General features: G+C 39.1%; 2 protein-coding genes across 4 annotated transcripts; both read left to right on the forward strand.

Moving 5' to 3' along the window:
• The first annotated feature begins 39266 nt into the window (after window positions 1-39266).
• TOX (thymocyte selection associated high mobility group box) lies at window positions 39267-219894 on the forward strand. 2 transcript variants are annotated; one of them, XM_072151845.1, is made up of 10 exons: window positions 39267-39716; window positions 72674-72757; window positions 125245-125310; window positions 142022-142264; window positions 178882-179160; window positions 185115-185345; window positions 200721-200801; window positions 208228-208614; window positions 216620-216771; window positions 218732-219894. In XM_072151845.1, the coding sequence occupies exons 1-10, from the start codon at window positions 39615-39617 to the stop codon at window positions 218766-218768; spliced, it is 1662 nt and encodes a 553-aa protein (XP_072007946.1). In that variant the 5' UTR covers window positions 39267-39614; the 3' UTR covers window positions 218769-219894. The 2 variants fall into 2 exon arrangements, with proteins under 2 accessions (XP_072007946.1, XP_072007947.1); XM_072151846.1 differs by lacking the exon at window positions 72674-72757 and having other exon boundaries at window positions 218732-219893.
• Window positions 219895-243465: 23571 nt separating this feature from the next.
• LOC140132726 (uncharacterized) lies at window positions 243466-246732 on the forward strand. 2 transcript variants are annotated; one of them, XM_072151848.1, is made up of 3 exons: window positions 243466-245683; window positions 245970-246065; window positions 246144-246270. In XM_072151848.1, exons 1-2 carry the CDS (start codon window positions 243570-243572, stop codon window positions 246061-246063), a joined length of 2208 nt encoding a protein of 735 aa, XP_072007949.1. In that variant the 5' UTR covers window positions 243466-243569; the 3' UTR covers window positions 246064-246065; window positions 246144-246270. The 2 variants fall into 2 exon arrangements, with proteins under 2 accessions (XP_072007949.1, XP_072007948.1); XM_072151847.1 differs by having other exon boundaries at window positions 243466-246065; window positions 246144-246732.
• The last annotated feature ends 41626 nt before the right edge of the window (window positions 246733-288358 follow it).

Here is a 288358-nt window from a genome sequence, read left to right on the forward strand (position 1 = left end):
AGTATTGTTTCATTTAACATTTTATACAGTGTAGCATCCAGTAACACAATCGACCCCCCCTTATCCGCCGGGCGGACTACGATGTTATCGTTGTTTTTTAACTCTCTCAATGCCAATGACTCTGCCCTAGTAAGGTTATATTTTTTATCATTTTTAGAAGTTGAAATTTTGAGCTTAGTGAGTTCCCTTTCTACCAGCTCCTGGAAGGTGTCCATGACATCACTTCTGGAGGTTGTAGGGTAGAATAGGGGATTACGAATTTTAAAGGGTTTAGTCAAGGCATCTGAGGGTTCCAACGATTCACATTGGAGGGTTTTCAACAACAAAACATTACATTGATCAATAAAATCAAAAGCACCTTGTGCGTGAATCTCACTTTCTGTATTTAGCATGCTCCTTAACCCAGTTGTTTCTACAGATGAATTACCTTCCTCATTGGGCATACCCAAAAAATGTTTCCGTACAGTAATATTTCTGATGAATTTATTTACGTCTAAGATGGTATTGTATAGGTTAAAGTCAAAGGAGGGAGAAAAACCCAGACCCTTACTCAATGCTGATATGGTATGGTCATTGATAACACAGGCTGATAGATTTACAACCGGGGACTCCACTATTTGTCCTTCTTTCCATGTCGGGTCTTCATTCTTGCATCTCCCCCTCCTGTGCTTCCTGCCCGCTCGTTTCGTCCGTTTTTTGAAGCATTTTTTGATGAAGATGGTGCAAAATTTGGTTTATCTCTGTAGCTTGAGGTGTCGTCCGACACATAAGAGGATGAACTATTATTGGATTCTTCCGCTTCCGAGAAGCTAACATGCATGTCTGCTTGGTTTTTATTGTAATTTTTAGATTTTTTCTTTTTTAGGATAGACCGTGGTGTTCCATCATTTCCTTGTCGATATGAACGGTCTTTTCTCCTCCATGCATATACCTCATTATATTTATAGTCCATCAAATCTCTTTGAAATTTTCTTTTTTTAATGTCCATAATACTTTGTTCAATTTTTAAAATTTTTGTCTTTACCTCCATTTGGACTGTATCAAACTCCTCCGGTTTTAAAACTGTACTGATGGATGACTTGGTGTTTTCGATCTCCTTCTTGAGATCTGTGAGTATTTTTTTCTCTTGTGATATTATTAATTCCATGAGCTTTAGTGAGCACTCACTCAGAATATTGTTCCAACTTTCCTGGAAGGCATCTGAGTATACCATAGTGGGAATTTTTTTAATTCTCAAGCCCCTTGGTATAATTTGTTTCTCAAGATACGAAGAAAGTGTATCACAGTCCCATCCAATACGTGCCTCTTTCTCTAAGAGGCGTTCCCACAAATGTCTTTGAATAAAAAACTCCTGAGATTTTAAGCCCGTATCCACTTGTGCATCAAAGATGCTAGCAATCATATGTTTTCTGTCCATATTTATATCCGTTTGTTGGGCTTCATTCATCTCAGGTGTGTCCATGCTGCTAGTGACAACTTGATATATATAGAAAAATTCAAGGCTTTCGTGAGACACGGCAAATGGCTTATACTTGCATATTAAAATATAACAAACAGGAAAGCCAGCTCACCAATTCGCCCTTCCTTGCAGTCCTCCAGGTGCACGGGTATACGTGTAAGCCCACACGAACATAGGAAATTCAAATAGCACAGGATTCCAGCACTTTCACAGAGGACGCTTGTAGTATTTCAAGTTCTTTATTCCATCAAAAAAAGGTCACAACAGATGCAGCATATAGACACGAAAAGATCAACGCGTTTCGTCCGGTTAGGACTTAGTCATGATCCCACCACCATAAGACAAAGACTAAACATTTAAACCCTGTGTTGTACACCTGTTGGACGAGGTGTGGATCACGTGGTATGTACCTGATAGGAAGTAATGAGATTACCTTCACGCCCCTCTTGGCGTGGAACATGAATAGCGATCCACTGCTAGTCCAACTTAAATAAAAACATTATAAAAACAGTTGCATAAAACATTACTTGTTGTAGGGGAACTAGTTGTAGGTTATAAACATACATTTTATACAGTACATTAAAGTGTACAGGGGAAATTCACTCCCTTTATATATAAAGAAACAACCTACACTACCTTAAGCCGGGGTACAGAGTATCACGGCCCCGACTGTGATAAAGTATATGCAGTATTAATTTAAACCATATACAGCAGACAATGCTATCTCCTATATATTTAGAATGGAGTGCATCCAATCCATCAGTACATAATAAAGTCATTTCTCTCATGAGAAGACATTGGAGTTCTGTCTACTTACTCGAAAGATGCATATAGCACGTACTATTATTTTGTTTGCTAGCCCAGGAGTATGGGATGACATATTTGTTTTTATGGGTTGTGTCATGTGGAGTATAAATTATTCTCCTTAAAATATCCACAAAATTATATTCTATTGGGTTCAATAATGCCTACCTTACAAATTGCAAGCCAACTATATTGTTAAAAACCAAGAAAGTCTGCCCCATGTCTAATTGTACCATAATATCATATCTTTCCTGGAGTTTAACCCTAGGGGGACCCTACTTTCCAGGGAGAATATCCAAAACGCCTCTCTGTTAAGGAGTTTCCTCCTATGGTCTCCTCCCCTGAGCGGGCGATGTACCTTTTCAATGCCCTTCCATGAGAATGAAGAGATGTCTTTGTCATGTACATCCCGGAAGTGTTTGGACACCGCCGAAATGTTATTTGAAGTATTTGAAATGTCGGATATGTGTCGTCTAATTCGAATCTTCAAGGGACCAGTAGTACATCCCACGTATTGGAGTCTACAAACGTTACACGAGATAACGTAAACTACATACGGTGTATTACAATTCATGTATGTACCTATTTTATGTTTAGATTTGTTGACGAACGATGTAATGAAATTATCAGTGCTCAAGAGGGGGCAAACTTTACAAATTTTATGTCCACATTTGTGGTTTCCTGGAAACTGCAACCATGTGTACCCACCCCTATTTCCATGGCTATTAAACAGGCTGGGGCTAACTTGGTTACCTATGGTGGGTGCCCGTTTTGAGCTGAAGTTAATACCCCCCTGTAAACATCTGGCTAAATCTTCATCCTGTTCTAATATGGGGGCATATTTTTTAATAATATTTTTAATTTTGTTAAATTGATTGCTGTACGTTGTTACAAATACAATGGGTTTTTCTGTTTCCCCGTTCGTCAACAAATCTAAACATAAAATAGGTACATACATGAATTGTAATACACCGTATGTAGTTTACGTTATCTCGTGTAACGTTTGTAGACTCCAATACGTGGGATGTACTACTGGTCCCTTGAAGATTCGAATTAGACGACACATATCCGACATTTCAAATACTTCAAATAACATTTCGGCGGTATCCAAACACTTCCGGGATGTACATGACAAAGACATCTCTTCATTCTCATGGAAGGGCATTGAAAAGGTACATCGCCCGCTCAGGGGAGGAGACCATAGGAGGAAACTCCTTAACAGAGAGGCGTTTTGGATATTCTCCCTGGAAAGTAGGGTCCCCCTAGGGTTAAACTCCAGGAAAGATATGATATTATGGTACAATTAGACATGGGGCAGACTTTCTTGGTTTTTAACAATATAGTTGGCTTGCAATTTGTAAGGTAGGCATTATTGAACCCAATAGAATATAATTTTGTGGATATTTTAAGGAGAATAATTTATACTCCACATGACACAACCCATAAAAACAAATATGTCATCCCATACTCCTGGGCTAGCAAACAAAATAATAGTACGTGCTATATGCATCTTTCGAGTAAGTAGACAGAACTCCAATGTCTTCTCATGAGAGAAATGACTTTATTATGTACTGATGGATTGGATGCACTCCATTCTAAATATATAGGAGATAGCATTGTCTGCTGTATATGGTTTAAATTAATACTGCATATACTTTATCACAGTCGGGGCCGTGATACTCTGTACCCCGGCTTAAGGTAGTGTAGGTTGTTTCTTTATATATAAAGGGAGTGAATTTCCCCTGTACACTTTAATGTACTGTATAAAATGTATGTTTATAACCTACAACTAGTTCCCCTACAACAAGTAATGTTTTATGCAACTGTTTTTATAATGTTTTTATTTAAGTTGGACTAGCAGTGGATCGCTATTCATGTTCCACGCCAAGAGGGGCGTGAAGGTAATCTCATTACTTCCTATCAGGTATATACCACGTGATCCACACCTCGTCCAACAGGTGTACAACACAGGGTTTAAATGTTTAGTCTTTGTCTTATGGTGGTGGGATCATGACTAAGTCCTAACCGGACGAAACGCGTTGATCTTTTCGTGTCTATATGCTGCATCTGTTGTGACCTTTTTTTGATGGAATAAAGAACTTGAAATACTACAAGCGTCCTCTGTGAAAGTGCTGGAATCCTGTGCTATTTGAATTTCCTATGTTCGTGTGGGCTTACACGTATACCCGTGCACCTGGAGGACTGCAAGGAAGGGCGAATTGGTGAGCTGGCTTTCCTGTTTGTTATATTTTAATATGCAAGTATAAGCCATTTGCCGTGTCTCACGAAAGCCTTGAATTTTTCTATATATATCAAGTTGTCACTAGCAGCATGGACACACCTGAGATGAATGAAGCCCAACAAACGGATATAAATATGGACAGAAAACATATGATTGCTAGCATCTTTGATGCACAAGTGGATACGGGCTTAAAATCTCAGGAGTTTTTTATTCAAAGACATTTGTGGGAACGCCTCTTAGAGAAAGAGGCACGTATTGGATGGGACTGTGATACACTTTCTTCGTATCTTGAGAAACAAATTATACCAAGGGGCTTGAGAATTAAAAAAATTCCCACTATGGTATACTCAGATGCCTTCCAGGAAAGTTGGAACAATATTCTGAGTGAGTGCTCACTAAAGCTCATGGAATTAATAATATCACAAGAGAAAAAAATACTCACAGATCTCAAGAAGGAGATCGAAAACACCAAGTCATCCATCAGTACAGTTTTAAAACCGGAGGAGTTTGATACAGTCCAAATGGAGGTAAAGACAAAAATTTTAAAAATTGAACAAAGTATTATGGACATTAAAAAAAGAAAATTTCAAAGAGATTTGATGGACTATAAATATAATGAGGTATATGCATGGAGGAGAAAAGACCGTTCATATCGACAAGGAAATGATGGAACACCACGGTCTATCATTAAAAAAAAAAAGAAAAAATCTAAAAATTATAATAAAAACCAAGCAGACATGCATGTTAGCTTCTCGGAAGCGGAAGAATCCAATAATAGTTCATCCTCTTATGTGTCAGACGACACCTCAAGCTACAGAGATAAACCAAATTTTGCACCATCTTCATCAAAAAATGCTTCAAAAAACGGACGAAACGAGCGGGCAGGAAGCACAGGAGGGGGAGATGCAAGAATGAAGACCCGACATGGAAAGAAGGACAAATAGTGGAGTCCCCGGTTGTAAATCTATCAGCCTGTGTTATCAATGACCATACCATATCAGCATTGAGTAAGGGTCTGGGTTTTTCTCCCTCCTTTGACTTTAACCTATACAATACCATCTTAGACGTAAATAAATTCATCAGAAATATTACTGTACGGAAACATTTTTTGGGTATGCCCAATGAGGAAGGTAATTCATCTGTAGAAACAACTGGGTTAAGGAGCATGCTAAATACAGAAAGTGAGATTCACGCACAAGGTGCTTTTGATTTTATTGATCAATGTAATGTTTTGTTGTTGAAAACCCTCCAATGTGAATCGTTGGAACCCTCAGATGCCTTGACTAAACCCTTTAAAATTCGTAATCCCCTATTCTACCCTACAACCTCCAGAAGTGATGTCATGGACACCTTCCAGGAGCTGGTAGAAAGGGAACTCACTAAGCTCAAAATTTCAACTTCTAAAAATGATAAAAAATATAACCTTACTAGGGCAGAGTCATTGGCATTGAGAGAGTTAAAAAACAACGATAACATCGTAGTCCGCCCGGCGGATAAGGGGGGGTCGATTGTGTTACTGGATGCTACACTGTATAAAATGTTAAATGAAACAATACTTAATGATGAGACCACATACAGAAAATTGTCTAGGGATCCAACTATTGAATTTAAGGAGGGTTTGAGCAAATTATTGCAGGAGGGACTCACATTGGGAGCCTTAGATGAGAAAACTGCGAGGTATTTGTTGGTTGAACATCCCGTTACCCCGATCTTCCATTCTCTCCCCAAGGTTCATAAGGGTAAATTCCCTCCCCCGCTGAGACCCATTGTGGCGGGTATAGGGAGCCTTGGGGAGAGATTGGGAAATTGGCTGGACTTTTACTTGCAACCCCTTGCTGGTGTCTCCCCCACCTTTCTCAAGGACACGCAACATGTTCTGAACATAGTTAATGAATTGGATTGGGATGACACATGGGGATGGGCTACATGTGATGTGGTGGGACTTTATCCCTCCATACCGCATAATCTAGCCATATACTATTTAGCCATCCATTTGAACAACTTCAGCTCATATTCAGATGGTCTAAAAGAATTTATCATTATGGCCACAGAATTCCTTCTGAAACACAATTTCTTTATTTTTGATGGTCAGTTTTATTTGCAGGTAGGGGGGGCCCCCATGGGGGCCCGTTTCTCCCCCTCCCTTGCTAACATTTACATGACACAATGGGAACTCTTGTATCTCTTTTCAGAAAACAACCCCTTTAAACATGCCATCCAATGGACAGGCCGCTTTATTGACGACCTGGTCTTTATTTGGAAAGATACGGAACCCTCCTTCAGTCAATTTAAGGAATATATTAATGTTAACAACATGAACCTGAAATTTACGGGCACATTTGGTGGCAAGGAAGTACCGTTTTTAGATATTATACTAAAGGGTAATAACAACACAATAGAGACCTTACCATACCGCAAAGATACAGCGGGGAACTCCCTACTTTTAGCTACGTCATGCCATCCGAACCATGTCATCAATAATATCCCTACAGGTGAGCTTATAAGAACTAAGCGTAACTGCTCGGACCCACTTAAATATAGATCAGAAGCAGATAAAGTTTATGGCCGATTGAGAGAAAGACAGTATAACCCCAGAGTTCTAGACAATGCCAGAAGAAAAGTAGATGGAATAAACAGGCAAACATTGCTCAAACCCAAACCTCAACCCCATATTTCCAACGGGGAAACAGAAAAACCCATTGTATTTGTAACAACGTACAGCAATCAATTTAACAAAATTAAAAATATTATTAAAAAATATGCCCCCATATTAGAACAGGATGAAGATTTAGCCAGATGTTTACAGGGGGGTATTAACTTCAGCTCAAAACGGGCACCCACCATAGGTAACCAAGTTAGCCCCAGCCTGTTTAATAGCCATGGAAATAGGGGTGGGTACACATGGTTGCAGTTTCCAGGAAACCACAAATGTGGACATAAAATTTGTAAAGTTTGCCCCCTCTTGAGCACTGATAATTTCATTACATCGTTCGTCAACAAATCTAAACATAAAATAGGTACATACATGAATTGTAATACACCGTATGTAGTTTACGTTATCTCGTGTAACGTTTGTAGACTCCAATACGTGGGATGTACTACTGGTCCCTTGAAGATTCGAATTAGACGACACATATCCGACATTTCAAATACTTCAAATAACATTTCGGCGGTGTCCAAACACTTCCGGGATGTACATGACAAAGACATCTCTTCATTCTCATGGAAGGGCATTGAAAAGGTACATCGCCCGCTCAGGGGAGGAGACCATAGGAGGAAACTCCTTAACAGAGAGGCGTTTTGGATATTCTCCCTGGAAAGTAGGGTCCCCCTAGGGTTAAACTCCAGGAAAGATATGATATTATGGTACAATTAGACATGGGGCAGACTTTCTTGGTTTTTAACAATATAGTTGGCTTGCAATTTGTAAGGTAGGCATTATTGAACCCAATAGAATATAATTTTGTGGATATTTTAAGGAGAATAATTTATACTCCACATGACACAACCCATAAAAACAAATATGTCATCCCATACTCCTGGGCTAGCAAACAAAATAATAGTACGTGCTATATGCATCTTTCGAGTAAGTAGACAGAACTCCAATGTCTTCTCATGAGAGAAATGACTTTATTATGTACTGATGGATTGGATGCACTCCATTCTAAATATATAGGAGATAGCATTGTCTGCTGTATATGGTTTAAATTAATACTGCATATACTTTATCACAGTCGGGGCCGTGATACTCTGTACCCCGGCTTAAGGTAGTGTAGGTTGTTTCTTTATATATAAAGGGAGTGAATTTCCCCTGTACACTTTAATGTACTGTATAAAATGTATGTTTATAACCTACAACTAGTTCCCCTACAACAAGTAATGTTTTATGCAACTGTTTTTATAATGTTTTTATTTAAGTTGGACTAGCAGTGGATCGCTATTCATGTTCCACGCCAAGAGGGGCGTGAAGGTAATCTCATTACTTCCTATCAGGTACATACCACGTGATCCACACCTCGTCCAACAGGTGTACAACACAGGGTTTAAATGTTTAGTCTTTGTCTTATGGTGGTGGGATCATGACTAAGTCCTAACCGGACGAAACGTGTTGATCTTTTCGTGTCTATATGCTGCATCTGTTGTGACCTTTTTTTGATGGAATAAAGAACTTGAAATACTACAAGCGTCCTCTGTGAAAGTGCTGGAATCCTGTGCTATTATATCTATATTGTACTGCACATGTCTAGCATAATATGTATATAACATATACTGTGATGTGTATATGGTGTCCGTATACACTGTATGTGAGTATGTTGCTTATGGCACTGTGTGTATGTGTATATGTACATGAGTGTATTTATATGTGGTTTTAACTTGCATGTGTGAGTATACTAATATGTATGTTTTTAAGTGGGAAGGGGGGCCCCATGCAGTAGCCTGCTAGGGGGCCCTGTCTCTCCTAGTTACGCCACTGCTTCAATATAATATCCTTGTCATACCAGAATGATAATTTCCCCTCCCATTAGTTGCTCTCTCTTCTGAATATTAAGGGGTTAAGCCAGGGTGCAGGAATTCAAACACTACCCTCCTTAATGACACCTTCCCTGACATCATTGTAGGCTGTGCATGGCCCGATTGAGAGGGCACAGCCTTTGCATGCATGAAGGGCAGCGCCCTTCTTTTTGTGGCTCATAATGCAGCTCGCAGGTTTTCAGTTCTGCGTCTATAGGAGAACTTTGGCAGGTACCGACAGATGGTGTTTGCAAGTCCCCTACATGTCCCTTATTCTATGATTTCTGATAAATACCAATGTGATATTGTACTTGGAGCAATGGGGGGTGTTGCCCTAATACTTTATGATGGGTGACGTGTTTGGTTAGGGGTCGTGTGTTGGATATGGAAAAAGCGAAGCCGCAAAACGGTTGTTGCTGATCCACATGTGAGGTGTCTTATCCTTTATGTCCTTGAGTGTTATCTGTAAGTATGACCAATAAAAAGTTTTACTGAGAAGATTCAAGACAAGTGGTGTGTGCCATTTTTTTTTTATTTTTACTGCCGCACCATTGTTACAAGGTCACTCACTGAATAGAACACAACCCAGTCTTATCTACAACTTCTTGTGTGTCTTTTGGTTTGCAACAGTGTTCCATCCAGAGTGATCCATACTTTTAAGCTTTTTGAAGCCAAGTGGCAGTGCCGTTTGTATGATTTTATAATATTTTTATTTAAGTTGTAGGGAAATGATGAGTGGGAGTGATTTGAATTTTTTATTTTTTTATTTTTTAATATTTTTAATATTTTTTATTTTTTACTTTTTGTTTACTACTTTTTAGACCCTCTATGGTACTCTAAGGTACCAGCTCACTCTTACCATATACTCTAATACTACAGTATTGCAGTACATGGAAAATTTGCCAGGGATCTATAACAGTGTACCTTCTACCCAATGACAGGTGCTGAAGTCTCCAACAGACTCCAGGCTGCCATGGCAATGGATCTACAATTCCTGATGATTTCACGGGGAGGACATAACAAACCCAAGATGGTGGTCCCCACATGTCAACGGCATCTACTTGCCAGCACCAATCGCGGGTCAGCAGTCAATGTTGCATGTGAGTCCTCTTCAATATATCTTGGTTTGCTGCCTTTGGTGCATTGAATTAATGAAAAACATTACTCTCTCAGAGAGAGTCATGTAGTTTCTGGAATGTATGAACCAGTATACTGTTTCTAACCTTTCATATTAATTTACCTTAGAGTGATACAACACACATTCCTGCTTTTGATGTTAGGTCCCCAGAATCCTGTTAGTTTTCATGTACTTTCATCTGTGTATTATGTGCTCCTGTATCTATGTTTGATATTTTGCGATAAAAAACATAATTAATACATAAAAACATTTATTCCACTAGAATGTGTTAGTTTTACACACTTTTTATGGCAGTTATCTTTACAATGACCTTTTGATGTTAACATTACAGAAATGAAATCTTTATGAAAGCGGTAAACAAACATTTGTCAGAATGTTCAGAATGAAATAAGTAGTAAGTTGGTAAAATAATATACTATCACATATATCCACAATATTATAGACATCAATATATATCACATAAAATGAGGATATAAGCTAAAAATGTCTATAGTGCATTCATTATACTTTAACCTGACCAATTCACTATGAAAACCTTCACCTAATTAACATACATTCTCTACAGTTCTATTTAATTGCCATTTATTTTCTTTTTATATTTTACTTTGATGATCTGATGGTAATACTTAAATGTCAGCTATAAATATTCTCCTATTAGGGTCTGGGTCAGTGATTTGCCTCAGTTATTGTGGACCAAAATGAAGAGAGGGCTGATATCTGTGTGGACTCCACACCCTGATTTTGATCACAATTATTTTAAATATGAATGGTTTGCACTTCCACAAGTGGGGATCTGCAACAAACCTATGGATCCTACCCCTGTATCACTTGCCATCACTGATATAGGATAAATGGTTAATAAAGGTTGTGCACCAGTATAGAAGATGCAGTATGGGGCCATACACAAGTGCAGTCAGCACTATCCTGCAGAGCGTTCCACCCACTTTCAGGCATTCTTAAAGTGTGTCCGACAAAGGCCCCAAGTGGCTGAAACATCACTGTGAACACTGACTATTCTCAAGAACTGCATCTTCTACAGTAGCACACTCCCTTTATTTTATTAATTTTGAGATCGATTACAGACGGTCCCCTACTTAAGAACACCTGACTTACATACGGCCCATAGTTACAAACGGACCTCTGGATATTGGTAATTTATTGTACTTTAGTCCTAGGCTACAATGATCAGTTGTAAGAGTTATCAGTGGTGCCTGTAATTAAGATTTATAGTTAATCCTGGTTCTTATGACAATCCAACATTTTTAAAATCCAATTGCCACAGAGACCAAAAAAATTTTGACTGGGGTTACAATAATAAAGTATATGGTTCTGACTTACATACAAATTCAACTTAAGTACAAACCTGCAGACCCTATCTTGTATGTAACCCAGGGACTGCCTGTATTTTGAGATCGATGTGTCAAAATACATAAAAAAGAACTGTATAATTCAATACAAGCGAAATTTTATTCTCACAAATCCAGGTAGGATCTACTTGAGATCTTTGTACCTCATTGAAATTCTTGCTCTTTTATTTTTCCATAAAGACTTTGAACCTCATTGAAATTCTTGCTCTTTTGTTTTTCCATAAAGACCTTGGAAACATATTATTCAACTTTCTAACATCTTCATGTCTTAATAGCATGGGAAGAGTCTGCATTATATACAAAAGACTTGGAAGGATCACCATTTTTCCTAGGTTTCTTCTCCGAAAAATATATATCGAGAGATCCACCCATTTTTTTAAATCTATGCCGATCTTTTCAATCAAAAGCATCTATTGTCACTGTAAAAACCATGTGTACATGGAGGGGACGGAGCCATGATGCGTTTCGGAACTAATCCTTAGTCATAGTGACATAGTGACTAGGATTAGTTCCCGAAATGCACCATGGCTCCTTCCCCTCTATGTGAACATGGTTTTTAAGATTTTTTATTAAAAGTTAGATTTCAATGTTTTTTCATATCTATTTTTGATATATTTTTTGCATCAATGCTGAAGCTACTATATATTTTTATATTTTTTTTTTCTTACCACAGACTTAAGCATAAAACAGGTGTAACATGATCTTATGTGAAGTTCTCGCACATTTCTCCCATCCGATTACTTTATGTGGTTGTATCCCAGCCAGTTATATAATCGGCTTCACAGTCTCTTTGTTAATTGTAAAGATTTACTGTCTCTATCCATTTATCATCTGTGAAATATTTGTCTTCCAAAAATCTGATGTAACACATACCGGTTGTGAGCCGCTGCTGTATATTTTGTGTTTACTTTGGAAAAACAACGCCAACTTTTTAATAAAAAAAAGCCCCAAACATTTTTGTGAAATGTGAAACCATTATATTCAGGCCATTTTGCTCTCTAAAGAGACTGACATAATATCAGTGTAATATAACTGATTGATGGAAAGACATAGCCCGGAATACTGTGCTATAATATTAAATTTTCAGGTTGGTTTGCCAAATATAAAGTGAATTATAATGTTAAACAAAAAAGGTAATGTCATATTATAGTTGCTTTTATTTCTTTTTGAAGAGAGAACAATCTCGTAACTCATAGTGAAGGTCAATGTTTATTTACGTGCATGGAACAAATTCAGTTGCTGTAAAAAATCTTTTATGTCAGGTAAAAGAAGAGAATGTTTAATTTTGAATGAAGTCAAACATAACAATCATTCTTAATATGTCTTCCTAGATTTAGAGTTCTAATTGAGAGGCTTAGATTTATCGGCGCACTTAGACATAAACGATAATACTAAATGTTCTCTGCAGCTCGGGATGACCTTGAGTAGACTGTATCATAATAATAGCAATAATAATAATAGTAAAAAAAATATATATGTTTAAAAAATAGCTCTCTCCTTGAAATGACACTGTCATGTCACAGACGGGTATCATTTTGGTCACTGTGTTCAATATGTGAAACAGTAGAACCTGGCTGGAACATAAAATACAGAAACAAATAAATCATAAGAATGTTGCTTAACTGCAAATGTATTTATAATGGAAAATGTAGAAAGAAATGCATTGATTTCTCTGTTGATTGACAACTCGGCTCAGAGCATTGCTCATCTTTATACATTTTGAGACAAAATCCATTATCTTTCATTGTTAGTTGAGAAATGAAAGGTCTGTTACATTAAATGAGGTGCATCTTGAAGCATGTGAGTCATCATTGGTTTGATGGTTGTACAGATTAGACCTTTGAAAACTTTAACTCTGCTGCCAATTATTGCTATTATTCAAATACATTTTCTGAAGAAAATGCAGATGTAAAGAAATATAAAATTGTGCATACAGGCTAATGGAAAAGATTGAAATTTAGGATGCCATACTATATATTAACTTGGTTTTAGATTCTTTTGTGACTGATTTATCTATTCTTTTCCATAATTCTTAAGATCATAATGGATATAGAGACACATTAGTCAAAAATGTTGCAAACTAGGTGCAGTTTGCCTATAAAGTATGCAAGGTGTAGGGTGCACCACATTCACAAATTTTGGTGGACGTTCTTCATGAAACTGGTGCCCCCTGCACTGCTCCGACAGAGTACACCAACTTTTTTTGGTGCAACTTTAACATAGAGCATGCAACACAATTCTGTTGGTCACTATGATAAAAGTGGCGCACTTTGCACTGGAAAATATACCTTTAGGTGCAGAAATTTGTGTTGCGTCAGGAATGGTGAAGCCACAACACTTAATAATTACTTGTGCAGAAGGAGAGTGAAGAAATCAGGCAATACCTTTATGAGGCTAACTGAGTATATTTGATGGTGAGCTTTTGAGAATACTAGTTCTCTTCGTCAGACATGATGTTATACATGAAACAGAATATTCACAGCATTTTATACACACTAAACAGTGATCATCAAAGGATATTAAAAAAAACTTTAAAACAACAGATTGATAAAAACAGGGACATCTTATTTACGACAGGATGGCAATAAAAACACTAAAAACCTGTAAAGTGAGACACGAGAGCCCTGGCTCTTATCTGCTTGTGGCCTCCAGGACAGAGGTAGGAGGTCATGAATTTGGCATGAATGTTAAGACCACTTTGTAAGGTGTTGAATTTCCTCATCAATTTATACGCCCATTCTTTCCTTTCCCTCTGTGTCTTAAAATGTCCCATTAAAATAGTAATCTGCAAATCTATCTTTTAGATCTATCTGCACTCCATGGCTAGCACAGTACACATCTACACTACTAGTAAATACATGTGCAAGCAATTTGCACTGAAAAGAATGTGCAAAGTCAGACAGAAAACTGGCGCTTTAATAAATGTGGACCATAGTGGTGTTCTCTCGCAATCCACTTGTTCTGCTGTATTTTATGTTAATATATAAAAAGTAAAAACAAAATTAAAATGTGATGAATACTTTTTTCTGATCTAGCTAAATGTCTAAGGACTAGACCAAAAATGGCCAAATATGGATCAGAATCAAAAGAGCAATGTAGTACAAAATTGGCAGGCAAATGGATAAAGAATTAGGCAAAGAATCCAAGATACCAGGAAACAGAAGACAGAATAAACACGACTAGTTTTTGGTGCTTGTACACAGCACCTTTATGAGATGCAATAGCCCAGTTCCAGAAGTCAATTGGATCAGATCTTTGACTTTAGACAAGGTAGCAATGAGAGTGGGGAGAAACTCGTTCAATCACAATAGGTTAACTATTTTGTTTACCATAGCAGAGTTCACGGCAGAAAGACTGGTGTGGTGAAAATTATTCTGTCTGCTAGCTACCATAATTATAAACCCATATTCATACTACATAGAAAAGGGTGAAACAAACTGACACATCCTCATGAATCAGATAACCTAGGGTTAAAGTACCCTAGGGTCTGAAAAATTAAAAAAAGGTGCACAAAAAAATTAATATCCCACTTTATTGTCATTTTGCTAAATATAAGAAATTAAATAAAGGGGTCAAAAGGCCGTACAGTCCTCAAAATGGTAGCATTGAAAAAGTCCCAAAAAATGACACCACCCACAGCACCATACACGAAAGTATGAAAAAGTTATTAGCACCAGACAGAAAAATTAAGAATTTCTTTTTGTACAGGTTTTAGTTATTGTAAATAAATGAAAACATTATAAACCCATACAAATTCGGTATCTCTGTGATTATACTGACCCAAAGAATGAAATAGACATGTAACTTGTGGTGATCAGTCAAAGCTGTAAAATCCAATTCTATAAGAAAAACCATGCAAATGCGTTTTTTCATCATTTTCACAGTATTCAGAATTTTGTCCTGCTTTCCAGTCCACGTCATGGAATATGAAATATTAAATGGAATATTCACCGGGGGGGATTGCGGCCGGTTGGGATTCAGCCGCGGGGCTTTTAAGTCGCCGGTTGCATTTATTTCTACACCAGGCCCTGCAATAAACGTGCCGCAGCATCCTGCCCCGATACATCAAGAGGCTTCCTCCTCTTGATGTATCCCGCTGTGAATATGCAGCAGCGGGGCAATCATATACTGGCGCACAAGTGCCAGTGTATGATAAATGTCCCCCAATGAGGCCAAACCTAAATAAATCCTACAAATGTACAGATGGTATTCTTATCATGTGTATCATGTATTGATAAATTTGCATTGCTCCTGGCCCTACATTTCTGTAAATGGTTTTTATTTCTTATTAATTTTTTATTTCTATGGAGAATGTCTAACGTTTTGTTTGCCAAGTTATTCAACCGGTCTTGTAGATAGATTTAATTTTATAAAGATCATTTTTGGACACATCAAAGACCGTAAGTCATCATGAATTTAAATTCCAGACTAAACAATCTATGCAACACAGATTGATATTTAAATTTTTCTTACATTTTCTACACTTTCAATTAACATTAATGGTTTAAATTTTAATGTCAGCGTTAAGATGGGAAGAGCAGCAAATGGAAAATTATCCACTGTACTGTAACTTTTTACTTTATTACGCTGTTTGTCATATATTTTTATGAGATTGCTAGAATATGCCATGACATTCTAATTTGTTGGGATTCATCAGATGGAGCTCCTATTTATCTCCCACTAATAAAGCGGTCATGAGGTCTACTATAATGTTTCTATTTTACTGTGGTATAGCAGTGCTTTCTTCAATGTGATGTGTTAGAAATCACAAGACAAACTGTGACATCAGTGATTCTAAATCTATGATGTTCCTTACAGAACTAGTGAGCATCAGTTGACCCCCTCAGTCTCAGATTTGTGTAGAGATTATTTCATTTCATTAATTAAAACTTTTGACATTTTGATAACATTTTTTCATTTTTGTACAGCAAGGTGACAAAAACATGTTTTGCATACTAATTTTGAATAAAGTTAAGATACACAGCTATGCAACATTCCAGCTCTACCAGAAACTTATTTTTAAGTTATATAGAATGTTAATACCGTGTGTTTTAAACTCTAAAAAAAATTAAATTTTTAAAGCTACAATGTTTTTAGTCTGTTAAGGAGACCAGAAGATGGATTTTTCTTATCATTAGACCACTTGTAATATAGATCGGGGGTTTATGGAGAGAATTGGCGATAATAGATAGAAGCCATGATCAGGGCAGGTTGCCTGATCATGGGGTTTGTGTTGGGAAAGTAGGGATTGGTGCCTCAATATGTAAACAATCCAGTAGTGGCTATTGACCATCCAAGGGATTAGATACCCATGAAGGGACATTGCAGCAGCGAGTTCCCAGTTTTGTGTTACAACTGCCATTTTGCCTTTTTGTTACTTCAATAAAGTGATTTTGTATATTGTCAGATGACACATCTCTTGCTCTTTTTGTATATAATGTTACAACTGCCACTCACTGCCAGTGGCGTAACTTGAAGCTGATGGGCCCCAGTGCAAAGCCTCTGCCAGGCCCCCTGACAATAATGTATGTTTTATAGTACTAGCCTTCTCATATTGGAAAGTGACACCTTATGGGCCCCTAAACCTCCTGGGCCCGGTTGCGATCGCACCATCTGCACCCCCTCAAGTTACGCCCCTGCTCACTGCCCTAAGTTTTAGTACAGCACCATATAAGCAGAGGAAGAAAAATGTCAGAAGGACCAACTAACCAGCCAACATATTTGGACTTCAGACTCTCACCTAACTAAAGATTCCAGGAAAAATAATCAGGAATATTCTGGAATTTTACATGCCTCGTCCTTTTGTAGAAGGGGGTACACAGTGCACTTCAAAATGCTAGGATTCTGGAGAAAAGTTGTCAAATCTAGAGCTGCTTCACCTGGATGGTGATATTCTGGGTGGTCTGAGGAGCGCTAATTGTATAGATCCATAAGAGCCCGCTCCTGTAATACGTCTATTCTAACCTGACCTTTTGGCCATATATACACACGTAATACTTTTATAGTGAGGGAATATGCCCACCTGAGGTGTTTGGCAAAGGCTTCTCCCCCTTTGAGGTTTTTAGTTATATATTTTATGTTTTGACCAAAAGATGGTTGGGAAACAGCTGTCTAATAGTTATCTTACCTGAACAGTGTGTATAGAATCTACTAATAAACAAAACTTTAAAAAAAAATCTCGTAATAATTTGAGACTGATTAACTCTAAAAACTACTGCATTAAAGTTTCTAGCAGTCCTTTGTAAAATGTGCTGCCAATAACATTGACTAATGTTCTCTTGTGGTGGAATATTTGAACATACTTACAGACCTCTTTCTAAAATATACTTCCTAATTTCTTTTCAATGACATAGAATAAGATGCTATATAAACTTAAGCTTATAATAAAACATAGGTGGCTCTATATGTACTGAACTCTGCCCTGGTGGTAAGTCTGACCTGAGATCCAGTGTAAGATGGCTTTATCCTCATGCTGGCAACAATGTATGGAATCATAACAGATATAAATATTTAGCATCCCGAATTACACAGATAACATTGCATGACAGAAGCATCGCACAGGTTCACCAGGTTATACAGAGGACTCGTAGTGCCTTTTGTATACTACCATATGGCCCTATGTAGACAGAATTTGGCATTCATAAAACCTTTGACTATGAACATATGTTAAAAACTCATTTCAAGCTACTCGTTCTTTTGTAAGTTTATGAATGTGTCAAAGTTCAGTCTGGTGATAAAATGGACTGTACCGGGAGAAATGACTGTATTATATGAGAATAAAGTATAAAGTATATATTTTTATAGTGTGCATCTATTGTAAACTCTTCCGATACCTCTGTGCACCTCTTCACTGGTCTGCTTGAACAATTCCCATTTATCATTGTCCCTTTATCATCTTTCCAAATTGATTTCTCTATCTCATTACTACAGTATGTTTTTCTAGAGCTTGACTTATTGCTAGAAGCTCTCCTCTATTACACCAGAAAATGTTACACTGCCAGTATGCTTTATTCTTTGGGTTATTATCTATATTTCACTGTTAGGTATACCTCTTACTTCTATTGCTGTAGCTAGTTTTTATCTCTAAACAAGCTCTCTCAACATGAAACCTTCTTCCTATACTATCCCCTAGTCATCCCCTAATTTCCCATAACCTCCAGAGCTAACCTTCCCAGGGTTAGAGAGGTTCCTCTCCAGCTCATCACTCATATCATATCTCATTCTTTCCTTATTTGTAAAGCACACAAAATTTAGTTCACCTTACTACTTACTTAAATAAAAAGTGAGGTACTGGATTTTATGGACACAGCAGTTTTAGATCATTATCAGATTGTATGACAACTATTAGAGAAGTTCATACTATGGACATTATCAATAAACAGGCTGTCCAATACTTAAAGCGGTTTGCCCACGAAAAGCAAATTCTCACATTTCAATCCGCTTATGATGATCATTTTAACACACAATAAAGATCATTTTAACCCCTTATATTACAATTTTACTTAGGAGCTAAAACAGCAATAAAACTATCTCTCCCTCGGCTGCTCACTACAAAATCCCAGGGTGTGGACGGGGGCCTCTCTAAGCAGGCACATTACTATATTAGCCATCTAGTTCTGTGGGGTGACAATGTGGTTACATTTTCAGGGTACAGGTGTATATACACTTTCATCTGGCTTCTGACATTGCACTAACACACTGACACATAGAAAGAGATATGAAACAGATCAGAGATGTTTCAGATCTGGATAGAAAAAATATCACGGGTTATGGGGAAAAAACATTTATTTGATTCTTTAAGGTTGGACTTGATGGACTTGCATCTTTTTCTGGCCTTATAAACTATGATACTATGAGATTACACAAAGGCTGATAGACAGAGGCTGACAGACTTTTATACTTACACACTGTGAGCTCTGCTACATCTCACAGATATGTGCCTGCCTCCCCCTTCCCCCAGATCACTTATCTCCTTGTAGCTTGTAGTTTGTAGCTCATCTTTCTCTGCTCACAATCTCCTGGCAAGAAGTGATCAGTGAGTGTCTCTAAGCTACATGCAGGTGGTGTGGCTATAGTACACACAGCAGAGAGAGACAGAAATCTCAGCTCCATGTTCTCACACAGTAATCAAAGATGGCGAAACGACCCTAAGTCAGAAGTTACAGGGTCGTGTCTAGGGACAGCTGAAATTGTGTACAACAGGACTGATAGAGACAGGTTAGGATTATATATATATTTGTTAATAACAATGAATTAGACAATGTTTTATTTTGTTATCCTGAGTATTTATAAGAGACCTGTCTTTTTGGGGATACCCCTTTAAGGACTGTGGGAGATTTGGCCCAGTAGAGACTGAGGTAGCAGAGATTTGTGATACAGTTCAAGACTGTGACACCAAGATTCAGTCCAAAACAGGTCTTGTCTGCGTTTATTCCAGCAGCAGGTATAAAATAAAACAGCCTTCACATTAAGGCATCAAACATAAACAAAATCCTACCCGTCTGGGTGCTAACTAAACAGAGTTATTCTAACTCACCACTAACAAAAAAGACGTCGCTGCTCCAGGCACAGAGGTCAGGGCTGTGTGTGATTTCCAGCCTCGCCTCAGAGCCAACAGTGTTAGCTCTGCTCAGCAACTTTATGCAGCCTGATTAGGCTGCTCCCGCCACCTATGTCCAAGGTGCTGGACAACACAAACTCAGCACTAAGGCCTTGCATAGTATGAAAACCCAGGGGAAACATACCGCCCATCCACAGTTAACCCCTTCAGTGTCTCACAGGACTTACAGACGACCCCTAGTTAAGGACCGACCCGACTGTCCATTGTGACCTCAGTGAAGCTCTCTGGATGCTTTACTTTAGTCCCAGACTGCAATGATCAGCTGTAAAGTGTCTGGAATGAAGCTTTACAGATAATCCTTGGTCCCATTAAAGCAAAAAAATTTAAACTCCAATTGTCACTGGGGCAAAAAAATTTCTTTTGGAACTACAATTATAAAATATACATTTTCAACTTACATACAAATTCAACTTAAGAACAAACCTAAAGAAACTGTCTTGTATGTAACCCGGGGACTGCCTGTATTTAAAAAAAGCTACATGTAACATAGTTACAGTGGTAAGGGTTGGCATTCTGAATAAAACGGAGGCAGATTTTTTGACGACCCAAAAACCAATCATTCCTACCTTTTACCTATTGCCCAAAGTACATAAATCATTGACAAAACCTGCGGGTCGTCCTATTGTCTCTGGAATGGGTAGCCTCAACGAAAAACTCTGTACTTACCTGGATTTTTTTCTACAACCCCTGGTTTCCAGATTGACATCATTTGTTCGTGATACTACTCATCTAATCCAGAGGATCAATGGCTTCCATACAGTTAACCCGATTTTGCTGGTGACCCTTGATGTGGAATCCTTATATACCATCATCGAACACCAGGTAGGACTTGAGGCGGTTACCTATTTTCTCGACAAGGAATGGTCAGCAGACAGGAGACATGATTCTTTTCTCCTGGATCTGTTATATTTGGTGTTACACCAAAATTATTTAGTTTTCGATAGGGTCTTCTACAAACAAACCTCCGGGACAGCGATGGGAGCGAAATGTGCACCATCCTATGCGAATTTATTCCTAGGATGGTGGGAAGAGAATGTAGTTTACCGTTCCCCTGATTTTGTGAACCATGTGGCAGGGTGGTTTCGTTATATTGACGATATCCTTGTCATTTGGACAGGTACCATCGAGGACTGCCACACATTCATCGGTCAACTGAATTGTAACCCCTGGCATATCAAGTTAACATCACATTTTTCCACCAGTGAAGGGGATTTTCTGGACATCAATATCAAGTACTCACCTCCTGGCCTTACCACCTCGTTGTTCCGTAAGAAGACGGCCACAAATAATCTTTTACACTTCACAAGTTTCCACCCTCCTCACTTGAGAAATGGAATTCCAACAGGTCAATTCTTGCGGGTAAGACGCAATTGTACCAACGAATCTGACTTTAAACGACATGCTTGCGATCTTACCACTCGTTTCATTGACAGGGGTTACCCACGGAAGACTATTTCTAGGGCGTACATCCGTGCAAGAGACAGTGCACGTTCCGATTTACTACAGGTAAAAACCAGAATGACGGACGCAAAACCCAGACTAATCACTACATATAACAACCAATGGTCGGACATACATAGGATTTTGGACAGGAATTGGAACATTCTCAAAAGTGACAATAGACTTTTACCGTTCCTCACAGACAAACCACAATTAACAGCCAGACGAGCTAAAAATTTAAAGGATGAACTTACCAGAAGCCATTTTCAGCGTCCGACCACTTCTCTTGGACGTGGAACACGGGTACAAGGCTCTTTTCCCTGCAGGGACTGTTCTATCTGCCCACATGTAGTACGCACTACCGAATTCACGGACCCTATCAATTTAGGTAAGTATAAAATTCATGATTTTATACATTGCAAGACAAAGGGTGTTATTTATGTACTGTCTTGTTCCTGTCCCAAGCTGTATGTCGGACAAACGACACAGGAATTACGAAGAAGATGTCAGCAACACATCTCGACAATCAATATGGCTGCAGTGGATCAACAAAGAGGTAAAACCCTTACCTCGGTGGCTTTGCATTTTTTGCAATTTCACGGGGGCCATGCCCGGGATTTACGGATTACTGGCTTGGAAAAGATTACCCAAAACATCAGGGGAGGAAACATCACTAATCAGTTATTACGTAGTGAATCCAAATGGATTTATACCCTACACACTATTGCTCCTTTTGGTTTGAATGAGGAATTGCTTTTTACTGGCCATTATAAAAGATAAATAGTAAATAACAAACAAAAAATAATAATGCATTCCATTGTTTTACATGTTTTTTCCATCTAACATTGTTTTGGCTTCATGTGCACCCTCCCTCTCTTCCTTCCCCCCACCTCTCCTGTTTTTCTCTGCTCCTTTTATTTAGCGTCCCAACATATCCCCTTGGGTTGTTCCCACTTATGTACTCTTCTCCCTTCTTATCATCACACCTTATCTCTTGGGCACACCCCTATTCACCTTACCACTCCCCAGCTCACTCATGTTTTACATTTTTTCACTCCGGACTCCATACTGGTTTCGTGATTGGGCCCCTTAATTACCCTCACTCTCCTACTATAGTACACTCTCTCCTTAGTTTTAAGTGGTTTTTTGTTTTTTTGTTCGTTTGATCACACTAACCCTATTTTTATTAAGTCTTAGATACTTCCGATTTTCACGTGCGGGGATGTTTCTTTGTTTGATCATTCTGGGGGGATTGAGGACTTCAACCATCATACAAGAACATGAGTCCATCTGTGATCGACACTTTTACTCCTGGATACTACTCCGCCTGGATCATCCCTCTTACCTGATCTCTGTCTCTGACGGATACATGTACAAATGTGGACTCTCACCTGTTTTATCGTTTTCTTGCTTCTATGTACACATCTTGTCCCATGTAGACTTTGGTCTATGTCTATTTTGTCTTGTTTCCATTTTTGCTTATCCACTCGTACTCCTGATCCTGGAGTTTCTATATATACCCCATGTGATCGTGACTTCTATTAATTATATAATTATTTACTATATTATGCTACATCTACGTTATTATTGTCCCCGTGGGGCCCTGATGCGACTTGGTCCGTTCCGCCGCCTGTATGCACATGTACCTCTCCACATTACTCCCCTGTTCGAGGTATTGTACCTCCTGGCTACCTCAGCGGTCGATAGGTTTTATCAATAGGTGATTTTATGTCGTTATCCTCTTCACTATTTATTCCTTTGTAGGGATAACTTGCGACGTTTATGGTACGTGATACCTACCTGGAATCTTTATTCAGTCCACAATCTTTGATACTATTAGCACTTTATTTGTGCCGTTACTTGCGTCGCCTTATTGTATACCTCTTGTCACTTGGTTCTATACATTGTTTTATCCTATAATAGTATTTTATATTATTCGCTTTACTTAGATACGAAAATAATTAATACACATATATTTGTAGTATTCTGTATATATCCTATAGCACTTGATATTATTCAGCACCTTATCCTTCTAGCACTTTAATTGCGCCGCCATTTGTATAACGATAATAATAATTTTTCTGTTTTCTTTTTGTCCTTTTCACTTGCATGAGCTTGATTGCTCTTTATAATGTAACCTATAGGTATAGATGGTACATTCGCTGTGATAACCTCGTGTGCGTTTTTTCTCTTTTTTTCTTTTTTCTTCATATTGGTATGACCTAAACTCACGTAATGATTAATCTTAAATTGCTTTGGTCACGAACCACTCTTTTTTTCTTTCCCTGCGCCGCCAGTTAGTTGTATTCATCCCCTTTGTGCACCATTTGCACATACAGATACTGCTTTTACTCCCCTGCAACATCACTTACGCTGCCATGGATTCTCCGACACTCCCTTTCCTTCCGTATTGGTCCGTGCTGGACGGGGTGTGCTGCGTTTGACACGCATGCTCCGCCTGTCGAATGGACCGCATGAGTCATGTGCAAACTGACGCACTTCCGGTTGAAACCGGAAGTGACGTCGCGCCACACTGGCGTTCCGGTCTCGCGGCTGAGTCGCATCAGGGTACCCCTTTGGGGCTATTTAAGGGCACACAAACCATTACACCTTCATCCCCTGATGAAGCCCGCCAGACGGGCGATACGCGTGGGGTCTTCTATCCTCCCCTGGTTTCTACCAACGGTAATGTAGGCTTGATACATGTATGAGATTGTGGCTTGTTATTACGTATAGCCTTTATTGCGTTGATATTGCATACTTATTCTTTACCCATCTCATCTGTCTATTATTCCTTTGAATTAATATACTACCACTTCCTGGGGAGTCTTTGTGATTGTATACCCTTTTTTTGGTTTTTAAATGTTTTTACCTATGCCCTTTTTTGTTTAATAAAGAACTTTTCTTATATACCGTATATACCGGCGTATAAGACGACTTTTGAAGACAGAAAAATCTTCTGTCTTCTCTGGGGTCGTCTTATACGCCGGTAATCGTCTTATACGCCGGTAATGACGGCGTATAAGACGATCGCGGTCGGATTGCGCTGCATGGAGAGGGCTCACGGGCTGAGCCCTCTCCATAGCCGGTAAGTCTTTGCTGCATATTGCAGCAAAGGCTTACCGGTAACACCCGCGATTGGTGCTAGCACCGATCGCGGGTGTTTTCACAGCGATGCGCATGGGACATACTCACCGCGCCGTCTTCTTTCTTCTGCTAGGCGCCGCCATGTTTTTCCCCGGGGCGGGCCTAGTATGACGTCAGCAGCGGCGCGTCATACTAGGCGCCTGCCGGGGAAGATCAATGGCGGCTCGGAACACTGAAGACGAGCCGCACGAACATCGGGGCCACCGGAGGGTGCGTATATAAGTTTATTTATTTTTTAATGTTGTGCTGTATACTACTGGGGGCAGTGCTGTATACTACTGGGGGCAGTGCTGTATACTACTGGGGGCAGTGCTGTATACTACTGGGGGCTGTGCTGTATACTACTGGGGGCTGTGCTGTATACTACTGGGGGCAGTGCTGTATACTACTGGGGGCTGTGCTGTAATGGTAATGTTGTTGTTGTATGCCTTATGTTTATGAGCGACAGTTTTCCTGCTATATACCTGCATGTCATAAGAATTTAAATTAAAAAAAAGGACCATGTTAAATTCAAATCTGTTTTTTTAAAAATTTTTACCGATGTTTTGTATGCGTTGGAAAAGGGGTAGTCTTATACGGCGAATATATCTTAAACTCTATATTTTAAACAGGAAAGTAGGGGGGTCGTCTTATACGCCGGAATATACGGTACACATCTGCTTTTTTCTCCCATTTGTTTATAGTTACAGTGGTAATATTTCTAAATTTTGATCTATTTTCAATAGGTAATATAGGTTAAGAATTTGTGAACGCAAACTAATTCTATCTGTGCAGGGCAAAATTAGAGGTGCTTAAGCACATTTTGGTAAGTTCCCAAAGAGTCGTCATGAGCAGATTTCAAGGCATTTTAAGCTTCTAATCTGCCCCAATATGTTAAAAGAAATGCAGTGAACGGCACTTCTCTTTATCCCCCCCACTAATCTACTACACATGCTCTGGAAATGCAATTGTATTGACCTCTAAAGAGAAGCCAAAAGATTCATCCACATTCTATGCCAAACCAATATACAACTCTCTCCACAATTGGCTCTTCTATTTGTGGGTCTGGACTCCTTCCCTAAATCTCAAAGAACTATAATCTCCATTCTACTTTTTACTAAACTAATCCTGAACAGGCACTGCCAATCTCCACACTGCCCACAAATTTCTGAAGCAGTTGAAGTGGTTAACTCTACATATTCCTTTTAAAAAGCCTTTGTTTATGTTTAGGTTCTTCTAATCCCCTTCTCTGGAACTGCCCTACTATAAGTATATAACTTTTCATCATAATTTATCCAACTGTTTTCCTACTGTTTATCTTAATTCTTAGCATAAATCTTAAAAAAATACAATTTGTTTATAGACACTTTAATTGGTGTTCCTGAGCTTTTTGGTGTAAAAAAAGTCTCAAAATAGTGAAGGTTTTTGGGACTTTTAACTGCTAAAAAGTCTCACAGGGCTATTGCCATTTCTTTAATAATTTGGCATAAAAATACAACTGCTGCTGGTGCAACACCATACAAAGCCAGCTTCATGACTTGGGTCTTTTGCAAACAGTCTAATTCTTTCTCCAGTACCCTGCTGGTGTATGTGCTAAAACTTTTATGCATTTGAAGACTTTTTGGGACTTTTTGAGGTAAAAAAATCAGAGACCATCCTAGACATATTTTTCCACATAAAGAGCTCTGTGATGGCTTATTTTCTGTGAAACAAATTACACTTCATAGTGACAGTATTTAATATTCCATGCCGTGTACTCGGAAGCAGGAAAAAAATTCCAAATGCAGTGAAAATGGTAAAAAACACATTTGCAATGTTTTCTTGTGGGCTTGGATTTTACAGTTTTCAATGTGCGCCCCAAATTACATGTCCACTTTATTCTTTGGGGCGGTGAAATCGCGTGGATACCAAATTTGTATAGGTTTTATAATGTTTTCATTTAAAAAAATTAAAACCTCCTGTACAAAAATTTTCTTTTGGATTTTGCCATCTTATGGCGCCAATAACTTTTTCATACTTTGGTGTACAGAGCTGTGGGTAATTTTTTGTGAATTTTGATGGCGGTTTCATTGCTATAATTTTTAGGACTGTGCGACCTTTTCATAACTTTTTATTATTTTTTTTAGATTTTTCAAAATGGCAAAAAATGCCATTTTCGACTTTGGACGCTATTTTCCGTTACGGGGTTAAACGCAGTGAAAAATCATTATTATATATTAATAGATCGGACATTTTCGGACGTGGAGATACCTAATGTGTTTATGATTTTTACTGTTTATTTATATTTATATCAGTTCTAGGGAAAGGGGCGTGATTAGAATTTTAAGGTTTTTGTATTATAATTTTTTTTTCAACTTTTTTTAATTTTTACTTTTACTATTTTTCAGACTCCCTAGGGTACTCTAAACCTAGGTTGTCTGATCAATCCTACCACATACTGCCATACTGCAGTACGGCAGTATATGTGGATTTTACTCCCCATTCATTACAATGTGCAATTAGCAGCAAAGACTTACCGGCTATGGAAAGGGCTCGGCCCGCGAGCCCTCTCCATGCACCGGGACGCGGCGCGCGCCGTACAAGTACAGGGCGCGTCGGGAAGGGGTTAAAGGGCTCATGGCAGCGGAGCTCCATAAACAGACATAGAACTGTCCCAAGAAGCCACCTAATGATAAATAACCCCCTTTATTAGGTAATTAAACTTACTTAGGATTTTGTGTTAAACCTATTGGGCTAATCTTCGTACTTATAGTCAAAAACCTGTTTTAAAAAACTAAGAGACATTCTGCTCTGGTGAGACCATGCAGATACTCAACATTGTGCTATCCCAACATGTAAAACTTTGATGAGTCCTGCTATGATTTACCCATAGCAGGACTCAAAATCCATCATGATAAATCAGGGGCACTTACTCATAGATCCAGGCACTATGACGTTGGTATTATTCTTATATTTTTAATCCTTGGCCTCCTTCCTTCTAAAATCAACTTTTATAATTATGCTAATGAACCTGATGAGCATCAACTTTTATAATTATGCTAATGAACATATTACTTTATATTATTTTATTATTTTCATTTATATTATGTATTGGCTACAATAAACATTATAACTCATAATTTATTCATTTCAATTCCTTTTTATTCCAAAATCTGGAGTCCAGTGGGTGGTCCTACTCCTCAGCTCTCAGCCTCCACGTTTTTGCATGGCTACAACTTCTTTCTTCCCCCACTGATATCAGCTAACCATGAAATGAGCTCTGCCCTGTGTTAGTGAAGGAGAATGAGTGAGAGCTGAGGAGTGAATGAACAGTACTGACAAGTCACATGTTTGTTTTTTAAACGCATCCAAACCAAAACAAACCCCAGGACTCAACACAAGATCCTGGCAGGGAGCCAGGTAAGTTAAAGCACACAATTATATTGTATTATATTATATTGCAATGCAGGTGTAATGGGTTTCTGCAACCTGTCTTTAGTGAAAATTGTGTCCACTGTGACTGGTTTCCTTTAACATATCCTGAAACGGCCTGAAATACCAAAGGGTAAGTTGTTCCAGAATAACTCTGTATTTTTATACAATTGCTAAACTTGGCAAGAAACATTACTGCATCAAAAATTACACAGGCTTTGTTACATTTCTTTACATTATTCATAATTTTCTAATTATATCTTCATGACAGAATCTTTGCATAAACACTTTATAAATAAAAATCCATTTCACTTCAATTCAACCATTCAGTTCGTACCTTATGAAAAACAATGAATTTTATAATTAAATTTGCTTTAACCTAATTAAAACTAGTGAACCCCATCAACAGTAAAATAGTTAAATGTACACATGAAAATAAACAAATTTTACGACAGACCCAACGTGCATTGATCATTTAAGAAATAAAATTTATTCAAAAACACCAATGCTGCCCTTGTCTGTAATTTACACAAGGCTACTAAATCAAGCATTTGCAATGAATCAGAACTGATACAAATTGTTTTTGACTTTTTGAGGTTAAGTGGTAGAGTGGTGCACTCGCAAAGCTAACAACACAAATTTAAATCACAAATCACAAAGTGAGTAAAGTATAAAAAGATTCAGTTTTTTTTTCATAAAAGCTTTTTGTTGGAGGAAAATAGGAGTTTGCCCTTTAACGTAATGATTTCTTCTACAGATGTATGTCCTTTTATTTCCCATTGATTGCTTTGCAGTAATGTATAGATTTTTGTAGACTGACTGTCTAAGACGCATTATGATTTTATGGCATCTGAAAAATAAATAAAATATTTCATGGACTTTTATTGTATCTTCCACAATGGGTGGAGAATTATAAATATTGGAGCACCATGTGATCGTTACGCTAGTCACTTTTCAGTGTATTCCTTATATTCAGATCTTAAACTGAAGACAACTAACATTGTAAATTTTAGTCTCTTTTTTAAAGAGAAATTATTTTTTCGGAAAGTTTTTTATTTTCAGTTCGTCCAACAACCGTAGCGCCCACAGTGAGCACAGTGATATCATATACATTGGTCACATATATAGAGGTTTGCTTAGTAAGAAGTGACAAGGCTACAGGATCCATCTGAGCTGCAAGACATTGTACAAGCTCTTTCATTTAAAATGTTTGTCTTAAATTGATTTTGTGCCTTTTTGAAAAACTGAATTAAGAATGAATTTCCAATAATCCATTTTTTTCCATATACTTTATGAGTTCAACTACAACATGGATGCGAAGAGAAATATACAGATAGCAGAACAGTTAATGGTAAGAGGTTTAGTTACTGAAAGGTTGCAAAATTACATCAGAAACATTTTGTTCACACTAAAATACCAAGATTCATAGCTTTTCTGTCTGAAAAATAATATTTTAATAATATTGGCCCAGATTTCTCATTAGTGCAGTTTATTGTAGTGCAGTTTGTCTCACTAATGTGCAGAGTGTGCCAGATTATTGAATGCCAGCGCATGGTCTTCAGATCAGCACCAGAACACCTTTTAAGGTGCAGGGTTTCGTGTCGCGGCAGACACAGTGCCGCCGCAACACAAGACTGGTGCAAACACTTTATAAGTACATGTGCAAGCAGCAATGTGCCCCATCATATTTGCAAATTGCTTGCACAATTCTACCAATATATTACAAAGTCTAGCAGTACACAGGGTTGGAACTGGACAAAATAGATCTTGTAGCATTTAAGGTGCAAGTCTTGCATCAAGGCTTCTTAGGTAGCCAGTTTCAGGTCTCCCTGTAAATATTAGATTGAGATCAAGTCAGGGCTCTGGTTGGGATATTCTGAGACATTTATATAGCAGTCCCTACTGTCCCATAGCTGTCACTACTGTATTGTTTTGGATGTGTGCCTAAGGTAACTTTCTTTGCTGGAAGTTGATTCTTTTAAAATGTTTAAAATGTTTGTCTTAAATTGATTTTGTGCCTTTTTGAAAAACGGAATTAAGAATGAATTTCCAATAATCCATTTTTTTCCATATACTTTATGAGCTCAACTACAACATGTATGCGAAAAGAAATATACAGATAGCAGAACAGTTAATGGTAAGAGCTTTAGTTACTGAAAGATTGCAAAATTACAACAGAAACATTTTGTTCACACTAAAATAACAAGATTCATAGCTTTTCTGTCTGAAAAATAATATTTTAATAATATTGGCCCAGATTTATCATTAGTGCAGTTTATTGTAGTGCAGTTTGTCTCACTAACGTGCAGAGTGCACCAGATCATTGAATTCTGGCCCATGGTCTTACCATGTGCCTAAGGTAACTTTCTTTGCTGGAAGTTGATTCTTTAGCCCAGTCCGGGGTCCAAATACTGTGACAGTACCTCCTACTGGAAGTTTCTCCCATCTGTATAAATAATTTTTTAAGCTTTGTATAATCTTCTCTGTATATATAATCTTGACCATTGGATTCCTGGTCGACTCTCACACCAAGGTTCTTCTATTTACTCTGGTGGGGAGGACAAATCTAGGAAGTGTCCTAGTTTCCCAAACTTTTCCTATTGTGCTCTTTGGAATTTGTTGTATACTTTTCCTGATTTGTTCCTCCACACAATTATGTATCTCAGTTCTTCACACAATAATTGAATCCAGATGACTTCTTTTTTCAGCATCATAATACAAAGGGTCTGAGCACTTATATCTATGTTATCTTTATTTAAAAAAAAAAAAAATAAGCAACATTTCCTCTATTTCACATAGAGGGTTTTCTGTGAAGATTGATGAGAAAAAGTTTTTTGTTTTAATTTACCATATGGCCTCTTCATAATAACTGACATAGCAATCAGTGGAGTTTTATTCTGCAGCCATTTGTCTTACAGTTAAAGGGAACCTGTTCAAATCAGTTCCCTACGCTGTACTGAATAGACCCAACCAAGTTGAAACAGTGCTGTCTACAGTTGGGAGTCTGTTCTTTCTGGAATATACACGGGTTTGGTTTTAATCCCGCATCATGTCATAAGGCTTCCTTAAGGTAATGCTTGATGTCAAGGGATCTGCCTTACAAGGTAACCAAAAGAGTCGTAGTTTTCCGTATCCCATCCAGGAAAACTTTGCATATTTTCTCAGAATCCCCCTAGTGGCGCATCTATGGCTATAAGATTCAACACGCCTACATGGTGGCCATAATTGTCAGTCTCCATAAAGAGGACTCTTACTTCACGATCCTACTCACAAGCCTCTCACTCAGCCAAACCAGTTCCCTCCACTGTACTGAAGAGACCCAACCAGGTCGACACAGTGCTGTTTACAGTTGGGAGTCTGTTCCTTCTGAAATAGATATAATGGTTTAGTTTTAATCCCGCATTATGTCATGAGCCTTCCTTAAGGTCATGCTTGATGTTGTGGGTGCTGCCTTACAAGGTAGCCAAAAGAGGCATGGTTTTCCATCCAGGAAAAATTTGCATATTTTCCCAAAATCCCCCTAGTGGAACATCCATGGCTATAAGACTTCACAAAACTATGTGGCGGCCTCAATTGTCAGTCTCTGTAAGGAGAACTCTTACTTCCCTACACTAACTAAACATTTTGAAAACTTATATAGCAGTACAACTACCCCTGTGTTGTGGTACTGTCTTTTAAATATATGATTGAATAAAGATTTCTTTCTGGAGTTCTGGATCATCGTTTTTGTACTATATAAGTATTCTTATATTGTTACTCCAGGTACCTGTAAAACTATACAGTCTTTTTATAAAGCGGATTTTATGCATATTCATGTTCGTCTAGCTCAGCCATGCCTACAGCTTGCTGATTGACAAGGGAAATGCTTTCACTTGAGAAAAGTTAAATCGTCTTTGCTACATCATTCTCAGCTCCCTCAGGATTTCTCTTCAGCGAGTCACACCACCAGTGTCTCTCTCATTCCTGAGGAAGGGGGAAATGAGCTGGAAGTGCAGGTGAGCAGGAAGGACATCAGTATGCTGGACTCAAAGGAAAACGATGTTCAGACTCACATGGAGTGCAAATCATTTGCATAGATGGTGTGGAACTTTACAGGAATGGGAAGGAACAATATAGGGATAGTTGTATTATTGTGATGTATAAAAGAAGTTATTAAAGATATGTTTAGTTAGTGTAGGTTAGTTTAACTGACTCATTCCCTTTAAACATATTTGTGAAGAACAGAAAACAACTCATTTCAGAGATTTGCTGTTTCTATATTTCTAATAGACTTTAACCCCTTAACGCTCTGCGCCGTAGCTCTACGGCGCAGAGGTATAAGGGATGTATGAAGAGGGCTCACGGGCTGAGTCCTCTTCATACAGAGGTGGGGGTTTTTGCATTTTGCACAAAACCCCCACCGCTAATAACCACGGTTAACTTGCACCGATCGCGGCTATTAACCCCCTAAACGCCGCCGGCAAAGTCAGCGTTTTTTCCGATCGCCACGCCCCCGAACGTCATCGGGGGGCGGCGATCGGTTGCCATGGTAGCCTCGTGTCTTCTTTTGACACGAGGCTATCTGGCAGCTGCATATTCGTTACAATGAGCCAGTGGCTCATTGTAATGAATGTGCTGCAAAAATGCCATATATTGCAATACAGAAGTATTGCAGTATATGGTAGCAGCAATCTGACCATCTAGGCTTAATGTACCCTAGATGGTCTAAAAGATAGTGAAAAAAAAAAAGAAAAAAAAAGTTTAAAAAATAAAAAAAATTAATAAAATATTAAAAGTTCAAATCACCCCCCTTTCCCTAGAACGGATATAAAACATAACAAACAGTAAAAATCACAGACATATTAGGTATCGGCACGTCTCAAAATGCCCGATCTATCAAAATATAAAAACGGTTACGGCCGGCGGTGACCTCCGAGGCGGGAAATGGCGCCCAAATGTCCAAAATGTGACTTTTACACCTTTTTACATAACATAAAAAATGAAATAAAAAATGATCAAAATGTCGCACAGACCTCAAAATGGTAGCAATGAAAACGTCGCCTCATTTCGCAAAAAATGACCCCTCACACATCTCCGTGCGCCAAAGTATGAAAAAGTTATTAGCGTCAGAAGATGGCAAAAAATTTTTTTTCTTTTTTGTACACATTCGTTTAATTTTTGAAAATGTATTAAAACACAATAAAACCTGTATAAATTTGGTATCACCGCGATCGCACCGAACCAAAGAATAAAGTAGGTGTGTTATTTGGAGCGAAGAGTGAAAGTGGTAAAAACTGAGCCCACAAGAACGTGACGCACGTGCGTTTTTTTTTCAATTTTTCCACATTTGGAATTTTTTTCAGCTTCGCAGTACACGGCATGTTAAAATAAATAACATTACGGGAAAGTAAAATTTGTTACGCACAAAATAAGCCCTCACACAGGTCTGTACACGGAAAAATGAAAAAGTTATGGATTTTTGAAGTTGGAGAGCGAGAAATGAGGCGAAAAACCCTCCGTCCTTAAGGGGTTAATGGGAAGATTATGGGAAATTTATGCTGTCTATGTTTAAGAACTTTAACTATTTACTATTGAGTATATTTCATAAAACCTTTGATTAACTCAAAATTGACAACCTCGTCCATGAATATTCCATATTCAATGGTTTTGGGGCACATGTAGCCATGCCTTTACAACTGTTGTCGGTGACACTCATGGTTTCATGGGGATTATGGAGTTGCTACCCATAGCCACTAGGGTCCAATCTATCATGCTGGACCTCACACTATGATTGTAAAAATATGGTCCTTATTCTAGGGTTTTTTATCCTTTTCTATATAGTTTGGCTCAACGCATGTGCTTTCTTCCCTTACCCATGATAAAAATATTGTAAAGAGATGACTGCACTAACTTCCATTATGTGATCCATAATTCAGCCTGCCCTTTCCTGCATGACTGCCTTAAAGTATTTGTTTCTTGTGTCTAATGGGAAATCTGGGCATATACAGATCTTATTATATAAATCAAATGCATTGTGAACACTGGGAGTGTCATTGTGTGAGGACATTTGTAACTTACAATCTTAAGAATTTCCTGGTTATTTCCTGGTTATTGAACAATAAATTCCACACTATACAATTTCCTTATTTACACATCAACATCAACATCCCAAACTATTAAAATTATATTTGCTTGGGGTTAGATAAATGATGGGTTACCCTATGGACTACATCATATCAAATGTTTAGTTGTTGCAAACTAGTGGAAATGGAGGAGAAACAGAAACATTATACAAAAGATAAACACAATTTTACATTTTAAAATGAGAAACTAAATAAGGTTTCAATAAATCTTCCTTGCTATCTCCTAACACTAGTAGAGCCTTGTCTCTTTGTTGTCTTTTGGCTACAGGTTTCCTGACTTCACACACTGTTTTGTTAGAGAAGCATTAAATACCTGACCGATCCAACATCCAGGATCCTAGTGATCTTCGAAACGGGCCAACCGCAAGTACCTTAATCTGCTACAGTTTCACACTTTTCTCTGAACTACTATTGTGCCCTATACGTACTAGGATTTCTGGAACTAACTGTCCTATTTTGTCTGCTAGAAGCCCAACAGATGTCTACAGTCATGTGAGTTAATTTTTACAAAGTCTACTGCATCAGGTTTTATAATGGTAATTTGCATTTACTCCAGAATGTTATAAAGAGTGATCAGCTTAACAGCAATTAATTGCAAATTAATTGCAAACTTTTTCCTCAAAACACATTTCAATTTCATTGCAGGCCTGCCTTAAAAGGAGCAGCTAACATGGTTTCAGTGATTGCTCCAGTAACACAGGTGGGGGTGTTGATGAGGACAGGGCTGGAGATCAATCTGTCATGATTAAGTAAGAATCACAACACGGGACACTTTGAAAGGATGCTGGTGCTTGGCATCATTGTTTCTCTTCTGTTAACCATTGTTATCTGTAAAAAAACACGTGCAGTCATCATTGCAGTGCACAAAACTGGCCTAACAGGGAAGAGTATCACAGCTAGAAAGATTGCACCTCAGTCAACAATCTATCGCATCATCAAGGAATTCAAGGAGAGAGGTTCCATTGTTGCCAAAAAGGCTCCAGGGCACCAAAGAAGTATCAGCAAGTGCCAGGACCATCTCTTAAGTGTTTCAGCTTTGGGATCGGGCTACCAGCAGTGCAGAGCTTGCTCAGGAATGGCATAAGGCGGAGACTCTTGGAGCAAGGCCTGGTGTCAAGAAAGGCAGCAAAGAAGCCACTTCTCTCCAGAAAAAACATCAGGGACAGACTGATATTTTGCAGAAGGTACAGGGAGTGGACTGCTGAGGACTGGGGTAAAGTCATTTTTTTCTGATGAATCCCCTTTCAGATTGTTTGGAACATCTGGGAAACAGCTTGTTCGGAGAAGACAAGGTGAGCGATACCACCAGTCTTGTCTCATGCCAACTGTAAAGCATCCTGCAACCATTCATGTGTGGGGCGGCTTCTCAGCCAAGGGCATCGGCTCTCTCACAGTCTTGCCTAAAAACACATCCATGAATAAATTATGGTACCAGAATTTCCTCCAAGAGCAACTTCTCCCAACCGTCCAAGAGCAGTTTGGTGATCAACAATAAAGCAAAGGTGATAACTAAAAAGAACAAAACATAGAGATTTTGGGTCCGTGGCCTGGAAACTCCCCAGATCTTAATCCCATTGAGAACTTGTGGTCAATCATCAAGAGACGGGGGAGCGAACAAAAACCAACAAATTGTGACAAAATGCAAGTAGTGATTGTGCAGGAATGGACGGCTATCTGTCAGGATTTGGTCCAGAAGTTGATTGAGAGCTGCCAAGGAGAATTGCAGGGGTCCCGAAGAAGAAGGGTCAACACTGCAAATATTGACTTGCTGCATTAACTTATTCTGTCTATAAAAGTTTTTTTTACTCATAATATGATTTTGTATTTCTGTATGTGATAAAAACATCTGACAAACACACATAAAAACCAGAGGGCAACAGATCATGTGAAAATATAATATTTGTGCCATTCTCAAAACTTTTGGCCATGAGTGTATGGGGTTCAGGGTTGATATTGACATTTAAGGAACTTCTGGGTCAAATTAGGGACACTTATATTCCCCATATTGCCACTCTTAGGGGTTTTGAAGATTTAACCTCTTAGAGTTCAGACATTTATCCACTAGCCTGTGGATCGAGGATGAATGTATAGTATAATAAAACTGAGTTACCAGGGTTCTACTAGTGTATCTGTTGTACCTCCCATGGACTATATGCAGGGACCCCTTAGACTTGTCAAACTGTTTGGACATAGGTTTCTATCTGCAGTTAGCATGTTATAGAGCAGGAAGATCTAAGCAGATGGTACATAATAATCCTAGATGCAGGTAGCATATTATAGACAGGAGTAGCCGAGAAGTTGTTCTGCCTACAATTTACATGACCATGGGTGGTATAAGGCTGCCATGGGCCCTGTGCTGTATGACTATTATAGTCCCTTTAAGTCTGTAATTCACTTCCTACATATGGTACTAGCATGAAGCTTATTGGGGAATAGAGGATGTGTCCCATCTGTCTGCTATCATCCTATGGTTTCAGGAACTTCGGAGGTCCTCCAAAGGTCCTGAAATGGCTCTTGTGTATATGTGTGTGAGAGCAGGAACAGATGTATGAGAATTTCACGTGTGAAGGTCTTTCACAGCATAACATTTGGTGGGCGGTTTGGGTGGCCAGGGCCCCCAAGAAGACTTGTGACCCAGCCATCCGGCCAACCTATGTATATTATAATCCACTACTGAGCATGACAGAGATGACCAGAGATGACCAGATTGTAGAAGGAGGATATAACCAGCTACTATGCCATATCTACAGGCAGCATGTTATAGAGCAAGATAGAATGAGCAGGTCAATGTATAGCATAGTAGAAAAACATTTAGCATAATTTTTTTCACTAGGCCTAGGAGTCCAATGGGGGTGTTCTCTAAAAGCAGTACTGCATTTATGTTCCAGGATTGTAGCAGGATTCAGATCCCTCTGGTGCACTGGTGTGTGAGATCCTTTCAATGTACTGCTGTACAGCAACCCAAGTAACTGCTGTAGTATTTAGGCATGTGCCTGCTACAGCAGTGACTCATGGCAGTGGGGAGGTGCTATGTAGGACAACAGTGAAGATATGTCACACAGGACTGCACCACTGTGCTCAAAATCCAAGTACAATCCTGTAATACAAACACATCTTTCACAATCCTGCTGTTACTTACAACAAACACAAAAGTTATGGTTACACAGATCTCCATGGCTACTTCTTAACATTTCTGCAGCTTTGAATGGTCAAAACTGCTTACAAAGCCATCTGAGAGGTCATCAATAGTTGATGGGGGGGCGGTGGGTTACAGCATCTAACACTCTTATTAATGGGAATAGGGAGTATTCAATGCCTGGGATGTTAGCAATTTGAGTAGATAGGGGCTCCTTTACCCTAAATATTGCAGCCTATAAAAGAATCAATAGTATCTGCATCTTTAAAACACACAAATACTATGGATTATTACAGCACTGCAGAAGGGCCAGTTCTGTGATCCTTTGCGTGGCACTCTTACTGTGGCACATCATTGCGCCACCTGTATCTGCAGCAGGAGGATAATGTGGAAATGCAGAAAAGGTAAATGGTTTCATTATTTTACAGGGCCACACTATGCATGTAAATCAATTATGGGGTGCACGTCTACTGTAGATTAGAGGGATTATATGGGCTTTATTTTTTTAGGAGTTGGGGTCTGTGAAAACAAGTAACACTTACCTTTTTCTGGCATGCCAGTACAGTACTTCTCATCACTGCTCGTCTAAGTATGTAAGTAGAGTTGCAGTTGTGACGCCAAGACCATAGTCCGCTCGCTTTGGGTTACACAAGACGCAGTCAGAAACATTGGTGCCGCTGTATTTATGCAAATTTCTTGGAGTTACTCCAGTTCTGCTGCTGTATTCTTGTTATGAGCTTGGTCCTGGTGCTGTATTTCTAAACAGCGTCCTGTTTTGGTACTCTATTTCTGTTCTGATCTTAGACCTGGTGTATTTTTGCTGAGTTCTGGTATTTTATTTCTGTACAGAGCCCAATTCTAGTGCTTTTTGTATTTTTGTAAAGAGTATGGTTCTAGTGCTGTATTTCTTTAGTGTACCTGGTTCTGGTGCTGCTGTATGAATGGAGCCTGATTCCGGCGCTCTATTTCTATGTGCAGTCTAATTGAGGTGATATATATGTATCCTGAGTTTGGTTCTGCTGCTGTACTTATGCACTTAGCTTGGTTCAGGTGTTAATTTGGGGGGAACTGTTTATATTTTAATGACTTTTTTAATATTTATCCTGTTGGGTAAATTACAAGTTTGCCAGGTATCACACACTAGATGATAAACTATTATTGACCATCCTATAGATAGTATATATCCTATAAATAGTATAGAGTTAGAAACCCCATTAACTCATGTAGGGTTTCGGGAACGCTATTAGGGCCAGTTCCTATTCGTGTTTTGGCTTTAGGATTGCAGTTTATATATAGTATCAGTTTTTTTAACAGATACTTTTTTCCGGTAGTGTCAGTTAGTTTCTGTTTTCATTATTTTATAGACATCGTTTTTTTTACTATCCGCTCAAATAACTGAAGGTCTAACGGAAGATGTAAAAATGGACTAACTGTCCCGTTACAAGTCCATCAATACCATTGAGAAAAAAATGAATCTGTTATTCAAATGTTTTTATAAACGGCGAAAAAAAGCAAAAAGAAGCCGTGAACTGGCCCCTCCTCATATAAAATAGTATCAATAGGACATGAAGGCACTTTTACTTGCACATTACTATACAGTATAACCCTATTTTGGTACCAAAAAAAAGCAAAATAATAACGTCTTCCCTAAGGCACAGCTATCATTTTGAGTGACTGTATATAAAGCCAGGCTGTAATGTGTAAGTCTATAAGTGCAGAGCTGAGGAATGATAAAAATGTACATACAAATAATAATGTAGTGACATAATGCCTCGGACTCTGCAGCTTTTACATGGATTTCCAGGACAAAGAGAAAGTTCCCTTCTAGCAGTAGATGGCGCTGTTTAGGTCAACACATCCAACGTGTGTAATAAGTGAAAACACTGAGCTCTCCCTCCATACACACAGCGTCCCTCCTCCTCCTCCAGCAGAGCACGGGGCAGCCATTCCGCAGGCTGGGGAGAGAACAGATCTCCTTGTTCACAGGAGATCAGGCACCATCCTGCAACTTCAACACCAAATCTGGAGGGAGAGATCAAGGGGCAGCCAGGAACTGATCCCAAGGACACTCAGTGTCCCCTGACCTGTGCACTGCTGCTGTCACCGACTACACCTGGTGGAGTTTATCTGTGCAGAGGATTCACATGCAGCTGTAGCAGGAGGAGGCTGCATCTTCCTGCATCTTTCTGCTGCTGGACATACAACTAGCCTGGAGTTTCCTTGATGTGTACAGGGCAATGGATGTGAGATTTTACCCACCACCAGCACAGGCTGCTCCAGCTCCTGATACCCCCTGTTTGGGACCATCCCCCTGTTTGGACCCCTACTATTGTAACAAGGTGAATTCTTCTGTTTCTATTGCATGTGCATGTCCTTGTTCTTATTGCTGTGCAAACACACAAAGCAAAGCTATACTGTATGCCTTGCCCTGGACTTTGTGGAGGAGGTGGGGGGTCCACACATCCCCCTTGTTAGATTAGGATAACTCCAGACCCTTTCCTCCTAATGGGCTGTGACATTGTGAGATCTTCCATTCACTCTCTCTATCCAGTCTACGCTGAGTACTAAGCATCGCTGCTGGCTCTTTGCTCAAGTTGGGTTTGTTGAGTTCTACCCTGATAAACGTGTTCTGTTGTAGTACCTCTGACCACATGACCCCCGCCGGGGTATATAATCTAGTGTCAGTTACACAGTAGTGTACACCAGGGGGCATGTATCAATATAGTCACTAATCTGAACGATGCCCTTGTTAGCGAAGTGTTACTGCTTTTGTTCCCTCCTTTGTGCAATATTCCTTAAAGTGACTTGTAGAAGGTGGCACATGTTATGAGTGTCCCTTCTAGCTGCTATCATTACTACTTTGCATAACATGCGATGGTCTAACCACGCCCCTTTCTAATGACCCCCCCAAAAAATAATATGGTCACAGCTGGCAGTAGGTGTCCCAGAAAATATCCTTATTCATTTCTTAATATGACACATATGATTTGTCCGGCTCCCTTGCACCATGCGTAGAAGTTGTACTGAGGTCTAGCAATGCAAACATCACTGGCTCTTTATAATCAGCCTAAGCGTACACTGCGTTACTTATTACCGTTATTAAATACGCCAGTCAGGACCGGCACCATGGGACTTAAGTTGCCCAGAATGGTACAAGTCCAGAGTTATTTTATGCCATGAGTGTATTACTGCACAGTGGCAGCAGGCGATTGTGTGCATGAATTACACTCCGCTGCACTGATGTGATGAGGTTTGTGTGCATGAATAAAAATAGCTTGTTTAGCACAAAACACTTACATGACAAAGGCAGCTTTCCCGGCTTACCACTGTGCGGGGGAAAGTGCTCTGTGCGTCCTGCTAAGTGGCTCCCATTAAAAGTTTAGCATTGCAAGTCACCGTGGACTTGATATTATTGTATTATTGACTCTATTAGCCGTAATCAATGCTGAAAAAATTCCGGATCATAATCTCCATTAAAAACCATTTCTGCGTCTGAGATTGTTACATTACAGCAGGGTCCGAAATGGTCTTAATTCTCCCCCTACTTTCATAGGGTGATGTAATTAACCCTGGTAATTAGTTTTCTGTTACTGATAAATGCCAGCCATTGCGGCGCACTTTCATGTTTCGACACACTACGGGTACGGCGCGCGATATGGTTCAATGTGGCAATTATTCGATTTTGTTTACAAATTGGCCTCCGCTATCAGCAATGTATTTTTCATCAATGTTCTCGAAGTCAGATGTAACAATAAACCGGTAATGTAATTGAGTTCAGCGACCTTACAGCGTGTAACCAGATATGTCTTCAGCATTAGCTAAGTCACTAATTGCTGGTATTAAGAACTTCTTCTTAATGTTGGATCCTCATTTCATACGCGTATAAGCCGCTTGCGTTTTCTATCTGATGTCTTTACTGGCTTCACCTTCCATTAATATACATTATCCCGGAGGGAAAGGCTTTTGTCCTTGAGTATGAATTCTTAGGGAAAGATGAAATCCAGGATGTGTATCATGGTGACATTGTTACATTGTACATATTTATGGAGTATTGAGCAGATGTGTAAATAGAAGGAGCTGAGTGTTTAGAGTCGGATGTAAAATATTTCTTCTAAGGTCAAGTTAGGATTTTAAAGGAGCAAAAAAATTTTTCGATTTGTGCATCACTTTTTGAGTGTGAATTGCAGCCGATTAGCTCGACCTTAAGTGCTCTCATTATGGATCATGATTAGGATGATAGACACAATGAAGATAGATCTCTGCTGCTCTGCAGTCACTACAGTCGTGCTGGTTGGTTACTGTTTACAATCGCTGGAGGATCTGATAGCAGCTTGGACAAACTCATTCAGACGCCTATCTTGTAATGCTTGTAGCTTGAGGGATAGCTACCTATCAGACATTTGTCCAGCTATCAAATAGCAGCCACTAATCAATACAAGGCTACTTTAAACATCAAGTTCCTCAGCGCCTGACTTAACAATACATCCAGAATAAAAATTGACAAAGGTGTCAGACAAATTTAGATAAATGCAGTTGTTATGGGAGAGTACAAAAAAAAAAAGAGGACCTGTTCCCTTTGCTCCTGGGTATCTTACCATATGTAATAAGCGTGCTGCGTTACACGTTGGGGTGTTGTGTTTGTAGAGTGTTCCTCTGTATTATGAAATGTCTATTCACATAAAAATGATAGCAGTATAATGATATTTTGACACTTCTAGCAGATGTTAGTCTCGCCGATGAGAGGGAGTCTGACCCCTGCCATCAGTAGGAGAGAAAATAATGGTCTACACTGCTTCCTATGGTGAGCCTCAAAGAAGCGTGCACTAGATTTTGTGAGCTAAGCTCCTTCAGGAGAAAATGAAGTCTACAACCCCTTCACTTTCTACTTATACAGATATTTTACCTCTCAGGGTAATGAAAGCGTGCGGAGATGTGCTTAAAGATTACTTTAGCTTGCAGTTGTAAAATAAGACCCATGGAACCCGGATTTCTTTTACATTTTTTAAAAATCTTCTCGCTATAATGTCTAAATATTAGAATATTACAATAGCTAATTCTACCTACTCTACTGCTAGGACGGCATCATGGTCTGCGCATATTGTGTTACATTATAAAGCATAGTTATTACTTCTCCTAAGCCTGCCCATCAAGCCCTGCTATTTTTTTTAGATATTCCTTTCCACCTCTTTCCAAAACATGCTATTATGTTGTCAGATATGACTAGCATTTAAGATATTACCTTTCCTAGATGAATGGATTGAACGCGCAAGCTCCCCAGCGATTGAACATTTGTGTTCTGCATTAATGTATTGTTGCAAAATATCATTCTTTTTCATTGCCCACAAACGACCTAAGAAAGATTTTTGTCGAATTGAATTTTCAGTCTAATTAACTGTTATTGATTTGCTTGTAAGTGGAAATGGGCAAACTGAGAGACAAGTCTTCTCTCAATTCTGAAATACAGGGCTCTTTATGTGATGGTTAGCAGGATCACTAAATATTCTCTTATTTAACGCTAATGGCTTCTTATTGTCCACGGTAATATGGTTATGCATTGTGCATGTGGATGGTCAAGGACCTGGTAAAAACATTTATTACTATAGGACTGAAGGGTATTCCCTGGACGGAGACATTAGTTAGCTACTCATAATATATGGTCCTTGGTTATGCAATTGGGGGCAAAATTAAGATCATTCAAATAATCCCTTTTTTTGTGGTCAGTTTACACCCCATGGAAACTACCCATGATCCAGGGCCTCTTAATATTGGGATGCACTTTCCCTGAGATGAGTTAGGGACTGTGCCTTTGTACAATATTTTGATGTGACGTCTATCATATTTTAATCTAGCTAGCGGTATACTAATAAAGGATATCATTGGTGTATAACATTTTTTACTGCTTTTTTTTTATTATGGTTTGAAGGGTATTCTCATACTGTCTCTTTTGTTCGTTTTTATGACCTGTCAACTTTGACCCAAACTTTCCATTCTTTGCTGGCGAATTCATAATGTATAAGCTGCCTCTCTCCATACAAGACTCTCACATTCATCTGTTTGTAATGCTCCCATTCACTGTATCTGGAATTGCCTGAAATAACAGCACTTTCTCTGTAGAGTGATTGCATCTACAAAGTCGTTTTGTGTTCTTCGTTGAGAGCACTCTTAAAGTAGACCCCAACCTATATTTTTTTAGGATCTGTTTGATCGACTGTTTATAACAGTAGTTAAGTATGTTTTAGATTGACCCCTTCTTGACAAATAGTTGGTTAACCAGAAGGACTACTCATTCTTTTGAGAGAATAATAAGAATTATCAATGGCTACGAATGACCTAAACTAGAATACAGGTCGATGATGCTTTATCTATCAGTTTATAAGTACAGGAGCTTTCCTCAGATGACATTGACCATTAGAAGGTCAAAGTATAGATTTCACAAATATACAATGACACTTATTTATGAAGTGATGACTACGAACCAAAATCAAACTTTAGATCCACTTTATCACCTGTACAGTTATTTGGATGAAATACTGAATAATCATATTCCGCAATGCTGAAGCAATTTCATTCAGGTCAATGGGAATGTTTTTCTGTGTCGACTTCAGGTCTGTGTTTGATTTTATTACAAATGTATGGAGGTTTATGAGCAAAAGTCGGGTCAGTGCAGTTTTTTCATTTGCATAATGCTTAGGAATGTTATGATCCACATGGATCTGGCATTCATCCAGGACAAAAATGTACCTTCTCAGAGGCTACCATCTGCCATGCAAATTTATACTAAGTAACAAAAGTCTGTTGGAAAATAGTAAGAAGAAAATGTGTGACTTTTTTGTGGGTTTGTTTTCCTTTTGTTTGTACCCCTTAACTATTTGGGATACTTCACAAATGAACCCACAAATCAGTGGTCAAATAAGAAATACAATCTATACATAAAATAGTAAGTAATAATAAGTTAGGGATACTTTCCTAGTCTTTAACCCAACTCCTAGGCTTTAACTCAACAAGTTCATATCTGTGTTGAATGCTCTATTATGAATCTACATAACAATATTTTACATAAACTAGGCATAAAGTTTTCATATGGAAAAATTGACACCTGAAAAAAGCTTAACAGTTATGGTCAATCGGGTCTATTGGGCATCTTTGGTGCACATAGTAGGGCATGCAAAATACATTGGGGCAGATTTATCAGGTGTCTGAAAGTCAGAATATTTCTAGTTGCCCATGGCAACCAATTACAGCTCCCCTTTAAAATATTCATGAGCACTGGTAAAACGAAAGCTGAGCTGTGATTGGTTGCCATGGGCAACTGGAAATATTCTGATTTTCAGACACTTGATAAATCTGCCCCATTGAATCTAGAATGATGCATGGTCTACTTTGTAGGAATAAGAAATCCATAAGAAAGACAACTGATGAGACTGCTGAAGTACAAGTAACATAGGTGACATATGGATGCATTTGTATTTAATGGTTGTCCTTTTAGAGAACTGAATAAAAGTAACACATGCTAAGTTTTCTTAAGGGGTTGGCCACTTTCATCCTGTAGAAAAGGATTTTTAGTAAAACGCCTACTAAGCCCTGTCTGGACTCCTTGGAGAGTTAGTGGGAGTCCTGCGTCTTGTGCCTACACAGTGTTGCGCAACCTTCTCTGAACAGACACCAAGCCTGTGTATTGGTGAGTAACCAGGACTCCCACTATCTCCCCAGGAGTCCTGCTTCTTCTACTTTTTAATCAGGAATCCTGTTCCAAAACACATAAATCTATACATCATCGAGCTGCACTTTCCTTAGTCTACAATATGCTTTTTCCAGATTATTAAGCAAAAATCATCAAGCATATTCTTTTCAAGGTGGAGTCCTCAACTACATATGACCTATTTTAATCAGTTGGGATCTGATTGTTTCAGTAAACTGTGGATACTGCAAACAACTGTACAATCAGATTTGATGAACCAGAATTGGATGACCTCTCCGAAGGATAGGATATTAAGAGTAAAGATGTGGACAACCCCTTTAAAGTGTTGACTTTTGTTGTTTAATGAGCTTATGACATGAACAGAAAATCTTAGGACATTGCTTGCCACCCAGGAACATGCTGATGATTTATGGCAATTTTGAGCTATAGGCAACCATCCATCATGGAACTTTTTCCTATAGTTATACAAGCACTTGGTTATGCTTGGTTTACACTTGGTTATTGTTGGAAAAGTAGATGCGTGATATCACAAAGTTAAAAGTAATAAAACAAAGGTGGATTGTTAGTGTCGTTCAAAGTTTGAACATTTTATGGTGGTGATGGTTATTTTTGTTTTCTATGTTATTTAGCACGTTCATTCCGATGACGTAAATGGTGTGTAATTAGTAATATTTCCTCTTTAAGCATATTTACATATGGTATTTTAGAACTGCCATGAAAATCATATTATCCATGTTTATAGTGACATAAAATACTTTCATTCCTTTCAACCATGACTGGCTGATTTAATATATCTTGTACGTGGTTTGAGTTAAGCCGTTTAAATCAATATTGCATTATGTCAGATGGGTTCATAAAAGTCTATTTTAATGGCCTCAGCTGTTCTTCGGTATGATTTTTGTTTAATGTACAGTATTATAATTTCTAGTCATTGAGCTTCCAAGGACTCTTTTTGATCCAGTGTTTGATTTGTTTCCCTTGCCCATAATGTTAAAAGCGTCTGTATTTCTAAAACATTTGTGCTCTTGGCAACTTGAAGGATTGAGATGGAGAGTGCAAAATACTTTTCAGATGAGAAGACTCCATCTATACCAAGTCAAAACAATCTCATTATCGATACACATGTCATATCTGGCTAAGGGAATCTGTCAAAATCCTTCAGTGTTTGGATCAGTGAATTTGTAGACTGTCCTGCTACTATTTATTGGCTGGTAGGTTTTAAAAGCACAGCATGATGATGTTTATGCAACTAAGCTCCAGAAACTGCTATTTGCATCTTGGAACCTTGGCCGAGATCCTAAAAGGCTTTAGAAGGAGACTCTACTGTGGTTTCTATTGATATTTTAAGTATTTGATCAAGGATATCATAGTAACAACTGGCATTGTGCTATTGCCTCACTATAGGACATATATCAATAGAGGGAACAATTTGTAACTCAAGTTTAAGATGGGAAGCGTTGAAATTTGTGGCATATAAGACTCGGGAAGAAAGCTAGTAAAAGACTATAAACAATAAAATAAAAGGAAGATGAAAACAAATGCTACCAATTGATTGGACTTGGATTTTTTTTTACTTCTGGATGTTGATTTAGGGGATTACTGCCTAATGCATTATTTAAACCTTAGTCTGGTTTCACCCCTCAAAAACCTTGAATGCAAAATGATGACATTCTTAACACACAAAAAAAAGAATATATTTCACCATTTGACAGATGCAGTCATGACCATTATTAATAAAAACCTCTTCACAGTGGAGGCTTAATATCAAAGCTAATGATTTATTTTATGTTAATGACTTTCTGCTGGAGCATAAAAGACTATTCATAATGGACTTTTCAGTACTCTGTTCAGTTACTAAGGCTAATGGGGTAATCTTTTCTTTGCCAGGTTTGAGCTTTTGAAGTAAATCACGCTGTTACTTTTATAAGCTTAATTCTCGAAATTTATTGCAAAAATCTAATTTTAAAGAACTGGTTGTAGAATTAATTATCAGAGAAAAATACAACTGTTGGTTAAATAAGTGGGGAGACAAATTAAAACATTTAGGAAAACGTATAGTTCCTTATCATGTTCAATATATCTCATGGGATTGTTCTGTAACATGTAAATTTTGCGTGTTTTATCAGTAGACTAGTTACATCTGGACCTACACAATGGTCTTACACTGCCTTGTAAAGTTCACATCAACTGCTAATCGTGGGTTTTGGACATTAGATGCCTCTTATCTCTCTCCCCTGATGCCCATAAAGGCCAGTTATATTTGTGGCACCAGTTCAAGTGCAGCTGCTGGGCATTAATAATACATTATAGTCCCTCTAATAAACACAACAAAGGTTATCACCTTAAAAAGGCAACATCACTTACACTCATCTCTCTTTTGCATTATTCAAATTACGTGGTTAATGTAGCTCGAAAGCTAATAATTGACGATAGAGACAATTAATACAGATTTTATGCAGGCTTGTCGCAGGAAACACTATCATGTTTAATCTCGTAATAAGGGTCTAATTGATTGTTTGGGAAGGACTTGATAAAAAAAAGAAAACAAAAACTCTTTAGTCTTAGCAAATCTTAGATGTTGTTCTATAGGGCAAGCCAAGAAAACAATACATGGCGACCAATTATTCAAGACAACATGCTAACATGATATTGGTATGCTATATATGTCAATGTGTGGCCACCCAGTATTGTGAATTAAAGTTAATCAAGTCCATCATAGACTACTCAATGAGATACAAGTAAGTAGATTTGTATGAACAATCTCAGAATCCTGAGATTAGCATCCGCCTATCTAGTCTGAGGTTCCCAGATGTGAAGGAACATAGACTGAGGATACCCACAGTTAAGTACATGGTCTGCTAAAAGAAATCAGAATGGAACAAAATGATATACAAGAGTTGTTTATACCAGCTAAATTGATTTAGGTAAATGATGTATGTGCATGGACATTATTGTCCTGGGGCCCATACCAGTCGTAGTATATTCAATCTTTTCTTTTCGGTATTCCAGTAGTTTAACGGTATCCTACTTCTGGAGGCCTGCTAGAACTCCTACCACTTATATATTCAGATGTTCCTCATATGGATGGAATGTTGCTATACCACAAAATTCTGTTGGACTGCCGGAGATTTCCGATTGTGGTACACTGCTTCTATTTATTTTATCAAGTTGTATCATAAGACCCCTCCACTAAATGGCCACCAAAGATTCCTACTGAAAGTTTAAAAACTTAAGGTTGGTCGTCTTAACTAGATAACACCACTGGGACTTGGTTGAAGGACCTAGAGCCATAATATGGTTGATGGAATCCCTGAAATAATGAGTCAGGGTTCAACTCAGTTTTATTCAGAACAAAATATGAAATCATATTATAGTTTTATTTAAACCGTTCAACGTTAAGTCAAAAAATATGTGGCCTTTGCATTACCTTTAACAATGGAGAACAAAGTGAAGAACCTCTGCACTACACAGTTTATCCTACATCATTTAACCTTACAGTACATCACAAGTATTTTCCTATTCACTAAATCCATTTTATCCAGTTGATAAAATAAAATACATTTTAAAAAGTAATGGGTGCCGATAATAGAGCCACCTAACAGCTTATGCTGTGGGTACGTAAAGGCTTACTCTGTGTAATGCGGATTTTAAGTCTATAGTCCATATCTCACACAGCATGCAGACTCATTTTACTGCCTGAAAGATGAGATAATACTTTTCCAATCATAGCCCCAATTGGATGGCCAAAAAATTCAGCTGCTTTGGCCTAGCTGATATCTCCAAGAGAAAAGTGGATGCAAGGGCTAATACTCAAGCAGAATACTTCACATAAACGCAGTTATGGTTAACCATTTGGGATTTGAGAAAAACCATATACTAGACCATGAGCATAAAAAATATATATTCTGTACCTGTATATGTGTTTATATTAGATCATGATAGCACTGTAGGCAACCAAACCTTATAGAGGGCATAATAATGTCATCATTATTATCATTAGGACAGGATAGATGTGTGATGTTACATAGTCAAGTATCATATTTATCTCACTCTTATGGATCTCAATATTCACAGAAATACTTACATTTTATATAGCATAACAATTCTAAACAATATAATGTATATAACTAACATGGTGCTTATGGATGCAGGCCCAACCTTTAGTTGGAGACGACTTGGTGAGAAACAGAGAGAGTCCATAGAGTTCCAATCCATGAAGGACCCACATGAAGATGCCTATACACAGTTGATAGAAGAGATTTGAAGGCATTTGAAGGAATTTCATTTACTAAACAATCATTAAAAGAACAATTGTTTAGTAAATGAAATTTTCTTAAATTCACTTATACACATCTTAGTCCTTTTTGCCCTTTACTTGCGTCCAGAATTGCCAACCTGTACATTAACAGGGGCACAGAGCATGCTTGTTTTCATGTTGTAAGGCTGAAATCATAAATTTTATCAACTGTAGTCTAAAATATATCACCGCCCATAGGGAATCCTTTCTAATTAACTTAATAAGAGGGCATCTACCACCAGTATGAATTATTGTATGCAAATGAGCCTGAGGGGCTCAAGGCTCCATAGGCGTTAATGGAGCCTGGAACCCCTCAGGCTCATTTGCATACAGTCTTTCATCCTTTTGGTAGATGTCCTTTAAATTACTTTATACTATACCCAGACAACCCCTATAAGCTGGTTATCTGGTGCAGTTCTCATGTAATATTTAGTTTTGCTTTGTTTTTATTCCATGGGTTTGTATACAAGTCAGTACGTTTTTTGTATTCCACTTTAATTTGGAAAATGTCAGCAAATGGTTGAAACATTTCTGAGTGCCATAAAATATATACACTTGGTGGAGAGAAAGGTATCCAGATTTTTGCTCTGTAAGGCATGTACACAGTCCATAAGTGTAAAAAGCAGGCTTTTATGTTGTTTAAGGCTTAGTGTTCTGACTGATGTGAACCAGAATGACATTGGTTTATTGGTGAGTAAATGAATGGGAGTACTTTGCATTTGAACTGCTGCCAATTTTGCACAAACAAAGAGGCTAACCAAGGAAAGAAAGATTTTAAGTTTAATGGAAGGCACAATTATTCCATTGGTGGAATTCTTACTTTCAGAGGAAAACAAAATGAGAAAAATAGTTGAAAGTTCTCCAAGTTTAGAGATGCAGATTTGGGCTTTATTATGATTTTTTAATCTCATGCTGTGTCAGATTCTGTAAAAAACTGTTTGGTATACAGTCTCTATAAATGTATTCACATTGCTTCTCTATGTACCACACTGCGCCCTAAAGGTATTTGGCACAACATTATAGTTGTCCACTGCTGGAATACCCAAGTCTGTCTTTATCAGATAGAGGAAAATTGTAGTTTAATCAGTTATGGCACTTTCTGTGTGTAACATTCATTAACAAGGCAATTTGTCAAGACTATTAACAGTCAGGATACATCTGCTCTCACACTCTCCCTGTGTCTGACATATCCCTCCTACTCCACTTCTTCTTCCCTTTCTCTACCCCTCCTTCTCTCCATCCTTTCCTTCTCTCTCTGTCCTATTTTATTCCCTCATTCCTTCCCTCTTTCTATGTTCATTGGCATCTGTTGTATGTCTGTTCTCCATACCTTCCCTTCCCTCCTCCTTCTTCTTCTTCTTCTCTATATCCATTTTCCTTTCTCCTCCTCTCTCCCTGTCACGGCTCTAGTTCAAACTTCAACACTTCCGCTTACTTCTCTCTTTTTCTTGCCTTCTCCACCACTATCTAATCTCACTTCTCCTCCCTCTTGTACTTCTTTCTTTTTGTCTCTCTTTAATTTTTTTCACCTCTGCTCCCCCTTTTTAATTTACCCGATCCCCCACCTATCTCCTTCACTCCAACCATATCTATTCTTCTCTCTATCTTCATCTCTATCTTCTTTTCTAAGCTCCACTCTTCCTTACCCTTATCGGCCCACACCCTACCCTTCTTTATTCTCTCATTCCCTCCATATATTCCTCCATTTATATATTTACTCCAGACTTCCTTACATCTTTTTCTCTCTCCCACCATATCCCTTTCTCTCTTTATTCTCCTTCCCCCCTCTCTTTCTCAATCATTGACTTCTCTCTATCTCTCACATATCTCTAATTCCTTTCCCTCTCTCTCTCTCTTTCACCCTCTCCCGGCTTAGCAACTATATAGCAAAATATCTCAGTATATTGAATTATAAACTTTTTCATCCACACTGTTCTCTGCTGCTAATGACTTAAAGCAGACAAAAGGATTTAACAAGCAGAACACATTTCTTCAGCAATGCAAGGCATTTTGTGAATGTGTATTCTGATAGGAGAATAATATGCTCTCGCTAATTAATTCTGTTTTGTGCACAGCCTGTCTTTTATGTTCACCTATGAAGGATTAATTTGGCTAATTGATTTTGTGTGAAAACAATGAAATAAACATATTTTCTGTCAGTGTTCCTTTCTTCTATTAATGTGTATTTACAAAACAAAATCGCACATTTTTGGAAAATTTAATATGTGATAAATTATTTCTCATTATTTATTCTCATAGAGAATTTTTGAAATTCCTTCTGGTAGCCTTAAAATGTTTAAAGGGCTTTGCTGTTGACACATTATTATATGTGGTGTATGTGAAAGTTCTTGGCATATTCATCTAATGAATATATATGACCCATATATATATACGCCCGATTATTCTGCATGTTTCGCTTCCCTGCTGAGGTCCGTCGGAGTTCACCTTTTTCTTCCTGGTGCATGTAAGTGCTTGATGTTGCGACACAAATTGAATCTTAAATCCTGCGCACAGTCCGAATCAGTCGGATCCTCCGACGGACCGCCCCCCCGATTTCTGTCACATGAAAGTCGGCGCAGGTGCGCCGAAAACGTCTGAAACTCCAACGAAAGTGCGATCCGCTGACCCTTAAAAATAAGCCCCAATATGTAGCTCTTAGGTAGGGTTTACACTTTTTTTGGGACATCCTCAGCTTTTGCAACTTGAAAGCTTCTGGTTTACACACTGAATTTGTCCATAGCCATATACTGGCAGACGAGGCCTCTTTTAGCTTCCGTCTGCTATGTGTACTTCACATCTATTAGGAAAACGGCCAATGGACCAAACCTGCTGGAGAAAAATAAAAATATGTTCACTAGAGAGAGACGGATATCAGTGTATGGCATCCATCCTAAGCCTCCCCTGAACCTACACTTTTTTCAATTGGTAGATACTCAGAACCTCCTTTTGTTCCTTCAGGGGGGAAACATGAGGATGTATCTCACTGTATAAGAATACATTGGGATAAGCTGCTAGCCTCCATTGTAAGGATACATCATGAATCTCCCCAAAAAATCATTATGTTTGTGAGTATAAACGCAATGTGACTATAGCCTTATGTACTTACAGAATACTGGGCACAATAAAGCACATAAATTATGCCATGTAAATTATAGACTCAATATTTTGAGTAATTTAAATATGATAAAGTTTGAGAATTTACAGGCTGGACTAATACTGAAGTGCATTCCAACAACCTAAAAGTTAAAGAAATGTTTAGTGAACTGGGAAAGATGTGCTCATACAATACAATGCATTATAACATCTACATCACATTTTATCAAAATATATTATACTAATCATATGGATCTGGCTTCCATTATGTGCTATAATACAAGAAAATAACACCACAGAAGAATGTGTTGCATAAAATCGCCTGCAGAACAATTTTCTTCTCCTTCTTCCATGTTTTGCAGGGTTGTTTCTTTCTTCCCTAATACAGGAGAGAAGCAGACTTCAATTATGTTTTCACAATCACTTTATTATATGGGTTGAAATGTGCTCCTGACACTCATATTACTCTTTACATATAACATCTGCAAAAAGGTGGTTGACGCCTGTCAACGGCTCTTCCTCTGTATAACCAATGTTTGCATTGTGTGTTGAAATTAAACTGTTCACATATACGAGATTCCTTTCCTTCCATCTGTAACAAACTTTGAAATGTTTCAGCAACATGTATAAAAAAGATTATCCAGGTTGGAATTTATATTGCTTTTCTATGGGAGTTATGCATTTACATGTGTAATGTATTACTCAAACTTCATGTTAATGTAATCATAAAGTGGGGCCCATTTAAGGGCAGAAAAGTAAAATCTGATAGCAGAAAAGAAACTCTAGTCTGGTGGCTAAACAGTTTTTTTTTGCACTTAAGAATGTACATATATACAGGCAGTCCCCTACTTAAGAACACCCAACTTAAAGATGACCCCTTGTTACAAACGGACCTCTGGATGCTGGTAATTTGCTGTAATTTAGCCCTCGGCTACATAAAATTATCTGCTGTAACAGTATCTGTAACTGAGCTTTATTGTTAATCCTGGTTCTTGTGACAACCCAACATTTTTAAAATCCAGTTGTCACAGAGACCAAAAACATTTTGACTGGGGTTACAATTATAAAGTATACAGGTCCGACTTACATACAAATTCAACTTAATAACAAACCTACAGAACCTATCTTGTACTTAACCCGGGGACTGCCTATATATGTAGGACGTTGCTAGGGTCATAACATCTCCTGCTTCCAGCAGCTCAGTACGGTGGCCAGGTGCAGGAGAGACTGTATCATGATGTCACCACACCTCTTCCTTCAGCGTCTTCCCACCCATGAAAATGTGAGCATCGTAGGTGGCAAGACGTAACAAAACTGTATACCGTAAATGTAATATTTCCATGATCGTACTACGTCAATAAATGAAGGGGTTGTGTCATCTGGACCGTAAAGTGAAAACTAACCTTTTTTCTAGATTCTTTTTCCAGTTCCCAGTACATGGCACAGAATATTACATGGTTTCAGTAGTAGTATGTGTCCAACAGATAACAAGTCCTTAAACTGAAAAATCTAAAAAAATATGTCCCAAAAGTAAAAAATGCAAAATCCTTGGAAAACCTGGTCCTGAAAGTATAACTTTAATGTCTGCTGTAATTATCTGAGGCATCGGAACAATTGACGTAGTGACATTGAGAGCAAAACAATACACCATTGTATTTTGATTTATTGCTTATTTTTGACGGGTCATTGATTTTTGATCAATAACAGTTCTGATTTTCCTTGAATGAGAGGATCATGACACATAATGGTCAGTGTAAAAGTGCACAATATACTCAGATTAACATAACAGCACAAATATACGTATAAACACACTCACATTTCCATAGCATTTCTATATCCATGTACATTACAATACTTTCTATACAATAACGAACTTCACACAATACATTTACTTGGTCTGCAAAGCTAGTGCCTGTAACTTCAGAGGAATCGGCAACATCATAGGTAGGTAGGCAGGACAAGGAGACTCACATTTGCTGTATGTAGCCTCCCCCGGCTTCTGTGTCCCGACGATCTGATAACGTATTACAGCTAGTGAAGATTAGTGAGAAGCTGATGCTGTGTTGGGGGCTAGATTGGACAGGGAGTTGTGGTGGGGTAGGGGATTTACAGTTATACAAGGAGCTGGAGCTGAAAGCATAATGCTGCAGCATAGCCGCTACCTAGCTGCTAAGTGAATGCATCTTCTGTCGGAAGCAGGAAGCTGCCACAGCCTTTAACATAATGCCGGAATGCAAACCTTCACTCCCTGACACTGTTATCAACCTAGCCCCTAACGTTGGTCCTGGTTAATCACCTCTGTCTGCGTCCAGAGGAGGTGAGAATGTGGAAATCTGTCGGACAGCAGGACAAGTGTCCCGATGATCCAGAGACATCCAGGGCACAGGCCTGGAGACCTAGAGAAATATGAAAACAATAGATAGCACTTAAAAGTAGTCCTCAAGGAATTAACATTGATGATATAATTGGTAGGGAGCCGACAAACAACCCGTTCACCAATCAGATGTTCGCATGATATAAACACAAGGCATGTAACCATAACCATTTGGCTCCTTACTCTTTGTGGTTGCCGGAAGCCATAACTGCAGCCATGACTTCCAGTGTCATAACCTGTGTTTACGTTGGGCCAAATAACTGATCAATGTTGGCTTCTCCGATCATTGAAGTCTATCCCGGATAATTGATTTAATAGAATAACACACCTAAGCTTTATATTTGGTTATGCAATCTTACTTGCACTGATGACAACCAAAATCTTGGTAAGAAGTACTTAGAGATCAGTTTTTCATATTACAATGAAAAACCTTCCCAAAGTTGGCGTTTTTTTCATTGACTGGTTGGTTTGTGATGGTTCTTGGCCTTAGCCATGAGTTAAAAGACCAAATCGGCCAGCTGTCAATGCCATGACCTTAATCTTGACCTGGGTTTCTTCAGATGAGGTGCAGACTGGTTATGTTTAGTATAAACAACTTTCCAAGGACTTTTCTCATTGTCTTAAATAGGTCTATCCCCAGTTCCTTGTGCCTCTTTCAGAACAATGTAAGTGTCTAAGGCCACTTTGTTAGCTGGGAATACAACTTTAAGTAGCTGACAGGCATTATCTTAAGTGGCTTAAGATTTTATCTATAAAATAATTAAAATATTACATTTATATGGTTAATACTTGAATGTGGTTCAGTGTATAATTTTTTGAATAACGATATCAACATGTCAATAGTGGTCTGTGTGCTGGGGCCCCACCAGAGTAAAGACATTACATAAATCTGTCGATTTAATGAATCATTAAACCTCTATTTAATTAATGAAACTAAATGAATATGTGGTATTGTTCCGGCTTGTGTAAAAAAAAAAGTCTATTTTTTGTAAATGGATTTTCCTGTTTTTTCCGTTAACAAATTTTATCACCAATTTTATCTTCTGACAGCTGTTCATACATTTTATGTGTATTGGCCAAACCAAACAATTTGAATAGGACAATGCCACCATGTAATGTGTATATAGACCTCACAACCCTCCCCCAACAGCAAACTATAGGGCAGATAAGGATCAGGCTGTTGGATTTCAACTTCCTGATCCCTTTTTTCTTTCTGGGAGATAAGCTGCTGACAAAAGTTCCTCATCTCAGGAACTTTTTGATGTATAAAAACTCAAACTAAAGAATGTCAGAACTGAATTTAAAAGTATACTTAACTTGGAATTTTTCAGTTTTACTTTGGGAGCACCTCATACCTTTAAGATGAATCACTAGAACAAGAAAAAAGTTATTTATGTAAATCAAAAAATTTTTTAATGATACAGGTTACCTCAAAACCTCCAGTCATTTTCTACATTTTTCTAATTCCAATTATGTAACAAAATAAGCATCACATAGACTATTCTAAACACTGAAGTAAAGTTTGTTTATGACCTTTTCATCATGTTCTAAAATCTAAACCATATTGAGTTTTGTCGTATTTTTACTATACTTGAGAGAGTTGAAAATGGCATAATAAAGAAATATGCACACAAGCTTTATGAGAAAAGTGTTATAATATTATTATTATTGCATCTTGGAAAACTGACTCAATTATCATTTGTTTCAGAAACCCAGAGTTACATTTTATTCTGTAGAGCATCTCATTATCTGTCACACTGCATCTCCTGAACTCATCGTTTTAATGGTGAAAAATCTCAATGTTTATCAAATTGATTTTATATTGCAGAATAGATTAAAAGTCATGTTAATGCCGTGAATGGCTAGAAAATGAAGATGAAACATATGGCTACTCTTGTAAAAGTTATTTAAAAATATAACAAATAAAATACTGAAAAAGAAACAGTATATTATACATGTCTATAGATATTTTTTTAACTTATATTTAGTTTTTTATTTAAATTATTAATGTGAAATACAGTTGGCCACATTCCCAAGACCCTTTTTCTGTATTCCTTATAGATTTGTAGATCAGAAGGACAAAACGGTAAAAGATCACTGGAATTTTCAGATGTATGTCATTTTTTTACTCTCCAGTTCTCCAAAATTACCCTCGTAAGGTTAAGGCTAAGGTACTAGCCCCAAAACCCACTATCAAGTAGGAAATTTTCTGACTTGATTTTGTACAAAGTGCTTGACGTTTTTATATTTCTCAGCATAATACCCTGTTTCCCCGAAAATAAGACAGTGTCTTATATTAATTTTTGCTCCTAAAGAGGCACTAGGTCTTATTTTCAGGGGATGTCTTATTTTTCCATGAACAAGAATTTATATTTATCATTGAACAAAAAAAATCAACTTCTCTAACATCCTTATGACTCTCCAAACTCTGAATTTCATGCTGTATTTCTTGTGATTCCATTTCTATTAGAATCATTGGCCCCAATCTCTCATGTTAAGTAAAAGCCCTTTCCATAAATGAGCCTTCTTATTCTGGTAGCTGTTGGTATCACATTTGCAGCACAACAGCCAGTTATATACTGCCATGAAATCTTTCCCATGTCACAACCTTCTGCAGCATCTACAAGATTTACTAATACTAATGTATGGCGTGGGGGGAGCTGTAGCAATGACTGCCGCTAGGTCTTATTTTCAGGGGAGGACTTATATTTCTAAGCCTGAACAAAATTGTACTAGGTCTTACTTTCGGGGGATGTCTTATTTTAGGGGAAACAGGGTAAATACTTTTTAAACAAAATCCTTAGCTGACTGACTGAATCTGTTACACTTCATTCAGTTTCTATAGGGAACTGAGGACACTCGAGTGGTCAGGTCTACTGTCATCGTTGCAACCTCACTCACCAATGACACACGCGCTTTCTCAGGGTGCAAGGTTTTTTGTTTGCAGACCAGGACATGTACATGTTTGTAGATAATGTAAGAGAGAGTGCCAGGAAAAAGATATTGGTGGTCCCATATTTTCAGTTTCCTGTGCAACCTAGACATATTGCCAGATTTGTTGCTGTGTATCTCTCTGGCCAATCGCAGCCATGGCTAGTAGCGAGGGGCATCAATTTTCACATATGTACAGGTCGCATTGTGATTGACAGCTTTCCTTTATCAGAAAACTTTCAGTCACTGTGGGGTTTGGGTTAGCAGGACTCTCTTTGTCTATGTTATATGTCCTGTCAAGATTTTTTCGGATTTTTACTGACCATTCCTGTTCCACATCTTATAAACCTACATATCACAGAGCTTCGCTTCTCTCCCTCTGTCATGTCCTGCTCTCAGATCTGGAGCAGCACAAATCACCTGACAAATGCTCTTTAAACAGTAAAATAAGGTAAGTAAAGCATTGTACCAATACTATAATGATGACCCAAAAATGTTACATAAATCCTGATGTCAATTCAGTAAACGTCAAATACAATGAAAAACTAGAACCCAAAAGTAGGAGTCATAGAGTGTCATAACCTATAACAGAGGTAAAATTTCCAACTCCTGTGCTTTACTAGTTGTAAAAGTCTAAAAATTATCTTAAACCCTTGATAAATGTGGGGCATATAAGATGCAAATTTAAAAGGTTTAATAAATCTGCCCAATTGTGTAAAGGTAAGGCCCAGTTCACACTTTGACACAAGATTTAATTATTTATAATGCCAAAAATTATTAGGACTGCAGCTCTGTTTTTGCCATTATGAATAAGCTGAAAGTAATGGAAGGGAAACTTTCATACATGAAATGGGAGCAGATGGTAAACAGAAGGTCTTCCATTTACTATCAGTTCTAGGTGTCATTTATTCTGTTTTATAACAGAAAAGAGCACTAGACACCTCTAGCTAGGTAAACTTAGCCTATGAAAATGGACAGAATAAAAAGACTTGTAGATGTATCCTGAAAAGTTTTACTTGGAGAACTGGAAAATGTTCAACTAGGATTAAAGCGAGATTGTGGTTAACCTCACAATCATATGCTGTGTAAACTGATAATGAGAATATTTGGCTCTGAGGGTATTTTGTTTCTATCTTAGATTAGACACGATATAGAAACTGATAAAACCGGTGACTGTCCTAATAAATACAATTACTTATCTCAGCAGAATTTTAGAACTTGGCTCTCAGCTATGTGTGTAATAGAATTGGGGAAAAATAATATATATTGTTGATGGGTTTCTGGCATAATTCAAGTGGATTTGTCACCAGACTATGTTACCCTATGTAAGGGCGGCACCATATCAAGAAAGTATCAATTCCTCTTGGCGTTAAAATTATACCGGACAAATCATTTCCCACCCCTCCACATCTTCCTCCTTTCTCCTTGAAGCAACCAATGGATAGCTGTTATTTTTATGCAACAAGTCATATGCTGGTAAATTCTTTATTCATTCCTATTAGACTAAGTTTACAAGTATACAATACAAGGGGAACCACATTGAAATGATGGTATTTTCGCTTTAGGAATTTTTGATAAAGAAAAGCTTTTATGATTTTAACCTTTTTAATAGCAAGAAACATAAAATATTTTAATACAATTTAATAGATACCACCATTTCTAACCTGTAGACAAAGAAAGAATGTGTGAAAGCATAATTATAGTAGAGTGTTGTGAGAACATGTTTTTTTTTTTCTTTTAATTGAATATATAAATCATGCATTGTGGCAATGATCAAGATTTGTCTTGCTACTCTGTGGTTGATGACAACTGGTTGTGATGCCTTCCTGTGCCAAACACAAAGACAGGGCCATACAAATGTCAAGAGAAGTCAACAAAATACAGGTCAGAACAAAGAAGACAATGCAGTACAAAATCTATTGGCAAAGGATAGGCAGAAAATAAGGCAAAGGATCAGAGATACCAGAGAACCATAATCAAAATCAACACAGCTAGCTAAAAATAAGTATACGAGTAGCAAGCAAGGATGAACTAGTCAGCAAACGATTTATAAGATGTCAGAGTACTGGTCCAGAAGATGATTGGGTCATTTCTCTGATATACAGACAGAGCAGAAATATGATATTTTGTCTATCACAGCAGATTGCAAACCAGAGCAAACTCCACAGGAGCCAGACAGGTGTGGGGGAAATCGGTCAAGGCTGCTAGGAAAGGAGTGAACCAGTGTTCAGACTAGAAGGGACTTTGAGTCCAAACATTACACCTATGCTTATGACACTTTTTGTTGGCAAGTGGGATTATAACTTTCTAGATTTAATATACTGCATACACTGATGTGAGTCTTTAAGTAGTCATAGTATTGTATTACTGTTACAACATGACAGTGACAAGAAGAATTTTACCATGTAACTCATACAAAGAGGACTCAGATTGTTTGCTCCAATTATGTATTCTCTATAAATATAGTATTATAGTTGTGGCTCATTAGTATATAACACCTTATAAATCCCATGGATTGCGTCCCTGAAGATGGAACACATTCTTTAAATGTTAATAAAGCAAAGTAATCATCTGCGTAACAAGAAAGTACATATTAAAGCAGTGCATCTTCAGGATAATTTACATTCTGACTTTTCGGCTGGATTGTCTGAGCTGATCCAGTTTAATATGCTTTGTTTGCAGACAGATTTTCATGTGTTTAAAAAATGTTCTAGATAGTGTTTGAAAAAGATTTACGGCATAATATATTTTACACCCGAGATTGTGGAGGCTCCAGAAGAATTTATAATATTGCAGATTGTTTAGTTAATGTTTCAAGCTAATAAATGATTCATGCTGCAATGGCTCTCTACTTTTTACTAACTTCATTCTACCATCAACAGATTAGATTAAATCCCCATTTACGGTATTATATTAATATTTTCAATGGCAGACTAATCCAAGAAATAAATGTGTCAGTTTCTATGGATACGCTGTAATGGGTACATGCATAAGAAAGTGGCTCGAGGCCACACAAGAGGCTTTATGTACAGATCTCATAGGGAGACATTATTTATTGCTGAAGTAGTTAGTGAGCTCATTTTTACTTCTGGTCATTTGACCTCCACAATTTACTTAACTATTATTCTGTGAATGCAATCTTTATGTATATTCCTTTTATTGTAGATATTTAATAAGGGAGATCATATTCATGAAACGAAATCTTTTGAACAAGAGTAAAGAAATTGATAAGGCAAAATGGAATGAATGATTTGTGCTGAATTTTGTGCTTGGTGGCATGTCCTCTCAATTGAGTAAATGGATCTGAGCTGCAGAACCAGACATAACCAAAGCACATGGGTGGCACCATTTTCGGAAGAGATTGAGTATAATGACTTGTGCCACAATTATCAGGTTTTATAGACAATTTTATGACTAGTATAGCATAAATGGGCTAGCTTTCCTTAAAGCGAAAATGATATTTTGCCAACTATAAGGCCGTTCCAAAATGTTACAGGATTTTCTTTTTGTAAACAAAGCTGATACATGGAAGATGTTTAACCCCTTAACGCTCTGCACCGTAGCTCTATGGCGCAGAGGTATAAGGGATGTATGAAGAGGGCTCACGGGCTGAGTTCTCTTCATACAGAGGTGGGGGTTTTTGCATTTTGCACAAAACCCCCACCGCTAATAACCGCGGTCGCCGCCATCTTTTTTCTGATCGCCGCGCCCCCGAACCTCATCGGGGGGCGGCGATCGGTTACCATGGTAGCCTTGGGTCTTCCTTTGACAAGAGGCTACATGGCTTATGCAGGTTTGTTACAATGAGCCAGTGGCTCATTGTAATGTATGACCTGCAAAAATGCCAGGCAGAACAGGACCCTAGAAGGAAGCTACAATGATAATCCAAACTTCTTCTCCTTCTTTCTACTGTATTGGTGTCCTCAGGTGCCTATACAATTTAAACCTGTGAAAGAGCAGGGAGTAAAGTTGCTGCTTAAATTGTCGCATTGGCACTTTGCAAAAAAATATGTGGGCTTTGGTTGTAGTTTGGGCATTTGGTGTATAAAAGGTTTGGCATCCGTGAACTAAGGGATTCTAATAGAGGCTTTGATGTTTGTTTCTGTTCAAACCTCTGTCTATACTAGAGAAAGAAATATAAGTTGTATCATTGTAGTTATTGATAGGATTTAATCCATTGAACAAAGTCAATCTAACAAGGTAGGCTAGGTTCTTTGTATTTATGAATATACATTGGTGTAATTTTCTCCAGTCTATATTAGGTAAGCTTATGTACATGTGTGTTTGATTTTGGGTTTGCAGTTTTTTCTATAGTCAAGGATGCTAATGCTTCTGCATAGAGATATGGCAAAGTCCATGTTAATTTAGAGATTCTGTGTCTCATGGTAACCAGAAAATATACTTTGCATTGGCCTGTCTAAAAGGCCTGTGTGAATGGGCATTGATCTACTTATTGTATTGTTCAAAGGTGCTTGTCCTTTCTGAACATTAGCTTGTGTGAGTGCGATGCAGAGGAGAATTGTATTCATTGTGTAAATTAATTTCTAACCCCAGGCTCCTCAGAGATTCTGGTTTCATCTCACCCTACCCCCACTCAGTAATAGACAACTAACAGGGCAACACAAGACAATACGAGAGGTGGAGAAGCAGTGACAATATTGTATACATTTGAATGCATATCTAAAGCCAGAAAAAAATGTTCTTTGAATTTCTTATAACCATAATTTTGCTTCCGTTCCTTAATCATTCTCTCAATAAATGGGTACGATTACAGCAAAGTGCAGATTTATGGACTTTACCTTGAAATAATTGTAGTGCTTTATAGAAAATATTCATTATTATCTCTGCTACCTTCAATCTATGTTTATAAAAATGAATGTATTTGCAAGCAGATCCTACATACAGTGTTTTTTCTATTATTTTAGCTGGAGTTTTGTACTGTAATTGTTTTATTATGTGTTGCTGTTGTCATTAGGCTTTGTCAGTTTTGGCAGGTAATTAAATGTTGGAATAATTAACTGTCTAAAACCATGTAACGGAGCTTTTCTGTATTGTGATGTTAGGTTGAAAAATAAAAGAAATAAAATGCTTGGAAAGCATTTTATCTGTTCTTTGTAAATTGTCTTCCTGCTTTGTTAGGAGACAGCAGGTGTCTTGCTTTCATCACTGTGTAATGATTGAATCCTGTTACTTTGTTTTTTTCTGTCCCATACAGCTTAATTGTTATTTTTCTCACAAAAGAAGTTTGGAGGAAAGCAGTAGAGTGTAGATGTCAAACACAACCTTCTGCATGTATTCCTGAGCGGTATGAAAGAAAGCTCTGACCTCAGATACTAATGAAAACTTGTTAGAGAAAATAGTCAAAATATGAGGGTAATTCAATATGTTCTCAGCCATTAGTGAAAACTGAAATTAAAATGGACAACCTTTGGCTAACTGCTGGATATCTAACACAATACACGTGATCTTCCATCTAGAAACTTGAGATTGGCTTCTACATGTGACTTCAATAAAAAGGGATGCATTATGGGTTCTAGGATGTATTTTCTTTTTTTGCATATTTGCGTTTATCCGTTTTCAATTATAACAGGTAGACTTACAATACAAAGAGTCAAGGCAAAAGATTTCACTCTTAACAGGAACATACACAAACCTATCCCTTGTAGGGATCATATAGCCAGGAAAGGTAAAGAGTAGAAAGTTGGTGAGTATGGGTTCTCACCAGTAAGATTAGAGGCAGGATGTATTTTCTTAAATGTCATTGACATAAACAGAAACATTTTTTGGTCCCACAGGGACAGTTTTCTCGTTTTCTTTTAAGGCATCCGATTGGGCAGTGCTCTACAAAGACATATACCACTAGGGTGACTTTATTGGAAGTCAGTAAGCTATCAGTATGTTTTGGCAGTAGAGGAGACAGGAGAACCCAAAGGAGGAAGAAAATGCACATAATACCCTAACCCCATTCAAGTTTTTTTTAGGAGTGACATTTTACATGGGACTGATTACTTGAATGTCGGAATGTCTTTTCCTACCTCTGATCAGCAGAATGGTAGAATAAAAATACTCCTGAGCTCTTAACCTTTACTGGTTACTACTACAGGGATCGGGTGTTTTGTAAGCCATTGTCGAAATTCTATTGAAGTCAGTCGTGTTCAGGACTTGCTAGTCCAGCGCTCTTTTAACTTTTATGAGACTTCTGGAAACGGTCTACAGAAAAGAAGATCATGTTTAGTCCTGTTTAGCATAGGGAATCTGACGGAGACTTGAGTTACCGATCCTGACAAATGTTCAGAGGTTGGGTCCACTTATCAATAGGGGATAAATCCATTTTACATTGGTTACATGATGCCGCTCTACTGCTTTGCTTAGACACGTGTGAGGTAGAAGTAAAATGATGTGGTTGACATAGTTCTTGTAAATTACAGCCAATAACCACTACAATCCGGAACTTATTCTCAAACAACAAATCCCAGGAACATGTACATTTACAGAAAACTATAATCCATTGACTTGAGTTTCTCTTTCGAAACTGCATTACTGATAAAGACAGATACCAGAGAACAAATGTAGAATGTACAATGCCAATTATATTGAGTGTGTACTCAATCCTACTATCTTAAATGTGGCCCTATAGCTGTAACAGTAGCACCGTCTCCAGAACTCGCAATAATTATTTTTTAATACAAAAAGAAAATTGAAAATCTCTGCCATATTTCTACCGTGTTATTTTTATTTCATGGCCAATATTACATTTTAATGAAGTGAAACCCACATTCTCATTCATCCATCGTACAGTACATTGTATGTGACCCAACACAATTAATTGAAAGTTGTCACATTTCCAAGTAGTGATTACTAGTCACACTAACTTCAATTATTTGCCTTTCACATAAGTTATAGCATTTTTCCACACATGGCTTATTCGTGCAAATTTTAGAGCAGTGCTTCCTGAACTTAAGTGCTAAGTAATAGACATGAAAAGAGGGAGCCTACGGCTGATGTGAGGGGCTGGGAATAGAAAACATTGCTTGCAGTACAAAGGACTTGAAAGGTAGACTCAATCATGCATTAAGAGACCTTATGCATTTACATTACAGTTTACTAGTTGTGTTCAGTTAATTTGCTATTTTGGTTTCTTACGTGCAGCACATAATTACTAATATAGGCTGCCAGAAAAAGCTTTTAAATTCAGTCTTACCACAAATATGCAATAGTATAAGTTTATGAGGTTTTGACTTATGAATGTATGATTGTTCATTTTTCCAATGATTCTGGCTCCATAAATAGAGCCCTGTTTGAGTTAATAGTTCGGTCCTTGCCATGGCAATCTGAATGCTTATATGCAAACATTTAGTCATGTTCATGTATTATCTGAGTAGCAAATGAGTACAGCACCTTTAGATAGGCTATCCCTGTGCAAACAAGCAGCAGCTGCACTATTGTTCTTGGACTGCAAATAAATATAAATTTTAATGACCCGGGAAAGGGAGAGATAAAGCTAAGCATAATATGCTCGAAAAAGTCTTTGTATCAAATGCAGTTTAAGAGATAATTGTGATTTATATAATAAAGTCGGAGTATTCTAACACTGGAGCCATCATTCAGGGTCTCTGTGCACCTGCGTGTAGTTCACCATAAATACTTAATAAATACCATAAATGATTAAAATACCTGGTGCCTATTATGTTTTTTGTAAATTTTTTTGGTGCTTATACTATGATTTACGTAAAATGTTTACAATTTCTCAGACGACTCTAGGAACACAGTAATACATATTTCGTGAATAAATTAAATCCACCACCTAACCTCTAGAAAGCACGGCACTGCATTGGAGTGGCATAACGTGCATGTGTGAGTATGCACGGTGACATCATTGGGTGGGTGTATGAGTAAGAGCGGTGACATCATTGGGTGGGGGCAGAATGTGCTTGAAGTGATGCGTACCATAATGCCCAAAAGGGGCTCTGGTAATGCCCACCCCAAGGCACTTCTGCCAATTTTACATAAATATTAAATTACATTTTTAAAATTCATTTGCCGGCTAATCCATATTTTAAAGTTGTGTCTGGAGTGATGATTTTCTTCCAGTTATATTTTGGTAGAGGAAGGTACTGTAGATAGGTAGAAATGCAGCCTGTTCATATATAAACATGTTGACATTTCTAATGATTGATTTAAGGCATCATTTGTTAATAATGTTTAGAAATTGGCAACATTTTTTGCCAGCTGAGTAAGAGGATAACACTCCTCTGCTTTAAAGCAGATCCAGATGACAGAAATATATAAACAAAAAGAGTGACACCTTATTAGTCACTTTCTGTTCATGATATGCCATGAACCTCTGGGATCTGCACTTATGTGAAGAATTGACCCCTGTTTTGCAGATGCTCTACCTTGACCGGTTGACTGCATGAAGTATTGTGCATGTGTCTTTGACACTCCCATAGAAAATTATAGCTTCTTTAACATTAAAATTGGCCTTCAGGCATGGAAAAGGGAACCTCATTCTGATCATATACTATAGGTACTGATCCACAGTGGATAAAAGTCCATCATGAACTTTTTACTTGATCTCAAGCTATATTCCCTTGCTCCTTCATTAAAATGAGGGTATGGATATAACATTTATATGGAGGAAAGGAGACAAGCAGCTGTCATACACTTCTGCTTACCCTTGGCCTTCCTGCATATGACGTGTGCAGTACCTTGGGCCTCAAGCAACAGTCCTATGGTCCGAAGTTTTCATCCAGGCTGTCATCAGAAGATGTGTCCACTCCAGCACCAATGACAATAGAAGAAGACTACTGCCCTGCAAAGTCGGGCAGGAATAGGACCTTCTTTACCTTTTACAGCTCTGACATGGGGTCCCAAAATCCACTGCTGTGGGCATAAGGCCATATAAGTTGATAGGGATGTATGCTAGCTGCTTAAAAAACAGAACAGCACACGTCCCCTTTTCTCTGCCTGAGACCATTTATTGAGGGACAAGGATTGGACACGTAAGAGTCAGAGTTGAGTCGTCTCCATTAACATAAGCTGGTTGAAACTGTTGAAAAACGCTAGCAAGGAACATATATCTATTACATAATTTACACTTATCTGTAGTCACCATGATCTGACCTATGTCATACATTTGGTTATGAATATAAATTTTGAATACATTTTTGCCACATTATTTTTATAGTTGAGTAATAACACCCTGTTAGACCCTCTCAGACTCTTTCATCATCGTACAGTTTGAATTATGAATGAGTGCTGTATCTCAGAAAAAAAAAAACTTCTTAAACTAATATACAACCATCTTTGTATATTTTTACTGTGTTAATAAGTAATGTTCTTTCTGGACACGCTTAGCAAGATGTTAACTATATTACAACATGTCTGTCAAATTTGCAAAACAAAGTCCTTTTTCAAGATCGGTAGCCACTGCTTCATTTCCGCACTAATATACGGCCATGTTTAGTTTTAATCAGTTATGCTGCCAGTGATCCTTACAGATATGTATATTATTACACAAAATATTCCAGATTGCTTTGGCATCCCAGGGGTTAATTTTTCGATTGTAGAAGCTTATTCAAAACTAAAGAAGCCTTTATCATGTAAGTAGGTTAAAATTAGAGTTGTAGAGCCCCAGGCTTCGTTTTGTTCCGTGTAGAAAAAAGAGCCCCTTAAGTGGCCTCTTTTACAAAGTTGAGATCTTTTGCTTGTAGGGTTGATTCAGATTAACATCAAAATAGTCTCTTTATGTTCTTTATTGATGTAAAATTCTCTACAAGAACATAAAAAGTTACAGCTTTAAAGAAGAGATACTGTCATTTGTTAAAAAAAAATCTCTCTGCAATTCTGCCAAAAGATTTAGATTTTTAAAGAACTGTTTTGATTGGACACATTTTCTATTATGTGTTAGATGTGCACCAAAAATTGTGACTGGTAGATGGGCACAATTGGAACCATCACGTCATAAAAAACTCCAACTTCTGCAATTTTTGTGATTCAATCACCTGCATTGCTTTCAGCATAGAAAGTAAAGGATGATTGTAAAAGAACACCTAATTAGGGGACATGGCAGGGTTTTATTGTACTACAATGTAAATTATCTTCCCTGTTACATTGTAAATGAGAAGCTCAGATCATCCTACCGGTAGAGTGTTGGGACGTTGATCATTCTGCTATTAACAGTATTTCATTGGAGATTTAAATACTTTTATACATTTTTGTACAGGTGGTGCCCTACTTTAGGACACTCTACTTACAGATGACCCCTAGTTACAGATGGAGCTCTCTTCCCACTGTGACCTCTGGTGAAGCTCTCTGAATGCTTTACTTTAGTCCCAGGCTGAGATGATCAACTGTAAGGTGTCTAATGAAGTTTTATTGATAATCATTGGTCCCATAACAGCAAAAAATTGTGAAAATCCAATTGTCACTGGTGCAAAAAATATTTTTGTCTGGAGCTACAATTATGAAATATGCAGTTCCAACGTACATACAAATTCAACTTAATTAAATACCTAAAGAAAATATCTTGTACATAGCGCGGTGACTGCCTGCACTGGGAAAAAGTTGTGAAAAAAATCATGCACTGCATTTTGTGGAAAATTGACCCAACATAAGAACAGTTACAAAACTAGACAGGTAAACAGTTTTTTTAAAAAATCCTTTTCATGGCGTAACTAAGAGCTCTGTCCCTTGAAACATGTAGGCCCAGTGTCTACCAACCAGCGTAATATCATCTAAGATCCTTTACCCACTAACATTTACAAAATCTACCTATTGTATGTATCTAATCACAGCAACTTCCATGCCCTTCTACTCCTCCCCATGCCTCCATGGAGTCATGATGTGATTTAATATGATTAGATACATACATGGGGTAGATTTTGTAAATATTAGTGGGTAAAGGACCTTAGATGACATCACTCTGGTCACATGACATGATGTGCTGAATGGTGAGAAGAAGTAGCAATGAGTAAGGACATGCCCCCAGTTACACACGTAGGATCTGACTATTCTAGGAAGATGATTTTATGGGGATGTGAGGGAATCAATTTTAGATAAAAAAAAGGTCTTATTTCGTTAGGGTTCTATGGGAACCTTTCACTAGTGTTTGTGAAAAATGTGGTGGCAGGTCCCCTTTAATGCTAATGCATCTGTTTTCTGTTGGAAAATGTTGCCCCTTTTTCAAACCAGAAGATTTACAGAATGTAAGGGTACAAAAACCTCAATTTGAAGACCTCATTTTTTTTTTTTTTTTGGAACATTTTGTTGCGTTGGTTGGTATTTAACCAATGTTGGTGCTTATAATTATTTAAAGGAAGTCTACTGCCTCAACAAAGCGTTATAATCTGCTTACAGCATTCTTTGGAGAAACGCACTGTGCTTTGCAACATACTCTTTTTGTTACTGTCTACACTGCTATCTCCAAGTTATTACCGCTTTATTCTGTATCTTAATTAGGAAGTTGATGCACTTGTCTTCAGCAAATGGAACACTGCTGTTCCCACCTTAAAGGAAATCTACCATTTGAAAATGGTCATTCTGACCCAAAAATATCTTTACACAGATAGGTAAGCTGATGCTGGAGGTTGTCTTGTTTGGGCACAGAAATCAGCATTTTCGTCCAAAAATTGATTTTTACAACAGGCAAGCGACCCATTCCTTTACCCCTGACACAGGGTGCTCAGCGATTGATCTGTAGCATAACTATGCACGCGCCTTGCACGCTTGAAAGCTCTCCCCCCACCCTCCCTTGCAATGGCGCATGCGCACTGTATCTTCATTTTGCATGACCACACTGCAAAGTGGGCGTGTCCCAAAAGCAGTATTATGGACAGAAGTAATAATGGTATTTTTAAAATTGTAGTGTATTTCTATAAAACATGACAAATAATTATTGTGGAGCTAGTAGACTCCTATTAATTTAAGTCCCTTAAAATGTACATGTACCCTTTAATCAAATCATTGTTGGATGGCTTTGGAGTGCATACCCCAGAACTATGGAGCTTTTATGGACACCCTCAAAAATATAAAATGTAAAATATGAATTGTTGAATGGATGTTTTGTTTGTGAAATCATTGTCGCTACATTCATGTTAAGAGTAAGATATTCACAATGCTAAACAGCCAGTAGATGACTGTACACTTGACAGGACAAGTATTTGCTGCTATCAAACAATGGACCTGACTGCCAACTATGTCTGAGTAAAAAGTTTTGACAAATCAGTTGAATGCACTTCCTTTGTGCAACCTTTTGTAACGTCAAGTTTACTCTGTGTCACTGAATAATGATTTCTATGTTGAATTTTTTCCACTTGAGAGCAAAAAGTGTACTGGAGAAAATGTAGTTTAAATGGATCCTGAATGTAGTTGGGATGTAACAAAATCTTAAGTATACACATCTGCAGAATGTCAGGGATGATTTCAGCTTTTCAGAAACAGAAGGATCTCTTCAGTAATTTTACCAGATGTTGGCCTGCATTCCAAATAAGCTTCATATAGAATATACTGCGTACAATGCATCGTAATGCGCTATTGAGTCACTATTTAATATTTGAAGTAGCGGTAATGGCCTGCCACTCTAATTTTAGTTTTATTGAAATGTTGTAACTATAAAACAGATGGTACAGAGCATTGATTTTATTAGGAGCAATGAGTTTCAATGTAATAGATCTAGTCTTTTTCCATTGCTCGGTTGTGGAGCTAAGTCAAATAACAAATACTCTTATGTGAAAAAGAAAGTCCACCCTTTATGATTCTAAAATGTAAGGATGATGTGAAACTTCAGAATTGATCAAAAAACGCCCTGACCTTTAGAAGGTCTTCAAATAATGTAAATACAACCTCGGATGAGCAACAACGCACAACAGATTCCACCATGTCCTTGTTTACCAAGAATGAAGCCTAAATAGAAAAGCCGTCACCCATAACCAATAGCTTGGAGACCCGCCTGCACTAATGTTTTTTGGATCAGGCTTTAAGATTATTATAGAAAAGCATAGGCCCACTTTACCACTTTTTTCATGTACAGTTCTCTTAAAGTCCACCTACAATTTCAAGTCTGAAAGAAGGCTCAAGACTGAAATCTGGACTGTGACTGGAGCTAAAGTCTGGACTATGACTGAGCTATTGCAATACCTTGAAATGTTTTCCTTTTTCTGCCATTTTGTTGTAGATATGCTATTTTGCTGGGTGTGAGAGAGATATTCCTCTACAGACGCCATTTTGGACCAAGCGGACACCATGTCTTTGTCTTAGCGGGGCGCTTATGTTGACCACTATATTGTAAAATGTCTGTTCATCTCATGGTTCAAACATAATTTTGTTTAAATCTGCTGAGAGGTAAATCTGTCCTTGACTCTTGTCCTATAATTTTGCTTCAGCACCTGCTTATCTTATGTTTTGGTCTCACCGAGGAGCCATCAGAGTCTTCTTCTCAGGACTTTTAGTAAAAACATTCTGTCTTCCTGGAGGCAGTACTATGTGTGAGAAATAATATGGGGAGATATTCAAGCGGGCCTATAGCATTGCAGTATTCTATCACCTTTACACGATCCTATGAAGCTGATTTTATGTGTTTTATATATGTGGCAGTGTGCTAATAAAGATTGTGAGTCTGCATTTTCTAAGAGACTGCTGTGTCTTAGTGTGTGCTCTTATCCCGCTACCGGCCTAGAAAGGGTTAATTTGAAAGTCACCTTACAACTGCAGGGCGGTTGAAGCCCCAGATAAAAATATTAACTGTCCGTTTGCAGGACCCAGTTCCTGCCAAAGTTTAGATGTTAGATCAATGGCCTCTAGAATAGTCTAATATACTAAGGAGTTCATGATCAACTCAATAAATTCAAGGTGCCCAAGTCCTGTAGCTACAAAACAAGCCCATATTAGTAGCCCTCCACCACCATCCTTTAAAATTGTCTTTAGGTTTTTTTTATACACCTTTAACATAGAGCATGCAACAAAATGCTGTCGGACACTGCATATTAAATGTGGCGCACAATCTGATTGTTCACCGTTTAAGTGCAGAATTATGTGTTGCGTTCGGTATAATGCAGCAGCGACACTTTATAAATCTGCTGATCATGGTGTTTTAGCCGTGCATCTTCTATTAATTGTACATGATTATAGTGGCTGCCATTTTGCCTGAGCTCTAGCAACATCATTATCGATTTGCTTTACAGCAGCTTCATCGCCATAGGCAGCAATAGTGTGGATCTTGATGTCTATGGTGAGGTGTCAGACATGCGCTTTGTAGATCGGAGGTGTAAATTAGCTGTGAGATCACCTATTGTCATTCATGGGCACAATAAAGACATTACTCTGTATAGTAATGCTTTTAGTCTCATAAGTGATGTAGATGAGTTGACTGCTGCACAGACATCCTCAACCAAAATACAAAGTCTATTATTAGGTCTACCGGCCAGAGTGGGAATTGCAGGATAGAGTACTTTTATTACATATCATTACAATGACATGGAAAAGTGAAAGAAAATTCATTACGTTCTGAAAAGTATTTTCAGCACAAAAAAATTGGTTAAAAAATAAGTCATTTTCTGGAAACATCTTCCTCTTAAATAAACTTAGGTTTGTTGATCCAGGTGCAAGAGAATTTCTACCCAAAATGTAAAAACTGCAGTACTGATAAATCAAACATTTCAAGTGTTATCAAGTAATGTTTTATCTTCAAACCTAAATAGAATTTTTTTTGTTTTATTGGGACCCCAATTTTAGAAAAAGCCAGTGTGTACTATTGAAGCATTTCGGTGGCTTCTATAAGTAGACAGCTGACACCTACCCCCTTAAAGTTTTTTGGGAATTGTATAATCCTCAGGGTAACTCAGTAGAGACCCTGTTATTGGCCATAGTGTGTCTAACGCATTTTCTTGCACTTATACTGTTCCAGGTAGCCAGCAGTCCTAGAGGGCCTATCCCCTATGCCCTTCATGTACAGAACATCATTGCCGGACTATACAAGGAAGGAAACATGGTCAGTAGCACTATTTTATGCATTCTCTTGATGCTCTTCTCAAGTACCTAAAATCTTTATACTTTTCATTTAGTAGCTCCTTACATTCACTTATTTTCTAAAAGTTGAGAATTATGTACTGGCCTTGAACATACATTAAAACAAGAAAATTTGGCTGCTCATGTCCCAGAAAGATGCTTAGCTTTAGAAGGTGTAGAGGCTACATTTGCATTCAAACTTTGGTAACTATGGGCATATATGGAACCACTAGTATCATTGGGGCAGAATTATACAAAAATGTTTGTCGCAACAGATCTGATTGATACAGTGATTTCACTGTCATTTGGGAAAACCAGTGTCCACCTAAAGCAGAGTTTGCTTTTCTCTGAATCAACAACATCAAATTTTAGGTTATACTTGAAGAACTTGTGTCTTTTTTAAACCTTTTTAGCTATGTAAGTATGATAGATGCATAACTCTGATTTTGAATTAGCTTACATAAACCTTAGGATAAACCAAGGGGCCCCATGCATTTATCATGTGATCCTGGGTTGGGAAATAAGAGCTCTCTTTACGTGGACTTTGCCAAATAAGGCCGCCTTGCAGGCATGCAGAAACATACAGCCATTGATGCTCCAGTAGGGAAGTTTAGGAAATATACATATATGTTTTCCAGGATAAGGAAAACATTGTTACCCTGTAAGGCAGCCCCTTAACATCAAGCACGACTTTCAGGAAGCCTAATGACATGATGTAGGATTATAGTCAATTGAGTCTATTTATTGCAAAAGTAACAGATTCCCAATGTGATGTGATCCTGAATTAGCCAGAGCAACCCAAAACACTGTTTCAGTACTATGCTACAGGCAACTGTTTTCATTTTTGGGCTAAAATATAAAAAGCGAAATGTTTTATTTTTCTAAGGAGAAAATAATATCATCTGAAAAGAAATCATAAGTTATTTTATGTGCAGTTGAGATGAGTGATGTAAAATTCACTTCTTCCTTTAGTAATCTGCAATAGCCTTGTCTGTAGAAACAGGTCCGTAGCTATTCACAACAGAAATAATTGTTTTTCTTTTTATCATCTCTTTAAATCTCTTCCTTGTGACCTTCACAGAACATTGTTCTTATTAACATTAAATGAATGTCAATCAAGTACTTAAATTGGTCTCCATGGTAGTTCTCAATTAAATTAAATATCTTTTTCAATGCTGCAGACAAAGGGAATTCTACTTTGAGATTATAATTTTTCTCCTTTTTTTAGAGGGGAATTAACTTCTTTTACATCAGATACAGAATTATTGTTGGTTGATTTGACCACATTTATCCATCATTTCTTGGACAACAGATTTAGGGCCTCCTTATCTCATGTGTTGGGGTACTAGTTCATTTTTTTTAGGATAGGTTCACGTGATACACTCAGCGTATATGCCAGGAAAGCTCCCGATTACGCTGACTGTAGCCATAAACATATACTAGCAGATGGAGGCATTACGTTGTATACTGTGTAACACAGAGTATGGAAAGACGCAGAAATCTGCGTTCCTTTATGCTGCCCAATGTATATGCTAAGCGGAGGCCATTGGAACCAATGGAACACAGATGCCATGTGCGCATGCTTCACCCAGTCTCCAATGTGTAGTTACTTGGCAGGAGGGAGATCCCCAGTGATGTCACTGTCCATATAAGGCTTTCAGGGAGTGAGGGAGGAGAAGGACAACGTGTTCCATTGCATGAGCTTATAGTCCTAGTTGCCCGTAGAATGGACATGTTCAGCTCGCGGTATCCTCACAAAGGATGGGAAAAAAACTATGTGAATGCAGCCTTACATTGTCAGTTTTACATTTAGAAGCTAAAACCCACCTACAAAACTAGGAGAATTGTTGCATTGTATTGGTTAGATCAGGCGCTCACAGGGCGCACACACATATGCTGTAAAATGACGTGTTAACAATATAAAAAGAAAAAAATGTAGCATATTACAGCAACAACAGAGTGGTGGAGGATTTATTTCCACATGTTGTCGCCATTCTGGATTCAGGACATTGACAGGTTCATAATGATGTCCTCCTGTATTCTGGAAGACTCAGCATTACACAGAAAAAGAGCTTTTGCTAATGTTTGCGCTAGGTTTCTGGCATAAAAGTTTCTACAGTTGACTCCAGTCTCCTACTATTATCAAGTGTGGTGAGACCGTGAACCTAATTTATGACAAGGCTCTTCATGTGTTAGACATGTGCTGCACAGGAGGAAGAGGAGTATGAAGACATTCTTGATAAATCCTTGCCAATTAATTTTTGGGGGTTCTATACACTAAATATAATAATTATGGGTCCTCTAATCCTTTCCATATAAATTTTGCCCAAAATATATATTTAACTATAGGTTATCAATGTTCCTATTACATATTTATTGTACAAATTGGGGCCCCATGCACATAACAAGATTGGGGCCGGTGATATGGCCAAATAATTTGAGACTGCATCACAGCCCCCATAAAGGTCTATGACACTCAGTCACAAAAATATAGTATGTGTCATATATTTTGCCATTTTTATAGCACACTCGGTGAGTTTTCAATGGAAAGGGGAGGGGTGAGGAGCGCTCACCCCTCCTCTCTCCTGCAGGTACCTATATACTTGCCTGGTTTAGGGCCTAGGAGTGCATACATTCATGTGCACAAGCCCTAATCTCTTATTGGGATTTTCTAAAAAAATTCTAAAAATTACTGCTGCCATAGACTAGCAACTGACAGTGAGAAACTGGATGAATTGTGAATAATTATAATTTCTCTATATAGGACAATTACATTTTTTATCAATTTCTGGACTCATTGTTTCTTTTTATTTCTGATCCGTACATAGAAATGGCGGATGTTAGTGTTTTATAAAGGTCTTGTGATATCTGCTGCCTTTTTCTTTCATATTTGCATTTTTCTGAGTATACTTGCTTTTGAATTGTTCAGAATCTAATCATGTTCACATTGAGAAGGACATGTTTTCATTCAGTGCACATATACTTTTAGATTGAGTTCCATAAAATGAGGTTGCTTGGCAAGAAACACTTACATTTTATGAGGATTATTAATTAAAACATGTCTTATTTGGTTAATTGGATATTTATATGCAGATATTTTTATTTTACTTTAGGCAATATATAGTAGCTGCATCAATATTACTCATTACTTTTCTGTTTTGTGACCATTTTCAGTAAAATTTTATATCCACATTTTATATATAAAATGTGCATGTTCTTAAACAAATGTGTCTAAATTATGCAGTCCAATGATTATAGCAGGTCTAAAGCAGCCACAGTCATTTTAAAACCTAAACCTAAGGCATCCAAGTAGAGTAACTGTTACTGTAATTTAAAAGGAGTTGTCTCAAGATCAGCAATAATCCCCGATCCACAAGATTAGATTTTAAGAGGAAGTGGCGGCATCCATTGGCGGCAGTTCCTCGTTATATAGGTGAAAAGTTGACTATTGTTACTTCTTGAGGAATCCCTAAAAAGATATAGGGAATATAGTATTATACAGTATTAGTTAGAAGGTATGTTTTGACTTCTAGGCTTGTTTCTTCTGTGTTGATATTCAGTATATATATTATATTCAGTAACCTATAGGCCACTTTTTTGATTGTGACTTGTGTCTCTTTCTCGACCAAAAAATGCTTTCGGCTTTCCTATTGGAGTAACTTTATATAGACCCTGCTATTAGACAGGACTTATTACATTAAGATCCTTAATTCAGTTTGGGTCGGGGTATTGAACCTAAACTACACCCCCCAGTTACTGTGTCTCCAGTGCAGTTCGGGTCCTCCCAACACTACACAGCACATCTCATTTTCCAGCTAATTAAGGTGGACATATAAGGTACAGGATCTCTTGCTGCAAAATCACAAAGTGATGTACACCAACATTTTCAAACAGTGATTTACATCAGAATTTTCTGAACCAAAATAAATATTGTAAATGATCAGTTATCCTTGTTTTATCTACATCTTATTAGTGAAGATGAGATTTCTTCGTTTGGGTGCGTCCCGCACGACCCAGATATATTGCCAGAATGACAGCAGTGCAGCCAATCTGGCAAATTTAATGCCCCTACCTACTATCCATGGCTGTGATTAGCCAGGGGTGTCCGGCAATATGTAGCGGGACACACCCATACCCAGAATGGAAACTTAAAGTTTGTGTCCACTCATCTCTAATCATTATTTAACTTTTGACCTTTAGTAAGATAAAGTGGAGGTCCCTAAAAGTTTTATATGACTGAGGTGTTTGTAAATAAATAATTTTGATAAAATATATGGCCTACTGGTGAAGCTTTCTCCGTGGTGTCAAGTATCCTCCCTCCAGTTACAGTTCTTCAACTTGATTTTCAGTTTGACCACATTCTGTTAGTGAGTGTGCATCATCAAAATAATTTAGTTTCCTTTTCTATCTGCTTTTTTGTCTCCACCCCCATTGCCAGCAGTTCGACCTCCATCAATGAACCCAAAAACATCTAGCAGCGGAAGATAGTGCTGTAAACATCATGGAGTTCTTGCGGGAATGACACAGAAGTAGATGCAATCAGTAAAGGAGATATGTGGGTGAAGGGCAAGTAAAATAAGCCACTAGGGCAGATTTGTTAAATAAATTCTAAAAAAAAAAACTCTTAAAAATAAGTTTTTTTTTTGGGGGGGGGGGGGGTTAATTGAAAGACCATTTCAGCATTGTTACTTTTTGAAAATTATGTTTTACTATCTTAACAGTACAACTAACTGTTACTGGATCCTGGGTCCTCCCCTTTAAAAACATGTCTCTTCCAAATATTAACTTTTATATATTTCCAGTCTGTCTTTTTAAGCTACATTAACACAGACTTTACATAGATTTCTTACAGGAATGTAGTCTACAGGCTGCCACTCTACTTACATTCTCAAATTCTCAAATATTATTCAGTCCATTTTTTTTTAAAAAATTATTTGATGGCTTATATTGAAAAAAGTACCACTTACATAACTGTAATGTGTTGTGGTAAGGGATTTAGACAAACAGTCAAATGGAAAAAGAACTAAAGTCATTTTGAAATTGCTTTTGTAGGATTATATTAAACACAGAATGTCTGTGTTCTAAAAACAATGGAAAGTGCATTTACGAAATGTAGGTCACACAAACACTCTATATTTCCATGAAATTGCCAACTTGCATGTTTTGTTGGCATCACATGAATTTCTGCACTTTGTACAACCACTTAAATCATTAATACCATAGGGAATGTCAAGTTTTAAGTTACATCTTACGGTGAAGAAAATAAAGAATCAGGCAGCAATTATAAGAACCTTGTTTGACATTTTCTTTGTCCTTGGATACATGTGAGAAATGGTCATTCTGATTTGTAAATATAGAGAATTGTTTCAGTAAAGACTTTTGTATTAAATAAAAAATCTTGTAATATGAATCTGGGTAGATTAGAATATTGGAGATTTAAAGGGGTTGACCCCTTTTTAGTAGAGGTTTCTACCACTCATAGCCTTATTGTGAGGTGTCTTTTTGCCAGTAATCCCCTTTGTGGAGCTTTTATATGCTGCAGATCCAGGTAAGTTTTGAATTGTCATCTAGAATTCATGAATAATATGACTGGCTTTGTTGAAATCAATGAACCGCCCACGGTATGCACAGATTTTTTGAATGAGATATAAAGTGAAAGTGCTAAATTTCTTCATTGGATAGGTATGGTTTTGGTAAGGCCAACGTGTTGAAGTTAACAAGACATATGAGTTTTAATGAAGGACAGGGATAGATGAGGGGTGGTGCTTAAGTTTAGCAAAGGAATTAGGATGAGGTTCCGTGTAGAAACGGTGAGATGTTGTGTGCCATACTTTTGAGAACGGTGCCACAAAGCTTCCAACGGGGAAGTATTTGCAATTATAAATGAAGCATAATGTTGTTTAATACGCTCCTTAGACCTAGAGCAGACCACATGTTCTTATCATAGTTGAAAAAGACATTGGCCCATAAGGTTCAATATAGATAATTCTATAATCCTGCAGTGTTGATATAGAGGAAAGCAAAAAACCCTACAAGACTGATGCCAGTTGGTGATGCCATGATAGGGAAAAAGTCCTTCCCGACTCCAAATATGTTGCAGATGGAAAAATTACAGGCTAAGAAATTTCTCATCAACATCATTGGCCAGACAGCTTTAGTGGGCTATGAGAATCATATTCCAGTTTGCCCCACCTAATGTTTTCTTTAGTCCAATACTGTTATATAATATGTCAGCCTTACGCTTTTATATAGGATTTTTCCATTCTACCTAAAATACTAGGACTCCAATGCGTCTTTTGTCTGATTTTGACTTGTGTTATTGTCTCTTGCTTCTTGTTATATACAATCTAGCTGTTATCTTACACTAATACAGGTTATTGCAGCTAAATCCATCAGGGAGATGTCTATTATTTTTTTTACTAAGAATCCTGATTATTTTGAAAGCCTCTCAGAAAAGAAAACATGAAATAATAAAGTAAGGGTATAAATGACCAAAGTAAACTGAGAAGAATTTGTGTTGGTGTGAACTCCATGAAAACGGATATTTCTGACAATATTGTTTTTCCAGTGTATCTGCTCCTCTCCAGGCAACATCACTTATGGTGGTAGTCTTAAAGTGTTCTTGCTTTACTCATGTATTGCCTCTGGCGCATTAAGGCTCTCATATTCTACTTTCGTCAAGGCAGAAATTCTTATGTTTTCTTTTTGTTTTTTTTTGTTGGTTTTCTTTGTGTTTTCGCTGATCATACAGAACAGGTATATATGAAATTCTTCTAGCACCCATCCTAGGATTCCGTGCAACAAAAATCAATAATACATTCCATTAATTTATATTCAGTTTAGTGACTTGGATATTAGTTGGTAGAAAATGTCATCTCAAAGATAGGTTTTTTTTAACACAGTTGTGATTTCTTTTCTGCAAATGGTTTTAAGACTGAGAAGATGTAATATTTCAAAACAACGGTAAATCATAAATATGGAAGATTCTGCTGAGTAGAAAATTTCTAGTTATTTTAATGAGAAAACTAATTACAAAGAGGTAGATGTTGTTATTGCTTATTCTCATAAAAATGTTATGTATGCATATTCTGCTATCTCATGTGAGGTCATTTCCAAGACAACAACTTGATTGTTAAGCTTGCAAGTTCGGTTGTGAATCTGTTATTAAAGTCTGCTTATTATTATGTACATATTATAGAAGTATCTCAGGAAGTATTGTTGGCACAGGCAGTAAATCATGGTTCTGTTTAAAGGCAGTTTCCAGGTTATTGGTATTGATTACCTTCCCATAGAATACCATAGGTCATCAATAGCTCATCAGTTGGGTTCAAAAACTCAAGCACCCCTCCTCTCCTGCATCGGAATAGATAGGCCATCAGTATTTTAAGACTTAAAAAACCCTTACATTTTTGTGTGAGTGGAAGGAACAGTTGTGAGACCTTCACTAAATTGTTCACATAAGAAACAATGTTCTTATCTGAACAAATCCTAGAATGTAGCCAGCCTGGGTATTATTACAAAGAACTCCAGCATTTTTCCAGGAGCAGCCCACTGCAAGTCCAAGTCGGTAACATGAAGGGTAAGCAATGCAGAGACCTCAACATTCGCCAGCCAATGTATAGGTGTTCTTAGAGTTGGCCACCACCAACCTTTTACTACTAGGATAGGGCATCAATATTGTGAGTCTACAAGTCCAAGTAGGTAACGTGCAGGGTAAACAATGCAGAGGCCTCAACATTTGCCATCTGATGGTGTTCTTAGAGTTGGCCACCACGGACCTCATACTACTAGGATAGGGCATCAATATTGTGAACTGTAGTATCCTTCAAAACTTGTAAGTTAAAGCAGTTGCTTACATTAGTAATGACTTTTATGTGTGATCAGTTGAGGGTCGACTAATGTAAGTGACTACCACCTCTATGGATACTGGGGAATACAGTTTGTATTTTTACTAGCGAAGACGTCTTCCTGTTGTGGTGTTCACCGATTATCCCCCTATGCTCAATGCATATTTGTCTGCCGTGCTTTTATTCCTGTACAGTGTGCTTCTTACATTACAATTTGACATTGGTTTACATCACCTTTTTAATAAAACTTCATTTGCATTAAAAGAAACTTTACCTGAGCACAATTGGGAGTGACGCGTTCTACCTACAATAGACACTCGGCCACCTGCTAGGCCTCCTTTAGAAAAGGCTCTATAGTCAAAGAGATGGGCAATATCTATTTACTTTACATTGTCATCTACATTGTCAGGAACACTTGCAGGTAGTAAAATAAGGCCATATTACAGCAATATATCTGCGTTAATTGTGCATTAAATGGGATGGGGATATTGTACCAACAACATAAACTAACAGATGAGAGTAATATCAGCATGGACTGTACTGCCTACGGTGGCTTGTATGGAAACCTTATCAACTTTGAAGACGATTTTATTCAGCCATATTCTACTCTCAAATGGACCCTTTTTTAATTTTACACTTTTTAGAAATGATGCTGTAATACACATATCAGATTAGTCACCTCTTCTTGTGCAATCCTGCAATGTGGATTAATAAAATATTTAGTTAATCATTAAACATTCATAAGATTTAATCTAATAGAAATGCATTTTATCAAACCCAAAGCAGTTTGCTTATGCAGCAGTATTTATTTGTATTTCACTGCATATCTTGTAAAACATGTCATGCTTCTTTTTGACACATTTATTGATTTTTTTTTTCAAACCTCATGAATGTTTTATGGGTCATACTAGAAAATCTTTGACGTGCATTTCAAAGCTGTAAATTAATGGAGAAGTTTATATGAGCTGCCCCCATCTTAGTTTTTTTCTGAGAAGAAATTAATAGTACATTTAGAATTATTTTTATGTTCTTCTGCAGTTTACAAGACTTGAGAGTATATACACCAACACAAGGCGATACAAAGTGGGTAGGTCAATGCAGACTTGGGAATGTTGTTCCGGTCTTCAACCTTACTATACTTGAGGCGCCAGCACAACTGGTCCATTGTTGTCTCACCATTCTGTATTATCACAACTTGGTTCTGTCTGGCATGTATGTTCTACAGGTTCTACTGTATGTATGGATAATTTCTGCCTTATACATTTAATCAATGTTCACCTTTGAAGTAATATATATGCTGATCAGTTTTATTATATGTTTTACAATTGTACATATAATTAGGAGAGCTGAACATAGACACAAGTCTATCAAGTACTACAGTGTTATTCATGAGGAAGGAAAAGCACCATAAAGGATATCACCAAATATCCTATATTAAAGGACATCTATCATCAGGATGAAGGACTGTATGCAGATGACCTAATAAACCACTAAAAAATCAGCTTAACACCTTCCAGCTCATGTTTCTTTCATGATCCAGGTCGGTGGCATCATCTAGAAAATCCTTTCCTAAATGCTACCATATTTTCTTCCATTACTATCTCTACGGGTAGGACATTCCATAATGTAACTACTCTTTCTGTAAAGAAGCCTTACTTACATATACAGCATAGATAACTCTCAATCTTCTTCATAATATATGTCTCCTGGTCCTTTGATCAGTTCTCAGAAATAATAAATGATGTGCCCCAAACTCTCATATAGCCATAGAAATTAAGTGTATTCATTCTGCCTTGTTTAAGAAAAATACATACGAATGATACTGAACACTAAACTTGATTATATAAAGGTATATGTGGTTTGGAACAAGTAGGGTAAGACCAGAGAGATGATACATATATTGCCTACACAAGGTTATCGTTAATTTTCAATCCAAAATCATATGTACCATGAACCATGATGTATCATTGTTACAAATGAGTGGACGCAATGGTCGGGTTTAGTGTTCGGCCACCTGATTTGAACATATTGCAGGATACGGCTGAGTACCCAATATGGCAAATTGATACACCTAGCAACTAGCTATGGCTATGATTGGCTAGATGGACAACTCTAGCAACTAGCCATGGCTATGATTGGCCAGGTGAACAACTCTAGCAACTAGCCATGGCTACAATTGGTCAGTGGGACACCCCCACCTCTAATCATGGGTTGTCTCTTTACCTTACATAATAACTTACAGAATAATTATTTTCTGAAAAAGGACAGACAATGGGATCAGACATCTACATCCTACTTTTGGAACTACTAGTTATTATTAGGGATTCCGTATGAAAAGAGTATGAAGTGCCACATGTATATTACCAATCCATTAAATATTACTGTACCTATGACAAACAGCAATTAGGGTAGTAACATACATGATCTTCCATTTAAAGGAATTTAATCCATTAGCTAATGGGGGTTTTTAGGGAAAAAATTGTTAAATATGTTTTGAAACAACAATTTTTGTGGTGTATAATATTTACATATATCTCCCTATATGTGATAATTTTATAACTACAAATCTTAATATACCTTATAGGTTATTCTCACTCTCATTTTAGCTTTTTGTGGAATATATACAATAAACATAGGTATGACCATGGGTGACATTCAGCCTTCAGCCCTGGAGTAGTTCTGAAAAGATGATATGTGGCTGTGTAAGAAGTGCATTTGTAGCATGTAATTAACGTGCCATGCTATGCTTTGAGCAGTGATGTGCATTCTGTACATGCTTTGTGTTCTTGTATCCTTTGTTGCAGCTTATCAAAGAACAGTATCCACAAAGAAGCTGCAATATCACCATTGAAATGTCTTTCAGATCTGCTCATTATAGTCTTGTAAAGCCTCCACAAACTTCACACAGGTTTTTGTTAGTTAACCCCTGTTGTACATTTGGCTTTCACACTTAGTTTAGGCTTTTTGTGTGATAAGTACAATTACTTGCAATCAAACTTTAAGGAAATTACAGGTACAAATTTAGTTCTTTTACAGAAGTAAAGTATAATTGGCGAGATTCTTTTATCGTATTGATTTGTGCTGGAAAATGTAGTGAATAAGACGCAGAAAGCTGTTTTTTTTGGTAGTTTTTTTAGTAGATTGGGGATGATTTGGGATCCAATCGTTGATAAGTTACTTATATGGGTTGTACAGGATTACTTTTTTTTATTATGAGCCCCAGAGGATATTAAAACAACAAAACTGTATACTTAACACTCCCCAGTGACGCCCATCACTGCCAGTCACTGTTTGTACGGAGCCTCAGCTGTAGCGCAGTGTCAACAGTCCTTTATGTCACAACCAGAGGCTATGGCGGGCGTGCGATTGTGACATGACGTGACTTCTGAGGCCCTGTATATAAACAGAGGCCGGCATCAACGGTTGGTGCTGGAGAGAGGTTGTACCGTATTTTTGGTATTTGGGGCCCTTTAAGAAACTACAAAGAAGTGGCTTTGTAACTTCCATCTCCTTTTAAGGCAGCCATTCACATTAGAATAAGTTTGATCAAAGTTTAGAATAAGTTTGATCAAGTTTAATCAAAACTGATGATTTTGACAAAAAATATTTGTCAATGTAAAATTTAACAATGATCAGTCGTTTTATCACCATCTAATCAGCCATCTAGGAGTTGTTGATACTTTACTGGATGTGTTCCAGTTGGTCTATTATACTTTGTAGTCTATTTTTCATTCAGTGGTTATTCAACAATCAACCTAATTCTATGTGTGTGACCTTTCTACCCTGTGGGGGGCCCGAGGGAGCACTGCATGACAAAGACTCAATGACAGAAGTAATACAACACCTTCTTAAGACCTGCAGTAGGCAGAACACAATGTACTGCTGTGTCATTTTTACTGATGTGTTTTTTTAATGGATTGTCATAATTTTTTTATATTGATTATTTACGGGTCAGCAGGGGTCAAACACATAGTACCCCTGCCAATCAGCTGTGTGAAGCTTGTGTGCAGCTCAGTCCCATTCATGTGAATGAGGCTGCGCTGCAACACCAAACAAAAAGTCACTATAGTTTATTAAACAGCTGATTATTTGGCTACTTGATGAATATAGACAACTGGGAAAACCACTTTAAAGGACTTCTACTACCAGGATGAAGGATTCCACACCATGCACACTTACATGCTGCTATATGCCCTTCTGTCAGGAACCACTTTTCTTTAAGTTTCTTACACCCTTGTTTATAAGAATAAAAGGCTTTAAAATTTATGCTAATGTGTCTGTGGGGCACCAGGTTCCATTAAAACCTATAGTGCCGAAAGCTCTATAGATGTTCTTTAAAGGAAATCTGCCATCAAAATCAAGCATGGTAAGCAAGGGGAATTTACTCATAGCTCCAGACACTGTGGCTATGGAAATCTTCCTATATTTGTTATCCATGGCCTCCTTCTATCTAAAATCAACTTTTATAATTATGCTAATGATCCTCAGGAGCTCTATGGGTATTACCAGAGCCCCTGTATGGTATTGCTCCACAGGCTGTGAGCCCGTCCCCTCTCCACTGTGTGCTGAAACATCCTCTGCCGCAGTGAGATTACATCAGGCAGAGGGAGGGGAAGTGCTGTGGCAGCAGAGGTGGAGGGTGAGAGAGGGAAACTGCCTGTTAACACCACCAGGAGTCCTTCTGGCTCATTAATGTTAAAAGACTATTTTAGTTCATCTTGCTTCATTTTTGGTGGTAGATTTCCATTACCTCTCACAGCAGGCCAATGGAAAAAGAAGAAGGGGTTTATTAAGAATTCCCACGCACCGAGTCCTCCCCATGTGTGGCGAGTTTCAGCTGACATCTCCTGGTATCTAGCACGGTCGATGTTGGTAACAGGTTTTCTAGTGGGTCCCGCCATATTTAAATACTGGCCTGCACTCTATGTGACGTCATCTAAAGGCTTGACTGTAATATAGAAGCAGTATATCTATATAAATATACTGCATTACAGTTGTATTGCAATGTATTGTGTAAGTGATCAGACCCCCCTAGGTTAAAGGACACCTGTCAGGGTGATTTGGAATACTAAACCACCAACAGGTCCAAATAAACTGGTGGCTTAGTTTCCCAATCGCCCTTTATGAAGTCCCCCATTTTAAATAAAAAACCTTTATACCTGCCTCATTCTGGAGCACCCCACATACACAGTGTCACAGTGAAGCCGGCGCCCTACACCCCAGCTACATTGCGCATGCATTGTGGGTATGAATTTCAAAGTATAGAAGAAAAGAACTGACCACTTTCATCCTCCTTACCGGATTGCAGGGATCCGGTTCCTTAGATATCCTAGCAGCACGTGCAGATGAACTTTAACCTTCTCTCGAGCAGATGGAACATTTTGTGAACAATTAGCCATGTGTAAATGTTAAGTTGTTTACCTTTTGCATACAGTGACTAACAAACGGCCGGCATATGCTGCTCTCCTTGCATGTTATCTGCTTTTATTGCGATTTAATACTGCATGTTCCGCAAACATTAAAAGAAGAGGTTATCCACATGGCAGATGTATTAAAAATCTACCCTACTTCATTCTCTTTTCAATTTCTCAAATTTGTCATAGAAATATCGCTCCATTGATGAAAGTATAGTAACCGGAGTGTGAGCTGGATGTATAGCATGATATCTCTGTATAGGTACAGAAAAACGTGTTTCCATTTGCAGCAATTAGTCGACATTAAAAGTGACTTTTCAGACCTCTGCAATCGGCAGTTATGAAAAAACAATTCGGCTTAAATCCCGTTCTTTAGTATTTTAAACAGATGGCAAAGGCTTTTCTCGTGATTATAACTTTGAGGCATGCTTTACTAAATGGAATCAGCGGGGTTCATTAAGGTCCTATTTGATGTATCAGTATTATAAAAATACCATGTTAATTATACTCAAACGTTGCAAGTTACCTCCATTTTCCTGCAATCAGAAGATGAGAGAAACCCTGTGAAGCAAATTAGTCCTAATTGAAAGAGGACTGATTAATATTTAAATAAGGCATTGTGTGAGTGATTCTGCCATGAGAAAAATAGGCTGAACATCTGAATTAATTGCATAGCAGGTTAAATTAAATTTTATATAATGGGCTGGAAGATGAGTTGGCACGGTGCTTTACCGGAGAATACAATGGCACGCTGTACCACTCTTTTCTTGTGCTCTTGGCTACGTTCCACTTAGACCCTTGTAGTCTTTAAGCCTTTATTGTTTTCCTTTTAACACAAACAAAGGTACAAACACAAAATTGTAATATGTACAAAAAAAAAGTTAATCCTACGAGGTGGGGGGGGGGGCGTGGAGTGAGGTCGTAACACCTGTCTGTGGTTTTCTCCCATACTCCCCTGTGTCTTTAATAGGTCACAATATGTGGGTTTTCTCTAACTTGCCATGTTTCATAATATTTCATGTCATAAAACGGCACAGGTAGGGGCACCGTGCTATTAGTGGGTTATATCACTGTCTGACATTTTCACTCCACAGGATCATACATGTGGTGCTTGTTTAAAGTGATTGGGTTACTTAAGGGTCCCTGTAAGGGATATTTAATCCAACATAAATTACTTATGCACTTTGCTAGCGTTCAAAGGAAGAGTGTCACGTTGGTCTTGTTGGCAGTTTTCCAGTGAAGAGCTGTTAATTACTGTAAAGCTTGTGAATACATTTAGTGCCCATTGATGCCAAAGGGAGGAAAAATATCTGTATTCCATGCAGCGAGCAATACGTTTAATAGAAAGAGTCCAAGTTGATTCTGTTTCCAGCCTTCAAACAAATGAGCGTATTATTTGTTGCCTTTTCACATCTGTAAATACATTAATTATTTGCTTATGTGTTGATACACCATATGCAATCTGCTCATTTGACTTGTGTAGTAAGTGCATTGTAATAGTTCCATTTTATGGATTATGATATACCAGAATAATTGAGTTTTTTTTTAAGATAGTGCTTAATGTATATTCAACACAGTACCAAAGAAAAAGTAAAGAAAGTAGCTGAAAAGAAGATATTTAGATTTTTCATTCTCTTAACCATCTTGTACCTTTGCTGTAATGCTTTCAGGGCTTGCTCTTGATACGAGTACCATATAACAAAAATGATAATTCCTTTATTTATATAGCACATACAGATTACACAGCGCTGCACAGAGTTTGTCAAATCGGTCCTTGTCCCCAAGGAGCTCACAATCTAATCCTACCAGTATGTTATGGAGTGTGGGAGGAAACCAGGACCCGGAGGAAATCATGGAGGGAACATAAAAACTTTTTGCAAAATGACACTGGGCTTATATATCCATTTCTTTATCTAAAAAAAGTGTGACTGGCATGACAAAAGTTATGTAGCCTCTGTTAAAAAAAAAATTAAAAAAATAGGCGTGGCCTAAGTTGTCCCAAAAATGTGCCAACATTTGTCTTGTTTACTGACGTAACTAAGTCACGTAGTAGGAGGCACAAAGTTAGATAAGACATAAACGATTCCAGATTAGCTGTGCCAGATTTCTCATTACACTTTGATAACTGTGGTGCAGTTCACAACTTGTAGCCATGCTCTGTCTACTTTTGATGGATCTTTTTCATTGTTTCTATTTACAGCTTTTCACATGTCTTCATGGGGGTTATAGAGTGTTTGATCTTTTACTTTTTTTAACGCACTCCTGTGCTGCCCAGCATGAGAAATGTGATCCAAACAGAGAGAGTGACAAAGGGGAGGTCATGGGAGTAGTGGGGATAAGAGGTAGGTAGTATGTGGAAAGTCGAGATAATCACATGTTAAGTCTTTGTAACTATAGTGCCACCTCTATGACGCATGGTGGTGCAGTCCTTGCCTCTTGGGTGTACTGTTCCTATAAGAAACTTTGGTCCATAAAGTCACCCACTGCCCTCTCTGCCATATACTATTGCCTGGATTTTGACTACACACAGTCTTTCTGCCTGACCTTGGCCACAGTTCAGCCTATACCTTTGTACAGCGTTTTGGTATGTTTTGACCTCACTCTATGACAATTCAAATACAATGTTATATCTTCTTAAGAATAAACCATTTAGCATGTTAAAATGCAGCAGCCTGTGCAATATTATTCCTGACTACAGCCACCTCGAGATGTTTTTGAATTCCATCTGGAGTCTACTCTACAGCTGCTTTTAGACATTACCTGATGCCGTGGCCTGAGCAGGTGGTGCAGGACCCTGGGTGACAACTGGTGGGGCCCTTCCTACAATTAGTTTTTCAATAAAGTAAATGTTGCTTCTTCAGAGATCCCAAAGAACAGAGTTGTCCTTGAACAAATGCTGAATAAAAATTGAATACAGAACCTCATTACACATATACCTAGACATCATCATATAAACCACAGCTGATACAGAACCTAATAATACAAACCTTAGATGCTGCAGAGCATTATAATGCAGATTTCAGTTGTTGCAAAACCTCCTAATACACACCACAGCTGCAGAAGAAACTCATAATACACACTGCATCTGCTACAGAACCACACAATACACACCACAACTACTGAAGAACCTCGTAATACACACTACAACTGATCCAGAATCACAGAATACACACCACAGCTGCAGAAGAACCCCATAATACACACTACATCTGCTGCAGAACCAGACAATACACACTACAACTACAGAAGAACCTCGTAATACACACTACAACTGATCCAGAATCACACAATACACACCACTGCTGCAGGAGAACCTCATAATACACACTGCATCTGCTGCAGAATCACACAATACACACCACAGCTGCTGGTGAATCTCACAATACACACTACAAGTGATGCAGAACCTCATAATAAACACAGCAGCTGCTGCAGAACGGCACAGACACTGCTGCAAAAACCTACAGTACACATTTCAGTTGCTGATGAACCTCCTAATACACACCACATCTGCTGAAGAAGCACCCAATACACCCTTCAGAACCTCAAAATACACACAGTGATCTCACAATACGGGGATAATACACATAATTATATCACAGTAAAGGGATAATACCAACAGTAATGTCTTAGTACAGAGATAATACTATGATGTCACAAATTCCTAAAAAAAATGCAAACTTACACTTTATTATTTGTAGCCTGTTGTCGTGCCCTTTCCCATGGCTGTCTTTATTTTGCAGGCCCTGTCAGTAAGCTGTTGTCTTAGATCCCTTTAGATCTGCGAGCTAGGAATACATGCTCAAACAGCAGCAGACACAGTCAGATAATTGTCAGTGGAGGCCCCTGGGGTTACATCAAGAAATTGTCAAGTCACTGTATAATCTGCCCATCTTATGCTATAGATACTATAAAATACTTATTTGTTTGTGCGCTGTTTGTGCCGAGGGTAAAGGCCCTCACTTCCCCAGGCGCCCATCAGGGATTTACCTGCTCTTTATGGACCAGTCCAAACTCCTAAGCATAATATTCCTCAAGGTGTCCTCTAGAGGAGCTCTAATTGACTTTAACAGTAATTTTCTGTGAATATTAAAGGGGTATTCCCATTTCGGCAAATCAATGTTATTGTTTTTATATTATACAATTTTTCAATATACTTTCTGTATAAATTCATCATTGTTTTCTAGATCTCTGCTGTTATTCTATAAAAAGCTTCTACCAGTGGACAGAAATCTGACCATGGTCACACAGGTGCACAGCTCGTTATATCACAGAGAGTAATCAAAACTGTGTGATATAGCGAGCTGTGCACCTGTGTGACCATGGTCAGATTTCTGTCCACAGGAAATAATCATAGAGGCTTTCTATAGAATGACAGCAAGCAGAGATCTAGAAAACCATGAGGAATTAATACAGACAGTATATTGAAAAATTGTATAATATTTTATAATACAAACAATAACATTGATTTGCTGAAATGGGAATACCCCCTTAAGTTCCATGGAAAATTTGTCTAGTTGTATTATATATTAGCTAGTATTTTTTGGACTCTTTATCCAAAGTAAATATACTATGAAATATATGATAACTACATATTAAAATGATTGCATTTTTAATATACATATTCGGCACTGACTGTGGTGCAATGAATAAACATCTACTTGTCCTATCCCATTACATCAAGTAGGTGAAAGGAAGAAAAGCACAAAAACATTGCAAAATGTAGAAACGTGACTGTTCAAGAGGAGAAAATATAATTACCTAAGTAGTGGCTGTACAAACAACATAGTAACATTAGACAAGCAATGTTTTATCTGCCAGATCCATATGGTAGATTTAAGAAACAAAAGAATGTAATAGTGAGACAAATCCCATTCTAACTCGTAATTTGATTCTTCTTTCTGAGAATGCAGCAGGTTGATCTGTTGTTTGCCCTGGAGTGAGGATATTAAGTAGAGAAAAAGGAAGGTTCATAAGCGACATAACATGATAGTTTATGTACGGATGATGTAAACTTAGAAGTTATTATGATAGTAAGATAACAGTATAAGTAGCAATGTTACAATATAACACCAAGCAAATACAAGAAATGGTCCCTCTTATCTCTCGTAGTCTGAAAATGTAGAGTTTCCTTGTGCTTACAGTACAGAACCTTAGGTTTCTGAGTGTAAATATAAAAAATTGAGTTAGTTTACTACTACTCAAAACTACACTTAAAGACTTTAACTTTAAAATAAGATATTTTTGCCTTATGTTTGTGTGGAAGATGTGTCTACTTTAAATGTGTTTGGTTTAAGAATTTCATTTTCTCATTACATAAATTGAATACAATTTTACAAAATGTGAACACAAAACCTCTACAAAACACGCATTGTGTGGCCACACATCTATAATGAACATCTTGTGAAAGATTGTGTAAAGCGTTGTGTTGTGCCACTAATGTCAGAATGTGTTGAGCCACAAGTAAGGTTATAGAAAGATACACCTTTATAAACAATGTGTGGTAACCACATACATGTTAAAGGGGTTGTTCAGTCGTAGCAAATTATGCTTTATTAATAGGATACCCCAGTTGTGCTCAAGATAACCGGAGCAGCCAGTCGTGCATCTCTATGGCGCTAACGGAGAAAGATGCACTCGTCTATCTGCATCAGCTCCATAGAGATGAACAGAGCAGCCGGCGCATGCGCAACTGTCTGCTCCGGTCATCTTGAGTGAAACAGGAGTACAATGAACCCATATTCTCCTGATCCGTGGGGGATGGACCCCCACCTGTGGATAGGACCTAACTGGCTATGACTGGACAAACTCTTTAACAATCCTTATTAGGTTTGCATAAACCCCAAGCTGTGCATGTAGAAGCATCAAATTGATCCCAAGATGCCAAAGCTCAGGCAAATTTACATCTTTTCTTTTTTAAAGGACTCTAGTGATCTGATCTGTAGTGTAAACTTAGTACCTGCTTTGTTCAAATACAATGGGACACATTTACTAAGGGCTTTGCACTGCACTTTTATCAGACTTTGCACATTCTTGTAGGCTTAAGCGGCTTGCCCAGGTATTAAAGTAGTGTCTGCGCCGCTATTGTGTTGTACGCAACCCTTTTTTGGTGCAGCTGCTCTAGCCTCCATGCAACACAAATCAGGGGGCGTGTCGGCGGTCGGTCTGAAGGTTTTGGATTGTGCCGTATTTAACATGCAAATTTGTTGCATGCCCTATGTTAAAGGTGCACCACAAAGAAGCACCACAAAGTCGGGCCAGTGCGGGGAAGCGAGAGACTCCTGATTTCTGGCGCCCGTTCCTAATGAATCAGTCACACTCAGCATTATGCTGTACACAGAAAGAGCACTTTTAGTGAAGTTTTCGACTTTCTAAGTAAATGTGCCCCAGTGTTCCAATCCTTTCTTGCCTTGATATCTGCATCAATTGTAGAGTAAATTGCTCATGTACACATAAATTGACTGATCCCATTAAAAACATGGGTTTGATTTACTTTAGTCTGAAATATTTGACAATCCAAAAGCTTTGACTGGGAATTTAAAAAAGTTACAATATAAAATATAAATTGGTGTTACCCAAAAAGTAACTTTACACTGTCATCTCCAGTTATAATAAAAAGAAACTCCTGCAAAAAAGGTGAAACTCCTGCATCTGATTTGAATTTGAAACTCAAGATTTCCCCCACAGTTAATAAACCATTGCCATAGGTGCCTGGCAGTGGCATGCTTTAGGGCACATTTACATCACGTTTTTTGTATATGCTCAGCGTATATACCAGAACTCCCAACGTATTAGCCTACTGTTTTTGCATCCATCATATCATATCACCAGTATATGTTGCATTCTGTTGGTAACACAGGATGGATAGAAAGCTACATTTTTCTATCCAGCTCCCTCCTCTGAGCAACATTTAAACCATTGAAGCCTGTGTGGGACGGTAGCAACATATTGGTATCTGCAGACGAACGTCCCCAGAGATGTTGATGTCACTGTCCATATAAGGACATTGGGCAAACAAACTGAACATTGGCGGAAGCCAATCACTGGCTGCTGCTTATGTCTGCCCCTCCTCCCACATCAGGGGGAAGAAACAGGACAACGTATACCACTGGATGTGCATACGGTGAGTTATGTCTCCGTTGTAGGTGAGTCCTCCATTGTTCGGGTTCATCGGAGATCAACAATGTGTGTGAACCTAGCCTTACTCTGTCAATTCGAAAACAGACAGGCATATTGAAAGGGTAGAAAAAAAAATATCAGTCAAACAAGAAGTTCACATTGTCTAATGTGGATGGGAAAAAGTTAACAAATAGCTACTGAGGCAATTTAATTTTTTCAGAAAACGCTAAATATACTCTTGATAAAATGGTGCACTTCTACCTCTATTGGCAACTTTTGTAAAATTACATTTCATCCTAGTTTTTTTTTAAAGAACATATCATCTGTAAAGCCAATGGGCATGTTGAGAAAATGCTTATCATAATATTGATGGAGTATTTTTTGAAATATTAATAATTTTGAAGATTGTTGGATGAAAACACAGATGTATTTTTACAAAAATAAACAGTGAGTCACATCTACAATCTTATGTGTAGTTTATAGGTGTTAAATATTATGAGTTAAGAATTGAGTATACTATTATACTGTATGTCCTTCATCGTGCTTTCTATGAATCCATTTGGGTCACATATTTATTATACAACATTTTCTAGTAGATACCGAGGACTCTTTTTCCATTTTATAAAGTCAGTTAAACCATTATAGTCTGTTGAGTTTGGCAGCCATTTTGTCAACATTCCAAAACATATCTAAACAGAAATCACCAGAACTCAACAGCTTAGAGCTGTCACAGATGGCGGGTTTAATGCATTCCAATTTACAGTAAGCCGAGATTTTGCCTTCAATGAAAAAATAATGATATTTTTGGGACGAAATGGAAATGAAAATAATTATTACTCTTTGTCTCATTTGTATAAAATAGTTTGCAGTTGCTTTTAATCCGGGACATTTCATTCTATTTTCAAATTTAACAGAATTTGTCACTGGAGGAAAATATATATATTTTTTTTATCAAAGCTTACCTATTTATTGTATTGAATATTCTTAATAGTCACAGTCTAGTTCTATTTATTATGTTACTGTATTTTAAATTACAAAGAATACGACCAGCCAGATTGATGCTATGAACATTAGAATATGAGAGACAGCAATTTTTGTCGAATTTAATACTGTATATTTTCCACACACGCTCCTGAGTGTTTCCATATAACACTCCTGCTAAATAGATACATTCATGGGCATATATTGTCGTACATGTTTTTTCTGGTTCCATAATTCTTTGTTCTTTCCGCGTCGTGTGTGCCAGATTTATTATGTGTTGGCTCCACAAAAACCAAAATTTTTCGACACTGAGGACGGTTTTTAATCGTTGCACAATTTGGGCGCGGCTTTTCAATCCACTTCTCCTGCGATTCTAGTTTCCCAAAACTTTTTTTGTATCAATTTTTGCACATAATAAGACCAACAAAAAGCAAGTCTACTCACTTCTAAACCCCTTTTTGAATGTGGTTTATCATTTGCAACCTTCTTTCTTCTTACGGTGCGTTAAATACAATAAGGCCACGTGCCACTACATAATATCAGAGAGCAAAACACTTGAGAGGGATAAAATGATTATGGGCTACATATGTCTAACATTCTATGTTAGACAAGGAAATTCCAAAAAGTAGATATCATTTATGCAAAACAAAAAAATATAAGGGAGTACAAAAACATGTTGCTGCAAAGTTTTGTCAATTTTGAACTTTAAATTGTTCGGGGTTGGAGAACACATTTGTGTTGCTTCTTTATTTATATATCTATTCATCTTTATGTGTATCCATTAACCTATCTATATATCAATATAAATATACATCATGTCATCCCTGATCACTTGTACAAAGTCATCAAACAAGTCACACACATACAAGTTCATATACCGTAAATATGCTTTTTGTTGTTTTTTTATGCTGATTTTTATTTTTCCAAGCAAGATTTAGGGTTGTAAACATCTGATCGTTCTTTTGTTTCTACCAGTAGAAAGGTAGGCTAACTGTCCTACATCTGTCTCTTTCCATTAGCATACTCTTCTATTTGTGTGCTTGCTCCAATCCATTGTGTGCATTCGCTGAGATGATAATGCCTTTAATATGATCCAGATTCAATGTTTCAGTGTGGATGCTTGTTCCATCTTGATAATAAACACTTAGGTTTCATGAACGCTTTTACATTTGTGCATAATAATACTAGTATTAATAGTATGGCTCATAAAACTGCTTTAATTTAGCTTTATTTAGGTAATAAATAAAGCTAAACAAAACAAATAACCTCAAATATAAAATGACCACTTACACCACATTTTGCTCAATGGGTATAATAGAGCTTGGTAGGATCCACAGAAACCTACGTACTATTTTATTCCATATGTAATATGACAGTTTCCTATCCCCTTCTATGACTTCATGGTTTAATGTGGCTGAATATTTGTTGTTATAGGTTTTGGCTAAACAATCATATAAAATTAGATAAAATTAAATAAATTCTTTGTAATCTCTAGGCCAGTGATGGCAAACCTATGGCACGGGTGCCAGAGGTGGCACTCGGAGCCCTATCTGTGGGCACCCGGGCTATCACCCCAGGACAAAGTTCAACAGAAAGGACTTAAATCTTCCTGCAGTCTCAAACAACTTGAGATGCTGCTCCCAACACTCTTTTTAAGGTGACACATCCTTGACTGATTGGGACTACAGGAAGAGTGAGAAGGTGTGAACAGGGCTGGATTATCTTTGGAGGTCCCCTTGCTGGCCCCATGATTCTTCCCTTATTTTTGAGACCCTGGAGAGAAGCTACAATGATAGTCTGAATTTGCCCTTTTGCTTCCAGTGTCCTCCGGGGGCCAATACAATTGAATGTTGTGGAAGAACAGGGAGCAATAAGTTACTGTATAAGGTGTCATGTTGGCACTTGATGGAAAATACATGGGTGTTGGTTGTAGTTTGGGCCCTCAGTCTCTAAAAGGTTCGCCATCACTGCTCTAGGCTATATTTTATGCCTGGCTTTGGAAGCCGGTTTAATTCAATTTTTTGTTATATACTATTCCAGTTTGATAAAACTAATCCATTACTTCTTTATTTACAATATTTTCCTACTACACCACCACCACTCTTCAATGTTCAGGGTACAGCATGGTCAATATTTTAGGCAAAAGCATTTCCATTATGATGTTACAAAGACAACATTTAATGTCTTTGGGATTGCAAGGCACCAATGGTCCATGAACATCTTCTACAATCAAATGACAAAAAGTATGAATTGCTTTCTCCAGTTCAAACATTTTTATTATGGAAAGGCTCGAAAAATTGCTGTTTTGCATTTCTTGGATACATTTTATAAAATTGGACTGAGGCGGTTTCCGCACTATATAAACTCTTCCTCTATGGACAGGATAGGGGATAAGTGTTTGATCATGGGGGTTCTGATTTATGGTATACTGAAGAAGCAGGTATGAATAGTAATTCAAATCCATAAGGTACACATATTGACACATTTCAGACTTTTCAGTGTTGTTAGACATTGGAATGTTATGATTGAGAACTGTGAAGAGTTTGAAACGCGTCAGTATGTACATCTGATAAATTGTTTTTAACCTGGTAAAATAAAATAACCTATAACCTGCAACTTTATCAAGGCTTATATGCCAATACAAGCCTTGATAAATTACCCCTAAGGTCTTTACAAGGCAAACAACTGTGTCATAGAACAAAAGCAGATCAACGTTTCGGTATATCGAAGAAGCATTACTTGAAATACGTTCCAGACCAGCAGATTTCCCTAGAAGGTCTACACTCTATGCCAGACAGGAACTGATGTAGAATTGCATGGCCTGCTCCTGGATATATCAAGAAGTCCAAAGATATCCCCTTTATGTAGTGAGTTTTGAACTAGACATGGTTACAGTATTTATATTCTTGGTTCTGACTAATGGTACTCCCAACCATTATGAGACCTTGGGCCCTAGAGAGATCCATTGACCTCTGTTAGATACTCAGGATATCTCTCTCTAGTGTTGCATGTGTTAAAGAACATTTGGTCATTATAATTACTCCAAAATTAGAAAAGTTTAAAGATTCCTATACATACATTCTACTAGCTTTTTTAGGAACATGAGCCAAGAATACACTTATTTTTAGGACTTCTCTCAAGTCTTTTTGGTCAGCAGTAATAGCACAATACATATGGGATATTTTACCCAACATTTGCTTTAAAAATATGTAGAAAACAAATGACTTGTATGAAAGTAGAAGTCTGCTTGTGTTTAGTCTGTTTTACATTTTTTCAACTCCCTTTTCATGTATATTCGTGTTAGAATAATTATGTTTAAGAGCGCTATCATATAGGATAAATACTGCTTTCATTACATAGGTTTCATTAAATTTCATGGCTGAATATATGGAAAATTATGTTCCGCATTCACTTTGAAGCTTTTCTTTTAGCTGGTGGGAAGTCAATGGCTTTATAAAATTATGGCCATTTTTCCAGTGTTATTTTAAGATTTTACAGTTGAATTTTATAAGACTGCTGCATTTCTTATTGTCATGTTATTTTACTGTTAGAAATGTAAAATGGAAGATCATAAACTACAACAAATTAAGTCATGGGAAACGGCTTCTGTGTACATATCAGTTTATAGAGCCTATCATTTCTTAATTTTGCCTTGGTCTAAGTATTAAAAAGTTGAAATCTTTAAAATTTCACCCATTTTTGTGTGTAATTAGTGGTTGCAAACAGTTAACGATGAAGTGGAATACAATGGACGAATTTTATTTGTGTATTGGTGAATATAGACAATTTCTGATGAACTATATGAACTATAAAGACAAATTTACTGCAGCAATATAGAAATTTTTATACAGATATGTCTGCCTGCCGAAAATCTCATCTCGGGTATTCATTGGAAAACATCTTTACTGTATGGGAAATGGATTTATTTATTGTTGCTTATATGGTACCAACATATTTTACAGGAGTGTACAGAGACTGTCATTACTCACAGTCTCTCTCCCCAATGTGGCTGACAACCTGAATCTCAAATACAAGCGTTAGAGATATTTTTGTAGGTAGCTACAGTAAATAACTCATTAGTATGTTTTTGGAGTGCAGAAGACAAGGGAGTCACATTAGTTCCATCTTAACGGAGAGAGACATCCATCTTTTTTGGTGATTAACTGTAGAAAATATCCTTTCTAACCATCATTTCTTTCTATGCATCACATAACTATACACCCTGTTCTCTATTGAAAAATTAATTTTAACAGAAAAATTGGCCAAATCAGATGATTTTGGATGGCATATATTTTTTATTTCTAAATCTATTATCCCATTATTTTATTTAAAAAAAGTCCTTTACAAGCACCATTTTATAGTGTAAGGGCACATCCGAACACCACACAGGAAGTTCGAGTGTGCTCATCTTTATCTATGAGTAGTGATGGGTGGGATGTCCACCTGGCCAATCACAGCCATGGCTAGTAGGTAGGGGCAACAATTTCCTGTTCTGGCTGCACAGTTGCAAAATCCAGCAATCTATCCGGGTGCACCAAACCCTGTATATGAACTTAAAGGACATCTACCACCAGGATCAAGAACCGTAAACCAAACACACAAACATACAGGTGTGTGCCCCCTCTGACAGAATCCACTCCTCTTTAAGAAAAAAAGGTTTCAAATGGAGCCTGGAACCTCTCAGGTTCATTTGCATAATTTTAAATGTGATTAAAAAAATAACAGGACATAAGAAACTAAAAGAAGATCAGACAGGCACACACCAGTATGTCAGTGTGCTTGGTTTACATCCTTCATCCTGGTGGTAGATGTCCTTTAAAGTTTTTCCGCTCATCTCTATTTAAAGATAAAATGATAGACTGATCCAAATAGGATGTTAATGTCCATTTTCCATGGTCGGTTTATGTCTTGTTTGTGTGCAGGAAGCCCTAACACAGATAATGTGGGCACTTTCTGTCTTTAAGACTAGTATCGAGATGATCACATTGGTTTGTTAGATATATGCAAACATATAATATGTAAATGATAAATATTATTTATTCCATAGATATGGTTGATGGATAAATCGGTGGAGAAATAAACAACAATTAACATTTGTGTCTAGTTTTAATTCATATAATTCATGCATTTCATATTTTGTAAACAAATAATATCTCATATAAAATGTTCCATATTGTACATCTTGTACATAACATATGATTAAAGCCGTGGAACAACATTCATCTGATCTTTTATGTAAACTATCCTTGTAAACAGCCATGAAAATATGCTCTAAATTTACAGAAGAACATTTGCAAAAGGGATTATTCAAACCTTTGCATTAAATGTCATTTGGAAAAAGTTACTAAATGAAAGAGGTCAAAAGACCAAACATTCTAATGATGTAATATAAATACAGCTCCTGCTCCTAATGGAAGGTAGACTAGTGGCTTTGTTTACATAATTTGATATTTTAATCCAGATGGTCAAGAGAGATTGAAGTGCGTAATCTTCTACAAACTAACAAAAAAAAAGCCCAGACAATTAGATTTGGTTTGTTTGGAACACACATTTTTCATAGAAACCAATTATGTGAATATGTAATTATCTTTTATGTTACCTTTTCATCTTTGTGGCAGTGGATAAGACTAACATTATTTATAAATTGTACATTTCCATTTATTTTATGTCTGTAGCTATCCACGAAAATGTATAATCAACTGGCAAATTTTTGTGCTTTAATATTTTTTTTAAAAAAAAGAAAAATTCCATATTCAAGTACATTTCCATAGTCTCTTATGACCTTCCCTTTGCATACATTTAGGCATTTTAATTGATTATTTTATATTTGTATGCTGTTTACCATAATATAGCAATCACCACAAAAGATTGCATTCCGTTTTTTTGTTACCTTTATGTTTTTTTTCTTAAGCAATTAATTTACATTTTAGAATCCTGCTCTTGAAACTGCAAATGAAAATCGTCTCTGGAAAGATTAATTCAGTTCTGCTCACAGCTGCAAAGATTGTAGAAATAAATATCATCTTGCAATAATGTATTCTTGACAAAGGGCATAACAAAAGAATGATTTCAACTCAGAGGCTGTGAGGATATTTATTTTGCATGTTGGGGGAGGGGATGTGGCCTATTGCTTGGGACCCTGACCTAGTTTCTTAGCTGCTTATTATTCAGCTATATGTTTGAGGAATTGGTGTAATTTAATTTGGCATATTCTTCTGCATGCTTGCACCTAGCAGTAGGTGCTCGGTAATATTAGAAATGTCCCATGCTGAATTACATTTATTTAAAAAAAAAATCCTATTGCACTCTTAAGTCAAAAAGAGCTGTTAATTGTTACCAGGGAGCTGGCGGATTGCAGACGGGATGTCTCGTCCAGGGCCTTGCCATAATTAGTAACCACTGTTGACATTTAGATTTAAATTGAATTTTCTTCTAATTAAACCCAGAGGGGGTTGATCCTTTCAGATGTACAGGTTAATAAAATTAGTCAGAAACTGTTAAACAGTAAGCTGAATTCTCTGTGCAAGTCATCCCTGAGTACTGCTAGTCTGTAATTAAAAGAAAACTGTTTGTCGCCCACAGGAGACGGTGACATGGTATTCAACAGCGTTCTGACACTAAATGGTTAAATCACAGATTGTTGTGTTCATGTTTTCTTATCATCTGCTGGTATAATGCTTCCTTTATGCTGGCATGGATGGAAACATTAACCAGACGGGATCTGGGATGTGAATATATAGTGTATACTATATAACTGTACAAGATAAGTTAGTAGATCGACCTACACCAGGTTTTAGGGTAGGTTGAGATAAAAAATAAAACTGCTAACCAAAACAATTGGTGAAATTTTGGTGTGCCGGATACATCCATACTGTGTCTATAGAAAGTATACAGCCTAGGATGTATTTCTTAATTCGCATTAAGCCAAGGTCCAACAGCATATAGTGCAACAACTGCTGCTGGGTTTACCAGAACAGATCCCATAGAAAATGCTGGAATCCGTTCTAGCATGAATTTCTCCTGGCATTTCTCCACCACAATGGAGGGAAACTGATACTAAGGACGTAAACATGTGAATGAACCTTTACTGATGTGCTTACAGCAACTCTGCCAAGGCTTGGAAAGACTCGCACCAAAGAGTTGACTACAAAATATACAAGCATGTGCATGACAATGTTAAATTCACACCCACAGAAACAACATGGCCAAACCGGATGATTTTAGTATGAGAAGCTGACTAGTTCATGGTGGTCCTCCTAACCATAGTTGAGGGAAGAGAAAGCTGATGGAAAGTACGATTGGTCATGTTGGATTGCAACAGCCAATTAGACAAGCTGCTGCAACATTTAGTATGCATGTGCACTTGGCCAACCTGAATATGGAAGTGTATTAAGGGTTGTAATTAACAGTTCTACAGCTTTCAGAGGGTTAGCCCCTATCCACAGGAGTGATTGGACCTCCACGATCACAATAATGAGGGTCCAGCTGCTCTAAATATCTCTTTTGCGCTGATGGAGATAGCCAAGTACGCCGCTCAGATATCTCTGTTATCAATATAGAGATGAATAGAGCAACTGGCACATTCCGCTTGGGCACAGTGGACCCCTGTTCACGTGATCTGTAGGTGTCCCACCACCATGACCTCCACCAATGAGCAAGTTAATTGTTGTCTCTGGAGAACCCCTTTAAAATCATGGAGACTTAAAGAATGGTTTTTGACATTACATTAAAAGAAATTGACTATTGAGTGGTTTTGCTTAAAAAACAATTATAAAATTCAGGACCTTGGGGAAGCTGGGTTTGGTTCCGTATATATATTTAATATTTTTCTATAGTTGTCTAACGGAGGTATATAAATAGACAAGTTATCGTTTCCAAGTTCCTTTATCTTCAGTGTTACTGGCAACCCCCTCTTTCTTACAAATTGGTCATCTGTTTTGAAGAGTGAAAGGGATTTGAGAAATCAGCCAACAGCTAAATTAAACAATTATAGAAGATTTTACCACTTACTTATAAATGTGTAGCATGAGAAAATCCCTTTAAGGCAGACTCTTGCTAATGACTATATGATACCCACATATAATATTTGCACTAATGGACATCTTAGTTTCAGGCCTTGTGAACAATCCTGGTACATTACATTTACATCTGGAACATATACTGCTCTTTATCAATATCTCAAAGCATGTCTAGATATTGATGTCAGGTACCAATCTTCAGATTAGTGGCCCCATTGCCTGCAGTGTCATCAGAGATGCTTTCTATTGATGTGTATTATCTGGAATTTGGTATCAAATAATGTTCACAAGAGTGTTGGTCTGAACAAGCCCTCGGGTACAGAAGATGTGCTGCTCTTACAGAGAGAAAAAATAAGTTGTTGATAGATGAACCACCCTGGTAGACCACTGAATGGAAGGCATGAGAAAAAGTAAATCAATAGAAGCTCAGATTCCAATTTTTTTGGTTCTTCTCAAGCTTTTAGTTAAATATCTTCATTTCTAATACTGTCATTTATTGGATATTAATGAAGCCTTTAGTCAGTGGTAATTTGAAGGCTGAGCATGTAGTAGGTTAGCTATCGGCGTAGACCTCTTTGGACACAATTTTAGAAAACCAAAAAATCTCCAACCCCACGGTTGAACATATATGTTATCCCAATATTACTGCTCACAATTCGGAGGGTCACAACAAACCGAAATAATCCCTACTAAACCTCCATAAAACAGCACACACATAACCTTCAATCAATGAATATATCAAGTCTTTATTACAGAATTAATTTTACAGTACATCACAAAAATACATCTGATTAAAAAAACACCATTAAAAGAGACATCTAAAAACATATAACAAAAACACGGACAGTACGCATAAAGCTGGAAAGGCAACCAATATGTATTATCCTTAGAGTACTTGAGCTATGAATTCAGATGAAAAAAGGGTACTGCATATCACTATTGTCCATGGACAAATACCAATATCATAAACATATACCTCTAGACCATCAGAACAAATCAAACACCATGTAAAGCTAACAAGTACCCACCAGACACCATGTTGGCCTAACCATTTCACACTGTCCGACACAGGGGGTTTAATGCAGCTGGCGCCGATCGTGGGTGTTAACCATTTAAATGCCACTGACAAAGGTCTTGGAAGTTTTAAAATGTCAGCTGCTCATGGTCGCCGCCATCTTGGTTCAGATCGACACATGCCATGATATCATAGGGGTATATCAATTAGTCGCAATGACATCCAGTAGTTTATGTTAAACTAAGCCTGTCTTTAGGCAGTATCTGTAATGGTCTGTGAGTAACAGACCGATACAGATTTACTGAAAAATCCACATCTACTTCAATACTGCTGTAGACGGTAGGAGTGATCAGTCCCCCTAGGATTCAAGTACCCTAGGATGTCAAAAATACAGTAAAATAGTTTTTAAAAAATTCCAAAAAAATCCTGAAAAGTTCAAATCACCCGCCTTTCTGTAGAACTGATATAAAGATAAACATGTAAAATCATAAGCATGTAAAGTATCTCTGCATCCCAAAACATAAAAACGGTTATTCCCAGCGGTGAAAACTGTAATGGGAAATAGCGCCTAATTGTACGTATTGCCACCTTTTCACCATTTTGCATCACATTTTGAATAAAAAGTGATCAAAAGGTCATACAGTCCCCCAAATGGTAGCAATGAAAATAACATCTCATCCCACAAAAAAATGACATCACATACAGCTCCGTACACCAAAGTATGAAAAAGTGTTTAGCATCAGAATAGGGAAAAATCAAGATTTTTTTTTTGTACAAAACATACTAAAACTTTTCAATTTGGTATCTCTTTGATTGTACCAACCCAAAGATTAAATATGAGGTGTTCTTTGTAGCACACAGAGAAAAACATAAAACTGTCATAAAACAGTCATAAAAGTCATAAAAACAGAGCCCACCCAATAATGACGGAAATCTGTTTTTTTCAACAATTTGACCACTTCCCAGTACACAGTATGGAATATTAAATACCATTACTATAAAGGAAAATTTTTTTGCATAGACAACAAACAACAGAAAAAAAGGTATTTTGAGGGTGGGGAGCAAAAAATGGAAATGAAAAAGGACAGTGGTGTTAAGGGGTTAATAGGGTTGTGCCAACTTTGTTATCCTCTATCTTCAGGATAGGGCATAACAATTTGATAAGTACGGGTCAGACAGCCGGATCCCCCATGATTATCAGAATGGGGGTTCAAATTCTCACTAATTGATGGAGCAGTAGGCTAGGCATGCGTCCTGCAGTAGCATTCAATACTTAGCAGATCCAGATATGACCAAGCCCTGTTCTCGGATCTCTGGCACTCTTATTCACAATCTATGAGAGTGCTGGTGATTACTGAGTACTTTTTTGTCAACTCCTAGAACTTCCATAGCGACTGAATGGGGATATGTGTATGAGGAAATGCCCTGCTTGGGACCCCTTTTTTGTTACTGATGAGGGTCCTAGTGGTTTGTTCTCCATAGATCAGATCCTTATTCTTCCAATCAAAGTTTGTACAACTCATTTAAGTTTGGTGTAAGATAGCTAGGAAATTCTTAAGTTGAACTCTATTCTAGTTGCTTTGGTAGGGATCCATCCCTGTACAATGTAGAAAAAGAATCCAAGCGCTTAATATTGATGCCCAAGAAGAAGTCCCCTGGTACGGAAGTACCCATACCTTACTGCTCCATGAGCATAAACCTGACAGTTTGACCAAATCTATTCTCCTCTCAACCACCAGTAGCAGATGTGTCTGAAAAAGACCTTCCCCAGAAGAAACGTCAAATGTTGTGTTTAGCCACAATAAAACTTTACTCCTTCTTGAGCATCAATACTGAACGCTTGGTTTTGTTTTCCTTCATTGTAGTATAAGCAGTGGCTCCAAGAAGAAGGAATTTTATCTTTCATTGCTATGTTCGTGGGCAACATTTTAAGTTCCCTAACAGAAAAATAAAGCTCAGACAACCATAAAAATAAATACATATATTAAGATATGGATAGTAATTTCTATTTCTTGGTTTGTAAACATGAATATTTTCCTCTATATAACAGATAAGATAATACATTTTTAGCACAACTGTTCAATCTGTACTGCAGTGACAACACCTAAAAACATATTACGAATATGTTTTTTTCAAATGTTTTTTCCACAATGTTTTTCATTTTGCAATCAGTGAAGTAGAAAATGCATCAGTTGTCCGTTCGCATACAGATTTGAACATTTTAGAAAATAAAAAAAGGAGCCTTGGGCTGTGATAGCACCGATAGTATATATAGACCCAAAATAGAAAATATCTTATAGATTCAAAAAAAAGTCTAAACTTCATTATCATAAAGTAGGCCGCTCTATTAGTTTACTGGGCTACCACATCTACGTATGTTATTTGTAGATGATTTACTGCTTAATAAACATGAAATTAATCATTAAACATTATTTAAAATTCTTTTTGGACACTTCATTAAAAATTCATACAGGCTTAACTCATTATAATATCAAAGAAAGAGACGTAAGCTCCTGCTATACTTACAGCTTCGACATTCTGATTCACAGATGTCTTTTGTAATCAAAGCTATTTGTAGATCTTATATTTTTGTAGAACAAACACTAAATATAATATAGAACAGAACGGCCCATTAAAAAAAAAATCTTCAGTTCACATGCAGGCTATGATAAATTACATGTGTCTTCCAAGCTTTTCAGACTCATTAAATACAAATCATGATGCTGATATTACTTCTTTATAAGCCTTCTAGGAATATGGTAAATTATTTTTTTTTTTATTGCCCCGGTGAGAGAAAGCAACTCAATGTAAGCTATTAAAATAAAGAGGGGGAGGGGTTGATAAAATAACTACTTATCAGGTGTGGAAAAGAAATATTTTTTTTTTTGTTTAAGAATTGATTATTAGCCCCATCCCAGATAAATTAGAACATGGAATACTGCCGTAAAGAAGTGGTTTAGGTGTCATTGTAATACTATGACTATTTTTATCTCGCAGTTGTAAACCATAGAATACACTGGCTGAAATGACATTGAACTGTTTCCTTGTATGATGATTTACAGCTGGGATAGTGCATTTGTAAGACCAGATGTCACATTTTATGTATTGGAAAGTGTCAGTCCTGATGACTTATGTCTAAAGATCCCAAGCTTGAATCAATAGAATGCAGTCATTTCCATTTCTTCGAAGACTGTTTCCGACATAATATGCACTATATTTCAGTCATTTTAATGATACTTTGAAGCACTGTATTTAATAGAAACGGTAAGGAAAAGGTTGTTTTTTATGTTCTGTATTGTGTTTTACCTCCAACAGCAGAATTTCAACACAGAATTAAAAAAAATATATATAAAGTGAAAGTAAAGATTACAAAAATAAAAATACACAAAGTAAATACAAAGATAAAAGTCAAAATAAAGATAAAAAAAATACTAAAAATACACAAAATAGAATTCGCCCTCTTGCTTCTTCCTTTACATTCTAATGAGGCTATCCCATGGGCGTTTGACTTTAATATTCCTGAGTTTTTAAGAGAGATATTATTTGATATCTAACCGTTTTCTGTTACTGGAAAAGGAAAAGGGTAAAGAGGTTAACCAACTATTCTGAGAAATCCAGGCTTCACTGGTCCTGCGTAGTGATACATGAATACTGGCAATCTACTGATTCATAAACCGCTGAGGACTGATCACCGAAAATAGATTGTGGTTATTGCCTTCAATATTCAACTAAATAAACAACAATGTTCTTACCTCTTGACACTTTTGTTCTTTTCTCCTTCTTTCTTTTCTTTTTTTTTTCTCTCTCTCAATACAGAACACTAAATTGTGACCCTTTTTCAAATTCACATTTGCATTTAAATAGAAATCCTTCAATCATCTCAGATATGGGAGAAACTGTAATATTGCTTCTATTTAATGACTAATAATATTTTTGTTATTTTTTATGTTTCGAGACATAGAAACTTACTTTATTATTTTCTTTTTAGATTTATTCAGAACCTGGCCATTATGTAGAAAGAAAAAAAGATGTATAATAAAGAATATGTTATCTTGAAATGACTTGTCAAAATACTAAAATAAGCATTAGAATTTTATTTCATTTGATATATAATGTAAAAATTTGGCACTTCGACTAAAAATCATCAACTCTAAATTTCCTGTAGTTCTTTTTTATTTTTTAAAGATTTGTGAACACTTTTCACTTGCATATATTATAATTGAAAAATTAATAATTCTAATTGCCCATGGTAAGAAATAGTGAATGTGGTGACTATTTTCCTAAAAATACCACAATTTTTTTTAAAGATTTTAATTGGAATATGAATTTATTTTACTTTTTTGTCAAAAAAGTGTCAAAAAAGTGTTTATGGAACCATATATGATAAGATGTTACTATTGGTGACACTCATAGCTTTTCTATAACACACACACACAAAGTAACTTCTTCTGCTTAAAACGATCACTTTAAAACAAACCCAGCTGTTACCTGCTACCATGGGAGTAAAACCGGGTGGTATATGTTCACAATTCAATGTAACATCACCACAGGCTAGATAGAGTGTGATGCGGTGGGTGCCCATTTAATTCGAAGTTGTGTGTAGGGGGGTTTATCTTGCAGTCAAGGAGAAGTTCTTAATAGTGAGAGATACTCTATGTTACTATTCTTCTCTCAAATGATTTTGAGACTTATATGGACAAACACTCTCATTTTGTTGCATATGATGTCTTTGCTGACAGAATACCTCTGTCATACAGCATTAAAGCCAGAGGCAAATAGAGGTAGATGTACAGCCCATTGGTGGGATGGATCCATGTACCACATATTTGTTATATGTATATTTGCCTAAGCTTGCCTTTAACTTTAACTTGGCCTGTACAAATTCTGTCAATGTGAATTTCACTTGGGGACCATATTCCTAAGACTGTCCTAAGGTGGAAACCACTTTAAAGTAAACCTGTCACCATGTAGTAAGGTTCTACTTGCATACCTGATTTGATTGTCTTTGAGCCACTGATCAATACAGTATATTTTTGGGTGTACCAGTAGTTTATAATATAGGCGGTTTTGGCAGTAGCCTAGGACCCAAACCTTCTAGGGGGCACTTCGCTACTCAAATCACCCACCAAATTGTATACTAAGAAGGACATCTCTTTCTGCTTTCTATAAGCTAATTGACATAAATACTTCTGGGAGTGGGGAGCATATATTTTGAACCAATCAATAAAAAAACAAAAAATTGATCAGGGCCAATTTGGTCATCAAATGAGATATGATATAGCATTTTTTACTTGGTCACAAGACGTTTTTACGGGCAAGCCATAAAGCTATTCAATGGACCATTAGAAATTCTTTAGAAACGGCTTTAAACCCCTTTAATATTTAGTTTTAGTAAAATCCCATCCCTTGCAACTTCAAATGACATGCATATGATCCAGTATTTAGTACCATCAACATATTTATTTTCTCACAGGGTAAAATCATGTTCTAGTTCTTTGCTTTAATTGGACATGTTAAATATTTTAGTGACAATTATTATCCTACAGTTACGAGGCTTAGCTGACAAGAGGCATCTTTTATGGAATGTTCCTTCACCTGGTAGGCATTAACGTACAACAATCCCAGTAGTGATTAATACGCTGAGGACGCAAGACAGGCCCAGCATTTCATAAAACTACAAACTCTTGTCTTCAAAATCTAAAACTGAAGTGATTTATTGCTGTTTGCCAGTTTAATTCCACCTGCAGATGTCTTTTGTAAAGTAATTATACAGTGATTCATAAAAGGAAAATGTCACATATATATATTCCAAGTCAAACGTAGCCCAGAAAACTGTTCCATTTTTTAACAATTTTGCACTTTGACTTCAATTAATGGTAATCATATTCAATTGTAAACATAAGGATAAAAATAATGCTTCCAAAAACTGCGAAAGAAGATTACGTGTCTCATACGTGTTATTTTAGAGGTGGTTTGATTACAAAGCTTTTATCGAATTCACAAAGAATTTATAAATCTTTGAATATGTTTTTTTGGGGGAGCTTAGTTATGTTAAGTTTAAAGTGGACATTTGGTTCAGAGTTAAATTAGAGGCAAGCTTGTTTAGTGCTTTTTTTGTATTTGGCTGGTGTATTGGGATCCAATTTATCTCATAACTGATTTTCTAGCGAATTATGCTACTTTTTTTGTGCCTAAAAAGTCCCAGGTGCGAAAAAACCCACAGAATCAGCCGTAAATACGCCAAATCAGGCAGTTAACAACCCTTCAATGAGTGTTTACAGTTTTCATTGTTACAAGTGCAAACCCCAGTGATTTCAGTGACAAACTAGTCCTAGTGCATCAAATGTCGCATAAAAACTAGCAAAAACCCAACAGTAACAAACAAGCCTCAAAAAAAAGCATCCAAAAAGCATCCAAACACACTGATAAATACCCCCCACTCAATATCTACATGTGGTGTACGATGGCTAGCTCAGTTCCATAGAGCTAACGTTGTGTTTTGTTTAGCTACAATACATAGGGGCACATTTACTTACCCGGTCCAGTCGCGATCCAGCGGCGCGTTCTCAGCTCTGGATTCGGGTCCGGCCGGGATTTATGAATGTAGTTCTTCCGCGCTGCGCTGCACTGAAAGTCATCTCATCGCGCCGGAATGCACCACCTCGGACCAGGTGGAGGTAAGCGCTCCCCAAGCGACACTTTTTCGGTTTTTAAATGCGGCGGTTTTTCCGAATACGTCGGGTTTTCGTTCGGCCACGCCCCCCGATTTCCGTCGCGCGCATGCTGGCGCCGATGCGTCAAAATCCGATCGCGTGCGCCACAATCCCGGGGCAATTCAGGTACAATCGGCGCAAATCGGAAATATTCGGGTAACACGTCGGGAAAACGCGAATCGGGCCCTTAGTAAATGACCCCCATAGTCTACAGTAGTCTAAGACAGACCTCCAGTCCTATAATCATTGGGTAAAGTTTCTGCTCTCTCCCTCCTTATTGTAGTCATGTGTCTTCTGATTGGCAGCTTAAAGCAGGAAGTCAAGCATGTGTGGACAGGAAGTCAGTTTCTTTATTCATCACAAACATAACGGGACAGAATTCTTTTATAATATGTCAATTAAACTCTTCTATATTCCTTATGACACAACTGTTTTAAACACTTTTTAGACTTTTTTATGATTTGTATGGAAAAAGGTTGTGGGTTAAGTAATAGTGGGTGTGACCTACATTGCATGCACCATGCACCACATTTTTTGTGCAAACTAAGCCAACATATAGAATTGAGAAAACAATTTATCACCCAGCATCTGACACTATAATAAGATTGAAAAGTACAGTACACTCTTTAATTTTCAGACAGTTTCCCACTCCACCCCCACCCAATGCCCTGTAGATTCTTTTTTTTTTTGTCACATGATACACTTGAGGATTGGAGGGGAGTAAAAAACTGCTAAGTGAATTTTTGTAGTTGTAGTTTCCAAGGTAAGAAAAATATGGTTGTTAGCACAAGCTGTACCCAATTTGTGTGCAGTACCACCCACAAATGTAGGGCTGTGTGGTTGCCGAATGAAAGGATGCATGTATTTGTAATCCAGGAAAACTGGGTATTTTTTTGGTCTCCTAAAAATCTTCAAATAACATATAACTTGTTGTGGATCTGTGTTTTAATGGATTATTATTAAGAATTTTGATTGTATATTCAGAGTGCCAGAAAAAAATCTCCTTGTTTCTCCAAGTCTTTTTAGTGTATGGGTAAATAGTTCAATATCAATAATAAATTTTACAAACCTCAAGTTTGGAGAAAAGCCTGTCACCTAAGTATTGACTTGGATTGTCTCGCTTATCCACAGACAGTTATTACAGTCGTACAGTTAAGAATATTTCCCAAGAGACCTGTCATTCACTGTTAAATTCTCAGCTGAAAATCCACAATTTTAGGTTTTCTCATCTATATAGGACATGAGGACATGTTGGTTTTCCTAAGAATTAAATTCGGTAGACAAAATTTTACATAATGTCTACTAATCCCCATACTATGACCAAGTGCACAGAACACATATCGAATACCTATTGTTCAGGTAGTCCACATCAGTTGTATAAACTTACTTTATAAAACTTACAATCATTATCGGGAATTGCCTCCAGTGGTAGCACTTTTTTATGAGACCCTTGGTATTTACTATATACACAGTCTGAAAGCATTATGTATGCATTATTTCCAATTATATTGCAATGCAGAATACTTGAAGAGTTTATAAATATGAAGTATTAATAAATCATATTGGTTGAAGGGCCCTTATTAATCATTTGTAGGCATTCATGGATTCTTTAATAAATCTTTCATATGCTGCAAATAATGATGTATTTATTCTATTTTATTTCTACTTTCATCTTCAAATAAGTAGGGAAATACAAAATCTTTCATTTTATTTTAAGATTTCTGTAATTACATATTTCCATGACCTAATTCACAAAGAAATTTTTATTAATGTAACAAAAAGTGTATAAAGCATGGACTAGCCTGCATTTTATCAATTTTACCAAGGTAGAATAAGTGGCATAAAATACAGCTAAGATACTACTAATGTGGCAAATTACTATTATGTTTTATTATTCACGTGTGACAGCAAAGCTCAATTTTCAGTAGGCATTACTTATATGTCCTAAAGGCAAACTGTCTTTTTTATTATAAAACTTTATGCGCCTGGCCATATATGTTCTACTTTCTAAATGTAGATGTTATAGCACACATAGAGACCTGTGTTCATTAAAAAACCTGAATTAATACAAGATTTTTTTGTTATTTCAGCAGGTTATGGAAAACTTTAATGCATTAAAAGCAAGGCTTCTTGGAGACAGTGGGGGACATTTACTATGACTTGTCCCAAAATTTTTTGGGGGACAACTAATAGAAAAAGTTGTAATTCCTGGTGTACAGCTGCGAATTGCAGCTTTTAGTTGGTTTGCCAACCTGCACACCCCTTTCTCCTAAAGTTAGTGGGCTGGGACATCTGAGCCCACCGTATTAAACTGGCAGAGACTACATCTGAAATCCCTGCCAAGTAGCAACTTTCAATCAGAGTCGCGGAGCCTGTTAGTAATTGTGGCATGCAATATGCCAGCAGGGGAAACCAGTATCTCTGGCATATGATGCCAAGCAGAAAACCTAACACAGTACAGGGCACATTGGTTATTAGAAGAACCTTTCACATTCTGTTGCCATTGTGGAAACTCATTATTTTGTTTAACCCCTTAACACTTTATCATGTACATTAAGGATGTATGAAGAGGGCTCCTGGGCCGTGCCCTCTACATAAATGGTGGGTGTTGGCATGCATATTAACCATTTAATTACCACTGGCAAAGTGTGAATGCCACCATCTTGGATGGGATAGATCCTTGTGATGTCGTCAGGGAACGTCAATTGGTTCCCATGGCAGCCTTGATTCTGTATGAGACTAGTAAAAAAATTTCAAAACACCCACTTATCCTAGAACTGATATAAAAATAAACAAATGAAATCATTAAAATGTTGGTCATGATCTATCAACAGAGAATAGCACCCAAATGCCCAAAATGCCACTATTTCACCATTTCGCGACATATAAAAAATGTAAATCGAAAGTGATCAAGGGCATCAGATCACGCAAAAATATTACATCATACACAGCTCCGTACACAGAAGTATGAAAAAAGTTATTGGTCAGAATAGGGCAACTATTTATAAAAATTATATAACTTAAACTTCATCTCTGTAAACTGAAAAATAAAAAGTTATAGCTTTTTAAAGAATGGCAGTAAAAATTAAAGTGCCAAAAATTTAATGGCCTGGTCCTTAAAGGGTTAATAAAGCAAGTAAATATCCATTCTGTGGGATGCAAGCTATGTACATTTATGGCCAAAATGTATTGTTTTTCTCTTTAAAAACAAATCTGATGTTTTTATTATTAAGAGACAATATTTCATACAAAGTACCCACCTTGTCAGCTAAATAGGTAGACCTCAGTCATTAAGATTGAAAGAAATCAAGAGCCTGCTTAACTGTGTGTAAGTTCAGTTTTGTGTCTTTTGTACTTATTTGTGCCTGTTTTGTGGTGTGTGTGTATATGTGAACCCCACATCGAATGAACGGCACCAGGAAATGAATATTGAACAATAAATAAACAATAATAATACTATAATAATAATAATATTTAAAATAAAAGGTTGCACTACTGCACAGGCAGAGTAATACATACAGACACACAGCAGATGAACTTCCTTACCTAGTACGGTTCATATATAAGTCGCACTGGACTATAAGGCACACCATTGATTTTGGAGAAAATCAAAGGAATTTTTTGTGCGCTTTATAGACCGAAAAATACAATACCAGTTTGACCATAAATGGTAAAAGATGTCTCCAGGCTATGCGTCTTTAGACAATGTTGCATATGATATAAAAGTTAAAAAAAAGATCGAAGAACACAACAATTGAGATTACTATGGAAGAACATAGTATTATTGATGGAACTAGGTTTTAGGCTTTGGAATCAAAAGGGACATATGTGAAATATTCCACAAATAAATAAATGCTGTTGGGTAACTTGATGACTTCCTTCAGCATAGTGAAGGAGATGATGTAGTATGTGGTTGCTTTGGTGTTGGTATGGAAAGGTTATAGGGACGAATGAACTGGAAATGTTGACTCTCTGTTCCTCAACATCATGCCATAAGGGATTTGTATCCTGGTGATCTGAAGCATGATACTCTGCATAAGACTACTGATCTGAAACAAGCCAGGGTAGACATAGGACTACAATGTACAGTGGTCTGGACAGCATAATGGGGCTCCCTAGCCTGTAGAGAAAGTTGAGGATCAGGATTAGGTTTGAATTTCCATTTCTTTGCATGGATCTATAGGGTCAATATTTTACTGGATTATCTTCAAAATCGGATTTATCAAATAGTAAACTCTAAATGGATTTAAAGGGGAAGTCACCTATAATTTTTTTTCCCTGTGGAGATGATTGTAATCATGTAATATCAATATAAAATATGAATATTTCCTAAAAGTCCGATATGGGATATAAGACTTATACATTATAAGATGGATGTTTATTTCATATCATTTGACCCTTCACCATTCTGATATTGATAGATAGATTGTTTTTTATAGAGATAGGGATAACAGTACGGCGCGAGCTTTCTATTATTCAGCAGTAGTTATTTGTAGTCTCACTTGTGTGGAGCTGTCATGCGGTAAGTCCAAGTCTGAAAGGACATTTGATCAACCCCACCATTTTAGAGAAATCAAGGTCAATAAGTTTTTGTCTTTTATCAGGTAGGAGGTTGTCTTCTTCAACCCAGGACCTGAGATAAAGAACCTATTTATACTTAGCAAAATTTAGCAAAATAAGCTAATTTTATTGTCAGACGGGTTTCCTGGGTTGGAGAAGACAACTTTGAACAAGCTAGCCTGTTGGATAATATTGACATTATATAGAAATATTGACATTGATTCATCAAGATTCATCAATAAAAAATTTAAAGTATACCGGAAATTGTGGAAGAAGTTCCTTTTAAAGATGCAAAGAGTTGGAGTTGTTGAAGATGGTGAAAGGTCCTCTTTATCAATAATATTAGCCTGGCTGTATAAATTAGAGAAAAAGAATGTAAAATAATTTTTTAAAAAACTGATCTTTGTGGGGCTTTATTTACATTATGTCATTAATGGAGATAAATAGGATATGGGGATAGACATGTTTGCCCCTCTGTCATAAGATTCCGTCATTGCGTGTCACTCTTGGATCTGTAACATAGGATGTGACATTTCAACCTGTCATGATGGTTGAAGAAGTCAACACAACTCTGGAGTAATGATCCCCTTGTATGTGAACTGGATGATTGGACATTTTGCATAGAGCTGCTTATTAAATTCTTCCTATTTCATATCATTGTAAATAAAATATCAAGACAGTTATTCACAGCTAATTTTTTATCGGCAGGAGAGCTGCTTATTCGTAGTATGGTGGATAGGCACAAATAAAAAATAACTTATGCAGTGGGAACACTAGCCTTAGGTAGACCAGAAATGTTTCATTTTATCACTATGAAAACACAGCAAGGCATGAAGTATAAGCGGCATAACAAGGGCACTAGCTCTTCCATCATACAGTAAACTCCTGCCAGCACGGAGATCTTTTACTCTGATACTCTAGTTAAATTTGTCAGAGATCAGAGACTCTGTGAAACTTGCTGTTTTCATTGATTATGCTGTAAAACGAAATTAGTGTTTGTTTCCTTGTTACTCAGTTGCACGCTGGGCCTCATTGAATTTTCACAATTTTTCTTCAATTAATATTAAATTACATTAACAGCTTCTGTTTTACATACTGATACATATTACACCACATCATTACTACTAGTGACTATTGTGGGCATACTCTGGGGCATCTCATACCAAAAGAACAATTCATCAGGTTGGCTCGTATAAAGCATTCATTTAATGTAACCTTATGTGGTTTCCATTATATTAAATCCTGACATACAACATTTTGTGGCTCCATTGTAAAAATTACCCCGGACAAAACTATTGACAGGGCCTTCATCAACAAGGAACATTGTGGCACATTTATCACATGATTGATGCACCAGCTTATGATGGTTTCCCTGCCCTTTGTCAACTGCCAGATCAGGAGGCTTCTGGAGGCGGTTCTTGATCTGCGCAGGCTTTTGGCAGTGCGCAGGAAATGGCCGTGCCTTCTTCACACTCCCACACCGATTTGAAGTGCAGGTGACATAAGTGGGAAATAGAAAACTGGCGCACAGGCCCTTATAAATGTGCCTCATGGCACTTAATTGAGCCAAAAGTATCCCCCAGAAGAGGGAAGGGAGGAAAGACTATCACAACAAATGAATAAAAGAGTGAATCTTTATTGATGAAATGTATTAAAAACATGATGTGGAACAATTAGGTACACAAAACAAGATGCGAGACGCACACAGCGGTGGAACACAGAAAAATTGCAGTCGTACACCAGGACAGCCTACGGAACATAAGGGGAAACATAAGGGGAGCCGAAACGCGCGTCGGGGCAGGCAGTCGTCCCGGACAGTGGAACACCCTACTCCATTACCTAGTAAGGACTGGTACCTACATAACCCGGGATCACCTACATTTGTGTTTCATTCGCCACATAGGCACGATATTTACCTATCAAACTGTTTATTATGGTATCCTTAGGGCCTTATCTATTCCATCTCAGTTGCTCCAATTGTATCAACATTTATATGTAAGGTTTCCCCTTATGTTCCATAGACTGTCCTGGTGTACGACTGCAATTTTTCTGTGTTCCATCGCTGTGTGTGTCTCGCATCTTGTTTTGTGTACCTAATTGTTCCACATCATGTTTTTAATACATTTCATCAATAAAGATTCACTCTTTTATTCATTTGTTGTGTCTTTCCTCCCTTCCCTCTTCTGGGGGATACTTTTGGCTCAATAGACTTCTTTGAGGATTAGACCCCTATGCGTAAATTCTCCAAGGGGTGCTACTGTGGCATTTAGGTGGGGACTCGGTTCCATTATATTTATGGTACCTATCTCTCTCCCCCCTATTCTCCCCATATATTACTGCTCCTTATTGTTTGTTTAAACTCATGGCACTTAAGTTAAGGTGGACATTATCCATATTGAGGCAAAATACTTAGCAACAGAAGAGTACACTCAACAGTAATACTATTTGGCAAAACTGTACAAGGTGCTTGAGCTCACCATGGGTAAAGAAAATCGAGCTCAAATCCTCAACCTTAAGTGGCCTAACCTATTAATATGGATGGAACTGCTTATTTCAAACATATTGGAAATTTGTTAGAAGAATCAAAAACCTTAAGGTTAAAATTGACATTTTGGAAATATATTGGGGTTGGAGTTTATCAAACGCTGGCACATTGTGTTCTGACGCTTGATATTCACCCTGCTTCTTAGGTTGTTCTGGTTATATTAAGAGACTCCAGCCCAGTTTGGTGTAGAACTGCGCCATGACATCCACCAAGATCTGGCGCTGGCTATAGCTATACTTGATGTGAAGGTGGAAGGGGGAAATTTTGTTTCGTCCGTGTACTGGTGTACAAGCCTTCAAAATTCTCCCCCATTATTTGTGGTAGACAGAAGCTGACATTGATATTTTAAATGAGCCAAACCCCTTTAAGAAAATGGACGCCCTAACATTATTAAGGGTTAGAGACCAAGAGTGCCACATTTATCATTGTTACTATGCATGAAAAACTTTTTTTTTTAATTTTTACTTTTGTGTGTACTGCATACACCAATCTAACCAACCAAAACAAGGCAGGCACTGATAATCATAATCAATAGTTTGAGATAAATACATATCAAAAATACTGCATACACCACTATGCTTTTATGCCTCAGAACCAATGAGAGTCTTATATTTTAGAGCTTTATATTCGGGTTTATACATAGTAATAGGAGTGATCATTGGTGTCTTCCAGCACTGGTATCTTTATTCCAATCAGATTTGCATCTCATGGCTAAAAGAGGGATCCCTAATAGGCAAGGGGCACAATGTAAGGAACTACCTGCTATAATGTGCTTAGAAAAAGTTTATATTGCATGCCCTCATTTAAGTCAGGAAATGTAACATCTTAAATGGATCCTTCAGTAAGGGCCATCCACCCTATTGCCTTTCCATGTTAAAGACAACGTAAGATAACTACTAATTCCCAATGCCAAATAGGCAAGATGTACAATGTAAGGAACTACCTGCTATAATGTGCTTAGAAAAAGTTTATATTGCATGCCCTCATTTAAGTCAGGAAATGTAACATCTTAAATGGATCCTTCAGTAAGGGCCATCCACCCTATTGCCTTTCCATGTTAAAGACAACGTAAGATAACTACTAATTCCCAATGCCAAATAGGCAAGATGTACAATGTAAGGAACTACCTGCTATAATGTGCTTAGAAAAAGTTTATATTGCATGCCCTCATGTAAGTCAGGATCTGTAACATCTTAAATGGATCCTTCAGTAAGAGCCATCCACTCTATTGCCTTTCCATGTTAAAGACATCGTAAGACAACTACAAATTCCCAATGCCAAACGTTGAAAATAACTAATAGTTTCTTAGCTTTGTAATGAGCCCATCCATTATTAGTTTACCTTACTGGACAATTTAATGAAAGGAGTTCTTTGTTAAGATAAGAGCCTAAAAATGTAAGTTGGCCAAGATTTAAGCATGGAACAGGTGTTAATTTAATAGGTGTTGGTTAGACATTTAATTAACTATATACCTTTTTAGGCAAGAATGTTACAAGGTCTCTTATATTAATTCATACATTAACAAGTAGGCTAACCAATTTGCTGCTAATTGTTTCATTTCATTATGTATTATTGATGAGTTCACATGAGTCCTGATTTCTCCTGAGACTACTTGATAAATCTGTAGAATAGTCTTGTCTAAGACACTGAATTACACCCGAACACATAAAAACAAAAACATTGTGCTTTTTTTTTTACAGTGCTTTATTCCTGCTAGATCAGACTATATATACACCAGTTTCTGTGTTTATTAGAAACAATATCAACTCCATTATTCTCCCTGTTCTTTTAGCCGTAGTTTCGGCTTACTGGGGAGCAGTAAAACATTGAAAAGATAAACAATTCCGTTTTAAATTTCATATTTGCTGTTAACATTGTTATTTCCAAAGAACAATTTAATTAAAGGACCACAATTCTAAGATATCACTTAACCCGACTAGAAAATGTAAGTAGATATTAAAAGAAAATAGAATTAAAGAAGAAATATAAAAATACATTGAGACAGATTTATCAAGCGCTGATGCTTCATGCTTCATGTTGTACCCACCCCATGGACCGCGATGGAATATACTAAGGCTCCGTCCTCTTAATATATCCCGTGAGTTGGCCACCCTACCGTGCACAGTTCTATGCCACGTCTGGTATTGCGCACATCCTGTCCGTGTGGTGTAGAGGGGGAAATAGCCTCTATTCCCACCTCTTCACCAGTATTCAGGCATAAAATCCCCACATTGTTTCTAAAACTAAAATGTTAAAGTCCCAGATTTATAATAAGTATAGTTCTACCATCAAAATCAAGCGTGATAAACTACGAGCGCTGTGACTGTTGAAAAGGTCTTCTATCTGTTATCATGGCCTCCTTCCTTCTAAAAATCAACTTTTAAAATTATGATAATGAACCTGAAGGGCTGCAGATTTACAGGCTGTTACAATGAGCAGGACATATCTCACTCAACCCCCTGCTCTCTTCCCCCTGTATAATCTAGCAGCTGCAAGTGTAGGGGGAGGGGAGACCTGCACTGCTCAGTGTAACAGCCTGTGTAGCTACAGCACTAACAGCTTCTAAATCAACATCACAGCTTGTCGGGTTCATTAGCATAATTATAAAGGTCGATTTTAGAAGGAAGGAGGCCATTGGTAACAAATATAACAAGATCACCATAGTCATAGTGCCTGGATCTATGAGTAAGTATATATGGTTGATCATGTTTAATTTTAATAATAGATTTGCTTTAATTAACTATATTAATATTCTGTAGCAACTCATTTAAGGTGTTGACTGGAAATTTATGTAAACTGTGGCCCAATAGCAGGAAGGGCTATAAACCAAAAATTAGTCTATTCTTACCACTCCCCTTCTTTAAGTTTCGTATCGGTGACGGGAGGAGAGTTATGAGGTGAGATACAAGGGTAGGATCATTTGTTATTTTGTTTTATAAATGCCTTTTCACTATTTCATTATAATCTTTAGCCACTTATTGCTCCATCTGTGAGATGACTTAAGTCTTGCATCATGCACCAAATCTGCTACACATCTTGTGTCACTATGATAAATTTGACGCATCTTCATGCTTGACAAAGTTCTTAGTTTCAAAATAAATTTCTTCTCTGTCAATGAGATTATAGTCTCACCATGTTTGTATTTTGACCCTTTATCTCTAAAGAACTTGGGATATTTGGGATATTCTATAACTGTCTGGTGGAAGTCCAATCTACCACTTGAGAAAAGAGATTGGAAGTGCCTAGTAGACATTTTAGTTTTTAGTAATTGATAATATTTGAGTTTGAGGTTTTTTGACAAATTTGCTTATCATGGACCATACCACAGTATATGGAAAAGGGGACAAGTGTGGACATTTATACACACAAAATATAGTCTTTCTGGTACTGTAGAAGTTAACTTAATATATTTGAAAAAAAAAAATTTTTTTGTTATGGTATTGTTACAGCTTTAGAACGAGCTAGTGATATAAAGAGATATCAAACATTTTAGAGGGACTATGCATGTGCTTTCCATATTAAGTAATCTATCTTAAAATGTATATATTTCAAGCTTCATGATAATATTTCTTTAAATTAGCTTTGTATCCCCAGGAGATTTCACAATCATATTAGAAAAGGGAGACTTTCTATCCACTCCTCAAAATTGCCTTTTTAATAAAACAATATTCCGTAAGCTTCTTATTAGACACCTGAGATCACTCCTGCTGCCCTCAGTGTGAGCCACAGAAGTACATTTGTTTATTGTTTCATGAGCGAAATCATTTTAATGTATGAAAGAAAACAATTACTTCCTTTTTTGTTAATAAAACAAGCATGATTATGTTTTCCATCTTAAGTGTTGTACAAGTAGAGCATTGACTTTGGATGGCCTTGAGGGAACCAAACTAGAAGACCTCGATTTAGGTCAATGGGCCTGCAGAAATGCTTATTATCTATCCACTGATCTGGAAATATTGGCCTATGGAATCATCTAAATGGCTTCTACAGTCTAATTAACGAACACAGTTATTATCCAGTTCCATAAAAGGACAAAAAAACATTAGAGGGTCTATCTAAATAAGGGATTTTTTGCTTTGGACTTACGGATTCACCTGCTTGGCTCGACCAGTTGCAATCTATGGGAATAGCTCTTTGTCCCTTATGGCACCAGTGCAGGTGAAATTAGGGATTTCCTAGTGCCCATTCACACCAGTACTTTGTGTAATGAAGACTAGGACGACATATAGAGATAAACATAGTTTTTTTTTAAAGTACTCTACTTACCGGCCTGTAGATAAGGATCCTAAACAAAGGACACCATTGTCTTATCTCATCTAATAGGGTTAAGAAAATAGGCCTTTCACAACTGGATAATCCCTTTAAGTGGCTGCAATACAGACAGGCTCCTCTTGGGTGAGAGAAGCTCTTCTCTTTGGCTATCTTTGTAAATAAATTGATGTGTATATGCATACTATTAAATCAGAAGACCTTAATTGACTACTTAATAAATAATGTTGTATGAATATTTGATAAAACAGTGAAACTAGTTAAATTAATTACACTTATTAATATACTGTTAATATTTAAAATCTTTATTAATTTTTCTACTTCCATTGCCAAATCTGATAGTGGTGCTTCTCCTGTTAGTCTGACACAGGCAAAGGCCACCTCTTCTTGCTGTGGTTTTCCCTTAAAGTTCACTGTGAAACCCTCATTTCATGAGCTTAGTTAACCCCCTTTATCAGCCATGGTAGGGATGGGGGCTGACTTGCCAAATTAACTAAGTCATCCCTTTCAAGCAAGTCAGGTGAGGAAACTGTAAAAGTAAAAGGAGTCTACTGACATACAAGGCTTCAGGCAGTGTAAGGTATTAGCTCTGGAGAGCTGTGTAACCATACCTTTGTGTGTGTTAGGAACAGTGGCACTGTAAACATGCATTTATATAACATAATTGTAGCTGAACTGCCAAACAGCTCCTTAGCCCCTCCCCTGCTGCAATATCTCACCAGAATCCAGCTTCAACTCTTACTCAGAGCATAGAGGAGGGGCCAAACCGTGAGATCTCATACATGATTGCACCACCAATCAGAATTTGAAGATTTAGGCCACATCAGGATAAAATAAAAATGAAAAAAGTACCAGATATAAGGAATATCAGTAATTTTAATTTATTTACATTTGCAAACAAATGGAAAACTACTTGTCCCCATTCATGAAGGATTAAAGGGATTTCTATATTTTGATTTGGTAATTTCTTCCTTCTATACAGTTAATACAGACTCCATTTATATCATTAGCAGGAAAACAAATGTAAAAATTGGCGGAGTAAATGTAGCACCAACTTCTTCTTTGTTTAAATGATCAAATCATTAGCAGCGGTAGCAAATTAATCCCGCAATTAAATCAGTTTCACTTCACTCGCTAGAATGAGGCAAAGCTGCTTATTGTTAAAATAAATGCAGCTTTTGTCTTTTTAGTCACAATTGTACAGCAACCATTGGGAATTTCTTAATCTTCTATTGATGAAAAATAACAAAGATTTCTGCTGATGGCTTCTGGCAGGTGTGGCGGCAAATAATACTTAAGCAGATGGACACATTAAAATAAGTGATATCATCACTGGCGGTATGATAGCAGTACCTCAGGCAGAACATTTTCTATAAAGATGTCACCACTTCATGCATCAGTTTTTCAATTTTTTTGGTGGTGTGCATGGAACACACAAAAGCCCTGTACGTTTTCCCAGGCTTTCAGTTACAATAGTGACTAAGCACATTGAAGGTTAAAGAGTTTCATTTTGTGTTTGTCACTTCTCTAGCAAATCTGTGATTTGTTTCGGTGAACAAAGGCTGAGAAGCAACTTGACAGATATCCACCGGGGATGCAATTGAGACCACTAAGCCCCATTGCTTTGTGAAGAAAGTTTGATTAAGGATGGAGATGACAAGGAATTGTGAGAAAGTGTGTGCTGTGTACTTTCATCTTATGTACAAGGCCACAACCATCTGTATGACATTTCGTTTGATGGAATGCACCTTTTTCAAGTATTTCAATACAAGGATTCATACCAAACATGCTCCGGCAGGGTGTATTTACTGAAAGTTTAAAGAACTTGGTGCAAAGCTAGACAGACATTCTTGCACTTCACCAGGTTCATTGGAAGGATTTATCATATCACTTCCTGCACCAGCATCTGATGAAACCACGCCCTTCCAACGCCATTGGATACATCGGAAGGCTGTAGAATCCAGATGTATCCTGCGAATGGCTGCGTTGGCATACAATTATTCGCCAGGTCTTGCTTGGAGTAAATTTTTGCTATTGCCGGTGACCATTCCACGCGCTCCTTCTCGCTTGGCCTGGAGGGGCATAAAGGGGAAAATAAGCCGACCCCTGAAATAATCGTATTGCCTAATGGACCACCAGGCATTGTGATTAATTCAGGACTTGTACACTAGAAAACTGGTGTAAAAGCCCCGATAAATGTCCAGCATTGCGTTTCATAATAAATTATACGTCTGGCCTACTTTGAGACCAGCATGCTTAACTTTATGCCTCCTTTTTAGTTTAGTTTAAGTGTTTTTATTGGTGCAGCTTAGGCCATGCCATGCTTTCATGCACTCTTTTACAAGATAGAAAACCTTTAATACATGTGACACAAGGCATTTCAAGCTGTTTTCTTATGTCATAAATTAGAACAAATTGATAAAGTGACTGTTAATGAAGAACATTCTGCATAAAAGTTCATGCTTTGTGCAGCACAGGGAATGTATACCCTACATCTTACATTTTAAACATAGATTTTCAAAATCTGTTGATGTGGACGGCCTTAATTTAACATATAATTTAACATATTTTAGTACAGGAAAACTAAAATTACAGTATTAATGTAAATGGAAAATACTAGTCTACAACAATGCCCAGAAAACCCCTTTGACCTTACTTAGGGAGATTGGGCTTAGAGGGAACCTGTCACCAGCGGGACGCCGGTTAAACCGCTAAACATAACTTATGGGGTGTAGTAAATGCTGTCCACGCATGTCCTTATAACGCTGGTGTGCCGGCCGCATGCGGAAATCTTACTTTATTTTCAAAGTCATCTACTAGTCAAGGGGGTGGTCTTTGGGGTTCACTAGTCAAATGGGCACCCAGTCTCCGACCAGGTGCGTCATCAAAACTTCACCTCCGTTTCCCTCTTCAGACGATTCTTACCCTGTCTACAGAGCTCCCCGTCCTCTGCGATCTCGTCTAAAATCTCGGACATGTGCAGTGCAATTAGTATCTTCTCTCCTCTACGTGTATCTGGAGGGAGAAACGCGCACAGCGCATGCACCTCACGCAAGGACGAGGTGCGCAGCTTGCGGCGCGTGCATTGTGCGCATTTCTCCCTCCGGATAGATATAAATATAAGATTACCACAGTCGCTGTGCCCGGATCTATGATGAAGTGCCACCAGTTTATCATGATGGATTTTGCTGGTGTATTTCCTTTAACCAGTGAATTTAAAGGAAAACTAATGGAAATATACTGTAAAACATTTAATAAAAAACAGGATTTTGGTTGGAATGCAAAAAAAATCAATTTGCCAAAGCCGGGGAAATAATATTTGCATAATTACACCCTAAAATATGCAAACTAAAACCTGCATAGAGTAAACAGAGCCATTCGCTAGAAATACAGACACATAAAAGCCAGGTCCTTCCCCTCTTCATTCTATTTTGTTCTTATTAAGCCAAGACACATTTCATGGATGAATAGAGTGGCGCTCTAAATAAATGTTCTCTCCCCTCACTATAATCTTGCATGACACTCCTATTTATTTGATTTACAAATCAGTATTAAGAAATACATTGTTTTAATAAGATAAGACAGAGGAATACATCATTATGCATTTGGTAACTAATCTACTATTTGCCTTCTCCCATGAGAAACTCTGCAATTTATTTAGCAGTTCATTAGGCCCAGCAGCAATATCTATACATGGTACATACACACTGATCCATTTTGTTTGGTAACAGATTGTGGATGAAAGGAAACCATTCATTTATTACTTGCCTGCTATAATTACTACGGCACTAATTACGGCAAATCACCGACATGCCAGTTGAATGAGTGTCACAGCAATGCGGAACAATACAACCTGAAAAAAAAACACTTTTTTTTTTAATGTCGACGCATCATCACTTATATAGGGATGTGGGTTTTTTTTGTTAGCCTATTAGATGTTGATAAGTGTTTATCGCTGCTAAGTGTTTTACTGTTATTTTATATTGCAGTTTGACGGCGATAACATGTACATGAGTATGTCAGAGCCAAACCAGGACTACGTGCCAGCGAGCCAGGTGGGTTAATTAATCTTCTATGCCTTGTTTCAGATTGTAATTAAACAAATTCTAAGCGCCGCGTCGCAAATGAGCGGCACTATCCATAACTGCCGCAATCACGAATTATCATCATTTATCAACAAAGCATTTAAGCCTTTTTTGCCACTTAATGAGATGGAGCTGATAAAAAAAATACAAAAAAACACAACCCGGTGCTGGGGGTTTGCGGAGAAATATTACCTTGCTCCCTCTCCGGCGTGTAAGCAGCTGTTTTAGCAGCATGATCCTTCTTAAACAGTTGTTTTTACCTTTAGGAATAAACTCTTTACAGGTGCCGCTTATTTGGATTTGTAACTGCAGACGACTTAATCATTTTAAGCTGCTCGTGTCACTGAATGTTTTAATTAGAAACGAGAAACAAGCTGAGATCCAGCACATATTTCACAGGGAAAGTTTTTATCGGGAATTTATTGGCATGAAAACAGAACAGCAGGATACACTTTACAAATTACACCATAACAAAATAAAAATGTTTTTAAGGAGGAATTTGCGAATGGATCAGAAGAGACACTTCAAGGAAGGAGGCATTCACCAAAATCATAAAAGGGGGCTGAATAAAAAGCATGTTAAGGCTAGGTTCAATTTCTGCTTTATAATTTGACGTCTCCATGTATAGGCCCAACCATAGGCCCCTACTGTACCTTGATGTGTGCCATTATTTGAAAATGGGGTCTCAAGGCTAACCAGAAAGCCAAGTGTGGTTGGGGGACTTCAAAAACAGTCTGAAGAAGAGGGAGGTCCTCCCTCAAAATGCGTTACCCTTGGCTTTCACACTACCCCTGGTTTTTACCAATAAAAATCTTAAATCTACTTATTGGATTGGCGGCTCTCGTCCGTTTTTTCTTCTCATTGATGATCAAAACGAACATATCCTTGATCCCTTCCCTTCATGCCCTTTCCCACTTCCACTTATAGTTTTAAGACTTCATACGGTCGTAATGGGGCTGTGATCAGGCCACAAATTGTGCCCCCATTGAGGTACATAGCACCCAGTCGCGATGCAGTGAGCACATGATGTCTTGCCACACCATGAGCTTTTCACCTTGTGCTAATAAATTAACTACATTATTTGAAAGACCTATTAAAATTGATATGGGCACTGGTTTTTACACCACCAAACAGCCCCAGGGTAAGAAATGTGCTTACTAGCATTTTCTTTATAATGAAACTCAATTTCTTCGCCTATAAAACAAAATCGCTAATGAGCTGAGTATGGTCACTTTTAGAGGCTGGATAAAAAGAGTCGCTTCAAAGATGTGCATATCATGAGATTTGTGTGAAACTATAGCCTTGTTTCATTTTAAAGATGATATCTTCAATTTGAAGCAATATGACACAAAAAAAACATGCTTAAGCGTTAGAGCTCAAAATAGGGGCATATTTAGTGACACTTACCCACTCTAAAGGTGACTCATCTCAGGCAAATATGACTCTTCCTAGTCCTTTGCCGGAGATTTTTTATAGGTAAACTGATGAGTTTTAACATGAAAGGGGGAAATCTCCAAAGGGCATTTCATACTTTACCTGAGGGAACAGTTACTTTAGTGGTGTAAAATGTGGTGATCCTTTTTTTTTTATAAATGATAAAAAATACTACAGTTAATAATCACAAAAACATCCCATATTAGTCAGGACTAATGATTGAATTATCCAAGAGGAATTCTTAAATTTAATGTACGTCCAGTGTTGCCATGATAGTAACTGTTATGCAGTAATAAAATTATGAAGCTTTCGGAAACATATGAATTTCTTCTATATAACCAGCTACAATGACCTTGAGACTCCATTTCTCCATAATACAATTATGTTTCAAAGCAATGAAAAAAATATCAGTTTAACAAAATCCAGTCTATTTGGTATAAGCTGTATAAGCTTTTTAACATTATTCTAAAGTGAAGGTTTCAAACCTCAAACCGTAGAAAGTGGCGCTTTAGTCAATCAGCAGATATGAAACCTTTTAAAAATCACACTTCTTTTTACATAAATGCTAATTAATTTCAGAGGCTACTGGGGGCATGGCATAGTCTCAGACAGCTCTGGGGGCCTAAGCTACTCCAAGCCCCTATAAACCCGCCTCTACCTGCTCTGCCCCGTTTTTCTAGCATGTCTCTGGCAGCAATCAAGCCCCGCGCAAACACAGTAAGTAATTCCTTTTCCACTGCCAGCGCATTGCAGAGCATGCCCAAAACTTGATTGCTGGCGGAGATCCGCCAGAAGAACGTGCCCAAGCAGGTATCTGTAATGGCTACTGGGGCTTGTAGAAACCTTCACCATCATAGCTGTCTGAGACTACTTCACGCCCCCAGTAGCCTCTGAAATGAATTTGCATATTTAAAGATTCAACTTTATTTGTGCAGCTACTGCATCCCAGAATTAGTGAAAAAACCGGATGCAGCTGCTGCAGGGATGGAGAATCTACTATGGGGACTCTTTCCAGAAGTAGATTCCCATGGTAGATTTTCTTTAAGTTTTCCAATCTGAATTAACATATATGGAAATCTGTAATTACCTATACATTTGATAGAATTCAGGAAATATACTGAATAGGGACTTCTCTATTGTAAACTTAAAGGGCTGTTACCATCTTGGATATTTTGACACATCTACAAGCTATGTATGAAAGGAAACCTGTCAGCAGAAATCGGTCTAATAGAACGCTACCGGTATGTTGTAAAGCAGATTCCTTCTAGATTATGTTTCTTTTACGAACCATTGTGGTGGCATCATCCAGAAAGTGAAGTGAGAAGTAAATATGTAAATATAGTATAAAGTCATGGAAGAGGAGAGTTCTCTTCACCTCAGAGCGCCTCCTCTGCTGTGCTTGACATGATGCACAATACTTCAATACTTTATGATGTCCCTGGATGCAAGGGCGTCAATAGGTGGGGAGAGCTGGACTTCAGTGCTAAACTCTCCGCCTCTATGACTTTTCACAACCATTTTACCTCTCACTTCAAAGTTACATTTCTGGATGATACCACCACATTGGGCCATAAGAAAAATAATCTGAAAGATTTTAAGCTAGTTGACAACATGTCAACAAGTGGTTTATTAGGTTGATTTCTGCTGACGGGTGCAAACCCAGGGTCCCCATAAACCTGAGTGGAGAGTGACACACATTCTCTTTAAAGAGGACCATTCACCACCTCACACATGTGATAATACCATAATGTAGGGGCTACTTCACAGATTCAGCGGCAGATTAAATTATCTTTCTAGCTTCCACAGGTGCTGAGATATCAGTCCCAGTATCTAATCCTTTCCACTATCAGAGAGGAGGTGCTGGAGCAGAGGAAGGGGGTATTATTATAATTTTCTTTTACACTGAGAAACTGAGAAGACTAGCATAATACATGCCCCCTCCTCTACCCCAGCACCTCCACTTTGACAGTGGAAATAATTACAATGGTCAGATACTGGCACTGATATCACAGCAACCAGTGGAGCTATAATTAAAATTGTAAGTGCCCTGGAATCCATAAAGCAGGTGAGGTGGTGAAAAGGTCACCTTTAAGTCTGTGTTCTCCATTGCCATACCTGTTATTAAGATAAGTTTTTATTTGAAATGCATTAGAATGTTCTTCCATTGAAGTGTTCCACTCAAAGTAGGTGGTCAGCATGCATAATATATGATAAAGCTGTTTCATGAAATCTGGTCCGGATAATGTAGGGACTTAATCAGGTGGTCTGATGGAGAGCTTTTATAGCTTATAGCTTTTTATTAAGCTAAAAACTTTAAAATGTGTCTAGGTACCAGAAGGAAATATTCAGCACCAAAAGCACAGACTATATTTTCCTCTACAATATTAGAATAAAGAAAAATACAGTGTTTAAATAGTTGGATTTTTTTATGCAACTGACTGCCTATCCGTTGGAATATTTATTGCCACTTGTATATGCATAGTGGAAATCTTGTTCCACATTGCCCATGACTATTTTAGCATTTCCAGTTTATTTGCAACATATGTGTGTATTACATTTGCATACAATTATGCAGTTTGAGTAATAATAGAATACATTTGCATACATATGGCTTTTCTAGAAACCTGGCTCACACTCAGCTAACTTCAAAATGTGGCCACTGGATTTCCATTAGTATGGATTAACACTTCTAAATGAAATTAAGTTTTGCTATTTGTCAGAAATTTACACTAGAATACCGTGCTAGAATTTTCTATTTATTGTATAACATTGCTTCTAATTTAAATAAAAAGTACAAGTTACCAAAGTACGGTTAGGTGTACTGGATGTTTTATGTTACAATGTTGGATTAGGGGGAGTCGTTTTTTCAATAGAAAACTCCGTTTTCATCTTATCTTAAAAACAGTTCACTATTAACCATAAAACTGATCTGTTAGCATTTACAGTAATATCTATCCAAGGTCTCTATGTATTACGGTATCTATCTGTCTATGGATTTATTCTACAACAATCGTGCAGAAAAATTAATTTCATGAAGAGACTGGCGTACTTACTATTATACCCCTTCTTAAAATGGATGCTTAATCCTTTTGGAAAGTTAGCATTTGTATATAGCTTAAGGGACATTTACCACCTGGATGAAGGATTGTAAACCAAGCTCACTGATGTACTGGTGTGGGACCCCTTCAGCAGGATTTGCCCTTCTTTAAGCTTCCTATGCCCTTGTTTTTAAGAAAAAAAGCCATTAAAAATGATGCAGTAAGCCTGAGGGGCTTTATTCTCTATAGATTTAAATGGAGCCTTAAGCCCCTCAGGCATATTTGCATAATTTTAAAAGCCTTTAAAATACAGGCCATTAGAAGCTAAAAGAAGAGCAGATCCTGCCAGAGGGGGTACACATCAGCATGTAAGTGTACTTGGTTTACAATCCTTCATCCTGGTGGTAGATGTCTTTTAAGTCCAACTCAAAGCAGCTCATTAGTTCTATGAATTTAGTGTAGCTTAGTCTCTACCCACCTGGATGCGTATATTGAACAGTAGGAAAATTAAGGAGCAAAAGTAAAAACGTTGCAGTAGACAGAAAATAAGTTTAGCTTGTGAATACACAGGACTCATGATCCCTGAAGTATTTTACTAGACTCATAGGGGAAGTTTTATCAAGGCTTGCTTGCCATGCAACCCTAAAGCAATCACAATTCCTTGTCCACCGCCGGGAATTGTAATTATTTTTCTTTTAATGCCAGCTCCATGCCAAGTGGTCATGGAGGGACTTGAAGGGGACTATGCCAGGCACCAGAGTGTGCCAGTGCTGGGCATTCCTGCCTGACATAGAATTGCTGGGAAGCACAACTGGCCCCAGGTTTAACAGTAGATTTGGCATAGCGGGAGGAGCAGGGTTTAATTATACACTGACAATGTTGATAAGGCATAAAACTTTCAAAAAACACTATACAGCTATCTAAAATGGATAATTTTAAAAGTCGGTACATCGGGGTATAACCCTTCTTTTGGAAAATGTATGTCATTTGTATTTTGAAATACCAATATTTAAAACACAGTAATTTTTAAAAAATCTTTCCAGAGCTAGAAACATCCAACACAGTCCATACAATTTTGGAGTAGGTATTGGATGAAACTCTCCTAGAACCATCTCTGTGTAGAGCAGAGGCTAATTGAATTTGTTAGAAAAGTTGAAACACAATCCCTTGACTGATTGTCATTATAAATCAACTGTTAACTTCTGGGAACTGAACTGTTTTCAATCATTCTGAAAGCTCTTAAAACTCATCTTTTGTATTTTCATCTAATTTTACCATTTAACTTTTAAGGCAGAATGTCTTCATCTTGAAACTATAGAACATTGACCTTGGTCAGCCACAATCCCCACATTTTTACTCCTCTCTTATGTCCAGAAAGCAGTTGTGTTACTGTATCCCAAATATTCACAGTAACGGAATGGTTAAGCTGGATCTTACTTACAAAAAATAATCCACATCTATTCTATTATGTAGAGACCAAAACAGACAACTGGCACATTGGCTGGTATACGGTACATTCAGACAGCCAGATGCTCACCTGGGCAAGTGCCAAGGCTGGAAGGAGGAGGGGAAAACTCTCTTAATCCCTCCTCCCTCCATGGCCACCCTGCCCAAATATAGCACATGTCCTATATTTTGCGTCTTGGCCACCCGACTCGGTGACAATGAGTGATCCATGAAAACCGATGCTCTTCTTTTTAACAGAACGATACAGAAACACAAGGTCCATTGAAACAATAAATATGTGATTTGATCTATTAAAAAGTATTGCATTGAGTGTAGCTGTTTGCTGTCCACTAAAAGTGGTCGGAATATGAACTTTTTGTTTTGTGATATGAATAAGATTTTAATCTTCATCCTTAATCAAAGTCACTAGTCTTGTTTTCCCTATATAATGCCCGTAGACTTCTAAAAACCAGGTTATAAAAATATGGAAATGCGCCGGGGGTGTGCATATCTTATAACATTTCGGAACCATGAGGCACTCTGGTGTGCCATCAGTAAATCTGATGGTAGATGTCCTTCAAAAGGGCTGTCCTGGTTTTGGAAAACATGGCTGTTTTTTTCAAGAAACCATTCCATAGGTTGTGTCTGTATTGATCCATTCAAAGTGTACAGAACTGTGGAGAATACTAATCCGTCCATAACTCGATTATAGTCGTTTCCATATATGTTAGGGAACTGTGATTCCTATTCAGGGAGCAAAGATTTAGAAATGTACACTATATAAGTACATTTTATGTTATTCTGATGTTTACTTTAATTAATGAAACATATAGACCCCTCACCACTGATTTCATGACCCATATGCTCAATACCTTGACTGAATGAGATGAAAGCAAGGGGAAGGAAGAGAAGATGAATAACAAGAAGGGAACTGTATCAGCCCTGCTCTTGTATGGAACATTGTCTCAGTATAATATTTATATAGACGCATTTGCAGAGCTGTTAAACCTAATTATTACTTTGTACTATCAGTTCTTTCTAGTCTCACAACCTTAATTGTCGTTGTGCAAGTACATAGAGTAGCAAATGCTGTTCTTTTTAATTAGTGGCTTTCATGTAGTCTGGCCTAAAGGGGAATCAGTGCAAAGATGTCTATACAAAGGAAATTAAGTCTGTAGAAAAATGTTTGATGTAAAATTTGTTGCATTTAAACCAGCCTTTTTTTCTGGCTGTGATCTCAATGTTCCCATCACAAATACCAATATTGGAGGTTTTATAGTGAGCCTATAATTAAATCATGAGGTGTAGATGTGAATGCAATGACCCACATGGATCAAAAGTCTGTTGTGCCACATCGGATTCGCATCTAAAAATGTCTGACTTTTTAAATTAAGCCACAGACAGCTGTCATACAGGTCGTTTTGGGACCCTAAACCACAGGTCCGTAAATATCTGTAGTTGGTTTAGGTCCTAAATTGACATGCTCTTTTTAATAACAATATTAATGATCTTTGGGCTATGTAAAACAAGATACGCCTATTGGACCATAAGCACTTTTAACTATACCAGGAAAGAAATAAACACACATATTAACCTGTCCCATAAAATCTACCCTCAAAGAGTCATATGTTCGTAGTAGGTCATAGCATGAATTGTAAATTTAGGAACCTCAGTCGATTTATATATAGCTTGCGTCACCCACTGTACACCAACAATGTTCATAAATTTAAAAAATCAAGTTCTATACAACATAAGTGTAAAATTAATAGAACATCATCATTACACATTTATACATTGACCCTGACCTAACACAATACAACTAATACCTTAAACTGTTGTTAACCCATCTGACCTTTTGATAATCCAGTTTTGGTGTTAGACTATGTTTCAATGGACCATCAGTACCCACCTTTTATACAGAATATATACACAGCCACTTAGGATTGCCTTGTAATCTGTGTTGTTATCATTGTACATACAGGACATATGATTTGATGGAGATCTAATAGACCCTTTCAGCTGTTTGTGAGCAAATATAAGAGAAATGAATCCTGGAGGCAACTAACTGAGTCCATAAACTACTCCAAATCACAATATCTTTTGGTTATGGTTATTTATCCCCATTATTGAGTTGGACCCTAAGTCCATTGACGATTCTTCTTGTACTATGGTGGGCTAGCCTGCTGAGTTTCATGTTCTTGATTTAGGGTTTTCAGTTATTGAGGTCCCACATATTTAACTACTTGGACAGATTGTGGTTATCAATTTTCAGGATTTTTCTCGTGAAAGTCTAATATAGGTCTAACATGTTGCCAATTGAAATCCATATAAGTCAGAAATACACCATTTGCTTTAATAGTCTCAAAATAGATTTTTTTTTTTCTCTGTAAAACTTATTGGCATATAGAAATATTACCAAGATTGCGAACAAACAAAATCTATAATGGTTCAGTCGTTAAAGTGTAATTTCAACAAAATATAATATTTTACAAAACAAGTCTAAGAAAGGACTTGGTCCTATTTGTATTCTTTGTTCAGTCTACTTTTTACTCTTTTGCACAATGGTTTTGCAGCAGCAGTCACCAACACCGGCCTCTAAACTCATGCCATACAGCTTTAACGGAACACTCCAGGAGCAGGACTCATTTTCATTGCATTCCTAGAACCTTGCTCCCCCCTTCAGGCTCTGCACAAGGTATAATTCAATGAATCAGCTGTGACTGGAGTCTTCCTTTAACTTCTATTTTGCAGCATTCATTGCCTAAAGTAGATGCTTGAAGAATGAAAACTAACATATCAGCCTTTGGCTTTGATTAAGTATAATATTGTGCAGGATGCAGGACCATATAGTAGTAGATGGTAAGTGTTTGTTGACGGTGGAAAACTTAAAGTTGCCTTAATCAGGTGACCAATGGCTCCTGCATTAATGCCAGAAACCTGATAGTGCAAATGTGTGGCCATCCCTCTTTGGCCTGACGAAGACCTATGTTTTAGCTTCAAAATGAGTTGACACTCTAAATAAATCCTTACAGTTTTATCACCTCTCCGTATAACCTGATTTTTTACAACTACTGGTAGCACTCCTAACCAACCCAAAACTAGTTGTATCCTACTATCTGGCTACTTCTTGACCACCAGTGCAGCGATGGACACAGCAACCATAGAATCAAATCATCTCACCTTGCCACGTGAGCAAATTCCCTATGAAACATATCTACTTCTACAAGCTCCTACCGCTCCATTAGGTGCCCTTGTTTTTTGTTTCCTTTCCTATAGCCCCTTTAGTAAAAGATCTGCAATGCAGTTCAACTAAAAAAAGGCTAAAATGAAGACCATTATTTAAATTAGATATAGACGTGTTTATTGCCCAAAGTTGTATCCATTTTGGAAATTGGAAAGTTTACTCTTTGGTCATTCAGAAATTCCTTTAATTGTTTATAAAAAATTTTAAAAAGGAAAACCTACAATTCAAGCGTATTGCCTTTGGATGGATTACAGCAATCACCTACAGGGCTGAGATGCACATATCACCATTTCATACAGATGACACATTTGATACATAAACCCCACAGTAGTCATGTATGGTCTGACATTACATTTAGACACGTAATCATTCTCATTCTACATTTGTTTTTGGTAATGTTTAACTTTGTTTTCAAGGAATGAAGTGGTTAACTTCAAGCCAGACTCTTCGCCCTGGGACTTACATAGAAAATTGCTAAGTAGCAACATATGGTTCACTACTGTTTCTGTGATGTTGCTGCAAGCAAATAACACAGTACAACTCTTGAAATGATTTTTACAGAAAGCTAACTTTGGAATAATGCCATGAAACTCAACATACAGTGAAAATTAATGATATTTTTGAGACTATCCCAAAGGTCTGCTTGGCACCACTTTCTGATACCACTGGTTTATATTAGCGGTTACTAAATTCCTTTTGCAAATCTCTCCAATGGCATTGTGCGGCAGCTGTAAACCACTTGGTGCCGTTTCTGCCCACAGCTATCTGTTCTGACCATGATATCAAACCAATATATTACACTACTTGAGTACATAAAAAAATAATGACAAGGAAATAGTTTTGGAAAAAATAAACACAAGGTTTAATAGCTTTGAAGAGCTTGTTGTCATATGATTCATTGATTATGTAGTTCAGCAGCAGTTGATCCATTGGCCAACAGTTCCATCACTACAGGATCAAGTCTCCCTATGTAGTACAGATGCTAGCACCATAATAGAGCTGTACGGAAAGAGAATTCTTTACATAAATGGAGACGTAGGAGCAAGTACTGTACACTGGTTCCTATACACTCCTCTGGAGAACCAATGTTGGTTGGTCGGTTGAGTCCAGATGTAGAAGTAATCTGGGAAAATTAAGATGTCCACCAAGGCACTGCCTTGGTATAAAAGGACATGATATCTAGGTATAGATGCTCATGTATCTCAAGGGATTTTATTAAATGAATAATAAGTCTGCTACAAGTCAAATACCCTTCGGGTAATGAGCCGATACAATTGAGCCAGGTTAAAGTGGATCTAACAATCAAATCCGAATGGGTCCCACTGCTGGGGCTTCTTCTAATCATGACCCCATACATTTGGGGTGGCAAGTACGTCCTGCCACTTCATTCTGAACTATAGTTGTGTTGGTAATCAGGTATCTCCTGCCACTCTCATACAGTGAATGGGAGTTCCATAGATAGCTTGCGCTGTGTTCAACTATTTATTATGTCCCCATAGTATTGAATGAAGCCTCAGGATGCATTCTCAAACTGGTGCTCCATGAATTATTGAGAATGGGACTACTGTTTTTGTGATCTGAGGCTGTCTGTTCTTGTGATTATTGGAGGTCCAGTAGTTGGACCGCCCAACATCAGATTGTTATCCCTTAGCCTGTAGATAGGGGTACAACCCCTTTCATAGAAGATCAATTTCAAATCAGTGTTGCCCTGACGCTAGCACTAACGGGCTGCCTGAACCAGTTCCATGTCTTCTTAGAGAAATGGGAATGAGTTGCTTTAACAAGCAAAGCCACTGTAAGACCATAGGGGTAAAAATCCTCCATCGGAATGAGGCCTTTTTATGATTATGTTTGCCAGGGAGTGTGGCAGCATAAGTGAAGCTCTATACCCCTCTTTTCAACCAACAGCATAAACAGCATTTTTGTATAAACAGCTGCTTTAAACAAAGACATTATTGTACCACGTTGGCAGGAAGAATTTCTTATGTATCAATTTGTCTTAGAATTAATTGTTTGTGTGTTCGAAGCTTCTTTGAGATGGTATGCTCATGATTGATTGAGTTAATCTAGCAAACTCTTGCAAGCCTCAACTAGTTACTAAAACCAGTTTCACTGCAAGATTGTAATGATTAGTGTAAGCAGTCCCTGAGGTATTCATTATAGACAGAATCGTTCTTGTTGCCTTGCATAGAAAAGCTACGTTTTCAATAGGAAATAAAAAGCAGTCTGTAAAAATAGACTATCTAATTAAGTTAAACTACTCCAGCATTTGGCTTGACATCTTCATTATTCAAAATTAAAAAGATGCTTCACATGAACACACAACTGTGTGCCATTGTTTATATTGGTTGAGGTTGGATCTTGATTTAATGGAGGTTTTCAATTTAATGATGGATATTTTCATCTACAGTATACATAGAAATATCATGTGTCAGCTCTCTGTCTACCTGCTACAGGGCCCCTTAAAAGAAATATATATAGCTGTATATAAATATATATACACAAAATGATTAATTATATTTAGTATGCATAATTATGTATCAGTATGTTAAAATATTTGATATATAATAGTGATATAATACATATAAATAGTCTAAATTTAGGTAAAGCCTGTCATTTTTATTTATCTGTGCATCTACAGACCTCTTGTCGATGGCACATATAGCATCTTTATAGGATCTAAGAAAGTTACAGTTGGTCATGTAAACGTTAAAGAGTAACTGTCACTTTAATTATTAAAGACTAGAAACATTTTGTAATATATTTTATTTATTTGTTCTTTATTTAAAGACAGGTCCTAAAGTTCTTCCTCAGCAGTTCTCTAACTGAGCGTTGCTATGGAAGGTTCTGCATAACATGTGCTATAATGGCTGAATATACTACTATTATCTGCAGAGGCAGACTGCTGTCCCTGACTCATTGACATTTATAATATATTAAAGGAAATCTACCATCAAAATCAAGTATGAAAAATATAAGAAAATATAATGTCCCTAATTTATCATGCTTGATATTAATAATAATAATAATAAAAATAAGACTTTATTTATCCCCAAAGGGAAATTCAAACGTCGTACTCAAACATACAATATGAAAATGTTAAAACATTAAAAAACTGAACATTTACATACATCAACAGATTAAAAAATCGACATACACAATACCGTACCATCCACCCTATGGCTGTGACACCTTATTTACAAGTCTAAACAAAATTTTGGTGCACGTCAGTAATAAATGTGGCTTTAACTCTTACTAAGCGCTAAAACGCCCCTTAAGATGCACAGTTTTCTGTCTTGTCGAGCAGAGCGCTGCCGGGACAAAAAACTGGCACAGACACTTTATAAATACTTATGCAAGCAATTTGCACAGTCTTTCTAGTCAAAGTCAGACAGAAAACTGGTGCAATTGCTGTAATAAATGTGGGCCACAGTGTGATGTGTGCTTGTGGGGTCCAGATCTTTCTCTCTCCAAATGTGGATAATGTGGGATATATTAGGGTTCCTATTGGGACTTATACTTACCCAATTAAAGTGTGGTTTACGTCTGCACCCCCTTTAAGTCTGGCACACAATTTTTTGGTATTAACAAATGTATTGATTATTGTTTGGTATTTGTCTAGCTCTGTCTGATTATAACATATGGGTAGTATTTGGAGGTATAGATTCTCAATTAGATTTTTTGGGAATATGTATAGAAATTTAACATCTGTATGTAGATTGCATATTCTTATGTTTGTATGGGTTTTCACACATACTTTTATTAACATGCTGATAGGTTATTTTTGAATTTACTGTTTATTGTAATGGGACAGATGTCATAGATTAAAGTCTCTGTAGGTAATACAATAATGCAGGGGCATAACTACAGCAGTAGCAGCAATAGAAGCTGCTCTGAGGCCCGCTGTGTCAGGGGGCCCCATCATACAACCTGACACTAAAGAATGGAGGGTGTGCACTGTTAACTATATATTATGCTGCACATTGTAACATATATGTGGTGTATATATGCTGTATTTCTATCTGTGATGTGTATATGGTGTATGGTGTGCATAAACTGTATGGGAGTTATTTATCACTAGGGTCCAATAGCAGAACAGTTTCCTATAGCAACCAATCAAATCGCAGCTTTCATTTTCTCACAGCTGTTTATAAAATAAAGTGAAGCTCTGATTGGTTTCCATGGGCAACTAGAACAGTTTTACCTCAGACACTTGTGATAAATCTCCGCCTTTGTGTGTATATATGCTGTATGTCTGTATATGGCACTATATGTGTGTATATGTGATGTCTGTTTGTGTTTAAATGTGTGTGTATGAGTGAAGAACTGTATGGTTACGTATATAGGTATAGAAATGCTTGTGTATATAGGAGTGTAATATGTATATTTGTAAGCGGAAAAGGGGCCCCATTCAGAAGTCTGCTATGGGGCTCTGCCTCTCCTAGTTACACCCCTGCAAAAATGTATTTAAAAAAAAATAAAAACATAGAAAGTAAGGCAAATGAATAGTCTAGTATGTACATGGTTAACAGAGAACGTATACATTTCCTTTCTGTATTCTGCTTCAGTGTGTTAAAAAGAGCCCATCCAGCACAATGAAGAAAATTGATGAGAAAGATAAAAAGAAAGTTGTGCCCTAAAAGATAATATGGTTTTGATAACTGTGGCTTGATAAATTAGCCTGCTGAGTGCTTTTAAATGAAGATGATCTATTAGTATTGTCGAACATGTGAAGTAAGACAAAAAGTTGTTTTCAGGATCATTGACTTAAACATATCAATGGCACTGTTGGACAATTCTTGCTGAGAGTTGAGATGATTTATGTAATGGACTCCAGGTTTCAGCAGTAATACATTATGTTCTGAAACTATCGAGTCTAAGTCCTGCTGAGACAAAAGACACTTCATTGTGAATGTACTCCATTCAGAAATTAAAGATAAGGTTCATCCTATTTAAACTTCTCAAATGTTCTCTGTGAAACACATTATCATAATATTTAAATGTCTACAAAGTAAAATATGTATTTAATGAGCTCGGTGGTGGACTGTATATTACATTTTCACAACTATTTAATTTAATAATATTAGACAGGGGGAGAATTAAAAGCAGGGAAAAAAAACACACTGTGAAAAAAAAAGGAAAACCTTGGCTATTTACAATAATCTGTCGTGAATTAGAGAGATTCAAAGAGCTTCTTAAACACAGGAGGGGAATTGATGCGCGGAGGAGTAGAATGCCTAGCAGGGTTTAGTATCTGACAGTGTAAAGGGGCTGCATTTATAATATTATCTGCAGGGACCCTTCTCTTTTGGCGTTTTTATAAACCTAAACAAGAACATATCTCACGGAAAGGGAGAAGAAGAACAATCTCTTGTTAAGGTGTAAAACTACAGGATGGAGAATCAACTGGAGTGTGAATGCAACACTATGTAATAGGGTATATTGTAACTAGACAATCAGAAATGTGGTTGTTCAACTTATAAAGTCCAGACAATGATTGAGGGTGAATGATAAAAATGGACGGCATGTGGACTACTTATGGGTAATGGAGTTATTTACACATTTGGTTAGTTTGGTTATTGCAAGCACAACTTTTGTGTCCTGGTGTCACTCATGTAAACTATTCACATTTGGTCCCTCTTTCACAAATTTAGGCTACCTCTACAAGAATGTGTGCAGCCTGTGGAAACAGGCACATATTCTGGTTGGATCCCATGGACTCAGAGGCGTAACAACTATTACACAGGGCCCTGTGTTGGACGGCAGAACCAAAATTTATCAGTGCCATTCTCCCAGGGCCTTTTCTCCCTACTGGCCACAACGGCATAGCAGTAACAGGGGCCCCGCTACCCACATTTTAATGGCGCCCCGCCTGCTGTGCTGACCAGGTCCACCCATAGAGCCACCTTTTCCCCAGCCCAAAGCGTAGACACTACCCACTCCCCTGCCCGATGACACAGCCAGCCGAACTCGAAGCCACCCCCCCCCCACTGGCATAGACTCACGCCCATTGTCTCATCCGTCTGAGCTCCTGCTCGACCTCACAGCCATCTGCCTAACTGCAGTTCGGACAGCAGGCAAGGATCATCATATTCCTGTAGTACTCCCATATTGGGCTTGGACCAATATGTGAGCCATGTGCTGCACATGTTCATGTGCGGGTAGTCTTATAAATCGGAAGATAAAAGGGACTGCTCAGTTTTTAGGTTTTTTTTTAATGGAATGCAAAATAAAAGGATGTCACTTAGAGGACACACACATGGGGGATAGTTTAGTTTAGCGGTCTGTTTACACGGTCTGATAAAATGGATAATTTGTGTGAGACCAGGGGAATTTCTAAAATATAGATAACCAACAAAAATTGAATAGCCATCAATTACTTCCAGAAAGTCTTATCATTTCTTATATGAAACCTGAAGCAGACATAAAGAGATGTAGATGTGTTATTTTGATGTGTACTAGCTAAGGTAACCATATAGATCTAACCATCAAGCACACTACGAGTTCTTACCACTTTAGGCACTGGGCACCTCATTGTCATTATCCTAAAATGTAAGAGTAGCTTCAATCTGTCTCTTATTCAACACAAGCCCAGTTATTCAAGTGCTGATCTTCTGTAACCATCCACAAAGTGCAGAGTACCACAGGATTAAATCAGTAACCCAAGGTTAAAAAATTGTGCACCAGTGCCCAACTTGAGTTTTGCCCCTTTAGTCCCAATTGCAACCTTGTTGTTGCCCCTATTGTGGATCCTGCCTCTCACGTTCAAGGGAATTTGAGTAAATATGCAGAATTTTTATGTAAATGAACAATATTAGCTCTAGCATCCACTAGATATATATATTTTGTCTGTTTGTCTGGTACACCCTCAGACAACTTTGACAACTACTGGTTTGAATCATTTGACAGGACCAGGGTTTGTTTCAGCACTTGCTACAATCCTCATAGTTTATTACTCTGGTAAAAGCTTTCTACTACCTCCCAGTAATATCACACCTGCAGATTCTGAATAAAAACCACCGCAGATGAAAAGTTATTTTTCCTATATTAATCTGGCCTCTAAGGGCATAATGTATTATGTGTATATAAAATCTGTGTCATATTAAAATTCCCAGCATTGGTGTATGCTCTTCACGTGTATTTTGCCAGTACAGTAAAATCATTTCTGATCAAATGTTGATTTTGTAAATTACATTTGTTTTCCCCAGACCTGGACTAGAAGATATACAGCAATAATTCGACTCTGCAAGAATCTTAATGGGGCCCTAGGAATTTATTAAATGATTTTTGATTCTTGAGAAAACTGTGCCTAATGGAAATTCTACGAATGCCAGACTTTGTTATGCCTTTGGGGGGAATAGCGTTCCAAACAAAACACTCAAAGAGCAGCACCATCATCAATTAGGGTTTAACCTATGCTTTTTATGGAGTACAAATAACTTTACTTGGAAAATAAGTGATGTATGTTTGTGATTGCTGTGATACTTCAGTAAATATATCTCATGTGTTTCCTTCCCAGACTTACCCTGGACACAGTCTTGAGAATGAAGACTTTAACATCCCACCTATTACGCCTCCTTCAATGCCAGAACATGCGCTAGTACCTCTGTCTGAGGCCGAGTCAGGATACTCACCCCTTTGTCATCCAATGAATCAGAATGGTCTACTCCAGTTTCACCCACAAAATATGGATTTGCCAGCGATTACAGTATCAAACATGCTGAGCCAAGATGGGTCTCTGATCTCCAATTCTCTTGCCGTGGTAAGAAAATCAAATGGATCAGGGGAGATTTATCTGAAGTCTCTTAGAGCAAAACTGTTCTAGCTGCCCATGGCAACCAATCAGAGCTCAGCTTTTATTTTCCCACTGCAGATTTCTGATTGGTTTCCATGGGCAACTAGAACGGTTTTACCTCCAAAAATGTGTTTTCTAAAGAAGTCAACAGAAACTTAAATATCTTAGGCTGAAAAATCATTAGGTTTGGTTTTCAATTAATGCAAAAAACTGTCCTTGATAGAAATTATGACCTGTCACCCAGTATAAAATACTAAATGACTTTCATTGATTGCTGATGAACCCTGATCAGTCTACTGTATGGTCTTTGCTGGGTTTTTTTATTTCAACTTTATAAGATAAGGCCCCTAGGATTTTATATGGGTAGATGTAGTAAGTTAAGTTTATACATGCAGTATCCCCCCTCCATCTCTCCGTTTTCTTAGCACTGAGAATACAGTAGGAAGTGCTCACTGCACAAATGCTGAGGAAGCAGGGGGGAGCAGGTTTTAGAAGGAAGGAGGCCAAATACAAGAAGATTACCGCAGTCACGATGCCCTAGATCTATGTGTAAGTGTCCCTGGTTTATCATGATGGATTTTGAAGTTAGATTTTCTTTAAAACATAAAAAAGTACTTTTGTTTACTGGGGGCTGATGGGGGCTTTATTTCCATCCTAATACTATATGTTAAGTATAATTGGTTGGTACAATGAATAATAGATATTGGATTGGGGACTTGGCATAAGCTCTTTCAGGCAAGTAAAATGTTTTAGGCTTAGAAAGTCATAATCAACCAGCCCAACTAGCATTCCGGTTGCCAGGCCCTCTCCTTGTCACGTTTAAATTTTTTCTTCCTTTCAATACGGGAAACATCTAGCCAGTCACTGACCACAGCAGGCACCCATTTCATTCAATGATAGGCTGAGCACTCGAATTGATGGGAAATAGAACAGCATGGGACCCTAAAGAGCTAGAATGGAAATTACGGGGTATCCAAAGACGAATGTGCATTGTGACCTTTATAATAATAAAAACTTTACTGCCTAAAAAAATCCTTTCAAATTCTTTTTTTTAATTAAATTTTAATTTTTTTAAATTCAAATTCCATTTATTTACTTTTTCCTTCACTAAACTAGACGGTCCAATTAGTTTAGTGAGAAAAAATAATAATAAACGCTTTTTGATTTTTATTATTTTTAGAAGTACATTTTCTAACATTGGAAATGTTTTCTAGGACAAAGTTAAAATTGGGCTATAGCCCAAATTAAAGTGGATCTTATTGTCGTTGAGAATATGGAAGATGATGAATAAGATCCTCTCATTAGTTCCTGGAAAAGTAGAACATTATGAAATTATTTATTCATGAATTGGTTGAAGTTGATCTACGTATCTACGTATACAATATAATATCACATTTGTTCAGATATTAACAGCTATATAGACTGTAAGATAGTTTTATATTTTTCACCAGTTGGATAATGATTTTTTTTCAGTATTCACCGTTTTCAATCTTCACATAATTGTTAGAGTGATTGTGAAATATGAAAATATTTTATGGAAAGATAAATTGTTCCACATTTGGATTGTTAATGTTTCGGTCTGGAAGGAATTTCTGGATTAGGAGATGAAATAATCATACAATCCCTCTATTTGGCAGTTTCCTTAGCAACCTGTTTTCAGGGTAAAAGCTTTACATTTATAGACTACTGAACATATTCTCCAACCTTTTTCCAGAAAGTACAAGGGCTATAGGTTCTTTTAATGGAATGGACTTATCTACTAACTATGAATATATAGTGTGAATGGACTACATTAGACATTCTTATGAAATGTACATTTGGTATTTTATAATAAGTGATTCATTTCATATGTAGATACCTTACAATACTATATGTAGTCCCACTCTAAATATCGGCATTTTTCGGCTAACCTATTTCCTATGAGCCATTGACTTTTTCTATAAGAATTTACAGCGTTCTTCTATTATTTGAAAACATATCATTTGTGACTTTGTATGGTACCTGCTTAGGATTCAGTCATACAATATAATTTACTTGTTATCACTTATGCAACCTCCCGTAAAATATGTATTTATACTGATGCCATGTGCAGTGCCCTTTCAATCTTATGATCTGTAGTTGTTACTCATTGCCTGAAATCAAGACTCCCGTCATTCTGATATTGATACCAGAAAATTTAAGTTTCATTTTCTTTGGAGATAAAGCTTACATTTTTCTCCTGTAAACGGAAAGACTTTATGGTTGTAGAAATAAATCCTGAGGTGGGTTATCTAAATCAACCAATCAGATCGTAAATTCAGTTTTAAAAATAAAGTCTTAAAAATAATTTATCTAATCAAATTTTACCGCTCCCATTGACATGTAGTTGCATAGTCTAACTACTCTTGTTAAAAACTCCTTTTTATAATGTATTTGTGCCCATGCTTAATCTTATAGGTTTGAATCTGAGAATAAATTACATAAATCTTTTTTTTAGTAATGATTAAAATTATATCACATATTTAATGGACACTTCTAAACAGTTGGCTACTGACCTTGCTCTATGGGTTACTTTACATCCACATGGCACGACTCATCTTTAGAATGTCTGTCATGATGGAGATCCAGAAGATTTATCTAAAGCCTGCTACCACTTAAAGAAATTCTGAAATACTATGATTTCTGCATTACAAAAATTAACAGCTGAAGAGAGAACCCACAGCACGAGAACTAGTTAATCCTCATTCAAAATGCTGTTACTGTGCAGCGGATGTCCCCTGTGGACATACCCTTAAGACTTACCATCTCCAATGACATCTTTTTTTATTTCTGCTCCACACAGGCGTGGAACAGTGAAATATACTCTAATTGGTTCTGTTGGATGTTCATTGGAGTGTCCATTATTTCATAACAATTTTTATTGGAATGTGCCGTAGACGCTCCTAATGGAATCTCTATCCCACATATAAACTTGGCACAAGACAACAGAGTCTGTTTTCATTTCCAGAAACTGCGCTTGACCTTCCAGGGGACTTCACCTAAAATTGCCATTCATCCTAATTCAAGGGAAGAGTCCAGTAGTACAGTGCCAGCATCCCTTGTAGAGATGAGCGGACTGAATGACAAACTTCGTACTTGGATTGGGTGCTGGCACCGATCGCGGGTGTTAACTGTTTAAATGCTGCCAGCAAAGTCGCCAACGATACTGAAATTGATCTGAATATGTACGTCTCCTTTTTTTATCAGTGGGGAGTGTTGATGCTCCACATAGTTTTAACTGCCATCAGTGATTTAACCATCATCAGTCGCGGTCCTGGTTGGATTAGGTACGGAACCTAGATAAGATTTTTTAAGTTCAGTTCTCGACGAACTTGGCTTAACCCAAACTTATGTGGGTCCGCTCATGCATAATCGGTGACTTTGCCAGCATTAGTCGCGGGTGTTACAGGGGGCGTTGTCCTTATTGGGGTTCGGTACGGAATCTAGACATGATTTTTAAGCTCAACCCAAGTTTAAGTGAGTCTGCTCAGCCATAATCCCTAGTCATATCTTTACATTTTACTCATCATTTAAGGCTGATTATACATTATACAGAAGGCTAATCATATTACAACAGTCAGTAAATCAATCAATCAGTAGTAAAACCATTCTAAAAATGTTTTTAAAAATTTGATCTTTAAGGAGCATTACATAAAAAAAATAATAGAGATAGGTTGTTTTGTTTGAGCTATTATTCAAGAGAAACTCATCCCATTTCCCCATGATGCAAATATGTTACAAAACAAAGAGCTGCAGCAAGTATTTTAATTGCTGTGTTTTTTTCCTGCAACAGAGCTGATTTTCTTTGTACTCAAATATCCCTGTTTTGACAAGCCGTACATACATATGTTTTGTGCAGTACCTATGGATGGAAAGCAATTTTTTTTCCGAGGGTCTATTGGGAATGCTGTAAATCAGCAAATGGAGATATATTAAAGCGGCATGCATTTCTAATACAGTATGTTGCTATTACAGAAAAGAATCAGGAGCATATTGAATAATGTAGCTTTCAAAGCTCAGCAGAAAATTTGATTACAAACAATTTGATTACTGGTTTCTGAAGAAATATTTCCAAAATATTGTGGCATTTTGCTCCTGTAATGCATAAAACATAACAGCAGACCCGTCTGGAAGTTCTTTTAGGACAGTAAAGAATAGATGATGTCAAGTCTAATTACTTCAATATCAAATAACGCAAGCATTAGTCTGAAATGAAATGGATGTCACATTGTGTAAAAAGAAATGCTTTTAAACAATGTGACAGGGGGATAAAGGCAATGAATAATTAGATATTCTTTGCACAATTTATCATAGCTTTATCAGTCAAGCCTTTTATTTTAGAAATTATTCCATTCTATTCAATAAGTTTGTACAAAGAAAAATCTGATATGACATCTGAAACATAAATAGTAATTCTGCTGATTCCTTGTGCGTCTTTGGTCATAGTTGTTCCGATTTGCTGTTCACAGTGTTTACGGCTTCTAGAATTTGATGATTTTAGACTTGTATTTGAAATTGAAAGGTTTAAAAGTTTGCGAACCTTTTAGCGTCAGACCCTTTCCTTGATTTTATTTGACGTGACGTGTTATAGAAAAATTCATGTAAACCAATAACACAACTATGACTTAAAGAATTTAGGTCACTAACAGGCAGTCTGGAAAAATGTAAAATTTTTGAACATAATGGGGGGAATTTACTAATACTGGTGCTTTGAACTGCACTTCGTATTTACTAAAAGGCCTCCGGCCACTTAGTTAAACCAGAAAGAGATGCCTGCCAAGTAGACCAGGTCTGACCTGGCAGAGATTTCAGCTATTTTGGCGGAGACTAAAGTAAATACAATGGGCCAAGACACTCGTGCCTCCAGCTGCCCTGCTCCCCGCTCCATGTCACACCGGAGCTAAAGTCACCTGACGTCAACCGACCACCTTGTGGCATCGCCAGAATTTATCTTATTCCTCCCCCCTTGTAATTTTACCTCCTGTCCGAGAAGCTAGGAGCCTGCCGTCAATGTCAGAAAGCCAGGGAGTGGAGAGAGCGTGACGTCTGAGCGCCTCCGATTCATTTACATATTATTTAAAATTAATTTTCTTTGCAAAGGTGTCCTTTCTTTATGCATGGAAAACAGTTCCACTTAGTGCATTAAGAAAGAAGCATGCAATGCTGGACATATCCTTTAAGGGAATGAACCAAATATTTTTATGGATCTATTTCACATTATAAAATAAATCTGCGAGCTGCAGAAAATAACAGTTAAGTATTTATCAAATTTCCAAATTTTATCCAAAATAAATAAAATATAATCTTAAAGAAAAAAAGGGGAAAAGATTTAAAGATTTTGTATATGATGAATATTTTAAAAACAGTGCCACCATTATTTTTTTTTATCTGTGCCTGGTGTCTCCTAAATGAATTGGAGCATCAAAACAATGGATACTTACATACTGTGATTGCCAAATAACATAGCCCAAGGAGTTGGTTTCTCTTTTATTATTTTCACAAAAGTGCTCTAAATAGAATGTGTTACTTATCAATTTACAGCTCATTCTCTATTACTGTGAAACCCTGTCACCTTATAAGTACAATCATGCATGCCTTAAAAATAGCAAATCTGTAGCAACAAGTAACAAGAAAGTGGCCTCAGGGTCGGACTGGGGTGCCTGGGGCCCACCAGTGAAATTGATTTTGGGGGCCCACCTACTACTGCATATAAATATTCTGGGATGAGGGAATTTGTAAGCACTAGCGGGGGCAGTGATGCAGAGGATAAGCTAAGCCCTTTCTCCCACCTTTTCTGCTAGTGCTCGGCTCTTGGTTTGTGTACAGGGGCTGCAGTGGTGATATCACCTCAGGGCATTAATGTTAGGGATAGTGTAAGAGTTACCCCTGGTTTCCCGGGCTTTCTGCTGGTGGCTGGGCTGTGGTTAGGGATAGTATAAGAGTTACCCCTGGTGTCCCGGGCTTCTGCTGGTGGCTGGGCTGTGGTTATGGATAGTATAAGAGTTACCCCTGGTGTCCCGGGCTTCTGCTGGTGGCTGGGCTGTGGTTAGGGATAATATAAGAGTTACCCCTGGTGTCCCGGGCTTTCTGCTGGTGACTGGGCTGTGGTTAGGGATAGTATAAGAGTTACCCCTGGTTTCCCGGGCTTTCTGATGGTCGCTGGGCTGTGGTTAGGGATAGTATAAGAGTTACCCCTGGTGTCCCGGGCTTCTGCTGGTGGCTGGGCTGTGGTTAGGGATAGTATAAGAGTTACCCCTGGTGTCCCGGGCTTCTCCTGGTGGCTGGGCTGTGGTTAGGGATAGTATAAGAGTTACCCCTGGTGTCCCGGGCTTTCTGCTGGTGACTGGGCTGTGGTTAGGGATAGTATAAGAGTTACCCCTGGTTTCCCGGGCTTTCTGCTGGTCGCTGGGCTGTGGTTAGGGATAGTATAAGAGTTACCCCTGGTTTCCCGGGCTTTCTGCTGGTCGCTGGGCTGTGGTTAGGGATAGTATAAGAGTTACCCCTGGTTTCCAGGGCTTTCTGCTGGTGGCTGGGCACTGGTTAGGGATAGTATAAGAGTTACCCCTGGGGTCCTGGGCTTCTGCTGGTGGCTGGGCTGTGGTTAGGGATAGTATAAGAGTTACCCCTGGTTTCCAGGGCTTCTCCTGGTGGCTGGGCTGTGGTTAGGGATAGTATAAGAGTTACCCCTGGTTTCCAGGGCTTTCTGCTGGTGGCTGGGCTGTGGTTAGGGATGTAAGTGTTCGCACTGCACCAACCTTCCAGTAAGGAAATGCTGAAAACCTTTATAAGAACTGATGACAATAACCCCACTCTGGTATCCCTGCACCACATAGACAAGTCACCCCAGGCTCTCTGACCCTATAGATATAACAGTATATAAGCTGAGAGCAGTCTCACACTAGAAGGTAAGTCAGGGACTACAATACTGATCGGACACACTGCCATCCCCCCCTCCATATTTTATTAATGCCCCCCATGCAAACTGCTATCCCCATACATGCTGCCATTCCCTCCAGCATCTAAGGTTTGAGTGCGGTGCACGCACTCAGTGATAGTACCCAAGCGTCCGCTTCCGGCCGCATTGAGTATTATTGCAGCCATTGGCAGGGGCCTCCAATACAGGGGTGAAGAATTTAAGCCTTTATGCTGCCCGAGGCGAGCCATAGAGAGACCACCCCCCCCATATATGTAATATGTAGTACAAAATAATTACAGTGTACCGCCATGTAGTACAAAATGCATACAGTGTACTGCCATGTAGTACAAAATGCATACAGTGTACCGCCATGTAGTACAAAATATATACAGTGTACCGCCATGTAGTAAAAAATATATACAGCGTACAGTAATCAGTGTATACAGCTCCCCCAGCAATCACTATATACAGCTCCCCCAGCAATCATTATATACAGCTCCCCCAGTAATCACTATATACAGCTCCCCCAGCAATCACTATATACAGCTCCCCCAGTAATGACTGTATACAGCTCCCCCAGCAATCACTATACACAGCTCCCCCAGCAATCACTATATACAGCTCCCCCAGTAATGACTGTATACAGCTCCCCCAGCAATCACTGTATACAGCTCCCCCAGTAATCACTGTATACAGCTCCCCCAGTAATCACTGTATACAGCTCCCCCAGTAATCACTGTATACAGCTCCCCCAGTAATCACTGTATACAGCTCCCCCAGCAACCACCGTATACAGCTCCCCCAGTAATCAGTGTATACAGCTCCCCCAGTAATCAGTGTATACAGCTCCCCCAGCAATCAGTGTATACAGCTCCCCCAGCAATCAGTGTATACAGCTCCCCCAGCAATCAGTGTATACAGCTCCCCCAGCAATCAGTGTATACAGCTCCCCCAGCAATCAGTGTATACAGCTCCCCCAGTAATCAGTGTATACAGCTCCCCCAGTAATCACTGTATACAGCTCCCCCAGCAATCACTGTATACAGCTCCCCCAGCAATCACTGTATACAGCTCCCCCAGCAATCACTATATACAGCTCCCCCAGCAATCACTATATACAGCTCCCCCAGCAATCACTGTATACAGCTCCCCCAGCAATCACTGTATACAGCTCCCCCAGCAATCACTGTATACAGCTCCCCCAGCAATCACTGTATACAGCTCCCCCAGCAATCACTGTATACAGCTCCCCCAGCAATCACTGTATACAGCTCCCCCAGCAATCACTATATACAGCTCCCCCAGTAATCACTATATACAGCTCCCCCAGTAATGACTGTATACAGCTCCCCCAGCAATCACTGTATACAGCTCCCCCAGTAATCACTGTATACAGCTCCCCCAGTAATCACTGTATACAGCTCCCCCAGTAATCACTGTATACAGCTCCCCCAGTAATCACTGTATACAGCTCCCCCAGCAATCACTGTATACAGCTCCCCCAGTAATCACTGTATACAGCTCCCCCAGCAACCACCGTATACAGCTCCCCCAGTAATCAGTGTATACAGCTCCCCCAGCAATCACTATATACAGCTCCCCCAGTAATGACTGTATACAGCTCCCCCAGCAATCACTGTATACAGCTCCCCCAGTAGTCACAGCTCCCCCAGCAACCACCGTATACAGCTCCCCCAGTAATCAGTGTATACAGCTCCCCCAGCAATCAGTGTATACAGCTCCCCCAGCAATCAGTGTATACAGCTCCCCCAGTAATCAGTGTATACAGCTCCCCCAGTAATCACTGTATACAGCTCCCCCAGCAATCAGTGTATACAGCTCCCCCAGCAATCAGTGTATACAGCTCCCCCAGCAATCAGTGTATACAGCTCCCCCAGCAATCAGTGTATACAGCTCCCCCAGCAATCACTGTATACAGCTCCCCCAGCAATCACTATATACAGCTCCCCCAGCAATCACTATATACAGCTCCCCCAGCAATCACTGTATACAGCTCCCCCAGCAATCACTGTATACAGCTCCCCCAGCAATCACTGTATACAGCTCCCCCAGCAATCACTGTATACAGCTCCCCCAGCAATCACTGTATACAGCTCCCCCAGCAACCACTGTATACAGCTCCCCCAGCAACCACCGTGTAAAGCTCCCCCAGTAATCACTATATATAAATATACACACACATTACATATTACACCTATATATAAACCTATTTCATGTTATACCTGTATATACACACACACATTACACCTATATCTACACCCTTTACATGGTATACCTGCATATACACACATATATCACATGTAAAACCTTTATATACACATACACACACACACCTAATACATGTTATACCATTATATACACACACATATAGAACACATTACACCTATATATACAGCTATTACATGTTATCAGTCTATATACAAGCACAGGACATGTTGTACACACATATATACACATGACAAAACACACATACACAGGGAAGACACATACATATACACATTACACTTACCTCATATCCAGCAGCAGGTCCAGGTCAGGCAGTGGATGGAGCTGTCTCCTCTGTGCAGCAGGCCCGGGCTGGTGGGCGGGGCTTCTCCTGTCAGCTCTGCCCGGGCTGCACCTCCAGGGAGAGCAGCCACAGATTTGAATGTGGTGCTCCCGCGCTTCCTCCCCCTCGCTCCTCCTCCTGTTCGCTCCTCTGGCTGCTTCTGTGGTAGTGACACAGGAAGCGCTAGCAAGGGCTTCCTGGGTCACAGCAGCGCCGCACAGGAGGTCCTGCGCGGTGCTGTAAGAAATAGTACTTGCATCTGAATGATGCAAATACTATTGTTAGTAGTAGAGGAGCAGCCTCGGTTAAAGGCCCATGCTATAGTGACAGGAGTCGGGGCCCACCGGGGGATTCACCGGCCCCCCGGCGGGCCAGACCGACCCTGAGTGGCCTGTCCATTCCAATAATCCACATAATACTATGGAATTGTTAAAAATGCAAGTACAGAAATGTGGGCTAGCAACACAAACAGCTCCCCGTCCCATTGCTTTCTATTGGGCACAACCACGGTGTGGTCCTTCCAACATGAGGCACCATGCATCACTGTGCCGTGAACATACCGAATGCCTGATAGGTCATATCCTTTTCCTGCCCATAATTGTGGCACAGCCAGTCATTTCCTATAGACATCTATGGCAGATGGGCCACAATCAACGGCACAGGGCTTGTTGCGTACAGGCCCCAAAATGCACACGAGGCCTCAATATGAATATATAATTGATATAGTGGATAAAACTGATATAGTGGATAAAAATTGATATAGTGCCAAAACATAAGAATAATTAAAATGAAATAATATGGTGACTTATGCTGGGTTCACATTATGTTTTTGGCCATACGTTGCAAGGACATGTCAGGCAGATTCCCGATGTGTCTTTACAACATACAGCACAGACATATACCATAAACATGATGTGAACCCAGCTTTATTTAAAAGGTATGTTCCTCCTACTTTGATGCAATGTATCAACTTTCGTCATCCATTTTGTACAGAAACATTATCCCGCTACTATTTTCTTCCTCTCCACTATTCATGTCTGTGTTAGATCTAGTATTAGATACAACAAGCATAATAAAACCACATGTGTACAAATATTTGCTTTCAACCATCCAAGTACCTTATAGTACATTTGAGTTTCAATTACGTGTGTTTCAAATTAAATTGTAATCTTGAATCGAAATCTCTAGAAAACAGTCATTTGCATTTTATGTTTCGGTCAGGCCATTTCCATCTTCACAAATGGTTATTGGTTGTGACCTCCTGCTAGGTGGGTCATATTTAGCTTTTCTCTTTCTACTCTGACAAATGATAATGTTCCTCTGGTTTATTTTTCACACATTGTGGTTTCTGATATATTATTTTAGAAATGTGATCGCCTCTTTTAAAAAAAAAAAAATTCTACACAGCAATTAGTTCAATTGCAGTATTTTAGGATAAGTGTATGCAAACATATAATGCTGGAGGTAGAAATAAATCCTTGCCTTTAACCTTGTGGAAAATAATTATGCTAAAATGAATTATTCCAGGAAGATCACTCAGCATTGATGACTGAATAATACAATTGTAAAGATAGGTGTGGCTTAAGGCAGAGAAAATGCCGGATGAGATTTTTAGACTCATTGCCTAGTTTATAATTTATTAACATGATAATTTTACAAGGTAATAGCATAAAACATATTATGTAGTAGTAGTGTAAATCATAGAGGCTTATAAATTATTCAGGCGCTTTGGAACCAAAAGATGATACTTCTATGAAAATCCAAGGCCTTTAATATGCAGTAGGTTATAATAGACCTATTCTTAATAAAAGGTCTACTGATGGCATCAAAAATGGTCCACACCAGTCAACCTCAGAGGGATATATACGATGTAGTCTAAGTCTGTTTGATGGTCATGTGTCATGACCAGGGCCTGGGGCAGAGAGGAAATGCGAGAAGGATAATGCGAATTGTACGCGTTTAAACTTCAGAGCCTTATATATGACAGACTGAAGAGGGGAAACTGCCTTAACTTGGGTTTAGATGTCAGTCTTAAAAATGATCTTCCATTTTGTTTTCAAACAGTGGGGCACATTTACTAAGGCCCTTGCGCCAGTTTTCCGTCAGACTTTGTACATTCTTTTAGCTGCAATCTGCTTGCATGGGTATGTAAGAAGTGCCGCATGCGACCCTTTTGTCGAGCAGCAGCGCAAGGCATCATGCAAAATACAAATTCGTTCCGGTGCTCAGTCAGACCTACACCAGATTTATCATGCAAAGTCCGACAGAATTGTGTTACACGCCCCATGTTAAAGGTTTACCCAAAAAAAGTTGTTGCACTGGGACAGTGGAGGGAGCGCCAAATTCATGCAGAACGTGTGCCTGAAATCCTGAATCTGGTGCCCTCTGCACACTACATAGGTACACTGCACATAGTACTGTTCTTAGTAAATGTGCCCCAATATATTGGCCTCCACTTATTGTCTGTAAATTCATCAGATTATTTTTGTGGTTCGGGTTGTTGACAAATCTTATGCAGAGATTGCCTTTCTAAAGTTTGCATAATTTTCCATGACATTTTCAGCCAAAAATTATTGCATCTCAGGTCATGTCTCCTATACTAACCCATGTCCTATTATCTACCATAGATCTGTCCCGATACAAAACTAGTAATAATAAATGGCTAAAATAGGTGCCACATTTTTTTGCCAGAATGCTGCACCACATTCTAGAGACTATGGAAGACAAGAATTGTGACATTTTGTTGGTTCTCCAACTTGGGGCAGGCTGGGGCTTGCAAACCTGGAAAACTGCCAAAGACTACAATTAAGATTCCTACCATGTCTGACCTGGCGGTGATTTCATTTACGCGCACCTCTTAGTACACCATACCATGACTAAGAGCACAAAGTGCTTGAAACGCATAGGTTTGACTCCTACTAATCCCTTTTTATAAGAAGATCAAATAAAAATACATTGTTTTAAGGATGTGCCACGACCACCTTTCCTCTTGAACTGTTTCCACCTTATAGTACATCCGGCCTATAGTATGCAGGCAAGGAAAGGGGGATTTTGAACTGGTACTCAATACACCAGTCATTTTAAATCCCCCCCCCCTTTTTTTATTTTTATGGCATCTGTTTGTAAGTTTCATTTTTTTTTTGGCCACAAAGGGTCACATTTAGTTTGGATACATATATTTGCTTTTATTAACATCCATATTAACCTTTTAAACTGGTCTATTCTTTTAATGATAGGAGCCCAGAGATGCATATATGCAAATCTTATGTCTCTTATTAAAATACGCTATCATATATTAATTGCTGTCAAATGTACAGAATTTTAAATGATCATAATGTCATCAGAACTAATAATACATAATTGCTGCAATACTGGTGGCTTCGGAATTTATCAATTAGATGCCCTATCACATCCGGGTGATAACGCATTTATCTTTTATAGAAGCATATAGTAAATCCAATGCCGGTTATACAAAATAGCACCAATTTCTCTTCTTTTCCTATCCAGTGCATTGTTTTAGGTTCCACTTTCCATATTGTACAGAGGTTGATCAGCATCGCGAGTAATTACATTTTATTTATTCTATAAAATCGTGTTGTTCTTTCTAGAAATGTCCAACATTTTATAGCAGAGCTGCTCTTTTTTTCCCTTTAGATTTATTTACTACCTTTAGGAGTAGAAAAGGCCAATTTCAATCATGTTTGAAATAACTCATTTTAGACAAGTACGTGCTGCTCTGCTTACAAAACATATATGAGTGGAATATGCAATTACCACAACTCAGTTTCCTGCCACAGAAACATTTCAGCATTATAGCATTACAGAAATAGAATGACATGCATAATGAAAGATTTCAAGATTCACCCAAGGCATTTATTCTCTTCACCTTAATGTTCTCACCAGTAGCAGAGTATCCATTAAAAGGTACTATGAATTATGGTTGCTTAGCAACTGCAAGGAACTTGTAACAGCACCAAAGAATGGAATGGCTGGTTGATAAAATGAATTTTCTTTGAGTATTAGTCTGTTGAAACTGCCTTTTCTTGTGGAACATAAAGTGCATTTATTTTTCTCATGCATTTTTTATTAGAAAATTATTTGAGTTCCAGGGGCTTGAATCATTTTACTACACAAGATATTTGATGTTAATGTGTTGTACTAAAAGAAAAAAAATAAAATACATTTTCTTCAAAGCAAAGGCATTTTTTTTATGTAAGTGTCTTTGAAGCATAATCTAAAAAATGCACAGACATACATAATGGTGCCTGAAATAGTTTGCCGAATGGACAATATCAAGAGAGATTGGAAAAACAGAAAATGGAAGCTTTTTTAAAATACACACACACACATACATATATATACATACATACAAGTGTGTACACATATAGCTCTTTAGATTCTTTAGGAATCAAAATTTATCTTAAAGTTATCTCAGTAACACTGGATTTTTATGTATAATACTAGATCTTTCTCCCTCAATTGTACGTATATATCAAAATTCTCCCTCCCAATGTTGAAAAGTGGGAACTGCCATTGTGAATGCATGAAAAATGGACATGATGTGCATAAAATACACCAGTCAAGCAGTTAAACCAAATGAAAAGCCTACAGGCACATATGTTGTGCTACCTGGATATAACCATTAAATGTGTTTTCCAGGACTTGAATATTGATGACCTGCTGTTAGGATAAGTCATCCATACTCGATCAATTAGGAGCGTTGGGAGTGGGGGGTTGACTCCTGACACTACCAGTTATCTGCCAAATGCCAAACATCACTTGAGCAGACATTGCACCCCCTTCCTTTTGAAATCAAGGCACAATCCCAGGCATGTTGTTGTGGCTATGAAGGGTACTACCGCTCAATTTCCAGAAGATAGTAGTGTTAACAAGGGGTGAAAAATTACTTCTTGATCTTTACTTTTTCTTGCAGCATAGGCATGCAACATTGGCTTAGATACTATTCAGTTACTAATAAGTTAAATAGTTATTGTCATTTGAGATGATTTTTAATATAGTGTAGGAGGGAAGTGATGTGAACTTTTTTCTAGTATACAATGAAACCTCTTCGCCCCTCTGAAAGTATATCCTCCCTAAAAGATTTTTTTCAGTGTCCAATTTTATTTTTTTTTTATTAAAGGAGACCTACCACCATGGATCAACCTATTAAGGTAGATCCAGTGGCAGGTTCCTCTAATGTATAGTAGTATAGCCCTTTTTAAGGCTAATTATTTCGTGGCCTGGAACTTTTATTAATTTTAATTCCCATAATATGCAAATGTCCTAAAGAGGCTACTGGGGCATGGAGTAGCTGGAGCTGAGGCTACACGGCGCGGCTACTCCACGCCCCAGTAGTCTTTTACGTTCTGCCTACCAATGCATCTTCAGCATTCAGCTACGAGGAGCTGCACACACTCATCTGCGTAGCTGGGTTCTGCATGTGCATGCGCAGTAGCTCCAGCTTCAGTGCCGAGACTGCACAGCCGGTGGCCGGCGCCCTGCGGATGTGCAGAACCCAGGTTCGCAGACTGAAGAAGCATTGTGTAGCCTTAGCTCCGGCTAATCCTGCATTGAACAGAGGTAGAGGTAGTAGTCTTCTAACATTATTATAGCTCAACCTAGCATTAATGATGCTAGGATATTTTAGGTCGGCTCTAAAACTCTATTATTTGGCTGGTCTTCCCGCTCGGGTCTGTCCCTCTCTCGGCCCCATGACTTTTGGAGAAAGTGGTGTGTGGGCTTGAAAAATGGATGACGAAAATAAAAACTAAAGAATCCCTGGCTCTAACATACATGCACAATCAGGTCTTCCTAAGACAGTTTTCATCCAGTGTGTATGGGGGGACTTACTGATTTATAATCCAATTGATTTTTTTTTGCCTCCCATGTGGCAGAAAGTGGTGGAGTAATTTGAAGAATATAGCTTTTAAAATGTAAAACTCTCATGTATAGAGTTAGTTAATTGCTTTATTAATATACAGATACTAAATAACAAAATACACATTTTTATAAAGTTTGCTATATATTAATATATTGAGATAAGTTTATATAGGCTATGGGTGTAAGTAATCTTTAAATTCAGGTTATAAAAAGGTTACATCACATTTCTACTAAGGCAATAAATAGAGATTGATTTAAATATTTAAAGGGTTGCTTAATTATTTATGACAGTCCATAGTGAGTTCCAAATGAGAGCAGCTCTGATTAAGTTAATAATATTCTTGACATTGTAAAACTCTGACTAAAATCTTTTCAATCCACTCATTATTCATAGCGGGTTTAGAATCTTAAAACTTCTTTTTTAAAATTCCCTTCCCGAAAAAAACAGCTTCCCACCAAATAAAAATGTCTCCTGTACCCTAAGCCCGCCCCCTGAAATGACCTCTTTAAATCAATAGAGCAACTGAATATAGAGATCTTATCATGAATATATCTTATCAGAGGAAAGTGCTTGCAATGTAATGTATGGCTACCCTAATATTCTGTATGTATTCTGCTAGGGGTTTCAGCTTTAGATATTCAGGTGGTCCCCTACTTAAGGACACCCTTCTTACAGACGACCCCTAGTTAAACAGATCTCTCTGCCAACTGTGACCTTTGGTGAATCTCTCTGAATGCTTTACTTTAGTCCCCGACTGCAATGGTCAGCTGTAAGGTGTCTGTAATGAAGCTTTATTGATAATCCTTGGTCCCATTACATAAAAAAAATGTTGAAACTCCAATTGTCACTGGGGCAAAAAAAATTTGTCTGAAGCTACGATTATAAAATATACAGTTCCGACTTACATACAAATTCAACTTAAATACAAACCTACGTTTGTACATAACAAAGAATATTGGATTCTGTAGCAGTACTGAGACCCCAGCTAAAACATAACACTTCCCATAAATCAATGAATTCCAATAGGATTAGATAATAGCAGTATACTAAATAAGATGAATTATATGTCTATCAACATTCCCACCATTTATGGGGTCCACCGAGTAGCCCTTTAGTAATTGTAAGCTACAAGAACAACACAACTTATGTTGTTGTTTATAGTGTTTTTTCGTATTCTCTGAAATATCCTACAATTCTAATTAATATTATTTCACGTCTCTTCGTCATATCCAGTAACCCAGAATCAGAACTGGCACGGACCATCTGGAATTACCCCAGTTTTTCGAAAAATGTTATTGCATTTGCATTTGCTCAATATACTGTAGTTTGATCCTTAACATATTACCGAATTACTTGCCTTTGCATATTTCTCCTCAGCCATGTGTGTCAGCTTGCGCTAGAAATTAATTATTTCTGTTAGTATCATTGTATGTTCATGAAATACACCAGACTTCTATCTATTACACTGCGTAAAATTAATTTGCAACATAACAGGCTCTAATGATTGGAACGCCAATATGAATACTGTAGAATTGAGTATGTGGCCTATAGTTAGTGTATCAGGTCATACTCTAGTCTGTGGATCATTGACACTGTTAATGTACATTTATCTAGAACATTTTTAAAAGTTACATTTAAAGGGAAACTGTAATCAAAAACTTTTTTATGAGATGCTAATGAGTAGTTTAGGGCCCACAGGCATGTGTATGGCTCCCAGAAAATGGCCTCTCCCGCCTCCTTCTTCCTCTGCCTCTACAACTTCTAATCGAAATCCTAAGCATTGGTCAGAGTTCAGCACATGCTCAGCTCATCACTTCTCTCTTCTTATCTTTCCTGGATATACTGGGCATGTGCTGAATGCGTCACAGTAATTCCAGGGAGCAGCGGGCAAAGATGTACAGCGAAAGATTTGGATTACAAGCCAAGGGGCTGGGCAACACTCCATTGAGAGGGCCAGAGGTTCCAGGCAGCATATACATGCCCATGGTACATCAAATTCATCCTTAACATACAGAAAAAAATTTAATTTTCTACAAAAACAATAGCATAAAGATTTTGTAAAAAGAAGACATTCCTAATTTCAATGCAGTCTGCTGTATTGCCATATGTAACATATTATATTGATGGTGTACATGACAGATTCCCGTTACATAAAGTCTATGAGCTGTCACCTTCTGACAAGTAACAAAAGTTCTATTAAGAGGTTGTCTATTTGATGACCTCTTTAAGGTTATTTCTATGTCTTTGAAAGCTGTAGAGTATATTACTCCTCTATCATTACATACACTGCTGATTTACTGTGTACTGAGAACAGGGCGGATTAAGGTTGGACCCTTGCTGCAAAATCTGGTAGGGGGCCCCAACTGAATGTAGCCCACACAGTGGTACACATTACTATTTAAAATTAATATTATTAATATAGCACATCTTCATTAATATTAATATATTGCAGCTCCTGAAAAGCACACTGCATGCAGAATGCGATTGAGTACTTTATGCTTTCATTGCTTGAAGGCAGGCGCATGTGTGGCATGGTGGCACTGCCGCGCATCACTTCCAGCAACACCACCACACATCACACCAGTAATGACGGATAATTATGGCGGGGGGCACTTCTGAGTAAGGTGGTGGGGGACCAGGGGCGCGTGCCCCTGGAGCCCTCCCTACAATCCGATCCAGAACCTGAATAAATCACTATATTTTTCCAGATGAAAAGTTTTATGTTGGTAATCAACATTCTATGATGTTTTCAATGATATTTGGGTTTCTGATTGCTCATTCCTTTACTGTACAAAATTTTAAAATTGGAAGGAAAGGTGAGAACAATAATGTTTAACAATACAATTATTTATGCATCCATCTTGAGGGCTTTCTAGATGTGCCAATGTAACTATTAAATAAGCCAACAGATAAAGATGCTCTATGAATATCCAGATTTAATTCCTGGAAAGAGTCAGAAAGCTCTCAAGGTCGGTCATCAGATTCCTGTAATTCTTACACATTGTGTGCAATAAATAAGCAGACAATTTATATGCAAAAAAGGCTAACAATTCCAACAGTTTCACAGCTTCTCAGCACTTTACAAGCATTATAGCTTATCTACTCAAATACAGGGGTGTACAATAATAAATCTAAGGTTTAGATTTGTGGTGACAAAATATTGCGTAGAATTTCAGAATTTGGGGGGTTTTGTATGGTCATTTTTAAGGAGCATATTTTATTAAAAGTTTATGTAATGTGACGTGTAATTTTTTTATTATATGGCATTATAAATTCTAAAATTAATGGAGATTTTGATTCATATATGTGGCTTATATTTTATGAATAGCAGAACATGTATGCCCTGTTTTCAGAATCTGCAGCATGTCAGTAATTCGTGTGGATTCTAAGTGCGATCTTTGCATTTCCAACATGTGTTCCCAGCCTTTGGTATGAAATACTGGATGAGATAATAGCTTTCCTTTCACATTGAGGGGTTTTATCACACACTGGCACGTGGTGTAAACCCTGCCCCTCCTGCCATGTTAGAAGTTTCTAGAGGCTCCGGGGTCCTGATATATCCAGGGGATAGCAGGGCAACTTTGATTAGTGTATCCTGGTGCAGGCTACAGCTAATGTACAGGAACGCCCCTTAACGGCCCACTATGTGGTCATGGTCCCTTCTCACCCCCCTCCATGCCCACTTAGCTTGGAGGTGGCATAAGGTGGATAATAGTCACAATTTCTGGTCGCACTCCAGGAATTACAACTATTTCAAGGCTTGTTTGTTAAATAATTGACGTACAAGCACTAATAAATGCTTTAGAGCGGTCTAAATGAGCTCCAAAAATTGCACCAAAAACACGTTCAAAATAATTGTATAGAACACGTCGGAAGCCAAAAACCATTTTCACATTGGGAGGAAAAAAGAGACAAGTTGTGAAGGTTGGGAAGTTTTTTGTGTTGCCGACACTCTGTAAATTGGGCAAAATTGGTGCAAAATACAATACCTAGGAATTGCATATCAAAAAACTACAATATAGCATTCAAACATTCCCTCTATAGTCTACAATGAGGAATACAAGGAAAACGAAATACATAGGTAGCACTGCAAAAAGCTCTTATAGCCAAGAATAAATGGTTAAAATATATTCAGCCAAATAACACTTTACTGAGACTTTGCAATATACATATTAGCTAATATAAACTCTAGTTGAGAGGGCATTGACTTTGACATCACCTGAACAGGTGTCTCTGTGACCAGGATATTTCCATAGAGAGAAATTTACATATCCTGTTCATTGTGTTCACGAGGCCGTGTATTAGCCAAAGACATTGCACAAGAACATCTCCCTATGTTGATAAGTAATTTATTGATTCGTTCAACAAATGTTACATGGTGTCCTGTTGTATCTTCTAAAATAAACATTCAGAATGTTTGCCTATCTGTCTTGTACTTAGCTATATTACATTGTGGCTTCCTATGACACTTCAGCGAGTATAGGTTATACACTGTATACGGGTTTATGTGTTTTATTTACAGTTTTATACTCTTGTTGTGACTTTTTCCTCTGTGGATTTTTTTTGTGAACATAAATTGATGGTAAAACGAAAAGTTCAATATAGTCTCATGACAGATTGCTGTTATAACAACCACCATGTAGATCAATGCACCAATAATGTGCTGAAGAGCACGACTGTCATACTCTGTTAAGATGATGATTGGTTTGTCATTATTTTTATTAATACTGATGATTCTCATTTTTACCCATAAACAGTTTTGTATTGAATGAGTGATAGACACTTGTATCTGAGAGAGTTTTTTCACATAATCACCTAACATGTGGAAACAGTCCATGTGCTTCTATAATGTTCTCTGAGGTTAGGACTAGAGATTAGCCCGCACGACCCAGACATATTGCTGCACTGGCCAATTACAGCCAACGCTAGTAAGTAGGGAGTCAATTTGCCTGAATGGCTGTACGGCCGACAATCCTGCAATATGTGCGGGTCGTGCAGGACATACCTGGACCCCAAGTCCCAGGTCCACTCATCTCTAGCTAGGACTTCTAATCATGGTATACATTTAGTATACAACCTCTATAACCCTACAAAAACAGGCTAAGTATCTACTCCCTTTATTGTTAATTCTTGCCTGTTTACCTACAAAAAAAGTTACTTCCAAAGTCATATACAAATTAGCTGATAAGAGACACTTTTGGCTGAAATGAGTCACTTTTAGAGGATGACGTAAAAGCATCACTTCAGGTGCCCTTATCTTGGGCTCTACAGCACCTCTAGCTATGTTTTGGTATCAGGTTAGAAGCTTGTGGTTTTTATATGATACCAAAGCATGGTTCTATGTGTTGTAGAGCTCAAGAAAGAAGCCTCTAAAGTGATGCTTCCAGTGATTGATTTTAGTCAAAAGTTTCTCTTCGCAGCTCATTTGCATGTGACTTTGAGAAGATCTTTCATAGGTAAATGGACAAGTTTCAAAATAAATTTCTACCTTGCTCTGTTTTATATTTTCCTTTACTCTTGTTTACCCCCTTTTTGTTCAATAAGACATGAATTTCCCTTAAATTTACCATTCATGTCCCAAAATACAGTTATCATGGAATTGCTGCATTAATGTGCAACTAGTTGGACATGACAGTAGCAAAGTTCTTTCACAGTTCTTTTTCCCATCTAACATTTATGCTGGGATCTACCTTTTACACATTTTTATGTGTTTAAATAACATTCATGAGTAGTTTGCTATATTCTGGCAAGGAAAATATTTGGTTGGATGTCTACTTCTAAACCTCCTTACATTTGTTAAATTTGATCACCTGATGTAGAAGGACATCGACTTCCGTGTTCACCCATAACCCTTAAACACAATCAATACGTTTTATGGTTCTACTTCAAATTGAGACCTGAGAATATTTTTATGACTTTCCCTCATATAAAGTTAATATCCCACCTCTCTCGCAATGCTTGTTAAGGAGAGTATATCAATGACGGATAAAGTTCGGCATGCCAGATCCTTCTTTTCCCTTAACCAGGCCTGCTGAAATCGGAGTGGTTTGGCTGACATTAAACTGTAATTTATGAAAAGATTTAGAATGAAATCCCATAGATTGTCATAGGTTTGTAGCATCACACCTTCTCCAATTTTACGCAGTCCTAATACAGTTTTCAATGTAGAGTAGAAAGAGCATGTCTTTGGAAGATGTTGACCGAAAAATGGTATTTTGACCGAAATAAGATTTTTGAATAGTAGAACACTGGGCAAAAGTATTTAGGGGTCATTTATGTTTATATTTCTTCCTATTTTTTCTGTCTTGTTTTTTGGCACATTGCAATTTTTGTTCCTTTTGGGACATTTTGAAATGTCCACCGGACATTTGTTTTTCATCAGTAAGACACATTTATCTTCTATTCTAGATGTGCTAAATATCTCAAATGACATTTATCATTTCAAATCTGCTATTTTTTTTTGGACACAAAAAATCCAGACAAAACCATACTTATGGAAAACGTAGAAAATGGAAAGAAATGACTTGAGACATTTTTGCGACATTTTTCAAACATGCAACAAATGTCTCAAAAAGAGATTTAAAAAAAAACATTTAACACAAAGAACAAGTGAGATTGATAAATTACCAAAGTAGCAGATGTAACAAAAGACAGACAAAAACTATCCAAAACAAACAGAGATAAGATAAATGACCCCCTTTGTCTTCATCACAATTTGGTTAAGTTCAAGTGTATAAAAGTAAAGTTTTCCTAAAGAAGTATACTAGTCTGGTAAACTTATTATATAGAATGTACCAAGATACAGAATAGCCATGTTCTTTGCCCAAAATAATTTCTTCTTTATAAGTATACCCACTTATAAACCAAGTATAGTTTATATTCTCAACAATATTAAAATCACAATAAGACTTTTCTCTTTTCTCCGTATTATAATGCTTATTTTATGCTCCTGAAGCCACAGACTGACTTCCATTGACCGCCAAAACAATAATTACCATGCTGGCTGTTTTAATGTTCTGAGATGTCAGACATTCAGCTTGGGAGGCTTTTAAAACTGACCTCACTGCTACTTTCCATTCATTAAAGTCCAACCTTTGCTTGCTGGTCACACAGGATAAATGAAGTTTCATATAATGTTTGCTTAGAAGAAGATTCATTGTTTGCTTGACTGTGAATTATTAGAATATCCACTATTTGTCATGCCAATCATCATCTTGAAAATCTAATTTACTCGTCTAATTCACATAGCCAATGTTTATAAATGTTTCTGTCAACACAGCGATCTCGGGGATTAAAAGAACATTACTACATTCTGGTTTCTGGAACCTGATGTAAAAACGTGACTTTCAAAAGAAGTCCAATATGGGCGATGGTGAAAAGACCATATTAGTTTATAGAAATGTTTTTCATGTGAACGATGTTTCTGCATGCACAAATCTAATTAGAGTTCCCGGCGTAAAAGGTTGCAAATGCATTTCTCCAATGGCTCAATTAAAATGAGCACTTCTAAGCTCTATCCATATGTTACCATTTACTGCTTCCTTACAGCAGTCTTCCATGGAAAGAACACTTTTATCATAGACAAATAGAGCGGTGGCAAACCTGATACATGTTTATAGTGGTGGAAAGTTTCTGTTAATTGTCTTAGGAAGAATACATTTACCATAAATTGTGTCCAAACAGCCAGATTAGACAAGAATAGCACCATGCGGCTCCATTTTTTCCTTCAGAAATATTTAAAAATCCATACAAACTGCAATGGACCACCTTGTAAGTCAATGGCATCTTATAAGTACAGATTGCATTCATCACAGCAACTAAGAATATGAGACAGAAATCAAACAGAAATCAAGGCGCCAACATAAACAGAGGCTCGGTCAATAAGTTATCCACAATCATGAATTTTGTCACAGTCTATCCCATTATTAAATCTGTCTTGGTCATGAAGTCTGTCCCGAGTATAAAGTTTGGTTATGAAGTCTGTGCTGGATAGTAAATCTGTCTCGGCCATGAAGTCAGTTTTGGTCAGGAAGTCTGTCTTAGTCATGAAAGCTAGCTTGTTCCTAAATCCATCTTGGTCATAAGTCAGTCAGTTATGAAGCCTGTACCAGTTATGAAGTCTGTCTTGGTCATGAAGTCTGTCTTGGTCATGAAGTCTGTCTTGGTCATGAAGTCTTTCTCAGTGAAAAAGTCTCTCTCAGTGAAAAAGTCTGTCTCAGTGATAAAGTGTGTCTCAGTGATAAAGTGTGTCTCAGTGATAAAGTGTGTCTCAGTTAATGAAGTCTGTCTCAGTTGATAAAGTGTGTCTCGGCCATGAAGTGTGTCTCGGCCATGAAGTGCGTCTCGGCCATGAAGTGCGTCTCGGCAATGAAGTGCGTCTCGGCCATGAAGTGCGTCTCGGCCATGAAGTGCGTCTCGGCCATGAAGTGCGTCTCGGCCATGAAGTGCGTCCCGGCCATGAAGTGCGTCCCGGCCATGAAGTGCGTCCCGGCCCTGAAGTGCGTCCCGGCCATGAAGTGCGTCCCGGTCATGAAGTCTGTCCCGGTCATGAAGTCTGTCCCGGTCATGAAGTCTGTCTCGGTCATGAAGTCTGTCTCGGTCATGAAGTCTGTCTCGGTCATGAAGTCTGTCTCGGTTATGAAGTCTGTCTCGGCCATGAAGACTGCACTGGTCATGTAGTTTGTTCTGGTTATGAATGTTTTAAATAGGTAAAACATTAAATAAATTCCTGTAAAATGATGTGATTTTATCACAGATTGTTTATGGGAAAAAAGTAGGATGGACAGATAAAATTGTTGTATAGTAGATTAAGTAAATTACAAAAATAGTAAATTGGTTAAAAAAATTGAAATTAGAATAATTAACTTTTTTTTCCTTGAATATTCCAATTTACACTCTAATATGCTACATAGATAGATTGATAGATTAGATAGATTAGAACTTTAATAATCACCAATGGGGAAATTATTTTGTTACAGCTCATTTACATTAAAAAATTCACATAGCGTATAATACACAACGTCTGAATGACAGAACTTTCCAATATAAATATAAGCTAAAATAAATATATGCATAAAAACATAATACAGTGAATGTACCCCAACGTGTTATCTATTCCTACATCTATATGCAACATCAATACATGGAGTGCAAGAAAGATATGTTTGTGTATTTTTACAGTGGAAGGACTTAAACTATGATCCTGATCTCCATATTGTGGGGGGATTATGATTCAGGTAACATAATAGATACATGATGTCATTGGTGTTATGTTAATGGATGTGCTGACTGGGAAATTGTATGCAGTTGCATCTTTTCAATCAAAACCCCATATAAGGCTGTAGCGCTGTACATGCAGTGATAGTGCCATCTGACTCCAAAGTAATTTATCTATATTCATCAACATAACCAGCCGATTCATCAAAGTCTTGTTTGAAGAAAATGTGAATAATTATGTATATTAACATGTATAATTTCTTTACATTTTTTAAGTCAATGTACAGCTCTCTTACAGTCAGATTATACTTCAAGCAAAAAAAAAAATTTAGTGAAAGTTAGGTCGGAGGCTTTTCCATGCAATATGGAACATTCCCTGTTTTAAAGTGTATAAAATTTAGGATGACATTATTGATGACATTTTAGTTGAAGAAATATCTAGAATTCTGCATATTTTTATAGTTACATGGTATGGTTGGAGAAGTCACAAATTCCCAGGTTCCTACTTATTTTTTGAATTCTAGCTAAAACATACCTTTATGTCAATTTATGGAAAATGTACCTACTCGGGTCTTATTATGTTTCACTTTTTTAAGGAATGTTTCATTACTTTTATGATTGTTGTCATGAGTATGACATTGGATTTAATATTTGCAATGTTGACCCACTATACACCAGTCTCCCATATAAGGATCTCATACAGGGTTGGACTGGACCATCAATGTGCCAAAGAATTCTCCGATGGGCCCAGACTCAGACACATTATAATGTTTCCCAAGATCCAGCAGAAGACAATCTCTTTGGAAGTGATTGTTGGGGGTCACTAGGGTCTAGGTCTGTGATAGTTCTCAAATATTATGTATTAGTAGATCTTATTGATTATAAATCCTACATGGTTATTTTATGGATGGATGATGGGCCCTAAAGATCACCACCTCTGATGAGCCTATGTTACCCCACTGTGATACCGATCTCACTACATTGTTAGCTGCCAAAGTTTTAAATATCTTAAGCAGCAGACTTCATGTGCTATAAGCAATAATGATGTCATTGGAATACAAGGACTAGTGTCATAGGTTGAGGAAGCCCAAGCAGCCGGGGTGCAATAAGTATGCCATGGGCCCTGGGTTGTATGAATAATATAGCCCCTACATATCTTGAATTCACTTACTACATTAGAATGGTACTAGAATCAAGCTTCTTGGGCAATGGAAGATGTGTCTTTTCTACCTGCTTTCAATCTGCGGTTTCCGGACATTTGGAGGACTTTGCAAGGTCATGAAATGGCTTTTATGTACATGTTTATTAAAAGCAGGAACAAATTTACAAGGATTTAATGGGTATAGGTCCTTTGGAGTCTAAAATTAGGTTTGTGATTAGGGTGTACATGGGTCCCCTAGAAGGCTTGGTCCCTGACTTACCGTCCAAACTGCCTATATTATAAACCACTACTACAAATCTTATATGTGTTACTGGTATACAGGGGTTTTATTTTTGCCAAAAGAGGTCCACAAAAAGGGCAACGAGTCAACCATCCTGTTTCAACTGGAATGTCCACCATTGTTCTGCGTCAGACGGCAATGCTTTAGATGGTTTGCCGAATCCATTTGCTGATTACAGTCATCAGTTCTTAAGACTGATTTTGTAATATAAACAATTAGCAGTTCACCATTTTTTTTTTTTACTATTTTAATTTTCTCGTCTTCATTTATCTTGAACTCATTAGATTGTATATAGTCTACTGTAAACATTGTTTAACATGAGTCACAGGGATAACAAAGGTCAATGGTCAAAGTAGCGCCTGCAGTAAAGGGTAAATGATCTGCACAGTTCATAAAATGTAACAATATGAAAATCAATCCGCTAATTCCAGGATCACTCCGCAAACAGTTTGCTGCTTTTCTCCTGACAATTAAAATTAGTTCAGGAGAAACGGGAGAGTGAGCGAATAATTAATAGATTAGCTCATTATTTACCTACATGTGGTAAAATTAGTGTCTTCAGATGCTAATTACTTGATGCGAGCGGCTAAATTAGTGGACACTGTTACAGTGATACAAAACCGCTACACAAACCTATTAGCTAAACATACAGATTCTTGTGTAATAATATATTATCTACTATTTTGCAGGGGAAAGTTTTAATTACGGCAACCTTTAATCTCTAAATAGCATGTATTATAGATAAAATCCCATTTCTTCAAATGGCCTTAAGTTCATAGTTTTAAGCTAAAGTTTTAGAAGAACCAAAGAGCCCTTTTAACAACGACATTTTTCTAATTTCACGGTTCACCGATCAGTCAGTAAAGATTTAAATAATTCAGAAAGAAAAGCCTATTCTGTTTCTTTTTCGGAACTTTAAATCAAGGGAAATTGTTTGACGTTTAATATGTTTTAACCCTTTTAATAACCGTTGGTGATTATGTTGGTTTAAGGAGACTGTTATTATAATGAAGGTGAATAGCAGTCAAGGACTTTTTTGATTAGATTTTAGACCTTTACCCCTTCATATAAAACATGAAAGCATAAAAGGCAGAGTAAGGAAAATGACATTGTATGCTCTTTTATTTATATTTAAGTGTATAGAAAGAGATGTGCGCTATCTTCAGAGTTTATGTTGGAAACCCCTCCAGCAACTATATTTTATGAAGGGAGATCAAAGTCCATTTATACTTTTCAAAGAAGACTCAGTATAATCAGAATAGTGCAGGAGAATCAGAGGACAGGGCAGATGCTGCGAACTCTACATGTTAAACAGGGTATTCTTTTAAGCCATAATCCATGTATTTCTATTCCCACTGTATTTTAGTCTTTTTTTAATTATTTTTCCTTTTATGTTACTGGTCAATGGGGAACAACATATTTAAAGGAAATCTACCATCAGGATCAAGGATTATAAACCAAATACACTTACATGCTTGTGTGTGCCCCTTTATCAGGATATGCTCTTATTTGAACTTCTTATGCACTCAATTTTTAAGAAAATATGCTTTAAAAGCTATGCAAATGAGCCTGAGGGGCTCCAGGCTCCATTAACTTCTATAGAGAGTGGAGCCCCACAAGCTCATTTTGAGGCTTTTTTTCGTAATAACAAAGGCATAAAAAGCTTAAAAAAGAGCGGATCCTGACGAAGGGGGCACACACCAGCATGTAGGTCTCCTTGGTTTATAATCAATAATCCTGATGGTAGATGTCCTTTAAAGGAAATGGATCACCAGAAAAGAGCATATTCTGATGACTTCATATCTCCGATCAATAAAAAAGTACAATGTCCTGCAATTCTCACTCTTACCACTGAGCTTTTATAATAAAGATTGAAACTTCCTAATTTTGTAGGGGTTTTCTTTTCGCAGTCACCATTTTTGTATCATATTCATAACACACAGATGGGGAGATTTAACATAGGTGTCTGAGAGCAGAACTGTTCTAGTTGTCCCAAGAAACCAATCAGAGCTCAGCTGTTATTTTCTCACAGCTGTTTATAAAATTAAAGCTGAGCTCTGATTGGTTTCCTTTGGCAACTAAAACAGTTTTACCTAAGACACTTCTGATAAATCTCCTCCAGATAGGTTTAGAATAGAAGCTAACACCTCCATAGAAAAGTCCATTATTGTCATCCACAGGTGATTTCATCGTTTTTTTTTACTCCTCCTATCTGCACAGAGCATTCCTAGAAAACTCTTCACATTGTAACAAACAAGTTGACTCACTGTTGCCTATTACCATGAGGCTACTGTAAAGAATACACACATTTAGAAAATATCAGCTCAATGATAGAAAACTCCACTCGGAAAACAGTGATTCTCCATGTGAAATGCAACAAATCGGTTTCCACACCAGATGCAGGTAAAATGTATTTTCAACTTTTGTGATCTTCATAATAAGTTAACATTGTGCACATTCAGACCTCAAATATGGTTGAAGGACTGGTCTACATGTTTCAAATGTTTTCAAACAACCTTAGTCATGGCTGAGGGTGTTTCAATACACTCAAAACACATAGTCAGTCCTTCAGCCATATTTTGGGCCAGAGTGCACAGTGTTAATCTTATTATGAAGATTACACAATAAAATTGGAATTACATTTTAACTGCATCCGGGCCTGGTGCTTGGTGTCTCTTATATAGCAGAAGATTTTGTAGTTGCTCAGGGACATAAGCAGTCACACCACCTGCTGTGGAACCACTTGTTCTGGCCATGGCTCCTGATCTTTACAATGATTATCTTTAAAGGGAACCTGTAATCAACAATTGACCTAGTGAACCACTACTAGTGTATTGTCAAGCAGCTGAAAACCTTCTAGTTTTTGTTTCTTTCATGATCCAGTGTGATGGTATCATCCAGAAAATCGACTTTAAAGTGAGATGTAAATTGGCTGTGTAAAGTCAAGAAGGAGGAGAGTTTAACACTGAAGTCAAGGTGGAGACCTCTGAACGCTTCCTACTCTGTGATTGACATTGTGCATCGGACTTTAGGAGATCTGGTTAGGGATGTCTCTGGATGTAGAGCCATCAATTACAGTTAAAGGAGGCTTTCTGAGGAAGACAGAGCTTGACTTCAGTGTTAAAATCTCCTCCTCCTGGACTTTATACAACCAATGTACATCTCACTTCAAAATAGATTTTCTTGATGATACCACCACACTGAGTCATGAAAGAAAAATGATCTGGAAGGTGTTCGACTGCTTGACAGCATGCTGGTAGTAGTTAATTAGGTAAATTTCTGGTGACAGGTTTCCTTTAACGCAGTATAAAAAATTCCTCACTTTTTCTGGACATATCCAGCCAAAAATAAACATACAAAAGGACTACAAAGGTTTAAGTTTATCGAAGTATGGCATGTAGTCTATTTTTTATTAGACCTAAAACGGGGTTGAGTACATCTATTGAACGGAGCTGTCACCTCAATACACTGCTAACAGACATCACATTATGTACAGTGCACTCAGCTCCTCCTATTCTATAACAGGCTGGATAATATGTACAACCCACTGAGCTTTTCCTGCTCTAAAACATGCTGTACTACGCTATATAGTCTACTATGTACAATCTGCCTAGCTTCTCCTGCTCTATAACGTGCTGCCTGCAAACACTATGTAAAATCTGCTCAGCTCCTTCTGGTCTATAACATGCTGCCAGCAGATAGGATACTATGTACAATCCACTCAGCTACTCCTGCTGTATAACATGCTGCCAGCAGATAGGATACTATGTACAATCCACTCAGCTACTCCTGCTGTATAACATGCTGCCAGCAGATACAATACTATGTACAATCCACTCAGCTACTCCTGCTCTATAACATGCTGCCAGCAGATCAATGAGCATTTTCATGGTGACAGGGTTCTTTTAATGTTGATCTTCATGTGTGTCTAACACATATCTGATTACATGGTCTGATAACTTTCAATGCACATATGTTTTTTTCTCACATTTGCTCTTTGTTAGGCACGTGCCGCTGCTCTGTAACATTCTGCCTGCAAATCACACTTTGCTTTCCACATGACAAGTTCCCTTTAAATTAGAGTCTTTATTTTCTTGATACTTTTATCTTTTGGCACAAAGACTATTATGTATTGATTTTTCTAATTGCCTTACATTTCAGACTATTGTTCTTATGATGAAGAAATTTGCATTGCTTGAAGAACAGTAGAAGTTTCAAACAATAATATCTCAAATCAATTCCTTTCAAAGGTGTTAGAAAAGGATAATAACTCAAATTGATGCAAATTTCCTCTGGGTAAATGAATTGTTGAGCGATAATACGTATCCTTTGACTGTTCAGTTACCATATCTAGTGCATCTACTCGGCGTAGGTCATATATAGTTATACAGTAAGTCCTATAGGAGGAGATTTATCATAAGTGTCTGAGGTAAAGCTGTTCTAGTTGCCCATGGAAACCAATCAGAGCTCAGCTTTAATTTTATAAACAGCTGTGGGAAAATGAAAGCTGAGCTCTGATTAGTTGCCTGTTCTGATAAATCTCCCCCATAGAGTCTATCACCTGTGTGAATGATAAATCGCATATGTTAGAACTGCTTTATTTTGCTTTATTGGTGGAGGCTTTTACCCTAAAGCAATTAATTCCGACAGTAGGGTCCGGTCTGATCGCAGTGAATCTCTGCCATGATCTTTTTAGTAGCCTTGGGGACGGTACTCAACAACGTTCAGTGTCAAGCGATGACAGACAGGGGTAAATGAAAGGGTTTCAAAGACGCTTCGCTGTCTCTTGCTGGAGCTGGCATTCATCCAGGTCTTGCCTGCTAACACCATAGAAAGCAGCAGCTGGTGAGTAACATTAGCAAGCAGGGCCCGAGGGCTACCCATGTTCCTGCTCTCTGTTCACCAACTGCTATTCTGTAAAACAGCTGGATCAAAAAAGATTCAGTCAAGATGTAGTTAGAGTTTTATGTGTACAACTGTTTTGATATAGATTGTCTGCTAGAGGCAGAGATAATGATAGCTTTGCAAGTGAACATATTTGGCTGGGAGTAAAACTGGTGTATTTATTTTTATACACTGCTTGCTCTGTAAGGCTGCTGCGAATTTACAGGAGAGTAATCCTACACGGTGGACGACACACAGAGACTCAAGTGATTTCGCTGAGATCACAACAGGATTTAGTAATCTCCCGCAGAGCAGATCTCCCCGTATCAGAGCACTTCAATAATACAGGAAATCTCTATCATTGCCTTTAACACACACAAACATATATACAGTAGGGGAACCTACTAGATATTATTTCAAAGAAAGATTGAATCCTGATATGTATTAGTGCAGTTCACTGGCATCACAAATGACAGAATATCAGACACGGCATTGCTGGGATCTGACCCCCAAAACTATAATAATAAAAATTCCACTGCTATAGTCATTGTACTTGGTGTTATGATCAATGATTGTAAGTATTGATATCTTTATTTCACTATACACAGGTTGTTACTAGTGTTGAGCAGACCCAAACTACAAAGTTCAGGTTTATACAAAACTTACTTCATTAGAACTTCAGGGCCAGGTTCGGCAAAACCTCCCACCCCACCCCGCTGGCATCGGGGGCTGGGGTCGGCTCAGCTTCCTTCATACTGTCACCGATCACGAGATTGAACTCTTTTAATGCCGCTGGCACTATATCACTTTTATATGTTTATCAGAAAACCCTTTAAACATTAAATCAAATGAAAGGGTTTTCTCAAAAAGACAGCCCCTTTAATAGAATTAAAGGTGTTTGTCTTCTGAAACACCCAGCAATTAACTTATAACATGTGAAGGGGTTTGTGCCCATGTCTATACTCTAACATGGACATGTGTAATTAGTAGTCAGACTGACATTTATTGTAAATCTATTTCAATGAGGGCTATTAAAATGCTAAATTTTTTATGCTGTAGCCAGAACCTTAAAGGGGTATTCTCGTCAGGGCACTCACATTCAGTTTCATTAATTTGCCATATATAAACATTTCTTCAATTGGATGTTATTAAAAAAAATGTTCCTGTGTGAAGATAATTTCTCATAAATGTAATCATGTTGTCCCTTAGAAACAAGACTGTGTCCCTGGATACGGCCACCTCTACTGGAGAGATTGTACAAAGAAACAAAAAGTTTTTGTATATGAAATGTCCGGGAGTTACTGCAGGTCCCACAGCCGTCCTGTGGTAATGAATGCTGAATCCTGGTGGTCCGGCAGGGCTCAATAGCGCATGTCTGGCCACCGCTCCCAGGGTGTGACGTGGTCGTAACCGAGGAAGCTATCTGGTTTCTAAGGGACAACATGGCTACATTTATGAGAAATTATCTTCACACAGGAACATTTTTTTTATTTACATCCAATTGAAGAAATGTTTACATATGGCAAATGAATTTAATTAAATGTAAATGCCCAGATGGGAATACCCCTTTAAGGACTCTAAGTAGTAGGTGGTGCTCATGGTTGGGTTCTCACCCCAGTTTTCATAGAACTCACTTAAATATTCTGCCTTACCATCCAGAATCGGCATACTTTATGTAAAGATCCAGATCTGACTTGACAAAGGTTCCCTGATCTATTTTGCAATTATTTACTAATGAAAATTTCACAATATTTTACACTTTTATGCATAAAATAAATAAAGATAAAATATTTTGGTGTGTGCGTGTTTCAAATTCCACACGTTCTCAAGAGTCTTAGGGGTTTCCTTTCAATTATAAGTATTATACTATATAATACACTACATAATAGTTGGGGACCTGCTACTGGTTTTAGCAGTGGGTCCCAGCATTGTTAACTTGCACTACTTCCCCGTTAATAATCAACCCCAAAGAAAAATGAGCATATACGATTCCAAAAAGTTTAAAATACATAACTTTATTAAGAATAAAAGTGAAAAGTGAAGGATAATGGATAATACCAAGTCCAACTAGATAACATCACATATGGTAGATATACATGTCAACTCATAATCAAAACACTGGAGGAAAATCCCAATCCCAATAAAGTGCAAGTGCCAACTATCATTGGATACCATCCGTGTCCCACATATAACTACTACATTAGCGCACAGAATTTATTATAAAATCTTACCCATAGTGATGAATTAAAGCAGTTGGACACCCCAACGCACCACTTGCTTCCTCAGGGGCCCCTGTGAATAATGTTTTGTCATATAACATTTAGCTAATTGGAGAAAAAGCCTCAGTCCAGTTTGCCTGACAACGAACAAGTAAGTTGTTATAGTGTAATCTGAGAAATATGCAAATACATTTTCTAGGGCGGGATAAGGAAAACATTACCTTGTAGCTACCTTGTAAGGCAGCCCCCTTAACATCAAGCATGACTTTCATAAAGCCTAATAAAATGATGTGGGATAAAAGCCAAACCAGTATATCTATTCCTTACTGTATACAGCCCAGTTTCAGTGTGTTTGCATAACATCAGTACAGTGTAGGAAACTGGTTTAGCTGAGTGAGAGGCTACAGGCTGTGCCAGGGATGTAAGAAGATTTTTTAAGTAGGCATTGGCATTAAAGGCCACTTCTACAGGTATGTGGAGACAAAGCCATTGATGCTCCACTAGCGGACCATCTGTTCATACAAAGTCTATAGCAAATATGAAATATCCCAAATTCTTTTCATCTTTCTATACAACTGCTTCCAGTTCTAAGTACGGGACTTGTTATTTATGTAGTTCCATGTTATATTTTGGCACATTTAATAAACTTGTACCTCTTATTTAAATACATAGACTAGATTCCAGTTGGAGAAAGTCTTACTTGTGTCCTTCCATCATTTTTAGATCGAGCTGATGCTTTGCAAATATAAAAAAATTATCCACATGAAAATCTATCATCTTATTCCATAATTTTACAGTATGAAAATGTCTTTGCTTCTTATCTTTAGGGAATTATTGTAATTAAATGATAACTCATTGCCTATATTCCTCATGCAATAGATACATAATGTATTTTCTTGGTCAGATATCATTTCATTTAAAAGTATTCATGCAACACAATTCCCCAGAATAGATATGAAAGCCCATAGTTTAGGATGAAATGTTGGTGGAAAATGATTATAATGAGTTCAGAAATCATTTACAGAATAGTTTGGGGGTTTTTTTTGCCACTAGCAAATGCCTTGTTTTATTATGTGAAATTTAGGTGACACAGAGGTCTGAACAAATTTATTAAACTTCATTGGTTTTCTGTGCTGTGTCTCGGATAGCAGATATTTCTGGTACAATTTAAGCAGTAAACATTGTCTTTACTTTTCAACAAAATGTACTAAAATGCAACTTTACAGCAGAAAAGTTGAAGCATATAGCTAAACTAGAATATAAACTCTTTAGCAAAATTAACTCTTTAGTTTAGCAGACTTATATGTCTATGATCTGGTGTAGGGACTTTAAAGTGGATCTGTCACACCAGGTTTTACCTCACTGACCATCAGGTAATGTATGTAATATCCTTTGTAGAATTCACTTTTTTAGGTGAAATATCAAGTTTCCCAACAAAAAAAAATATTCCCCCAAATCAGGCAAATATGAATCTTCTCGCCTCATAAGACGTGTTAAGTTTAGTTGTTGCAGCGGTAGCATCACTTTAGAAGACCCTATCTTCTGTTCTACAGAACCTAAAATTGTTCTTTTAATGATACGGATGAAGTCATCTTAAAGATACTGATCTCATCTGGCTTATTGCTTTGTGATATAAAAATCAGCTAAAGACATAGCTGGAAATGCAAGCTGCAGATAAAGATCCAGTGTCCAGTTCTGTAGCTCAGAGAACTGTAACTTGATGGGATCTGAAATTTATGAGATCCAGGACTTTAATATACCACAAAAAACGCATGTTTTTAGGTCTTATAACAGATGATAGGGCCTAAGGAAATGACACTACCCTTGCAACCTCTAAACTGGACTCTTTTCATGTGAAAATGGGATGAAAAGAGTCACGTTTGACCGAATTTGTATACGATTATCTTAAAGGTCACATAAAATACAGAATTCTACAAAGGATATTTCATATCCTACCGGAGGGGGTTTATAGTTTGGTGGGGTAAAACCTGACAACAGGTTCCCTTTAAGTTACTGGTGCAAAGCCTGAAAGTTTGCAATGAGATTATAGTGACTCCTTCACTGCATGATAGCAGCTTTGTTCCAGATGTTCCAATTCTCTTAAATAATACACCTTATTGATGATACGTCTTGATTCTTTCTGACCAGTCACTACTTTGGACATGTGACCTTATAGCATCAGATTGGCTCACTTGATGCCAAGACATCAAAAAAGATACAAAAAAAAGGAACTGCAAAGTAGCCAGTACCAGGATCAAAACACCTATTCTGTATGCTGTATATATATCTTAGCTAGCTCAAATGTCTCAGAATATGGTTATCTAATTACTGAAAGAGAAAGTAAGTCAGCCATAGCAAAGATGGCTACTTTCTTATGGCTCTCCGCTATGGCTTACTTAGAGGTATTCCAAGCAGGGATATAAGTCCATATGCTTACCTACATATATTCTTATGAGTATATGGTTGTTGTGATGCCTCAACAGTAGCCACTCATAATGGTAATAAAAGGTGTTTGTTGGCAGAAGTAATGAGACAACACGTTTCGGGAATGTATTGTTTCTCCTTCAAGCCCATACAGTTGCAGGAGGTCATTATTCTTGTTCAGCTGCTGTATGACTATTGGCATGTTACTATTGGGGTCAAACTAAATTTGACTTGTAATTCAAGGTTTTACTGCCACTATATTCCTCTATTCTGTGAGTAATCATACCTAGAAACTTGTTTTATACATCCAAGAATCAGACAACTATAAAGCCTAAAGCTGATTTTCCTCCCAGGATAACAAAAGAGAAGGGTAGGGTTTTGGAACAGATGACCACAAGCCCAAGGACATCACTGAAGTATCCGTAGGATGAGTAATTAATAGATGATTTGTGGGGGGTTCAAACACAACGAGTAGAGCTGTGTTCCTCCGACAATAGTGTATCACAGCCGATTGGTGGGGGGATCGCAACTCCAGCAGTCATCTATTAACAACCTATACACTGTATTTTACAAATATCATTATATAAATATACACACAAAATGGCTGCATATCCAGTCTGCAAATTGTGGAACCCAAGTGATGCAACATTTCAGTCTCTACTACGTGTTCCTCCTCAAGCATAGTACTGTAATCCCATAGCATTGAAGAAAACATTGCCACACGTGAATAAATAAACGTACAAGTTTCATGGACTAAATACACTGGAGCACAGAAATATTTTTGGATATATTGACCATTTGCCTTGGATTGAGTAACCGTTGCTTGAACTCTGTTGAAATATACACTATTTTCCTATGACCAAAATGCTAACTAAAAAAAAATATGTCAATGTGAAAATGAACATGATCATTAGAGCTGAATGTAATTCTGGGTCGGTGCACATATTCTATTGTTTGCATTGTGTATTCTGCACTGAAATGCACTGATTTTGATAACCTTCCCTTGTTTGTTCAGATGCAGGATTTGCAGAACTCAGAAAGGAGTCAGTATTCTTCTCACACACAAATGGCAGCTATGAGACCAAGGGTCCAGCCTCAAGATATACGACAGACGGCAATGATGCAGCATGGTCAGCTGACTACAATTAACCAGTCACAACTCAGCGCTCAGCTTGGCTTAAATATTGGGGGAAACACTGTGGCACATAATTCCCCATCGCCTCCAGGAAGCAAATCTGCTACGCCTTCACCATCTAGTTCAGTACATGAAGATGAAGTAGAGGATACGGCAAAGGTATAAAGGATCCTATATCTTCTTTTTAACTGATTGAAGGAAACATTATCAATGTTGCCAATAACTATGTTTTTATTGTAACAATGTTAACTACTTAAAGGTCCTCTGTCACCAAATTTTACCCCATGAATCTATTAGTCCCCTCATGTAGGGTATTACATGTCCTTTATAAAACTTCCTCGTTTAGGTGGAATCTTACCAGTCTCCAACAAAAAAATGATGCCAGATTTATGTAGAATTTAGTAGAGAAGATTTTGCCTCTGATGAGCCAAATAAGCCTAAAGGAGGAACGTCACTTTGGTCGTCCCTATCTTTGGTTTTATTGACAGGGACAGTCCAAAATGCATCCTAACATTTGAGGAATAAAACCTTGCAAAAGGAATTTTAGAGGGAGTGCAACAAATACTTTATGTAATTGATTGGGAAAAGTTCCAGTATCTGAGTAGAGTGACAACCATACAGTACTTCCTGTTGTCTTCTCAGATCTTTAAGTTAGAGGAGTGCTGTCCTAAAAGAGTACAATGGGTGCCATTATCCCACTCCATGAATTCCCTCCAATAGAATTTTACAATATCTCAATTACTTGTGAAATATGTGTTAAATGGGTATTTTTCAAAAGGAAATGATAAGTGAAGTGGTACATTGAAAAAAATGTTAGACTACTCCTATAAAGGACATCTATGTGTCCTACTAACCAGAAACTATTCATCACAGGACTTATTTTATTTGAACGCGATTGCAGCAATATAGAGTTATACAAATTATGCCAATTAGTCAGAGCGCTTCGCTTACAATGTATTCACTCCCCATTACTCTATAAGTCCCACCTGGTCCTGCCAGGACTTGTATTGTAGGGGGGGGGGGGGAATAAATTACAAGATGAGGCGCTTCAGTGTTGTAGCTGGAGCACCACAGACTAATTAGCATAACTGTATATTGCCAAAATCGCTGCGTATTGAGTTAGAATTAGAGAAGTCCTCAGGAACTGGTTAGTAGGACATGTCTACCATCAGTAACACTGATTGTAGATGTCCTTTAAAGTGAAGCATCACTTTTACATAAAGATGTTTTATCTATCTATTAGAAGTGCATATTTTTTTAGCTTACATTTATGTGCAGTGATGTGATATATGGAATCCTGTTAGAATACCAGATTTTTAATTAGTTGACTGCGATCCAAACACGGTGACATTTTCCATGGGTTCCCCCTCCCTGTAGTATATTCTGCACAATTGCACTAATTTTCACTGCAATTATAACATTCTTCCTGTGCTACTATAGTAAATAACTTATGCCTCTGCCATATGTCATGCAGGAATGCTAACTCCATAAAGGACAAAAAGCTTGTGCTTATGATTAAACATAGGCTAGGAAAAAAAAAATATGACTGAGAACCTGAGAAAGTAATTGAAAGACTGCAGGGTAGAAAGTAACAAGATTTGAGGATCTCACCGTTAAGAACAAGATGCATATGCTTGAGCAAACATATGTCTCCCACAACAATGCCATGTTAGGCGTGTATGTACTAAGATTTCTGTGCCAAACTAAATTCAGAGCTATGCCAGTGTACAAATAAGTTGAATCTTGCACATTTCCCGAGGCAATGCTGTGTCCTCAGATAAAAGTCTCAGAATATACAATGTATGAAATGTTACATTGTATTCAGTTTACTTTAGTCCCCAGTTCAGAAGTGACACGTGTATAATTACTCCTAATAATTAGTTGTGGTTATGTTTTCCTCTATTGATGATAATTGGTAAAAAGCAGTCAGTCGTCATGCAACAATTCTGGAATAAATGTGACTTGTGGTGGATCTACAACTTGCAGCATGGCTTAAAGGAAATCTACCATCAAAATCCAGCATAATAAACCAGGGACACTTACTTGTAGACCCAGACACTGTGACTGTAGTAATCTTCTTATATTTGTTATCCATGGCCTCCTTCCTTCAAAAATCAACTTTTAAAATTATGCTAATGGATCTAAAGGATTCCTAGGGGGCATTACCAGAACTCAGTGCTGTAGCTTCACTCCCTCTGCTCCCTCGGCACTTTCCACTCCTTCTGCTTGCTGTAATAACACACAGTAGGAAGAGGAAAGTGCTCTAGTACTGTGCAACAGCCTGTGAAGCTACAGCATAGAGGGACTCTAGTAACACCCCTCATAGCACTACTTACTCATTAGCATCATTTTATAGGTTGATTGTAAGAAGGAAGGAGGCCATAGATAACAAATATAAGAATATAACCACAGTCACAGTGCCTGGATCTATGAGTAAGTGTCCCTGGTTTATCCATGCTTGATGGTGTTAGATTTCCTCTAACATACAGTAGCAGAAATCAAATCTCTTTAAGGGGTTAACTGCTGTTAAAGGGGTTTTACCACTTATAAAACAAAGTTTCCCCAATGATCAGGAAAATTGGGGTCTCTGATCCCTAATTGATTGAAGTAGTCTACGCACTGGAGGTTCACTGTATTCGATGTTCTCCATCAACCACGTTGAATTGACTAGGGCTGTGTTCTATATAGTTTAGCTTATATATACGTTATATCTTATATATGCATTTGACCTGCCCATCTTGTTGTCATGTCCCGTTGGGATCCCTGTAATCCCTAGTAATCAGACACGTATCCCCTAAAATGTGGACAGGGGGATATGTTTTTAAAAAAACAAAATGATTTTTACAGGATGTTTTTTAATTGATCAACTACCTGTGATCAGTATCAGATTAATATCAACCACCTGATACCCCCTGGTAATCAGCTGTTTTGAAGGGGTCACAGTGTTCACAGGCTACTAAATAGGCACATGTGACCAATTGATGGCCAATTTGGTATTCAGTCCATCCAAGTCATTGGGCCTAAGACACAATACCATTTGCAACCACTTTACAGTAAATGGTGCTGTGATCGTGAAAGAAAAGTGCAACTCTTGTTCAAAAGTCATTGTACAAACAAGTCTTTGTAGAGTGATATATAAGTCATTTACATTTACTCTATAAAATAACATCTGCAAACTATTACAAGACATTTAGCCTTATTTTCGCATAATGTGTTTAACATTAGCATATACATTGTTACATATAGAACAAAGCTACTAGCACTAGTTTTATGTGACCACAAGTAAACAAAAGACACAATTGTTACCATGAACAAGACCCGATGACTGCATAATATATTATTCTTCGGGCGTAAAATACTGAATGGACAATGGTATCACTATTTCCATATAAATAACTCATTTTAATATAATTGCTCTCAAATTGCTATCACATGCAGAAATCTATTTCTAGGAAAGTTGATCATTGTACATTTTTTAAGGCTAAACTTTTTATTAAAATACAGGTACCTCTGCAGATACTGGGATAATAGGTTCCACTGGATGGTAGTATAAATGAATAATGTCGGCCTCCTCTTCACTAGAATCTAATTAGTTTGTTTTCATTTTTTTTTTACCTAACTTTATAAATAAAAATGTCTTAAGAGCTATTTTTGTTCCCAGTTGGTAAAAAGTTCTCAGTTTTTGCACTGTAAATTTATTTATCGAGGGGATTGGGGATATGTGTCTGATCACAAGGGTCCCCAGCAATCAGGAGAAAAGTGTAGGTCCAGAATTGTGCTTTGTTTATAGGACACTCAACACTCTATGAGATTTGTTCAGCAGTCCCATAGAAGAGAATTAAGGCCGTGATGAGCACATGCAACGGTGATCCATTCACTCAGGGGCTCTTATGATAGTTGGGTCTACATGAACAAGACCTTTGCTTCCTCTCTTCTGATTAATGGGAAAGCCCCTTTAGGCCTATTGCCCATGAGTGAGTTTGATACCTGCATCAAACTCGCATCGTGTGCTTGCTTGAACGTCTGTCCCGAATTATCATAAACCGGAACTGTACTTAGCATGTCAGTTCCAGTTCAGGTCGGACATCCCAGCTTTCAAACAATGCGAGTTTGATGCAAGTTGCAAGCATCAAACTCACTTGTGGACTATAGGCTTTATGGATGAAAAGCAGTGTTGTTACACACAAATGTCCATTGTGGGACAAGCTCTCTAAGTTAATGTTTTGGCAGTGAAACACATCAATTAATTACTCAAGTCGCAAAGACAAGATGAAGTGGTGCCATAACGAACAATCTCTATACTTGTACAATGTATACTCATCTACAGCCTAGAGTGAATGTGGAAGCGAGCAGTGGTCTTTATGTCTGTTTCTTGTTCAAGGTCGCATGTGAGGACAAACTGTCTGAATTATCTCTTGATATATTATTGGTCCACGTAAAATGAGCTTATGTAGTTAAATTGAGTTACAAAGTTATTCTAAAATCTATATAATGTTTTACAGCTAAGATATACGGTAATTCTATCAGAACAAACTAGAATAGAATGACATCAATCTTGACCCAGACAACATCATAAATACTGGCAAGTAAATTCCTCCGAAATGACTGAGTTATATTATATAGAAATTTATCTTGCCTAAATGTATTGCATATCCATCACGGTGAAGCATACTGAATAGACATCAATCCTAATAACATACGTAAGAAAAATTGAATCAGGAATCTGCATTACAGACACAATTTTAATGCAAAAAAGATACACAGTGTTTAACCTCTTGTATAAATTGAAGTTTTAAGACTATGAACACATTTGCATCGATTTTATTTGCTCTTTTATTTTCTAAAAACAAAACCAAGCACCTTTTTAAATAGCCTTTATTAAAACATGTTTACAGTTATGTTGCTGTAGAGCCTGTGCAACTGCTTTGTATAGCTTGTTGTGCTGCTGCTCCTTATAAAGATTTGATGGTAAAAAGCTTGTGACTGTTTTGGGTTGATATCACCTGTGTTTCATGCTTTCCAACGTTCTTTTTTAGAGTAACTCAGTATAGGAGGTGTTTGCAGAAAGGCCTGGAAGTTGTAGATAGCCGTATAATCTGTATTAGAGATGAAAGAAACACAAGTATTTACTCAAAATAGATTTGTCAGGAGAACAGAATAATTCTCTACAAAATCTAATACAAACAGTGGAACATCGAGCAGATATCAGGATTTGTTGTGATGGATATAAGCATATCAGTCTTTTGTTATCAGTATTTATTGAAAAAAAACAGGACATGCTTAATTTTTTCAAAGATTAGACACAGGGTTCTGTTTTTAGGAATGTTAGTTGCCAAGATAAGACATGGTTCAAGAGACATTAGTAATAGACGTGGAATACATGCTTGATTTTTGATTTCACATAGTGTCAAATGATAATATGATACAGGTTGTCCTGACTTATGGGCACCTGACCTACAGACAACCCCTAGTTGAAGAAAGACCCCTCTGGGGAATCTCTCTGGATGCTTTCCTTTAGTCCCAGACTGCAATGATCAGCTGTAAGGTGTCTGTAATTTATTGATAATCCTTGTTCCCATGATTTGAAAAATCCAATTGTCACAGGGACAAAAAAATGTTGTTTTCTCTGGAGTTATAAAACATACCAGTTCTGTCTTACAAATTCAACTTAAGTACAAACCTAACATACCTATCTTGTACGTAACTTGGGGACTGCCTGTAGTGAGATAGAATGGGCATAACAATAACCAAAGTAGCTATGTTCTAACATCCAAAAGTTGAAGGCCCGAAAAAGTAGATACCATTTTTCTGTTTATAAGGTGAATTATTATTGTTTGATTAAGGGTTTTCCTATCTGTTGTTGGTCTTTTCCATGGTTCTTTGAGCTAACATTTGGTTCCTTCTCATGTAATAATAGTTTTGATGTTATATACATTACTATAGCTCAGCTTTATGTCAACAAGTTGATGAAAGCCTATCCTTGACTTTACTGTGGAACACTCCGGCTTCTGGTTATGCTCTTGATATTTACAGTGTATTGGTTTACATTTAGCTTTTTAATGATTGATAATTATTTGGCAAAAGATGAATAATACAGTTTCATCTTCTTACAGATTAATAGTGCTGAGAAACGGCCTGCCCCTGACATGGGAAAGAAGCCAAAAACACCAAAAAAGAAGAAAAAGAAGGACCCAAATGAGCCCCAGAAGCCAGTGTCTGCCTATGCACTATTCTTCCGCGACACACAAGCTGCCATCAAAGGCCAAAATCCAAATGCTACCTTTGGAGAAGTATCCAAAATAGTAGCCTCAATGTGGGATGGACTTGGAGAGGAGCAGAAACAGGTAAACCATTTTTAAATTGCCACCAGTAGAAGAACATTTGATTTTTCAATCTCAGGAAAGGAGGTTTAAAATGGATCGTCACTTCCATATTCAGTTTTCGAAAATGAGAGTTTTCTTCCATCGCAGTCATAAGAGCTATTGTATTTTTAGCCTCCTAGAATTTCAGTTCTTTGAAAAGCTTTTGTGCTCCATCAGTTGCCATCTCGTCTATTCTTTCCATTATAAAGATGAATTGAAATTTTCAACATCCAAAAATATGCTTCTCATAATCCTCCTTACCACTCTTTTTGTAAGAGTGCACATACTGTGTAAGAGACTGCATTCCCACCGAGCATGGGCACATAGACAACCTCCGAAATATCCTGCAGCCACATGTGCAACGCTCTTTCTGCGCTTAGAAAGAAAGAAATGCCTGTTGTGTTATAAGGAATTACAGTTACATCAAGAGGCAATGTAAGGCTTTTATTAAGATTACCTTAAAAGACTCATTCAGCCACTGCATCTCAGAGGCTTCATTATAAGGATCCCATGTATTCTACACATTATCTTGATTCTTAGAAATCAAAGAAACCGCAGTAACTGATAAACTAGCAATAGAAAAAAAAAGTAATGTGTCACACTTTGGAGGATCCAAGCCAAAATATAAAAAACCCATCTTCTTAAATACCTAAGGTACTTGCTTGTTTCTTTTTGAGTCGTGATGGGCCTCTGTTCCGGGAGTTTATAAACTCGTAGTGAACATTTTCCTTTCTAGTTTTCAATCAATTGTTTTTTTTTTCCCTAAAATCTAAGTTCACGACAGTATAAATTTTACCACTGGAGATCGAAACTTTAGATAAAAAAAGTAAATCTTCTATTAGTACCGATGACTATAGTGAGTTGAGTGATGATTGAATAAACCAGACAGAAGATAATTACTTATGGGGGTTGTCCACTTGATAATAGATATGTTTGTGGAATAAAAATATTGTACTATTTTACAATATACTTTTTGTATCAATTCCTCACAGTTTTCTAGATCTCTGCTTGTTGTCATTCAAACAGGAAGCTTCATTGTTTACTTCCTGTAGAGGAAAAAACTGTCCCTGGTCATGTGATGTCACACAGGTGCACAGCTAGATATTCACAGAGAACAATCAGAGCTGTGTGATTATAACGAGCCATGCACCTGTGTGACATCACAAGACCAGAGACCCGTTTTATCCACAGGAAGTATGCAATAAAGCCTTCTGTTTAACATCAGCAAGCTGAAATTTAGAACACTGGGTATTGATGCAGGAAGTATGTTGGGCATGGGTTCAAGACCCATCCAGGTCAACATCTGCAAAGAGTTTGTATGTTCTCTTCATGTTAGCGTGGGTTTCCTCCAAGTCCTCCAGTTTCCTCCCACACTCCACAACATACTAGTAGGTTGACTAGATTGTGAGCCCCATTGGGGACAGGGACCAATTTGGCAAGCTCTGTGCAGCGCTGCATAATCTGTGTGGGCTATATAAATAAAGGAATTATTAGTAGTAGTAAAATTGCAAAATTTTTAACCTTTAAAAAGTTAAAGGAGTTGTCACAGATTCATTCACCCTTGTTTGTTACAAATCAACACAACTTTAGAGTTCAAGCATATTTACCGAACATGTCATGTTTTTCTCTGCACTTAGCTGTAGTGCAGCTAGGAGTAGATGTATAAAATGTGAGCTTTTGTTGTTTTTTCTCCTCCGTCCACCCATACATAGTGATTACCAATGTTCCAGAATTGAAAAGGAATGCAGTGAAAAAGTTCCATTCAATAAGGATTTAGCCATCTGTTTCTATTTATAGCACCATGTCAGGTAGCTCTGGTGTTGATGCTTTATTTTCTAGTTCTAAGATTTCACTGAAATCACAATGTATAAATTAGTAATAGTGTTCTGTTCTCTTTTAGCTGAATAGAACATTTCACAATGTCCAGAGCAGTATAAGTTGAATTAACTTCATTCATTTAAAGGGGCTGAATGAGATTAGAGAGAAAGGTACTGCTTTCTATTGGAAACAGCACCACTCTTTTTATTAGGCGGCATCTGGTATTGCAGCTAAAATCTAACCCCATAAATCGGAATTCTGACTTTTTTTTTTTAATTTAACAAAAAAAAACAATTAATAAAAAAAAAAAGTACAAGGCGTCTACATGCGACAATGTTTTTCGATAAAATAAAACATCACCAGTATTCATAATCTAGCTCCAGTAACCTTGGAGGTAAATGTATGTATTCATCACCAACAAAGATCCAACAGTATCCTCATTAGATGTATAAGGAAATAATGAGCTGCACGAAGGAGACCTGGAAGCAGATTTATGTTAGAATATTCCTTTTGTTTTGTTCATTTGCAGCATACAAAAGAATTTTATAGCTTTCATTTCTCCAGAATGTCAGTCAGCGCCTGTTTTGTTTGAATATCTATCTAATTCTTATTTTATTGAACAATAGACTACAGGTTTAGCCAGCTGTGGAACAGTTTAGAACCCAGCATTGCAATAAAATCAGTTTGTTATAAGAAAAAATTAAAAAAATGCTCTTACAAAAAACTCAATAAATGGCCCTTTTTATTATACTAAACTTTTCAGCAGACCCGAATAAGAAATATCACTATTGTGTCTTCTCATATTCTGAATATTGCAATAAATGTATGGATATGAATTTCCTCTCTGACTATTAAACTGGTGATTTTATTTTACATTGTGATTTTATATGAAAGAAGTAATTTTTTTAGCGAAATTAGAATTTTCTACACTAATCTGGCCCGATTATGTGCAGCATTATTTATAGTTCTAGGAAGTAGGGCTCTTGGTGTTCAGCTTCAGTTGCGCATCCGTTGCGTTTTGTCTCCTTTGAGCCTCAGTTTTTCTTCAGTTTTGTCTCTGGGTCCGCAAAAAATACTGAAGGTTTAACATTGCTTTGAAAACCCCAGCCTCTTCAGTGAAAAAAAACGGATGTTACTTCCGCTTTAATTGCAGACTCACTGACTTCTATTGCCTTCTGTGATTCCCATCCCTGGAAAAAATTGGACATGTTTCATACTTTTTTCCACGGACATTGGAGCAGTGAAAATACAAGCCAATGTGAAAACATCCATTGAAATCAATGGATTTATGGAAATCACTGAACCATGGATGTCAAAAACAACACCAATATGAAAGAGCCCATAAGACGACTCATTATGGAGACTTTGCCATTTAAGGCCACCTTTGCAGGTGTGTGGAGACTTACAGCCATTTATGCTCCACTGGGGGATTCTGGGAGAAATGCAAATACATTTTTCCAGGATTGGAAAGGAAAACATTGACTCCAAGCTACCTTGTAAGGCAAAGTGTCCAGAAGAAGTCTTTTTACTTCTCAAGTCTAGTCTCTCATTTTGCTAAATCATTTCCCTACTGATGAGATGCAATAACATCGAAACAGTGCTGTTTGGCTACTATCCCATTTTATACCATATGGATTTCTAAAAAAGTCATGTTTGAAATTAAGGGCCTGCCTTACAAGGTAGACAAGAGGCATTTGAGATTTTTTATATTGTATGTGGGGGGATGTGGTGAACATTTTTCTAGTATACTTCATTATCAAATTATGTTTGTAAAATGAATCAGGCTACTCCCTCCCATAGAGATGTGTATTCCAGCAGGTACAGTGTGTGTCTACGGAGGCCGCATGAGATCACATCCAATCTCCCGGTGTTTGTCGAAACAGCTCTGGCAGTGAGGATTAACCCCTTTACTTTCAGCTTGATATTTGAATATAGGGCTCATAGCATACTACTGCCAGGAAGTAGGAGGGGTTAACTTTCATAGCTGTGTAACAAACAGGAAGAGAGGAGAGAGAGACCCGTCTACAATCCTGTGGACAGATTTGCCATAGCAACCTAGAAGTAATATTGTAACTAAGGGGCCCTTAGTCTGTTTCTTTACAGATTAAGGTTAATTTCCTAATGAAGTATATTTTTTAAACCTAGGGGTTGACTTCTAGTTACTTTGTATAACTTTTCATTATTATATGACACCTTTTAGCAATCAGTTGTATATTTCAGGAGAGCCTGGATAAGTAGACACATGGGGATTCTATCACAGCTTGTAAGTGGGACCGGTTGCAGGCAGGACACAGCTCAGGTACACAGCTTGTAATAGTAGAGGTCAGTGCTGAATAGAGGGAGCAAATATATAGCGCAATAGTTTATAGCTGGTTTCTGAAGCCGAGTCAGGCAGCCAGCATGGGCCGGCCGCTCTCTTAGGCCAGCTCTCTCTATACCAAGCACGCTCTATTAAATGAATTTCCTCTCCCATGTGAATGGGGGTCGTGAAGGAAAACCATTTTTTGCTTGTTGCATAGTGCACAAGGCACTCACAAATAAAAAGGCAGCGAGGAACATTTTGACAGGTTTACAATAAAGTTACACTCAGTGGCTTTAAATGCTTTAGGATACAGGTTTTACAGAAAACTGAGCAAGAAACACAAATTCCCAATCCCATTGCTGAGAAGAGCCATAAACTAAGGAAAAAAAGTGACATGTGATGTAACACCAGTCCGTGCACAGTAAATATGTTCTCACCGCATATTGATTAAGGGCTAAAGAGAGTGTAATTAACATGGAAAGGGCATAACCTGGAGCGATGGCGTGTAATTTACAGCATGCAAACTGTGATTAACTCCGTGAGAGTGGAGGTAACACAGAGAGAATGTTATTCGAGGCAGACTCAAATATTATGACAAGAAATGCCAAAGCAAAGAGAGAAATGAAATATTACATCAAGCCAGTTACTTGACAGCTAAAAGAAATGTAATTAAAGGCATCCTGTCTAATACAGTCATTTATTATTATACTTTGCCATAGAGTTACAACTGTAAAAGAGCGAATCATACAAATCAGTAATAATTGTAAGCACAGGCGGTCCCTATTTAAGAAAACCAGACTTACAGGCGACCCCTAGTTAGAGACAGAGCTCTCTGCCCACTGTGACCACTGGTGAAGTTCTCTGGATGCTTTACTTTAGCCCCAGACTGCAATGATCAGCTGTAAGGTGTCTGTAATGAAGTTTTATTGATAATCTTTTTATCAAAAACACAGAAAGTTTTGAAAATCCCACATGGACCCCAAAAATTTGTCTGGAGCTACAAATATAAAATATACAGTTCTGACTTACATACAAATTCAACTTAAGAACAAACATTAAGAACATATCTTGTACGTAACCTAGGTTTATGAACCCAAACACAAAACTAGATACAAAGAAAAAGAAAAATTCTTCTACTACAAGTATTATTTGAGGAAGGGTTGACACAATTCAAAGCAAAACGGTAGCCTTTACAAAAATTTACCTTTTTAAATAGAATTACAATTAACAAAAGCACGAAAACTGTGGTTTGCTTTAGAGTAGCTCATGGCCACAGACAGGAGTAGTAGAGACAATACTGCGGTCATCTATTGATAGTAGTGATGTAATGATGGGTCAGTGTTATCTATATAGAGATCATTGTACAGGGAGGGGGAGATAAGCTGTGACATCATCTATTGTCAGTAGTGATGTAACGATGGGTCACTGTTATCTATATAGAGGTCATTGTACAGGGAGGGGGAGGAGATAAGCTTTGACATCATATATTGTCAGTAGTGATGTAATGATGGGTCAGTGTTATCTATATAGAGGTCATTGTGCAGGGAGGAGGAGGAGCTAAGCTGTGACATCATATATTGTCAGTAGTAATGTAATGATGGGTCAGTAATATCTATATAGAGGTCATTGTACAGGGAGGGGGAGGAGATAAGCTGTGACATCATCTATTGTCAGTAGTGATGTAATGATGGGTCAGTGTTATCTATATAGAGGTCATTGTACAGGGAGGGGGAGGAGATAAGCTGTGACATCATCTATTGTCAGTAGTGATGTAATGATGGGTCAGTGATATGAAACACTGATAGAAATCATTGGATTTTGAGGCATCCGAGGAAATCACTACACCAGGGTCGTGAAAAATAACGCCTTGCTGTCAAAAGGGAGTGGGAATCTAATAGATTTTACATTCATAAATTAATACCGGTATATATTTTTAAAAAATATAAATATACATATAAAAAAATTAAACCTGCTCATGTTAGTAAAGACAACTGAAAATTATATCAATCCAACAAACTTGGAGATGGTGAAGAGTTAACCAGTGATTGCCTTGTGTTGCCTGCATTATTGCTTGATTGATCCTGTTGAACTCTAGTTGAACTAATCTAATGAAAGGCATTTTACTTGATAATCCTCCTAACACTCTTACATATCTCTTGATTGACTCATTGCAGTTCATGGGCCAAACTATTCTACTACGAAAGCCAACAAGTGAAATGATACCCTTCTCCTACCATGCACAGACTAAACATTTGCTTTATAACAATGCATACAATAAAGCACATGCTGTTGTATAGATCAATCAGATATATGAAAGGTTTACAAGAACATTAGAATTTGCTGTTGCTAAGGATTTGAGCACATGTACGGGTCTTTGTGTCTCTAATGGTATAGAATTATATTGACACAGTATTCGTCAGCAGATGTGTAGGAGGATTCTGATTCTGCAGAAGACAGTACATCAGTCCGCTCCTCCTATAGTATGAACATGGCCTTACCTAGTCTACCCTATTTGTCTTCTTGGTGTATTATAAATCACTGTGGATTTTATTGGCACTTTATAAGCAACATAAGTTATTATAATTTCCAATCATTTGCATATGAGGATCATCAGTGCAGTGACCAGTCCACTTTTAGAATAGGTACAGACTATGCAAGAAGTTTGAGGCTATTAAGTATTAAGCGATGTGTTGACCATGATACCATTTGGGGGAAATTTATCAAAAGTTGGTACATTGTGGTTCCGGCCTCTTAGTATATGAGGGGCAAGAACATGTGGCTGGATTAATTGTAATTGCCCTATAAGCTGCATCAGGAATACTCATTCTGCCTCCACTTGGCGTGGAGGTTGCGGAAAGGCCGGGGAAAGGCTTTGTGCCAGGAATTGTAACTTTTCTTAGGCTTTAAGGCCTGTACCACTGATGAATTCCCCTATTTGTCATCAATCTGCAAACTTGTACCTAATAATATGGGAACTGATTTGCTATTCCACCATAATTTATAGTAAATTTCATCCAATTTTCTTCGTATTAGTGGAACACATTCATCTCTAATCTTAGCATTGTGTTAAAGGAAACCTACCATTTAGAATGGTCGGTGTAAGCTGTAAGTACCTGGCACCAGCTCAGGGTGAGCTGGTGCCGGTACTTACTTTCGTTAGTGTTATAAACCGAGGTATCACGGTTTTAACACTTTTTAAACTTTAGAGCAGAGGAAGCTTCGGCGCTGCGTGCGCACGATCGTGCGCGCGCCTACATAGGAAATAGCAGAGCTGTTGCGCACCGAAGCCCCTTCTGCTCTAAAGTTTAAAAAGTGTTAAAACCGCGATACCGCGGTTTATAACACTAACGAAAGTAAGTACCGGCACCAGCTCACCCTGAGCTGGTGCCCGGTACTTACAGCTTACACCGACCATTCTAAATGGTAGGTTTCCTTTAATTGAATCCCTAAAATTTAGTTTGGAACAAAAATCCTGTTTGTACAAACGGAACACCTAGGGGCAGATTGACTGCCATGGGCACTGGGCTGTATGAATATTATAGCCCCTACAAGTCTGGAATCACTTACTACTTATGGGACTAGAATAAAGTTTCTTGACGAATGGAGGATGTGTCCCTTCTGCCTGCTTCCCACCTTTGGAGGACCATCAAAGGTCCTGAAATGGCTCTTGTGTACATGTGTTTTGAGAGTATGAAGAGATGTACAAGGATTTCACGGGTGAAGGTCCTTCTCAGTTTAAAATTTTTTAAGTGGTTTTGGTGGCTATGACCTTCTAGAAGGCTACCGCCCAAACCACCTATATTTTAATCTACTACTAGGAACACCCTTTTAGCAACCTGACTAGCTATTGCTTGATAGTAATATACACATTATGATTACTAGGTGTATTTTTTGTAAAATACTTGAAAAGAAAATCTTTTGTAAATCCTTGAAAACCAAAATTATTAACAGCTGTGTGACCTTTAATGTGTCTATTTTTCATTGTATATGGCTCCAGTTTTGTGCACCTCAGAACACCTTTGTAAGAGATGAGTTGTAGGCTTATTTGGGATTGATAGTGTTTTTTTTGTTACACAGTAATATAATGTTGTAATTTCTTTGAAGAAGAATAGACAGATCAATGAAATGTTCTTTGGAAAATGATTGTTACTATATGTATGATAGAATCCCATTACAGTGATGAAGCAACTATCCTCTTGTGCTGCAAGAAAATTGTATTATTATATTGATCCGACTGTTTTTGGACTTTTCCACGTTCTGTTTTTTTCATATGTGTTTATTAAGAATTTTTCATATTATGTAACAAAAGTCAAATATATAAAAGCTGAAGTGCAGAATTGACAAGGTAGATAATCAATGGTAGTGTAGGCATAAGGATCAAGAGTACATCATCAGGTACAACAACACTCAAAGAATAGATAGGTTTATAGGGATGTTTACACCAGGAGACTGCTATCTATTGAGCTACACAAGGCACGGCAATAAATGAAAACCAAAATTATAAAATAAACAAAGTGGGCAAAATGTATTGCTTGCATATTGCAGGTTTCTCAGGCTACTGGGGATCCTGTACTTCAGCCACAGCAGCAGAAAAAAACATACAGCCCATACAACTGTACAATGGGGGGTTTCCAGCTAGCTTCCATGGAAATGCAATGGGTCAAATGGAACTCCCATGTATCAAGGAAGTGTTTCACACTCTTCTCTTTGTGAATATATATCTCCAATTAAAATTTGAAATATAAATGGCAAATTTTCCAAGAGTATACCTTTTGTTGGGGGGTCTTGATCCAAATTTGATTAATGGCTTCGAATGCGGCCGTCGCCATGCTGTGAAGGGTAAGCTCCATGTTCGGAAAACCCCTGGGCGGCATAGCCTCAGTAGGTCCCTTTGCAGTGAACTCACGTGGCAGCATTATAAAATCCCAAACTAAAACAGACTGCAGTTCCATAAAATATTCCCTAGTTTATCATACCAAGCAATTCATATTTTACATAAATCCCCTCTTACCCCCTAAGGATTCATTAGATACAGCCCTCCTTTCTTATGGATTTCTTATGTACAGTCTTAGGTGGGCCCCCCACCAGCTCTGGGCCCGGGAACTTTCCCAAACATGCCCAGTCCTGGCGCCAGCCCTGATGCCATGTACCAACTTTCTAATGTCTCATGTACACTGAAGACAATCATGGTGGAAGACGATTGAAAGGCAATACAGAGTTTGGGTTATGATTGCTGGGAATTGAATAGGATAGGATTGTCCAGAAGATTCTCAAATCTGTCTTGAATCAAACAGTCACTATACCCAATTCTTCCATCAATATGCAACGGGCATGTTATTTTACTATGGGGGATTTAGGTGATGGTCAAATGTCCAAATCCATTCCATAGATGTAAGATTGTCTGGGCTTTTATTGAAAAATGTAATATTTGACTCACATTTATATTATCCTTTCAACATTTGATACTTATTGACAGTGTTCTTTTTTTTTTTAAATGTCTGCATTCAAATTACTTGTCAGCTCCATTTACATCATAGAATTTCTAAAAGATTTGCATGTAAGCCCCAAGAAAATGAGAAATCCATTAGAAAAGTAGAACAGTCAGACAATTATTTTCCATATAGGTTCTCATGGCTACTTGGTATGAATCTGAATAAAGCACTTCCTCGCTAGACTCAATACAAGGTCACCAGCACTTAAAGACTTAACCAAATTAGATACATTACTTTACTATGCGCATTTCAAAGATATTTTTAAGCAATATCAAATCTACTATCCCCTATTTTCAAAATTAGATTCATTGAGCAAAATGATTAGATACTCTGCCTAAAATATTCTTTGGATCACATTTCTGGTGTGGTATCAGCTAACATAGGTTATAGAAAACATGATATCCTGAATGTCTTAAAGAATATCTCAATGAACTTATTCAAATGGTTTATGTTATATTCTAGAACTGTACAATATAAAACAGAACACTAAATACAGTAAATACATTATTCCAGTACATGGCTCCTCAAGCCACATACAAAATATGCAATAGTCCATATTAAAATACTAAAAGCTGACGTGCCTATAGAAATGTACTATTGATATAAAACCATCATCTATGAATTTTCTCTTTGACTACATGCACACTAACGTATGCCCGCACGGCTATGGCCGGGTGGGCATATGTCGGCTGTGATGGAAAGGAGGAGGGGTGACCCCTCACCTCTCCATAGTGATCCATTGCGCACGGCCTGTAACACGAGGAAAGATAGGACATGTGTAGGAGGCAGAATATTAGTTAATGTATATACTCAAGTAGCTGAGTTTTTCAGCACAATATTTGTGGATAAAAGGCCCCACTTTGCTTATACTTGCATATTATATTAAAAAATTAAACTTATATACTTACTTTCTGGCAGTTCACATGGCTCCTCTTCTGCCTGCGGCTTCACTTGCAACAGAGCAGGCAGTAACACGTCCATGCAAGATGCTGATGCTGGGTATTTCATTACTATTGGAGGCTGCATTGGGCATTTAATTACCAGTAATGTAATGCCCCCTGCAGCCTACCCTGGTAAGGGCTGCTGGGCATTACATTACAAGGAGAGACTGCTGGGCATTTCATTACTGGGGGAAACTGCTGGGCATTACATTACTGGGGGAAGCTGCTAGGCATTATATTAATGGAGGAAGCTGCTGGGCATTACATTACTGGGGGAAGCTGCTGGGCATTACATTACTGAGGGAAGCTGCTGGCCATTATATTACTGGAGGTAACTGCTGGGCATTAATTACTGGAGGAAGCTGCTGGGCATTATATTAATGGGGGAAGCTGCTGGGCGTTACATTACTGGGGGAAGCTGCTGGGCATTATATTACTGGGGGAAGCTGCTGGGAATTTCATTACTGGTGGAGGCTGCATGGGTATTACATTACTGGGGGAGGCTGCAGGGCATTATATTACTGGGGGAGGGTGCAGGGAATTTCATTTCTGGGGGAGACTGCATCGGCATTTTATTACTAATCAAGGCTGTGATCAATGCATTTCCCACCCAAGTCAATAAGTTTTCCCAGTTATTTATGGTAAAATTAGGTGCCCCGGCTTATACACTGCTTTCTTGAAATGTAAAGTCCCTAGTTCAGAAATGTCTTTTACCTCATCAGCTTCCATTGCTGTCCTTAAAATAACCGCATATGGAGGGTCATGTGATCTTTAACTGTCCATAGCCAATGTTCATTCCAGGACGTTATGATAGCATACATTTGTACATGCTTAAGGTCCTGTAAGGGCAATTGTTCATGGACAGTTCACATGAACCTCCAACTTCACCTGTTTTATTAACAGTAATGGCAGTTGATGAGGTTAAAGACATTTATGAACCAGGGGCTTTACTTTACTCTAAAAAAAAAAGGAAAGCAGATCTTTTAATAGATATATATACAGGTAACCTACCTAATATACTGATTGTTACATCTTAAAAAAGAACATATGGTAAAGTGGACAATCCATTTAATATATTATCTTCCAGTAAATGGGAAGAACATTTTTGTAACATTTTTGTTCTATTAGTCAATAATTATATGTGTGTGTGGGTGTGTGTGTATGTATGTATGTTGACTCTTTTAAACATTTTCAACATTTAAACACTCTTTTAAAACACATATTTAGGGGTCTTTTATGTCTAGCTCTCTGTAGTGATGGTACATTATCAGGATGTAATGCAACCTATGGTTTTGGCAACACAAAACTGATGACAAGAACCCTTTAATCTTTAGCCTTCACTTTTTTAATTGCATCTAGAATCTGATTGCCATTATGTTTTACTAGGAATACTTATTTCAGGGAAAAATCAAATTCCTCTTGAAATCCCAGGACTCCTTGAGCTACCCTATCTTGACCACTCCAGCTCTACTTTCTTATCAATTCTTTTAATCGAATGTTTAATTTACATGTTTCTGCTTCTAAAGATTTACTTTTTTGTCTAGGATGATTTATGCTTTGGGTGTTTTGTGTAGTCATCTTTCATGACTCTTGACTTTTCTGTCAGAAAGAACAATTTATCAGGATGATATATCTCCAGTATTTGACCCTTCTCTGGTAATCAGTTAAATATTTCTCATGGTCACTGGATGTTACATTTTGTCAGAACCTCTACTAGAGTCACTGTAGGAACGCCATGTGTGGAATGATTGGTCAAAACTATTTAAAGAACCTCAATCTCTTCAAGGAAATGAATAATAGTATGACAAACAAAATGATCATTTATCACTGATGAAAATTTATATTCGTTTATTGCTTGTCTGCCCCAAACCATGGAAAAACTGTTTTAGGGTGGTATTGATCCTCAGATGAACCCACATTTGGGATACAACTGTTCATTTGGCATTACATCAGCATGTATATATATATATATATATATATATATATATATATATATATATATATATTTTGCCTCTGTCCGCATACTAAACAATGTATTATGACGTCTAGTACTGTATACCACCCCCAGCCGCTGCTAAGTGTGGTTTAGGGAGGACCCCAGTGATTGCACTGTCCATATAAGGACAGTGACATCACTGGAGAAACACCCTTAACTTCGGCAGCAGGAAACAATTTAAGTGTACAGTGAAATACATTCTAGCGACCGTTAACATTGGTAGCAGGAAAACACATAATAAACGTACAGAGGGATACATTCTAGCCAGGGTCAGCACCAGGTTTCAGTAAGCCCCTTGGTAACAGAGCCTCAGTAGGCCCCTTTGCAGTGAACTCACACAGTGGCATTAAATATTCAGAAACTAAAACAGTCCTGTTCCCTAAAATATTCCCTTGTTTATCATACCAAACAGCCTCCTCGTGGATATTTTATAGAAAGCCCCCTCACCCCTTGTGGATTCATTCAATAAAGCGCCCCACACCCCCATGGATTGCTTATGTACAGCTTTCAGCAAGCCTAATGCAAGGTATGTCCAGTGCCCGTGCTGGCCCTGATTATAGCCATATGTTGTAAAGGCAAGTTGGGAATCCTCCTGACGTATCCTTGCAATGTATGATGAAGACGCCATGTGAACCCATCCTTAGATGGATATGTATTCTTCACTTACCCCCTTTTTAATGATTTGGGATTTCACTGTGACAATTTTTAATGTAGATTGAAATGGAATAAAAACTTTATATTTCTTAAGACATGCTTACATGTGCCCTGGGTCAAACCCCTGGCAGATGCATCATAAATAAATAAGTTAAAATGTATTCCTTGTGATTTATATATATATATTCTTTTTGCAAGATAAAACTGCATGGAATACTTTGAAATTCCATGCCATAAAAGAAAAAAAAAAACATAGAGTCTTTTGGCCCTTTGTCAAGTGAACGGGGGACTATGGATCTGTTTATCATCTGTGGCTGGCGCTTTTCCAGAAAACATACAGTAAACTGATTAATGGTTAAAAAGTATAATTAGTATCATCCACTCATCTCAGTAGTCTAGAGGAAAAATGATTGAACACTTGTTTCTTACCCTAGCTCCAACTTAGCTATAACTAAGGTTATAATGGCCTATCGTCAGTTGGTTTCTGTAGTCACCAGTCATTTTGAGTCAAAATCTTCACAAGTTTTCTTTAAAAAAAATCCTGATTTTGTCATTACGGACCTCATTACTGTAAATGGAGGTTTTGGAAAAATGTGTTATCATAGGGCAGCTTTGTTATTCTTAAGATGAGGGAATGCAACATGCTTTTCGATGAAATCCTAATCTTGTTAAGTATATTCAAGTGTTAGGAGTTAAGTAACAGATTGCAATTATTCTGGCTACATTATTATCATCACCGAACTACATCTATCTGTTGGGGAGAAATCAAGTTTTAATTATTATCAGTATTCATAATACAGGGCACATTACGGCAGACCCCAGGCAGCACTTTAATTACTAGCAGCCGGTTGCTGAGAAGTCCCTTAAATATGAGCTTTTCTTTATTCATTACGTTACTGAAGACTCTTGGGAGAGTTAAACATGCTTCTTATTTTTACTAAGACTAACAATTCACGGGAACACTGAGGTCATTTTTTCTGTTTTGTAAAATAGTTGTTACGTGAAAAATGAAAGTTGTGTTGAACGTAAACCAGATGGAAATGTACAAAAATGGTCTTTGCATCTCTAATTGGAAGCACAGTAAGGCTGTAATAGATTCTGCAAATTGCAAACAAAATGCTCTTGTTTACATTTCTGTCAATGACTTTAAAGCCTCAACCGGAGCGGCAAATACACATATGTTTAGAGTAAGAACCAAAATCTAAAGCTCCATTTTAGGGTTTTTCCTTGCGTTTAAATATGAGATTTTGTGCCGATTTGCAAGAGTATGTAAAAGGTTTTACTTAACAATAGATTTGTATATTAAGGAGTCTTTGACTCTCGGAGGGTTCCTAGTGGGAGTTTAATGATCAGGTAGCACGAGCAAGTGAACTGTTACTGTAACATATGCCTCCCTTTAGTCTGCATAATTCATATGCCGTAAAATTAGCTATAGCCGCGTGACTCAACAGCAACACCTCATTATTTTATTATTCAGTATTTATTCCAATGTTTGACGCCTCACGAAATTACTGCTAATGTGTTATAGAAGGGCAAATCTGACACAAGTGAGAACAATTTCATTTCCCACGCTATCTTTCCTGCTGGTATGTCCTTCCCTCCCTTGGTAGAAGTAGCGAGAGTAAATAGTTAATTTGCTTCAATTATAAGCCTGTCCTGCTAAATTAGAAGCTGCAGGGATATGGAAAGGCAGAATTACACTTATGAGCTGACAAATCCTCAGAGCCCAAAAAGTGATGTCTCTTTCTTGGAGCTACTGTAATTCCATTACTTTTATGTCAAGTCAATCAAATCACTTAATCTTTATTGGTGCCTTAACTCTCTCCTCAGACGTGTTCCTTCATGGTCAGTTTGATGAAAGTGTCTTGGGATTAATTAGGAGGTTACTTCCAAGAACAACTGAAGTCCCAGTTATCTTAACTTATCTGAACTTTTTTTAGATGAGATTCTTGGTGTTGAGCCACAGTGAAAATTTCTGTGCATTTTTTTGAAACTCATGTATTTTATTGTGTAAAATGACCCAAGTCAATCAAGGGTTGGTTAAGCCTAACATCTCGATTTGTATATTTCAGTAGATTGAGCTGCTTTTATCTGCAATATTGATTTATTCTTCCACAAATGATATATTTATTCTTTTATGTGTAATATTTCCAGGTATATAAGAAGAAAACTGAAGCTGCCAAAAAGGAATATCTCAAACAACTGGCTGCATACCGAGCAAGTCTTGTATCCAAGGTAATGTCAGATATATAGGACATATGTCTTCCCTATATAACATAAAAAGTTTCTCAAAACCTTTTGAAGTGTATTGCCACTATGAACATGACTTGACAATTAGTCAAAAAAAGCTGATTTTTGGAATATTATTCACTTCCATCCAAAAAAAGCTTCTATATAAATGAAGACATAATGATGCATTGAGTAGGTCCTTCTATCTTTGAACTAACTAGTTAACCATTTACCTAAATTATGTAACCATAATAAAAGATGCTCATCTTACCTCCAAAGCACTGGAGCAAAATGTATGTGGGATGCATGTATAGTACATTATTAGTTTGACCTTTGACTCCTAGACCACAGCAATGCAGTATAGAACAAAGTAGGGTATTACAAGTACATGTTCACAATACATGTTCATCTTTGTCCAATTTTGTAGCCTATTACACAAAGAATCGATTTTCCTAAAACTGACCTTGATTACAATTATTTTGAAATAGTGTTCCATATCATCAGGAATGACTTTGACACAAGAGAATTACACATGATTGTTGCATGTAGAAGTAACCTTATGGTTTTGGTCATTTCAAATGGTGCTCTAACCTTGAACTGAACACTGTTTAGTGATTATTTTAGTATAGTAAGCTTTTTATTGGTTTCATCAAATAGTAATCTGCACTTAGTTATAATTATTACTTTGTGTGATCTTGTGGCTGGAATATCTTGTATCTGTATAAGGAGAAAAAGTAGTAAAACAGTGACCATGTTGTAGTGCAGTGCAAGATATCCTGGCTTAGATACTAGAATCCTGTACTCACAGCAGCCTCTAGACTTTAAGAATTCAGTATCTATATAAGAAAAAAGAGTAGTAAAAAAGTATAAAGTGACGTCTATAAAGAGTGACCATGTTGTAGTGCAGCACTAGATGTCCTGACATAGATATTAGAATCCTGTACTCACAGCAGCCTCTACACTTTGAGAATTCAATATCTATATAAGAAAAAAGAGTAGTAAAAAAGGATAAAGTTACTTCTATAAATAGTGGCCATGTTGTTGTGCAGCACTAGATGTCCTGACTTAGATATTAGAATCCTGTTCTCTCAGCAGCCTCTACACTTTAAGAATTCAGTATCTATATAAGAAAAAAGAGTAGTAAAAAAGGATAAAGTTACTTCTATAAATAGTGGCCATGTTGTTGTGCAGCACTAGATGTCCTGACTTAGATATTAGAATCCTGTTCTCTCAGCAGCCTCTACACTGTAAGAATTCAGTATCTTTATAAGAAGAAAGAGTAGTAAAAAATATAAAGTGACTCCTATAACTTTATAAGAGGAATTAGAGTAGAGATATAATACTGCTGTACAAACAGCAGCCTCTGCACTGTGAGAAAGTACTATCTGTATAAGAAGGAATAGAAGTGAGAATTATAATGTGAATTCTCCAAATGGTGACAATGAGCGAGGTGCAGATCCTTTGTATATGTAGCGTGGCAGACAAAAAACAGTTGAGGGAAGACTTAACAATTTTATTGCACATGAGTATCCGAGAATGCTTTTAAATTTTTAAGGATGTGGTTATTTTGTAAATAGATAGTGTTATATCTGGTTATTAGTCATGATGAAAGAATGTAATAATAACCTAATAAAGTTGGGTTCATCTAAATTTCAAAATGTTAAAAATCATATTTAAATGTGGTTGTTTTATATATATTGTATATATTATGTATATATTACAAAACAAACCCCTCGAATCGTAATGTGAACCTCTTATGTGCTGTTGTTTTACTTTCTGTAATTAACGACACACTGCTTTACTTTTCTAATGAATATACAGTATATTTACATTGTAGGATATATAAAGCTCATTCATTAGTGCATCCTTTCCCAAGAGAAATAACATATATTCACTCCATAAATTGACCCAGTCCAAACTTCACACAAATTCATTAATTGAATTTGTAATGTGCTGAAAACCCCTAGAGGGTTGAGTTGGAGATCAATCAACATTCCGGCCACTGAACATGTAATTCATCATATTAGTCTCTAACCAAGACTACAGGTAAACACTAGTCACCACATTTAACCATAACAGAACCATTGTTACATGATGTAACATTCATAACATTATGGGCATATAACGTTGTACATCATTGGTCACGCCTATGAAAAAAAAATCTATAATTTAAAAGCTCTTGATTTTATCAACTGTGCAAAAGTATGTAATTATGTCATAATTCTCAATGTAACAAAGAGTAAAGAGTGAGTACATAGAATGCCTTGATCATTGTTAAAGGGGTTGTCCGACTTTATTAACAAATAAAGAGGTGAGCTACCTTTTCCACCGCTCCCATTCTCCTGTACCGTCACCTGACAACTTCAAACTGCCTGGCACACCCACCCGTCCCCTGTCCCAGCGGTGTACCTTTATATTTTTTAATGAAGTAAGACAAACCCTTTAAAGTTGTTTTATGATTGTATTTATTTTGTTCTCTATACTCTCAGAAAAAAAATGTTATGTTTCAAAGAATATTGGTTTCAGTTTTGGAAACTCAACTGATCTCCATAGAGGTCTATTGTGTCTTGGTTGAATAGGGCAGTGGTCGACTATGTGTATTAGCATTCTGTACAGAGACTACAGGAATGATGGCAAAGAAAGCCGAAACTGTACTATCTCTAATAGTCCCATTAAGATTAAATGGAGTGGAATTGTAAAGTCATTGCTCCATTCAAAGTAAAATTCACAGATGCAGGTTAATTTGATTGGTGGGTGCCCCAGCAGTCAGACTCAGCAACTATACAATGAATCTTTATTGTTAATCCTGGTTCTTATGACAACCCAACATTTTTAAAATCCAATTGTCACAGAGACCCAAAAAATTTGGCTGTGGTTACAATTATAAAATATACAGTTCCGACTTGCATACAAATTCACCTTAAGAACAAACCTACAGAACCTATCCTGAACGCAACCCAGGGACTGCCTGTACTTTTATATACATTTTTATGTGAGTTGATCCATTAATGGTAATTATAAAAGCAGATTGTGAATAAGTATTAAAAAGGCTATTGGAACTTGTCATTAGGAGAAAATGTCAACCCCTGATGATGAATTCCCTTTAAATGATACAGGCAGCCCGTGGGTTACGTACAAGATTGGTTCTGTAGGTTTGTTCTTACGTTTAATTTGTATGTAAGTCATAACTGTACATTTTATAATTGTAACCCCAGACAAATTTTTTTTGGTCTCTGTGACAATTGGATTTAAAAAATGTTGGATTGTTATAAGAATCAGGATTAACAATAAAGCTTAATAGCAGACACCTGTGATAACTGTTATAGCTGTTTATTGTAGGCTAAGGCTAGCATGCAGTAAATTACCAACATCCAGAGGTCCGTTTGTAACTAGAGGTCGTCTGTAAATCAGGTGGTCTTAAGGGGACCGCCTATAACCTTTAAAAAGTTTCTGACCTGTTCTTAGAACTTCCACCCAACACTTTCCCTGAGAGCATGTTAGAGATTTTTTATCTAGGACTCAAAACAGTTCTTACTTCAGTTGTACAGGTGACTTTCAAATTAACTATTTCATGGTTGACCCGGTACCGGGACCCGAACACAAACCAAGACACACATCAGTCTCTTAGTGCATGTGGAAATCTTCTCCCAGTTTACTAGTCCACAATTGCATATATAAAAGACAGAAACATCATCATCAAAGGGGCATGACAAGGAGATAGAATACTGTAATGCTATTGGCCATAATGAATTTACCAGGACATTCTCCGAAATGGTTAATGAAGTGTAAACTATTCCCTGTTCTCAGAGGCCTCCCTGTTTCTCAGACTAACGGGCCTTGTGTTAACTCTGTTAAGTCATAACATGGCCTTCAAATAGAGAGGAGCAAGAAAACAGTGAACACTTTCACGCTGGATGAAGTGTGAATAGTGACTTTTAACCATATAGCTTCTGAGTGGGCAACATACCCCCCCCCCAGGTCAGACCTAACATGGCCGCTGTATCTAAAATGGCTGACAATACGCAAGATGGCGATCCGAAACCAGTGCGATCTCCTTAACAGAGCACTATATGTATGGCAATAAAATGCTTGCTAAGCATTAACAGCTTCATGTCAGAGCACTGTGTTCCCTTGAATTAGCGAACAAACTATTATGACCAATTGTAATTCCAAAAATACCCTTAAAAGAAGGGAACATAGGAGCTGAAACGGTAGGCTAGAAAAAAATGCTCCTTATTATATTAGAGATACATTTGACTTTAAAATGCACATTCCCTTTAATCCTATATACAGTGACTTATTTCTTGTGCTTTTCAAAAGTTTTGCAAAATGTATCAACTCATTAAACATCACGGGATTTTCAGCCGATCTTACTATTAACTAGGATTTTGCTTACATTCCAAGAAGGCCGTAAAAAGAGAAAATATGTTTCCCTGAAATACATTACAGGTTTGATGTAATTTTACTTGAAAAAAAATATACATATTTTTTATTCCAGTCCATCTAAAATGTAGCTGGATATTAAAGGGCAGGAAATGGAACTGCTGATTTCATCTGTTTTTATGATTACACTTATTGTCTATTCTAAGGCAAATAGCTTCTAGTTATGAACTCATATATTATCACCATTTCTTCTATTTAAATACAAAATGACACGTAGCAAAAAAGAAAAACTGACAGCTCCTTAAGAAATACTGTAAATTAAACCATAAATTATATGGTGTTTGGCCAAGGAAAGATTGTTCATGTTTTTACTGCAAGTGAAATGACAGAAAGGAAAATGAGCAGTTCTTTATACAGTATGAAACATATTTAATGGTTGACATTTTGTTATTATTGATTCCTTACAGAGATATGATTTTAGGTTACATCAAACTTAAATTCATTTTTGAAGAAAATACATTTTCATATATCCCATTTTAGAAGTCATATGCTAATTCATTTCTGGTGCTAATGGATAGTGCTACTATACATAAATTACCATATAGGAAAGTTGGTAGTTCCACAACATTGAGTTGGAGATATTTCTAAAATGTCTTCAATTTAATTTGAGCTTTCAATAATTTTGCAAACTGTATATGATAAGAACCAAGTTTTTAAAGGAAACCAACCATCAGGTATCTACCTATTAAGGTAGAGTTGATGGTATATTCCCACTAATATAGTAAACCTTAAAGGGGTATTCCCATCCGGGCATTTACATTTAATTTAATTCACTTGCTATATGTAAACATTTCTTCAATTGGATGCTATTAAAAAAGAAACAAGATAGCTTCCTCGGATACGACCACCCCACACCCTGGCAGTGGTGGCCAGACATGCGTTATTGAGTTCTGCCTGACCACCTGGATTCAGCATTCAGCACCACAGGACGGCTGTGAGACATGCAGTAACTCCCGGACATTTCATATACAAACACCCTTTGTGTCTTTGTGCAATCACTGGAGCTGAGGTGGCCGTATCCAAGGAGTCAGTCTTGTTTCTAAGGGACCATATAACTATGAGAAATTATCTTCACACAGGTACATTTTTTTGAATAACATTTAAATGAAGAAGTGTATATACATGGCAGATTAATAAAATTAAATGTGAATGCCCAAATGAGAATACCCCTTTAACCCCTTCACGACTTGGCCTTTTTTAGTTTTTTCACTTCCATTTTTCACTCACCAACTTCAAAAATCTATAACTTTTTTATTTTTCCACATAAAGAGCTCTGTTATGGCTTATTTTCTGCGTAACAAATTGCACTTCATAGTGACGGTATTTAATATTCTATGGTGTGTACTGGGAAGCGGGAAAAAAATTCCAAATGCAGTGAAAATGGTGAAAACCACATTTGTGACGTTTTCTTGTGGGCTTGGATTTTACAGCTTTCACTCTGCGTCCCAAATGACATGTCTACTTTATTCTTTGGGTCGGTACGATCACGTGGATACCAAATTTGTATAGGTTTTATAATGTTTTCATACATTTAAAAAAATTAAAACCTCCTGTACAAAATATTTTTTTTTTATTTTGCCATCTTCTGGGGCCAATAACTTTTTCATACTTTGGTGTACGGAGCTGTGGATAGTGTCATTTTTTGCGAATTTTGATGCCGTTTTCATTACTATAATTATTGGGACTGTGCGACCTTTTGATCACTTTTTATTAATTTTTTTATATTTTTCAAAATAGCAAAAATAAATGTTTATTTATTTTTATATCAGTTCTAGGGAAAGGGGGGTGATTTGAATTTTTAGGTTTTTTTATTATAATTTTTTTTTTTTAACTTTTTTTTATTTTTACTTTTACTATTTTTCATACTCCCTAGGGTACTCTAACCCTACGTAGTCTGATCAATCCTATCATATACTGCCATACTACAGTATGGCAGTATATGTGGATTTTACTCCCCATGCATTACAATGTGCAATTAGCACATTGTAATGCATGGGTTAAAACGAAGTAGCCTCGGGTGTTCGGAACACTCGAGGTTACCATGGCGATGGATCACCGCTCCCCGTGACGTCATCGGGGAGCAGCGATCCACGACAAGATGGCGGCGCCCATGCGGGAGCATTGCCGGCGGCGATCGCGGAGAAAACACCCGCGATCGGTGCTAGCACCGATCGCTGGTGTTACCGGTAAGCCTTTGCTGCAATATGCAGCAAAGACTTACCGGCTATAGAGAGGGCTCGGCCCGCGAGCCCTCTCCATGCACCGGGACCCGGCGCGCGGTTAAATTATCCTTCCCTAAACCCATAACACTTTCTAACCTAATCTACAGTTTAATTTGCAAATTTTCCAGAAAAGCTACTGGTGGCATGGAGTAGCCTCTTTGGGGAGTGATGCTCCCTCTCAGTACCGGTGAGAGCAACGTGTGCATGCTTGTCCCCGGCACAGAATCCAGGGGTACTGCATAAGCACAGTGTTCCAAGAGCCGGCGGTACACCAGATTCGACTCACCAAGTGCAGGTAGGGAGGAACAGCAGAGCCTTCTGGGGTGTGGAGTTTGTTTCGCACCCTTGAAAGGCTACTCCATGCCCCAGTAGTCTCTCCAGAAAATTAGCATTTTATTTACATAAACTGTAGATTAGAAAGTGTTAAAGGGTTAGGAAAGGATAGTTTAGGGTTAAGGATATTAATGGGAACCTACCATCAGATCTTCCTTAATAGGTACATTCCTGATGGTAGGTTTCCTTTAAAAAATGCTATAATGATGTGAATTCTGCACAACCCCAGCACCTGATTGGGTTGTAAGATGGACCTTTACTCTGATGGCCCAAAACAATCTCATCAATTCCACACACAGTACTATATCATACGGAGAGAGATAGATCTGTTTACATTTGGCACTGTCTAGCCTAGATGTATCCAATGATAATCCAAAATTATTTTAATTTTTGACCATAATTTGACACACTGATGTTTCTTTGTTCTCCTATAGAGTTACAGCGAACCCATTGATGTCAAATCGTCTCAACCTTCTCAAATGATGACTTCAAAGCCCCCGGTTTTCCATGGACCCACACAGCAACACTCTACATTGTATCTCAACTCCCCTTATCACCAACAGTCAACAATGAATCCACATTTATCTGCCATGCATCCTGGTATCAACAGAAACATAGCGCCCAAACCCAGCAATCAAATGCCAGTGACTGTTTCTCTAGCGAGCATGGCTGTATCTCCTCCTCCATCTCTTCAGATGAGTCCACCTCTCCACCAGCACATGCATATGCAGCAACACCAGACAATGTCCATGCAACAGTCCATTGGAAGCCAGCTACAAATGCAGAGCCAATCAGCTTTGCATTCACCAGCAATGCAACAGGTTGGTGTATTTTTATATGATTTTCATTATTCCCCATTTTTATAACATAGAATGTACATTTCATACTGTTTACATGTACAGTATAACATACAACTTTGTTTGGACCATTTTTGCCTTTGTTTTTGCCTCATGTTTTTTGTTAATGAGTAAAGCTACATTCACACGAACATGTGCCCGCCCAGACGTAGCCGGGCCAGCACATGTTCGGACTACAGGAGAAGAGGAGGTCACTTAGGGTGACCTGAGTATCAAATTGATGAGAATCCAACAGCCAGCACCCCCACAGATGTTCTGAGAGAATGGAACAGGAATAGCTCCATTCTCTGTGTTGTGGTCTAACCAGGCTATCGCAGGTTGAAGACTATTCATTTGAATGGGAGCTAAATTGACATTTAGCCTCTACAATGTTTAAGGGGTAACATAGGGGGTCATTTACTAAGGGCCCGAATCGTTTTTTTTTCGTCGGGTTTCCGATTTGCGCCGAAATGCCCCGGGTTTTTGGCGCACGCGATCGGATTGTGGCGCATCAGCGCCGGCATGCGCGCAACGGAAATCGGAAAAAACGCAGAATTTAAAAAAAAAAGGTGTTGCTTGACACGCGCTTACCTGCACCCAGCAACGGATGGTGTGAACTCCAGCGAACTCCGACGGACTTCAGCGTAGCAGCTACACCTGGTGGACATCGGGCGCACTACCTTAGTGAATTGCCGGAAGACCTGAATCCTCGACTGAGAACGAGCCGCTGGATCGCGCCAGGACCGGGTAAGTAAATCTGCCCATAGTCTCCATATCCAGGTGCCAACTCTGAAGCAGTCAACCAGCGTAGCTATAGAAGGGTATATCTTAGTGTGTTATTTCCTTTAATCACTAGTGAAAGATGAGGATTTCTTAAGGTAAGTGCACACTGTATTTGTGCATTAAGCCTTTACTCCTGGTGTATTTATCAATGTTTTCATAGACCCAGCATTCACCAGACTGACACTAAAACGGTGTTTGCTTTAGCTCTCACAAAGTTGATATATTAAAGGGGTATTCTCATCTAGGCACTCACATTTAGTTTCAATAATCTGACATAGAAATACATTTCTTTAATTAGATGTTATTAAAAAAAATGTATCTGTGTGAAGATAATTTCTCATAAATGTAGTCATATAGTCCTTTAGAAACAAGACTGTGTCCTTGGATACGGCCACCTCTGCTGGAGGGATTGCACAAAGAAACAAAAGATTTTTTGTATATGAAATGTCCGGGAGTTACTGCAGGTCCCACAGCCGTCCTGTGGTAATGATCGCTGAAGCCAGGTGGTCCGGCAGGACTCTATAGCGCAAGTCTGGGCACCGCTGCCAAATTGTGAGGTGGTCATATCCAAGGAAGTTATCTCGTTTCTAAGGGACAACATGACTACATTTATGAGAAATTATCTTCACACAGAAATCAGTTTTTTAATAACATCCAATTGAAGAAATGTTTACCTATGGCAAATGAATTTAATTAAATGTGAAAGCCCAGAAGGGAATACCCCTTTAAGTCTGATTTCTCTAGAAACCTGGCTTACCTCATGTGATATACAGTTTCTTTTTTTATTTTTTTTCACCAATGAATTATTTGAAGAATAAATGCAAAAAAAGTTGGTCTTCTGAAGCCCTATAAATACTATGACTTCTAGTTTTCTAGTGAAACACTAATCTTAAATCTCAGTCTCCAAAATCAAGTAGTTGTTGTACAGTGAATATTGGATTTTTTCCCCCTTTTTGGAACTGTATAATATACGCTTTGCTTTAAAGATAATGAACAATGACAAATGGAAAACACATCGAGTTCTGGCTCATTAGTAGAAGATTTAGTGTTTCAGTTTTAAGTAACTGGTTCTAATATCTGAAACATGGCAGATGTGGTAAAATGAGAGCGCTTAACAGTTGGAATTTACTTTTGGAGCCATTTACAATCAGTTCTGTATAATGTGTTTTTTTTACTCCTGATACTCTTAATGTCAAATAAAATGGCAGCCAATCAGATTACTAAACTTACTTTCAAAGGCAAATTATAAAAAAAATATATTTTACAAATGTTTGGTCAGAATTGATCATACCAATGTCAAAGCCAACATTCCTACACTAATGGAAATAATTAAAGACAGGGCTCTCCATAGTTCGGATGGTGCCCTGAGCAAAAACCTACCTATCTTAAAGGAAATCTACCATCTGTTTTCATCCATTATGAACCCAACATACCTTGAGAATGCTGTAGCTACACTAATGCAGATACATATCTTGTTTAATCCCTAAATTAAGCGGTTTTGCTGAAAAAACTATTATAAAATTATGATAATGAGGCTCTGTTGCTTCTGTGGTAGCCCCGGCGATTCTACTTCTACACTAAGTATTCATTACTTCAGAGAACGCTGTATTCACTATGTTGTCCCTGACAAGCAGAAGTAATCAATCACTGCACCATCCCCCGGCTGCTGTATATGAGTCATCCAGCTCAGATTGATTACTCCTGTCTGGACAGTAAAGGAAGCTTTGTGTACTGTGTTTAAGAACGACAGTCAGTCTGCACCCAGCTTTCCCAAATCCTGAATTTTTCAATTTTTTTTTGGAGCAAAACCACTTGGATCAGGCATTAAATAACATATGTTTCTGCATCAGTGTAGCTACAGCAATCTCAAGGTATGTTTGGTTCACAATACATGAAAATGGTAGATTACCTTTTGAAAAATGCCCTGGCATGTACATTTCAATGCCACTGTGTGAGTGAATGGATGGGACCAGTAGTGGATTATAATATAGGTAGTTTGGGCTGTAACCCAGGGCTCAAGCCTTCAAGGGGCCCATGACCTCCAAACCACCCACCAAACTTTATACAGGCCTTCAGCCATGAATCCTCATACATCTGTTCCTGCTCTCAATACACATGTACACAAGAGCAAGGTCCTAAAACCACAGATTGAAAGCAGGAAAAAGGGACATATCATCCATTCTCCAAGAAGCTGATTCTAGTAACGTATGTAGGGAGTGAATTCCAGACCTGTGTCTTAATATGCTCCTGGGTGGCACATCTATAAAGGCAACAATAAATACATACAAACATTAGGGCACTGCTCACCCCACTGATGTCCATGAGAAATAACTGTAAAGACGAGCAAGAATAGGATCTGCCCTATATTTATAATAATAATAATTCCTTTATTTATATAGTGCACACAGATTATGTAGCGCTACACTGTGCTTGCCAAATTGGTCCCTGTCCCCAATGGAGTTCACAATCTAATCAACCTACCAGTACGTTTTTGAGTGTGGGAGGAAACCGGAGGACCCGGAGTAAACCCACACAAGCTCGGAGCGTACATTCAAACTCTTTGCAGATTTTGACCCAGCGCTGCAAGGATGTCATGCTAACCACCAAGCCACCGTGCTGCCGATATATTTTGTAGTTCGGGCAGAGGACTCATTCCAGGTGTGTTGATGCATGGGGCCTCATGGGGTACTGTGAATGTACCCAATAGAAGGCATTGGGGCCACGAGTTAGGCGCAGTTTGTGCACATGAGGCCTTAGATTCACAAACCTGAATCTAAAGAAGTAACTTGGTGAACCCTAGCTTCATAACCACTGGGGTGCACTTACTTATAGTGCAACCAACTAAGGTTCCTGTTTCCTGTGCTGTCCTTATTATATTCCCTGTTAAGAAATACATTAACAAACCATAGTTTAAAGTAAAATAATAATGTGATTGTTTAATGTTAAAATTTTATTTAAAAAAAACAAGACTACCCAAAATAAATGATGAAAAATACAAAAAAACAAAACTGTTCTGAACATGAACCTTTCAAAAAGTTGAAGTGACATAGATTTTTCCAACCCATTTTTTACATCAAATACAAACATTAAGTAGATTTCAGACAAATCAGTATTATGGCAAAATTATACAGTCCCGGAGAATTGCATAGATTATTGTATTCGCATATTCTGTTCTTTTGATGTCTTCAAGAGCACAGAACATTTAATAAATCTGTGGAAAATTTGCATATGTGTCCAAATAGATTGAAACAGCATAATTTTGCATTGATGGAATGTTTGCTGTTATTCAAGATAGTTTTGTTATTATGAGCAAAATCTGAAAAAAAATATTTTATAGCCTTTTTACACTTGTAAACGGAGCCCATTTCATGGGAATATTACAAGATAAATATCAGTCAAAATATTTTGCACATAATCTGGACTTAAAGAGAACCTGTCAGCTTTCCAGACTGGTTTAGTAATTACTTGGATTTCACATGAAAATAAACAAAGCTACTGTAGATTTAAAGGGGTTGGCCAGTTTACGTCATATGTCCTAACTGTCCATGACCAATTTACCTTTAAGGACCTTAATCTTGTATTCAGGAATACTGTCATAAGGTCCTGGAAAGGTGATTGGTCATGCACATGGTATTTCCTACCATTTTATCAACAGGTATAGCAGTCGATGAGGAAAAGATTTTTCAGAACCAGAGGGCTTTACTTTACATGTCTAACAAAGGGTGTAGAACTTGTAATATATGTGTAATGCTATATTGCCTAATACCCTGCCCCCCACCATTACACACACATTACCAAAAAAATGAATGAAAGTGACCAACCCCTTTAATCAATAATGAATGCCAGTTTTTTGGTGCAAATTAGCAAAAATTATGAATAAATAGACAACTGGGTGTTACCAGTGGGGGGTGGTGATTGTCCCTACATGCTGTGATACTGCCCAATCAGTGCTAGGACTGTCTGTTTTTAATGGGAAATAACAATACATATGACACAAAACATTTTTTTTTAGTCCTGATTTAATGGGAAGTACAAGTATTTTTTGGATAAATCCCCCAAATATGTATAAAGTGAAGCAAAGCAATATGCCAGGTCCATTCATGGGCACCAGGTGACCAGAGGCGTAACTACAGCGGTAGCAGCTTCTATGGGGCCCACAGTGTTCGGGGGCCCTGGCAACCACTAAAGGGTGGAAGAGGTGTATGATTCTATACATATTATGCAGCATATTGTACCCATAATATGTATATAACATATATGTGATGTATATATGCTGTATCTATGATGTGAACTTGCTGTATGTGTATGTGGCGTATGGTATGTGTATATACTGTGTATATATGCTGTATATTTGTATATGGCACTGTATGTGTGTATATTCTCTATATGTGTGTGCATGAGTGTACAAATATGTAATTGTAACTTGCATGTGTACGTATATAAATATGTATATTTTTAAAGTGGGTAGAGGGGCCCCATTCAAAACCCTGCTATCTTCTAGTTAAGCCCCTGCAGGTGACATCTTATTACGGTAACATAGGTCACTTGTTATCCAAACTGTGAATAAATGACTGTATTTTAGTATAACATACACCAGCAATACACATGGCCTTACAATAGAAGCACCTCCGCCTCTAACCAATGCCATATTGTTAATTTCTGGAGCGATTTTCAATCTTTGTCTCTCCTCAGCAATGTAGATTGGAGTCATTTATTTCTCCTCAGGCTAGAAAATGGAATCAAACCTCTGCCAGATATTTTTTTCGACCCTGACCTTGACAAACCAATCTCCCTGTATGAGAAAGACACTTGCACTAAATTTGCCTTCTTATTTGACCTGAGGGTCCCCCCCCCCCCATTCTTGAACAGATTCCTAACATGTTAACATTAACATTTCTGGAAGTAAGACTATATCCATAATTGCTTTATAAAAACCAGGATCTTCTACAGCACTAGATCAGGGATTGGAAATTTGAAAGTACCAGGTTTGAATCTAAAAATATCCAAATGTATGTGCATAGATAATAGATCAGTAACGTTGTCCATGTATTATCATATATAAATAATCTCAGTACAACTGTGCAGATGGAATCAGGATTTATTGCTAAGAGTAGAATTTCACTGTTAGGTGAGAAATGAAACCTCTGATCTGATAATTAATTATTTTGTGGGATAATAGAAAACCATAAATACAGAAAAATAAATGATTATGTTTAAAAGGAACATTAACTGCGACTGGTTTCTGCAGTTGTAGTTGGTTTACAAACAATAGGTAGTCACGTGGTTAACGATCAGGCATATGGATGGCCAAAAATGGCCAGAAATCCAAAAATTTTATGCCAGCCCTGGAAACTTAAAGGGGTATTACCACTTTGGCAAATTAATTTTATTGTTTGTATGATGAAAAGTAATACAATTTTACAATATACTTTCTGTATCAATTCCTTACAGATTTCTAGATCTTTGCTTGCTGTCATTCTATAGAAATCTTCATTGTTTACTTCCAGTGGAAAGAAATCTGACCATGGTCACGCAGGTGCACGGCTCGTTATATCAAACAGCTCTGATTACTCTTTGTGATACTAACGAGACGTGCACCTGTGTGACCATGGTCACTGGAAGTAGCCAATTAAAGGGGTTGTCCGAGTTCTGAATAAAAACTAAGGGAGGCCAGGAGGGCGCTACTTAAAAAAATAAAGTCCTACTTACCTTCCGGTGCCCTCCTGTTGCTCCGGTCTGGGCGCCATGTAAACAAACATGGCCGCCGGAGCAGCGCTGGACTCAGCTTCCAGCCGGAACCGACAACCTTCTGGCCCGCATTCACAATGCTGTGAATAGGGACGGATAGGCGTGCCCGGCCACGGGCGGCTGGAAGCTGAATCCAGCGCTGCTCCGGCGGCCATGTTCGTTTACATGGCGCCCGGACCGGAGCAACAGCAGCGCTGGATACCGGAGGGCACCGGAAGGTAAGTAGGACTTTATTTTTTTAAGCAGCTCCCTCCCGGCCTCCCTTAGTTTTTTTTTCAGAACTTGGACAACCCCTTTAAGATTCGTATAGAAAATCGAATGGCTGCAGGTACACCACCACTGAAGGATAGATGCAACTGTATGCCTATACAAATGCATATTTCATTTATAGAGATATAGAAAGACATATAGATATCGATATGCACAAAAATATAAATGTACTTTCACTTGCTTTTCCATACAATTAAGGCTTCAGGTTCCCAGTGTATCCCAGGTAAATGTATTTCAAAATACCACCTAATATACATCTAATTATTTCCCACTAAATTCTATTGGCTGGTGGACACAAGTGATGATTATCTATACCCAACAGCAACTGCCCACAAAATAAATAGGTAGATATGGTATGAAATAGATAGATATGACCTAGAAAGAAGGACAGATAGTAGGTAAATGGATATCAGGTAGGTAGGTAGGTAGATAAATGATAAACCTCCATCTATCTTATGGCTTTTCTGTGTATATATTTTTCCCCTCTGCATGAATTTCTACATAAAGCGCTCGCTGTTCTAATTTAATAATAAAGTATATAATTTTGACACCATAAATACCGATGTGAAATGAATTGTTATGTGTAGCACCAGGCGGGCTCTTTCTTTTTCATCCCCCTCGGTGTGGAGTTTGATTATTATTTGTTACTCGTTAATTCACATCACTAGTATCGCGCTTTGCTTTTTTTTTTTTTTTGTTAGTTGAAAAAGAAGTGTAAGTATAAAGGAAGCAGATGGTCCCTTTGTGATTGAATGAAGAAAAAGGGTTTGGAGAACAATGCATGAATAGGTGTAGTCTAATAAAACACTCAGCCACCTGCTGCCAATGTCTTTCAAAAAGATTCTGTTGCATATTTTGAAAATTAACAAGCAATGTATCCTTGAGTTTTAATGAAGAAGGAAAAATGTAGATTCGGAGGATTTATTTATGTTTGTTGTGTTGATTGTTCGCCTCTTTGTATTGCAAACCTGTTTTGCTTCCAGTTTATAAATCTTGACTAAAACGTGACCTTTACTTGCATTATAGCCCCGGTATAATCATGTGCGTTCTGCATTTAATAGCAGTATATTGATTATTCCGATATTCTACATTTATTCCATCTCTTATGACTTCCTGAATATTGTGCCGCTCTCTGTGTACTGTATTTATTGTTTATCGCTTATTGTGATATGGTTTATTCTTTTCCCAGGGATTTTCTCTTCAGTCAGAATATCAGAATCTTATCAGCCCAACATCTACAGCAGCCCAGGTTGTTACTCAAGCAATGGAGTATGTCCGTTCAGGTTGTAGGAATCCTCCAGGACAGGCCATAGAATGGAACAATGACTACTGCAGTAATGGGTGAGTAGGCTACCAGCACACTCTAGTGTTTCACTCCTGCTATTAAATATTTCATAACGTCTTGCTCTGAAGACATTCATAGGATCCATACAATGATCACGTTTTGGTTTGCATTTGTATACAGAATAATAGTGATGCGTCGGAAACAGTCAGTGACAAATAGACCAAATCTGTTTTATATTGGTTTTTGCAATAAATAATAACATTTTGATGTGTAAAACAATTTTAGGCTATGTTCCTATCCATCTCTGTCTGTCAAAAGTTACAGACAAAATAGCACAAAATAATTGATCCCATAACAAACCTGAAAGTCTCTGCTGTATTTGACAGTGGGGCCCATCCGTTTGTGTCCATTTCTAGCACATCTGTCCCTGTTTAGCCATCCTATTTTCTGTTCCTGACATTGAATAGGAGAACACTAGGAGACACAATAGGGGTGCATCCTAATATGAATTAAGGCTGAGAGCATTATTATACAAAATAAAACAACTACATTTTGGCTTGCAAGCTTGTGTTATGCATACATGTATTTGCAAAAACTGTCTGCTTCCAGCTTTGCACAGTCATAGATCTAGGAGCAGGTCTTCATTTATGCGTTCGTGGTCTTGCCTTTAACTATTAATATTACAGTCAATGCACTGTGAACCAAATTCCTGGCACTCTATTTCCTTAATTTAAAGTCTAAATGAGGTCTTCCTGTAGTTGGATAAAAGTCTACAAAATCTTTTTGCCAGGATGCTACTTCTAAACAATACCAAGACATAAAGGTGTTATTAGCCTGGATAAAATGTTAAGAGCTTGGAATGTTATAAAAAAAACTAATTATAATAACCACCTCACCAATCTATATTTATAATACTTCTTGGTCCCCACTATGGTGGGGTCTCTTGCTCTGGCTGTCAAGACAGAGAAGAGCTTCTCACAACCTCTCTTTCCTATCTACTTGCCCACACTGTACTAACCTGCATATGACAACGGGATGACAGAGCTTTCCCTTGGTATTTGCACAGAACATAAAAAACATAGAGACAGGCAGACAGAAATGAAGTGAGGCTAACTAACTAGGATGCAACCAAGATGGCACTGAGGTACAAAATCATTCGGCAAATAAAATTGTCAATGGTCCAAGCGAGAGTCAGAAAAGACAGCTGAAGTACAATAGAGTATGTAGTACTACAAAAGCTGGGAGAAAAGTCTAACCAGCACTGAATGGAGTGAGCAGTGAGTTAAAATAGAGTGTGTGAACACGCCCTAAACAGCTGTTTCAGACATTCAACTCCAACTGCACCTGAGACACACACCCAGCTCATAGATGTAGGAAGATGAACACTGACCTCTGCAGAGAAAAATATCTGTGTGTGGTGCAATCATAAGAATTTCAAACTGCAGAAGTTCAGACATTGGCAATGACATACTAACATAGATATCTGCCAATATAGGCCAGTGGTGACCGGTTACACACGGCTACAACAGTCACCTGGCTATGGTAAGAGGATACAGGTATTAAAGACGCAGAAGCATCAGTACAGGCAGTCCCTGGGTTACGTACAAGATAGGGTCCGGAGGTTTGTTTTTAAGTTGAATTTGTATGTAAGTCGAAACTGTATATTTTACAATTGTAGATCCAGACCAAAAAAAAAGGGAGGTCAGAGGGGTCTTTCTGTAATTATGGGTTGTCTGTAAGTTGGGTTTCCTTAGTAGGGGGTATTATGACTTCTTTTCTTATTTTATTAAATCATCAGCTTCTTCCTAAATAAAATTTTCTGGCTGAAAAAATCCCTGTTAAGTCAAACACAAATGAAGAGAACCTTGTGTAAAGTCATATTAGTACTGATGAAACCATACTTCCTGATAATAATTATTTCTGGTGTGATTTTTTGAGCTTCTGTATCAAACATTTTCATATTTCACTATTATTTTGTCAAACTTATTGATTTCACTGTGCTTTCTTTTTCCACAGGAACATGCAGAGAGACAAAGCACTGTACCTAACCTGAAAGTATCCAGCGCGCAGAGAAAGTTCTTTCATTAGAGGAATGCAGGGACAACCCTTGTCAAAGATCGCATTTCGCGACCATGGCAATTCTGCAGTTCATTAGAAAATACAAGTTGCTAAGCACTTAGGACATTTACATTTGTGGGCTATCCACTCTGGGAAAATAGTCTTGCTTCTTCTTTTTAAACTTCTTTAAGTAACATCTTTCCCCTTCTTTACCGAAAGAAGATTACTAAAGAAAATTGGACCATTCATATTTTATATTGGTTTTGCTGTGAAGTGCTGCACTAGTAAAGCTGCCTTAGCAACTGTAGTCATCTCAGATTAAAGCGTCCCGGAGTTTCCATTGGTTTTCATAAAGGTTGTTTATATACAGTAAATCTACTAAAGACTCTCAAAATGGCTTGATGTAGCACTCATAGCAAGGATGTAAATAGCATGAGTGTCCATTCTCCTAGAGTATAAAATGTGGATGTTGTGTAGCTAAATTACAATTGAAATCTGGTACATTCCGGGTGGTAAATTTTGGGAAATAGTTATGATTGGCAAACATTCATATTTTTTGCTTATTTTTTAATGCCTAATATGTCTATATTTTCACAAATATTTCGGAGAAAAAAAATTCCTCCAACGAGAAATTGGCTAATTGTGCTCTGGGCTATACAGAAATCAAACATGTTTATTTTGTACCGCATTAAAAATGGCTTTTTGTATCACTTCTTGTGTAACTGTTAGTAAATGTCATTCTGTCCCTCTATGTATAAAACCTGCCAAATGCTTATATGTTATTTTACTAGATGCAGAAACAGATTGGAAACGGCTAAATTGTAACCTTGATACCTGGCTATGTGTTATATTGTTTCTCCATACTGTGTCTGTATTTAATCTTTTTTATTTTATTTTATTTTTGTTTTTATTTTTGTTTTTATTAAATGGAGCCTGTTGCGCCTATTTATGAAATAATAAATCTATGTGTTTGTAAGTAATTTTCTTAGCTTTTGAAATATGTTTCTTTGATGTTTTCACATTTTTGCTGGGAAAAAAAAATTCTATTGTTTCACAATTCATGTGAATTCATTTCCTTTCTACTGTGACATTCAATAAAACCAAACTTGCGTTTTTAAATGAGAAAAAAAATAAAAGTGATCAAAAACTTTCCTTTTTTTTCTTCGTCTTTTCTTGCTTGGAAAGTCAAGCTAGACAAGAAGAAAAAAATCCGGTGCACCGCTGTAATTGACAACAATGTAGCAACTGTTTATATTTATATAGAGTAGTAAAATGATATAAGCCCCAAGAGTAAACAACAGTGAAAAGATATGATTCTGCCTTTTAGTTTTCAATCAGGTTTTGGCTGTGGAACTTGGCAAGAGGTAGTGATAAATTGTTCTTATAAGCTCCTATGATCACACGTCAAATCTAGTGAAAGAACTGCGAAGCATGGAAAAATGCCCTACTTGTGCTGTATTTAACATGAATATGAAAGGTCTTTTGACAAATGGGAGAATTCCCCCAGGCCAGATATCAGTCAGAATGTCTTTTTAAGTGAAAGGCAAATGGAGGAGATGGTGAAACCACATTTTCTAAGATAGATTTGACTCCATTGAAAAGCTTTTAGATATTTATATAACTAGTAGCCTAAAGTGGTTCCAGTTAAATTGCTCTTATTTCATTTCCAATTAAAAATGTGGTATAGACTTGATAAAATCACCATACATATACTTAAATATAGTCAATATAGACTGCTATATATAATGTTTATACCATGTATCTATTCTTTTAACTAATATATGGAAAGACAAGGTAATGTCCTAATCCTACAGGGTGATGGAATCCAACAAAAAGTGTTGATTGTTTATCTCATAAAATTTAGACTGACCTGCATCACCAACATAGTGCCTCATGTCTGCTACTCTGCCATCTCCAGTGTAAACACAAATTTCTATCCCTGCAACCCCAACAGACTATTCTATATATATATATATATATATCTACTAGTATATGTACAACAGTCTCTTCTTTTCCACTGGTTTGCCACATGACCAACATAACCATCGTAGCTACAGTGTGATAATCGCCTCCGTCTATGTTCTCTATAGCATAAGTGTATAAGCACCATCATAGTTGAATAGAACAGAAATATAACATTATCTCCAATCTTATGTAGTTTTAAAGTAACTTTTTAAAAAACATAACTTTTATACTTAACTAAAATGGTTATTTCATTTTATAACGTAATTGCATAGCATAAGCATACACAAACACTTTTAGATTCTCAATCCTGAGAATCCTGAGAATGAAGGACTAGCATTGCATCCCTATTAGTGTTTTTTCCCTGGCACAGCTGAGCTTCACCCTAGTCCTCTGTTTTGTGATGGGCTGTGCTGCATTTTCGTGGTGGTCAGGGGCACCACCATGTAGTTAGAACACAACCAATTTTGAAGGGTGTCTTAACTATAAGTACAGTATCCAAATTTTACAGTTGACAATAAATAAGTGATCATATTATTACTGTTACCTGCAGACACATATAAGGCTTATTATATATTAGATATATTTGGTTTTACAGTCTTTACAATAAGATGTTTGTAACCCTCAAAGACCTGTACTCTTCACTATTTTGGGCCATAGACACTCAGAGGTTCCAAAAAGTTGCATAGAAGAAATTACCTTCATATCTGGCATTTCTTACTTTTTATTCAGTGTCAACATCTGTGCAGGGTTCATCGTTTGTCTGTAAAGTATGGCTGAGAATGCGCTGATTGTGTTATTGTGTTTTACCCTGACATTGCTATTGTGAACATAGATTTATACTTGCTTTGCACCACACCCATCTGTCTCTGTACTCTTTGCCTGTTTCAGAGTTAGTCCTTAGCAAACTCCTGATTAGCCTGTTATTCTTCTTTCTGTATCCTATATTTTGATCCTTTTGCTCATATTCAGACAGATTTTTTTGCTTTGTAATTTTGTACTGTGCTTTTCCTCTTTGTTTTTTGTCTTGTCTTATTTTTATATCCATGTTTTGCACTTTGGTGCAATAAAGGGAACGTCGACTAGTTGTCCATTACTGTTTAGGTTAAAGCAAATTTTATTACAAAAAATGGACCTATTGTCATGGCAGGGAGTTTATTGCTCAAAAGGACACAAAGCTGGCACTGGCAGAAAAAGATTACCCTTATCCGGACAAAAATGTGTATAATAACACGTCATAAAGCATCACTTTTATTATTACCAAACTAAAAAATGTGTAGTAGCGTTGCTACAGAGTGCTCTATGGGAAATATACTAAAAGCACAGTGGGGTAGGCTCAGCGAGTCAAAGATTATTCACTCAATGGTATGTCGCATTGTCACATAGAGGCAGTTGTGCGACATGCGACCTCTGGGACATAAATGTTATGTAACTCGTGGGGCAACAGACTCCACTAAAGCAACAGCGTAATTTGTCACACTGAGGGAGCTGGGCCTAAGGTGTTGTGACAGGTATATACTTGTCAACAAACACTACACTAGACCATGCTTGTCATGTTCAGAGTGTGTACAGACAGCACACAGTGTCATATAGACATCTCAATTATATTTGTATATAGGAGTTGTAGACCAGATATTGCTGACCCTCTAATAGTGTGTATAGATTATCCATTCATTATGACCTAAGCCCTGCACTACAAAAGGACAGCAGCTGGGTCGTATCCTAATATACACACTGTGCTGTCCCTAAGATATCGATACTCGCTAGCCGTGTCACATATACTGACTCAGAGTCTAACCACACTGCTAGTTAAAATTAGGTATGCACTTTAGCCCCCCGACATGTTTCACTAGCAAGCTGGCTTCATCAGAGGTAGGGCTATCACTAATAGTGATGTTTTACGACGTGTTATTATAAACATTTTTGTCCGGATATGGGTAATCTTTTTCTGCCAGTGGCAGCTTTGTGTCCTTTTTAGGTTAAAGCAAGGCACCTTAGAGAGAGTCAACCAACTCTAAAATTAGCTTCTCATTGCACCAAAGAATGGGCTACACATGATGGTGCACCTGTTTTAGTCTATCCACAGCTTCTTTCTGCAAGAGCTAGCATTGTGTAAAGGGGTGGTTGATGTTTGGCAGCATAGAAAGAAGAAAACAGGTGCCCCAGCAGGCTTGATCATGGGCCTGGTGCACCATGAACCTTGAGATTAAAAACATTTTTTTTTTACAAAAATACAGATCATTGTGAAACAAGGAGGGAATGTCTGGAAAGATTATAAAGTGCTCTACACAATGTCAGACGTACTCAGAGTAGGGAGGTGGAGGTAAAGTTAATACAAATGTTTATAGTAAAACAAATTCTCAAATTCTACATAGTTCAGATTTAAGATGAAACAGAAAAACGGAGAATAGTTTATAGAACAGGAACCCTGAAGCAATGTTGAATTCTTCACAAAAGATGAAAGGATAATGATAGACAAATTCTGTTAAACAACAAAGCAACAGCTGGCACATGACATACACACTATAAAGAGCAAATCTTATCATGTTTTATAAAGCAAATTGTCATTTGTTTAGTATATGTTTTATCCTGGAAACAAAAATTAGTTATAACCCACACATTCCTACGGTAGCTTTGTAATGGTTGTTGGGGCTAATAAAAAAAGACATTGACATGAATGGGTTTTCTTTCATGGTAGGACCTAGTGTTCAACCCCATAATCATTGGGACCACCAACATGGCAGGCCAACTGAGTGTTAGCATGCCCTGATAAGCTCTACCGTGTATTAAAGACATATCCCAGGTTTTACAAATTGATAAACTTTATTTCTTGGTAGATTCTACACCCAGCTCTGCCGTGGATCGACTAACTGATGTGGTCACACTGTTCCAGTGACGCTGTTTGCACGTCACAGGCTAGTAATATTGGGTTCATTAATCATGTACAGTAACTACATTCAAGTGAATGGAGTCCAGCACAACCACTGTACAGTGGTGTCAAAAGAAAGCAATGCTTGTCTAATTTCATTGGACTCTTCTGATGAAATTGAAGCTCCAGTTAAAAACTGTACAGTAACAAAAAATTATCATGAAAATGTTTAAAATTATACTTATCCCTATAATCCTAATCCAATCTACTGAAGTCATTGATCATCTACGGCTGCTTCTTATTACCATGAATAAGAGCCAACCAGTTAAAAACATAGATCTAGTCCAGGGTGACCATGACGTCTGTACAGGTTTTAAAATTATGAATATTTTAATGTTTTATTTTTAATCTTTTATGCGACATTTACCATTGTTCAGGCCACTTATAGACAACAGAAGGAGCCACTGCTCTAGATTGCTGGAGAGTTGAAGAGATGTTTTTATATTTTGTATTTTTATTTAACATTTTGTTCCGTTCTTATTTTTCTAGAGGTCAGATAACCCCATCATATGACACACATCTGTTCTCTATGTGATTTCTTCACTCATGTATTTTTGACCACAAAATTCCCTGAAACTGATTCATTGAAAGTTAGTGGTTTCCAATAGGGTTGACACTGGAAACACATTCAAAGACTTTTAGGACAGTCAAGATTCAATGTATTGACCTTTAAAGATCAGATATTTCTTATCTACCCAGAGTGGAAAGAGCAAATGTGTGTTATTTAAAGGGATGTTAAGCATATGACATTGGCTCCCCCATATTTTCATTGATTGATTGATTTCCACCTTCACTTTTTATGTTACCTACCTAACGCTATGATCAAATCTGCCTAAGATTCATCTAATTTCTTACCACAACATGTTTACCAAGGCACTGACTGGGTTTATTCACACGTACAGATGTAATAAATACATTTTCATGCACTCGGCTATTGAGGTAATCAGAAGTATTAGGTACGTGAAAGAACCCTTTGCTTGGAATTTCTAAAATTACATGTTTAACATCATGATTTAAAAATCAGCATCATTATCTATAAATTAAAAAAAAACTAGCACTCCTCTATTTCCTAACAAGCTGGAATCTGCTTAGAAATGAAGCCAAGTATGTGGCAGCCACAGATCATAAAGCCATTTCTCTCCGAGGAGGGCAATCCTCTCATTATAGATTTTCTTTTTCATCTACGTTACAGAAAAAAAAAAGGCAGAATATACAACAAGCAACAAAACAATCGAAAAGTTTGCCAAATGAAGACAGGGCAAATGCAAAACTATATTGCAAATTAAGGCGAAATGTGCTTAACAATGGAGTGTTTATAATAAGTGCAGCCATAATTGCTCTGAAGGGCTGTCAGGGAAAAGATTAATTTGGCAAAGATTAGTATTGACTTGCTGTTTATTAAGGCTTTTGAACAGCTGTATCTGGCAATATTCCTGTAACTGCTTGTCATATCTGAAAATCAAACTCACACACCCTGGTGCTTACCAGCTGTTACTAAACAATCTTACACCACTTTGTGTGTCTCACTCCTAACAGAACAGAAAAGTAGAAAGTGTTGCCAAATATGCCCTGTTTCCCCCACCCCCATCTGTCAATTTTTAGATTATTACCGAGTGAAATGGCAGTTTGCAGCTGATGTTTCGAACTGATAAGACAAACCGGAAGAAGAGCAGGTGGTGGGAAAGGTGCTGCAGGATCAGCGTCTACTTTCTCAAAGTGGTATTTCTGTTGCTGACCTGATAAGACCATTAAACCACAGCTTTCAACTGATAACATAAGCAGGATCAGTCAGGTGAGTGTATTCTTGTGAAGTATGAAAGGGATTCCTAGAAGAACCACTGCTGTTGTTACTTGTAATAATATGCTTTCTTGCATTCCATACATTTTCCATCGGCAAGAGAACAGCTGGGCTTTGTCCAGTTATGACACAAATATTCCTGCATGTATTACAGAGAATAGAATTTATAGATCAAGTGATATGCAAATGGTTCTTTTAGGCATTCATTTTTTTTGCAAGTTTTTAGGGCTCTCTGGGCCATAAGATATATTAATGATTTGTAAAGGGCTACGGAATTTGATGGCGCTATATAAATAAAGATTATTATTATTAATATTATATGCAATTGATATAGGGGTGATATTGATAACTGGCTTCCCCAAGATGGCAACACTGCTGCCTCATGCAGGATACAGCTGGGACCAGACAGCTTCATCTATAATGGAAGCAATTCATGGCTAACACATCAAAGTGAATGGAAGATGCAGACAGCACTGAGACAAACAATATTCTGTATGTAGACTACAGCCGTCATTGCTGTAAACAGCTAAGAATCACACACAGACCATTCACAAATTAAGGAACTTTTCTACAAATCTAAAAAAAAGTATATTAAAACAAATACCGACGGCCCCTGACTGAAAGACGACCCCTAGTTACAGACCTCTCTGCCCACTGTGACCTTAGGCGAAGCTCTCTGGATGCGTTATTTTAGGGCTCATTCCCATGAATGTAATGGGAACCAATATGCAGCCACACTATTAGCGGCCACATGTCGGCCCCCATTGACGTTTATGCCACCTGATTGCAGTGCGGTGAGAACAAGTCTCACTGCAGCGTGAGCGTGCATGGCAAATATATATGTCCTATATTTCGCTGTGTTACGCTGCCAGCCTTTCGCTGCTCTATAGAGAGGGAAGGACAGCACTCATTCCTCCTCCTCTCCAGTGCACTGACTTGTGCATGCGCCCTTAGTACCAGACTGCAATGATCAGCTGTAAGGTGTCTGTAAAGAAGCTTTATTGATAATCCTGGGTCCCATGACAGCACAAAATTTTGAAAATCCAATTGTCACTGGAACAACAAAAAATTGGCTGGAGCTACAATTATAAAATATACAGTTTCGTCTTACATACAAATTCAACTTAAGTACAAACTTCCTGTAGTATATAATGAAACATCTTACATATATATAATACTACTAATGTAATATTCATATGAATATACACATTAGGACAAATATAAAACAAAAAACAAGAGTTTAGTATATAGAAAGAAGAATCAACATTCAAGGAACTTCAGGGTTAAAAGTTGTATATTCAAGTTTTATTTCCAAATATTTTAAACTACAGTAACATATTTGTGATATCACAGACCTACGCATTTCAACACTTGGTCTTAATCATGCTCGTTACTCATTAGGACATGTTCAGGTGCCAGATTTTTCTATCTATTCACCATAGTAGTCTAGTAGAGGATTCACAGAATGATGTTCCCTGAAGCTCACTGCTCTATTGATCTCACGGAGCCCTCATTTTTGCGAGGCCCCACCCAGCAAGTGGATAAGGCCTAATTTTGTTTCGTGGGAAAACCCCTTTAAGGGAATTATATTCTGTGGGCAAATGATAAGCAATGCAGTTTTTTTGGCTGACAGCCATGTAAACTTTATTTTCTGCTCCAAAAGCAGAAGACTTTTTTTTGGGGAAAATAGATATGGTCTCTGCCTGATGACAGGTTTCCTTTAACCGCTTCACGACGGCCTGCCGTGTATTCACGGCGGCGGTCGGGTCCCGCTGCATGGAGAGGGCTCACGGGCTCTCCATAGCCGGTAAGTCTTTGCTGCATAATGCAGCAAAGACTTACCGGTAACACCCGCGATCGGTGATAGCAGCGATCGGTGTTATGACAGCGATCGCTGCCGGCAAAGCTGCCGGCAGCCTCAAAAAGATAGCGGCGCATGGGCGCCGCCATCTTGCCTGGGATCGTCGCTCCCCGTGACGTCATCAGGGAGCGGCGATCCGTCTCCATGGTAGCCTCGGGTCTTCCGAAGACCCGAAGCTATTTCGTTTTAATCCCTTCATTACAATGTGCTGATAGCTGTAGTATGGCAGTATATGATAGGATCGATCAGATAACCTAGGGTTAAAGTACCCTAGGGAGCCTGACAAATAGTAAAAAGAAAAATTTAAAAAAGTTTTAAAAAATATATATATAATAAAAAAACCTAAAAATTCAAATCACTCCCCTTTCCCTAGAACTGACATAAATATAAATAAACAGTAAAAATCATAAACACATTAGGTATTGACGCGTCCGAGAATGCCCGATCTATCAAAATATATTAACGTTTTTTCAATGCATTTAACCCCGTAACAGAAAATAGCGCCGAAAGTCGAAAATGACACTTTTTTGCCATTTTTAAAAATATAAAAAAAATATATAAAAAGTGATCGAATGGTCGTACAGTCCTTAAAATGATATAATAGAAAATATTATCAAATGTCGCAAAAAATGACACCATCCACAGCTCCGTACAGCAAAGTATAAAAAAGTTATTAGCGCCAGAAGATGGCAAAATAAAAAAATAAACATTTTTGTACAGGAGGTTTAAATTTTTGTAAATGTATGAAAACATTATAAAACCTATACAAATTTGGTATCCCCGTGATCGTACCGACTCAAAGAATAAAGTAGACATGTCATTTGGGGCGCTCAGTAAAAGCTGTAATATCCAAGTCCATAAGAAAATGGCGCAAATGCGTTTTTTCACCATTTTCACTGCATTTGGAATTTTTTTCCTGCTTCCCATTACATGTAATGGAATATTCAATACCATCACTATGAAGTGCAATTTGTTACACAGAAAACAAGCCATCACACAGCTCTTTACGTGTAAAATTAAAAAAGGTATAGATTTTTGAAGGTGGGTAGTGAAAAATGGAAATGAAAAAACAGGAAAGGGCCCGGTCCTTAACCGGTTAAGGATACAATGTATTTCAGGTTATAGAGGTTTATTTTTTCATCCCCTTCTCTTGTGAGTTGTAGCATTTTCATGATTCTGTTAATACAGACTTCAATAAGGACTTCATTATTTTGTTGAGGGTTGCATGCAGATTTCACATTCTTCTTTCTTATATTGATTAAGGGGTCTAAACATATTGAAGTGAGTTCAGTGAGCATTCTGGGATTATCTGTAGTTTTCCAGTGACTTCCTCTTCATCAAGATGGCGGGTGACGAGCCGGGAGGGACTCTGGGCAGCTTCATTTATCTAAGCAGGATCTGGCTATGTCTCCAAGTTGATCCCCCTTTCACAAGAAATCATCAGCAGACAAGCCACAATTAACATAGGTACCATTGGTCATGTAGCCCACAATAGTAAAAGCTACTGTAGTGTAGTAAAAGCTATTTCTGGCGTGCACACTGAGAGGAACATTACAATCAAGCTTGGATATGTCAAACGCTAAGATTTACAAACTTGATGACTCCGCTGTTCTCGCCCTGTGAACACTCTGGATGAATGCTCTCGCCCTGTGAATGCTCTGGATCCCATCCGATGAGGGCCTCCTGGCTCCTCTGAGACCTAATTTATGCACACCCCCTTCCTCATTGTTATTCACCGCTCCCAAGTGTCTCCGCAGCCAGACAACTGATGACGTCACCCAGCTGCCTGGAATTCTCGCGCAGGCGAAAGATCTTCTAAGTTAAGCAGAATTCCAGACCGCCGGGTGATGTCACCGGCTGTTTGGCCACAGAGAGACTTGGGAGTCGTGAATAACAATGAGGTGGGGGCGTGAAAAAATTAGGTCTAGGAGGAGCTAGGAGGTGCTCGTCGGAAGGGACCCTAAGCGCCTCCGGCTCATTTGAACATTTTTAAAAGCTTATTTTCTTGCTGTAACGGAGGCCTTGGAGGAAGCAAAAAGAGGCTCCCTCATGCCCTATAGGTAACAAGGGTGCGTTATGGCACAGTCTGCCACCAAGAAAATGGTGGTAGATGTCTTTTAAATGTAGGTCCTGGCAAAGAGCATTTGAGAGATTATATAGATTGTGAGCCCTCATTGGCATTGTCCTCCTTCCACTGGTCTTCTGATCACTGTTGTTTTGTATTTTGTACTTGCATTTGTCTTTGTCTTAATATAATGTATGTGAACCCCTTATTAATTGTTCAGCACCATGGAATTAATGGTGCTCTATAAATAAATCATAATAATAATACGGGAGTTTTACCACCGCTGTATCATGCCTCCAATCTCAATAAAACATGCTCCATCTGTAGTATATAAGCAGTTACTTTAATATTCCACACTAGTCGGTTATCTCGGAAAACATTTCTCTTCTACAATTACTGTTCATATCTAGTATGGAACGCTTTATCCAGTTAACCAGCTATTCTCTGTTAGCAGGGAAATTATAGATAAGCTACTGCAGCCTATTTTATGGTGTATAGTTCTCGAAGGATCGACATAAGTGAGTTCACATTTTAATCCGCTGTTACCAACAGATGGTTTGGATAAAATCTATTAGTTTCATTAGTGCAAATGTTTTTATACAGAGATGCCTGTTATTAACATATTGCCTAAGGGCCTGGAGTGAACAATTGCAAGAGTGTAGAATGTTTGCCAAACCTTTAAAACTTTAATCAGTATAATTGCGATCAAATAAAACATGGCATTGTAATGTAATTCAAATCTTCACAAACAGAATTTATAGCACTCGCTTTAATTACTTAGTATTTATTTATTAAACAAGAAATGATCATTATTCTTTTACAATCCTCCCTGCGTCTAAGCACCACATAAATAATGGCTTTCATACAGATAGACTTCGAAATGTGGACATTTTTTTCCGCACTTGTTTTTGCATTAAATTCTTTACTGTTTCCTCATTTTCTACTACATCAGACAAGTCATAAAAGGTCCAAACTTGTACAACTAGACCGTGCACGTAATCTGTGACACATTATAAAGGCATCGCCATTGTTACTGACAGTATATGTTGGAACGTATGTCCGTTTTTCTAATCTGTGGAAAAGTTAAAAAGAAAAACCACACATGAACACTGATTTCCTTTAATTTTTTCTTCTACAATTCTAAGGTAGTGATATATTTAGATGTATCACCAGATGTCAGTACTGATGGGAAGAACATTTACCGTATATACTCGAGTATAAGCCGACCCGAGTATAAGCCGAGACCCCTAATTTTACCACCAAAAACTGGGAAAACCTATTGACTCAAGTATAAGCCAAGGGTGGGAAATGCATTGGTCACAGACCCCCCCCCCCAGTATATAGCCAGCCCCCTATAATATACAGCCTGCCCCCTGTAGTATACAGCCTGCCCCCTTCAGTATACAGCCAGCCCAGCTTGCCCCCAGTAGTATACAGCTTGCCCCCAGTAGTATACAGCTTGCCCCCAGTAGTATACAGCCAGTCCCCAGTAGTATACAGCTTGCTCCAGTAGTATACAGATTACCCCAGTAGTATACAGCCTGCCCCCAGTAGTATACAGCCTGCCCCCAGTAGTATACAGTCAGCCCAGCTTGCCCCCAGTAGTATACAGCTTGCCCCCAGTAGTATACAGCTTGCCCCCAGTAGTATACAGCCAGTCCTTAGTAGTATACAGCTTGCCCCCAGTAGTATACAGCTTGCCCCCAGTAGTATACAGCCACCCCAGCCTGCCTCCAGTAGTATACAGCCCGTCCCCAGTAGTATACAGCTTGCCCCCAGTAGTATACAGCCAGTCCCCAGTAGTATACAGCCTGCCCCAATAGTATACAACCTGCCCAGAATTTAAAAAAATAGTAAACTTATATACTTCACCCTCCGGTGGCCCCGATGCGCAGCGCTGCTTCCCCGATGTCCGCGCGGCTCGTCTTCTGGCTTCCTGGCTCCTCTTCTGTTACATCGTGCTGGGCGCCGCCATTGTTCTCTCCCGGGCAATGGCGGCGCCCAGCACGATCTTACAGAAGAGGAGCCGGGAAGCCAGAAGACGAGCCGTGCGGACATTGGGGGAGCAGCGCTGCGCATCGGGGCCACCGGAGGGTCAGTATATAAGTTTAATATTTTTTAAGCCCATTGACTTAAGTATTGACTCGTGTATAAGCCGAGGGGACGTTTTTCAGCACATTTTTGTGCTGAAAAACTCAGCTTATACACGAGTATATACGGTAACATTTATTTATGTTTTTAGGCTATGAAAATGCTCCCCCTACTAAGATGTCAGCTGGTGCCTTCACTGTTGGAAGTTTTGAGTTCAATTCCCCTTATCAAATATATTCTAACATTGTCTTAAAGGAAATCTACCATTAAAATCAAACAAGATAAACCAGGGACACTTACTCATCGATCCAGGCACCATGACTGTGGTAATCTTCTTATATTTGTTATCCATGGCCTTCTTTCTTCTAAAATCAACATTTAAAATTAAGCTAAAGAGCCAAAAGGGCTCTGGGGTCTTACCAGAACACATCTAGGCTGCAGATTCACATCCTGTTACACTGTCTAAACCTTTCCCCTGTTCCCTCAGCACTTCTCCCTCCCTGCTGTAATCTCATGCAGTGGGAAGGGAAAGTAATCCTGCACAGTGTAACATATTTTTCCAATATACTGACAGTCCCCTACTTTAGGACACCTGACTTACAGACAACCCCTAGTTACAGACTGCCCACAGTGACCTCTGGTGAAGCTCTCTGGATGCTTTACTTTACTCCCAGACTGCAATAATCAGCTGTAAGGTGTCTGTAATTAAGTTTTATTGATAATCTTTATTCCCATGACAGCACAAATCTTTGAAAATCATATTGTCACAGGAGCAAAAAATAATTTTGTCCTGAGTTACAATTATAAAATATACCTGTTACGACTTATATAAAAATTGAACTTCCTTGTACGTAAACTAGGGACTGTCTGTACTTTCTGTATCAATTCTTCACAGTTTTCCTAGATCTCTGCTTGCTGCCATTCTATAGGAAGCTTCATTGTCTATTTCCTGTGGATAGTAAATAGTCCATGGTCATATGATGTCACACAGGTGCACGGCTTGTTATGACACACGGCTCTAATGACTCTCTGTGATATAACGAGCCCTGCACCTGTGTGAATATCACATGATCATGGACCGGTTCTCATCCACAGGAAGTAAACAATGAAGCTTCCTATAAAATGTCAGCAAATAGAGATCTAGAAAACAGTGATAAATTGATACGGAATGTGTATTGGAGAATTGCAAATTCTCTTCATTACACAAACAATACCAATTTTTAGCTGAAATGGGAACACCCCTTTAAAAGTCCTGGATATGCCCTCGCAGAGCCCTGATATCAACATCATCAGATCTGCCTGGGATTACACACAGAGACAGAAGGATTTGAGCAAACCAACATCCACAGAAGATATACGGTTGGTGCTCCAAGATTTTGGAAAAACCATAATAGCACATTTTGCAAAATGCAGTTACTGAACAAATGAAAAATATGAATTAAACTAATATTTGGTGTGACCGCTCTTCGCGTTCCAAATGGTATCAATTGCACATTTTTTACTGAAGGTAATTGTCATTGAGGTTGTTGCAAACGTCATGGAGAAATAAACACATCTTTTCTAGATGTAGATTCACATCCTTCTACGTCTATCTACCTTACATATATCATCACTTCTAGGTCTAGGAGATGGTTTATAAAGACATTGGTTATACAGTATCTTTGGAGTCGTAGTCCTAGTGTGGACTGTTGTTTATGAAAGTTTTTTCTCTGCAGTATTATTTCCACACCTGTACTTTTGTACAATGATTTATGTGACTATTAAGCCTTGCAATATTTTTACATCACATTTTAATCCCTGAAAACTTTTGTGCAATGTTGTGTGTTTTGAAATATTCATTTGTAAAAAAAATTTCCCTTGTGTAGAAATGATCTAGGACTCATATTCTCATGTGCGCATGTGGGTCACAGTTGTATAATGTATGATCATTCAGGAAGTGTTTAGCAAATGTTCATATATTCCTGTGATATTCCCTGCAATCTTTTTGTTGCATAAATGTGTTACAGGTGCCTTTTATTGCAGTGTTATAGGCCCTACTCCTCTATGCTATTGTATAATAGCAGTACACTTGTGAAATGCTTCCCGGTAGATTGGGTAGGTTGTGCTCCATACCGGTAGATTTGCCATCTGTGATAAAATACCATAAACTGTAAACTGGTGACCAGAAATTAGGAACACAAGGGATCAAGTGTAGTAGATACAGCTAACTACACATTACTTTACAGCATCTTGTCATTACTTAGTGCAAGTGATGACTGGTCCTAGTCGGGTTCAGGTTTGGCGAGTTCAGCCAAACCTGTAACAAAAGTTCAGTTTAGGTACTCGAACGCGAAAAAACTGCTAATACTCATTAATGGTGCTGGCACTAATTGCGGTTGTAAACCTTTTAAAGGGGTATTCACATCTGGGGACTAACATTTAGTTTAATTAGATGTTATTAAAAAAAAATTACCTGTTTGAATATGGTCCCTTAGAAATAAGACTGTGTCCTCAGCTGAATAGATTACACTAAGAAACAAAAGGTTTTTGTATATGAAATGTCCAGGAGTTCTTGCATGTTCTACAGCCGTCCTGTGGTAATGATTGCAGAATCCAGGAGGTCAGGCGGGACTCAACAGCTCATGTCTGGCCACCGCGGCCAAAATGTGAGATGGTCATATCCGGGGAAGTAATCTCATTTCTAAGGGACAACATGGCCACATTTATGAGAAAATTATCTTCACACAGGAACATTTTTTTAATAACATCCAATTGAAGAAATGTTTACATATGGCAAATAAATTAAATTAAATGTGAATGCCCAGCTGGGAATACCCCTTTACAAGCTGCTGGCTTCATTTAAATGTTGGCAAACCCATGCATGCCACCATTTTCTCTAGAATCATTGGTCCCGTGACATCATCATCATCATTGAATTGCTACCATGGTGTTAGCGATGCTTGTGAAAAGCTTTTCTGGTTGATCCCAAATTGCGAACCCAAACTTCTGGCTGAAGGGGACCCGATATCCACAGTGTTTAGATTGGACCCGAACAATGGGGCACATTTACTTACCATCTCCTGGAATTCACCGAAAGTGCATTGTCCGACGACAATGCACTGTGCTGAGATTCACTAAGATCTTCCCTGCTCCGACAGAGTTCACCATCTTTTTACTGGTGCATAGAAGTGCTTGGGCTTACGGAACAATTTAAATGTTAAATCCCGTGCTCAGTCCAAATCAGACTGATCTTCCGACGGCATGTCCCCTAATTTGTGCAGCATGAAAGCCAGCGCATTTGTGCCAAAAACCGATCGGGTGCGCCAAAATCTAAATGCAGACACTTCTTAAATACCCGTGCAAGCTGTGCAATCCTCGAAAAAGGTGCAAAGTCCAACTAAAGTAAATGAGCGCCATTGTGGTGCAAGTCCGATAATCAGTACCCCACCAAATGGTTCTAATAATCGAGGTTCACCATCTGTAAATTTCTACAGCAGTGGAGGATATTCCCTCAAACACAGGCTTTAAGAAGATGTTGTTCTTTGTCTGTTTCATAACCAGAAATAATTTAAATTATTATGTGGAAAATCTTTATAAAACTTTTTAACTTTTCCTCTCATAAAAAATATACAGGAGGCCACAGTTGGAGTCACTTTCAAAAACCTTTGACTAAAGCAGTGCTTTGGGATGGCTATCAATGTGCACATGAAGGCTATTGATCAGTATGGATCAGTGGTTATCTCTTACTCACAGTGGTAACACGCTGCATGCAAACTGCAGCTAGTTGCTAAGAAGCAGCTGACGACATTTTAATGAACTGTCATCAAAGGTGACAATTTCATTTAATCTGGTCCCTAATAAGTATACAAAAAAAATCACTGGATTTGCTGTTAAAAACCAACAGAATCAACAGAAAATGTCAAGGAATCTTGGGAAAATGCAAAAAATGCATTCCTACCTGGACCCAGAAGTCTTAGATGGCCCATAAGGTGTCTCTTTCCAATATTATCAGACAATTACTATAAATTATACACTGTTCAAAAAATAAAGGAAACACTTAAACAACACAATGAAACTCCAAGTCACTCCCACTTCTGTTATACTAACCTGCCCAGTTTCAAATCAACATGGATTGTGAATCAATTCATCATTTTGTTGTGCAAAATGAACAGACAAAAGGTAGAAATTAATAATTTTCTATCATCAACATAGACAAAGGTTCTTTACTGTACGAGCAGTGAGACTATGGAACTCTCTGCTGCAGGAGGTTGTTATGGCGGACTCTATGTACATGTTCAAGAGAGGCCTGGATGCCTTTCTGGAGAGAAAAAATATCACGGGTTATGGGGATAAAACATTTATTTAATTCTTAAAGGTTGGACTTGATGGACTTGCGTCCTTTTCCGGCCTTATATACTATGATACTTATATACTATGATAAGACTACTCCTATAAATTGGTTCTGTACGTGGCGACCACAGAACATTTATCTGTTCTCATCCTTAGCTGTAGTTTTGGCCATTTTTGCATTTTGCATTACCGTATTTTCCGGGCCATTAGGCGCACCGGAATATAAGGCGCATCAGTCCGATGCGCCTTATATATGTAATAATTCCATATATAAGGCGCATCGGACTATAAGGCGCAGGGTCCGGGGGCGTGGCGGAGGTCCGGGGCGGAGCGGAGACCCGACGGGACGCGACGCCGAGACGAGACGCGGAACGCGTGGAAGGTGAGCGGGGAAGGTGAGCGGGGAAGGTGAGGGATAGGTGGAGAATGGCATACTTACATAGGTCCCCGCTACCGGAGACAGCAGATCTCCAGCGGGAACTGCAGACGACGCAGCAGAAGTTGTTCTTGCCGCGTGGTCTGCAGTTCCCGCTGGAGATCTGCTGCCTCCTGTAGCGGGGACCTATGTAAGTAGGGTCCGCTGCCCTCCTATAGGGCGCACCGGACTATAAGGCGCACTTTGGATTTCCAAGGAAATCCAAGGCTTTTATGTGCGCCTTATAGTCCGGAAAATACGGTACCTCTCCGCCCTAGAGGTAATATGAGGCAGTATCAACAATACATAGGGGTGGCTCAGGTAGTGCAAATCAATTTTAGCTGTGGTAAGAAGGTTAGATGTGTCTATCAGCATAGTGTCCAAAGGATGGAGGAGAAACTAGGAGATGGGTACATAATGAGACGGGGAGAAGTGGAGGAGTAGCAGGAGCGTTACTTCCTCCCTTGTGCAAGGAGGAACAGGAGGAGCAGTGCCAGAGCCCTACAAAATTACCTCCAGTAGTCACTATCGTCCATGTGTGTGCTCAAACTGCCAGAAACAGACTGTATGAAGGTAGTATGAAGACCCGACATCCACAAGTTGGTGATATGGCTACAGCCCAACACTGTGCAGCATGATTTTGAATTCTCAGAAAATACCAAAATTGGCAGATTCGACATTGGCGCCTGTGCTCCTCACAGATGAATGCAGGTTCACATTGAACACATTCAACAATGTTCTGGTGCCTGCAACATCTTCCAGCATCTTGAGTTTGATAGTGGCTTAGTAATGGTGTGGGGAGGCATTACTTTGGATGGCTGCAAAGCCCAACATGTGATAGCCAGAGGTACCCTGACTACCATTGGGTACCAAGGCGAGATCCTCAGAACCACTGTGAGACAATATCCAGATACAGTGGGCCCAGGGTTCCTTCACATGCATGACAATGCATGGCCCCATGTGGCTGTATTATGTCAGCAGTTCCTGCATGATGAAGACACTGGACTGCCCTGCCCATTCCCTAGACCTGAATCCATTCAATCACATCCTCTCTTGTTCCATCTACCAACACCACGTTGAACCACAGACCGTCCAGGAGTTGACTGATACTTTAATCCAGTTCTGGGAGAAGATCCCTCAGGAAAATATAAGCCACCGCATCAGGAGCATACCAACTCGTTTTAGGGTGGTCATACAGACATGTGAAGGCCACACACAACTGAGACTCATTTCCTTATCTTGAGGCATTGCTAATGAAGTTAGATTTCATTTTGAGTATCATTCCAAATCCAAATCTTCATGGGATTTTTGTTTTGATTTTCATTGATAATTTTTCGTGTTTATTTTTCTCAACGCACTCTATTATGTAATGAATAAAGAATTGAAGCTGGAATATTTCTTTCGCTGAGATCTAGGATGGGGTATTGTAGTATTGACAGTGTATACGTAATGACCCAAAGGACATTATGAAGTTGTCCACTTCATTGCTCGAATGTTTACTCTGCACACCAAGCCATTGTTTGAGTTTAAGCAACAAGCTTATATATTAGATTTTTTTTCTAGGACATATGAGACCATTTGACACAATAATATATCTTTTCAATATTGAACGAAAAAAAGTGAAAACTATAGAAAAATAATTTTTTTCTATTTTTATATGCAAATTTCAAGTGGTAAAAAAAGATTCCAAGGCAAAATTGTTTTGGAAACCATACACTTAGTTCCCACTGCTAGTTTTCCGTTATTACACATGTTGTAGTGCACCGAAACGTTAGAAACACCCTCAAAGTGACTACATTTTGAAATGTTCACTTTCAAATATTCAATTAGGGGACATTTTTTGGACTTTTGGAATTCTATTTTTTTAGTAAAAATGTAAATTGTGTTTTGATTCAGAAGACTATTTTTCACCTTTGCTTAGTGCATTTGGTTAAAATCATCTTACCGGATGGCCCCATACTTCTGCTATTTCCATTGTTTGGGCTCAGTAGCGAATAATGGATTTTGAAGGGTTTTTTCTACCTATTGCTAGTTTTCTGGCACCACACATGTTGTAGTGCAACAAAACACTTGATACACCATCAAATTGACTGCTAAAATCCTAACACCCAAAGGGGTGTAAATTTGCTTCTTTTATATTTGTCAAAAGACATTCAATTCTTTTATAAATTCAATAGAAATAAACCAAAAAAAACCTTTTCCACACTCTTCACTTTTCTATGCAGAAGGCAGGTATATACTGGCAGTTATTGGAATGTTGCTAAAAATAAAATGTTTTGACATTACCAATTGGACATCGAATATGGAATATTCAATACTGTTTCTATGAATTGCAATTTGTTACATAGAAACAAGCCCTCACACAGCTCTGTACATGGGAAAAATTAAAAAGTTATTGATTTTTGAAGGTGGGCAGTAAAAAATGGAACCACAAAAACTAAAAAGGGCCTGGTTGTTAACGGGGTAAGGAGAAGTAACCAACTCTGACTTGTAGCACACAGGCCTCTTCCTCGCACGTCTGTCTACCTTAGCTCATTGCACTGCCTCTCACACTAGCTGGGTCGGTGCCTCACTACGAACCCCCATTACTGGGATATGTCAATTTCTCAGGCACCTCAGGTTGTACTCTATCTAATTGCCACTCTTCATTTCTAGGGCAGCATGTTACCCCAAATTGCTCCCCCAGCCTACCAGGCTCCATGTGTAATCAGCAAAGCACAGGCATTCCCTGGGTTACGTACAAGATAAGTTCTGTAGGTTTGTTCTTGAATTTGTATTTAAGTCGGAACTGTACGTTTTATAATTGTAACTCCAGCCAAATTTTTTTTGGCCTCTGTGACAATTGGTTTTTAAAAATGTTGGGTTGTCATAGGAACCAGGATTAACAATGCATCTTAATTGCAAACACCTTTGATAACTTTTATATATGTTTATTGTTGCCTAAGACTAAAGTGCAGTAAATTACCAACATCCAGAGGTCCGTTTATAACTAGGGGTCGTCTGTAAGTTGGGTGTTCTTAAGTAGGGGACCACCTGTACTGGTAACTAGAGTTCAGCGAACATGACGTTCAAGTTTGGCTTTGGTTTTCTGACCAGGACATATTGCAGGACTGTTGGCTGAACATCCTATCCAGCAAATGGGTGCCCCAAACCACTCATCTCTACTGGTAACCTACCACATACTGATAACAGTTGATTATGAACAAAACTCACAATACACTGAAAATTATCCCTGTAGAACTTGAATCTGTTAAAGGGAACCTGTCATCAGAAATTGGCCTAATAAACCACTACCAGTATGTTGTCAAGAAGCTGAGCAGCTTCTAGATTATGTTTCTTTCATGGCCTGGTGTGGTGGCATCATTTATAAAACCAACTTTGAAGGGAGATGTAAATTGGTTTTATGAAGTCAAGGAGGCGGAGAGTTTAACCCTGAAATCAAGCTTTCCCTGCCGGCCCCCTTTACTGTAATTGATGTTCCTGTGTCAAGGGACATCATTGATCAGATCTACTGAAGTCCGGTGAATGATGTCAACTACATGGGAAGAGGTCTTGAAAGGGAGAGCTTTATTTAAGTGTTTAACTCTCCGCCTCCCTGACTTTATACATCTAACTCACATCTCTTTTAAAAGTTGATTTTCTGGATGATGCCACCATGCTGGGCCATGTAAGAAACATGACCTTGAAGCTGTTCAACTGCTTGACAACATACTGGTAGTGGTTTATTAGGTCAATTTCTGATGACAGGTTCCCTTTAAGCACTGTGAAATATGATGATGCAATATAAATAAAGATAGGCAATTAAGACTGTAAATATTAATGAGCATGCTCTGAATTTGAAACTTCTCAATATTTCTATTCACATATTTCACATTTCGCCATTCTCGTTCTGGAGTTTTCTGCAGTTCTGTATATTTTCAGTTGTGTCTCATCTCTAAAGTGTGTGCTTGAACTTAAACCTGCAATTTGGATTATTCTCTATGTAAACTCTGTTTGCCCCCTGTAGTAAAGTTGTATTATCTCTATACTTCTATGCACAATTTAATAGTGTGTAATACAAACATCTGCTTTTCATCATCCACACGTTTTATTACTTTGTTATCAAGCTGGGGTGTTAAATTACTCACCACATGTCTCCCTTATGTTGTTGCTACAAAGAAAATGTTGCCATGATCATTTGATTAATATTTGATTGTGATGTATCACATGCTGTAATAGGTTTCCATTTAACAAGGTTTCAAATAATGTAGTGTCACATAAATATGATGTGGATGGCTCCTGTTCTACTGTGTTCTTACAGCATTCCCAGAATACAATGCAGTATTTTATTATAAATTCACCACCTACAGAATGCAATCATTTCACCAGGTTGTTATATGTCCCTGAAAACACATTTTCTATCAGTAAACAGATGCATGTATGAGATGTGATAAAAGCTTTTTAATCACTTTTTAAAAAATATCTATTTTGGTTATATACTACATGTATACCGCCAATTTGATGACATGGAATGGCTCATTGATGACATGTATGACATGGAATGGCTATATACTACATGTATGCCGCCCATGTGATGACACGGAATGGCTCATTGATGACATGGAATGGCTATATACTACATGTATGCCGCCCATGTGATGACATGGAATGGCTCATTGATGACATGTATGACATGGAATGGCTATATACTACATGTATGCCGCCCATGTGATGACATGGAATGGCTCATTGATGACATGTATGCCATGGAATGGCTATATACTACATGTATGCCGCCCATGTGAGGACATGGAATGGCTCATTGATGACATGTATGACATGGAATGGCTATATACTACATGTATGCCGCCCATGTGATGACATGGAATGGCTCATTGATGACATGTATGACATGGAATGGCTATATACTACGTGTATGCCGCCCATGTGATGACATGGAATTGCTCATTGATGACATGTATGACATGGAATGGCTATATACTACATGTATGCCGCCCATGTGATGACATGGAATGACTCATTGATGGCATGTGTAACATGGAATGGCTATATACTACGTGTATGCCGCCCATGTGATGACATGGAATAGCACATTGCACACCACATTTCAGTGTCATTCCCCCTCGTCACCTGAAACACTCCCATCGTACAAAAAAATACTTCAGATATGTTCTTATGTCTTGTTTGCTTTCTGTTATTTTACATGTTTTGCAGATAATTATGTGGCTGAAATTATTGATAAAACACACCCAAAAGGCACCAGATTTGGATTTCAAAGAATAATTTCCACTTCGTCCCCCATGACGGCCCACCTGGAGGATGCCCCTTGACCTCTGTAGGGACAGGAAGAAGAGAGGTTAAATTCCCCTCCCCGCATCCTCCCACCAGTGTTCTTCCTGTCCCTACCGAGGCAGGTCATAGAGAGGTGCCCTCTCTCCTCCAGGTGGGGGGGGGGGACGAAGAATTACTCACGGGTGATGCCGTCCACGGCGAAATCCCGGCGGCCCCGGCTCTCGGTCGATCCAGGGGTCCTCCTTGTAGCCGTCCAGGGGTCCGTTTGACTGGCCGCCGCGCTGCAATTCTGATTACACGCGCGCGCGGCCGAAGAAAACTACATTTCCCAGCAGCCCGTAGTCTGGTGACGACTTCCGGCCGCGACCGGAAGTGACGCGGTAAACCGCACAGCATCACTGGGAGCCGTGGGACGCGGACCACAGCCGCTTCTAAGGGGGATGGGCTCCCCATTAAGGTATTTAAAGCAGGTAGATCACTATGATCTGAGGTCTAGTTGTTCATGTGACTACGGCTCCAGTATCTGCATCTAAATCTTCCGCTGTCTACTATGACTGACGAAGTTAACCCAATCTTCCTGCACCCTCCAGTATTCGTAAGTGGGGCTAATTGCAGGGGATATTGCCACTGTGTATGCAATGTTAGTGGGTTACTAGTCTCCTATATTTGCCTTTTAGGAAAAAGACCTGGGGTCTAAGGGGAAAGGCAAGGAGGAGAAGGGGGATAAGGCTAGCAGGCCTGAAAGACCCGAGAAATCGGATAAAACCAGGACCAGGAAATGTAACATGTGTAACCACTCTATGCCAGATTCATATAAGAAGCCAATCTGTAAAGTGTGTATTGATAACTTCATGCGAGAGGAGAAATCATCCTTCCTAGACGAGCTTAAAGGGTTCATAGAAGAGAAGGTGGTTTCATCTATTGCCGCAGCTACATCTAGGGCTCCCCCATGTAAAAAGCCCAGATTAGAACCCGGGTCATCACCATCTGAGGCAGGAAGTGATTCGGAGACTCCTCCTTGTTCTATAATAGAGACGGAAGACTCCTTAAACCCTCAGGATTTTATAAAATCTGCTGAATCCAGACATCTTTTCTCAATAGATGAATTGGATAATTTACTGAAGGCCATCAGACAGACCTTAGAAATTGAGGATGTGGTCGTACCCCAATCTAAAGAGGACGAGCTGTTTGGTGGATTAAAAGCAAAGCGCCAGAGGGTGTTCCCCTTAAATGACACCCTCAAGGAGTTAGTGTATGAAGAATGGAAGGAACCGGAGAAGAGGATCCTTATATCAAAAAACTTTAGGAAGAGATTGGTCTTTGAGCCTGAAGACTCTAAACTATGGGATTCCTGTCCCAAAGTGGACGTGCAGGTTACTAAAATAGTAAGGAAGACAGACCTGCCGTTTGAAGACGCAGCGCAGCTTAGAGACCCCATGGACAGAAAATCTGATTCTCTGCTGAAAAAAGCTTGGGAGACATCCATGTGGGGCTTAAAATCAAATTTAACAGCCACTTCAGTCGCGAGGAATCTCCTGTATTGGCTGAACGAGCTCGAATCTCATATTAAAGAAGGAACTCCCAGAACTACAATTTTAGAGAATTTCCCTCTACTTAAGTCAGCAACGGCCTTCTTAGCAGACGCGGCAGCTGAAGGTGTACGTTTCTCTTCAAAAGAAGGAGCTCTGACAAATGCTTCAAGAAGGGCGCTGTGGCTGAAGCAGTGGAATGGGGATATCCGCTCAAAAACAAAGTTATGTGGTCTTCCCTTTTCGGGAGAATTTGTCTTTGGCCCAGAACTTGATACCATCTTGGAAAGAGCATCAGATAAGAGAAAGGGTTTCCCGGAGAATAAGCCAATACCCAGGAAGCAGCCCTTTCGGGACTTTAAAGGCCAAAGAGAGGAATACAAAGATAAGGGGAAAAGGGGTCGCTGGAGCTACCCGAAAGGAGGAAAAGGTAAAGGCTTTCTCTTTTCAACATCATCCGATCCCAACAGAAACAAGAAACAGTGACGCCATAGTAGGAGGAAGATTATTGAAGTTCAGAGAGGAATGGTTAAAAATCACCTCAAATCCTTGGGTTCTAGACATCCTTCTTCAAGGATACAAGATAGACTTCAAGAAACTTCCTCCTACAAGTTACCTACCACCCTCTCCCCATACATCAGAAATGTCCCACTATCTAATCTGGCAAGAAATATCCTCCTTATTGTCTTCCGGAGTTATTACCCAGGTTCCTCAGGAACAAGAAAAGCAAGGGTTTTATTCTTCTCTTTTTCTTGTAAAGAAGCCAAACGGATCGAACAGGCTGATAATCAACCTAAAGCGACTCAACGACTTCATCGTCTACAACAAGTTCAGAATGGAGTCGGTAAGGTCTGCCACCCACATTATCCACAAAAACGCTGTAATGTGCACTATAGACCTAAAGGACGCATATTATCACGTCCCCATTCACCCGTCTTCACAAAAGTTCCTAAGGTTCTCTGTTCTTTCTCCGGGGGGTTCCACGTTACATTTTCAGTTTTGTGCACTCCCTTTCGGTATATCCTCAGCCCCCAGAACCTTCACCAAGGTGATGATAGAGGTGGTGGCGTTCCTAAGACAGCAGGACATACTGATTGTTCCATATCTAGACGACCTGCTGGTTATCGGACAAAACAAACAGAACCTAATTTCCTCAAGGGACATTACAATAGGAACTTTAGAAAGACTGGGCTGGATCATAAATTACCCAAAATCAGATTTATCACCAGCCACAGTAAAGAAATTCCTGGGAGTGAATTTAAACTCATGCTTGCAAATGTCATTCCTTCCACAGGAAAAGAGGGTTCATATCAAGGAGGAGTTAAGAAGATTCCGAAGAAGGTCTCTTATCTCCATCAGGGGCGCTATGAAGGTCCTAGGACTATTAACAGCCTGCATCTCCTCAGTGGCCTGGTGCCAAGCCCATACTCGAGTTCTCCAGAAATGGGTCCTAAGGTCCTGGAACAGGAGTTCGGAAGGACTGGACAAAAAAGTATCAATCCCCTCGTCAGTCAAGGAAGATCTCAAGTGGTGGCTGATGGACACAAATCTAGACAGGGGAATCTTCTGGAGGAACAGTCCGTATATCACCATACAGACAGATGCAAGCAAGAGTGGTTGGGGAGCAGTGCTTCCTCAAAGGTTGACGCAGGGTTCCTGGACAGAGGAGATCTCCAGAAGGTCGTCCAACTATCGAGAACTGAGGGCGGTTTGGGAAGTACTCAGCTCAAACACTGCTCAATTAGCAGGACACCACCTGTTGATACTGTCCGACAACACCACGACAGTATCATACCTGAAGAGGCAAGGAGGAACCAGATCCCCATTACTGATGTCCTTAACACGACAAATATTTTTGTGGGCAGAGGACCATGTCCTATCAGTCTCGGCTACCCATCTAAAGGGTACAGAGAACACCACGGCGGATTTCCTCAGCCGAAGGAAAATACTTCCCAACGAGTGGTGCATAAAAGAAGAGGTATTCCAGTATCTGTCCTCTCTTTGGGGGAAACCTCAAATAGATTTGTTTGCGACAAAAAGAAACACCAAGTGTCAACACTTTTTTTCCTTGGAAAAAGGGGAGACAAGAAATCGTCTGAATGCATTCTCCCACTCTTGGAACACCACTCTCGCCTACGCCTTCCCCCCTATCCCCCTGATCGCCAGAGTGTTAGAGAAAATTTATCTAGAGAAGACGCAGACCATATTTGTGTGCCCAAATTGGCCCAAAAAGAGCTGGTACCCGATTCTGAAGCGGATGACCACTCAGGATCCAGTCATACTACCAGTATCAGAAGATCTCCTGGTACAGGGTCCAATATCCCATCCAAATCCAGGAAGACTCCAGTTATCAGCATGGATCCTGAATCGGACTATATGAAGTCCCAAGGACTCTCCCCTGCTGTTATAAACACCCTGAAGGCAAGTAGAAAACCTGTCACTTTTGCCATTTACCACAAGATTTGGAAAAAATTTTGTTCTTTCTGTGCAGATAATCCACCATGTCAATCTAACCCCAATATCTTGCAGGTTCTTGACTTCCTTCAAAAGGGTTTGGAGTTGGGACTTTCCACAAGTACTCTAAAGGTCCAAGTATCAGCCCTAAGTGCTTTCTTCGATCAACCCCTCATCGAGCACAGGTGGGTGAAAAGATTCATTCTAGCAGCCTCTAGATTAAAACCCCAGGTCCTTAAAAGGACTTCTTCATGGGATCTTTCTTTGGTCTTAAATGCTTTAATTAAAGAACCTTTTGAACCAATTTCTTCTGCTAGTGTAAAAAACCTGACACTAAAGACGGTATTCCTGGTAGCAATCACCTCAGCAAGGAGACTAGGTGAACTCCAGGCAATTTCTATTAAGGAACCCTATATGAGGGTTCTTGATGATAGAATTATTCTCATGCTGGACCCAAATTTCATCCCAAAGGTGGTCTCGGAATTTCACAGAGGTCAGGAGATCATATTACCTTCTTTCTGCAAGAATCCGTCCTCAGAGAGAGAACGCGAATGGCACACTCTAGATGTAAGACGTTCTGTCGTTAAATACTTGGAAATAACTGAATCCTGGCGTGTTGATTCTAATCTATTTCTCCAATTTCAGGGGAAAAATAAGGGGAGGAAGGCGTCCAAGGCAACCATCGCTAGATGGCTAAGGATGGCGATATCTTCTTGTTACGACACCCAAGAGATCCCAGTACCATCAGGAATAAGGGCACATTCCACAAGAGCCGTATCCACCTCCTGGGCAGAGAAAAGAGGGGCCTCCTTAGAACAGATCTGCAAAGCAGCAACTTGGACTTCCTCTTCTACCTTCTCAAAACACTATAGACTTGACTTGCCCTCCTCGAAGGATTTGTCCTTCGGGAGAAAGGTGCTTCAAGCAGTGATCCCTCCCTAAAAGACTACTCATATTGTAAGTCTCCAGGTGGGCCGTCATGGGGGACGAAGTGGAAAGAATGAATTAGTTACTCACCGGTAATTCCATTTCCATTAGTTCACCATGACGGCCTATAGTTTCCCTCCCTTGCTTGTTCTAAGTTATGTGGTATTCACAATGATAAAACTGTATGTGATAGAAACATATAAATAAATCATTGTTGCATCTTCCTCAGTGTGGTTATTTTGAAGTCACTGGTGGGAGGATGCGGGGAGGGGAATTTAACCTCTCTTTTTCCTGTCCCTACAGAGGTCAAGGGGCATCCTCCAGGTGGGCCGTCATGGTGGACTAATGGAAATGGAATTACCGGTGAGTAACTAATTCATTCTTTTTCATTCGTTTCAGTTAGTAATATATACTATAGGTAGTAATATACTACATATAGGAGAGAGTAGGAAATGTTGGAGAGAGTACCTACTGTAATAATAATAAATTAATATTAATAATTCCTTTATTTATATAGCGCACACAGATTACCCATCGCTGTACAGAGTTTTGCCTGCTCCCAATGAGGCTCACAATCTAATCAATCTACCAGTATGTTTTGGAGTGTGGGAGGAAACCGGAGGACCCGGAGGAAACCCATGCAAACACGGAGAGAACATACCAACATACACATTGTTATATGATAATTATTTTTACAATTGTCACTAAACTGTATAAAGTAATACATATATATATATATATACACACACACATAGAGAGATACTTCAGTACTAGACTATAAGATATGAATATACCTTCATTAAGAAATAATTTACACATGATTGACATATACATGGATTTTTATGTTTGTAGTTTATCAGAAAATATATAATTTTTATATACATGCACTTTAGACCTTAATTAACAATGTATGCATTGGTTTCTATGGTAATCCATCAAGAATAAGGTATAAAGTAATAGAACATTATATTTGTATGGTGGAATGTTTTTAACCACCTAACAACCAGACCCTTTTTTGTTTTTGTGTTTCCTTACCTTCAAAAATCTGTAACTTTTGTTTCACTACATGTACAGAACTATTTTGGTGCTTGTTTCCTGCGTAACAAATTCTACTTCCCAGTGTCATCATTTAATATTCAATGCCATGTACCGGGAACTGAGAAAAAAATCTAAATGTGTGAAATTGACCAAGAGAAGTGTTTGCACGATTTATTTTTTAGATTTTAATAGATTTTTAAAAATGAAAGCCTTGAGTACAAAAAAAAAATTCTTAATTTTACCATATTCTGACAATAACTTTTTCATACTACAGAGCACAGACCTGTGGAATATGTTACTTTTTTACTGTACATGATGACATTTTCATTGTTATCATTTTGGGGACTGTACAATCTTTTTATCACTTTTTATTCCAATTTTTATGAATTACAACATGGCCTCCTTCCTTCTAAAAAAAACATTTTAAATAATGCTAGTGAACCTGAGGGGCTGTCCTAGCCCTGGCTCGCTCAGCACTCATATTTTTTTTCCCAGCCCTATTCCTTTGTTTTTATGGACCAATCTTACCCGAGCCCTGCCCTACTCCGTTTTCCTATGGCACAAGTATGATTACTTTTTAGAATTTTTTTTTAAAGAAGTATAAAAAACCATATATGCAAACCAACCATTATTAAGTGAGCATAGTCATGTTTGCAGCCCAGGTGTTATCGACATTTGAGGTCCTCTCATGCGATGATAACACTAGAAAAGGACTGCACTAGTCGGCTCATACAGGTGTATGAGTCCTGTGAAATACGTAAGGCATTGTGCCGGCTGTTGAAACACCAAATAGTAAACAGCCCAAAAACATATTTGTGAGCAATTAGCCTAAGGTCCTATCCACATGAATGTATGATTTCTGTATTTCTGTGCTTTATGAACCCGTATATACATGACGTTTTTCATCCTTATGTGCATATATATCACTGTATCCGTATTGTATCCAAATAAAATATGGTGGGCTGGCAAATGATGGCCCACTGACTATTGGCTAGCTGACAGAATACACCTCCCGCTGGTTCTGGTCTCCCTGAATACTGTGTGTATATACGGCAGCATACAGTGCACAACTATATTCAGCATGTATGTAACACATATTTTAAACATTGTCATAGACTTATATGGGGCATGGGCCATACAGAACTGAAATACTGGAGAAAATAGGACATGCTCTATATTGTTTACATCTTGCTCACGGTACGGTAGAGTGGATAATGAGACCATTTAATGAATGACCGTAATTCCCATTGAAATGAATGTAACTGAATACTACCTGTATGAAAACTGTATAGTATGGGTAGCATACAGCCGTTTCCATGCGTACGTGTGAAAGATGCATAAGGCTACATTCACACTGCCGGGTGGGGGACGTATATACGGATGACATATATACGTGCCCCATAGACGGCAATGGGCGCATGCAGCATCGTACCATTCCGTAGCTGGGAGAAAGATAGGACATGTTTAGACATGGAGATTGGTGTGAATGCAGCCTAAGGGTGTATGGCACAGGGACTCAATCTTTTATGTTTTTTTTTATATCTTGTATTATGTTCAATATGCCCTCACATATTGATGAAAAATGATACAAAGTCATCAAAAGGAAGAATATAATATACTCTACTCCACTAAAGCCCATATAAATTGTTATAAATGAGAATATACGTAATATATATACCAATCACTTCTATTCTTCTACATCCTTCTAAATCCTTTGTACAATAGCTTTGACTCTATAACTTAGATACAGTTGCTTTTGCACACAAATTGATGTATGATTCCATCCCATATGATAGCATCTTTATTTGATGATACTAAACAGGGCATACTGTATGTGGCCCATCTGCTCTCCTTATTAATGTATTTATAATAAACAAAGAACATTATATTGGAATTATCAACTATGTGGTTTGCATTGGTAAGCTTAATATAACTCTATATCACCCCACCCTTCCATCAAATAGTCCAAATTAAATTCTACTTGGAAAGAAGCCTACAGTTTTATCACAAGTACTACCTTCTGCTGTCTTTTAAATACCATCTGTCTCATCAGCAGTGAGAATGGCTCAGGAAACCAGATGTATTCTCTGAAGATAGATCTGTTTTTCTTAATGCGGATAGTGCAAATAATAATTATTCTGTGCATCCAAACACGTTTTATTCTCTCTGCCTTAATGGTTAATAAAATTGTAGAAGAGGCATTCGTTTTCTTTATAACAATCCTGAATTATTCAACCTGAAATAATAACAATAACAGAAAAGCACAACTTTAATTAGTGAAGACTCGAATTTTTATGCTTTTGCTTTGCTAAAAATTCTCTGTTCCAAGAGAAACCGAGTAATTCATCCAAATGTGCAGAAAAATACATAAAGAAATGCTTCTATGCTGGTATCACCGGGGTCCAGATTATCAGCCAGAGAAAGATAAATAATACATCTTTTTTCACATTGAGATGTTTTGTGTGATACACGGAAGCAACAATGGAACATTAAGAAAAGAAAATGCACTTACACTGGCCCAGATATATGAAAACTGGTGCAATCTGCCTTAGTGCAGTTTGTCTCGCTAATGTGTGCTTTGCGGCACAATGGGGGAGATTTATTAATCTGTCTACGACAGAATTCTGTTGTAGTTTGCACTAGACAGCTGTCTGCGCCACATTTATAAAGGGTTTTAGACAGTTTTCTGGCTCTCCTACGACTAGTTCAACAAAAGGGGCGTAACCTGTGAAAAGGGGGCGTGGCCTTGCACCAAAAAAGTCTGTGCATCAAAAATACAGGCGGCCCCTACTTAAGAACACCTGACTTACATTCGACCCCTAGTTACAAACGGTCCCCTGGATGCTTGTAATTTACTGCACTTTAGTCCTAGGCTACAATTAACAGCTGTAACAGTTATTTAAGGTGTCTGCAATGAAGCTTTATTTTTAATCCCGATTCTTATGACAATTCAACATTTTTAAAATCCAATTGTCTCAAAGACCAAAAAAAAAAAATTTGTCTGGAGCTACAATTATAAAATATACAGTTCCGACTTACATACAAATTCTACTTGAGACCAAACCTACAGAACCTATCCTGTACATAACCCAGGGACTGTCTGTACTGCTGACCTGACAGAATTCTGTCCTTATTTTTTGGTGTAAAGTAAGCCAACTAATAGGAGTCTTATAGAAAATCTTATACTAGGACAGAGTTATCATCCAGCATGAGACTCTTCCATGCTGGATGATTGTTCCATGCTGTTCCAGAACAAAACTGTCTAGTCTAATTCTGCACTGTCTAACCTTAGGACACGTTTATAAATCTGCCCCAATTTAAGTGCCTCCCACTCTTGATTAATATGCCCAGTTTTCAGGATGTGACACATTTTACTTGGTGAACTTTGCTTCATGATGTTGTAACACAAATGTGGCGAAGTGCAGTAATAAATGTGGCGCAAACCATGAACACACACCCACACCCCCTTTTAGGTGCACAGTTTCAAAAGTGTCAAAAACATAATAAATACATGTGCAAGCTCCAGAAACTCTCTTTTTGTCATGCAAACTTAGCCAAAAAACTGGCACAGACACAATAATACAACTGGGCCATCGGCACAGATTTATAAAACTGCTTGCGCCAGTTTTCTCGTGTACTTTACACATAAATGTATTTACAAACTACTTGCACATGCATTTATGAAGTGTTTGAACCACTTTTGTGGCGCGGCTGCACTGTTTCTGCCACAACACAAAATTCTGCAGCTAAAGGGGCATTCCGGTGTACAGGGGTTTTTAATTTTTGTAAATGTATAAAAACATTATAAAACCTATAGACATTTGGTATCCCCATGATCGTACCGGCACAAAGAATAAAGTAAACATGTCATTTGGGGCGCACAGTGAAAGCTGTAAAAATCCAAGCCCACAAGAAAACAAGCAAATGCATTTTTTCACCAATTTCACTGTATTTGGATTTTTTTTCCTGTTTCCCAGTACATGGCATGGGATATTAAATATGATCACTATGAAGTGCAATTTGTGTGGGGGGGTTGAAGTCATTCTTTTGTTTCACAAATTAATAGTGCAGGCGATAACTGAAAATTCTGTAATATACTAGAAAGAAAGATGCTTATTTGTCTTGGTAATTCCAAAAAAAAACAGGCAGTCACGACACATCCTAAAAACAATGGGGCACATTTACTTACCTGGTCCGTTCGCGATCCAGCGGCGCGTTCTCTGCGCTGGATTCGGGTCCGGCCGGGATTCATCAATGCAGTTCCTCCGCCGTCCACCAGGTGGCGCTGCTGCGCTGAAGTCCGCTGGAATGCCTCGAAATACACCGGCCTACCCAGGATGAAGGTGAGTGTAATTTTCGCGACACAATTTTTTTTTTAAATGCGGCGGTTTTTCCGAATACGTCGGGTTTTCGTTCGGCCACGCCCCCCGATTTCCGTCGCGCGCATGCCGGCGCCGATGCGCCACAATCCGATCGCGTGCGCCACAATTCCGGGGCAATTCAGGTACAATCGGCGCAAATCGGAAATATTCGGGTAACACGTCGGGAAAACGCGAATCGGGCCCTTAGTAAATGACCCCCAATGTCTTCTTCATTGAAACTTCTTAAAACATCAGGGATTAGTAGGAGGCAAACCTACGTGTTTCGAGCATGTCCATGCTCTTAGTCATGGCATAATCTCTTAATCTCTAGGTAAGATATTTAAAACAAGCAACTGCCAATCCCATTAGGAGGGGGCGCGCGCCTCTATGCAGCAACATAGAGGGAATGTATTCCCCGACACGTCACTACACCTCGAAGGACCATGAGGAAAAACATTATTAACAACCATGAAATCATCAAAATGCTAAAAGTGTATCAAGTGTATCAGGGTTAGGGTTGATAACCATAGCACTATGGTATAGTCATCTAATGGGCTGATTATATAAGAAACAGCTGAGTACTTCAAGAACAATTTAGACTGTCATTTAACAGTAAATTTCATTGTTTAATTCCTCCAGCACAGGCACAATCTGAGCAGCAGCACCCCTATCATTCTTAGCCCCCATATGGGGGGCACCAAGCGTAGACAAGCTCCCATCCTCTATACCACTTAATGACACAGAGCAATGAGATATAATGAGCTGAGCCCCTGTATGACCAGGAAGAAGAGATTTGATGTCTGCATTGGGGTTTAGTGTTTGGTTTCAACCAAGTTCCAGGGAGTTCCCCTGGCCAATCATAGAAATCATAGATGCGGACATCGAAGCCAAATGCAGACACTGGGGTACATTTACTAATGGTCTGCACACCGCATTTCCATCGGGTTTCCCGACTATTTCCGATTTGCGCCGCATTTAACAGGGGTTTTTGGCGCATGCGATAGGATTTTGGCCCCAATCGTGACAACTTTCATGCGACACAAATCAGGGGGTGTGGCCGTTGAACAACCCAACTGATTTGGACTAAGCGCGGGATTCAAAATTAAAATTGTGTCGTAGCCACGTACTCACATACACCAGGAAGAAGAAGGTGAACTCCAGCGGACCTCAGTGGGGAAGCGACACATGCAGGATATCAGACGCACGATCTTAGTGAATTGCGCCGGACTTCATCCTCGTCGGACAACGCACCTCGGGGATAGCAACAGGAAAGGGTAAGTAAATGTGCCCCATTAAGTCCACTCATGTCTACCAGCATCCACAGGAAGTAAACAATGAAGATTTCTTGAAAATAACAGCAAGCAGAGATCTAGAAAACAGTGAGGAGTTGATACAGAAAGTATATTGGAATATAACCTTTCCCTACACAAATAATTTCAATTATTTGCTGAAAGTGGACAACCCCTTTAACTATACAGTATGTTTCTTTATCCCTTCATCTTTTAATATACCATAAGTTATATATATTTCTATACTTTATACACACAGTAATGTATTGCCTATTTCTTCAATGTAAGCACTGTTAAATTGATCCCAAAACTTATTGAAGGGAACATTGCAATCCATTCCATTCTCTGTTTACCTTGAAGAAGCTCACATATTTTTTTGTTACATATTCATTTTCTCTCTGAAAAATGGTAAAAGATAAAAATATAGCCAACCTAATAGGATATGTGATACTAATATGTGCTGACAAACAAAAGCCCAAAGTTTCATTAAGGGCCAGAGGGATGGCTGGAACAGAGCTCATACTTATTCTGGTGTGATCTAATGAAAGAACAAAGCTGTATCGGTAGCAGTTTCAGGGTGCATTTTGCTTACACAGTTTATAGATCCCTAGACAGAAGCCCTAAAGAAAAAGACAGAAAGTTAAAAAAAAATCTCGTAAACAAGTTCAAAGGAGATATCCGACTTGAAGTAAAATATTGTGTATATGCAAAACATTTATGCAACAATCTATTGCCATATTGTTTCATTTGAGGACATGGAGGGCATGAAAAGAACAGCTGAAGTTTGCATTGCTCAAGTAATAGTCCACTGGGTACTTTTGCTGTGGGTAAAAGCAAGTTATAGAAAAATATAAAAAAGGCATAAAAATTTACACCATTTATCAACAGTTCTGAGTGTTTTGCACAATAATCCTTATCACCTCAATAGGGAATATGCTGGGATTCTTATATCTAGGTCTGCCTGCAGTTCTATAGGAAACTGGGTTATTCAGTTTTTATCTGATATATTGCATTGTCTACTATACATGGAAATGGTAGAAACAGTCAGTAAAATAATATTCAGTTGTTTCTACCAATAATTGCAATCTTTTAAAAAGACCTAAGTTTTAAACCCATGTTTAATAAATTTTAATTTTAAACATTTCTTTATTAAATATTTATTTGAATAAAATGACATCTCATTATTGATATCCAGTCAATGATCCTATAGAAAAATACATTACAAATGTATCAATATAATTTTCATTATTCCCAAATACTCACCCACCCCATACCACCTCCGCTACCAGTTTATATGAGAAAAAAAATAAGAAAAAATAAATCAAGAAATCAACCAATTAATAGTGATGAGTAAACCCATAAACCAAAAACTACAGTTAAAGTTTTGGATTGGATGTGGGTTTGGCTCAAATCCACCCCCCGCTGCTAACACCACCGGCATTTAAAGGGCTAGACCTCGCACGCTGGCACTACCATACCATCATTCGGGTGGCCAGGGTAACTTAAATGCACTTAAAACAGGTATCATTGGTGGGGGGTCTGAACAAAGTTTTACATCAATCAAAGAGACTACTTTTGCTTGCAGTTATCTTCTCTTAAAGGGGTTTTCCCACCAAACAAGTTAGGCCCTATCCACATGATTGGGCCTAACTCACTGATGAGTGGGGTCTCAGTGATGAGGCCCCCACAGATCACGAGAACAGAGAACAGACACCTAGTTGATCCCCAAGATTAATGAAGCACATGTCAGTTCCACTCCATTGATCTCTATGGAGCTGACAGAGATTGCCGAACACCATCACTAAGACCCCCACCAATCAGCATGTTAGGCCCAAGTAAGCAGCTCCTAGTGCTAAATCAAACAATGTTACAATGTTAGCATTATCGGAAACATCCGACAGCGCTAACAAACACTGCTGCGCTGTACACTACAAGCGCCGGACCAAAGCCCCTAATGCCGCTCCCTCATGAATACGCCACGAGAGCGGTCCGGCGTTTGTAGTGTACAGCATCAGTGTTTGTTAGCGTTATCAAAGGTTTCCGATAACGCTAGCAGTGTAACATTGCTGCGTTTGTTTTAGCACTAGGAGTTGCTTATTTTAGCAGCTCCTAGTGCCATTTTTCAGGGTGACAGGTCCTGAAGCAGTTAGGTGTATAGCATGTCCTATGTAACATGGCAGTTAGTTCAAGCTTGTAATCATGGCAATGGATACTATTGGATGTCCGTTTTTCACAGCCGCAGTAAGTGCAGGTAGCTAACTCTCCATTTCTCAAAAGTAATATCATTATTAGCTGACATTATCCATTGTTGTACCTCAGTTACATGCTTAGATTTCTCCCAATCCAATATTTAGCTACACAAAGTAGAGAGGTCAAGTACATCCTTCCCTCTACATCTACGCCCAAGGATTTTGTTAAATCTAAAAAATATGCATCTGCATCTGCGTCCTAAACACTAACAGGCAAAAACATGATCTAATACCAATTGCTATTTTCAATTTTGTGCAACTTCATATGAAATGTATCAGATTTGCTTTATGTTCACCACATTTAAAGGGGTTTGCCCATGAAAGAAAGTTCTAAAATTTTAAGAGATTAGAGATTATTAGAAGATAATTTAACCCCTTACTTTTCAATTTTAGTCAGTGTTATTGGTGTTATGGTACTGTCACTCACTAGACAGATCAGTGTATGAATCCAGAGTGTGGGCGAGGACTAGTAGTGCAGATACTTCATGATTCCTCTGTGCTATGAGATGCTGTGCGCTGACAATGTGCTTAGATTATCAGGGTTTATTACCTTTCATTTAGCTTCTGAACATTCTACTAATATCTGACACAGAGAGAGAGATGAGACAAATCAGAGTGATGTAATGGATGTAAGACTTAATAACACACTCAGCTCTGTGTCTGCCATAAGACACAGAGTCAGCACTGCTATGCCCCCCCTCCCCTTGGATACAGAGTTTATCCTGTTTGTAGAGCTTATCATATCTTCTCTCCACGTGTAGAAGCGCATTGCTGATGAAGCAGGTAGTGGCTGTGTCTTAGTGTACTGTCTGCTTCCTACCCCTCCCCCTCCTTCTGCAATACAAGAGAAAGTAAATGAATCTGTCGACCATAGTCATTAGATTTACGGTCGGATCCAGGGAAAACCAAATTGTAAACACCAGGACTGATGGAGACAGGTTGGAATTATATCTGTGAAATGCTGTATTTTTGTTAATAACTGTGAATTAGAGAATGTGTTATTTTGTTAACAGAGTATATTTAAGAATCATATGTTGGTGGAAATACTCTTTTGAGACACGTGAAGCATCCACTTGTTCCAATGTTTTTCAAACATTTTTTGGTATAATAAATCTAACACCATATTCTGAATTAAATTAGCTTATAGGTGACAGAAGTTTTCATAACCGCCAAGGTGATCATACATTATAACAACACATATGAACAGACTCATCACACCAGACTCTAAAGCTCTAATATGAAATCTGCTGATTTCCTGTGGTTTGGCTCTTAAAGAGGTTTTGTGGGAATAAAAAAAATGTCACAGCTAACAACTGTGCACCGATCAGCTGTCTGAAAAGCATAACTACAGCCCACAAAGCATTGAATGGTAGCTGTGACTATAGCTACAGCTTCTGATGACTACATAGGACTGAGAACGGCTTCTGGCTCAGTAGATGTCCAAACAGCTGAACAGTGCCAGGTTCAGGTGTTTCTAGTGGGGCTTACTACTGGTCAGACATTGATGGTGTATGCAACATCTGTGCCTGTTCAGAAGATGCGCTGCTGACTATGATTTTGTATTTAGTTTGCATTCTGTCCTGCACTAATCTAAACACTGCCCTATTTCATCCCTGGCTAGCTTAATTTATTTCCACCACATTCATCTCTCTCCAGCCGTGTTTGTTCTGGGCTGCAGATGATAAAACTAACTGGAAGGACGGATGCATTCTCCACTTACATTCCTCCCCTGCTAGTCTGCTTTGTCTGGATGTCAGGGGACCAGACCAATCACTCCCTGGACCAGGAATCAGAGGATTGTCTGCACACTGCCATGGAGCTTGTAATAGTTTTTTGGACTTCAATATTTTGTATTTTTTGACCCTAACCTGTCTTTTGACCATTAATTTGTGTACTGATTCTGTACAGCATTGTTCTCTTGGTTTTGACCCATAACTCTATGACTATTGGATTTGTGAGATAAGGAGATCATTTTACCACTTTACAAAGTGGTGTAAGGTGTCTGAACAATGGTTCTTTGTGTTTTCTGTACAATTCTGATTCTGGACATTTCTCTGCTACCCACCATAGCTTGACCTGTACCTGCCTGTCCCACCTTCAGCCTGTATCTTGGATTCGGTTTGCCTTCTACCTGCTCTGACCTTAATCAGCAGTGTGCGAAATGCGTGTCAAGGTTCTGGAGATTGTGAAGTGGTGTGGAGCCATGACCCAAGGTTGGTATTGATATGCCGTAGGGTCAGGGCTGGATTATAGGTGGGGCTCCCGGGGTTCGAGCCCCGGGCCCCCCACCATCTTGCCCCCCCAAGGGGCCCCCACCAGATCGTGTCCCCCGGGTCCAAGACTCCTCAGCCGTCACCTCCCTGAGTCGTCCGCTCGAGCCTGGCACAGGTGACCGCCTCCCCGCATATCCCCCTGCATGGCCTCCCCGCCCACCTGTCCGCCCCCCGGCACAAGTTACCACCTCCCCGCCCACCTCCCCGCCCCCTGGCACAAGTTACTGCCTCCCCGCCCTTCAGCTGCATGGCCAAACCGTCCGCCCCGTTGCACAGGTTCCAGCCTCCCTGCCCGCCCATCCCGCTGCATTGCCAGGCCTCCCCGCCCACTATGAATCTCGCTCGCGCTCACCGCCCTCCCCCACCCGCCGGAACATTCAGCCAGCCTCCGCTCAACGCCCCCCCCCCCCTCACCCCCCGGTGGAACATTCAGCCAGACTCCGCTCACTGCCACCCCGACGGAACATTCAGCCGGCCTCCGCTCAAAGCCCCCCCCCCGCCGGAACATTCAGCTGGCCTCCGCTCACCCCCCCCCTCCCGCTGGAACATTCAGCCGGCCTCCGCTCAAAGCCCACCCCCCCACATGTGTATGTACTGTGTATATATGTATATACTGTGTATATACTGTGTATATATGTATATACTGTGTGTATATGCATCTACTGTGTATATGTGTATATACTGTGTATATATGTAAATACTGTGTATAGATGGATATACTGTATTTATGCTGTGTATATGGTATGTATGTATATGCTCTGTATACTGAATGTGTGTGTGTATTTCCCGTATGTTTGTGAAAATGCTGTATATACTGAATGTGTGTGTATTTGCTGTATGTGTGTATATTCTGTATGTATATGCAGCATGTGTATATATGGTATTTTTATACTGTATGTATGTGTATATATATATATATATATATATATGTATATATATACATATATATATTGTATATAATGTGTATGCAGTATGTGTGATGTGTATATACTGTATGTGTGTATATACTTTATGAGTTTGTGTATACTCTGTGTATTAGTGTATAAATGTATATGGGTACCTTAATGTGTGTGTATACTTGTATATATATGGGTGCAAGCATACGAGTGTAGAACTTTATGGGGCATATTTATCAGGACCTCTGCGCACCGCCACTGGCGCAGAGGCCCTGAAATAATCGCAAATGCTAGCTTATTGCTAGCTTTTGCGATTATTTGCCCCAATCCGCCACCTTCACGCCAGTGGGGCTTGAAGGGGCGTGAAGGGGGGGGCGCGGCCGGCCGAGCGGGGGCGCGGCCGGACGGGAGTGGGCCAGCGCGGGGCGTTACTGTCCCCGCGCCTGCGCACTCGCTGCTGCGTGTGAAAAGTCGCCGGCTGCGTCTTTTTCTACTCCAGGCCCTGCCTGGCGTAGGATAATCGCTGCGCTGCTGGCAACCCGATACATCAAGAGGCAGAAGCCTTTTGATGTATCGGGCTGCGAATTCGCAGCGGCGGGGCGATCATCCCCCTATGTGTGTATATAGAGGTGTGAATATATCAGTGTATAAATGTGTGTAATTGTATAAACTGCGGGACTGCATGTCTGGTGCGGGCTGAGGTGTATGTTAAATGGGACTGCATATCTGGTAGGGGAGAAGGTAGATACAAAGATGTGTTACTGGGGGTGAGGTAGCTGTATGTAGCTGTGTTACTGGGGATGAGGTGGCTGTATGTAGCTGTGCTACTGGGGATGAGGCGGCTGTGTGTAGCTGTGTTACTGGGGGTGAGGCGGCTGTGTGTAGCTGTGTTACTGGGGATGAAGCGGCTGTATGTAACTGTGTTACTGGGGATGAGGCGGCTGTATGCAGCTGTGTTACTGGGTGTGAGGCTGCTATATGTGGATGTGTTACTGGGGATGAGGCGGCTGTATGTAGCTGCATTACTGGGGGTGAGGCGGCTGTATTTAGCTGTGTTACTGGGGATGAGGCGGCTGTATGTAGCTTTGTTACTGGGGGCGAGGCGGCTGTATGTAGCTGTGTTACTGGGGGTGAGGCGGCTCTATGTAGCTGTGGTACTGGGGGTGAGGTGGCTGTATGTGGCTGTGTTACTGGGGATGAGGCGGCTGTATGTAGCTGTATTACTGGGGGGTGAGGCGGCTGTATGTAGCTGTGTTACTGGGGGTGAGGCGGCTATATGTAAATGTGTTACTGGGGATGAGGCGGCTGTATGTAGCTGTGTTACTGGGGATGAGGCGGCTGTGTGTAGCTGTGTTACTGGGGATGAGGCGGCTGTATGTAGCTGTGTTAGTGGGGATGAGGCAGCTGTATGTAGCTGTGTTACTGGGGGTGAGGCGGCTGTATGTAGCTGTGTTACTGGGGGTGAGGCGGCTGTATGTAGCTGTGTTACTGGGGACGAGGCGGCTGTATGTAGCGGTGTTACTGGGGATGAGGCAGCTGTATGTAGCGGTGTTACTGGGGGCGGGGCAGCTGTATGTAGCTGTGTTACTGGGGACGAGGCGGCTGTATGTAGCTGTGTTACTGCGGGGATAGTGGATAGTGAGCAGGAGGACGTGTATGCACGCTGCACTCAGTGGGGGCTTCCACCAGATTTTGCGCCCAGGGGCCCCCACCAACCTTAATCCAGCCCTGCGTAGGGTACTTTCCATACTTGATGGTGTAAGTATGTTTATTTGTGCTAACTAAAATGAAATGTGATACATTCTTATAAACCCTTTCTTTATTGTTAGTAAGTAATCTGACCAATGATATGGAGACTACTCCTTAGATTATATCACACTGTCAATTTTTAGTGTCATTAATGTGCCATACACAAGCATATAAAAAAAAATAAACTTACATACTCACCTTGCTCCGCTCCGCTCCACTTTTTTCTTCTCTTCACGTGTATCAGAGCAGGCAGTGACGTGTTGATGTGCTCTGCCGCCGTCTTACACTATGACACGGCAGGTCAATTCATCATTAGGGGGGGCTGCAGGGCATGTTCTCATTGGGAGCTGCAGAGCATTCCATCAGGGACTGCAGGGCATTTCATCATTGGGGGGCTACAGGGCATTTCATCATTGGGGGGCTGCAGGTAGAGATGAGCGAACATACTCGTCCGAGCTTGATGCTTGTTCGAGCATTAGCGTACTCGAAACTGCCCGTTGCTCGGACGAATACTTCGCCCGCTCGAGAAAATGGCATCTCCCGCCGTTTTGCTTTTTGGCGGCCAGAAACAGAGCCAATCACAAGCCAGGAGACTCTGCACTCCAACCAGCATGATGTGGTACCCTTACACGTCGATAGCAGTGGTTGGCTGGCCAGATCAGGTGACCCTGGAATAGACTAGCCCCTGCCTGCGCTGCTCGGATCATTCTGTGTCTGGATGCCGCTAGGGAGAGAGCTGCTGCTGGTCAGGGAAAGCGTTAGGCTGTTCTATTAGAATAGTGTTAGGCAGGAGTGATTCTACAAGAACCCAACAGCCCTTCTTAGGGCTACAATAACGTTATACATTTTTTTTTTTTATTTGCAGCTAGTACCATATTGTGAGGAATTTGCAGGGGGACTTGCTACCGTTGTGTTTAGCTCTTAGTGACACACATATCCACCTCAAACACCAAAGTGGGACAATTTATTAGGGGTTTGATTTCAATTAGGCACAGTCTGCCAGTTTCTTTTTATTTTACGTTTATTTTTTGATAACTCAGCGTCATCTCATCTGGCATAGCAGTGTGCTTTCATACTTGGCTAGAAAATAGCCATAGGAGAATCCAAACGGCTTACTTAGGCCTACAATAGCGTTATATATTTTATTTCTGGTTGATCTGCTGGTGGCTGGCCTTGCTGTAGTGCATCTACTACCATATTGTGAGGAATTTGCAGTGAGACTTGCGACCGTTGTGTTTAGCGCTTAGTGACGCACATATCCATCGCAAAGACCGAAGTGGGACAATTTATTAGGGGTTGGATTTCAATTAGGCACAGTCTGCCATTTACTTTTTATTTTACGTTTATTTTTTCATAACTCAGCGTCATCTCATCTGGCATAGCAGTGTGATTTCATACTTGGCTAGAAAATTGCCATAGGAGAATCCAAACGGCTTACTTAGGCCTACAATAGCGTTATATATTTTATTTCTGGTTGATCTGCTGGTGGCTGGCCTTGCTGTAGTGCATCTACTACCATATTGTGAGGAATTTGCAGTGAGACTTGCGACCGTTGTGTTTAGCGCTTAGTGACGCACATATCCATCGCAAAGACCGAAGTGGGACAATTTATTAGGGGTTGGATTTCAATTAGGCACAGTCTGCCATTTACTTTTTATTTTACGTTTATTTTTTCATAACTCAGCGTCATCTCATCTGGCATAGCAGTGTGCTTTCATACTTGGCTAGAAAATAGCCATAGGAGAATCCAAACGGCTTACTTAGGCCTACAATAGCGTTATATATTTTATTTCTGGTTGATCTGCTGGTGGCTGGCCTTGCTGTAGTGCATCTACTACCATATTGTGAGGAATTTGTAGTGAGACTTGCGACCGTTGTGTTTAGCGCTTAGTGACGCACATATCCATCGCAAAGACCGAAGTGGGACAATTTATTAGGGGTTGGATTTCAATTAGGCACAGTCTGCCATTTACTTTTTATTTTACGTTTATTTTTTCATAACTCAGCGTCATCTCATCTGGCATAGCAGTGTGCTTTCATACTTGGCTAGAAAATAGCCATAGCAATAGGATAGCATCGTTTGGTTTTAAAAACTAAAAAACACAAAAACCCCCCCCCAAAAAAACACAAAAAAAAAGTAAAAAAAAAATTTATAAAGTTATAACTTTCATTTTCAAAATGTTTAACCCGAGGGCTAGGGGTAGAGGACGAGGGCGGGGACATGGGCGTCCAACTACTGCAGGGGTCAGAGGCCGTGGTCCTGGGCGGGGTGAGACACCACCTGCTGATGAGGGAGCAGGGGAACGCCGCAGAGCTACACTCCCTAGGTTCATGTCTGAAGTTACTGGGACTCGTGGTAGAGCACTGTTGAGGCCAGAACAGTGCGAACAGGTGATGTCGTGGATTGCCGACAATGCTTCGAGCAATTTGTCCACCAGTCAGTCTTCCATGCAGTCCACTCATGTCACCGAAATCGGCACTCCTCCAGCTCCTGCACCTCAGCCTCCTCCCCCCCAGTCTGTCCCCTCCCAGGAAAATTTGGCATTTGAACCGGCATACTCTGAGGAACTGTTTTCTGGACCCTTCCCACAGTCACAAACCACTTGTCCGGTTGCTGCTGAGCAATTTTCCGATGCCCAGGTTTTCCACCAGTCGCAGTCTGTGGGTGATGATGACCTTCTTGACGTAGTGGAAGAAGTGTGTAAAGAGGTGTCGGACGATGAGGAGACACGGTTGTCAGACAGTGGTGAAGTTGTTGTCAGGGCAGGAAGTCCGAGGGGGGAGCAGACTGAGGGATCGGAGGATGATGAGGTGACAGACCCAAGCTGGGTTGAGAGGCCGGGTGAACACAGTGCTTCTGAGACGGAGGAGAGTCCTCGACCAGAACAGGTTGGAAGAGGCAGTGGTGGGGCCAGACGGAGAGGCAGGGCCAGAGCTGATGCATCAGCGCCAAATGTGTCACGTAGTGAAGCTCCCGTGGCGAGGGCTCCCGCGGCGAGGGCTAGATTTTCAGAAGTCTGGAGGTTCTTTAAGGAAACACCGGATGACCGACGGACTGTGGTGTGCAACCTTTGCCAAACCAGGATCAGCAGGGGTTCCACCACTACTAGCTTAACTACCACCAGTATGCGCAGGCATATGAATGCTAAACACCCCACTCAGTGGCACCAAGCCCGTTCACCTCCGGCCGTGCACACCACTGCTCCTTCCCCTGTGTCAGCTGATAGTCAGCCCCCTGCCCAGGACCCTGGCCCAAAAACCCCATCGTCGCCTCCACGATCCTCCACAGCATCCACCAGCGTTCAGCTCTCCATACCCCAGACGCTGGAGCGGAAAAGAAAATATAGTGCAACCCACCCGCACGCCCAAGCCCTCAATGTCCACATCTCCAGATTGCTTAGCCTGGAGATGCTGCCCTATAGGCTGGTAGAGACCGAGGCCTTTCGCAACCTCATGGCGGCGGCCGCCCCTCGGTATTCGGTCCCCAGCCGCCACTACTTTTCCCGATGTGCCGTCCCAGCCCTGCACCAGCACGTGTCAGACAACATCATCCGTGCCCTGACCAACGCCATTTCTGACAAGGTCCACCTGACCACGGACACGTGGACGAGTGCTGCCGGGCAGGGCCACTATATATCGCTGACGGCACATTGGGTTAACTTGGTGGAGGCTGGGACCGAGTCTGACCCTGCGGCTGGTCATATACTGCCGACGCCGAGGATTGCGGGGTCTACCTCGGTCCAGGTCTTTCAGGCCTACTATGCCTCCTCCTCCTCCCACCCCTCCTCCACCTCCTCCTCCGAACTACCATCCGTGGGCATGGCGCCATCAGTCGCTAGCTCTAGGCACAGCAGCAGTGCCGTCGCTAAGCGACAGCAGGCGGTGCTCAAACTGCTGAGCCTAGGCGATAAAAGGCACACCGCCCAAGAACTATTACAGGGCATCACGGCGCAGACTGATCTGTGGCTGGCACCGCTGAACCTAAAGCCAGGCATGGTTGTGTGTGACAATGGCCGTAACCTGGTGGCGGCTCTGCAACTCGGCAGACTGACACATGTGCCATGCCTGGCCCATGTGTTACATCTGATAGTTCAGCGTTTCCTCAAGACATACCCCAATCTGTCTGATTTGCTCACGAAGGTGCGCCGCATCTGTGCGCATTTCAGGAAGTCCAGCACAGCGCCGCCTCCAACTGCCCGCTCACCGACTGTTGTGCGACGTGCCCACGAGGTGGAATTCAACATTAACCATGTTATCCAGAGTTTACCAGCAGTGCAGAGCGATTGTAGACTGCCAGATGTCAACTTCCACCAGAACTGGTAGTCAGGTCAGTCAGCTTCCTCAAGTCTACAATGAGGAGTGAACGTGGATGTCTGATATCTGTCAGGTGTTGAGTAACTCCGAGGAGTCAACACAGATGGTCAGTGGCGATGCCGCCATCATCAGCCTCACCATCCCGCTGCTTGGCCTGTTGAAAAACTCTCTGATCAGCATGAAGTCGGAAGCTTTGCGCTCGTCACAAGAGACGGGGGAAGAAGATTCCCTTGTTGATAGCCAAAGCACCCTCAGGTCTGTTTCTCAGCGCATATCGGAGGAGGTGGAGGAGGATGAGGAGGAAGAGGAGGAGAATGTTGGCGAGACACAAGAGGGGACCATTGTTCAGTCCTTCACTGTTCAGCATGTATGGGCAGAAGAAGAGGAGTTGGAGGAGTTGGAGGAGGAGGAAATGGACAGTCAGGCCAGTGAGGGGAGTGAATTCTTGCGCGTTGGGACTCTGGCGCATATGGCAGATTTCATGCTAGGCTGCCTATCCCGTGACCCTCGCGTTCAAAGAATTTATTCCAGCACCGATTACTGGGTATTCACTCTCCTGGACCCACGGTACAAGCAAAATCTTTCCACTCTCATCCCTGGAGAGGAAAGGAGTGTGAGAATGCATGAATACCAGCAGGCCCTGGTGCACAAGCTGAAACAGTATTTCCCTTCTGACAGTGCTAGCGGCAGAGTGCGTAGTTCTGCGGGACAAGTAGCGAGGGAGAGTAGGCGAGCAGGCAGCTTGTCCAGCACTGGCAAGGGTACGCTTTACAAGGCTTTTGCCAGCTTTACGTCACCCCAGCAAGACACTGTCACCTGTCCCAGTCTCGGCAGAGTAGGGCTGATCTTTACAGAAAGATGGTGAGGGAGTACGTAGCTGACCATACCATCGTCCTAAATGATCACACAGCTCCCTACAACTACTGGGTTTCAAAGCTGGACATGTGGCACGAACTGGCGCTGTACGCCTTGGAGGTTCTTGCCTGCCCTGCCGCTAGCGTGTTGTCCGAGCGGGTTTTCAGTGCAGCTGGTGGCATCATCACCGATAAGCGTACACGCCTGTCGACTGACAGCGCTGACAGGCTGACGCTTATTAAGATGAATAAAGCCTGGATTTCTCATAATTTCCAATCTCCACCAGGTGAAGGAAGCTCAACCTGAATAATTTATGCACTCCTCATTTTCCTCCTTCTCCTCCTCTTTGTACACTAAAGCAGAGGAAACTGGCTATTTTTTGACAGGGCCCACTGGCTCTAGCTATAGTACTCTATGCATTTAATTTTTCTGGAGGGCCACCTACCCGGTCCTCTGTTTTAAACAATTTTTGGGAGTGCCACATACAGGCACTCAATCTATTCAATTTTTCTGGAGGGCCACCTACCTGCTCCTCTGGTTTGAAAACTTTTTTGGACTGCCACATACAGGCACTCAATCTATTTCATTTTTCTGGAGGGCCACCTACCTGCTCCTCTGGTTTGAAAACTTTTTTGGACTGCCACATACAGGCACTCAATCTATTTCATTTTTCTTGAGGGCCACCTACCTGCTCCTCTGGTTTGGAAACTTTTTTGGACTGCCACATACAGGCACTATCTAAATTAAATTGTCTCCATAGCAGCCTCCACACGTTGTCTCCATTGCTACCTCCAAAAGTCGTCCATATAGCTGCCTCCATACATCGTCCCCTTATCAAACGAGGTGTGTCAGGCAGAAATTTGGGTTGTTTTCATGGATTCCACATCAAAGTTGTTAACTTTGTCGCCACCCTGCTGTGTTATCCACAAAATATACTGGCAAACTTTTATGATTAACCGATATTATTTCAGCGCTTCTTGCCCATCTGTTTACATTCCCCTCACCCGCCATATCCCAAACTTATAAGAACGCTACTACACTTAACTTGGTGGAGGCTGGGACCGAGTCTGACCCTGGGGCTGGTCATATACTGCCGACGCCGAGGATTGCGGGGCCTACCTCGGTCCAGGTCTCAAAGGCCTACTATACCTCCTCCTCCTCCCACCTCCTCCGAATTACCATCCGTGGGCATGGCGCCATCAGTCGCTAGCTCTAGGCACAGCAGCAGTGCCGTCGCTAAGCGACAGCAGGCGGTGCTCAAACTGCTGAGCCTATGCGATAAAAGGCACACCGCCCAAGAGCTATTACAGGGCATTCCACATCAAACTTGTTAACTTTGTTGCCACCCTGCTGTGTAATCCACAAAATATACTGCCAAACTTTTACCATTTACCGATATTATTTCAGCGCTTCTTGCGCATCTGTTTACATTCCCCTCACCCGCCATATCCTAAACTTATAAGAACGCTACTACACTTGATCTTATACAAAAGGTTCTTAGAAGTGCTGTTTGGGGAGTAGCCTAGAGACAGGGGCTTGGATTGGCGAAAGCTCGCCTGGCAGCGGAGCGCCAGCTCCATCCCAAGATCCAACTAACATAGTTTTAACTGCAGCACCTTTAATCTACTACTAGTTCACTGCCTCCATACATGGTCCCCTTATCAAACGAGCTGTGTCAGGCAGAATTTTCAGGTGTTTCACCACATACATAGTGGAAGTCGGCGCGTCTGTCGCCGCCATGCTGGAGACCTGCAGTTGCAATCATAGAAGCGCAATATGGATGCCCCATACTGTCGCTCTTAATAATGGAAGTCCTCTCCATGGCTGCCTCCAAATGTCGTCCCCTTATCAAACGAGCTGTGTCAGGCTCATTTTTCGGGTGTTTCACCAGATTCGTTATGGAACTTGGTCACTATGTCGCCACCATGCTGTGTTATCGACTAAATATACCGTTAACCTTTTGTTCACAGAGGAAATAATTTCAGCGCTTCTTGCTCACCTCCTTTGGTTCCTCTCTGCCACCCATTGGTTTGAAGCCTGAGTCCATTTAGGGTATGTCGCCATGCCACTCTCTAGCCTGCCGCTGCTGCCGCTGCCTCTGCATGCCGTCCCCTATAGTGTCAGGGTCAATTATTGGATGTTTTAGATGCTATCTAGCTTCATTCTGTCACTCTGTCATGGCCATGCTGTTGCCCATAATTTTGGCATAATGGTGCGTTTAAGCAGCCTCAGAGGCATCCATGCATGCTGCCCCTGCTGTTTCCTGTCCATTTCCGTGGTGTTTCCATCCTTTTCTGAGGTTTCCAGGTGTTTGGCCAAGCTTCCCTGTGCAGAGCCTTGGTCCCCTTGAAAAATGCTCGAGTCTCCCATTGACTTCAATGGGGCTCGTTACTCGAAACGAGCACTCGAGCATCGGGAAAAGTTTGTCTTGAATAACGAGTACCCGAGCATTTTAGTGCTCGCTCATCTCTAGCTGCAGGGCATTTTATCATGGGGGGGCTGCAGAGCATTTACTCATTAGGGGGGGTCTTCAGGGAATTTTATCATTGGTGGGGTAGCAGCGCATTTCATTATTTGGGGGGCTGCAGGGCATTTCATTATTTGGCTGGCTGCATGGCTTTTCATTACTAAGGGGGCTGCTACAAGACATTTCATTAGTGGGGGAGGCTGTGACCAATGCATCTCCTGCCTTAGGCTTATACTCACTACAATAAGTTTTACCAGTTATTTGTGGTAAATTAATTAGGGGCCTTAGCTTATATTCAAGTATATACAGTACTTCACATTAAAGACATCCCACACATACACATGAGAACAAAGAAAAAGCCATAACTGACAGTGTGAAACAGGGGAGGAAGAAACATCTATTGCACAGGCCCTGATATTAATTATAATTATATCAGCCACTACCTTCAGGAGACTGTTGCATCAAATAAATAAATCATTACTAGAGATGAGCGAACATGCTCGTCCGAGCTTGATGCTCGGTCGAGCATTAGGGTACTCGAAACTGCTCGTTGCTCGGACGAATACTTCGCCCGCTCGAGAAAATGGCAGCTCCCGCCGTTTTGCTTTTTGGCGGCCAGAAACAGAGCCAATCACAAGCCAGGAGACTCTGCACTCCACCCAGCATGACGTGGTACCCTTACACGTCGATAGCAGTGGTTGGCTGGCCAGATCAGGTGACCCTGGGATAGACTAGCCGCTGCCCGCGCTGCTCGGATCATTCTGTGTCTGGATGCCGCTAGGGAGAGAGCTGCTGCTGGTCAGGGAAAGCGTTAGGGTGTTCTATTAGCTTACTGTTAGGCAGGAGTGATTCTCAAAGAACCCAACAGCCCTTCTTAGGGCTACAATAACGTTCTACTTTTTTTATTTTAATTTGCATCTAGTACCATTTTGTGAGGAATTAGCAGGGGGACTTGCTACCGTTGTGTTTAGCTCTTAGTGGCACACATATCCATAGCAAAGACCGAAGTGGGAAAATTTAGTAGGGGTTGGATTTCAATTAGGCACTAACTCAGTGTCATCTCATCTGGCATAGTAGTGTGCTTTGATACTTGGCTAGAAAATAGCCATAGGAGAATACAAAGAGCTTACTTACGCATACAGTAGCGTTCTATATATTTGATTTCTGGTTGATCTGCTGGTGGCTGTACTTTCTGCAGTGCATGTACTAGCCAATTCTGAGCAATTTGTAGTGAGACTTGCGACCGCTGTGTTCTGCGCTTAGTGACGCACATATCCATAGCAAAGACCGAAGTGGGAAAATTTAGTAGGGGTTGGATTTCAATTAGGCACTAACTCAGTGTCATCTCATCTGGCATAGTAGTGTGCTTTGATACTTGGCTAGAAAATAGCCATAGGAGAATACAAAGAGCTTACTTACGCATACAGTAGCGTTCTATATATTTGATTTCTGGTTGATCTGCTGGTGGCTGTACTTTCTGCAGTGCATGTACTAGCCAATTCTGAGCAATTTGTAGTGAGACTTGCGACCGCTGTGTTCTGCGCTTAGTGACGCACATATCCATAGCAAAGACCGAAGTGGGAAAATTTAGTAGGGGTTGGATTTCAATTAGGCACTAACTCAGTGTCATCTCATCTGGCATAGTAGTGTGCTTTGATACTTGGCTAGAAAATAGCCATAGGAGAATACAAAGAGCTTACTTACGCATACAGTAGCGTTCTATATATTTGATTTCTGGTTGATCTGCTGGTGGCTGTACTTTCTGCAGTGCATGTACTAGCCAATTCTGAGCAATTTGTAGTGAGACTTGCGACCGCTGTGTTCTGCGCTTAGTGACGCACATATCTATAGCAAAGACCGAAGTGGGAAAATTTAGTAGGGGTTGGATTTCAATTAGGCACTAACTCAGTGTCATCTCATCTGGCATAGTAGTGTGCTTTGATACTTGGCTAGAAAATAGCCATAGGAGAATACAAAGAGCTTACTTACGCATACAGTAGCGTTCTATATATTTGATTTCTGGTTGATCTGCTGGTGGCTGTACTTTCTGCAGTGCATGTACTAGCCAATTCTGAGCAATTTGTAGTGAGACTTGCGACCGCTGTGTTCTGCGCTTAGTGACGCACATATCCATAGCAAAGACCGAAGTGGGAAAATTTAGTAGGGGTTGGATTTCAATTAGGCACTAACTCAGTGTCATCTCATCTGGCATAGTAGTGTGCTTTGATACTTGGCTAGAAAATAGCCATAGGAGAATACAAAGAGCTTACTTACGCATACAGTAGCGTTCTATATATTTGATTTCTGGTTGATCTGCTGGTGGCTGTACTTTCTGCAGTGCATGTACTAGCCAATTCTGAGCAATTTGTAGTGAGACTTGCGACCGCTGTGTTCTGCGCTTAGTGACGCACATATCCATAGCAAAGACCGAAGTGGGAAAATTTAGTAGGGGTTGGATTTCAATTAGGCACTAACTCAGTGTCATCTCATCTGGCATAGTAGTGTGCTTTGATACTTGGCTAGAAAATAGCCATAGGAGAATACAAAGAGCTTACTTACGCATACAGTAGCGTTCTATATATTTGATTTCTGGTTGATCTGCTGGTGGCTGTACTTTCTGCAGTGCATGTACTAGCCAATTCTGAGCAATTTGTAGTGAGACTTGCGACCGCTGTGTTCTGCGCTTAGTGACGCACATATCCATAGCAAAGACCGAAGTGGGAAAATTTAGTAGGGGTTGGATTTCAATTAGGCACTAACTCAGTGTCATCTCATCTGGCATAGTAGTGTGCTTTGATACTTGGCTAGAAAATAGCCATAGCAATAGGATAGCATTGTTTGGTTTTAAAAACTCAAAAAAAAACAAAAAACACAAAAAAAAACAAAAAACACAAAAAAAAACAAAAAAAAGTTAAAAAAAAAATAAAGTTATAACTCTCATTTTAAAAATGTTTAACCCGAGGGCTAGGGGTAGAGGACGAGGGCGGGGACGTGGGCGTCCAACTACTGCAGGGGTCAGAGGCCGTGGTCCTGGGCGGGGTGAGACACCACCCGCTGATGAGGGAGCAGGGGAACGCCGCAGAGCTACACTCCCTAGGTTCATGTCTGAAGTTACTGGGACTCGTGGTAGAGCACTGTTGAGGCCAGAACAGTGCGAACAGGTGATGTCGTGGATTGCTGACAATGCTTCGAGCAATTTGTCCACCGCCAGTCAGTCTTCCACGCAGTCCACCCATGTCACCGAAATCGCCACTCCTCCAGCTCCTGCACCTCAGCCTCCTCCCCCCCAGTCTGCCCCCTCCCAGGAAAATTTGGCATTTGAACCGGCATACTCTGAGGAACTGTTTTCTGGACCCTTCCCACAGTCACAAACCACTTGTCCGGTTGCTGCTGAGCTATTTTCCGATGCCCAGGTTTTCCACCAGTCACAGTCTGTGGGTGATGATGACCTTCTTGACGTAGTGGAAGTGTGTAAAGAGGTGTCCGACGATGAGGAGACACGGTTGTCAGACAGTGGGGAAGTTGTTGTCAGGGCAGGAAGTCCGAGGGGGGAGCAGACTGAGGGATCGGAGGATGATGAGGTGACAGACCCAAGCTGGGTTGAGAGGCCGGGTGAACACAGTGCTTCTGAGACGGAGGAGAGTCCTCGACCAGAACAGGTTGGAAGAGGCAGTGGTGGGGCCAGACGGAGAGGCAGGGCCAGAGCTGGTGCATCAGCGCCAAATGTGTCAACTAGTGAAGCTCCCGTGGCGAGGGCTCTTGCGGCGAGGGCTAGATCTTCAGAAGTCTGGAGGTTCTTTAAGGAAACACCGGATGACCGACGGACTGTGGTGTGCAACATTTGCCAAACCAGGCTCAGCAGGGGTTCCACCACTACTAGCTTAACTACCACCAGTATGCGCAGGCATATGAATGCTAAACACCCCACTCAGTGGCAACAAGCCCGTTCACCTCCGGCCGTGCACACCACTGCTCCTTCCCCTGTGTCAGCTGCTAGTCAGCCCCCTGCCCAGGACCCTGCCACAAAAACCCCATCGTCGCCTCCACGATCCTCCACAGCATCCACCAGCGTTCAGCTCTCCATACCCCAGACGCTGGAGCGGAAACGCAAATATAGTGCAACCCACCCGCACGCCCAAGCCCTTAATGTGCACATTTCCAGATTGCTAAGCCTGGAGATGCTGCCCTATAGGCTAGTAGAGACCGAGGCCTTTCGCAGCCTCATGGCGGCGGCCGCCCCTCGGTATTCGGTCCCCAGCCGCCACTACTTTTCCCGATGTGCCGTCCCAGCCCTGCACCAGCACGTGTCAGACAACATCATCCGTGCCCTGACCAACGCCGTTTCTGACAAGGTCCACCTGACCACGGACACGTGGACGAGTGCTGCCGGGCAGGGCCACTATATATCTCTGACGGCACATTGGGTTAACTTGGTGGAGGCTGGGACCGAGTCTGACCCTGGGGCTGCTCATATACTGCCGACGCCGAGGATTGCGGGGCCTACCTCGGTCCAGGTGTTTCAGGCCTACTATGCCTCCTCCTCCTCCCACCCCTCCTCCACCTCCTCCTCCGAACTACCATCCGTGGGCACAGCAGCAGTGCCGTCGCTAAGCGACAGCAGGCGGTGCTCAAACTGCTGAGCCTAGGCGACAAAAGGCACACCGCCCAAGAGCTATTACAGGGCATCACGGCGCAGACTGATCTGTGGCTGGCACCGCTGAACCTCAAGCCGGGAATGGTTGTGTGTGACAACGGCCGTAACCTGGTGGCGGCTCTGCAACTCGGCAGACTGACACATGTGCCATGCCTGGCCCATGTGTTAAATCTGATAGTGCAGCGTTTCCTCAAGACATACCCCAATCTGTCTGATTTGCTCACGAAGGTGCGCCGCATCTGTGCGCATTTCAGGAAGTCCAGCCCAGATGCTGCCACTCTCAGGGCAGCGCAGCGCCGCCTCCAACTGCCCGCTCACCGACTGTTGTGCGACGTGCCCACGAGGTGGAATTCAACACTGACCATGTTATCCAGAGTTTACCAGCAGCGCAGAGCGATTGTAGACTGCCAGATGTCAACTTCCACCAGAACTGGTAGTCAGGTCAGTCAGCTTCCTCAAGTCTACAATGAGGAGTGGACGTGGATGTCTGATATCTGTCAGGTGCTGAGTAACTTTGAGGAGTCAACACAGATGGTCAGTGGCGATGCCGCCATCATCAGCCTCACCATCCCGCTGCTTGGCCTGTTGAAAAACTCTCTGGTCAGCATGAAGTCGGAAGCTTTGCGCTCGTCACAAGAGACAGGGGAAGAATATTCCCTTGTTGATAGCCAAAGCACCCTCAGGTCTGTTTCTCAGCGCATATCGGAGGAGGTGGAGGTGGAGGAGGATGAGGAGGAAGAGGAGGAGAATGTTGGCGAGACACAAGAGGGGACCATTGTTGAGTCCTTTACTGTTCAGCGTGTATGGGCAGAAGAAGAGGAGTTGGAGGAGTTGGAGGAGGAGGAAATGGACAGTCAGGCCAGTGAGGGGAGTGAATTCTTACGCGTTGGTACTCTGGCGCATATGGCAGATTTCATGCTAGGCTGCCTATCCCGTGACCCTCGCGTTCAAAGAATTTATTCCAGCACCGATTACTGGGTGTTCACTCTCCTGGACCCACGGTACAAGCAAAATCTTTCCACTCTCATCCCTGCAGAGGAAAGGAGTGTGAGAATGCATGAATACCAGCAGGCCCTGGTGCACAAGCTGAAACAGTATTTCCCTTCTGACAGCGCTAGCGGCAGAGTGCGTAGTTCTGCGGGACAAGTAGCGAGGGAGAGTAGGCGAGCAGGCAGCTTGTCCAGCACTGGCAAGGGTACGCTTTACAAGGCTTTTGCCAGCTTTATGTCACCCCAGCAAGACACTGTCACCTGTCCCCAGTCTCGGCAGAGTAGGGCTGATCTTTACAGAAAGATGGTGAGGGAGTACGTAGCTGACCATACCATCGTCCTAAATGATCACACAGCTCCCTACAACTACTGGGTTTCAAAGCTGGACATGTGGCACGAACTGGCGCTGTACGCCTTGGAGGTTCTTGCCTGCCCTGCCGCTAGCGTCTTGTCCGAGCGGGTTTTCAGTGCAGCTGGTGGCATCATCACCGATAAGCGTACACGCCTGTCGACTGACAGCGCTGACAGGCTGACGCTTATTAAAATGAATAAAGGCTGGATTTCTCAGAATTTCCAATCTCCACCAGGTGAAGGAAGCTCAACCTGAATAATTGATCCACTCCTCCTCCTCCTCATTTTCCTCCTTCTCCTCCTCTTTGTACAGTAAAGCAGAGGAAAATGGCTATTTTTTGACAGGGCCCACTGGCTCTTGCTATAGTACTTCATGCATTTAATTTTTCTGGAGGGCCACCTACCCGGTCCTCTGTTTGAAACAATTTTTGTGAGTGCCACATACAGGCACTCAATCTATTCCATTTTACTGCAGGGCCACCTACCTGCTCCTCTGGTTTGAAACATTTTTGGGACTGCCACATACAGGCACTCAATCTATTCCATTTTACTGGAGGGCCACCTACCTGCTCCTCTGGTTTGAAAAATGTTTGGGACTGCCACATACAGGCACTCAATCTATTCCATTTTACTGCAGGGCCACCTACCTGCTCCTCTGGTTTGAAACATTTTTGGGACTGCCACATACAGGCACTCAATCTATTCCATTTTACTGGAGGGCCACCTACCTGCTCCTCTGGTTTGAAAAATGTTTGGGACTGCCACATACAGGCACTCAATCTATTCCATTTTACTGCAGGGCCACCTACCTGCTCCTCTGGTTTGAAACATTTTTGGGACTGCCACATACAGGCACTCAATCTATTCCATTTTACTGGAGGGCCACCTACCTGCTCCTCTGGTTTGAAAAATTTTTGGGACTGCCACATACAGGCACTCAATCTATTCCATTTTACTGCAGGGCCACCTACCTGCTCCTCTGGTTTGAAACATTTTTGGGACTGCCACATACAGGCACTCAATCTATTCCATTTTACTGGAGGGCCACCTACCTGCTCCTCTGGTTTGAAACATTTTTGGGACTGCCACATACAGGCACTCAATCTATTCCATTTTACTGCAGGGCCACCTACCTGCTCCTCTGGTTTGAAACATTTTTGGGACTGCCACATACAGGCACTCAATCTATTCCATTTTACTGCAGGGCCACCTACCTGCTCCTCTGGTTTGAAACATTTTTGGGACTGCCACATACAGGCACTCAATCTATTCCATTTTACTGCAGGGCCACCTACCTGCTCCTCTGGTTTGAAACATTTTTGGGACTGCCACATACAGGCACTCAATCTATTCCATTTTACTGGAGGGCCACCTACCTGCTCCTCTGGTTTGAAACATTTTTGGGACTGCCACATACAGGCACTCAATCTATTCCATTTTACTGCAGGGCCACCTACCTGCTCCTCTGGTTTGAAAAATGTTTGGGACTGCCACATACAGGCACTATCCAAATTAAATTGTCTCCATAGCAGCCTCCACACGTTGTCTCCATTGCTACCTCCAAAAGTCGTCCATATAGCTGCCTCCATACATCGTCCCTTTATCAAACGAGGTGTGTCAGGCAGAAATTTGGGTTGTTTTCATGGATTCCACATCAAAGTTGTTAACTTTGTCGCCACCCTGCTGTGTTATCCACAAAATATACTGGCAAACTTTTACCATTTAGGGATATTATTTCAGCGCTTCTTGCGCATCTGTTTACATTCCCCTCACCCGGCATATCCTAAACTTATAAGAACGCTACTACACTTGATCTTATACAAAAGGTTCTTAGAAGTGCTGTTTGGGGAGTAGCCTAGAGACAGGGGCTTGAATTGGCGAAAGCTCGCCTGGCAGCGGAGCGCCAGCTCCATGCGCATCATGCGCTTCTTGCGCATCTGTTTACATTCCCCTCACCCGCCATATCCCAAACTTATAAGAACGCTACTACACTTAACTTGGTGCAGGCTGGGACCGAGTCTGACCCTGGGGCTGGTCATATACTGCCGACGCAGAGAATTGCGGGGCCTACCTCGGTCCAGGTCTCAAAGGCCTACTATACCTCCTCCCACCCCTCCTCCACCTCCTCCTCCTCCGAATTACCATCCGTGGGCATGGCGCCATCAGTCGGTAGCTCTAGGCACAGCAGCAGTGCCGTCGCTAAGCGACAGCAGGCGGTGCTGAAACTGCTGAGCCTAGGCGATAAAAGGCACACCGCCCAAGAGCTATTACAGGGCATTCCACATCAAAGTTGTTAACTTTGTCGCCACCCTGCTGTGTAATCCACAAAATATACTTGCAAACTTTTACCATTTAGGGATATTATTTCAGCGCTTCTTGCGCATCTGTTTACATTCCCCTCACCCGCCATATCCTAAACTTATAAGAACGCTACTACACTTGATCTTATACAAAAGGTTCTTAGAAGTGCTGTTTGGGGAGTAGCCTAGAGACAGGGGCTTGGATTGGCAAAAGCTCGCCTGGCTGCAGAGCGCCAGCTCCATCCCAAGATCCAACTAACATAGTTGCAGCACCTTTAATCTACTACTAGTTCACTGCCTCCATAATAATAATAATAATAATCTTTATTTATATAGCGTCATCATATTCTGTAGCGCTTTACAAATCATAGGAAACAAATACAAATGTAATGTAACAGAGCACAACATTTGTATGGAACAACAGGAGTGAGGTCCCTGCTCGCCAGAGCTTACGGTTTATGAAGATGATGGGGTAACACGAGGTAAAAGAATATTTAATGGTCAAGCCATTCTTCTTAGGGAATAGAAAAAAATATAATAAATGGAATTGCTGTCGCTTGAACCACTCAGCCGTCATCTTATATACCAGGTCCAGGGTGAATGGGACTGCAGAGAAGTCTGGTGCCTGTTGGTTGCTGGATAACAGATGGGAGGACGACACAGGACGGGTTAGTAGAAGAGTTAAAACTTCATGCAGTTAATGAGTGTTATAGGCTTGCCTAAAGAAATGGGTTTTAAGAGCACGTTTGAAACTTTGGAGGTTAGGTATTAGTCTGATAGTCCGGAGCAGAGCATTCCATAGAATTGGTGCAGCTCTAGAGAAGTCTTGGAGACGCGAGTGGGAGGTCCGCACTAGGGTAGAGGTTAATCTAAGATCACTGGCGGATCTAAGAGCACGGGTTGGGCGATAGACTGAGATAAGAGAGGAGAGGTAGGGGGGTGCAGCATTATACAGAGCTTTATGGATGAGGGTTATTATTATTTTAAACTGTATTCGAAAGGAGACTGGCAGCCAGTGCAGCGACTGGCATGAACTGTAAGCATACATGGTCCCCTTATCAAACGAGCTGTGTCAGGCAGAATTTTGGGTTGTTTTCATGGCTTCCATGTTAACTTTGTCGCCACCCTGCTGTGTAATCCACAAAATATACTGGCAAACTTTTATCATGTACCGATATTATTTGAGCGCTTCTTGCTCACCTCCTTTGGTTCCTCTCTGACACCCATTGGTTTGAAGCCTGAGTCCAATTAGGGTATGTCGCCATGCCACTCTCTAGCCTGCTGCCGCTGCCTCTGCCTCTGCATGCCGTCCCCTATAGTGTCAGGGTCAATTATTGGATGTTTTACATGCTATCTAGCTTCATTCTGTCACTCTGTCATGGCCATGCTGTTGCCCATAATTTTGGCATAATGGTGCGATTAAGCAGCCTCAGAGGCATCCATGCATGCTGCCCCTGCTGTTTCCTGTCCATTTCCGTGGTGTTTCCATCCTTTTCTGAGGTTCCCAGGTGTTTGGCCAAGCTTCCCTGTGCAGAGCCTTGGTCCCCTTGAAAAATGCTCGAGTCTCCCATTGACTTCAATGGGGTTCGTTATTCGAGACGAGCACTCGAGCATCGGGAAAAGTTCGTCTCGAATAACGAGTACCCGAGCATTTTAGTGTTCGCTCATCTCTAATCATTACCAAGAAATCACTACATACTGCATGTCATGTCAATGTAGCTATAGGCTACCACAAATCACATTAGTAGATATTCACTAGAGGCCCCAACCCCACCCCAACACACATTTCCCACCCTGGTTTGTCAAAGGGTGAATTTGTTAATAAAGATTGGAACTTGCTTTTGAATAGGAGTTTCCTGATGACATTTTTCTATTGTTCTTAGGGGGTTTTGTACGTATTGTCTTAATGTTTATCAGATTGTGGCAATAAATACATTTGTATACAGTTAGCATTGTGGTGTCATGTTCATTTCTGAAGGAGCTAGATATATAGCTCCCTTTCTGAGGGAGTTATTTCACCAATATAATTCCAACCTGTCTCTATCAGTCCTGGTGTACACAATTTTGGTTGCCCCTAGATCTGACCCTGAATCTTCTGAATTTAGGGTTGGCAGACATCTTGTTTTTCTGTCTGACGCTGAGCTGCTCTCTGCCTATAGTCCCTACCCTCAGTGCATTATCGTTGGGCATTGCACTTTTGATGAACTCCATTGCCCCATAGGGTTTGAGCGGTAAATATGCATTTGTTTGATTTGTCTTTAGGGATCTGCACTTTTGTAGTACGCTTTGTATATACTGGAGTATAAGCCGAGTTTTTCAGCACAAAAAATGTGACTCGGCATATGCTAGAGTCAATGAAAAAAAAACCCGTTGTACTCACCTTTCCGATGCCCCACGCAAGTCCTCTTCTATCTTCAGCTCAGGCTCAGTCTTCATTCGGCCCCCTTCATTCGGCCACCATCGGCCCCCACCATCATTGTGTATGCTACAGCGTGGATAGCCGAAGACAGAGCTAAGATATATACTGGGGGGCCGGCACTGGCTATATACCGGGGGGAAGACACTGGCCATATAGTGGGGGCAGACACTGGCTATATACTGGGGGGGCAGACACTGGCTATATACTGAGGGGTAGACACTAGCTATAAACTGGGGGGCCGGCACTGGCTATATACCGGGGGGCAGACACTGACCATATATACAGGGGGCAGGCACTAGCGATTTAATGGGGGGCAGGCACTGGCTATATACTAGGGATCTGCTGGCTATATACTAGGGGGCAGTGGTCTGGCTATATACTAGGGCAGTGATGGGCAACCTTTTGAGCTTGGTGTGTCAAAATTCGCCAAAAAAACGAGCATAACTCGGGTGGTGTGTCACCTTTAGAAAAAAACCCTAATTTTGTGATATTTAGAGTTTAAATAACAAATATGTATAATTATTTAACTTACCTGCTTAGTGACTTTGTTAATCTGTCAGTTGATTTCTTTTGTTGGTCTTGCTGTTATTTAACTTGTGTGGGGTGCCATGAACTAAGATAAGCGAGGGGGAGGGGGAACTCTTCCAGTGATGGCGAACCTGTGGCAGTCAAGCGACAGGCCCCCCCCCAGTATAGTCACAGCCCCCCCCTCCCCAATATTGTCATAGGGCCCCCCAGTATAGTCACAGGGCCTCCCCCCTCCCCAATATTGTCATAGGGCCCCCAGTATAGTCACAGGGCCTCCCCCCCTACCCATTAATGTCACAGGGCCCCCCAGTATAGTCACAGGGCCTCCCCCCTCCCCAATATTGTCATAGGGCCCCCAGTATAGTCACAGGGCCTCCCCCCTACCCAATAATGTCAAAGGGACCCCCCAGTATAGTCACAGGGCCCCCCCCCTCCCCAATATTGTCATAGGGCCCCCCCCAGTATAGTCACAGGGACTTCTCCCTCCCCAATATTGTCATAGGGCCCCCAGTATAGTTACAGGCCCGGCCCCCCCAGTATAGTTACAGGCCCGGCCCCCCAAGTATAACTACAGGCCCGGCCCCCCAAGTATAGTTACAGGCCCGGCCCCCCCAGTATAGTTACAGGCCCGGCCCCCCCAGTATAGTTACAGGCCCGCCCCCCAGTATAGTTACAGGCCCGGCCCCCCCAGTATAGTTACAGGCCGCCGCCCCCCCCCCAAACCCCCCCCCCCCCGAGGAGAGGTATTTTGTGCTTTGGTGCGGGCTGACTATTTCTCATGCCGGAGCGCAGGGCGTCGGGGCCTGGAGCAGAGGCTGGAGCTGAGTGGGCTGCAGCAGGCACAGCACAAGTTGCCGGGGCTGCTCTGTCTCCACGCTCTGATGTGCAGAGTGCGCGACCTCCGCAGAGCAGGATGGGAGGACAGAAGCAGCGCCGTATGATCGAGTGTCCGCCCACATGCCCGCTCGCCCACCTGCACGGCCGACCGCCCGCCCACCTGCACGGCCGACCGCCCGCCCACCTGCACGGCCGACCGCCCGCCCACCTGCACGGCCGACCGCCCACAGACAACGGAGAGCGGCCACACAGCCACGACCAGCGTGTCAGCGAACATGACTACGCGTGTCAGTGCTGACACGCGTGTCATAGGTTCGCCATCACTGTACTAGGGGGTAGGGGGCTGCTGGCTATATACAAGGGAGCTGCTGGCTATATACTATGGGACATAGGCCACTGGCCATATACTGGAGGCAGGGGGCTACTGGCTTTATACTAGGAGGCAGGCGCTTGCTATATACTAGGTGGCAGGCGCTAGCTATATACTGGGGGGCATGTGACCAGTCCATTTTCCACCCTCGGCATATACTTGAGTCAATAGGTTTTCCCAGTTTTTTGTGTTAAAATTAGGTGCCTCGGTATATACTTGGGTCGGTTTATACTCGAGTATTTACTTGAGTAATCAATTTAATAGCTAAATCCCTATATTTAAGTCTTCCTTGTGTACTCACAAAAATTGCTGCCCCATCTTTACTGGCCCCCATGTCTTTTTTATGCTACTCCTAGTAGCCCCAATGTAGTATAAAACCCTTTTCGTGACCCCCATCAACCCTCAGTTTCTGTTGTGATGAAAAAAAAATCTAATACCCACCATTCCCCCGGAGCAATCCCCTTCTCAGATGTGAGCAGTTCTGATGCCTTCAGGTGCTATGCTATGACATCGGTTTGCCTGTCAGAGCTGGACATATCCTGGGCAGAGATAAGGATAGCTGCGGGGAATGGGGCATATTAGAATTTTAATTCAGACTTATATAAGACGACGTCCCCAACCATTCATTTGCGACCCAGGACCAGGTGTTCTGTGGTCTGGTCTTTGGCAAGTCCCAGCAGTTGGCAACCCCTTAGGTAATGACATATATACAAATAATAAACCACTCTGAAGAAACCACTCATCTGAATCATTTCACATGTATGGTGCAATGGTCATCATGATGGGGGTCATTTACTAAGGGCCCGATTCGCGTTTTCCCGACGTGTTACCCGAATATTTCCGATTTGCGCCGATTGTACCTGAATTGCCCCGGGTTTTTGGCGCACGCGATCGGAATTTGGCGCATCGGCGCCGGCATGCGCGCGACGGAAATCGGGGGGCGTGGCCGAACGAAAACCCGACGTATTCGGAAAAACCGCCGCATTTAAAAAAAAAATTGTGTCGCGAAAATTTCACTCACCTTCATCCTGGATAGGCCGGTGTATTTCCAGGCAATCCAGCGGACTTCAGCGCAGCAGCGCCACCTGGTGGACGTCGGAGGAACTGCATTGATGAATCCCGGCCGGACCCGAATCCACCGCAGAGAACGCGCCGCTGGATCGCGAACGGACCGGGTAAGTAAATGTGCCCCGATGTCTCCATAACTGATCTTACCATCACATACATGCTCTGAAAACATTTTTAGGAGACCATCTTGTTGCAAGAAACCACTGCCTACCTAAATCGTACCAAACCCGCGAGGAATCCTGTGCATGTTTAATAACATCACTTATTGTCTATCGTCAGGCTTAGGCACTGTGCAAGTATCTGTTACATGAAACTCATCTCTTTAGAATTGCGCTGATATCTCATGTAAAACTTGAGGATCTAAATTTTACAGAAAATCACCATGTATGTCCATAGGCTGTTACAGTTCAGGGGTTTTTCCACAAAACAAGTTAGGTCCCATGCGCAGGATAGGGCCTAACTTTCTGATCGGTGGGGGTCTCGGCTATGGGACTCCCACGTATCAAGAGAACGGAGGTCCATTATACCGCCGTGGCATCTTCGATCACTGAGACCCCCGCTGATCGCCAAGTTAGGGCCTATCCTCTGGATAGGGCCTAACTTGCTTTGTGGGAAAACCCCTATAATGGAGCCAAATACCAGATATAGCAACGGAAAACAGGTGGCAATGAATCTGTTACGCGGGATTTAACATTTAAATTGTGTCGCAAGACATGCACTTACATGCACCGGGAAGAAGAAGAAGGTGAATTCCGGCGGACCTGAGCGGGGAAGCAACACATGCAGGATATCGGGCGCACATTGTAAGTGAATCGCGTCACAATGCATTATCATTGGACAATGCACCTCGGGGAACGCACAGGGATGGGTAAGTAAATGTGCCCCATTGTTTCAATGTTTTTAGACTATATCAATATTATTAAAAAATGTATTTTACGCGTATGGGATACTTACCTGAAGAGCAGCATACCCCCAGAAAGTCCTTATAGAGTTCTCAATATATGTCCTTTTTCGACAGGGGTTCCGCTCAAACTTTTTTCAGTACTCTGTTCAAGTACCAACATATTGTAGATTACCTGAGAATATGGCCAAAAATGTATTGGTTTAATAAAATATACTCACAAACCACCTATAAACATAAACATAAAACACGCTAAGAGTCTCTGCCCAACGCAGGGATTGGCCCAATTACAGCTTCTACAGAGGTATTTTATTCAACCAATACATTTTTGGACATACTCTTGGGTAATTTGCACTATGTTGGCATCTGAATTCTCCATCTAGTGGTCACACGGATCATAAACAGAACTCATTTGCCTAATGAGTGAAGGAATTTTGTGGATTTGCGGAATGACGGGAGTAGTAGTGGGAATGTGGATCTACACTTCTACTGTTCCTGATGTAAAGGTATATGTATTCTTAAATCAGTGTTATTGCCTACAACACACATTACCTGCTCTGCTCCCCACCTCATGTCTCCATCTTCCCTCCCATATAGATTGTGAGGCCTCACGGCAGGGTCCTCCTTCCACTTGTTCCAGATCTCTGTAGTTTTCTATTTGTACTTGCATTTGTTTATAATGTATGTTAACCCCTCACTGATTGTATAGCACAATGGAATCAATGCTTCTCTATAAATAAATGACAATTTCCAGAACCTTTGCTTAATAGAAAAGTACAAATAAAATTAATTGTAATTAAAAAAACAACAGTTATGTCTTTACTTGACATATACACTGTATGTACTTCTCTTTCATATACAAGGTTAAATTACTAAACTTTATAGACTGTGTAAGTTCTGCAGAAGTATAAAATTCAGCCACACTTTACGAAAATATCGATGTACAGTTTATAAGCTGCATTGTTGAAGCTATCAGTCACACTCTGCAAACTGTGTACTTTGCAGTTTCTCATATTTCAGTTCTGACAGATTCCAAAGTTTTTTCTTTGTTCAGTAAGTATTGAATTACAATAAAGCGAGCATGTACATGTTGTGACATTTGCTTGGTTGGGTGGTAAATGTTATTGCAGTGCCCTCTGCTGGCTTCAGACTTGTATATTAGTTTTACTTCTACTGTAATATTACAGATAAGATTCAACTAAGTGATTATTTATTGATATGTCTTTCATAATGACCCTTTTTATTGTTGATATTTTGCAAAGAAAAGCATAAATTCAATATTATAGAAACATGTGAATTCTGAGAACAATGTAAGATAGAACAATGTATGTATATTACCATCATAATGTGTAGAAACATGGCAACATATGTTTCTAAGTCACCTACCTACTAAGACCCAAACCTAATAAGTCTTTAGGTATCACAACACCAAGTACATAATGTATTTTAAATTAATCAATATTTTATCCATAATCAGGGGTGTAACTAGGAGAGACTGGGCGCCATACCAGACCTATACAGATCTTTACACTTACACATATTTATACAATCACACAGATTTATTCACACACATAGGGGCACATTTACTTACCCGTCCGGAGTTGTTCACCGAGAGTGCATTATCCGAGGAGAATGAACTGTGCCGCGTTTCACTAAGATTGTGCACCCGATATCCTGCATGTGTTGCTTCCCCGCTCAGGTCCGACAGAGTTCACCATCTTCTTCCTGGTGCATGTAAGTGCATTGTTTTGTGACACATGAATGTTAAATCCTGTGCTCAATCCGAATCCGTCGGATCATCTGTAGGCACGTCCCCCGACTTCTGTCGCATGAAAGCAGGCGCAAAATCCGATCACATGCAACACAATCCCCTGCTAAATACCTGTCACGTGCAATCATGTCACATGCAATCCCAAAAATGTCGGAAATCCGACTAAGGTGCAGCCGCATACCCTTAGTAAAAAAGCCCCATAAAGTTCTACAATCATACACATTTATACACTCTTGCACACACATTTATGCACTTATATATACATTGATACTTACAGTATATACACATCAATACACACACATTTAGCTTATATACATTATATTATTACACATACAGTATATACACACCATTTATACACAAGTATACAGCATATACACATATAAATACAGTAGCATATACACACATACAGCACATATACACCATACTGACACATACAGCATATACACATCACATATACACATCCAAACATTTATACACTCATACACAAATATGTATATATTATATATGTATTTGTAGAGCCCTTTCCCTGCCCCAACATTTGTACTAGCCTCTTGATGTATCCTGCCTTGGCTTGCCCAGCGCTTAGAAATAAACCCTCCCGGCGACTTTTTACATCTGAAAATTTTCTTTATGCTACGAGTCCTGCACCGCTTTCATGATATAGAAAGTGAAGGCCAAGTCATTAGACACAGCCCTCAATCACCAAATGATTTTGGAGGTTTATAAAGCAAATAAATTGTGCATTCATAATGTTTTATCCAACCAAATATGAAGACATGGAGACAGCGCAAGCGGTATGCTTACCACAACCTCTGTCCTTGTTTATTTGCTGTCAAATAAAGTGACGGTCCCGACCCTGGGCTGGGCAAATGTACAGTACAGTATAACAAACAAACAAGGAAAGCAAAACAGACAAGCAGCACGATCAGGCAAACCTAGTCAAAACCAAGATGCCAACGAGGTACAAAATCATAAGGCAGTAGAATAGACTAAGTACAAGCAAAGGATCGGTATAACAGTAAATCAGAGTAAAGTATAAATTAATCACCAACAGCAAGTCTAACAGGCACCTGTTTATGTTTCAAGGAAGAGAATATGCAGTAACTGGACAAAGTCGCTGAGCTTGATTGCTGCAAAACTCCAGTACTCTGAGGACCATGTTTACATACATTCCCAGCTGAAACAGGCTACTGAATTGTCACTTAAACCCTCTATATAGAATACGCCTAGGTATGGTTCTTTAACCAGGTGAACTCACACTGCTGACCTAATTCTTGCAGCAGTTCTGACATCAAAAACATTTAAATCAATTGAACAATAAAATGAAATGAAAAAAGTGCATTGTAAATTAAAAAAGTGCATTGTAAATGTAATCATGTAATCACTTATTTAAGCTCCTTAGAGGTACAAAGGAATGCAAAAAGGACAATTTTTTTCTTACCTTTTTTACCTGAAAAAAATGATCCAAAATGCTTCTAAAAGCTATGGTCTATCAAAATCATAGCTTTGCAGATGGAAGATTTAAAAAAAATTATGCGTCTCAGAAATGATTGAACAGGAAGCTATTCTTTTAAGTTTTACATTATATTTTAAATTTCAAACTAAAACAAAATGGTATTAATATGGCAATTTTATAATCACTATCACTTTTAAAGCAGAAGTGTCTGACACACTCACACATACCTTAGCTATACCTTGCAAGGTTTTGCAGATGAGTTCTCTTGGCTCGGAACCACATCCTGCCAGATGTTCTGCAGGAGTTTGTTTAAGTGATAGGTCAGTAGCCTCTCTGGAGCTGGGGATGTGTCTCAGGTGTCCACTGGAGTGACAGACGACCAAACCAATCAGCTGCTGGGACAGCAACCGCCCTCTCCATTTCTACCTTCTATTTAAGTAAACTTGTATATGATTTTGCTGTGATTATGATCTTATTCCTGTTACTTGACTACTCTTCTGTTTCATGATCTTGTACCTCACCATCATCTTGCCTTATTGTCTATCTTGTATCCGCTTGTCTTTCTACAAACTTATACAGGGTATTATAATAATTCCTTTATTTATATAGTGCACACAGATTACGCAGTGCTACACAGAGCCTGCCAAATTAGTCCATGTCCCCAATGGGGCTCACAATCTAATCAACCTACCAGTATGTTTTGGAGTGTGGAAGGAAACCGGAAGACCCAGAGGAAACCCACGCTAACACGGAGAGAACATATGGACTACCACCAAGTTATTGCCTGTGGTTCAGCACAGGGCCGGCAAACAGGCAGAGACAGAGATTGTGGGAAGTGTAGGGCTTGGCACACAGTGAATACCAAAATTGAAACCTAAAATACAATGGCAAAAATGTGTAGTTTCTTCCTAATATATAAACATTTATAAAGAGCTTTAATATAAATGATATAAAACATGTTTCCACAAAAATTCATATTCCTGTCATGGGTGTCCCTGCGATCCATGTCATGGATCGCGGGTACACCCGTGCTCCGCTATGTGGCGTGTCCCCCCCGGCGTGTACTTACCTATCCAGGCTCCAGGCCGTGGTCCCGTCCATCGTGAGGCTGCTAGGGCACGCACGCGCCGGCTCGTCCTGCCTTAAAGGTCCAGAGTCCTCCTGATTGGCACTGGCTAATCTGGCTCGCCCTTATAATCCGGCACCTCCTTTCACTCACTGCCGGATCTTCAAGTCATTTCCCTGAAGTGAAAGCTCTCCTGTGTTTCCTAGTGTTCCTTCGTGTTCCAGCGTTCCCAGGTTTCCTCCGTGTGTCTGTATTCCAGTGTTCCTCCGAGTTCCTGTATTCCCATGTTCCTGTGGTGGTCCTGCATTCCTGTGGCAGCCCTGCATTCCTGTGGTGGTCCTGTATTCCTGTGGCGGTAATGTATTCCTGTGGCAGTCCTGTATTCCTGAGATCCTGCCTTCCCGAGGTCCTGCCATCCCGAGGTCCAGCCGAGGTCCTGCCATCCACCAGAGGTCCTGTTCCCCAGCCGAGGTCCTGCCATCCTGCTGAGGTCCTGCCATCTGTTCCTGTGTCCAGCTCCAGTGATCCATTCCTTTGGCTCCTGTGCCATCCTGTGGTACCTGTTTCCTGCTTCCCTACTTCGGCTGCCACCGCGGGCCTAGTCGCACCCATGGAATGACCTGGTGGCAACCCGCCACAGCAAGACCATCCCGCTTTGAGGCGGGCTCTGCCGAAGACCAGGGGCCACTTAGATTCCGGTCCCGGGTTGTGGCTAGTACCATCAACCCTGCAATGGTCCAGAGGGTCCACAGACTCTTTCTACAGAGACTCACTGATGGTTCAACCATCCGAACCGTGACAGTAAGATCCTGCCATGGACTCCGCCAAGGTCATGTATCCCGCTAGAGCCCTGGACTGTGCCAAGGACCCACTCCAGCTACTGGCTGACCTTCCCAGGACTATCGCCCAGCAGTCTCAAGAGATTGCTGTCCAAAAAGAACTTCTAGACAAACTCGCTGCCACTCTTCGACGATGATTGTCTCCCAGCTTCAGGCTCCCGCGACTCTTCCTCCTGTTGCTCCAGTCACCCCGCCATGTTTTCCGGCAGTAGAGTCTGGACCCAAATTTTTTATGCCTAACAAATTTTATGGCAATCCCAATTTGTGCAGGAGCTTTGTTTCCCAGTGCTCGCTGCACATTAAACTTATGTCTTCCCAGTTCGCCACTGAACGCTCTAAGGTGGCGTTTGTCTTTTGTTTGGTCGCCGGAAAGGCCCTGGCATGGGCTAGTGCTTTGTGGTGACGCGGTCACGGCTACCCATACCACGTTCCTGGCAGAAATCCGGTCTGTGTTTGAGCAACCTCAAGTCCAGCTTCCATGCCTGCCCATTCAGTCTTCGGTGTGCCAAGAGCCGCTCCAGTCTCCGGTGTGCCAAGAGCCGCTCCAGTCTCCGGTGTGCCAAGAGCCACTCCAGTCTCCGGTGTGCCAAGATGTTGACACACTTAAGATATTTTTTTACCTCTTACTTTACAATTTTACTAAATTTTACTCTTATTACTCAGTGATGGTCAGTGTAAGATTCCAGAGTGTGGATGGGTACTCTCTAACCAGGCACTTTATGATTCCTCTAGTTCTGTGATCTGAAAATTGGCTTAGATTATCAGTCCAGGTTTATATACACTTTAATTTACCTTCAGAACACACAGTCCCCTGCTATAAAGGTCTTATCTTGCCTGTAGCTTGTAGATTTAGTCTTCTCACATAGTGTTGCTTGTATTAATCATGCTTGTAT

This window comes from Engystomops pustulosus, chromosome 5 (genome assembly GCF_040894005.1).
Source record: "Engystomops pustulosus chromosome 5, aEngPut4.maternal, whole genome shotgun sequence".
Lineage (NCBI taxonomy): Eukaryota > Metazoa > Chordata > Amphibia > Anura > Leptodactylidae > Engystomops > Engystomops pustulosus.

Bases quoted from the DNA above. Each gene is read 5' to 3' on its own strand.
- TOX (XM_072151845.1), top strand. From the start codon at position 39,615: ATGGATGTGAGATTTTACCCACCACCAGCACAGGCTGCTCCAGCTCCT. The intron at 142,265-178,881 runs GTAAGAAAATCA...TTGTTTGTTCAG, and splicing joins TCTCCAATTCTCTTGCCGTG to ATGCAGGATTTGCAGAACTC. The intron at 208,615-216,619 runs GTTGGTGTATTT...TTCTTTTCCCAG, and splicing joins ATTCACCAGCAATGCAACAG to GGATTTTCTCTTCAGTCAGA.
- LOC140132726 (XM_072151847.1), top strand. From the start codon at position 243,570: ATGGTTAAAAATCACCTCAAATCCTTGGGTTCTAGACATCCTTCTTCA. The intron at 246,066-246,143 runs GTAAGACGTTCT...CTCCAATTTCAG, and splicing joins GCGAATGGCACACTCTAGAT to GGGAAAAATAAGGGGAGGAA.